This window comes from Tachyglossus aculeatus, chromosome 19 (assembly GCF_015852505.1).
Source record: "Tachyglossus aculeatus isolate mTacAcu1 chromosome 19, mTacAcu1.pri, whole genome shotgun sequence".
Taxonomy (NCBI): Eukaryota; Metazoa; Chordata; class Mammalia; order Monotremata; family Tachyglossidae; genus Tachyglossus; species Tachyglossus aculeatus.
The window spans coordinates 27,179,971-27,468,328 of record NC_052084.1 but is presented as its reverse complement, the minus strand read 5'-3'; the positions used below and the strand labels follow the sequence as shown (position 1 = coordinate 27,468,328).

Sequence of the window (288,358 nt, the reverse complement as noted above, 5' to 3'; positions counted from 1 at the left end):
ATGGAAGAATCGTTAGAAAGGTTACGGATTATGGCAGAAGACAGGACATTCTGGAGAAAATATATCCATAGCATCGCAATGAATCGGAAATGACTCGACTGCACTTGATAATCATAAGTACTTAACAAATATCATAAAAAATACACTACCTATAAGATTTGAAGGGACCCGCTCCTTGAAAAAGCTCTCCCTTCCCAAACTCATATACTGACACAAACACACGCTTTGAAGTGCACCACCTTCAAACACACCCAACTTTTTCAAGTGTCACTTTATCGATTTCCTCTACCTTCCTGACCCATGATTTCATTTACCTATATAATCTAGAGGGCAAACAATTTCTGTGGTGTTGCTTCAGTCTCATAATGAGATGTGTACTGTGAAGTTTGTCCTTCAGGTTAAAAAAAAAAAATCCTAGGAAGTCAAAAAAAATTAAAGATGCAAAGCATATTCTTTATTTAAGCGCAGCTGATCGAGAGGAAACCAGTTTAACGTGAGGTGTCAGAGGCCAACCACCGATTCTTAATTTAAATGGGGATGACGAGGCAGAACTCAACTCCCAAGCAACTAAAAGTGGAGGCGAGAAGGACCTCTGGAGGCCTTCATCAGTCTCTGCTTGGGCTTCCAAAATAGAAAATATTGGAAAAACTGGGCTGTTATTTTTGGCAATGTTCTGACAGGTGATTTTGCCTCTCTTTATTTCTATCGCAACACACGGCAGCAAGGTTCACATAACAGTGTTGGAATGCTGACCTCAAAGTGAAAGGACCACGATTTTAATGAAAAATAGTTGTCTTTTTTAGTATTTTTTTTTACTGTCGCTAATGGTCTTATGATAATCACACTATATAATCTGACACAAGTGCTCTTAAAGAATTTCTAGAACAGGACTGTAGACTCTGGAAGAAAACTGTCAGAATCATCTTAAACCACTACCTGTCTTATGCTACACTAGAAAAGGCCTTTAATCAAAATAATCCTTTTTCAAAAGAGCAACTTTTTCCCCCCCTCTGCAATTCACTCATCTTAAAAGAGCACTATAGCTTTTGTGCATAACTTAATTTATTCTTCGAGACAAGTACAAAATTTGTCACTGACATTTAGTGTCAGCCATAGGCAATGGATAAAATGAACTAGTTAGCAATTTAACCTGTGGAAAAAAAACAGAGTGGGAGGAACAGTTTTCTGCCATCAAAGCAAATGCCTAACATTTAGCTGGATTTTATTTTTATTTTCAAGCCCGTGCCATCTCTGAGAAGAAAGAAGTCTGGCTAACATTTTTTCAGAGCCCTAAATCTTCCTCCCAGCCTATTCCTTTAATGGTTTCAAGTAAATGACTATCCAGAGGGTAATTAGGCAGTGTGCTATCTCTCCGTGTCAGGTCACAGCTGGATTTATTCAGCATTAACCTTTGGGGAGAATTGGAATATCAGTATCATTTAAAATTAAAGACGTGTAAGCAGGCATTTCTGGAGATGTTAGAAAAGTAATTGTCTGTAAATTGTTTGACCTTGAGATTTAATTGCATACACAACACACACTCCAACAAGAACTCGGGACCGTCTTCATTCTCTGTCACCTCCAAACCTCTTACTCGCTACAGCTCATTTAGGCTACCTGAGGATTGGGAGGTAAAATATTAAACGTTCTCTCGGTATCAAACAAACACTCTGAAGTCGAGCCCTGCACAATACAACAGTGTTAACTGCACAAAACTGAATCTCAGGGAGATCCTAAGGGTTGAGAGGGTGGAGGAAGATGCATTTTCAGTCCTGCCCAAGATCCGGGTTTAATTTCCTTCTCCCCCTTTTCTTTCCCCCCACCCCCTTCTGCTAACAAGTTTGCATATATTGCCTTATTCCCCTTTTCCCTAATGAGACAGCTTACGCTTCCAGAGTCCCTGAAGCTAAGCAAGTCTCCCCATCGCTTCCCCCGTTAATAATGAAACTTTATAATTATACAACTGCGATGCGGCCAATCAGCTTGGCGGGCCGTGCCTTCAGGTTCTTCATAAATTATTTATGGGGCACTTGGGCCTGTGAACTCACTTGCTTATATTAGAAGCCTAATTAATATTTAATCACACGTGCAGAGGATCCTCGGAGCTGCCCCGTCCCCTGATAGAAGGGTAAATGTAGGCTCACACATGGATGGATGGAAATCTCATCCATCGTAAAGATGCGTGTGCATACGCATAAATACCATATGGATGGGCATTCCTTTCATTTGAGGACATGGGAAACCGAACCCAGTCTCCAGATTACAGGTGTTCATTCAGCCCCAAATATCAATCACTCCGTGATGAGAGTTGTTCTAGTGAGCATGAAACCGTTCACCTCCGCATTTCGCTCTTCTAATGCTGACCTTCTCACTGTACCTCGATCTCATCTTTCTCACCCATGCCCTGCCTCTGGTCTGGAACACCCTCCCTCCACATATCAGACAGACAGTTACTCTACCCACTTTCATAACCTTATTTTAGGTACATCTCCTCCAAGAGGCCTTCCTTAAGTCCCCGCATCCTCTTCTCCCACTCCCTTTTGCATTGCCCTGACTTGCTCCCTTTATTCATCCCCAACTCCCAGCCCCACAGCACTGATGTCCTTATCTGTAATTTACTTATTTATATTAATGTCTGTCTCCCCTTCTAGACTGTAAACTCACTGTAGGTAGGGAATATGTCTTTTTATTATTCTATTGTACTCTCCCAAGCACTTAAGTACAGTGCTTTGCACACAGTCAAAGCTCAATAAATACAATTAACTGACTGACTAGTCTAAGATTACCCTATTTACACAGACCTAGACAGAGACCATAAGGACATTGTGGGCAGGGAATGTTTATTATTAGATTGTAATCTCCCAAGCACTTAATACATTGCTTTGCACCCCATAAATTCTCAAAACGATTGAAGGAATGAATGAAATAGGGAATGGAATCCTTCGGGATACAATCAGAGCCAACTAGCCCAGGACTGTGTCAACAATGTGTTTAAACAATCCATCGATCAGTGGCATTTCTTGAGCGCTTACTGTGTGGACAGTCCTGTACTGAGCGCCTAGGAGAGTACAAAACAAGAGAGGTGGTAGACAAATTTCCCTGCCCACAAGGAGGTTACGGTCGAATGGAGGAGCTTACAGTCTAGACACCCCATGATGGTTGCTTTTAGGGTCACACAACCATCCCTATCTTCCTCCTCTAACCCATAATAGATTTGTCATCTATTAATGTGTCCACCCCTCTCAAATCTGCTAATGTTTTTGACTGCGTACACATACGCAGAGAAGCAGCATAGCTCAGTGGAAAGAGCTTGGGCTTGGGAGTCAGAGGTCATGGGTTCTAATCCCAGCTCCACCACATGTCTGCTGGGTGACCTTGGGCAATTCACTTAACTTCTCTGAGCCTCAGTTACCTCATCTGTAAAATGGGGATTAAAACTATGAGCTCCACGTGGGACAACCTGATCACCTTGTATCCCCCCCAGCGCTTAGAACAGGGCTTTACACATAGTAAGCACTTAAAAGCCATTATTATTATTATTATTATTATTATACACACAGAGAAGAGGCATGTCTTAGTGGATAAAGCCCAAACCAGGGGGTCAGAAGGACCTGGGTTCTAATCCCAGCTCCATCCCCTGTCTGAGTGACCTTGGACAAGTTGCTTCACTTCTCTGGGCCTCAGTTCCCTCATCTGTCAAATGGGGATTAAGAGCGTAAGCCCCACACAGGACAGGGACTAAGTCCAACCTTCTTAACTTATAACTACTCCGGCACTTAGAACAGTGCTGGCACATAGTAAGCGCTTAACATGTATCATTATTATTATATACCATTTCTTGTTTTAAACCTGTCGTTTCCAAGTTTCGGAAAGTTCCCCCTAACTCTAACGGAGTAGAATTTGAAGAACACAGATTTTGAGTTCCCCCTGTCTGGCCCCTCCATGATTCTGTAAGTTTCAATCCGGCCCTTCTTTGCCTCCAAATTTCCAGCCTGGCACTTTTGAGTCCGTCAACATCTGGAAGCAGTTCTATCCACTTAATCCTCTTATAGTTGCCCTCTCTACTTCCTCCAATGCTGAGATGATAAAAATAATTAATAAAGCTGTGTGTTAACTGCTGATTACGTGTTAAGCACTAAACTCTGGGGTAGGTATGAGAATCAGATCGGACACTGGTCCTGTCCCACACGAGGCTCACAGTCTGAGAGAGGCGGGTAACAGGTATTAAATCCCCATTTTATAGTGGAGCAAACTGAGGCCTAGAGAAATTAGATAACTTGCCCAAAAGATTGGGGCCAAAATGAGAACAGGGTTTTCTGGACTTTCTGGTCTGACCTCTTTCCAAAAGACTACTCAACTTTCTGCTTCACTTTTTTCCTAGGGATCGGTCTTAATAATTTGTTAAGCGCTTATTATGTGCCAGGCACTGTGGTAAGCGCTGGGGTGGATACAAGCTCATCAAGTTGGACACAGTCCCTGTTCCATGTGGGGCTCGCAATCTCCATCCCTATTTTATATACAAGGTAACTAAGGCCCAGAGAAGACTGAGCCCCTTCCTTCCTCTCCCCCTCGTCCCCTTCTCCACCCCCCGCATCTTACCTCCTTCCCTTCCCCACAGCACCTGTATATATGTATATATGTTTGTACATATTTGTTACTCTATTTATTTATTTTACTTGTACATATCTATTCTATTTATTTTATTTTGTTAGTATGTTTGGTTTTGTTCTCTGTCTCCCCCTTTTAGACTGTGAGCCCACTGTTGGGTAGGGACTGTCTCTATATGTTGCCAACTTGTACTTCCCAAGCGCTTAGTAGAGTGCTCTGCACACAGTAAGCGCTCAATAAATACGATTGATGATGATGATGATGAGGAAGCGACTTCCCCAGGGCCACACAGCAGACAAACAGTGGAGCAGGAATTAGAACCCATGACCTTCTGACTCCCAGTTTCATGTTCTATCCACTAGATCATGTTGCTTTCTCCTTTTCTCTCCCTCCAAGCACTCACTAGCCAGAAGTCTTTGGCTCGGCCATCTTCTGCAAACTCTTGTCGTATACCTCCCTGCCCCATTGGTCGATTCATCTTAATTTAATCACTGGCAAATGCCACACCCCACAGCTGTGAATGTCCTTTCTGCCAGAGTCATGCAGCAATGAGGGATGTTAGTCATGTGACATTTGCATTGTTCCAATTTGACATTGACTCCGGGTGGCCTTCCTAACCCAATGCTGGCTTGTCTACCTTTTCTCTCGCAACTACCCAGAAGTCAGTAATGCTGGTCCGTCAGTCAGAATCATATTTATGGAGCGCTTACTTGTGTGCAGAACATTACTGTACTGAGCCCTTAGAGAAGCAGTGTGGCTAAGTGGACAGAGCGTGGGCCTGGGAATCAGAAGGACCGGGGAGCTAATCCTGCCTCCGCCACATGTCAGCTGGGTGACCTTAGGCAAGTCACTTTACTTCTCTGTACCTCAGTTCCCTCAACTGTAAAATGGGGGTTAAGACTGTGAGCCCTGTGTGGGACAGGGACTGTGTCCAGCCTGATTAGTTTGTATCTACCCCAGGGCTTATACAGTTCCTGACACTTAGTAAGCACTTAAATACCATTAAAGAAACTACTATTAAAAAAAAAAAAAGCTACGATGCTTGTAGTGAGCCCAAGTGGACAATTAAGTCTTTCAGGGTAGGGCAGAGCTTTGAGTGGCTTCTGCCTGAGGAATTTAATATTAGTAATGATGGCATTTATTAAGCGCTTACTATGTGCAAAGCACTGTTCTAAGCACTGGGGAGGTTACAAGGTGATCAGATTGTCCCACAGGGGGCTCACAGTCTTAATCTTCTTATGAGAAGCAGCGTGGGTCAATGGAAAAGAGCCTGGGCTTTGGAGTCAGAGGTCATGGGTTCAAATCCCACTCCTTCCACTGTCAGCTGTGTGACTTTGGGCAAGTTACTTAACTTCTCTGTGCCTCAGTTACCTCATCTGTAAAATGGGGATTAAGACTGTGAGCTCCCTGTGGGACAACCTGATCACCTTGTAACCTCCCCAGTGCTTAGAACAGTGCTTTGCACATAGTAAGTGCTTAATAAATGCCATCATTATTATTATTATTAATCCCATTTTACAGATGAAGTAACAGGAACAGAGAAGTTAAGTGACTTGCCCAAAGTCACACAGCTGACAATTTGCAGAGCCAGAATGTGAACCCGTGACCTCTGACTCCAAAGCCCTTTTAATTAATTAATTAATAGAAGCCTTTTAATTAGGCTTCTAATATAAACTTGTGAGAGCACAATCCAGAAGCCACATACATCATTTACAAGGCACCTGAAACCTTGGCAGAAGACAATTAGCAAAGTTGCAGTTTATAACAACAAAGCTTTGTGACTAGCAGTGAAGATGGTATCTTACTCTCCCTCAAACCTTGTTCCAAGCTCCACAGTGAAGAATGTGAAGAGATCCATGCCCTTCAGGCATCCCCTATCCCCACCTCAAACATCAGTGTGCAACAATAACGAAAAGCAAAAGCTCTGCCCACAAATATTTTTTTTGAAAGATTTCATCAAATGAATAAAAGAACACGAGGCCTCTCTGATGTGTACGAACATTGGCCAAAAGATTCAACAATCAGAACAAGTAAAATGTAAGATGTGAAATGCAAGTAAGATGTGAAATGCAAGCTTGTTGTGGGCTGGGAATGTGTCTCTTTATGGTTATTTTGTACTCTCCCAAGCTCTTAATATAATGCTCTTTATGCAGTAAGCGCTCAATAATTACAATTGAATGAAAAGAGCTTACAGTCTATGGGGAGCTTACAATCTAGAGGGAGTTTACAGTCTGGTCAGTCTGTACTGTACTAATAATAATAATTATGAGATTTGTTAAGCACTTACTATGTGCCAAACACCGTTCTAAGTGCTGGGGTAGATACAAGGTAATCAGGTTGTCCCACATGGGACTCACAGTCTCAATCCCCATTTTCCAGAGAAGGTAATTAAAGCACAGAGAAGTTAAGTGACTCACCCAAGGTCTAAGCAGAACAATAAACAGATGGTTCCTGCCCACGATGAGCTTACAGTCTAGCGGGGGAGATAGACATTAATATAAAGAAATAAATTACAGATATGTATGGAAGTGCTATGGGGCTGGAGGGTTAGGGGATGAATAGAGAGCAAGTCAGGGTGATGCAGGAGGGAGAGGGAGAAGAGGAAAGAAGGGCCTAGTCAGGGAAGGCCTCTTGGAGGAGATGGGCCCTCAATAAGGCTTTGAAGAGGGGGAGAGTAATTGTCTGTCAGATATGAAGAGGGAGGGCATTCCAGGACAGAGGCGGAACGTGGGCAAGGGGTCGGCGGAGGTTGACGAGACTGAGGTACAGTGAGAAAGTTGCCATCAGAGGAGCAAATTGTGCCAGCTGGGTTGTAGTAAGAGTAGCAAGGCAAGGTAGTATAGAGGGAGCTTTCAATCTAGAGGAAGTTTCCGGTCTAGGGGGGAAAAAGACCTGGAAGATGAAATCCTGCCCAGCCCTTGGGTATCACCAGCTGGCTGATCTGCCTAGAGGGACCATGGTGGAGACAGTCTGACCAGGACTGCTGGGCCTTTGGCTTACCCCCCCACCCCCCCGCCTTAGGCTCATTACAGGCAGGGAGTGTGTCCGCTAATTCCGTTGGATTCTAATCAAACCAGTCCTATTTACTGAATGCTTACTGTGTGCAGAGCACTGTATTAAGCACTGTGAAAGTACAGTGCAACAGAATTAGCAGATTCAGTCCCTGCCCATAACGAGCTCACAGTCTAGAGGGGGAGACAGACATTAATATGAATAATTTATAGTATATAATTTAAAGATACATACGTAAGTGCTGTGGGGTTGGGGCGAACATGAAGCATCCAAAGGTCACAGATTGAAGTGCATAGATGAAGCAGAAAGGGAGAGTGAGGCAGGGAAAAGAGGGCTTCATATGGGAAGGCCTCTTGGAGGAAATGCGATCTTAGAAATGCTTTGAAGGTGGAGAGAGTGGTGGTCTGGAGGATATGGACGGGGAGGGAGTCCCAGGCTAGGAAGAGGACATGGGAAAGGGGTCGGCGGTGAGAAAGATGAGATCAGGGCACAGTGAGTAAGCTGGCTCTAGAGGAATGGAGTGTGTATGCTGGGCTGGAGTAGGAGATTAGTGAGGTGAGGTAGGGTAAACCGAGGTGATCTCAGGCCAGCGGTAAGGAGTTTCTGTTTGACGCAAAAGGTGGATGGGCAGCTATTGGAGGTTCTTGAGGAGAACACTTTTGTTGATAAATGATCCGTGCAGTCGAGTGAGGTGTGGATTGGAGTGGGGAGAGACAGGAGGCCAGGAGGTTGGCAAGGAGGCAGATGCAGTAGTCGAGGCAGGATAGGAGAAGTGCTTGGATCAGCATGGTAGCAGTTTGGATGGAGTGGAAAGGGCGGATGTTAGTGATGTTGTGGGGGTAATATGGACATTTTTCCTCACCCGCTGCAAGCTTGCATTGAATTATGATTTGGCCCTGGAAAAAGGAGGAATTCCCCCTCCCCATAGCAACCCTGTATGCAGGATCCTAGTCTTTCAGTTGGCTTACAGTTCCCTACTGTAAGCTTGTCATGGGCAAGGAATGGGTCTGCTAATTCCGCTGTATTGGACTCTCCCAAGAGCTTAGCACAGTGCTCTGCACACAGTAGCCACTGGCTGAATACCACTGATTGACTGATTGGCTTTCAATTGCCTAAGCGTACCGGCACAGAGGTGTCAGAAAAACAGTTAAACTGCTTGTCATGGCATCAATAAGCATTTGAAACCTGCACCAAGAAGGAAACATATGACCTCAACTTTCATATCTTGGAATTCCGAGGGGCGCATCCCAGGCTCTCCGGTCGATCCCGTATGGATTGTGGAGAATCCGCTGCTTAAAGCAGGTGACTTGTACTCTCCGGAATTCAAAGTATTCACCCATCCCATTCTTATTCTTACTATTGAGGATGAGAATACCATTGATGCTTTTCTGATCTAAACATAGGAGTAATTCCAGATGATGATTTAGTTGAGATTGTGTTTGCCTGATCCATGCAGGATCCTGGATCCCAGCTTTGCCCAGGCAATTGATCTTGCTTTATCACTTGGACCAAGTGAACTATTTCCCTATGCAACTTCCTGAGATAATTCCGGAAGCTTTAAAAGTGGTTTCATCAGCCCATTTGTTGCTCACCGGGCTCTGTTCAGATTAATACTCCTACTTGAGAGGTGGCAAAATGGAAACGCAGAGCAGCTTAGAACTTCTTTTCCAATCCCACAGTCAGTCAGACTCACCAAACACCCCCCTGGCCTTTCGAGATACCCTCTGCATAGCCGGGCTAATCAGGCCTCCGTTCTCTCTCTGGACCTGAGCCTTTCGTCTCCTTGAGAGGACTCCAAAGCCACGGTCCTTAAGGAGTTAATGAAATTCTCCTAGATCCAGGGCATCTTTTCTTACTCAGTCTCTGTTATTGTTTCCCCTGTCGTGCGCGAGCAACTTGCATGATAAATACCTTTTAAGGTCAGCGGGTTTCACCGTTGCTCGAAACAACAAACAGGCATTCTTTGAAAAATGCCACCCACGCATGGGTCACCCCGCAAGGGTTGCCCCACTCTCGACACCCTGGAGACAGTTGGACAGGAAGGAGAACGTGCCCCTCCACTTCCACAACCGCTGCCTTTCCCCATGACCCGCTAAGAGAACGGTCCGGCCTGCCCATTCCATCTGATCTTAGAGTGGGCCTCATCTATACTTCACGCTGCTGCCCAGGTCATCTTTGTGCAGAAACACTCTGGGCATGTTTCTCCCCTCCTCAAAAATCTCCAGTGGCTACCTGTCAACCTATGCATCAAGCAAAAACTCCTCATTCTCAGCTTCAGGGCTGTCCATCCCCTCGCCCCCTCCTACCTCACCTCCCTTCTCTCCTTCTCCAGCCCAGCCCGCACCCTCCGCTTCTCTGCCACTAACCTCCTCACTGTACCTCGTTCTCGCCTGTCCCACCGTCGAATCCCGGCCCACGTCCTCCCCCTGGCCTGGAATGTCCTCCCTTCACACATCCGCCAAACTAGCTCTCTTCGTCCCTTCAAAGCCCTACTGAGAGCTCACCTCCTCCAAGAGGTCTTCCCAGACTGAGCCCCCTTTTTCCTCTCCTCTTCCCCAACCCCCCTCCTTCCCCTCCCCGCAGCACCTGTATATATATTTGTACAGATTTATCACTCTATTATTTTACTTGTACATATTTACTATTCTATTTATTTTGTTAATGATGTGCATTTAGCTTTAATTCTATTTGTTCTGATGGCTTGACACCTGTCCACATGTTTTGTTGTCTGTCTCCCCCTTCGAGACTGTGAGCCCATTGTTGGGTAGGGACTGTCTCTATATATTGCCAACTTGGACTTCCGAAGCGCTTAGTACAGTACTCTGCACACAGTAAGTGCTCAATAAATACAACTGAATGAATGAATTGAGCAATCCATCAGTCAGTAGTACTTATTGAGCACTTACTGTTTGCAGAAAACTGTACCGATTACTTGTGAGATTATGCTCCTACCTCACCTAGCTACTCTCCTACTATAATCCAGCCCACACACCCTGCTCCTCCAATGTTAACCTTCTCAATGTACCTCAATCTCATCTATCTCTCCGCTGATCTCTCGCCCACATCCTGCCTCTGGTCTGGAATGCCCTCCCTCTTCACATCCAATGAACAATGACTCTCCCTACCTTCAAAGCCTTATTGAAGGCCCATCTCCTCCAAGAGGCCTTCCCTGACTAAACCCTCATTTCATCTTCCCCCGCTCCCTTCTGCATCACCTTTGCATTTGGATGTGCATCCTTTAATCACCTCTCCCTCAGCCCTACAGCACTTTTGTCCATATCCATAAATTATTTCTTTATGTTGGTGTCTGTCTCCCCCTCTAGACTTTAAGCTCACTGTGCTCAGGGAATGTGTTTCGTTATACTGTACCCTCCCAAGTGCTTGGTACAGTGCTCTGCACACAGTAAGCACTCAATAAATATGACTGATTACAATCCAATGGAATTAGCGCACATACTCCCTGCATGTATCGAGCCTAAGATGGGGGAAGGCCAAAGGGCCCAGCACTTAGAACAGTGCTCTGCATATAGTAAGCACTTAATAAGTGCCATTATTATAATTATTATTATCTCCACCACGGCCCCTCCAGACAGCCAGGTGGTGATAGCCAAGGGCTGGGCTGGATTTCACCTTTCAGGCCTTCTCCCCCTAAACCAGAAGCTCCCTCTAGACCAGAAGATCCCCCTAGCTTGGAAGCTTACTGTGGGCAGGGAACATGTCTCCCAACTCCGCCATATTAAGGGTTTTTTTTAATTTACCTACTAATACCATTGAGTGATTAATTCTCAGGCCTGAAGCCAATCACCAGCCAACCAACAGTGCTCTAGAAACATGACCAGAGGATTGAGCAAGGGGTAGATTGGGAAGCAGTGTGGCCTAGGGGAAAGAGGAGGCCTGGCTTCTAGTGCCAGCGCTGCCACTTTCCTTCTGTGTGAACTTGGGTAAGTCACAATCTCTAGGCCCCTCAGTTTCCTCATTTGTAAAGTGGGATTCGAAAACCTGTTCTCCCTCCTCCTTAGACTATAAGACCCGTGTGGGCCAGGGATTGGGTTAATCTTCAAAGGGACCCGGGCAAAATGGCATGCATTGGACACTACAGAACAACTTATTGAGCACTGTACTGAGCGCTCGGTAGAATACAATATAACAGACACATTCCCAGTCCTGACTCATTAGCCAATTCTTCTACGCTCTGCCCTTTTCTCTCCTTCCTTCGGATAGGATCCCCTGCCAAAAACTAATTCCCGAAACAAAGAAGAAGCCCTTTTGAGTACCAGAAGATCAAGTGATTCCCTCTAGACGGTAAGCCTCATGTGGGCATGGAACATGTCTACCAACTCTGTTGTGTGGTACTCTCCCAAACACTTAGTAATAATAATAATGATTATAATTATGGTATTTGTTAAGCACTTAATCTTCCAGGCAATGTACTAAGCACTGGGGTAGATACAAGCAAATAGGATTGGATACTACGTGCTTGGGAGAGTACAACACAACAGACACGCTCTGGGCACACAACAACAGAAAGAAAGAAATTCCAGATACGGACATAAGTGCTGTGGGATTGAGGGAGGGATGAATAAGGGTGAAAATTCAAGGGCAACATAGAAGAGAGTGGGGGAAAAGGAAATGAGGGCCCCATCAGGGAAGGCTTCTTGGAGGAGATTTGAAGGTGGGGAGAGTGATTGTCTGTCAGATACAAAGAGGGAGATCGCTCCAGGCCAAAGGAAAGATGTGGGCAAGGGGTCGACAGTGAGATAGATGAGATGGAGATCCTACACGTCAGATGACAAACATGCCCCATAAGCACATTACAACTTTTTAAACTATTCCTATAAAGCACAATAAGTTACCAAATTGTCCTTGGATTCTGAAATATGCCCTATTCAATGTTTACCTCAGTCTGCTTTGAAAAACTGATGATAAATCTGCTCTGCATGCAAGCAGCAGATTCTGGAATAGGTTAATGAAATGCATGCCAGGAATAAAATAAAAAAGAAAAAAACGAATTAGAAGAGGTAATTCAGCCCCTAAACCTTCTTGAGGCTAGGGGAAAATAGAAAAATAAAACTAATCTTGTTTCATTTTTCTTTACCTACTCAAAATGTCACCTCATAAATCCTATTTTATGCTTCCATAAAGTACCTGTATTAATACTATTGTTTATTAAAAGTTGCCTATGTTGCGGTAAGAACAACTTTTTTGTTTTCTCCCTCAGAATCACTAATATATTCACACACACAGTGATTTTTCATTCCTCGTCAAAATTGAAATTATTATTGTCACTTTCTCACAAGCCCTATAAAACGGAACGGTGGAAATATTGGGGCCTTGAACTTGGGCACAAAAACTTCCCTCAAAAGGGATTTCCTATTAAAATGGCATAAATCCTTACATACAATACAGTGAGGTCTATTTCTCACAATGCTGCCTTCTCAATTTCTCTGTGGGTCATCATCATCAGCGGTTTTTATTGAGCACTTACAACGCACGGAGGACTGTACTAAGCACCAGAGAGTACAATAAAACAGTTGGTGAACACATCCCCTGCCCACAATGAGCTTACAGTCCAGAGGGCTTATAGACTACTCAAATGGCAGATTAAACTACGATAAGAATTTCAGTATAAAATCACCTTGAAAATACAAAATTCAAAATCTCTCTGGATGATTCCCTTCCGTTTCTCGAATATCTAAATTGAATGCAGAGAGGAAAGTATCTTGCAAATATGTTGACATCTCCAAAAGAAATGCTAAAACAGAGTTTAGGCCTGGAGTCTGAACTCACCAGTATTTGCGATGTTATTCAATCAACCAATGGTATTTATTGAGTGCTTTTTATGTGCAGAGCACTGTACTATGCTCTTGGGAAAGCACAACAGAGATGTGGGCTGCCCACACATTCCCTGACAGCCATTCCCACGTTCACGTTCCCTGCCCACAACGAGATTACAGTCAGTATTTTAAGCACAGAATGTATTGTTTTAGAATAATAAGAAAACTTAATAAGTAAAAACTAGTGACAGGAGAGTCGCACCAGTTGTGAAGAAACATGACAAAGGACTATGCCTGAAAACCTACAAACTATTCTTTGAAATATAATTAATAGTAATAATTGTGTTATACTTATTATGGACTTCTAGACTGTGAGCCCACTGTTGGGTAGGGACCGTCTCTATATGTTGCCAACTTGTACTTCCCCAGCGCTTAGTACAGTGCTCTGCACACAGTAAGCGCTCAATAAATACCATTGAATGAAGGAATGAATATTATGTGCCAGGCACCGTACTAAGCACTGGGGTGGAAACAAGCGAGTCGGGTTGGACAAAGTCCCTCTCCCATGTGGGGCTTATAGTTTCAAACCTGATTCTGTGGAGGAGGTAACTGAGGCACAGAGAAGTGAAGTGACTTGCCCAAGGTCACACAGCAGACAAGTGGTGGAAGCAGGATTCGAACCCATGACTTGAGTCCCAGATCCATACACACTTGCTCGCTCTCTCTCTCCCTCTCTCTCACACACACACACACACACACACACACACACACACACACACACTTTAACAATAACAATGGTGAGGTTGCTTTCTATGGAAAGCACTGGGGTAGAGACAAGATGATCAGACACCATCTCTGACTGTGAACCCCATGCAAAAGAGGAAAAGGGAACAGATATCAACCCTATTTTATAGGGGAGGAAACTGAGGCACAAGTTGACTGCTCAAGGCCATCAAGCAGGCAAATGGCAGAGCCGGGATTAGGACCCAGGTCTTCTCACTCCCATTCCTGAGCTCTAATAGGCCACACTGCCAGACGGCAGACCTCCCCCTTGCGATTTGCTTCTGCACAGCATTGCCTTCAATTCTTAAAATAAACAATAAATAATAGGGCTTAACCATTTCTCCCTCGCAACTGAGACGCTCTATGCTAACAGAGCAAATATCGCCAACAAACCATAATTCACAGCATCAGGCTTGATCATGAATGAGGGTATATGTCTTTATAACTCCCACTGAAAAAGTCAATTGAAGTGATTCAATTCACCCCAAATGTAAATGTATTTTTCAAAGCACCATGACATTCTAAAGCATTCTTTCTGATATGAGTCCTTTTTTTTTTTACGTCAAACATCAGCTTTAATATTCACAAAGTGTCGTGTTATCCTCTTAATATGCAGAATCTCCCATTGAACCAACTGATGTTTTGCAAAATATTTTGATTGTGATGGAATTGTTTAAAATCTCCTACACAAACTCCCGGGGTTATCTGCACGGTGTTTAATGAATGCTTTAATTGTAACCTCAAAGCAAAGTTCTCAGCGCTTAAGTGAAATTATAGTGGCAGTATTTTGAAACCAAAATCTTCATTCAATTTTGAAGCCAACTTCAAGCCTGGGAGGGTTATTTTTTTAAAAAAATTATAGGTTCAAAGCAGCAGCCATATAATGTCAAGGAATCTGTGGTATTATGAGTGCTCACTGTGTGCAGAGCACTGTACTAAGCACTTGGGAGTGTACAATAACACAATATTGAAGAAGTTAATAAAAATCCATAGGAAATATCCTTTTGGGTTGGTAGTCTTTTCCTGCTGTGTTCCTATAATTAATGAAAGGAAGCAGTCCAAACAATCTGAACATAGCCTTTAGTCACTATCACAGCCAGGGCATAGTTTATTCAAGAGCAGTTAAGAGCTGCAACCAAAATGCAACGAAAGGGATCAGCAGAGGGAAAATAAAAATTGCTACAGGAACCTTTCTGCCATCGTGACAGAAGCTTGTTTAGAAGAAATGCGCTCCTCTGAAAGCTACCTTTTTTGGTTCTACAGCATTCCTGACAGACACATTCTAGAAAAAAAGCACACCTGGCTTTTCAGCTTTCAGCTTCATCTCATATGTGCTTCATCCCTGGAGCTTATTAGGATTCCACGATCAGGCTGGGAAGTCTTCAACTAATTCATATTTGCACCCTAGGATTGGGAACTCGGCCCAGAGGGAATTTGGTGGGGGGCGGGGGGGGGGGGGGGATGTCAATGGGGCTCCAGGAAACATGGCCCAATTTTGGCCCATTCCCCCCACACCCCAACTGCTCGGCCATCTTTCAGAGCTCCATTTTCTACAGATGAGGTAACTGAGGCCCAGAGAAGTGAAATGACTGGCCCAAAGTCACACGGCAGCCACGCGGCAGAGCCGGAAATAGAACCCAGGTCCTTCTGATTCCCAGGCCTGGGCTCTATCCACTAAGCCTTAGAGAAGAGATGTTTCTCTAAGAAGCAAAGTGACTTGTCCAAGGTCAATCAGCAGGCATCAGTGGATCTGGGATTATAACAGGTCCTCTTACTCCTAGTTCTGTGCTCCACTCTCTCCTACTCACATTGCTGCCTGGATCATATTTCTACAAAAACATTCATTCCATGCTTCCCCCCTCCACAAGAACCTCCAGTGGTTGCCCATCCACCATCACTTCAAACAAAAAACTCCTTACCTTTGATTTTAAAGCCCTCAATCACTTTGCTCTCTCCTACTTTACCTCACTGTTCTCCTACTACAATGCAGCTCACATGCTTTGCTCTTTCGCCTCCAACCTCTCGCCCACTTCCTGCCTCCGGCCTGGATCGCCCTCCCTCTTCATGTCCAACAGACTTTTACTCTCCCAGCTTTCAAAGCCTCATTGAAGGCACATCTCTTCCAAGAGGCCTTTCCTAAATCCTGATTTCCTCTTCTCCCATTCCCTTCTGTGTCACCCTTGTACTTGGATTTGAACTCTTTATTCATCTCTCCCTCAGCCCCAAAGAACTTATATGAATATTGGTCATTTATCTATTTATATTAACATCTGTCTCCCCATCTACACTGTAAGCTCGCTGGGGCCAGGGGATGTTTCTTACCACCTCTGCTCTATTGTCCTCTCCCAATTTCTTACTATCATCATCATCATCATCAATCGTATTTATTGAGCGCTTACTATGTGCAGAGCACTGTACTAAGTGCTTGGGAAGTACAAATTGGCAACATAAAGAGACAGTCCCTACCCAACAGTGGGCTCACAGTCTAAAACAGTAATCGCTCAATAAATGTGACATCAATCTATTACGCTGTTCTGAGCCCTGAATTGAGCAAATGGGAGAGTACAATACAATAAAGTGGGTAGACACTATCCCTGCCTTCAAGGAGCTTACAATCCAGTAAAACAGACCAAAAAATCAATTACAGATCCAGGAGACTGCCGAGTATTAGAGCTCACTGAACCCTGGAGACTTAAAAGATCAGGAAAAGGAAAATACCTTTGTTTTGGATGTTGGCATTGCTTCAGACTGCTTTATTTTCCCTATGCATAAAATATTGGCTATCTAATCTCACATTCCCTTAGGCAGGCAAATCACCCTGGGAAGCAGCGTGGCTGAGTGGCAAGATCATGGGAAGAAGACCTGTTCCACGGAGCCTGAAGTTGCCCCAACTTAATCCAGAAAATAAAAAAGGAAGGAAAATGGCAACGCAAAGCTACAATAACAGCTAAGCTGAAATTAAATAGCCAGGAAAGGCAATAATTTAGACAATATCCTCATTGTCGGCAAGGCACGTGACTACCAACTCTGCTGTACTGTACTCTCCTAAGCATTCTAGACTGAATGTGGCTTTAGACTCTTGACCCCCCTCTGGACCCTGAGTTCATTGTGGACAGGAATGTGTCTGGTTATAATGTACTCTTCCAAGCGCTTAGTACAGTGCTCTGCACAGAGTAAGCGCTCAATAAATACGATTGAATGAATACAGTGCTTTTCCCACAGTAAGTGCTCAATAAATATGATTGAATAAATACCGATTGATTGATTCCTACAATCTTAATAATAATCCAGATTCACTAAACATTAAGTTGGGGCTTTTTAACCAGCTTCAGAGTCTTCCAGTAGAGTTGGATTTAATGCTCTGGAATGAACCCCCAAAGAGTAGCCAATAGCACTCAATCCATTTTAAAATTGCCTTTATCCAAGAATGAACTTGTTTGTAAGGACAAGAAACAGGAGAATGCATCTGTTTATTGTTGCATTGTACTCTCCCAAGCACTTAGTACAGTGCTCTGCACACGAGCAGTGCTTAATAAATACAATTAAAAAAATAAATTTAATAATAATGATGACATTTGTTAAGCGCTTACTATGTGCCAAGCACTGTTCTAAGCCCTGGGGAAGATACAAGGAAATCAGGTTGGCCCATGTCTGCTTATTGTTATATTGTACTCTCCCAAGTGCTTAGTGTAGTGCTTTACATGCAGTAGACGCTCAATAAATACAATTAAATGAAGTATTTTTTCCCCAAAAAATGGATTTTATCTAAAAAGAGCAAAAATGGGAAATAACAATAATAATAATTATTATTATTATTATAATGTTGGCATTTGTTAAGCACTTACTATGTGCCAAGCACTGTTCTAAGCACTGGGGTAAATACAAGGCAATCAGGGTGTCCCACGTGGGGCTCAGTCTTCATCCTCATTTTCCAGATGAGGTAACTGAGGCACAGAGAATAATAATAATAATAATGATGATGATGGCATTTATTAAGTGCTTACTATGTGCAAAGCACTGTTCTAAGCACTGGGGTAGATACAAGGTAATCAAGTTGTCCCACAGACTTAATCCCCATTTTCCAGATGAGGGAACTGAGGCCCAGAGAAGTTAAGTGACTTGCCCAAAGTCACACAGCTGACAAGTGGTGGAGCTGGGATTAGAACCCACGACCTCCGAGCCCTAACATATGTGAAGCTGTGCTAAAGCTCCCCTCAATCTTTTTGGGTCTTACTACAGACTCTTAGTTCCAGTAATAATAATAACAATGATATTTGTCAATCACTATGTGTCAAGCACTGTTCTAAGTGCTGGGGTGGATAGAATGTGGGGTTCAATTACTCCCTGAGACCATGTTACTGTCGAAAAAAACCACACATGGGGGAGGGAGAAGACAGAGTCACAGAAAGCTACATGACCTTATCGAAATAAATTTCCTTCACTGTATTACAAGGCAAAGAAACTTTCAACTGAAAGACGCAAAGAATAATCATTCAAGAATTGCCATTTGCTATTTAGCAAACGCAGTGCACATTTAAATGTGCAGTGGTCATAACAATGACTGTTATCCGAAAAAAAAAATTAAAACACTATTAGAAAAAAGTGAATCCGCTCTGGCTGCCTTTGAATTTTTTTTTAATGTTATTTTCTTCTCTGATTCAAAATGACTGACTAGAGCACCAGATGAAGTAAAGAATCAAGCAGCCCCGCTGCCTGAAAGACTTCTGAATAAAGAGAAATGATTTTTGGATTTTCTTCCTGATCAGATAATGAAATATTCTGAAACACCACATCCGTAATTCGATAAAAAGCTTGATATCCCCAAATGAAAATAGGACTCAGCACTTTCATTTTTCAGTCTTCAAAGGCACCTAGGTAAACTGATTTTTTTTTAATGAAAATCTCAGGCATAAAGGTGGCAGTAATGAAGCAAACTTAAATATGCTCTGACCTTTGAAAGGAACTGTAATCTGCAGTGTTAGGCCGAAGTTCTTGGTCGTGTAAGTGTCTCCATCCATTTCTGTCCCCGACAAGGTGCGGGAGTTGGAGCGGCCCTGCTCTCTGGTGGATTTTGAGAGAATCACTGCTGGCTCAGTCGCCTTCAGAGCGAGTGAACAGCCCCTGCTCTGAAATATCACGAATACATGCAATCAATCCATCAATCGGTGGTGTTTTATTCAGCGCTTACTCAGCGTGGCCTAGTAGATACAGCACAAACCGCTACTGGCTCAGTTGCCTTCAGAAGAACAGGTGGAACAGTCCCTGCTCTGAAATATCACGAATACGTGCAGTCAATCCATCAATCGGTGGTGTTTTATTCAGCGCTTACTCAGCGTGGCCTAGTAGATACAGCACAAACTGCTACTGGCTCAGTCGCCTTCAGAAGAACAGGTGGAACAGTCCCTGCCCTGAAATATCATGAATACATGCAATCAATCCATCAATCGGTGGTGTTTTATTCAGCGCTCACTCAGCGTGGCCTAGTAGATAGAGCACAAACCGCTACTGGCTCAGTCGCCTTCAGAAGAACAGGTGGAACAGTCCCTGCTCTGAAATATCACGAATACATGCAATCAATCCATCAATCGGTGGTGTTTTATTTAACGCTTACTCAGCGTGGCCTAATAGAAAGAGCACGAACCGCTACTGGCTCAGTCGCCTTCAGAAGAACAGGTGGAACAGTCCCTGCTCTGAAATATCACGAATACATGCAATCAATCCATCAATCGGTAGTGATTTATTCACAGCCACTGTTGGGTAGGGACTGTCTCTATATGTTGCCAACTTGTACTTCCCAAGCGCTTAGTACAGTGCTCTGCACACAGTAAGCGCTCAATAAATACAATTGATTGATTGATTGACTGATTCAGCGCTTACTCAGCTTGGCCTAGTAGATAGAGCACAGACCTGGGAATCCGAAGGACTGGGGTTCTAATCCAGGCTCTGCTGTGTGACCTTGGGCCAGTCACTTCACTTCCTCACCTGTGAAAAGGGGATTGAGACTGTGAGCCCCGTGTGGGACAGGGACTGTATCTAATCTTGTGTCTAGCCCAGCACTTAAGTGCTTAATACGACAATTATCATCATCATCAACATTAATGGTTTTTCTTGAACTCTTACTATGTGCAGAACATTCATCCGTTAATTCGTATTTCTTGAGCGCTTAACTATGTGCTGAGTACTGGGGAGAGTACAACAGAACAATAAACATACACATTCCTTGCCCACAGTGAGCTTACAGTCTAGAGGGGGAGACAGACATTCATATAAATTAAATGACAGATATGTACATCATCATCATCAATCGTATTTATTGAGCGCTTACTATGTGCAGAGCACTGTACTAAGCACTTGGGAAGTACAAATTGGCAACATAAGTGCCATGGGGCTGGGAAGGGGGCAATGGATAAAGGAAGCAAGTCAGGGAGACGCAGAAGGGAGTGGGAAAAGAGGAAAGAAAGGCTTAGTCTTAGGGAAGGCCTCTTGGAGGAGAAATGCTTTCAATACATACAATCAATCAATGGTATGTGTTGAGCACTTATCATTCATTCAATTCATTCAATCGTATTTATTGAGCGCTTACTGTGTGCAGAGCACTGCACTAAGCGCTTGGGAAGTACAAGTTGGCAACATCATCATCATCAATCGTATTTATTGAGCGCTTACTGTGTGCAGAGCACTGTACTAAGCGCTTGGGAAGTACAAGTTGGCAACATATAGAGACAGTCCCTACCCAACAGTGGGCTCACAGTCTAGAAGGGGGAGACAGAGAACAAAACCAAACATACTAACAAAATAAAATAAATAGAATAGATATGTACAAGTAAAATAAATAATAGAGTAATAAATATGTACAAAAATACATACATATATACAGGTGCTGTGGGGAAGGGAAGGAGGTAAGATGGGGGGATGGAGAGGGGGAAGAGGGGGAGAGGAAGGAAGGGGCTCAGTCTGGGAAGGCCTCCTGGAGGAGGTGAGCTCTCAGTAGGGCCTTGAAAAATATGGAACGCTTCACAAATTTGCGTGTCATCCTTGCACAGGATCACTCCCAAAGCAAAGTTTGGGTTTCAGAAGCGTACCCCCGAAGTCAACTCCCTCCAAAGGAGTAAATGATATAGGCGCAATTTTTTTTTCAAGTGCCTTGTTGTACCTTAGTGCACTGTAGGACATCTGGCATGTTTCAGTTTGGGAATGATGTTTACACACAGAAACCCCATCAGTGGAAGATGTATTGAAAAACTGGAGGTCTATTAAGGGAATATGGGACAGCTGTGTGCTTTCTGTAATTCTGTATATGGCCACAGAAATGACACGCCATTACCCCATCTGCGGCTTCGGTTCATAGAGCTTTGTATAAGAATGCGAGAATAACCTTCACCCATTAAGGGAAAGAAAAATGCAAAGGGCAAATCTGCTAGCGCTCTGCCCAGGGATAAAACCATGTCATCATTACTGTGGTTTAGGATTCGAGTGTTCTTCGAAAGGGACTTGGACATTAATATAGGTCACTAATACCATTTGCATAACATTTCCCTTTGAAACCCCAAGTACCTTGAAACTCTGTTTTTAAACACGTGAATTACAGTTTAAATCTTTGACGGTTTTCAGAAGCCCGACCCAGTGAAGGTAGAATTCGGGCAGATGATCAGACTTTGTTCAGCAATTCGACCACTCTCTTCAAATCAGGTTGGGCAGTGACAATAATAATAATAATAATAATAATAATTGTGGTGTGTGTAAAGTACTTACTATGTACCAGGCACTGTGCTAAGTGCTGGGGTGGATACAAGTAAATTGGATCAGACATAGTCCTTGTCCTACATGGGGCTTACACTCCCCAGATTAATCCCCATTTTTCAGATGAAGTAACCGAGGCCCAGAGAAGCCACTTGCCCAGGGTCACACAGCAGACAAGTGGCAGAGCCGGGATTAGAACACAGGTTCTTTTAACTCCCAGGCCCCTATATATTAGGCCATGCAGCTTAGAATTCAAACAGTGCTTGGCACATGGTAAGCGCTTAATAAATGCGATTATTATTATCATTATTATTATTATTATTATTCAAAGCTCAGTGTTGCCTTCTAGAGGGATCCCCATTGTACTGGCTGTATGCTGGGATTTCTACAAGGAAAATGGGTGGGGGAGGGGGCGCAGTAGTTTTCCACTAAAAGGAATCCGAATGCTCTTGAAACGAATCAGACTGACCACTATCCAGGGACTGGATGTTTCACGGGAGGATTTTTGCCCCAAATAAACCACTGCACTCCAAGTTCTCCAGTCCACATGTAATTTTCACCTGCAGGATCTGCCTCAAGAGAGCAAGAGATTAATTCAGGGCAAGGTTCTGTGCCAAAGAATGGGCTCAATTATTTTCAATCCTAGAATTGGACTTCCCCTTCTCTCTGGGACCTGGATTATTTCGACACCCAATTTGTTTCCTACTTCACTGAAGATGGTGGATCAATTCACCAACAAAGTCTCACTTTAAGTGGGGTGAAAGAATCAATCAACAACCGGTAAACTCACCTGTTCTCCATGAAGGTTTCTAGAATCCTCCCTCCAGAAAAATTCAATCATCAACCAGTAAAATAATTCTGTTCTTTGTGATGGAACTTTCTCTAATCCTCCCTCCAGAAAATAAGGAGGAAACTGACCAAAACTTTGAATTTTTCTCAGAAATCCAGAGTAGTCAATTTAATTAGCAATCCATGCCATAGAGCTCAAAGTTATTTCCTTTTTCGTAACTAGTCTCTCCTTAGTTCCGAAAGGTTTTCAGTTCTCTAGGAGATAAGTTCCTCTCTAGACTGTAAGCTCCTTAATAATAATAATAATAATAATAATGGCATTTATTAAGCGCTTACTATGTGCAAAGCACTGTTTTAAGCACTGGGGAGGTTACAAGGTGATCAGGTTGTCTCATGGGGGGCTCACAGTCTTAATCCCCATTTTACAGGTGAGGTAACAGGCACAGGGAAGTTAAGTGACTTGCCCTAAGTCACACAGCTGACAATTGGCGGAGCAGGGATTTGAACCCAGGAACTCTGACTCCAAAGCCCATGCTCTTTCCACTGAGCCACGCTGCTTCTCTTGTGGGCAGGGAACGTGTCCGCCAACGCTGTTATACTGCACTCTCCCAAGAGCTTAGTACATTACTCTGCACACAATAAGTGCTCAGTAAATACCCCTGATTGATTGCCTAAAGAGATTTCATGGGCCCACAGCTGATGACCTAAATATACGAGTTTTCTATAGTAATAACTGTAATATTTGTTAAGCGCGTACTATGTGCCAGGCACTGTACTAAGTGCTGGGGTAGATACAAGGTAATTGAGTTGGATCTAAACTGTAAGCTCATTCCCTGCCCATAATGAGCTTACAGTCCTAGAGACTGTACACTGTTAGACATCTCTCTTCACCTGCTTATTCCTCAGCTAGTTCTTCCAAGCTCAACTTCTTACTCTAGCTGCCTTGCAATTCTCCCACCTTGCATCTCCTTTCTCCCCGGAACTACCTATTTTTATGGTATTTGTTAAACGCTTCCTATGTGCCAGGCACTATACTAAGCGCTGGGTTAGGTACAAGCTAATCAAGTTGGATCCAGGCCATGTCCCACATGGGGCTCACAGTCTCTCTCCCCCATTTTACAAATCAGGTCATGGAGGCCCTGAGAAGTTAGGTGACTTGCCCAAGATCATCCAGCAGACAAGTTGATGAACACATTCCTTCCCACAGTGAGCTTTCAGTCTGGGAGGGGCGAAATGAATAGATTCATTTCTAGATTGATAGAAATGAATTACAGATATGTACATAAGAGAAGATTAACATTACAGAAGGAGCATGGCTCAGTGGAAAGAGCACGGGCTTTGGAGTCAGAGGTCACAGGTTCAAATTCCGGCTCTGCCAATTGTCAGCTGTGTGACTTTGGGCAAGTCACTTAACTTCTCTGGGCCTCAGTTCCCTCATCTGTAAAATGGGGATTAAGACTGTGAGCCCCCCGTGGGACAACCTGATCACCTTGTAACCTCCCCAGTGCTTAGAACAGTGCTTTGCACATAGTAAGCACTTAATAAGTGCCATTAATATTATTAAGTGTTGTGGGGTTGAGGATGGCATGAATGCCAGATGTCCAAAGGGCAGGGATCCAGAGGAATAGGGGGCTTAACACTTACTTGGCATTTTCTAATAATAATAACAATAATAACTGCAGTATTAATGAGCTGACTATACCCCAGTCACTGGACTAAGCGCTGGAGTAAATAAAAGCTAATCAGGTTGGACATAGTCCCTGTCCCACACAGGGCTCCTGGTCTTAATCTCCATTTTGCAGATGAGACAGCTGAGGCCCAGAGAAGTGAAGTGATTTGCCCAAGTTCGCACAACAGGCAAGCGGCAGATCCGGGATTAGAACCCAGGTCCTATTGACTCTCAGGCTCTGGTTCTATCCATTAGGCCACGCTGCTTCTCATTTTATCCAGAGTCTGGGGGTTGTTAGCTTTTTCTCTTCAAGGGAAAGTACTTAACCCAGAATACTGAATCCCCACAAAGCCCCTTCTAAGAGGTCAGTGGCAGATGAGTCATGGTTTATGATTATTACTCTCGAAAGTGTTGTGCTTCTGTCGCATCAGCAAAATTTCATTTTAAATTCTCAAACTAAATTATAAATCCCACAACAAATTAGTAGCGTCCCAAAATTATTACTTAATGCAGCCTCTTTCTGCATCCTAATTTTGCAAGTTAAGCAAAAGTCGATTTATGTTATAGCCATGTTTAAAACCATCACATGAGAATAAGTGATATAATTTATGGGTAAATGCTCCCCAAAGCTATCTCAGTCACCCAAAACCAATCTCTATGAAACATCAGAAACAAGCATTTCCTCTAGACTGTAAACTGTTTGTGGGCAAAGAATGTGTCTGTCAACTCTGTTTTATCACACTCTCCCAAGCAGTATGAGAAGCAGTTTGGTCTAGGGGATAGGGAACAGGCCTGAGAATGAAAAAAACCTGGGTTCTAATCCCAGCTCTGCCGCTTGTGTGCTGTGTGACCTTGGGCAAGTCCCATCACTTCTCTGTGCCTTAGTTACCTAATCTGTAAAATGTGACTGTCCAAACTGATTAAGCTTGTATCTGCTCCCGCACTTAAAACGGTGCTTGGCACACAGTAAGCACTTAATACCATCATCAATCAATTGTATTTATTGAGCGCTTACTGTGTGCAGAGCACTGTACTAAGTGCTTGGGAAGTACAAGTTGGCAACATATAGAGACAGTCCCTACCCAACAGTGGGCTCACAGTCTAGAAGGGGGAGACAGAGAACAAAACTAAACATATTAACAAAATAAAATAAATAGAATAGATATGTACAAGTAAAATAAATAGAGTAATAATACGTACAAACATATATACAGGCGCTGTGGGGAAGGAAAGGAGGTAAGACGTTAGTACTAAGCACTTAGTCCAGTGCTCTGCGCAGAGTAAGTGATCAATAAATACCACTGATTGACTGGGGTTTATACATCAGAGAAGCAGCGTGGCCCAGTGGAAAGAGCATGGGCTTTGGAGTCAGAGGTCATGGGTTCAAATCCAGACTCTGCCAGTTGTCAGCTGTGTGACTTCGGGCAAGTCACTTCACTTCTCTGTGCCTCAGTTCCCTCATCTGTAAAATGGGGATTAAGACTGTTAGCCCCCTGTGGGGCAACCTGATGACCTTGTAACCTCCCCAGTGCTTAGAACAGTGCTTTGCACATAGTAAGCGCTTAATAAATGCCATTAAAAAAAGACACTCTAGCTGAGGCCACATGGAATATAACTTCCAAGGCAGTCCCAGAGGATTGCCTCTGGCCATGAAAACAGTGGGCATCCAGTACATTCTGCAACCACATCAGTGTCAACCAGTCATCTTTGAGTGCTTACAGTGTGCAGAGCACTGTACTGAGTGCTTGGGAGAGTACAATATAGAAATAAACAGACATATTCCCAAGCTTACTGGCCACTTGAGTGGGGATTACTTAGACATGAGTGGTTAAGAGGGGAAAAAAATGTCAATGCCACTAGGTCACTCTGCTTGGACAACTCAAGTTTCCTCATTTGTAAAATGGGGATTAAATCCTACTCCCTCGCGGTGGGAGAATAGGTATTGAATGCCCAGGTTTTGAAACAGCATGGCCTAGTGGATTGGAGTCAAGAGGATATGGGTTCTAATCCTGACTCCACCACTTGTCATTGGGTGACCTTGGACAAGTCACTTCACTGTGTCAATTCCCTCCTCTGTAAAATAAGGATTCCATACATGTTCTCCCTCCTATTTAGGCTGGGAGCCGCACATGGACTGCATCTGATCTGCTTGTATTTACCCCAGCACGTAAAACAGTGCTTGACATATACTAAGCACTTAAAATGGCATTTAAATAAAAAAATGCCCAAAACAAAACAAAAACTTAAAAAAAAAACAAGAAAACCTTTCTAAGTGCTACAAGACTTGCCTGAAGGAGGTCTTAAACACCATTAAATGGTGTAGGAGAAACAGTATGGCCTAGTAGAGTAGGTGAGAATAGTAGAAGATGCTAGGAAATAATGATGGTCATGATTATAATAGAGAAAAAATAATAGTAAGTGTGGCATTTGTTAAGCACTTACTATGTGGCAGGCTAGGAAATAATGATAAAATGGGATGGGGACTGTGTCCAACCCGATTTGCTTGCATCCACATCAGTGCTTAGTACAGTGCCTGGCACACAGAAAGCACTTAATACCACAATTATTATTATTAGTCTCACATTTCCTCCTGCCTTCAAGACATCTCTACCTAAATGCCCTGCCATCTCCTCAAACTTAATACGTCGAAAACAGAACTACTTATTTTCCCACCTAAACTCTGTCCTCCTTTAGACTCTCTCTCACTCTAGTCCATATTTTTACTCTGCTGCCCGGATCATTTTTCTACAAAAACATTCAGGCCATGTTTCCCCACTCCTCAAGAATCTCCTTTGGTTTCCCTAAGTCCTCTCTACCTCTTTTCCCACTCTTTTCTGCATCACACTGACTTGCTCCCTTTATTCACCCCCACCCCAAGTCCCACAGGCCTTATGTCCATATCTGTAATTTATCTATTTCTATGAATGTCTGTTTCCCCATCTAGATTGTAAGCTCACTGTGGGCTGGGAATGTGTTTGTTATATTGTTGTGTTGTACTCTCACAAGTGCTTTTATTTACCTCAGCCTTTAGCACACTGCTTAGAACATAATAAGCACTTAAGAAATACCACAATTAGAGTCATTAAAGTTATTATAATCCCTTATAAATAAAATAATAATAATGGCATTTATTAAACACTTACTATGTGCAAAGCACTATTCTAAGCGCTGGGGAGGTTACAAGGTGATCAGGTTGTCCCACATGGGGCTCACAGTCTTAATCCTCATTTTACAGATGAGGTAACTGAGGCACAGAGAAGTTAAGTGACTTGCCCAAAGTCACACAGCTGACAAGTGGCAGAGCCGGGATTTGAACCCATGACCTCTGACTCCTGCTGCAGGTATCTCATTGCTTCCTGGCTTTCCTTTGCTAGTATTCCTGCATCAACATTCCCACCTGGAGTTCTCTCCCTCCCATTCCCTTCCCATTATTCCTGCACCAGCATTCCCACTTGGAGTTCTCTCCTCATTCCCTACCCAGTATTCCTGCTCCAGCATTCCCAAATAGAGTTCCTGCCCTACAATTCTCTTTCCAGCAATTAAAACTTAATGCTTCCCATTCACAATCCTACCCAGCTGCTCTCCACTTTCACCTGCTTTCTAGCATGTTGGCTACACCATGTACCTTTAAAAATTGTTTTTAGTCACTTAAAATACCATCCTCTAGAATGATTTATGATATTGACTAATGAAAAGGCCTAATGATTTACCTATCTTAATTCAGCTGTGATTTATTTTCATTTCAAATTTTCATTTAGGAATTCCTCTGAGTTTTTTTTTTTTCCCAAGAAAAATGTATTTGGACACTGAATAAACTTTTTACTTTTGGTGATCATTTTATTATCATCTTTCTAGTTCACTATTCTTACTGGGTATTTTAGCTCCACTTGCACAATTGTGTTTTGCTTCTAGGACTTTCAGATCTTTATAAAGACTGCCCATTTGGGCTCAACTTTGTCATTTTTCCCAGCAGCTAATGCAGTTAATGGCCCATAAAAACCAGCTTTACAATATTTCACTGAACAATAGGGCTACTATGAGAAAAGTCATTGTTGGAACATAAATCTTCTGCATTCATCTTTAAAAGTGTCCCCTAGAATGATGAGCCATTTGCATGATTCCATTGTTTTTGGTCTTTGATGAAAATTTACCCGGATTAAGAATAGAGCATGCTATGAGAGAGCAATAGCCCCATTTTGGGGGTGTTATTTAATAATCTACTTTTCCAGAAAAATAGGTTTCAAGCAGGGTATTCTGAAATTGGGAAGCAGCATGAGCTAGTGGAAAAAGCACAGACTTGGGAGTCAGAGGAACTGGGTTTGAATCCTGGGTCTGCCACTTGCCTGCTCTGGGTGACCCTGGGCAAGTCACTTCTCTGGGCCTCAGTTCCCTCATCTCTAAAATGGGGATTAAGACTGTGCACCCCATGTGGGACATAGACTGCCTTCTGACTCTCAGTGTTCTTTCCACTAGGCCATGCTGCTTCTCAGCTAATATCTTAGTTACTTCATACTGCGATTACTAACAGGCAGGCAGTTAATCGTGTTTACTGAGTGTTGTGTGCAGAGCCCTGTACTAAGCATTTGGGAAAGTACAATAGAATATAACTGACGCATCCCCTGCCCAACAGGAAATTAGTCTAGAGTTCAGTGCAAGAAGATTAGAGGACCCAGAAAAGGGGGTCAAAGGGCTGACAAAGGAGATTGAGAAGGAGCATAATAATAATAATGATGATGGCATTTGTGCAAATGTGTAAAGCACTGTTCTAAGCGCTGGGAAGGATACAAGGTGATCAGGTTGTCCCACGTGGGACTCACAATCTTAATCTCCATTTTCCAGATGAGGGAACTGAGGCACCGAGAAGTTAAGTGACTTGCCCAAAGTCACACAGAGGAGCCAGAATTAGAACTCATGACCTCTGACTCCCAAGCCCGTGCTCTTTCCACTGAGCCACACTGCTTCTCAGCATGGTCAGAATGGCAGCATCAGATTGATGGAAGATGACATTGAAGCAAAATTACATTGACTTTTATCATTTAAAACTGAAAAGGCTTTTAGCAGAGTCTGAAATAAAATATCTTCCATTAAAAATGTAAATCCACGACCATTTCATACCAATACACCATTTAACACAATGGGGTGTTTGGCTCTTACCTCTAACCATATGGTTGCAAATGTACTTTATCAATCAGTTTATTGAGCATTTACAGTGTGCAGAGTGGGAAGCAGCATGGCCTAGTGGATAGAGCATGTGCCCGGGAGTTAGAAGGACCTGGGTTCTCTTCATTTATTCAATCGCCTTTACTGAGAACTTACTGTGTGCAAAGCACTGTACTAAGGGCTTGGGAGAGTGCAGTGCAACAGTAAACATCTAGGTCCAGCTCCACCACTTGTCTGCTGTGGGACCTTGGGCATCTTAACTATTCTGTAAAATGGGTATTATGACGGTGAACCCAATGTGGGACCAGTTTGTGTCCACCTTGATTACCTTGACTCTACCACGAGCTTAGAACAGTGTCTCAGTGCACAAAGAAAGTGTTAGAAAAATACCATAGAAGGAAAAATAATAAGTTATTGGCAGAGTCCAATATAACTGGGTTGATGGACATATTTCTTGCCACAGCGAGCTTACAGTCTAGAAGGGGAGCTAGACATAGAGAAGCAGCGTGGCTTAATGGAAAGAGCCCGTGTTTGGGAGTCAAAGGTCATGGGTTCTAATCCTGGCTCTGCCACTTATCAGCTGTGTGACTTTGGGCAAGTCACTTAACTTCTCTGGGCCTTGGTTACCTCATCTGTAAAATGGGGATTAAGACTGTGAGCCCCATGTGGGACAACCTGATTACCTTGTATTACCTTGTATTTATCCCAGCACTTAGAACAGTCCCGGGCTCTATCCACTAGGCCATGCTGCTTCTCTAGAACCAAACTGTTCTGTTGTAATAATTTAAGATAATAAAAATAATTATGGTATTTGTTAAGTGCTTACTATGTGCCAGGTACTGTACTTGAGAGCTGGGATGGATACAAGTAAATCAGGTTGGACACAGTCCCTGTCCCATGTGGGGCTCACAGTCTCCATCCCCATTTTACAGATGAGGTAGCAGGCACAGAGAAGTGAAGTGATTTGCCCAAGGCCACACAGCAGACAAGTGGCGGAGCCAGGATTAGAACCCATGACCATCTGGCTCCCCAGCCCGTGCTCTATCCACTACACCATGCTGCTTGCTTCTTTGAAGGTGCCACTCCACATCACCTCCATGATTTCCTTTAAATTCGGCTTAAGGTTCACGGGGGAAGGTGAGACCAGCCAATTCTTTAGACTAAATAAAAAATGTGATTCCATTACTAGCCACATGAAGAATTCCTTACAGTCGAAAACCATCTGGACTGTTCCGATGTTTGCTGAGCCTCTGTGTATGCATAAAGAAATGAAAACATTCTCACTCCTGGCTTGTCAACTGAAGCAGTTGATGTATCATTTTATACTACCACACTGGGACAAACATTGAAACGGTTGTGCTTTATAGCCTCGCCAAATTCCCAAGCATCTAAATTTTTAAATCCTTGTTAGATACAGTGGGAGCCATTACTTATTCTTTCAGATTTCCAATTTTTTTTCCTCCACCATAGAACTCGAGGCTGCATATTACAGGATCAATTAATTTTCAAAAATCAGAATGGGATTTATATCAGTGAAACTCTTGGAAAGGGTCCTGAACAGAGTAATGGGTGGTTAATCAGAAAATCCCACTCTAGAGTGTGAGCTCATTGTGAGCAGGGAATATGTCTATTTATTGTTCTATTGTAATCTCCCAAGTGCTTAGTACAGTGCTCTGCACACAGTAAGCACTCAAATACGATTGATCGATTGAAGAAAATGTTCCCGCAATTCTTCTAGCAACTGCTATAGAAGTGTATCCCCATGGGCATTCAATAAATACTCTGTCAATCAATCAGTACTATTTATCGAGTGCTTACTATGTGCAGAGCACTGTATTAAGTGCTTGGGAGCGTGTAATGCAACAAAATTAGCAGACAAGTTCCCTGCCCGTTTCAAGTGTATAGACTAGTCTCTGTGCCTCAGAGAAGTGAAAAAATAAAAACAAATGAAAAAAAAAATCTGTCAATTCCAGAAAAGGAAAACTCACATCTGCAAATCTCTGAACTTACTCATTTCGCCACCCTATTTATCCTCCCTTCTGCACTGTCTCGGCACTTCGGTCTGTACTCCTTAAATACTTTGTTACTGACCCTCACAGAATTTATGTACAGATCCTTATTCTCTGCTGTTTACACTGTTATTTTATTAAATGTCCCCCACTAGACTGTAAATTCCTTGAAGGTGACTGTGTCTACTAACTGAAGTGTATTTTCCCCAGCACTAGGTACAGTGTCTGTTATATGTGTCTGTTAATGTGCTATTATATTGCTCTCCCAAGCATTCAGTATTCAGTCATTCAATCATTTACTGAGCGCTTACTGTGTGCAAAGCACTGTACTAAGCACTTGGGAGAGTATACTACAATAGACATATTTCCAGTGCTCTGCACATAGTAAGCACTCAGTAAATTTGATTGATTCAGTGCTCTGCACACAGTAAGGCTCACTAAATATGATTGACTGATATACTGCTCTGCATACAATAACTCAATAAATACTACTGATTGATTAAAACAAATTGCTTTCCTAGGGCCGATATAAAATCCATCTCAGGCTTCGGATGGTCACTTGATAAACAGTCCCACTCAAACAGGCCCATCACCATCGCGTTTTGGCAGTGACTACCTTAGCTTCAACTAGACGCTTTGATAAAATCCTACCTCGGTTCACATTGCAAGAAATCGGGTTCCAAACACGAAGCCTTTCCCGAAAGGACTCACTGCCAGGGAATTTTGCCGTTCAGCCTTAACTCTGTTCTAATATCCAAAGGGGGTGAGCAAAATAGCCCAAATACAAACAGCAACTCAGCAAGCATGAGGAGCTTATTGACTTTTGTCACACGATAATATCTACCAAGGCGAGATAGAAAAGCTACGGCTTATACACTAGAACCTACCTTATTGGATGTACTGATGTTAAAATGAGCATTATTGATTAATTTTTTTAAGAGACAATTTTCTAGAGACTAGATTAGAATCTGAAAACACTATTAACCTCGCAGCAATGAAAAAGACTTTCTCCCCTCTATGGAGACAACTAAAGGAAGATTCACACTAGAGGCCAATAACCTCACAGAAATTAGTTCCCGGCCCTCAATAGCCGTAACAAACAAATATGGTTTAGAACATCCTCAGATTGGATTTGATGTTTCAGGAGGCACCAGAATGCTAACAAATGAACACATGACTGGACGTCAAATTCTCACATCAATTTCTTTCCTGTTAACTTTTGTGAGGAAATGGAAACAGGGGAGGAAAAAAAGACAAATATTGTGTGTGTGTGTGTGTGTGTGTGTGTGTGTGAGAGTGAGAGAGAGAGAGAGAGAGAATCTGAGCCAATCTGAGGTGATTTTCATTGTCTTTTCAATAGACATTATTTTCAGTGGATCCTGTCTAATAGTGGGTAGAAATTATAAAACAAAAAACTTGGGTAAAAGTTGAAGCCTATGCTATTAAAATTGGGAATATAGGGAAGTTTTCCACCTTGAAGAATTAAATCACCAGAATTGAGCCAGCTGCAAATGAGATGTATGTATAAAAGGCTCAATAGATATGAGTTTTGAGACTTGATATTATTTACTAGAGGATCCCCTCTAGACTGTAGGCTTGTTGTGGGAAGGGAATGGGTCTGTTTATTGTGATATTGTACTCTCCTAAGTGCTTAGTACAGTGCTTTGCACATAGTAAGCACTCAATAAGTGCAATTAAATGAAGGTTCAGCCTAATAAACCTTTGTATTCATTAGATATTGCTTCCTATCATTATTTTAAACTGATAAATTCATTCTAAAGAGCATAATCATTGTTCTCTGGAAAGAAAATGAATTGTTTGGGTGAAAACAGCACTAAAAGGCAGATGTCTTTCCTTCGCCCAAGCTGGGTCTTGGAACAGAGCTGAAAAACCCAATTTCAACCCAAAGCACAAAGAAGGCTGGAATGGAAAAATCGGGAGCAAGAACAAAGACTTTCAATGGACAAATTCATTTTAACAAATCTCTTTAGCTTATCTCTGCCTTTAAAATATGAATTTTTAATACACACAGTACTCAGTTGAGCCTGGGTGGGTCTGAAACTTCAATTTAAGTACAAACTGGAATCAGAATATACATCCCATCAACAGGCTATGAGAATCACCACAAGTCTGATTCAGTGGTTTAGGAATCGGAGAAGTGTGGCCTAATGGAAGTGTGGCCTGGGAGTCAGGAGGACCTGAGTTCTAATCCTAGTTCAACCACTTGTCTGCTGTGTGACCTTGGTCAAGTCACTTCACTTCTCTGTGCCTCAGTTACCTCAACTGTAAAATGAGGATTAAGACAATGAGCCCTATGTGAGACAGGGACTGTGTTCATCCTAAACTTGTATCTACACTAGCGCTTAAAACAGTGCTTTCCACATAGTAAGAGTTTAACAAATACTATTATCATCATCATCAAACTGCACTTCACTTCTCTGTGCCTCAGTTACCTCATCTGTAAAATGGGGATTAAGACTGTGAGCCCCCTGTGGGACAACCTGATCACCTTGTAACCTCCCCAGTGCTTAGAATAGTGCTTTGCACATAGTAAGCACTTAATAAATGCTGTCATTAACTGTCAACCAGGTAAATGAACTACATTGAGGAAGGGTATACAAGTCATAAGGTGAAACAATAATTGCGGCATTTGTTATGTGCTTACTAGGTGCCAAGCAGTCTTCTAAGCACTAGGGTGGATAGAAGCCAATTGTGTTGGACATAGTCCCTGTCCCACATGGGGCTCACAGTCTTAATCCCCATTTTACAGCTGAGGTAACAAAGTGAAGTGACTTGTCCAAGGACATCCATCAGACAAGTGGCAGAGCCAGGATTACAACCCAGGCCCTTCTGGCTCACAGGCCCGTGTTCTCACCACTAAGTCATGATGAATTCCCATCAGGATGATTACAAGATTCCAGCAGCCGACGTGGAGGCGGGAGTCTTAGGATCGGACTATATGATAAACGCTGATCTTTCCCAAGATGCCCAGTTTCCATTGAAGTTAGATGGATACTTTGTTACATTTGTCCTGAGGAGATTCAGGTCAAAAACAGGTTTTTCTACCGAAAAAATATCTTCAGAAAGCCTGCTTGCCCAGGGCAGCCACAGATTTATATGTTCTGTATTTTCCTCATTGAGTACCTAGAGAATTAACCACTAAGTACTGGTAAATTCATAGCCCACTGCAGCAAACACATGTGAAAAAGCCAGGCTTTCAAAAAACCAAGCCATCAAAGAGGGTATTTCAAGTTTAAACGTCAGGTTCTTTGAACTTCTTGAAGGAAATGTTCTTTAAGCACATAAAATAGCATTACTTTAGATTTCCTTGCTTTCAATTATGTTAGTTATATTTTCACGGGAGAATCTGGAGGGAAAAATCCAGAAGCATTAAAGTATTGATCTTATCTCAACTTATTTATAATCTACTCCCAAGCTGCCTGCGGTTCACATGCAAGGGTTGCTTAATTCCCTGTAGGCCATAAAACGATTTAAATCACATGACAGGATTTCGTTTCATTTCCTTCTTCGGTAAACAACTCCCAAAGTAAATGGCTTAATAAGGTTTCACCCAGAATTCCATAGATAATTTCCCAGAACTATAGACATTCATTCCTTCATTGTATTTATTGAACTCTCACTGTGTGCAAAGCACTATACTAAGCCCTTGGAAGAGTACAGTAGAACAACGAACAGGCACATTCCCTGCCCACAACGAGCTTCCAGTCTAGAGACTGGAATACAACCTTCCTCCTCTTTCCCACAAGAAAGCTTTCTTCCTGACAGGGGCGAAAGGGAATCACCGCCTCCCCCACAACCTCGCAAGGCAGACTGTGGAATTTTTGACAGTTGAATTTTTCGACTGTCGAGATTGAACTTGTTCCTTTGACGTATTGACTTTTTAGTTGCTGCATTTTTCACCGTTCAATTTTTCCATGTTTCATCTCTCCCACTGGAGATTGTGAGTCCCTTGAAGGTCGGGGGCTGGATCCTAATCACCTTCTGTGTCACCTCCCTGGTATATTCTGAACAGTGTCATTTCTCAATCATGGGGCCGTGGTGCTGTTGAGATTTTAAACAACTTAGACGAGCCACCGAAAGAAAGCCTTTCTGCCTAAATCTGGAATTTAAAGTGACACAACCTGCTTAAGAATCGTACCTGTGTATCTCTGCTCCTGTTACAGCCATTTGAGCAGTTTGAAAATGACAACAATTATGTCATTGAGATGGCTAGAGCAGAAAGTCTAGCATTTACTCAGTTTAACTTTTTATCTTACATTCAAGCACTCTGCTGCCAGAGTAGCTACATGAATTTATGTTAGTCTCCCGACTCTGCTCATTAAATCATATTTATGGAGCACTTACTGTGTGCAAGGCACTGTACTAAGAGCTTGGATTGTACTCTCCTAAGCATGTAGTACGGTGCTCTGCACACAGTAAGTGCTCATTAAAATAGCATTCATGGATTGATTGATATAAAAGCTGCTTTTCAATGTGCTGTAATTACTGTCCATTGCTCCAGAGATTCCTCCCAAACACAACTTGGGATCCCATCCGCCCTAGGGTCATTTGCTAGGGAACTTCACCAGCTTTTCTGTTTTCGTTCATTTGTTTATGGCATTTGCTAAGTGCTAAGTGTCAAGCACTGTTCTAAGCACCAGGGTAGCTACAAGATAATCAGGTCAGACGCAGTCCCTGTCCCACATGGGGTTTACAGTTCAAGTAGGAGGAAGAACAGGGATTGAATCCTGATTTTAATTGAGGAAACCCAAATACAGAGAAACGGAGTGACTTGCCCAAGGTCACGCAGCAGAAAAGTGGCGGAGCCGGGATTAGAACCCAGATCCTCCGATTCCCAAGTTCGTGCTTTTTCTATTAGTCTTCCTTAATCTGGAAACCTGAAAGCAATTAATTCAATCCTATTTATTGAGCGCTTACTGTGTGCACAGCACCGTACTGAGCACTTGGAATGTACAATTCAGCAACAGAGACAATCCCTATCCAACAAAGGGCTGTGAAGTGCCCTGATGTCAATCGATGGTATTTACTGAGCACTTATGTGCACAGCACTGTACTAAGCACCTGGGAGAGTACAATTTAGGAGAGTTGACAGACATTCCCTGCCCACAACAAGCTTACCATCTAGAGGATAGAGCTCATTACCCAGAGACCCTAGAAAGTGGGTAGTTAAATCGGGATCGACCTGTAGAAAGTAGATAAATAGTTCATTCTCAGGAAGGCAACAAGTCCCTCTGGAGAAACACCATTTTAATTATGCCATTTACAAAGTGCTTATTGTGTGCTGTGCCCTGTACTAAGCGCTGGGTAAAGTTTAGTTACCCTGCACGTGCTTTCACATCATGATGCATGCTATCTACCCACTGATTAAAGATAAATGAGTTTCTCATAAGCTTCTTTCCTGTCCTATCAACTCTGCTAGTGGCAATTACTCAGAAAGAAAACTCTTGGTTTAATAGTTCTGGATATATGATTGTGAACTTGGAATTATTTCCTCTCAAGGGCCATCAGACCATGGCTGGCTGATGATGGAGAATTGTAAACTTTATTCAGATACCCATAAAAAATATCTGCTACTAAGACCGCTATAACAATTTTGTTTTCCATAATGCAAAGTTCCATGGATGTGAATGCCCAAATGCAACGGGTCTGGAAAAAACAGTAAATATGACAGATCTCAGAAATGTGATTTTGTTCAACTATAACTTTCCTTCCCTCAAGTCCCACTTTACATGTCTGGAAAGTTTAAGACTCTTTTCCTGAATCTCTTCCAACAATTTTTTAAAATCCCCAAAATATGCTCAAATCGGAAGATAAATAGAAGCGTGTCACCATACATGCCCTGCACATTACACATGTTCAGAAGTTCTGATGCTTTACTTACGCTTTCATGTCAGTACTGGCTTAAACACAAAAATATTTCCAAGTAGCTATTAAGCTATATTGTGTCTAGTGGCAGAACAACAACAATAATTTCTCAGGCATTTGTACAACACAATAGCATTTCTATTTTGAAATTTCTACTGAAACAATTTTTAGATAGAGGAGGCTGGGGAGACCCTTTTCTAATTAGATATTTTTACCTTTGGGGACAGTCACTCAATCGTATTTATTGAGCACTTACTGTGTTCAGAACACTGTACTAAGCGCTTAGGAGAATACAATATAACAGGCACATTCCCTGCCCACAAGGAGGTTATAGTCTAGAGCCAGCAATGATCATCAATCGTATTTATTGAGAGCTTAATGATGTGCTTCCTTCTCAAATGCAGATTTGAAATGTTCTTTTTCTGATGTAAGATATTTCATTGTTCATCAAGAAGCCAAAAATGGACTTTGGATTTTGGTCATACGCATCCAGGAAAAAAAAAAACTTCGGACTAAGAAGAGAAAGGAGTTAAAATGACTTCATTTTCAGAATTATGAGTTTGGAAGCAACTGGCAGAGAGCCCAATCTCAAGACTTCCCATAATTGGAGAATTTCAAAAAGAAATATAGTATCATCATACAAACGATGGTATCATCTCTCATTTCAATTATGGTCACCTTTCTTGGGGAAAAAAAGCACTACAATTTTTTGGATTCGGGTTATTTTTTTTTTTAAAAGCAGACAGAAAATGACCATGAGATTCCTTCACGCCCCCAAGGGAGTTCATGTACCTGAAGAGATTTAAGTCACTGAATATTGTCGGGCAAAACTACTATCATTATAAAGATAGTTATCAAATCTCAACTATGGACTCTTCATACTTCAGTGTCTGTAATGCTCTTCCCAGGAACTCCTTCTGAAGGCCTTATTGTCAACTCAGACTGGTGGAGAAAAGAGATTTTTCTTTGGTGGCCTTCTCACAATTTTATTTAAGGACCTTAGCAGAGGTATGTGAGGGAGGAGTGGTCCAGAATTCACTGATACATTCCTTGCCCATAAAGATTAATTCATTCAATCGTATTCATTGAGCTCTTACTGTGTGCAGAGCACTGTACTAAGAGATTGGAAAGTATAGTTCGGGAACAAATAGAGACTATCCCTACTCAACAATGATCAGGTTGGATCTCCTCTGGGGGCTCACAGACTTAATTCATAGTCATAAGTTTTCAAGACAAAGATTCTGCACTTCTAAATGTGATACCCTGTCCCTAGTCTTGTGCACAGGCCTAATAAATGTTGAAAAACAGTACTTCAATGAAGATGTGGAAGAATCACTCTAAAAGGATTAACGATGGTATTTATTTAGCATCTACTATGAGCAATACCTAACCTGATGAGAGCATGCACGGCTTCACAAAAGCACACTAACGACTCTCTTACTTTGGCAATTCATAAACCAGTGTTGAAGGTAGTGGGGGAATTCTTACTGATGATGAACACTTTAACAAAAAAACAAAACACTATTACCTGCTGTCGACATTTCACTATTTACCTCCTATTCATTAGGTGTATTCCAATTTGCTTCGAGTCTTCCGGGATAATGAGGTGAGAAAAATTGGAGGCAGATTATAATTAACACACCTGACACCAGTCTAAGCAAGAACACTAAACCTTCTGGTGGACTTGAGAAAGAAGAGTCAACCTCTGGACACAAGAGTAAAATGAGGGAGGAATTGGAATTTGTGAAGGATTTGAGGAAGGAGAAAAGGATATGGCCACACCTTTGGAGTAGATGTGCTCACTGACCAACCGGGCATCTGTCTCTCCCCTCTCCAATCCATACTTCTCTCTGTTGCCCGGATCAGTTTTCTGAAAAACGGTCCAGTCTATATCTCCACACTCATCCAGAGCCTCCAGTGGTTGCCCATCAATCTCCTCAAACAGAAACTCCTTACCATCGTCTTTCAGATACTCCATCAGCTCGCTCACTCCCAACTTGCTTCACTGATCGACTGCAACCCAACTCTGACATTCCCCTCCTGTAACTCCAAACTACTTTCTGTACCTCAAGCTCATCTGACTTGCCACTGTCCTGTTGCCCTTGCCTTCCTTTACACCTAAAAACTCCCTGATTCATTTGTATTTCAGTGCTTACTGTGTGCAGAGCACTATACTGATTGGAGAGTACAATATAATAATAAGCAGACACATTCCCTGTCCATGATGAGTTTACAGTCCAAAGAGGGAGACAGACATCAATAGAAATAAGTTACAAATGTGTACATTAATGCTGTGGGACTGGGAAGGAGGATGAATGAAAGGAGCAAGTCAGGGCAATGCAGAAGAGAGTGGGAGAAGAGGAAAGGGGGTCTTAGTCAGGGAAGGCCTCCTGGAGAAGTGCCTTTGATAAAGCTTTAATGCGGGGAGAAAAAGTCTGTCAGATAGGAAGAGGGAGGGCATTCCAGGCCAGAGGCAGGAATGAGAAGCAAGAGGAGGAGAGGTCAGTGGTGAGATAGATGAGATCGAGATACAGCGAGTAGGTTGGCATTACAGGAGTGAAGTGGGTGGGCTGGGTTGTAGTAAGAGAGTAGCGAGATAAGGTAGGAGAGGGCAAAATGATTGAGTACTTTAAAGCCAGTGGTGAGGAGTTTCTGTTTGATACAGAGGTGGATGGGCAACCCCTGGAGGTTCTTGTGGAAGGGGGAAAACAGGGCCTGAATGCTTTTGTAGAAAAAAAATCGGGGCAGCAGAGTGAAGTATGGACTGAAGAGGGGAGAGACAGGAGGCAGAGAGGTCAGCAAAGAGGCTGACACAGTAATGAAGGTGGAATAGGATCAGTGCTTGGATTAATGTGGTAGCTATTTGGATGGAGAGCCAAGTGGATAGAGCCTGGGCCCGGGAGTCATTCATTCATTCAATCATATTTATTGAGCGCTTACTGTGTGCAGAGCACTGTACTAAGTGCTTGGGAAGTACAAGTTGGCAACATATAGAGATGATCCCTACCCAACAGCGGGCTCACAGTCTAGAAGGGGGAGACAAAGAACAAAACATATTAACAAAATAAAACAGAATAGTAAATATGTACAAGTAAGATAAATAGAGTAATAAATCTGTACAAACATATATACAGGTGCTGTGGGGAGGGGAAGGAGGTAGGGTGGGGGGATGGGGAGGAGGAGGAGGGGGAGAGGAAGGAGGGGGCTCAGTCTGGGAAGGCCTCCTGGAGGAGGTGAGCTCTCAGGAGGGCTTTGAAGGGAGGAAGAAAGCTAGCTTGGCGGATGTGCGGAGGGAGGAGAAGGACCTGGTTTCTAATCCGGCTCAGCCACTTGCCTGCTGTGTGATCTTGGGCAAGTCACTTCACTTCTCCGTCCCTCAGTTCCCTCATCTTTAAAATGGGGATTAAGTCTGTGACCCCATGGGGGACAGGGGTTTTGTCCAACCTGATTAACTTCAATCTCCACCAGCCCTTAGTACAGTGACCGGTACACAATAAGCGCTTAACAAATACCATAAAAAAGTACAAGAGAGAGTTAAACACCCCCCCCAGCCCCCACCGCCTCAAAAAGTGGAATCTGGGCACGTAACCACATGCACATACACATGATACTAAATTTTTCGGGATACGGGCTTAGAAATTTTTAAAAAATGTAAAATTATGCTGATTTTCCCCTTCATCTCCTTTTGTTCCAAGCACCTATTGTATGTTCAGTGATGAAGTCATAAGAACCATATCAAAGGGTATTACATTTATTCTCCCTGGATATTGCATTATCTTTCAAACAATTGGATAACAAAACCTTATATGCATTGTTTTCCAGGGGTACAAGTCAGGGACTTAATAAATATTCAAGAAAGCGGACTCTTCCCTACAGAATTATCTCCAAAACAATAATTATGTAAATTAATGATTGTCCAAAGCACTTAATTTTTTCTCAGTATGTAATCCGAGCTAGCCTAAAGACAAGTTAATGAGCAGTCTTAAAATGAAACGATAGAAGTGCCTTGGCTCTTTAATCAGTGATAAAGTTTGTAGAACACAATGATCACTCTCAGAGGCAATTCCGAGTTTGCTAAACATCCTAGATGCATTTCTTCCCATCTTACTGGAGAAGGTAGAATATTAGGGAGATCTGATGAGCATTCCAAGTTAATTTGCAAAGGAAACATTTACCTTTACACATCATTAACTTCATGTTCTTTAACTTCTTACCTGTTGATATTAGTCTTTTTTTCTTTTTAAAGATTCTGTACCAAATTCCTCTCCTTTCAGTCCCTGCAAACTCCATGATCCTCCTGGATCCCAAAACCATACAGACTACAGCATCATTAATTATTCTCGTGGTCACTTTCAAACTACAGAAATGAAAGACTTATGGTACTGCTATGGAACATTAGCAAATCTCAATTAAAGATTAGTTCAAGCCTCCTCCCTTCCCAACAGGAGAACACACAAAACACAAGGGTTGCTGAGTGGATAAGCACAGGCTTGGGAGTCAGAAGGACCTGGGTTCTAATCCTGGCTCCGCCGTTGCTCTGCTGTGTGATCTTGGCAAGTCACTTCACTTCTCTATACCTCAGTTACCTCATCTGTAAAACAGGGATTAAGACTGAGCCCCGTGTGGGACATGGACTGTGTCCAACCTGATTCTCTTGGATCTATCCCAGTGCTTAGTACAGTGCCTGGCACATAGTAAGCACTTAAATACCATTTTAAAAAAAGGCAAAGTAGAGTCATTGCCAAAAGCTGTGATATTGCCACACCTCAAAATGTGTGGGTAATTCTGATCACCTCAGCTGAGGAAGGGCAAAAGAGAGACCTGAAAAGGGGATAAAAAAAGGACACTGAAGATTACGGGAATGGAGACCCTTCTGTATAGTAATAATAATAAATTGCGATATTTCTTAAGTGCCTACTAGAGACAAGAAGCATGGCTCAGTGGAAAGAACACAGGCTTTGGAGTCAGAGGTCACAGGTTCTAATCCCAGCTCTGCCAATTGTCAGCTGTGTGACTTTGGGCAAGTCACTTAACTTCTCTGTGCCTCAGTTAACTCATCTGTAAAATGGGGATTAAGACTGTGAGCCCCCCACCGTGGGACAACCTGATTACCTTGTAACCTCCCCAGTGCTTAGAACAGTGCTTTGCACATAGTAAGGGCTTAATAAATGCCATCATTATTATTATTATTACTACATGCCAAACACTGTACTCTGTGCTATTTACGATACTAATTTCTGAGGCCAATACAAGACAATCAGGTTGAATGCATTCCCTGCCCTACATGGGGCTCACAGTTTAAGTAGGAGGGAGTAGGATTTAATTCCAATTTTTCAGATCATGTAACAGACACAGAGAAGTGAAGTGACTTGCCCCAGGTCACCCAGCAGACAAGCATCGGAGCCGAGATTAGAACCAAGTCCTCCAACTCCCAGGCCCGGGCTCTATCCACTAGGCATACTCAGTAGGTGCTAAACTCATCCGTTCTCTTCTAAAGCCAAAGCAATAATAATAATAATGGCATTTATTAAGCACTTACTACGTGCAAAGCACTGTTCTAAGTGCTGGGGAGATCAGGTGATCAGGTTGTCCCACGAGGGGGCTCACAGTCTTCATCCCCATTTTACAGATGAGGTAACTGAGGCCCAGAGAAGTTAAGTGACTTGCCCAAAGTCACCCAGCTGACAAGTGGCGGAGCCAGGATTTGAACCCATGACCTCTGACTCCAAAGCCCGGGCTCTTTCCACTGAGCCACGCTGCTTCTCTGTCGATCACATTTCACCCAGAGAAGCAGGGTTACCTAGTGGAGAGTCAGAAAAACCTGGGTTCTAATTGCAGCTCCGCCACTTGTCTGCTGTGTGGCCTTGTGCAAGTCACTTCACTTCTGTGCCTCAGTTCCCTCATCTGAAAAATGGAGGATTACGACTGTGAGCCCCACGTGGACATGGACTGTGTCCAATCTAATTAGCTTAACATACAAAGTACTTAGCAAATATTAAAAAATAACAACTCTACTGCGTCCTTGCGCACCTAGGCTTCTAATGACTCCCTCTTATTCAAGCCTATGGGTTCTACTCCGTTCTAATCCTCTCACTTGCTTCCAACAAAAATGACTACTCCTTTCTCCTGTCAAGACTATCCAACCTGGATTTCACTGACACAGTACTCTCCTGCTTCTTCCATTTCTACAATGGCTCCTTCTCAGTCTCTTTGGCCGTTTCTTCTTCTGCCTCTCGCCCCTTGATTTACATGTCAGGAGAACTGCTAGCCTGTTTTCTCATCTGCTCTATCATTTTACATTTCATCCTACTTCCAGGCCATCCCTGCATGGATGATGACGATAATAATAATTTACTCATCTTTATGTTCTTCTGCCTCTCAAGACTGTGAGCTCACTATGGGCAGGGAATGTGATTAACTCTGTTGTACTGCACTCTCCAAAGTGCTTAGTATACAGTGCTCTGCACACAGTAAGCACTGAAATATCAACTGAAACAATCAGTTGATTGTTAATGATGATTATAATGCTATTTGTCAAGCACTTACAACATGGTACACACTGTACTTAGTGCTGGGGTAGATACAAGATAATGAGGTTGGGCTCACTGTTTTAGTATGAGGGAGTAGGATTTAATCCCCATTTTACAGATGAGGAAAACAGGCCCAAAGAAATCATCATCATCATCAATCGTATTTATTGAGCGCTTACTGTGTGCAGAGCAATGTACTAAGCGCTTGGTAAGTACAAATTGGCAACATATAGAGACAGTCCCTACCCAACAGTGGGCTCACAGTCTAAAAGGGGGAGAGAAAACCAAACATACTAACAAAATAAGATAGAATAGATATGTACAAGTAAAATAAATAGAGTAATAAATACGTACAAACATATATACATATATACAGGTGCTGTGGGGAAGGGAAGGAGGTAAGATGGGGGGGATGGAGAGGGGGGTGAGGGGGAGAGGAAGGAAGGGGCTCAGTCTGGGAAGGCCTCCTGGAGGAGGTGAGCTCTCAGAAGGGCCTTGAAGGGAGGAAAGAAATGAAGTGACTTGCCCAAGGTCACAGTAAATAAGTGGCAGAGCCGGAATAAGAACCCAGGTCTTTTGACTTCCAGGCCTGTGTTCTTTCCTCTAGGCCACGCTACTTGGCCCAGTGTAAAGAGCACGGACTTTGGAGTCAGCGGTCATGGGTTCAAATCCCAGCTCCACCAACTGTCAGCTGTGTGACTTTGGGCAAGTCACTTAACCTCTCCGTGCCTCAGTTAACCTCATCTGTAAAATGGGGATTCAAACTGTGAGCCCCTACGTGGGACAAGCTGATCTCCTTGTAACCTCCCCAGTGCTTAGAACTGTGCTCTGCACATAGTAAGCACTTAAATACCATTATTATTATTATTATTATTATTACTTCTCCCCAGCACCTTAAACTGAGCTATTCAACATGGCTAAATTCAAACTCCTCATCTTCCCTCAAAGCATTCTTCCTCCCAACTTTCTCATCTCAGTCAACAATACCACTGTTCTCTCTGTTCCAGTAGCTCCCAAATCTCAGTAAGCTCGCTATGGGCAGGAAATGTGACTACTGTTATATTGTACTCTCCCAAGCACTTAGTACAGTGCTCTGCACATAATAAGCACTCAATAACTACAACTGAGCCCAGTGTTGGGTAGGGACCGTCTCTATATGTTGCCAACTTGGACTTCCCAAGCGCTTAGTACAGTGCTCTGCACACAGTAAGCGCTCAATAAATACGATTGAATGAATGAATGAACTGAATGGTCATCTCTGACTTCTCTATTAACTCACAGTCTATCTTTAAATCCTGCTGATTATTCCATAATAATGATAATAATAGTAATAATCATGGCATTTGTTAAACACTTACTATGCACCAACCACTGTTCTAAGTGCTGGGGTGTATACAAGTTAATCAGGTTGGACACAGTCCCTATCATTCATTCAATCATATTTATTGAGCGCTTACTGTGTGCAGAGAACTGTACTAAGTGCTTGGAAAGTACAAGTTGGCAACATACAGAGATGGTCCCTACCCAACAGCGGGCTCACAGTCTAAAAGGGGGAGACAGACAACAAAACAAAACATGTAGACAGGTGTCGCATGTGGGGCTCACAGTCTCAATCCCCATTTTACAGATGAGGGAACTGAGACCCAAAGAAGCCAAGTGACTCACTCAAGGTCACAAAGCACACAGCAGTGGTGAAGCCAGGATTAGAGCCCTTCTGACTTCCAGGCCCAAGCTCTTTAATAATAATGATGGCATTTATTAAGCACTTACTATGTGCAAAGCACTGTTCTAAGCGCTGTAGCTCTTTCCACTAAGCCATGCCCAGATCTTCCCCCTTCCTCTCCCCTGCAAATTCATTCATTCATTCAATCGTATTTATTGAGCACTTACTGTGTGCAGAGCACTGTACTAAGCACTTGGAAAGTACAAGTTGGCAACATATAGAGATGGTCCCTACCCAACAGCGGGCTCACAGTCTAGAAGGGGGAGACGGACAGCAAAACAAGACATATTAACAAAATAAAATAGAATAAATATGTACAAATATAGAGTAATAAATACATACAAACATATATACATATATACAGGTGCTATGGGGAGAGGAAGGAGAGGAAATGACCCTCTGTTGGTTGCAAATGAACAACACCATCCTGGTTCAAATGCCCATCATCATCCTCCATCTGGAATTCTCTATTAGGCGCCTCATTAGTTTCCCTGCCCCAATTTGTTTGTACAGATTTATTACTCTATTTTACTTGTACATATTTACTGTTCTATTGATTTTGTTAATGATGTGCATTTAGCTTTAATTCTGTTTATTCTGATGACTTGACACCTGTCCACATTTTGTTTTGTTGTCCGTCTCCCCCTTCAGACTGTGAGACCGTCGTTGGGTAGGGACCGTCTCGATATGTTGCCGACCTGTACTTCCCAAGCGCTTAGTCCAGTGCTCTGCACACAGTAAGCGCTCAATAAATGCGATTGAATGAATTTCTCCCCTCTCCATTCTATACCCCGGCTGCCTGGATCTCCTTTCTAACACCATTAGACGCGTGTTCCCGCTAATTCCTCAAAAACCTCTAACAGTTCCCCTTTTCCCATAATGTCAAGCAGAATATTAAGACTGTCAGTTCTATGCAGGTCAGGGACTGTGTCCAACCCGATTCGCTTGTATCCACCCCAGCGCTTAGTACAGTGCCCGGCACATAGTAAGTGCTCAACAAATACCACAGATATTAAATCCCTGACCACTGTCTTCCCTCCTACTGAGATCTTTGGGATCTGAGATCTGTGAACACTTCACAAATATCACAATTACCATTCTTATCCAAGCTTATCAATAGCTCCCACTTCCTTTCCTTAAAGCAGAGCATGGGTTTGGGAGTCAGAGGTCGTGGGTTCTAATTCCGGTTCTGCCGCTTGTCAGTTGGGTGACTGTGGGCAAGTCACTTCACTGTGCCTCAGTTACCTCACCTGTAAAATGGGGATTAAAACTGTGAGCCCCACGTGGGACCACCTGACTAACCTGTATCTATCCCAATGTTTAGATCAGTGTCTGGCACATAGTAAGCACTTAAATTTAGAGAAGCAGTGTGGCTTAGTGGAAAGAGCATAGGCTTGGGAGTCAGAGGTTGTGGGTTCTAATCCTGACTCCACCACTTGTCAGCTGTGTGACTTTGTGCAAGTGACAACTTCTCTGCGCCTCAGTTACCTCATTTGTAAAATGGGGATTGAGACTGTGAGCCCCAAGTGGGACAATCTGATTACCTGGTATCTCCCCCAGCACGTAGAACAGTGCTTGGCACAGATTAAGCACTTAAATGCCATCATTATTATCATTATTATTTTATAACTGCTCTCATCAGCTGCTACTGCTCTCTATTCCCCTAAAGCTGATTTTCTTACTGTGCCCTGCTCTGAATTCACCAATCTCCAACTCCTTAGTTATACTCTTCCCCTTCCCCAGAACATCACCATCAGTGGTATTTAGTGAGCTCTTACTGTGTGCAGAGCACTTTTACAAAGCAGTTGTAAGAGTACAATACAGAATTGGTAGATAAGTTCTCTGCCCACAGAAAGCTTATAGTCTGTGTGGGGGAGAAGTGGATAGTATTATAAATTTATAATACATAATTTACAGATACATACATAATTGCTGTGGAGTTGAAGGTGGGCCAGATATCAAATGCCCAAAGGTCCCAGGATCCAAGCACGTAGGTGATGCTGAAGGAAGAGAGAGCTGGAGAAAAGAGAACTTAAAAGGGGAAGGCTTCATGGAGGAGACCTGACCTTAATAAAGCTTAGGAAGGTGGAAAGAGTAGTAGTCTGGTGTCTAGGAAATAGGGAGGGAATTCCAGGCTAGGGGACAGACGGACTTGGGAATGGGGTCTGTGGCGAGATTGATGAAATCGGGGCCCAGTGAGCAAGTGGGCGCTAAACAAGTGGAATATGCGGGCTGGGTTGGAGTAGGAGATCAGCTAGATGACGTAGGAGGGGGTGAGCTGAGAGGGCGACTAAGGAGGAGGAGTCCAAAACTAAATCAATTATCCAGGAATGGGAACACGCCAAGCCGCACAGAGAGCCGAAGAGAACATATCGCAGTGCTTCATTTACTAGGCCAAGGTAAAATCCCAATCCTCTTGCCACTTGTCAATCACCCCACCCTCTCAGAGAACGGGTGGGACACTTCACTTTCCCAAGCCTTCCTTTCATTCCCACTCTAAAGAGGCTCCTTGGAAGCTTACGCGATTGCCGTGACACCTAAAATAAAAGGCAGTCCCTCGTTTAAACAAACTTAGAAACCTGTGAGCTTAATTATAAATAAATAGGTCATTGAAATTCAGTGTGATTAAAATTACAGATCCGTTTGGATTCATTCTGTTGGAATACACAGTTCTGCGTTGAGAGGCACTATATGGGATTTTGTTCGCAAACACAAGTTGTATATCTTCAATAATATACATCAAAATATTTTTGCATAGAATGCCAAATGAATTGGCATTTCTCTGTAAATTACTGAAGCAGCGGGGCCTGGTGGAAAGAGCACGGGACTGGAAATCTCAGGGCGTGGGTTCTAATCACAGCTCTGCCACGTGTCTGTTGTGTGATTTCAGGCAAGTTGCTTCACTTTTCTGTGCCTCAGTTAACTCATCTGTAAAATGGGGATTAAGACTGTGAGCCCCACGTGAGACACAAACTGTGTCCAACCCAATTATCTTTTATCTACCCCAGTGCTTGGAGCAGTACTTAGCACATAGAAATTGCTTAACAAATACCACAATTAATACCATAATAATTATTACCATAGCTTACTGATTCATTTTATAGGTGAAGTATTAAGAGGATTTTGACATTGGGAAAATGGTCAAGCCAAGACTGTGAGCCTAGCGTGGGCAGGGAATGTGTCTGTTTATTGTTGTATTGTACTCTCCCAAGGGCTTAGTACAGTGCTCTGCATATAGTAAGCACTCAAAAAATACGAGTGAATGGATGAAGTAAATGACTCCATGTTTCTATGCTCTTCAAACCAGATTAAGGGTCTACAAATTCATTGATCAACCTTCTCGAGTGCTATGAGACCTCAACTCCACCGAGATGTGCCCTGCTCTTTGAGCACTCGATCGCTCAATCGTATTTGAGTGCTTACTGTGTGCAGAGCCCTGTACTAAGCGCTTAGGAGGATAAAATACAACGATAAACAGTCACATTCCCTACCCACAGAGGGTTTACAATCTAGAGGGACTTTCTCCCCACAAGTCTCCCAATGCTCAGTACAATGCTCTGCACACAGTAAGTCCTCAGTAAATGCCACTGATTGACTGATATTTGGAAACCTGGGTTTCAAGAGAGATAATTTTATAGGCCAACCTCTAAGTCAGCCACCTCACTGTTTGTTTGTGTTATGGTGCTTGTTAAGGGCTTACTATGGGTGAAACACTGTTCTAAGCACTGGGGTAAGTACAAAGTCAATGAGGTTGGACATGGTCCCTATCTCTCCTGGGCCTCACAGACTGAAGGAAGAGGGAGAACACGTATTGAATTCCCATTATACAGTTGAGGAAACTGGGGCACAGCAATTGGCAGTGTCAGAATTAGAACCCAGATCCTCTGATTCCCAGGCCCGTACTCTTTCTATCAAGCCAAGCTGCTTCTCGCTGCTGGCTAATGGCCTCCTCCAAAAGGTTTTGTTTTTTTTCCAATTAGCTACAATAACTGTCTCAAACGTCATTTTATAATGACGTTAACCTTAGATTTAGTAAACCCAAATAGAAACTCATCATAAAGTCAAAAAGGCACAATCTGACAAAGATTTCCATTATGGGCAACTCTAAGCCTTTTAGCATAGCTGGTGGGAGGGGATTTCATCAAATAATGCGCAATTCTAAAATTCACCTCTTAGAGCGATGAATTCGAAGACTCAGAAGGATTCATTCTGACCAAGAGGGCAATACATAAAAAGTATTTTAGCTAGTTATGCAGCCAAGACTAATTAAGGATGGGGTCATAATTGCCCCCTAGAAACTAGAATCTAGAAATTGTTGCTTAGATCACTTAGTTCCATTTGAAAAAAAACCCAGCCGACAGAAATGGGTGAAAAGGAGTAATGTCAAAGTTGAAAGGACATCTCAAACCGATGGGCTTTTTTCTGGCTTGAGTTTGGGAGGCTGCAAAGGCCTCTGGATCCTGCCTGGAGCAATTGAGGACGATGTATGATTAAAGAAGGCTTCCTGCCCATTTGGGCTTGTAAATGGGCCTGAAAACAATTACAGCTAATACCATTCCAACATGATTTGCATCTGCACTTAGCCACCTCCAAAGCATGCTGAGAATGCATACTGGAGGCCTGATGGCATCTGTGAACGCTAATTAAAGAAAATTTATCTTTCCCCTCTGTTCTGCTGAGAAACTGTGCTAAAGCCTTGGCCACTGCAACTTTGTTCTGGAAGCTTGCAGCCCCGAGAGCAAGGTGCAGTGGCTTGACCTAGTGGCTACAGCCCAGGACTGGGAGTCCAAAGGTCCTGGGTTCTAATCCCGGCTCTGCTGTGTGGCCTTGGGCAAGTCACTTTACTTCTCTGGGCCTCAGTTCCCCCATCTGTAAAACAGAGATTAAGACTGTGAGCCCCATGTGGGACGGGGAACTATCTCCAACCTGATTAACTTGCAACTACCCCAGCGCGCAGTACAGTTCCTGGCACATGGTGAGCGCTTACATACCACAGTTATTACCACCTGCTTTAATCGGAATTGTACCCGAGCCGATTTGCTTGTATGCACCCTGGTGCTTAGTACAGTGCCTGGCACAGAGTGAGCGCTTCACCAACACCAATCATTTCCTCTGTGAACAAGACCAAGGGAACAAAGTTGCCTGGTTAACTTTGAGTTTCTTTTCCATTGATTATTTTGGGATACAACCTCAGCCTGATCCTAGTGAGGACCTTCCTCTGGAAACGCCTAAGTTCCGTCTTGTGGAAAACTAATTACGGAACCACCGAGAGCTACATAATGTCCTGCATTTAAGTCCTGAACGTCATACATAATGCATAGGAAGAGTCTCTGCACTCTGATTACAGAACACTGTCATTAAGTGAGCAAATTAAAGATGTGAATAATTCACTGGCTGAGCTTATTGTCAGTGCTGCATTGTGAAATTAGAATTTCTAATAAGTACTGCAATTTTTTTAACCCAATTAACACAGAGAACATCTTGAGACTGATTAGGACAATAAAAATTATTACCTTATTCTTTAGCTTCACAACAGCCCCAATTAAATACTGTACTTAATTATGCAACATTCATTACTTCTCCGCTTTAAAAAAAATCGTATCATTGTATTAAGAGTTCTAATATTCGTATTCAGGCTAAACGCACAGCACACGCATGTCGAGCTCAATGTCTTATCGCAAAGTTTTATCAAAGACTTTGCACATCGGTCGTGTACCACTCATGGTAGAGCATGTTCACCCTCATAGGCGCTCACCCCAAATATTTTTTCCTAAGCAACAAACACTGCACAAATAACCAAGTAACTAACCTTCCCCAACTGAGTTGCCAGCCTTCTGCCTTGGCTCCTCCGGAATGCCTTTAAAATGCAGGGAAGGTGCAGATCTGCCCCGCTCACTAAAGCCGAAAGACACTTTTTCAAATTCGTCGAGGAGGAAATCGAGGAATCAAAACAGGATGCCTTACCTCCAGTTCCCGCGTAGCTCAGAAGACCGTCTCTTCAGCCAGAAGGGAAAGGTTCAGCCAAAGCCCAGCAGGTCTCTCCTTCGCCCACACTCACACACGCGTAGCGTACACTGCCATGTTCAATAAAGGAAATGAGCGTTTCAGTGGGAGCTTTTGTCTCCCAATATTTCCTCCTGCTGACCCTTTCCCCTCGAAGACTAGATCAGCCGGCACATCTGGTAGCAGCTGTGGCTGCCCCTGGCTACTATCTCCTCCCTTTCCAGCTCCTTCACATCCTAATCTGGACAACTTCAATGCCCAGAGCAAGGGAAACCAGCCAGGATTCTGCATATAGAATATCAGACATTTTTTTTTTCTTTTACAATCTCTGAATCTCTGGTCTGCTTTTGTTTAGCTATTTCACAGCAAGAACACGGGGGTGAGAGAGAGAGAGAAAGAGAGAGCATAGAAAGAGTGAAGGTGTGCTGGAAATCAGGAAGGCACAATGCAATAGAGAAGCGGAGGGAAGGAATCGGAGAATGAGAGGGAGAGAGGGAGGTGGGGGAAGTGGTGGTTGTCACTGGAGATAAATCTGCATATGGAAATCAGGGTTATCCTGGTTACGGTTTTATTTAACTGTGATATACTTTTTTTTTTAATTAGATGGGAATTTTAGGAGAGAAGACTGTGTCATGAAATCAGACAGGGGCTTCTTATTCCGCCAATCCTTATGTAATACTTAGAGGAGCAGAAGAAGTTGCAGGGAAAAAAAAGAATGAAGGAAAGGAGGATGGGAGAGGGGAAGCCGGGGAGGAAAGAGGATGAAGGAGAGAGAGCGAGGAAAGAAGGGTGAGAAGCAGAGTGGCCTAGTGGATAGAGCCTGGGCGTCAGAAGGACCGGGGTTCTAGACTGTGAGCCCACTGTTGGGTAAGGACCGTCTCTATATGTTGCCAACTTGTACTTCCCAAGCGCTTAGTACAGTGCTCTGCACACAGTAAGCGCTCAATAAATACGATTGAATAATACCAGCCCCTCCACTTTTCTGCTGTGTGAACTTGGGCAAGTCGCTTCAATTCTCCACACCTCAGCTACCTCATCAATAAAATGGAGATTAAGATTGTGAGTCCCAAGTGGGTCTCCCCCTCTAGACCGTCGGCTCGTTGTGGGCAGGGAAGGTGTCTGGTGAATTATAATAAATAATAATCATAATTGTGGTATTTGTTAAGCACTTATTACGTGCCCAGCACTGGTCTAAGCACTGGAGTAGATACAAGGTAAGCAGGTTGCCCCATCTGGGGCTCACAGTCTTAATCCCCATTTTACAGATGAGGGAACTGAGGAACAGAGAAGTTAAGTGGCTTGCCCAAGATCACACAGCTGACAAGTGGTAGAAGTGGGATTAATAATAATAATAATGTTGGTATTTGTTAAGTGCTTACTATGTGCCAACCACTGTTCTAAGCACTGGGGGGGATACAGGGTAATCAAGGTTGTCCCACGTGGGGCTCACAGTCTTAATCCCCATTTTACAGATGAGGGAACTGAGGCACAGAGAAGTTAAGCGACTTGCCCAAAGTCACACATCTGACAAGCGGTGGAGCCGGGATTAGAACCCATGTCCTCTGACTCCAAAGCCCGGGCTCTTTCCACTAAGCCACACTGCTTCTCTACTCTCCCAAATGCTTAGCACAGTGCTCTGCAAGCAGTAAGTGCTTGATAAATTTGATCCACTGACATGGACTGTCTCCAACCTGATCAGCTAGTCTCTATGCCATCACTTAGTACCTTCATTCATTCAATCGTATTTATTGAGCACTTACTGTGTGCAGAGCACTGTACTAAGTGCTTGGGAGAGTACAGTAGAACAAGAGACCCATTCCCTGCCCAAAGATGAACTGGAACATAGCAAGTCCTTAATAAATACCATAAAAAGGGGGAGGAGGGGAGAAAGCCTGGCAAAAATTGGGTAGGTTTTGGCTAGCCTAGAGAACAAGTCTATTTATTCAGTGACCCCAGGGGGCTCCTATTCTCCACATAGTCAACTAAAACCTCGAAGCTCAGTTCCTCACAGTAAACTTGAGGGGGGGGGAAAAGAAAATAAGGCTGAGGAGCTCAGATGTTGATAGTGGCCCAGGTTTCTCATTTGCTATAACTCCACCGGCTGCTTCTGCCACAGCAAACAGGAATATCAGGCAAAAAGATGCAGCAGAGACTGAAATTAGGAGACCAGAGGGGGAGGAGGATTAGGAAAGGCTACGTGACTAGCAAGAGCTGGGGTGAGGTAGATATTAGGTGATTTGTTACCCCAAGAGTCCGTGAAAAACAGCGTGACCTGGTGGAAAGAACTCGGGGCAGGGAGACAGAGGACCTGGATTCTAATCCCGGATCTTCCACTTGTCTGATGTGGGACATTGGGCAAAGTCGCTTCACTGGGCCTCAGTTTCCTCATTTGTCAAGTGGGGATTCAATACCTGTTCTTCTTCCTACTCAGACTGAGAGCCCTATGCGGGACAGGGGCTATGTCCCACTTATCTTGTATCAACCCCAATGCTTAGTAAATTGCTTGGCCTATTGTAAGTGCTTAACAAATACCACAATTATTATTATTAAATAATAGTTCTTTGAAGACATCAATACCAATAGTGAGATTGGATCAGTGGGATCAGGTGTACCTGATAAAACCAATATGTGACTTGACAATCCCAATCTTTTGCTTCAGCACTTGGATTTGCTCCCTTTATTCACCCCTCCCTCTGCCTCACAGCACCAATGTACATGTATAATGTATTCATATTAATGTCTGTCTCCCTCTCTCAACTGTAAGCTCTTTGGGGGCAGGGGATGTGCTTTTCAACTCTGTTATATTGTACTCTCCCAAGTGCTTAGTACAGCGTGTATCTAACCCAGTGCTTAGGACAGTGCCTGGCACATTGTAAGTGCTTAACAAATACCACAGTTATTATTATTATTAGAATGAGAATGGTCTAGTGGAGAGAGCCTGAAATGGGGAGTCAGAGGACCTGAGTTCTAAACCCACTCCACCACTTGACTGCTGTGTGACCTAAGCAAGGCACTTCACTTCTCTGGGCCTCGGTTCCCTTATCCGTAAAATGGGGTTTAGGACTGTGAGCCCCCTTTTTGACAGGAACTGTGCCCAACCTGATTAACTTTTATCTATTTAGTACGATGCCTGGCACATAGTAAGCACTTCACAAGCTCATTGTGAGCAGGCAATGTGTCTGTTCATTGTATTGTACTTTCCCAAGTGCTTAATACAGTGCTCTGCACACAATAATGCTCAAATATGATTTACTCAAAGTACCATATAAAAATTTTGTATAGGTATTGGACAGAGACTTTCAAATCATGTGTCCCAAGGTGCCCAGATGTTCTATTAACAGGCTACACTCTAGTCATTTAAATCGCTCAGATACCTTGATCCTGTCAGCTCAGCACAGCTACTGGGTTCATATTCTTCTGATGACTGCCACTTTCCTGCTGGGTGACCTTGGGCAAGTCACTTACTTCTCTGTTCCTCAGTTACCTCATGTGAAAAATGGAAATCACGACTATGAGCCCTATGTGGGATAGGGACAGGGTCCAACCTGATTAACTTGTATCTACCCCAGCGTTTAGTACAGTGCCTGGCCCACTGTGTTAGGCACAAAAGTTCTTAACAGTTATTATTGAGAGAGAAAAACCAAAGACAAACATATCTCCTGTGCAGCAATCATGAATGAGGCAACTGCTTGGAACAGAGGCTTCAAGAAACCTGCAACTTCTAAGGGGAGAAATTAAAATACTACCAGGAAGTTTTTGGGTTGTTGTTAATAAAATGTGGCAGCGAAGAAATGGATAATGCTTATGCACATATGACATTGAAAAATTGTCAACCATGCACTGATCCTATCAGTCACACAATCAAATCAGTCAATGGAATTGATTGATCACTTACTCTTAGCAGAACCCTGAACTAAGCACTTGAGAAAATACAATACAGCCCATATTTATAAAATCTCACCTCAAGCGGTGACTTCTTCAAACGTGAACATCACCGGCGGAAGAAGTTCGAGGACTAAAAAAAAAAAATTACAAAAAACAATGGCAGGTCCCGAAACTTGCAGATATATCATTACGGCAAGGAGCTGTCTTTATTTTACAGTGTAGAGGGACTGTTCTGTCCTTGGGCCTCTAAAACAAGACTATCGACAGTGAGATCACATGCTTATCAGCAGGTGGGACAGATAGGAGCCACGTGCATAAACTTGAAAGGGTTTTCTTGAGCTCTAATAATGAGTTTGCCAATGGAAACACCTGTATTGTTTTCCCTAAACTTGCCAGCTCAGGTCTTGATCTTCCTGAAATTTCTACTCATAGACGGGGAACACTTCAAGAGATAGGGTCCATGTCTTATTCTCATTTTCATGCTCTTTCCCAGTGTTTAATAGAGTGATTTGCACATAGCTTAGAAGCAACATGGCCTTATGGATAGAGCTTGGTCCTGGAAGTCAGAAAGACCTGGATTTTAATCCTAGCTCAGCCACACGTCTGCAGTATAATCTTGGGCCAGTCGCTTAACTGCTCTGTGCCTCAGTTACCCCATCTGTAAAATGGGGATTAAGACCGTGAGCCCTGTGCAGGACAGGGACTGGGACCAACCTGATTAGCTTTTCTCTTTTCTAGCTCATAATACAGTGCTTGGCACATAGTAAGTGCTTAAAAAACATAAAAATAAACTATCAATTACTGCCTGCTACTCTTTTCCTTCCTCCAGAAGCCCAGTGATGTATTATAATGTTTGTGACTGTGTCTTTCAATAACTCATTCTATCTTTCAAGCTTCTTTCACATCACATGAGAAGCCCCATTTTTCAGGTGAGGAAACTGAGAAATCGAGTGACTTCCCCAAGGGGGAAACAAGCACCTGATCTGGATTAGAACCCAGGTCCTGATCCACTGACAGGGACACAGCTGTGTCCTTTCAACTTAGCTCCACCGCTTCTGGCCCTTGGCCAGGGAAATAATGGAGTAGCAGCATAGAGTATGGGCCTGAGAGACAGAAGGACCTGTGTTCTAATCCTCACTCCACCACTTGTCTGCTGCGGGACCTTGGGCAAGTCATTTAACATCTCTCTTCCTCAGTTAGCTCATCTGTAAAATGGGGATTAAGACTGTGAGTGCCATATGAGACAGAGACTGTGTCCAACCCAATTGTCTTGTATCTACCCTACAAACGGTAAGCACTTAATAGATACCATTGATTGGCAGACTGATGTTCTTTCTCCCCCCATACTGTAAGATCACTGTGGGCAGGGGATGTGTCTGCTTATTCTGTTGTGTTTTACTGTGCACACAGTGCTTACTGTGTGCAGTGCTCTGCACTTACACACACAGACACTAAGTGCTCAATAAATACGATTGAATTCATTCATTCATTCAATCGTATTTACTGAGCACTTACCATGTGCAGAGCACTGCACTAAGTGCTTGGGAAGTACAAGTTGCTAACATATAGAGACGGTCCCTACCCAACAGTGGGCTCACGGTCTAGAAGGGGGAGACAGGCAACAAAAAAACACATATTAACAAAATAAAGTAAACAGAATAGTAAATATGTACCAGCAAAATAGAGTAATAGAGTAATAAATTGAGTGAATGAATGAGTGAGTGAATGAATGGGACCGTCTCTATATGTTGCCAACTTGTACTTCCCAAGCGCTTAGTACAGTGCTCTGCACACAGTAAGTGGTCAATAAATATGATTGAATGAAAGAATGAATGAAAGAGTGAATGAGTGAATGAATGGGACCGTCTCTATATGTTGCCAACTTGTACTTTGCAAGCGCTTAGTACATTGTTCTGCACACAGTAAGCGCTCAATAAATACGATTGAATGAATGAGTGAATGAATGGGACCGTCACTATATGTTGCCAACTTGTACTTCCCAAGCGCTTAGTACAGTGCTCTGCACACAGTAAGCGCTCAGTAAATACGATTGAGTGAATGAAAGAGTGAATGAATGAATGAAAGAGTGAATGAATGGGACCGTCTCTATATGTGGCCAACTTGTACTTCCCAAGCGCTTAGTACAGTGCTCTGCACACAGTAAGCGCTCAATAAATACGATTGAATGAGTGAATGAATGAGTGAATGAGTGAATGAAAGAGCGAATGAATGGGACCGTCTCTATATGTTGCCGACTTGTCCTTCCCAAGCGCTTAGTACAGTGCTCTGCACACAGTAGGCACTCAATAAATACAATCGAGTGGATGAGTGAATGGGACCGCCTCTCTATGTTGCCAACTTGTCCTTCCCAAGCGTTTAGCACAGGGCTCTGCACACAGTAAGCGCTCAATACAGACGATTGAATGAATGAATGAATGAATGAATGGATGGATGAATGACACCGTTTCCCGCGCTCACTCCTTCCCGCCCCGCCCCCGGCGCATGCGCACACCTCACTCCAACGAACCCGGCCCCCCCCCAGCGGCGGGCTTTTTCGATCCCCTTTCTCTGTTCTCGCGAGATGGTCCTGGGCCCGGGCCGGCCGGCCGGGCGGGCGGCCTCGGCGCTCTCGCGAGAGTCGGGACGGGGGCAGGGGTGGGGGCCAGGCCCCGCCCCCCCGTGGGCGGGCGGACGGACGGACGGAGCCGGGAGGCCGGGACGCCGTCTGAACGCCCGACGGGGCTCTCCCCCGCCCTCTCTCTCTCTCCCTCCCTCTCCCTCTCCCTCCTCCTCCTGTCCGTGGGCCCGGTCCCCCGGGCTCGGGGCCCCCCGGCCCCCAGGTAGGCGTTCCTCCGGCCCGCGGCCCACGTGCTCCACGACTGGGAGCCGGGAGGGACGGAGGGAGCAGCCCGGAGCCCTGCCGATACTCCCAGCCTTTATCCCCACTTTCTCCTCTTCCTTTCTCCTCCTTCCTTCTTCCTCCTCCTCTTTCCTCCTCCTTCCCTCTTCCTCCTCCTTACTCCTCCCCCTTTTCCCTCCTTCTCCTTTCTCCTCCCCTCTTCTTCCCCCTCCTCCCTCCTCCTTTCCCCTCCTCCTCCCCCCTCCTCCTTTCCCCTCCTCCTCCCCCCTCCTCCTCCTTTTCCCTCCTCCTCCCCTCTTCCCACTTACTCCCCCTCCTCCTCTTTCCTCCTTCCCTCTCCCTCCTCCCCTCTTCCTCCTCCTCCTTTTCCCCTTCTTCCCTACTCCTCTTTCCTCCTTTTGCCTCCTCCTTTTTCCCCCTTCTCTTCCCCCTCGTCCCCCTCCTCCTCTTTCTCCTTTCCCCCTCCTCTCCTCCCTCCTTCTCTCCTCCCCTTCCCTCCCCTCCTTTTCCCCCTCCCCTTCCCCCTCCCCTCCTTTTCCCCCTCCCCTTCCCTCCCCTCCTTTTCCCCCTCCCCTCCCTTTCCCCCTCCCCTTCCCTCCCCTCCTTTTCCCCCTCCCCTTCCCCCCTCCCCTCCCCTCCTTTTCCCCCTCCCCTCCCCTCCTTTTCCCCCTCCCCTTCCCTCCCCTCCTTTTCCCCCTCCCCTTCCCTCCCCTCCTTTTCCCCCTCCCCTTCCCTCCCCTCCTTTTCCCCCTCCCCTTCCCTCCCCTCCCCTCCTTTTCCCCCTCCCCTTCCCTCCTCTCCTTTTCCCCCTCCCCTTCCCTCCTCTCCTTTTCCCCCTCCCCTTCCCTCCTCTCCTTTTCCCCCTCCCCTTCCCTCCTCTCCTTTTCCCCCTCCCCTTCCCTCCCCTCCTTTTCCCCCTCCCCTTCCCTCCCCTCCTTTTCCCCCTCCCCTTCCCCCCTCCCCTCCCCTCCTTTTCCCCCTCCCCTCCTTTTCCCCCTCCCCTCCCCTCCTTTTCCCCCTCCCCTCCCCTCTTTTTCCCCCTCCCCTTCCCTCCCCTCCTTTTCCCCCTCCCCTCCTTTTCCCCCTTCCCTCCCCTCCTTTTCCCCCTCCCCTCCTTTTCCCCCTCCCCTTCCCTCCCCTCCTTTTCCCCCTCCCCTTCCCTCCCCTCCTTTTCCCCCTCCCCTTCCCTCCCCTCCTTTCCCCCCTCCCCTTCCCTCCCCTCCTTTCCCCCCTCCCCTTCCCTCCCCTCCTTTTCCCCCTCCCCTTCCCTCCCCTCCTCTCCTTTTCCCCCTCCCCTTCCCTCCTCTCCTTTTCCCCCTCCCCTTCCCTCCTCTCCTTTTCCCCCTCCCCTTCCCTCCTCTCCTTTTCCCCCTCCCCTTCCCTCCCCTCCTTTTCCCCCTCCCCTTCCCTCCCCTCCTTTTCCCCCTCCCCTTCCCTCCCCTCCTTTTCCCCCTCCCCTTCCCTCCCCTCCTTTTCCCCCTCCCCTTCCCCCCTCCCCTCCCCTCCTTTTCCCCCTCCCCTCCTTTTCCCCCTCCCCTCCCCTCCTTTTCCCCCTCCCCTCCCCTCTTTTTCCCCCTCCCCTTCCCTCCCCTCCTTTTCCCCCTCCCCTCCTTTTCCCCCTTCCCTCCCCTCCTTTTCCCCCTCCCCTCCTTTTCCCCCTCCCCTTCCCTCCCCTCCTTTTCCCCCTCCCCTTCCCTCCCCTCCTTTTCCCCCTCCCCTTCCCTCCCCTCCTTTCCCCCCTCCCCTTCCCTCCCCTCCTTTTCCCCCTCCCCTTCCCTCCCCTCCTTTTCCCCCTCCCCTTCCCTCCCCTCCTTTTCCCCCTCCCCTTCCCTCCCCTCCTTTTCCCCCTCCCCTTCCCTCCCCTCCTTTTCCCCCTCCCCTTCCCTCCCCTCCTTTTCCCCCTCCCCTTCCCTCCCCTCCTTTTCCCCCTCCCCTTCCCTCCTCTCCTTTTCCCCCTCCCCTTCCCTCTACTCCTTTTCCCCCTCCCCTTCCTTCCTTTTCCTCCTCTCCTCCTCCTCCTTTTCCCGCCTCCTTTCCCCCTTCCTCCCCTTCTCCGTTTCCTCCTCCTTCCTCCTCTCCTCCTCCTTTTCCCTCCTCCTCTTCTTTCCCTCTTCCTTTTCTCCTTGCTCTCCTCCTCCTTTTCCTTCCTCTTCTCTCCTTCTCCTCTTCCCTCCTCGTCTTCCCTTCTCCTCTTTGCTCCACCTCCCTCTCTTCCCACCCATCCTTCTTCCTCCCTCTCCCCCCTTCTCTTCCCCTGTCTTCCTCCCTCTCCCTCCTCCTTCCCCTCTCCCTCCTCCTTCCCCCTCCCTCCTCCCCCCCCCCCCCCCCCCGCCCATCATTCATTCCGTCATATTTATTGAGCACTTACTGGGTGCAGAGCACTGTACTAAGCACTTGGGAGAGCACACTGTAGCAGTAAACTGATACACTCCCCGTCCCTCCATCCTCCACCTCCCACCTCTGAGCTCGCTCCCCTTGCAAGGGAATTCCGTGCCCAGGGACAGTTGCCCTGCACAGCCTCAGTCCCAGCCTGTCTTCTCACTGTCCGGGCGGTGTGGAAAGTTGGGAACTTCCCGAAATTCTTTCCAGGGAAAGACCTGAAGGATGGATGACGGTTCGGAAGCTGCTTCCAATTCCCTAGTCCTGACGGAAAGTTTGGAGCTACAGCTGGAGACCGCCTGGTGCAGCCCCCCTTCCTTCTCCTGTGCCCAGGGCAGCCGAGAGGGAGGACGCGGGTGGTCGGCAGAGGCTTACCTGGCAACTGGCTCTCTTAAGAGGTAAGTTTATAATAATAAGGGCTTACTATATGCCGAGTGCTGTAGTAAGTGCTGGGATAGATACAAGACGATAATTACTGTGGTATTAAGTGCTTACTATGTTCCAGGCACTGTCCTAAGCGCTGGGGTGAATCCACCAAATCGAGTTGGATACAGTCCCTGTCCCATGTGGGGCTCACAGTCTCGATCCCCATTCTAGAGATGAGGAAACTGAGGCTCAGAGAAGTGAAGTGACTCACCCAGGGTCGCACAGCAGACAAGCGGCAGAGCCGGAATTAGAACCCATGACCTTCTGACTCCCGGGCTCTATCCACTAGGCCAGGCCGCTCCCACAGGGGACTTGCAGTCTGAGTAGGAGGGAGAACAGGTATTGAATCCCCATTTTGCAGATGAGGGAACTGAGAACCAGAGAAGTGAAGTGACTTGTCCAAGGTCATACAGCGGTTAGTAGCAGAGCCTGGATTCAAACCAGGTCTTCCAGCTCCCAGGCCTGGGCTCCTTCCACCAGGCCAGGATGGTGATTAAAAAAATAGTAAGAGCAGTAGGTTGCTGTGGCTAAAGGAGCATAGTTTATGGATCCTTGAGTCTCAGAGGGACTTTCACTCATTGTCGTATTTATTGAGATCTTACTGTGTTCAGAACACTGTACGAAGCACTTGGGAGAGTACAGTGCAACAATAAACAGACACATTCACTGCCCCCAATGAGCTTACATTGTGTAGAGAGGAGACATATTTATATAAATAAATAAATGGCAGATATGGACATAAGTGCTGTGGGGATAGGAGGAGGATGGGGGGGAAAGAACAAAAGGAGCAAGTCAGGGCTATGCATGTATACTCTTTCCCAGCGTTTAATACAGTGCTGTGCACACAGTAGGCGCTTAATAAATACTACTACTACTATGACCAGCAGGGGCTTCCCAGCTGGCCTAGAGTCCCTGCACAACCAGAACTTCCCCAGCTTTCCAGAAGTTGTGGAGGTGCACTGCTTCTCCTACTGTTGCCATTCCTGCTTCTGCTTCTCCTCCTGTTTGTGCTTTTCCTGCTCTTCCTGCTTGTGCTTTTCCTGCCAGTGCTTCTTCTCCTGCTTCTCCTCCTCCTGCTTCTCCTGTTCCTGCTCTGCTTCTCCTGCTCTAGCTTCTCCTGTTCCTGCTCCAGCTTCTCCTTTTCCTGCTTCTCCTGCTCCAGCTTCTCCTGTTTCTGCTTTCTGCTTCTCCTCCTCCTGCTCCTGCTTCTCCTGTTCCTGTTCCTGCTTCTCCTGTTTCTGCTTTCTCCTTCTCCTCCTGCTCCAGCGTCTCCTGTTCCTGCTTCTCCTGTTTCTGCTTCTCCTCCTCCTGCTCCAGTGTCTCCTGTTCCTGCTTCTCCTGTTCCTGCTTCTCCTGTTCCTGCTTCAGCTTCTCCTGTTCCTGCTCCAATTTCTCCTTTTCCTGCTTCTCCTGTTCCTCCTCCAGCTTCTCCTTTTCCTGCTTCTCCTCCTGCTTCTCCTGTTCCTGCTCCAGCGTCTCCTGTTCCTGCTTCTCCTGTTTCTGCTCCGGCTTCTGCAGTTCCTGCTTCTCCTTTTCCTGCTTTTCCTCCTCCTGCTTCTCCTGTTCCTGCTCCAGCTTCCCCTGTTCCTGCTTCTCCTGTTTCTGCTCCAGCTTCTCCTGCTTCAGCTTCTCCTGTTCCTGCTCCTCCTGCTGAAGCAGCTCATGGCTCTGCTAGCGCAGAGCAGGTCTAGAGCAAAGACGTAGAATGCCCTAGCAGGAGGGTGGCAGAAGGCCCATTGGCTTCACTTCCTGTGGGCAGGGATGGGATCATGACTAGCTGATCCTGTCTCCGCCACTTGTCCACTGGGTGACCTTGGCCAAGTCACATCACTTCTCTGGGCTCATCTGGAAAATGGAGATTAAGGCAGTGAGCCCCATGGGGAACATGGATTGCGTCTGACCTGATAAGCTTCATTCTGTCCCAGCACATAGTAAAGTGCCTGGCACATAGTAAGCCCTTAACAAATACCATTTTAAAAAAACAAAACGAAACTCTGCTTTTGAAGCTCCCAAATGCTTAGTACACTGCTCATCACCCGGTAAATGCTCAGTAAATATTAAGACCGTGAGCCCCACGTGAGACAACCTGACTACCTCCTATCTAGAACAGTGTGTGGCACATAATAAGACCTTAACAAATACCATTATTATTGAGAAGCAGCGTGGCTCAGTGGAAAGAGCACGGGCTTTGGAGTCAGAGATCATGGGTTCAAATCCCGGCTCTGCCAGTTGTCAGCTGTGTGACTTGGGGCAAGTCACTTCACTTCTCTGTGCCTCAGTTACCTCATCTGTAGAATGGTGATGAAGACTGTGAGACCCCTGTAGGACAACCTGATCACCGTATAACCTCCCTTAGCGCTTAGAACGGTGCTTTGCACATAGCGCTTAATAAATGCCATCATTATTATTACTGGGGAATTCGGAATGGTGGTGTGATGGGGTGGAAGGTCGAGGGTCCTCAGTCACTTAGAAAATCAAACCTTTTCAGCCCTATTCAGCTGAAACTGACCGACTGGTAGTTCTTTGGAGATATATATATAAAGAAAAAGGTAGTTCTGATCAGTGTCAAGGTGGAAGAACCAATAGGATTTAGCCACTGCGATAACCTAAACTTCCAACTGCAAAGTTTCTTGCGATATGGTCATTCTAAAACAATGCAAAAATTGATTTCTGAAGCAGAATTTCCATTTCAGGCTGATGCTGAGGCTGGATCCTTTACCAACCCACTTTGAAGAAGATACAGTGGAACTCTTTGACATTCAGTGGGTGACTGAAACCGCATTAGTTAATTCACCTAGCCATCTCTTTTTTTTATTCAGGTATGTTCCTTTTCTTCCGTGGATTATTATATAGTTGTTCCAAATGCACATCTCCCTTTAGTTTTGGATAGATGTCCATATTGCCAACATGTGGAATTTCAGAATGAGCAGCCAACCAGTGTTTCCTGTACCCATGTCCCTACAGACTGATGTCATGATAATGGTGATGGTTTTGGAATTTAAGCGCTTACTATGTGTCAAGCACTGTTCTAAGCATTGGGGTAGATACAAGATAATCAGGTTGGACACAGTCCCTATCCCACGTGGGGCTCGCAGTCTTAATCCCTATTTGACTGAGAGATGAGGGAACTGAGGCAGAGGGGAAAGGAGGTGACTTGCCCAAGGTCACACAGCAGACAAGTGGCAGAGCTGGGATTATTCTATTATTTTATTACGGGATTATTTTATTCTGACGACTTGACACTTGACCACATGTTTTGTCTGTCTCCCCCTTCTAGACTGTGAGCCCATTGTTGGTTAGGGACCGTCTCGATATGTCGCCAACTTGTACTTCCCAACCGCTTAATACAGTGCTCTGCACACAGTAAGCGCTCAGTAAATATGATTGAATGAATGATTAGAACCTAGGTCCTTCTGAGTTCAAGGCCCGGGCTTTATCCAGTAGGCCACGGAGGAGCCCCTCTCAGCTAGGAATGGTGTTCCTTGTAGTGTGTGTACACTCACACTCTCTCTTCCTCTGTCTCTCTCACACACATTGAGAACATGTAATGCATGTCTTTGCTATCCATCAGTGGTATTTATTGACCACTTGCTGTGCACAGAGCACTGTACTAAGCACTTGGGAGAGGACAGTACTGTAATGTTGGTAGACACGTTCCCTGTCCGCAAGGACCTCACAGTCTAGAGGGAGAGACAGAAGCTAAAATAAATTGCAGCTATGTCCGTAAGTGCAGTGGAGCTGGGCGGGCAGGGAAAATCAAGTGCTTGCAGGGTTCGGATCCAAGTGCGTAGCCAACCCGGGAGGGAAGAGGAGAAATGAGGGCTTTGTTGGGGAAGAACTCTTGGAGAGACAGTGAGCCCCATGTGGGACAGGGACTGTGTCCAACCTGATGAGCTTGTATCAAGCCAGCACTTAGTACAGTGCCTGGCACGTAGTAAGCGCTTAAAGGTGGGCTGCTCTGAAGGCGGGGAGAGTGGTGATTTGTCAGATATGAAGGGGAAGGGAGTTTCAGGGTGTGGGCAAGGAGTTGGCGGCGAGGTAGATGAAATGGAGTAGGTTGGCGTTAGAAGAGTGAAGCGTGTGGGCTAGGTTGTAAGAGAAGCAGCCTGGCTCAGTGGAAAGAGCACGGGCTTGGGAGCCAGAGGTCATGGGTTCTAAATCCAGCTCTGCCATCCGTCTGCTATGTGACCCTGGGCAAGTCACTTAACTTCTCTGAGCCTCAGTTACCTCATCTGTAAAATGGGGATTAAGACTGTGAGCCTCATGTGGGACAACCTGATCACCTTGTATCCCCCCCCAGTGCTTAGAACAGTGCTTTGCACATAGTAAATGCTTAAAAAAATGCCATCATTATTATTATTATTATTGTAGTGGGAGAGGGTGTGAGTCCTTATGGTGTATAGCATTGAGCTAGATTCTTGGGCTAGCCATTAAAGAATGGACCATCTCTGGCTTCAAAGAACTGGTAATCTGAGAGAGTGACCATCACCATATAGTGAAGCTAAGAGACAGGTTCTGGAACAAACGGGATGAAGGGATGTTATTCAAAATTTTCTTGCCATATAATCCTTATTTTCACAAGACTAAACTGTACAATTTTTAAACTAGGCAGCAAGTGAAAAAGTTGGAAACCTTGTTGCAGGCCAACCCTGACTTTGGTAAGTTTGAAGGGTACTTAAATTATGCAAATGTTAGCACTGTTTTCCTGCCGGGGTACCTGCAATTTGAAATAAATGTGGGAAACGTGCCCGATAATACATTTCCTTTAGAAATGGAAGCACGGGCCTGGGAGGTGAAAGGACCAGAACGACTGCAGATGGAGAGCGGGTCGTTCTGGGAGAGATGTGTCCGTGGTGTCGCTCTGGATCGGAAACGACTCGACGGCATAAGACAGGACAAGATGGGTCATTTGAAAACTCCAGGTAGTTCCATTTTAGATAACTGATGTGTCCACTCTGTTTTCAGGTCAGGCGTCGAACATTCACTGTGAAGCAAACGCTATTAGACAGCAGTGTGTTACCTTTCTTCATTATGTGAAAGTTTTCATCTTCAGGTGGGCTCTCGCTTGTCCTTTTCCAAACTCTATAAACGAATTTGAACGCCTTCGATCATTTGGGGGCTCTGACTGTGTTTTGTGCTGTGTATGTAGGTATCTGCAAATCCACAAAGTGGACAGCGATGGGCCTCTTCATCCATACGAGGAACTAGAGACTCAACTTCCCTCCATCTTGGTTGAAGAGCTTCACGGATTGATCTTATATGTCGGACATCTATCTGAACTCCCCAGTGTTACCCTGGGAGCATTTACGATACAAAACCAGGCACAGGTTTGGCTTGCGTCCAACACTAACATAAGGCAACTTCACAAAGGATGAAGTAATTGCACCATTAAGTGCAGAAAATTTCCAGCCTACATCTCTTTATTGAGCCACGTAGGTAGTTAAAAAAAGAAAAGAAAAGAAGACAACATTCTTTTCAACTTACCCAGCGAATGATAATTTGGGGGGGGGGGGGGGCGGGAGTCCATTTAAAAGAAGATCGTTTTGATTTAAATGATTCAAAAACGATTTAAAAGCACATTTGCCTTTCTTTTCCATCCCAGAGAAGATTGAGGTCAGGGCTAAGAGGCTTCTCTTGATGGTATGGAGAGTTTCTGAGAAGATTTTAAAGCGGATAACGGTGATAGTAATTGTGGCTTTTGTTAAGCGCTTACTGTGTGCCGAGCACTGTACTAAGCACTGGGGTAGATACAAGACCATAAGGTCCTATGTGCGGCTCACAGTTCATCAGTGGGAGGCCAGGTATTGGATCCCCATTTTGCAGATGAGGGGACTGAGGCATGGAGAAGTCAAATGACTTAACCGAGGTGACAGAGCAGGCCAGCGGTAGAGCTGGGATTAGAACCCAGGTTCCCTGACTCCAGAAATGGAGTCAAAACTTCAAAAATCATATAGAGACACAGAGAACTCAAGGAAATCATTTAGTCCAGTCTTTGGCTTCTTCCAGTCTTCTCCACACCAAGCCCAGAAGTGAGGTGTTTTTTTAAAGGACCACCCTTTTTAAGATTTTGGTAGTAACTAAGACAACGGGTTGTTTTTTGACTTGGGTTCTCGTGCCTATAAAAAATCTTGGGAGGTGTTATTAATGTACCCAGTAGGAGAAGCTTTGTCTGTGCATCTGTCTCAGTCACTGATTGTGTATCTTTCACAGCTCTTCCCAGCGTCGTGGCATTTAGTACATCTTCATTTGGATATTTACTGGTTAGTTCTGGAAATCCTTCATATACTAGGCGAAAAAACATTGAGTAAGTTCACAGGTTTCCATTGCTCTCCGTAATTACATTTGGTTTTGCTGTTCTGTAAATTATACTCTGTGGCGTTAAGAAAGAAGTTTGTATTTTAAAACTAAGTTCAGGATCCCCCTGGTATTAAAAGGCTAAATTGCACTCACGTGATGCAGAATATACAAAGATCTTATAATACTGCACGGTCAGTGTAAAGTTATTTTTGACTAATTTTTGACAGCTTGCTTTCAGTGGCTATGTTTAGCCTTACTATGTAGTTAAACTTCACTTAAAATTGTAGTTGTGTTCTTGGTGAATGTTGTATTATGAAATTCTGAAATATATGATCCCTTAACTGATATTTGTAATGTCTTTTAAAACCAAAATTTGGGCTTTTTCAGATGTCAGTTATGAAAACAGAGGAGCAGTTAGTTGAAGTCTACCATTCTTACCCCCGCTGCCCCAATCTGTCACCCTCACTCCATGACTCCCAGGCTGGCCGTCTTCTCTTCCCTCCTATATCCCAACCTATTTCTTTCCAGCACTCCTTGGGGAATGCTATTCCTGGCATTTTCTGAATCCTAAGGCCCTGGTTTTAGCCAGAAATGGGAAAGAGATCCATAATTCCACTCCTTTGCTTCCTGGTGCCACAGTGAAGTTCACAAACAGGAAGAAAGAGGTCTCAGGGACTGATTCTTTCATTCATTCAATCGGATTTATTGAGTGCTTACTGTGTGCAGAGCACTGTAGTAAGCGCTTGGGAGTATACAATATAACAAAGACGCATCCCCTGCCCACAACAACCTTACGGTCTGTTGTCGGGATCTAGCTAAGCATCAGAGGGGCCTGGCAAAGCACCATTTTGCTGGCCTTTTCATGTTTATGTAAATGAATTCCCTATTATTCTCGTAACAGTTGAGGCTTCACTTGACTCTTGAAGGATCTATGTCATATCAAAGCTTTAAAGCCCTTTTTGCAAAGGATTGCGGTTCTTTATTTTCCTTTTCTGTGCCTTTTCTCCAGATGAACCTCCCAAGGGTTCAAAAAAACTGAATACTTTGTGTTTTTGCGAAATACTGTTTTGGGAGGTTGTACTTAAGAGGCTGGATTCTACGATACTCGATAGAGTCCGGCTACAATATTTTTCATTTTACATACTGGAGCGGGGTGCCTTACGAATATACTCGCCGAAAGAGTTGGCACACAGTCTAGATCAGGTGGGGTGCATCCATATGGTGTGTGGAGATTTAATGGTGATGCCAATGAAGATTAAGTGAAGACATTTTGGCTGGACTGTAAATTGTTGATGTGAAAGGGCTTTCCAGCACTAAATCTATTGACTGACAGGCCTTTGGAAGCATTAGCTTTGTTGAGAAATAAATCCAAACTTCTTGAATGGCGGCCAGGATAATATTTAGGTGTTTTTGTTTTATGCATGATCGATGTTAAGTATTACCAAGGTATCCTCAACTAGCGTGACTTTTTTATGGTATTTGTTGAGTGCTTACTGTGTTCCAGACACTGTTCTAAGGGCTGAGCTACATACAGGCTAATCAGGTTGGACACAGTCCATGTCCCACATAGGGCTGTGAGCCCCAGTTTACAGATGAGGGAACTGAGGCACAGAGATGTGAAGTGACTTGTCTGAGGCCACACAGCAGACAAATGATGGAGCGGGGATTAGAACCCAGATCCTTCTGGCTCCAAGACCCATGCTCCATCCAGTAGACCACACTGCTTCTCAGTTTTGTAATCAAAATTGCATTTTGCTTAATGTTATTAGACTTGGGCCGAGTAATGTAGGTGGACATTGTTGCCCTTTTATGTGAGGATGAAATCTGACCTCGTTTTCAATGTTACCTAATATTTCTCCAGGACAAGTAGTGTATGCTCATCAGTTTATGAACTTTTCTGGGGAAAACCTAACCAACGTCAGCTTATTTGAAGAGCACTGCGCCAGTCTCATTTGTGATCTGATAAGTCTGTCAGTCAACAAGTATAATAAGGTAATACGCACGGTTAGGTTCTCCATTCTTTTTCAAGAGACTTCTTAATGTGTAATTTGTGCCATTACAAACCGCATCGTGTTCACTACCATCTGAATGGGACAGAACTTCTGAGTTAGGCTTGTTCGCGGAGCGTAGAGTGAGGACCGCTTTATTGGTCAATCAATCAGTGGGACTTTTAAAGTATTTGTGTTGTGCAGACCGCTGTACTAAGCACTCGGGGAAAGTACAGTTTATAAGAGTATGATATTAGAGTTGGGAGACATGATCCCTGCCCATAAGAAGAAACCTTGAATGTGCTGGAGTCTCATGGTCAATATTCTAAAGTTTATGATGAAATAAGTCCTTCTAACATTAAAAAAAGGCAGAAAAAAGGGTTTAAAATCTTGACTGAAAGTTAGGCTGTTTTGCCAGGTTCACAGCTTCCTCTAGACTCTAAGCAGGGTATGTGTCTTTATTCTGTTGTACTCTCCCAAGCACTGACCGACTGACATTCTACCTTGCATTTATTAGTGCAACCGACTATGAAATAACTCTTGAGAGGGAGATGTTTAGTATTCTCTCCTATGGTGGGAAGCAGGGACGAAACCAAGCCTAGGCCAGGCGGCCCTGCAGATAAGAGGGTTTCTGGCCCCCCATTTCATCCCTTTCCTCGACCTTTGCTCACTAGTAAAACAGCGGAGGGGGAAGCAAGAGGGGTATGGTAGAATGGGGCAGGAGAGGGAAGAGAAATAAAAGCGGCAGCAAGACACCAGAGTGACAGAAATTGCACTATCTGGAGGATCTGACTGAGATCTACACCAAATGGTACTGATTCTAGGCCTTGGGGTAGAGGAAGGGTAGTAACTTACACGTGGGATCAGCTTGGGGTGCATGGTTTAAGGCCCAATGGTGGAATGAGCACATGTTTCTCTAATTCTAACCTTCTCACTATACCTCTATCTCATCTATCTCGCCCACGTCCTCATATCCGACCGACAGTGACTCTCCCTACCTTCAAAGCCTCATTTGAAGGCATATCTCCTCCAAGAGGCCTTCCCCGACTAAGCCCTCCGTTCCTCTTCTCCTGCTCCCTTTTGCGTTGCCCTGACTTGCTGAGAAGGAAAATACTATATCTCAAACTCTGCACCTGAGGTGTTGATCACGTTGTCATTTTCCTAGGTCAGGCCAGCTGAAGCTCTGGTGAATCACCACTGCCTGTGCCCATGCGTTAAGGAGTTGTGGGTTCTTCTTATTCAGCTGCTGGACCACAGGAGTAAAGGGACTCTCACAGAGGTAAGTGGGAAGTATAGTGATGTGTCCTGGCTGAGAAAAAGACAGAAATGTTGTTTTATTCAGGGCAAGTGATTCTGTTGGCTGGAAATGTAGTTTTTAGGAACCCTTTTCAAAATCCAACATGCTTTTTCATGTGTTTCAGCGTTTGTGGTAAGCCTCAACTGTAATCTGAGTAGCTGATGATGCACAATTGTGAAATAATGTTTATTTACCGTATTGAATCCTTGTCCAGGGGCAAGATCCGTTAAGACTTCGAAAGAAAGCATTTTGTGGGAAGCAGATTGGAATTCACTTTGGAACTGCATTCACATATGAGGCAGTAAAGCTCTTTCCTCGCAGTTAAAGTGCGTTTTTCCGGCACTCTCCCATGGACATTATTAAGCACGAGAAATTGGTTTTACACGACCCACATTAGTTTTTATTGAATACTCATTCATACGTGATCCTATTTCTATACCCATTTTTTCCATTGTGCTTTGAAGTATGTTTGAGTATTTGTTTTTATTTTTTCCCCCCATGTGCTTTCAGCAGAACTGTGAGCGCTGAAAGAAATAGAGCTATTTGGAAATCTAGAAGGCAAGCAAAAATTGGCATCAATTACAAATAATTCATTAGATAAAATAAATAGGCCATGACCTATTATTCTAATAGACCATCTTGTCCGCTTTTTAAGTTCTCCGCTGGCCAGTTATCCTTTGGATGTGTTTTGTTTTATCCACTTCGAATATATCCATAGTTTGCTAAATATCCTTTAGAAGGCTTCCTAAAATAACACCCTCTAAATTTGTGAAAATAAAATGTTCCATGTCATCTCTGGTTTTTAAGGACTGTTAAGTGTAATTAACAGGTGTGAATTGTTTGAGACAGGATGCCTTGTAATCTGAAAATAGGCACAATTCACTCTGTGCCCTAAAAGTTTTCTCTCTTAAAATCCATGTGTCTCTTCCACTGGGCTGTCCCGAATTCATTTATCTTCGAACATCAGACCTAAGGTGACTTGGGTGTTTCTTTGGTTCCTCATTTTTTATCGTGACTGCAGATGCCAGTGGTCTTCTGTAAAATCGAAAGATGGGGAACTATCTTTGGATTGAGAATCAGGGAAACACTTCCATTTAATGACATTCACTCCCCTCTTAATCACTTTTTGGTTCCCTGCAGTCCTTTTGGAGCTGGATGAATAAACTACTAAAAAACCTCTTCAAAAGACCCAGCGACACAGAAGGATTTTCGGACTTGGTGTTAACTCAGTGCAAAGACCCATTAGGATTTAGCTGGTGGATTATTACTCACTTGGCATCTCTTTACCAGTTTGACCGTATCGGAGTGCTAGAGGAAAAGGTGAGATCTTCGCTCAACTCACAATTTTTTTTTATTATTATTAACTGAAGACCTCTGTTAACAAATGAGGGTGGGGGAGAGGTGTTGTACGATGATAGTTGAAGTTTGCCACTTAAAGTAGTCCCATATTACTTCAGTCGCATAGACCAAACCTAATGTTTCACCTTCGGAAGGTTGCCCAAGTTCATCAACTCTGAAGAAAACTTCACTGCAGGGTTAAAGTTATTCTATTTACAAATGTATGTTTGTACAAAGTTGTCCATCCTTCGACACCCCTTCAATCCTGAAATATTCACAGCTTCCTGCAGCACTTTGGATTGCATCGATCTGTACGTGCTACGATGTAAACGTTTCTTCCTCCTACCTGTTAATTCTTCTGGTTGTGTGTCTCCCACGTTGCCCATTGTTGGGTAGTGATTGTCTCTATTTGTTCTCAAATTAGACTTTCCAAGGGCTTAGTACACTGCTCGGCACACAGTAAGCGTCCAATAAATGCGATTGAGTGAATTTGTAGCTCTTCGAAGGTAGTGATTGCTTGACCCTCTAGACTGAGCTCGTTGTGGGCAGGGAATGTGTCTGTTTATTGTTCTGTTGTACTTTCCCAAGCGCTTAGTACAGTGCTCAGTACACATTAGTGCTCAGTAAATTTGGATGAATGAGTTGTCCACCTCTTTTGGACTTTGCCAAGCACTCAGTACGGTGCGCTGTTCTCAGAAGGCACCCGATAAGTGCTTGCAATCGATTATCTTGAAGAGAGAAAAATTAGAACTGTGCTGTCGTTGCCTTGATCCTGAATGAGTTTTGTAAGGAAAATTTACCAGTGGATTTCACTATTTGCTCTACCCCTGTCTGCCTGTCTCTTGAGCTCCTCTATGCCGTAAGCTTGCTGAGGGCAGGGAAAGCGACTACCGATTCTGTCGTGTCGTACTCTCCCAAGCGTTCAGTAAAGTGCCCTGCACACACACTGATCAACCAATCAGTGGTATTTATTGAGCACTTACTGTTTGGAGAGCACTGTACTAAGCGCTTGGGAGGGCACGCAGCGTGGTTTAGCGGAAGGAGCACAGGCTTGAAACTCAGAGGTCGTGGGTTCTAATCCCAACTCCACCGCTTGTCAGCTGTGTGACTTTGGGCAAGTCACTTAACGTCTCTGTGCCTCAGTTACCTCATCTGTAAAATGGGGAGTAAGACTGTGAGCCCCACATGGGACAACCTGATTGCCTTGTATCTACCCCAGCGCTTAGAACAGTGCTTGGCACAGAGTAAGCTCTTAACAAAATGCCATTATTATTATTATTATTATTGTTATTATACACCAGAGTTGACAGACACGTTCCCTACCCTCAAGGGAGACGGAAGTGGATGTAAATAAGCTACGGATATGTGCATAAGTGTCCAGTAAATACTATTGATCAATTACACTATGTGCCTATTTTTAATGGCACATTTGTTAAGCACCTACTATGCAGCAGGCACTGTACTAAGTGCTGGGGTAGGTAGAAGCCAGTCTGGTTGGATGCAGTCTCAGATGGGGCTCACAGTCTTAATCCCCATTTTACAGGTGAGGGACCTGAGGTTCAGAGAAGTGAAGTGACTTGCCCAAGGTCACACAGCAGGTAAGTGGTGGAGCCAGGATTAGAACCCAGGTCCTTCTGATTCCCAAGCCCGTGCCCTGTCCATTAGGCCGTTCTGCTTCCCTAGTCTTCAGTTGACTTCCAAATCTTATGCTTTTCTTTCAGGAAAGCTTATTGTTAAACTGCCATGTGTGAAGACCCGTCCAAATTTCCTCTTATATTATTAAGATTACATTAAGCACAACAAGATTTTTGGCTTGTTTTTCCGAGACCCTGTGGGAGGTCAGATCGAACCAGTTACCTCCCAGACTGTTGAAGAACACTGTCTTGAAAATTCCCTGAATCCTGTACTTTATGGGCTTTCCACAGGAAAGTGGAAAAAATCATTATGCAGTGTGCATCTTTATGCCACTAAACAGCAATCTGGAGGAGGGAGGATGTAGTAATGGCTATTCGTATGCTCTCCGGCAAAAATAGTGCGCCTCGTCTTGTTTCATCTGCGGAGGTGTTTCCATTTTTTAATGTGGACTGCTTTGCCCTGGAGGTTAATGTGGAATCTTTACATGCTAAATGGGGTTCAACTGTGGTTAGTTTTTATTTCAGAAGTTCCTCTATCTTAGAAATTTCCCGTACGTGGATTTAAACCGGACCACTCTAGTCAGTGTCTCAGTGAAGCATATAAGGAAATTTTGGTCTTTCATTTCTCACACCCAAGACTTGGGATGGGTAGTAGATTTCTAGTTAATGCCTTTCCCCGAACGCCTACTCAAGGATGTTATCCTCTCCAAAACCCCGTTCATCTGTTTTAAAAGCAGATGGAGTTTAAAGAGGAAAATTCACCTCTTTTGAACGTTGCAGGGGTCAGTTGTTTCATTGTCCAGAGCATAGCCAAAATTACTCAGGGCAGGGAGATACTCTTTGAAATGTCTGAAATGACTCCTGTATAAGAGTGCAAAGTGTAACCTCTAGCTGAGATGAGAGAAGCCCCACTTTATCTAGTGAACTGGAAGTAGTGGATGAGGGGAATCCATATATATATGGGGCTTCTCTCATATATATATACACATCCATATATATGGATGTATGTGTATACATAAATGTATATATACACATATTTATGTGTATTTATATATAAACATTTTCCCTGCCTTGGCAAGTTCTTAATGTTCAGAACTCTGGTGTTTTGTAATTTTGAAGCTGTTCAGTGGAACTTCTACTTAAGACAGTTTCTTATCTCCTTTTCACTTTGGTGGGGTGGTTGGTAGAAAGAAATAGGGATGTTCTGGGAAAGGTAGGATTGAATGTTGACAAATGGAAGCTACCTAGCCCCAAATTCCTCCTTTACGAAATCTGGATGACATCCCCGAGTGGTGTGAAAAAGGGAGGAAAAAAAAAATGAATTCCAGCTAAGGGGAGATTTATGCATTTTATAATAGAGTAAAAACTGAAATGGCAGTCATTTTTTCCCCGTTTTTGCAAAGGTGGAGAAAGTATCAGACAAACATAGAAAGGAAAGAGGCTATTTTGAACTCTCATCGCATCAAGCTCCCCAGTAATAGAAATCTCTCAAAATTCCCATTTATTTGCCGAATGGTGGCTGTAAAGGTATTCTACGAGATACCGAGGTTTTGACACTGACAATATTTCCTCTCTATTCAGAAACAAATGGAATCAAATTGGAGCTTTGTCGAAGAACTTCTGAAAAAATCCTGCAATCCCGAGGTACTTGCTATTAATTAAAGCATGTGTTGAAGCCTCATGGAGTTTTAATCTTATAGTTAGATCTCATTGTTTATTTGCAGAAAGTATATCAAAACACAGTCTTGATATCTTTTACCCAAATGCTTGTGTAAAGGATTTCAGTTCCTTATTGAAATTCAGGTTTTACAGATAATCTTGATTTTTTTTTTCATGTTTAAAATACAGCGAATAGTACAATCAAATGCAATGAAGAGTAATTTTTGTTAGTAGCGCCCCGGCTTAAAATTTTTATGCTTGATTGGAAGTCGTCAGGTAAAAGACAAAGATAATTAACCAGGTTGGCTATTGTGACAAGATGCATTCAAACCAAGAACTCAAAGCTTAGGGACCGTGAACTCCACAGTGAATGTATGGATATCGAGTCGAGGAGACGTGATTGGAGAGATAGTCAGTGGCATTGAAAATTCAGCTATATCCTCATCACAGCAGGAAGGTGACTTGCCTAGCAGAGCAATTTGTCTTACAGGCTGGAATCGTATTCTTACTGATAAGGTCCTAGTTTGGGTGCACTCATTTCATGCCTTATCATTTTTCTTTCTGCAGAGCTGTTAAGGCAATGCTTCGTGGCCCAGAGGTCAGGCTTGACCTCCTTTAAAAGTGATTTGAAATATGCTGTTCATCATCTTTTTAAACACGCTGCATTGAAGTTCTGTCAATTGCTTCGGCGTTTCATGGTTTAAATTAAGATATGTGTAATTGTTTGATTCATTTTAGCGCACGGCCTGTCTTTTATTTGAAGACAGTACTTAGCTGCGGAGAAATATAGAACAAAAGGGGCGGGGGGGGGGGGGGGTTTTGTGGTATTTGTTAAGCGTTTACTCAGCACCAGGCAAGCTAATCGGGGTGGACCAACCTCCCGGTCTTCATCCCCATTCTGTAGATGAGGGAACTGAGGGCCAGAGAAGGGAAGTGACCTGCCCAGGATCACCCAGCAGACAAGTAGTGGAGCCGGGATGAGAACCCAGCTCTTTCGGACTCCGAGGCCTGGGCTCCATCCACTAGGCCACGCTGTTTCTAAAGCGTGGAAAGCCGGAGGGAAATTCAGTCAAAGCACATTGTGGTAGGTAGTTTTCAGTAAGTGCACAGAAGAAAATTAGTACGGGGGTGTGCTTTGAGTCGTTACCTTCCGCTTAGCCATGTAAGCACTCATAAAGGTGGGTTTGACTAGTTGAATACATAGCTGTGTCCAGCTGAACTGAAAGACCACGTTGCTATGCAGGAAAGACCCCAAGTGGTCTAGCCGTAGTTCTAAAAATCAAGTTTAACGGAAAGCAGCATGGCCTAGTGGAAAGACCATGGGCCTGGGATTGACCATGGGCCATGGTCAATCGTTGTGGGCAGGGAGGTGGTTATATTGTTATATTGTAAGAATAATAACAATGGTATTTGTTAAGCACTTCCTATGTGCTGAGCGCTGTCCTAAATGCTGGAGTAGATACAGGTATTCAGGTTGTCCCATGTGGGGCTCACCATCTTTATCCCCATTTTTACAGATGAGGTAATAATAATAATAATAATGGCATTTTTTAAGCGCTTACTTTGTGCACTGAGGCACAGTGAAGTGACTTGCCCAAAGTCACATAGCTGACATTTGGCGGAGCCGGGATTGGAACACTCTCAAATGCTTAGTACAGTGCTCTGCGCACAGTCAGTTCTCAATAAATACAGGATTGATTCCAACTTTGCCATGTGTGTGCTAAGTGACCTTACTTAACATCTCTGGGCCTCAGTTTCCTCAACTCCAAGACGGGGATTTAATACTTGTTCTCTCTTCTACTTAGACCTTGCACACAGTAAGTGCTCAATAAATATGATTGATTGAATGAATGAACCCTGAGCCCCATGTGGGATAGGGACTTTGACCTGATTAACTTTTATCTACCTCAGGGCTTAGAACAGTGCGTTACTGTGCGCTCATTGTGGGCAGGGAATGTATTTGTTGTATTATACTCTGCCAAGCGCTTAGTACAGTGCTCTGCCCCCAGCAAGCGCTCATTAAATACGACTGACTGAATAGTAAGCGCCCAAATGCCATTAAAAAAAAGGGTGGAGGGAATTTCAGCAGGTTGGTATTTCGAAGGAATCTTTTTGTCTTGTGTTTAAGGAAGTGGCTTGTCCCATGACTGGCAATGCCAATAATTTGGTCTGAGAAAGAGAACAAGGAAGTATTTAGGAGTGAATCTTTGACTGAAAAGAAACAGGTGAAGGAATCTAGAAGCATGGTAGGCATGCAGGTGTGGTAAATAGCATGTATTGAGCACCTGCTCCTCGCTGTGCACTGTACTAGATGTAAGTTCTGTCTATATCTGTCATTTATATGTTTCTCTCCCATTTAGACTGTAAGATTACTGTGGGAAGGGAGTGTGTCTGTTATATTGTGCTCTTACCCGGAGCTTAGAACAATGCTCTGCCCACAGTAAGCGCTCAGTAAATGTGATTGACTGACATCTTTTGAAGAAACAGAGCTTTTTAATGTCTTATTTTGGGGATTTTTGAACTCTCTTTGGGAACGAGAACTGAATTTCAACTGTAAACTCATTGCAGGGAGGGAATGCAGCTTCCCAGCTCAGTTGTATTGTATTCTCCCAAGGGCTTAGTACAGTGCTCTGCATTCAGTAAGCGGGCAATTAATATCACTGGTGGACTCTAAGATTATGATGTTCATGCTATCATCTGGCTCCCAACAGTGAGTTATTGGGTTCCTTCTTACCTCTTCCTCTTCATCAGTGCCGTTGGTCGGTCAAAAAGGGTTTGTGCTAATAGAGAAACGTTGAATTTTGTGTTCAGAGGAATAACTGTAACTCTTGAAAATTTGTATTTCCTAAGGCTTCTATATTAGAAGAACAATTACGAATGCATCTTAACTGCTGCTTGATGCTTTGTGATTTCTGGAACACCAATATCCCTACAGTCACGATTCTCTGGGAGTATTACAGTAAGAATCTGGTCAGTGTGGAGGGTCAACCTTGCTCTCTCTCTTTTCTTTTCCTTTTTTTTTTTGTTAAATGGTACATGTAAAGGGCTTACTATGTGCCAGGCATTGTGCTGTGCTGAGCTAGGTACAAGGTTGTCAGGTTGGACACAGTCCCTGTCCCGCATGGGGCTCACAGTCTTAATCCCCATTTCACAGATGAGGTAACTAAGGCCCAGAGAAGAAAAGTGACTTGCCCAAGGTCACACAGCAGACAAGTGGCAGAGCCAGGCAGAATTTCTGTTTGAGTAAATTGGAGAGGTAGTGAATAGAGTCACAGTGGGGTGAAAGGAATCTTGGTGTGATCTGATCTATTATCTTGCTAAAATAGGGGGGAAAACCACTGTATTGCAATTAGAATGATTTAGAAAGTGTCAAATACAAAGTCTTTCTCCCTAGATGATAAAAATGTACCCACTAAGATCTCGCCTCTAATTTTTAAAGCATCTGAACGCCAGTGGCCAAAAACCATAATTGACCTTTCAGTTTCAAGTTCCCATTATGACCTTTGCAATCAGTTAATTGTATTTTAGGACTGTTAAAAGAGGGCGAGAGTTTTTAGGGAGCATATTGAATTTAGCAGCCTGGAATTTTCATCAGGAAAGTGAATATTTGTGATTTTCTGCTGTTGTTTTCTCTGCAGAACAGTTCTTTCAACATTCCTTGGCTTGGTTTGAAAGGCTATGTAAATATTTCTAAGTCCCCTTTGTCAATGCTTGAAATGGTGAAGGCCTGCTGTACTGACCACCCAAGGTCTGATCTCCATGAGTCCAGGAATAGTTATACTGTTTTCCTCTGTGTTTTGGCAAAAATGGTGAAAAAAGCAATGGGGACCAGTGGCATTCATCCTTGGAAACAAATCAAAGGCAGGTATGTAGTGATCACCCCCATTTGTCCAGAGGCCATGTACTTATTTACATTTGTACATTGTCAATCATATTTAATGAATGCGTACTGTGAGCAGAACACTGCTCACCGCTAATCTCCTCACCATACCTCGTTCTCGCCTGTCCCGCCATCGACCCCCGGGCCTGGAATGCCCTCCCTCTGCCCATCCGCCAAGCTAGCTCTCTTCCTCCCTTCAAAGCCCTACTGAGAGCTCACCTCCTCCAGGAGGCCTTCCCAGACTGAGCCCCTTCCTTCCTCTCCCCCTCGTCCCCCTCTCCATCCCCCCATCTTACCTCCTTCCCTTCCCCACAGCACCTGTATATATGTATATATGTTTCTACATATTTATTACTCTATTTATTTTACTTGTACATATCTATTCTATTTATTTTATTTTGTTAGTATGTTTGGTTTTGTTCTCTGTCTCCCCCTTTTAGACTGTGAGCCCACTGTTGGGTAGGGACTGTCTCTATATGTTGCCAACTTGTACTTCCCAAGCGCTTAGTACAGTGCTCTGCACACAGTAAGCGCTCAATAAATACGACTGATTGATTGAACACTGGACTAAGCACTTGGGAGAGTACAGCATAAGAGTCGGCTTTTTTTGTTTTGGGGTCCTGTCTTATGCCGTCAAGGTCATTTCCGACCCATAGTGACACCATGGACACGTCTCCCCCGGATCGCCCCGCTCTCCTCCTGCAGTCGTTCTGGTAGTGGATCCAGGGACTTTTCTTGAAAAAAATGCGGAAGTGGTTTACCATTGCCACCTTCCGTGCAGTAAATATGAGCCTCCGCCCTCACCTCTCTCTCGGGCCGCTGCTGCCCAGCATGGGTGAGTTTTGACTTGTGGCGGATTGCCTGCCACTCGCTAACCACTGCCCAAGCTAGGAAATGAATGGATAGGCCTCTGCCTGACTTTCCCTCCCATGGCCGAGACTGGTAGAGGACTGGAAACTCCCCAGGTGCGACCCTGAGAGGGGATCTTTTTGGGTAGGCGCAAGGAAATCGACTTGGACACAGTCCATATCCATCATAGGGCTCACAGTCTTGATCGCCATTTTTGCAGATGAGGTAACTGAGGCACAGAGCAGCCAAGTGGCTTGCCCAAGGTCACACAGAAGAAAGAAGGCAGACACAAGGACTCCCAGTTCCATGATCTAGCCACTAGGCCACTCTGCTTCTCAAATATTTGCCCCACTTCAGCCCCCTCGCCCCCACCTCCAGCACTTACATACATATCTATCCATTACATATTTAGAATAAGGCCTTTCTCCCTCCTCTAGCCTGTAAACTAGTTGAGGCAGGGAACACGTCTAACAATTCTGTTGGATTGTACTCTCCCAAATGCTTAGTACGGTGTTCTGCACATAGTAAGCGTGCGATGGTGGTGGTAATGGGGTGAAGAGAAGCCAAAGTAGAAGAAATCTGAAGCTCGGCAGCCCTTAGTTAGACCAAGGTCTAAGTCCAATAGACTAGGCCTTGCGTTTAGTGCTTTTACCTCAGCGATAAGAAATTGCTCAAGGGAAAGAAGGGGCCAGCACACTACCACCACCATTAATCATCCCCACTTTGAATAAATTGACTCCTTAAGTTACATAATTTAGTAGCATGTAACGAGGATTTGGCCGGAATTCTGTTTTCATTAAGAAGCCGGGCATTAATTGAGGCATGGAAGATGTACGATATATAGCTGTCAGTGGCACTTTGCTATTAAGTGACATTAACTGATTTTGCAAGGTTTTATTTTTTTGGTGGGTGGCCCTCGTAAAGCAGATGTTTTTATAACAATTCTTCGTGGGGATTGGAGAAAAATGGTGTTCCAATTGTAATAGTTGGTCAGTGGGTGGGGAACTAATCTTACTGAGGGAAATTTTAAAAAAATTCACATTAAGCTACATAGCCTATTTTTGCTGTACCTTAAGCATAATCTCACTCACTTTCAGATTTTTAAAAGAGTGTTCCAATTGTAATAGTTGGTCAGTGGGTGGGGAACTAATCTTACTGAGGGAAATTTTAAAAAAAATTCACATTAAGCTACATAGCCTATTTTTGCTGTACCTTAAGCATAATCTCACTCACTTTCAGATTTTTAAAAGAGAAAACTCAGAGAAAAGATTACGGAAGGCTAGAATAAAAGGAAATTTGATGAAACCATTGTTCTGTGATGGGCAATCAGTTGTATTTGTTGAGCACGTACTATGTGCAGAGCACTGTACTAAGCGCTTGGGAGTGGACAGTTCAACAGAATTAGCAGAAACATTCACTGACCTTAATGAGCTTACAGTCTGGAGGAGAAGACAGACATTAATATGAAGAAATAAGCAGTTTATAAGTTAAAGATACATAAGTGCTGGAGGGTTGCCAGTGGGGTGAATATCAAATGTCCAGAGGTCACAGATAAATTCATTGTCGTATTTATTGAGCGCTTACCGTGTGCAGAGCACCAAACTGAGTGCTTGGGAGAGTATAGTACAACAATAAACAGACATATTCCCTGCCCACAATGAGCTTAGAGACGAACTTATCCAAGTGTGTAGATGACGCAGGAGGGAGAGAAAGCCAGGGAAAAGGGAGCTTATCAGGCAAGGCCATATGGGCAGGTTTCTAGACCCTGAAAAATTGATTACCATATCTCGCTGAAATAACCACTAAGTCCTCCCACTCTCCAGAGTGAGATGATTCTTCGGTGGCGGCTGGAAAGTAGAAATGGAAGCCACTATGCAAGTGTGAAAATTCTCTGTCATTCCAGAAGGAAAATCTTCAGCTGCTCTGAAACCAAGGGAAAACCGTAGGGTGTTGGGAGCGGGGGAATGCAGGAAAAACAAAATCAGATGTAAACTTGTCTGGGATAATTTTAATGATTTCCATTATACGGGGTGGCTCATTTTCAACTCCTCACTGAACAATATGGTTTCATTAAGACTCCAGTCAATCAATGGTATTTATTGAGCACTTACTATGTGCAGAGCACTGTACTAAGCTTTTGGGAGAGCACAGTACAATGGAAGTAGCAAACATGTTCCCTTCTCACAACTGTAGCAACAAGCTCGTTCAGCACAGGTAATGTGACTGTTATAGTGAGGAAGCAGCGTGGCTTAGTGGATAAGAGCACAGGCCTTGGAGTCAGAAGACATGGATTCTAATCCCGGGTCCGCCACTTGTCTGCTGTGTGACCTTGGGTAGGTCACTTCACTTATCTGTGCCTCAGTTACCTCATCTATAAAATGGGGATTAAGACCGTGAGCCCCATGTGGGACAGGGATTGTGTCCAACCTGATGATGATGTAACTACCCCAGTGCTTGACATAAAGTAAGTTAACAGATACTGTCATTATTAATATCGTTTTATTGTACTCTCCCAAGCACCTAGTAAAGTGCCCTGCACACAGTAACAAATACCATTAGTATTATTATTATTATTATTTCAGTAAGCGCCCAATAAATTCTAGACTGTGAGCCCATTGTTGGGTAGGGATTGGCTCTTTTTGTTGCCAAATTGTACTTTCCAAACACTGAGTACAGTGTTCTGCACACAGTAAGCACTCAATAAATGCGATTGAATGAAATACGATTGACTGACATCTACAAATCAACATCCATTTATTTTCTTTGCCCACAGAATTTATTCGAAATTTCACCGAAAGAGAATGGAGGAATTGACAGAGGTGGGGCTCCAAAACTTTTTCAGCCTGTTCCTGGTATTAGCCTCCGTCGCGGAGATCGAGGACGTGGCCAGCCGAGCTTTGGATCTCCTGACTTTCCTCCGCCCCGCCTCCGTCACTCCTTCTCAGAGAGCGCTGATTTGGAAGGGCCACCTGGTCTTCCTCCTGATGTACGTCGAGAGAAACCTGGACGTTGGCGTCCTCTCCGAGAAGCTCGCCAAGGATTTCTGCGAGAGGGCAAAGAGCTTCCTGGTGTCGAAGAGCGACGTGGAGCAGAAGCGGAGTCTCTGGAGGCTTCTCGCCGTCTACGTCGATGGCGTGCAGGAAGTTTTCGAGACCAGCTGCTTCTTGCACCTTTCGCAGGAGAAGCTGCTCAACGAGGGGTTCAGTATGCTCCTGCCGGCTTGTCGAGAAGCAGAACTCAGCGTGGTGTTAAACTTCTTACAAGCCGTCCTAGCCAGACTGAGGTAAGTTCTCGACCACGGCACGAATGTTAGCGCTTCTATTGTTTTTTCTTCTATTTTTTTTTTAACGGTGTTTATTAAGTGCTTACTGTATGTCCAGCACTATTCTAAGCACCGGAGTAGATGCAGGATAATCACGTTGGAAACAGTCCATGTACCACGTGGGGCTCACGGTCTCAATCCTCATTTTATAGATGAAGTGACTGAGACGCTAAGTAATTTGTCCAAGGTCACGCAGCAAGCATGGCAGAGCTGGGATTAGAACCCAGGTCCTCTGATTCCCAGGCCTGTGCTCTTTCCACTAGACCATGCTGTTTCTTGTGTTACGTTGCTTGTATAATAGCATCCCCTATTATTGATTTGTTATTAAATAAAAAGTGTATATACACACACACACGAATGAGAGACAAAGACTAGAGCAAAGAACGTTGTCCTTGGGGTTCAAAGAGGACACTATCAATAGGAACATAGTGAGATTCTGTTTCTATACTTATTATTATTGCAATCATATTTATTGAGTGCTTACTGTGCACAGAGCACTGTACTAAGCCCTTGGGAGAGTACAATACAGCAATAAACAGACACATTCCCTGCCCACAAGGAGTTCTTCAAGGATGTCGATAACTTGTATCATCTTAATTTTAAGAAATTGCAATTTTGGTCCAAATAGCTAAGATTAATGGTAATAAAAGTGCACAAAATCTGTCCTGAAATGACAAATTGGGGAATAGGATGCAGATTGGAGATGAAGAAAAAAAAAAAACTTCCATTTTGAAGAAGTTGATGTACAACTGGGAAAATATTCGCTAAAAATAAACGTGAATTTCTCATGTTCATGTTTGTTGCTATAAATGATGGAACTTCACATTTTCAGTGGTTGCTACACACACTGCTGTTTTGGTCAGGGTCTCGTCTGGGTTTCTCAACATCTGTAGGATGGCTGTTTGGCTAAAGCTCTTTTGGCAGTCAGTCAATCGCATTTATTGAGCACTTACTGTATGCACAGCATTGTACAAAGCAGTTGGGAGAGTACAGTAGAACAATATAATAATAATAATGGCATTTAAGCGCTTACTATGTGCCAAGCACCGTTCTAAGCGCTAGACACAGACACGTTCCTTGTCCACAATGAGCTTACAGTCTGAGACGAGAGCCAACCTCAAGATTTGTGGTCAAAATCCCATCTGAGCCACTCAGTAGAGAGTAAACCCAGAACGCATCAAGAATGGTGGAGAGCATACACATCCTTGTAACTCTTTATAGCATCGAAAAGATCAGCTCTAACTTTTATTCATTCCAGAAAATTGGGTATTGCCATTGAGCTGTGGTCATTGATGGAGTAGTAATTGAGAACTTTATAGAGGAATCGAAATGTCAGAATTTTCTATTGACGGAAACATTTCAAGTATATGGATTTTTCTGTTGTCAACTTCAACTCGAGATTTGCAGTCTAAGATGATCCCCTTTAGGGGTGACGAGTCGTTGGAAGTCAGTCTAGTTTTCCCAGGGTGGCATTCTTGTAAAATTTTGTGTGAAGGAAAACTCACACCCTAATATTTCATTCCTTTGATAATGCAACCAGCTGAACCCAGAATTGCATCGCAAGCCACTAAGTCCGTAGGGGACACGCATGGTGGTATAACTGGCTATATCCCTTTCTTTGAGAAAAAGGAATTTCCATATCCTTTACAGACTGAAAAATATTACTATTTCCTTAGCTTTATTACAGTTCTCAGGGGAGTGGTAACCGCCCCCCCCCCCCCCCGCCAACCCCATATTAGTTCATTTTAATTCCATAGTCATCTCCCCAATGGATAGAGAGTATTAATTTCTCAAGGAAAAAATAGCCTTCAGAAGAAATGTTACTACCCATGCTATTTTTACATCGCTATTCCCTTCTGCGAAGTTAGGCTTGAAGAAACACTACCCTGTGTGTGAACATGTACAAATGTCTTTTAACTGACTGTAAAGTGTTTCACAAAATCCAGGTCTTAGTAATGTCCAGTATTTTGTGTGTTCTTTTCACTGTCAATCAGTCGTATTCAGTGAGTGCTTACTACATACAGAACACCATACTGAGCGCTCGGGAGAAGGCATAGCAAAGAAGTTGGCTCACGTGTTCGTTCCCAGCTCACATTGAGCCAAAGCATATGTTTGAGAAAAGAGTAGGGCATACCCCTGCTCTAGGCTGTAAGCTCACTGTGGGCAGGGGAATGTGTCTATTGTTCTGTTGTAATAATAATTATGGTTGTACTCTCCCCTACTAGACTGTGAGTCAGTATGGACAGGAATGTGTCAGTCTCCCAAATGCTTAATACAGTGCTTTGCACACAGTAAGCGCTTGATAAATACAGTTGAATGAATGAATAATCAGGGGGCTCACTGAAGAAGGACGGGAACAGCGATTACTAATATGTTTTATGGCACTTAGTGCTTATTTTGTTCCAGGTGCAATAATAATAATAATAAATATTATTATTATGGTATTTGTTAAGCAATTACTATGTGCCAAGGACTGTTCTAAGCTCTGGGGTAGATGCAAGGTAATCAGATTGGACACAGTCCCTGACCCATCACAGTCTTAATCCCCATTTTACAGATGAGGGAACTGAGGCCCAGAGAAGTGAAGCCACCTGCCCAAGGTCACACAGCAGACAGGTGGTGGGGCTGGAATTAGAACCCAGGTCCTTCTGACTCCCAGGCTTGTTCTCTATGCACTGGGCCACACTGCTTCTCTATACCTAGTGTCCTGGCGTTTAGAATTGAAATACGGACACTGGCAATGTCGATTTAAACAATCGCTTCTCACGACAAAATCAAACTGTACCCTGACAAGGCTTTATCCTATGGCAGTCATTACCACTTAGGTAATTAGTAACCACTAGACCATAGTAATAGAAACCAAAAGCTTAAAACGTGCTGTAGAATGGCAAAATAGAAGCTCCTCAATTATTTCTTTCGCTGTGTAATTGAGACCACGAAACTCAGGCCTCGCTGAACTGGCCCTTTAATTGCGTGGCCCTTCATATCTTTTGACCCCAGTCATGACATCTAGTAAAGAGTAAAGTTAGAGAAATTAGAGAGAACTTGAAAACACTCTCCTTAAGTGCTGTGGTCCGTAGAAGGTAATCAGAACGGACCCATTCTCCTTCCATGTGGAGCTCGCCGTTTAAGAGGGAGGGAGAACAGGTTTGGTGCCCATTTTCAGCTGAGGAAACAGAAACACAGAGCGGTTAAGTGACTTGCCCAAGGTCACTTAGCAGGCAAGTGGCAGAAGCAGGATAGAGCCCAGGCCTCCTGACTTCTAGGCCTGAGCTTTTCTACCTTAGAAACGGAATTTGTAATGAAAGTGGAATTTTGGCAACATAATTCCAATTAAGTACTAAATTGAAGTGTGGAAAGGGGTGATGCTGTATCTGATGGTTGGGGAGAAAGGCTAAGTGGGGAAAATGATGGGGTCTAAGTATGCTGAAGGAGCAGGATGGCCTACTGGAAAAAGTACCAGCTTGGGAGTCAGAGGACCTGGGTTCTAATCCCTGCCCTGCCAGTTGTTTGCAGTGTGACCTTAGGTAAGCCACTTCACTTCTCTGTGCCTCAGTTTCCTCATCTGTAAAATGGGGTGTCAAGGCCTGGTCTCCCTCCTACTTAGACAGCGAGCCCCACGTTAAACAGGGATTGTGTTCAACCCAGTAGACCTGTATCTAACCCAGCGCTTAAAACAGTGCTTGATTCAGAGTAAGTGCTTAATGTATGGCGTGATTATTATTATTATCACCATTTGTAATATTCAAAATGCACAATTTAAGCTTTGACCTAAACTTGTTTCAATCTCTAAATGAAGTCGGTCTTTTAGTAGGTTTCATGCTTTTTTTTTCCAGCCAATCGGTTTTCAAGTCTAGGAAAATCTCTTGGGTTCTGGGCATCTACTTATTTCCCATTTGGAGGAGCAATTGAATCACGAGAAGGAGACAGTGATGGAAAAAAGTGGATCGCCTTTTGTCTTTAGTAATCGGTTTAGCTTTGATTTGTTAGTACAGTTTCCAACGGCTAATTGCACTTCCTGCAATAAATGTAATTCTGACCACTAATTCACTGTGAATGCCAAAACTTCTAGGAAAAAGGCTGGAAAAGCAACTTCTTTTGCCAATCCACTGTGAGCTGCACAGGAGCTATTGATCCGCTGCTGCTCGGAACCTGGAATGTGGGAGATAGAGTGGAGGGGAGAGCGAAGTGTGTATGTTACAAATCACGGAAATAAATTCCGCTGAATGTTAAGATCCTCATTTAGCCGGAGTGCTCTGTTTTTATCTCTACTCTGTCAATAGCATATAAATTTGGAAGTGCAGATTTGGTGCAAGAGATAAACCGAATGAGGTTCGTGGTGCAGTTAACTTATTAGAAAGGGCATCTTTTTTTTGTTCCCCCCTCTTGGAATGCCTGCTGGGATGCAGGGAATTAATTTCTGAAAAATACTGTGCATATTGGAGAAGGGGATTTAGGCATTGATAGTGTGTGGGTTCAAGATTGGTGAGCAGTTTTTAATTAATAAAAATTGAAGTGGGGGGTCAGATGACCTGGGTTCTCATCCCGACTCTGCCACATACCTGCTTTGTGACCGTGGGCAAGTCCTTTTACTTCTCTGTTCTTCGGTCTCCTCACCTGCAAAAAGGGGGTTCAGTGCCTGGTCTCCCTTCTGCTTAGACTGTGAGAGCCCCACGTGGGACAGGATTATCACGCTTCTACCCTAGTACTTAATGGAGTTCTTGCCACATAGTAAATGCTTAACACATACCACAATTATTTTTACCTTTATTAATAGTGTTAAAGATAGTTGTAGTATTTATTAATAGTATTAATACTATCAAGTATAGTAGTTATAGTATTTACAGTCTTCAGCAGTCCTCTGAATACCATGGACTGAACTGAGCACTTGGGCAAGAATAGCAGAAGTAGCAGTAATAATAATAATAGTATTTATGTGACTTTGGGCAAGTCACTTAACTTCTCTGTGCCTCAGTTACCTCATCTGGAAAATGGGGATTAAGTCTGTGAGCCCCCCGTGAGACAACCTGATCACCTTGTATACCCCCCAGTGCTTAGAACAGTGCTTTGCACATAGTAAGCGCTTCATTCATTCATTCAATCGTATTTATTGAGCGCTTACTGTGTGCAGAACACTGTACTAAGCGCTTGGGAAGTACAAGTTGGCAGCATATAGGGACGGTCCCTACCAAACAATGGGCTCACAGTCTAGAAAGGAGGATGATGATGATTGTGTTACTTGTTAAGCGCTTGCTTTGTGCCAGGCGCTGTACTAGGCACAGGGGTAGAACCAGTGTTTATCAGGTAAGGTCCAGCAACCATTTTAAACATGTAGCCATTGCTTCCCTCAAAGAAACAGCATGGCCTAATGGAAAGTGCGTGGATCCAGGTTCTAATCCCTGCTCTGACACTCATCTGCTGTGTGACCATTGGCAAGTCACTTAACTTCTCTGTGCCCTTGTTACCCCATTTGTAAAATGGGGATTAAGACTGCGAGCCCCATGTGGGACAGGGACTGGGGCCAACGTGATTGTCTTGTCTCCACCCCATCAATTACTGCAGTTCTTCGCACATAGTAAGCGCTTAACACATGTGAGCCCGTTGTCGGGTAGGGACCATCCCTAGATGTTGCCAACTTGTACTTCCCAAGCGCTTAGGGAAGTGCTCTGCACACACTAAGCGCTCAATAAATACGATTGACTGAATGAATGAAAATACCATTTGGAAAAAAAACAAACCACCTGTCATATGGCAGAATCCAACTTCGTACAGGGTAATAGAAGTGAGAATAGCAGAGTCATCTTAAGCAAATTCCTTTTTGTGCCAGATTTCCCCAGAATCAAAAGCTGAGCCCCAGGTTGCATCCCCTGAAATACAAAGTGAGGGACAAAATGACTTAGCGTGATGATGCTTCAGGGTGAATGGAAACTGATTTCTTCTGGATGGTGATTTAAAAAAAACAACCACCAAAAAACCATGGTACCTGGAGCAAGAGGCAAAATTAGCATTTAGCTCATTGGACCAAATTGGGACCTTTACCGGTATATCCTGATTTGTCCCTCTGGTAATCATAGAGTGTTAGCTGTTTTTCTGAAGTTGAAACACATTGGTGTGATTACGAAAACTTCAAAGTAATAAGTTTTAAAAGCAAATGGAAATTAGAAGCGAATCCAGTTGCTTCAAACCTTTTCGATATCAGGAGGGAGAGGTGAAAGCTTCAGTTGATGTATTCCGATTGATGATCTCTAGTCCCGTTGGCATCTTTGACTTGGGAAAGGGATGAAAATGGCGATTTCTGCCTTTTTAAAATCCAGGTGGGTCTCAAGTCCTTGCATACATGTGAGGTTTTTTTGTTTTTGTTTTTCTTTACACTGTGCTGGATAATAGTATTATATGCAACAGAGAATTTACAAGTACAAGGAAGTGAGATCACTGATTAAAGAGGCAAGTGACCCCCTCCAGGCTCTTAAGGAATAATAACTTCGTTGCCAGTTTCTTCTAAGTGAGGATAAGGATCACAGGAGCACTGTTTACTGCAGATTAAATAGCATAAGTGAAAATAAGGACTCGGTTATGTTAACTAAATGTCTCAGTAGTTAAAGTTTAGAAGGTCAAATAGTGGTAACAATCCCCTTCAATGGACCACATTACCTTTCTGGAATCATATTCCTAGTTTTCCACTTTCCTTTATTTGAAGTTATTGTAAAAATGGCAATCTTTCATTTGTTGAGTTAGGGGTAGCCAAAAGCTATTCCCTAGTTATAGCTATTCATGTTGCTCTATTTAAGGGCCTGTCAGTGCTTCCATTATAAGCCCTTATTTTCAGGGTTGTATAACGTTTCCTCGGGGCCAAAGCGTGGCACGGAAAGTTTCGTGAAATTGTTGTTGTTTTTTCTTATTGAAACAAGTGAGAAATTTTTGTGTGCTTTTTGTTATACTCTTTCATAAAACGACTTTTGGGGGTTTTGATCTTTGAAGTGACAAATTTGGGCTTTGAGTATGTATTTTGTCTCCCATTCAAGGAAAGTTAGAAGGTATAGAGTTTCTTACCACGTAGTCAAGATGGAATGAATTGACTGGTAAACTAAGCAGTTCTAAATGAAAGAGAAGAGAGGTAGACCATTTCTAGTAATGACATTTTTTGTGTTCTTGCACATTGTGATGTGAAAAAACATTTTAAGACAGTTGAAATCATCTGATATATAATTGTTTTTTTAAATTGGTTTTGTTCATTCAGTTGTATTTATTGAGCACTTACTGTGTGCAAAGCACTATACTTAAAGAGTACAATATAACAATAAGCCGACACATTCACTGTGCACAACTAGCTTACAGTCTGGCAGGGGAAATCAGAAGCCTGGCGTTTTTAAAAGGTTACTCAGTAATAATTGTGGTATCTGTTAAGCGCTTACTCTGTGCCAGGCATTGTACTGTAAGCTCTGGCCTGGATACAAGCAAATCAGGTTCTAAAGTGAATAGAAGGGCAAATTTCTCTTCTAAAACTCAGTATTAGCTTCCTGAACAACAGTGATGGATGCACTTCAAGTAATGGGTGAATCCAGGTTGAGAGAGAGAACAAACTCCTTATTTATCACGGACTCTGACTTCTAATTTGGGGGTAATTACATAATGATGGCGTTTGATAAGCGCTTACTAGGTACAGAACAGTTTACTTAGCACTGGAATTCTTGCACTATAAGCAGATTGGACCCAGGGACTATCTCACATAGGCCTCACGGTGTAAGAGGGAGGGGATGATACAATTTGTTCTTGTTCCTTTTTCTAGTGAATGAGTACCGAATTTATATATCCAAGTCAGAAGGGAGTAATTTAAGAGTTTCATGAAATGCAATGAATATTTTTACCTCTTGTGTGTAAGTGGGGTTACTCTGATTTGTGCTTGAAGAGAAAACGGTCTTAAAAAATAAGGGTCTCCAGTGTTTGCCATTTACAGTTGGCTTGTTAGAAAAAGTGAAGAATGTAGAAGTGATTAGAAAAATGAACCAAGCTCAGAGATTTATTTTTGTCCCCATTTCATCAAATTTGAAACTCTGCTATTGTGCTGCAAATTTGGGATTGTGATACAAAGAATAGTTTATTAGATTCTATTACTTTTCCCAAATGCGAGTGTTCTTGGGGGGTGATTATTCCATTTTTAAAACTTCATATATAGAGTACAACTATTAGGGCGTCAGTGAAAGTGAACCCAAGATGTGTATGCAAGGTTACCTGATTAATAGTTCTTTGTCTGATTTCTTGGTATATGTTGAAATCCACTGTGTTCTGCACTTTGTAAAGCCATCTCTTTGGTTTGAAACTTTAAATTTTCCTTCATATAAATTTGCAGGACTAATCCAGATGTCATTTTCCCAAATAAGTAGGCGACATTCCATAGCGATCCAATTGTATTTAAAATGAAGTTGATTGTGTCTGTTCTATTTTAGGGAGTAATTGAAATAAAGAAAGAAAATGGCAACTTGGAGCTGGGGTAAATCTGGGGTAAAAAAAAAAAATTCTACCCCCACATTGATTTTTAAAGTAAATGATGGATAGGTAAAATGTAACTAGTATCATAGAGCAGCAAAGTACATAGCTGTTATAAGTTTAACATTTATATTCAAATAGCACCAAAATAGCCCCATTCTGGCAATTTTAGTCAGCGCATTCATTTTCCCTATTGTTGGGAACTCCACTAAAAAGTAATGTTATGAGGATTGACTTTTTCCACTACCAATATCCTTGAAGAAGATGCTTCTTAAAATAAAAATGAAATTATTTTCAGCTGGGCCAAGCTCCTGCTGATTTCACCCTGTTGTGTTTTGAAAAAAAAAATGATGCCTTTCTTGTGAAGGACATCGGTATACATTTGTTTATGGAGGAAGTAATTCACCTTGGGAAGAATTATTTCCAGAAATGAGCTTTTTCTGCCCTATTTCCTCCTGCTTTCTGAAGGAGGAATGATTTCATTCATTCTGATTTAAATTTAATAACATTGAGTACAAATATACATGAAACTCGTGTCGGAAACTCTTAATTCCGGGTGTTCCTTCTTTACCTTACAATCTGTCTATTTCTCCCCTCTCTTTAGGTATCTCTTGTCAGATTTCAAGCTTATTTAAAATGAAAAGAAAGCTGAAGCAATTTTCTTTATTCCATTTCAGTCTCCTAAGGCCCAGTTCCCCCTGGTGAGCTCATAGCAACAGGGGGGTTTAAGGGGATTCAGCTCTCTGCAAATTAATGTCTCACATCATGAAAATTCAGGAGTTTTTTATAACATATATATATGTACATGTATCTTGAAAAGTAATACAGTGAGTGTGAGTATTATTTCTTGCCAGCGGGTGGAAGATGAATGATTTTGTCACAGTTTTACTGCTTGATGAGCAGTGTCTTGGGGGTCAGCCTTAAGTCTGTGTCACTATGCTGCTCATTACTCTTGAGCTAAATAAGGGCTGATTGGATCTAAATTGCCCGGCCCACAGGCTCGCAGATGAGCTCAGCGAGCTGGGGTCGGCCGCTATTCATCCCGGGAGTAACCCCGGTGCGCAAAATGCCGCATTAGAACACCAGGAGAGAACCAGGGGCTGCCGACCGCTGCCAGCAAAAGAAATCGAAGTGTAAAGAAAAAAAGACCCACTTTGATGCCGCCATGGTAGAATCCGAAACGGAGGAAGTGACAGGTTGAAGCAGCATGGTTTGGGGAATAGAGCACGGGCCTCGGGGTCAGAAGGTCATGCGTTCGAATTCCGCCTTTGCCACCTGTCTGCTGTACGACCTTGGACAAGTCACTTCACTTATCTGGGCCTCAGTTCCCTCATCTGTCAAATGGGGATTGAGACTGTGAGCCCCACATGGGATGGGGACTGTGTCCAACCCAATTTGCTTGTATCCACCCCAGTGCTTAGTACAGTAAGCGCATTGCAGATACCACAGTTATTATTATTAGGCTCACATTTCCTCCTGCCTTCAAGACTTAAATGCACTGCCGTCTCCTTGAGCTTAACATGTACTTTCCAAGCGCTTAGTACGGTGCTCTGCCACTCAGTAAGCGCTTAATAAATATGATTGAATGAATAAAACAGAACTTCTTATCTTCCCACCTAAACCCTCTCCTCCTCCTGACTCTCTCTCACTCTAGTCCATACTTTAGTCTGCCGCCCCGATCATTTTTCTCTAAAAACGTCCAGTCTATGTTTCCCCACTCCTCAAGAACCTCCAAATGGGACAGGGACTATGTCCAGCTCGGTTTACTTCAATCCACTCTAGCTATCAGTACAGTGCCTGGCACATAGTAAGCACTCAACAAATGCCATTATTATATTATTACGATTACTGTTATTATGTAATACAAGGATGAAGCTCGACACTAACTACCTGCTCTCACTGGCTGAGTTGATGCCGCCTGCTGCTGTCAGACTAAACGGAAACTAGTTTACCACTCATTCCTCATGCTAGCCATACTTAACGTATCACTATGATAATAATAATAATGATGGCATTTATTAAGCACGTACTATGTGCAAAGCACGGTTCTGGTGATCGGACAGAGAATTCATTCACTGAAGAATGATGAACTCTCTCTCAACTACATTTTTTCGTCTTTCATTTTCTCTTCCTTTCCAATCTCTGTTGAAGAGATGGTAACCGAGGAGCAGTGTGGCCTGGTGGATAGAGCCTGGTGGAGACCTGAGTTCTAATCCCAGCACCGCCACCTGCCTGCTCTGTGACTTTGGGCACGTCGCTTCACTCTTCTGCACCTCAGTTAATTCATCTGTAAAATGGGGTGAAGACTGCAAGCCCCATGTGGGACAGGGACTGTGTCCATCCTGACTCATACAGTTGTATTTATTGAGCACTTACTTTGTGCAGAGCGCGGTACTAAGCGCTTGGATGAGCTTGTATCTAACCCAGCACTTAATACAGTACCAGGCACATAGCGCTTAAGAAAATACCATTAAAAAAAATACAGAAAGACTGCTTAACTTGTTCTTTTTGAAGCCTAAAGGCTTTTTGAAATCCTCCAAAAATATTTTTGTCAGGCGAATAAACTACTGCTGCATCAGGTTAGCACTCTTATTTGGTTCCATAAGAATAGCATTAAAAAAAGCACTAAACTTAATATAGTTTCCAACAGGAAATAATATAGAATGTGTTCAGGTGTTCTCTAGGAAATACAGGTTGACAAAAACAATATAGCTTTATTAAAAACAGATAAAATAGAGTCAAAGCAAATGTAGAAATGTAGTCAAATAGCATGTGTGCAACAATAATTTAAGACCTTTCCATTAAATTCATAATTTTCAGTGTTCTCTTTTATATCTTACCTTCAAAAAGACACTTTAGCCAAAATAATGGGTTTTAATCACTCTACTGAGTCATCAAAAAGAAGCACTGTGGCCTAGTGGAACGAGCATGAGCCTTGGGGGTAAGAGGACCTGGGTTCTAATCCCACCTCTACCACTTGTCTGCTGGGTGACCTTGAGCAAGTCATTTGACTTCTCTGTGCTTTAGTTACCCCATCTGTAAAACTGGGATTAAAGCTGAGAGCCCCCGGTGGGGGACGGACTGTGTCCAACTTGATTATCTTGTACGTACCCCAGTGTTGAGTATGGTGCCTGGCATATTCATATTTATTGAGTGCTTGCTGTATGCAGAGCACTGTACTGAGCGCATGGGGGAATACAACTCAATAAGCATACACATTCCCTGCCCACAGTGATCTTACAGTCTAGAGAGTAGTAAGCTCTTAGCAAATGCCATTTAAAAAAATCAAATAATGCCAAATGTTGAGGAGGAGTGGAACAGGGAGGTCTCTAGGCTAATGTAACGTGGCTGAAAGAAAGCAAGATTCAACAGTGCTATCACAAAAGTGCTGGAAAAAGTAGCATTTTAGCAGGGAAGGGCTGGTAGGCCTTAATCTGTGTGAGAAGTGTGTGTGTAAGAGAGTTATAGGTAAAAATACCTCAAGAAACCTGTCCCTAATAGACTGTATTTTCATTTATTTCGGTGCTCGGCACACAGTAAGCACTCAGTAAGTACAATTATGAGAAGCAGCATGGCCTAGGGGATAGAGCTTGGGCTTGGGAGTCAGAAGGTCATGGGCTCTAATCCTGGTGCCACCACTTGTCTGCTGTGTGACCTTGGGCAAGTCACTTAACTTCTATGTACCTCAGTTCCCTCATCTGTAAAACAGGGATTAGGTTCATTGGGTGATCCTTCACCTTGATGTTGAGCGATTTAGTGAACGATAATTCCGAGTTCATCCTGTCCACACTTATGATTTTGTAGACTTTGGTCCTGTGTCCTTATCAGTCTGCAACTTTGGAGACTAAGATTCCCGAAAATTTCGGCCTGTCCTCAAAAGGAAGCCTCTCCGTTCTCCTGACCACTTTCTCCGTACCTTCTCCAACTCTACGTGTCGGAGAAACAGCGTGGCGTAGTGAATAGAGCACAGGCCTAGGGGTCAGAAGGTCATGAGTTCTAATCCCGGCCCCACCTCTTGTCTGCTGTGTTACCTTGAGCAAGTCACTTCATTTCTCTGGGCCTCAATTCCCTCATCTGAAAAATGGGGATTAAGATTGTGAGCCCCACATGGTACAGGGACCGTCCAACCCAATTTGCTTTTATCCACCCCTGTGCTAAGTACAGTGCCTGGCACATAGTAGGCGCTTCATAAGTACCATAAAAATTATTATTATTATTATGTTCTTCAAGAGATGTGGCAATCAAAATGATGCTTTGTTTGTTTTTCTCATTTCTGGCAATGCCCGGCATTTAGGTAGCCTTTCTAGCTGCCGCCTTGCATTGAACTGATGATTTAAAAAAAAAAAAAAAGAAAAGAGTCCTCACTGACTCTGAGATCTCTTTAATGAGTCGTGACTGATAGCGCAGACCCCATCACGATGTAGCTGTAGCTTGGATTATTTTTCCTCGGGTTCATTACCTTGTGCTCGCTCACATTAAAACTCATCTGCCGGTTTCTGACCTACTTTGGTTGTTTCTAGAAGACTCGTCAGTGTTAATTTTCTGATTTTTATCACTAGGAGCTGAGAGGTCTGGGTATAAACCAGGTTCAAATTCAGGTCTTCTGGACCTAACTGGAATCCACTTAATCTGTTCCTTTTTGAGAGAGGAAACAAAATTGTCTTGTATCTACAATTCAAAGTCTCTTGATTCTTTAGTAGATCTTATCTAGGCATAATTGAAATTAAAGAAAAGGATGGAAAAAGCGGTATCTTTTCCCAGATCCTCTATCTCAGTGGGAAAATTATACCTCATTGCAGTGATTTTGTTTCACAATGCAAAATAAAGAAAATTGCAAGTTGGTTTTTTTTTTTCATTTTTTCCCAAGTCCCTTAAGTCATCATCTATAATGACTAAGTTAAAATAATGGGAGAGAAAATCTACCCCAGAGTTTATTTAAATTTTAACATACAATAACAGAATGCTTTAATTTACGTTTTGTTTTTAATTAAAATATTAAGCAGTTCCGTTGAGTCATTTCAGAGTCCGTCCTTTGCAGAATAGAAATTAAAGTATCAATAAATGGAATTCATTGGGAACATTTAAGCCTTAAACACAGCATAGCAGTAATAGTATTCAAGCGCCTCTGCTCGTCAACGTGAAGCCGTGGGTATGTATTTTTTCCACATAAAATGAGTATTAACACATTTTCAAGCTCAGTTTGGTGTTCGTAGTACTCTCCTCTTAGGCAAGAGATCATCTTGTGAGGGAAATGAGTGTCACTATCTCAAACTCAACTTGCATTGTGGAAAGAGAAATACATCAGCAGATGAGTACTCATCAGACCTAAAGAACTGATCGTTCTTCATCAACAAACAGGTTGGGATTTGTGTTATTGACAGAAATTACAGAAGTTAAACATGTACACTGCAGCTTTACTATAACCTCCTCTAGGAGCCCAGGGAATGCCATGTTTAATTGTTTTGTCCTTAGCAGTCGAATATGAGAAAAATAAAATGGAAAGGAAATAGAATAATATTTCCGTTATGCCGTAAGAATAATTACGGCACTTAAGTGCTTACTATATGCCAAGCACTGTTCTAAGCGCTAGGGTAGATTGAAGTTAATCAGGAAACATTGGTACTAGTGTGGAATCAGTGTTACTAGCTTAGATGGGGGGGTGGTATAATCTTTTCTTTGTGGGAAATGTTGAGGACAATATGATTTTTTTTTTACTGTAATGTTTTAGAAACTAGTAATCTACAGACTTAACAGCATACCTTTTCTACAGCCAGTACAGGAAAATGAAGAGGGTTATATGTTTTAGGACGAACTGGGTTCTAGTCCCGGCTCTGCCACTTGGCCGCGGTGTGACCTTGGGCAAGCCACTTAACTTCTCTGTGTCTCAGTTACTTCATCTGTAAATTGGGGATTAAGACGGCGAGCCCTATGTGGGACAGGGACTGTGTCCAACCAGATTAGCTTGTATCTACCCCAGCTCTTAGTACGGTGCCTGGCACATAGTAAGCACTTAACAAATCCCACAGAAAGACAAAAATCCACCCACTTCTTGTGTAGTAAACAGAAGCAATGTGGCCTATTGGAAAGAGTGTGGGCCTGGGAATCAGAGGACTTGGGTTTTAATCTCAGCTCTGCCGATTGCTTGCTGTGTGAATTTGGGCAACTCAGGTTATCTGAGTCTCAGTTTCCTCAACTGTAAAATGTGAATTCAATAACTGTTAGCCCTTCTATGTAGCCTGTGAGTCCCATGTGGGATAGGGAATGTGTCCAACCAGATTAATTTGTTTCTACCCCAGTGCTTAGTACAGCATTCGACACATAGTAAGCATTTAAATACAGTGATGATAATACTAGTAATATTAAGTGTTTACTGTGTGCAAAGTACTGCACTAAGCTCTGGAAGAGAATACACATAATATCTTGGAATTAGATAAAATACCTGCATAAATCCCTATCTGGCTGAGTATTAGAGGGTGAGAAGAGAGGGAGGGGGAGAGAGAGAGAGAGGGGAAAAAAAAGAAAGAAAAGGATGCCATTTCATGATGTTCTTGCTCTTCCAGTGAGCTGGGATGAGATCACTGGGGGCAAGGAACTTGTCTACCAACTCTGCTATATTGTATTCTCCCAAGCACTTAGTACAGTGCTTTGCATAGGGGAAGCAGTGTGGCTCAGTGGAAAGAGCATGGGCTTTGGAGTCAGAGGCCATGGGTTCAAATCCTGGCTCCGCCACCTGTCAGCTGTGTGACCTTGGGCAAGTCACTTAACTTCTCTGTGCCTCAGTTACCTCATCTGTCAAATGGGGATTAAGAGCGTGAGCCCCACATGGGACAACCTGATCACCTTGTAAACTCCCCAGTGCTTAGAACAGTGCTTGGCACAGAGTAAACACTTAGTAAATTCCATCATTATTATTATCCAACTTGTACTTCCCAAGCGCTTAGTACAGTGTTCTGCACACAGTAAGCACTCAATAAATATGAATGAATGAATAAATCCAATTGAATGAATGAATTAATTGATTCACTTCCTCTTCAACTAAAAGAGGGTGCAGTTGGTTTCCCATCAGGGTTAATTAAGCCCTAGGGCAATGCTTAAACCCTGCCAGCGACTTGAAGAAACAGATTTAACCCCTCTAGACTGGAGCCTCATTGTGTACAGGAATCAGGTCTGCCAACTCTGTGGTATAATAATAATAATAATGGCATTTATTAAGCACTTACTATGTGCAAAGCACTGTTCTAAGCACTGGGGAGGTTACAAGGTGATCAGGTTGTCCCAAGGGGACTCACAGTCTTAATCCCCATTTTACAGATGAGGGAGCTGTGGCCCAGAGAAGTTAAGTGACTTGCCCAAAGTCACACAGCTGACAAGTGGCGGAGCCGGGATTTGAACTACTCTCCCGTGACATTGATTGATTGCTAACCAAGCTACGGCTCCTAGTTGAGGGGAGCGGAATGGTTTTATCCAAGAGTTGATCCTCTCTAAACTGTCAGCTCCTTGTGGGCAGGGAAGGTGTCTACCAACTCTGTTTTATTGTACTTTCCCAAGCCACTCAAAAATCCTCTTCCGAGCCCCCTTCCCTCCCCTTCCCCCCAGCGTCCCGAGCATTTATTACAATTCTTTTAATATAGGTAAGCGAATTACTGCAGGATTCCAGATAGTGTCACAGTAAAAACCAGGCAGGGAATCTCCATCTAGTCTTTTGGCACCCCCTTGCTGTTTGAAACGAACACTGTTCCGAAGAAAACATTTCTTAATGATGCCTTCAAAGCAGCCCTATTTGTGCCCAAAGTGACAACCGAAGTACTTTCGACTCCAAATATTTGTTGGCGCATCACGTTTCTTTTTCCTACAGCAAAGACAGCTCAAATGCCCAATTCTTCTGTTGTGGTGAGCCAAAAGTTGAGCGGTATTTTGGGTTTTTCTTTTCTTGAAAGGAGACCTTTGCTGTGGGTACAGGGTGAATGGAATGGGATAAAATGTAGTTGATGCAGGAGTTTCATCATCGTCTGGAAGATTAAAACAGAAAATGAGAATAATAATAATTGCGGTATTTGTTGTGCACTTACTCTGTCTCAGGCACTTTTCTGAGTGCTAAGGTAGATAGAAGGTAATCCAGTTAGACACAATCCCTGTCCCACAGAGGGCTCACAGTTTTAACCCCCATTTTACAGATGAGGTAACTGAGGCCCAGAGAGGTGAAATGACTTGACCATGGTCACACAGCAGAAACATGGCAGAGCCGGGATTAGAACTGAGTTCCTCCCAAGCCCGTGCTCTGTCCACTAGGCCTCGCCATTTCTAATGCAATGAACTGAATTTCATTGTATTAGAGTTCGTTACGAAAGGAGTTCCATTGGATAAAGCGTTAAGTCCAAGAGCCAGAGGACTTGAGCTCCACGGCTTGCCTGCTGTGTGACCTTAGGCAAGTCACTTTGCTGGGTCTCAGTTTCCTCAATTGCAAAATGGGTATTCAATACCTGTTTTCCCTCCTACTCAGACCTTAAGCCCCATGGGGAACAGGGACTCTATCCAACCTGATTAACTTGAATGTATCCCAGCACTTAGAACAGTCTTTGACACATAGTAAGTGCTTAAGAAGTACCATATTAAAAAACAAAAATAAAAAAACCCATACTGGAATGAAAGTCCAGTCCTGTGGTTAAGGCCCTGTTCCCCGTTCTGTAATCTTTTCCTGACTGTTAGCCAAATACCTGAAACTCTTCAGCAGTCATCTCTGTGGGTAAATTAATAATAGTATAATTATAAGATATTATATATAATATAAATATTAATGATTGGTAAAATTAATAATAATTTTGGTATTTGCTATGCTTTCACTATGTGCCAGGCACTGTACTGAACGCTGGGGTGGATGCAAGCAGATCGGATTGGACACAGTCCCTGTCTCACGTGGGGCTCCCAGTCTTAATCCCTATTTTCAGATGAGGTAACTGAGGCTCAAAGAAGTGAAGTGACTTGCCCGAGGTCACCCAAGCTGACAGGTGGAGGAGCTGGAATTAGCACCCAGGTCCTTCTGAATCCCGGGCCCCTGCTTTTTTCCACTAGTCCATTCTGGTAGTGAGGTAGGGCGTATAGCAGGGAAAAGAGGAAGAATTAAAATCATTCCAGTCAAATGGTTTAATTGATGCCTTTGCAGTTAAGCAGAGCTCCCGCTTAACAGAAACACCCTTCAGCTACCCAGGATTTTGGAAAGTTGGAGGGCACTCATTTGCACATAAATAGCCATTAACTGATAAATTCCCAGAGGTCTCCTGTTGCATGTTAGTGGTTCTGACCTACTTAGCTAGCTTTAATTTGTTTTACAGAATTATTATAATTCCATCCCTGGTACTTAAACTTTGTGATTAATGCATGCCTCACAATACAATTAAAGTATAATTACACAGTTTTGCAGTTTGCTATCACAGTGGCATTATTATTACAAAGAGCTGGGTTTTGCAAATATTAGAAGAATTAGGGGTTCTGATTCCCATCGCTTTTGCCGTTATTAAATGATTATGTTAAATGGGACCCCTTTATGTCTGGAGAATGGATTGGAGAGAGGGGAATCATTAAGTAGCTCATCAGATGGCTAGGATATGATTGAGCATAGAGATTTATGATCATTTCTGGATTCTGTCTGTGGTTAAAAGTTGCAGGTAAATTCACTCACCTGAATCAGCTGCCCATGAAATCTCTTAGAGTATCTGTGCAGTTCAGAGTTGTTTCTGTTTAAATGTAATGCTGCTATTTTGCTTGGGTTTTCCGATTTGATACATTGATTCTGTCCAGTTCTCTGCCTGGAATCTGCCACGTTCTCCCATAGTCAGTACCGTTGAGATTATGGTACCGTGGGGAAAATTCTCAGGAGGAAGAGATCACAATTGTTGAGACCAAAGCCTCTGAAAGAGGATCCTAAGGCAGTTCATTTTTCTTGTAGTTTAGACCGTTTTTTAAAAAATTTGCCAAACGTTGGTGATTTGGTCTTTAAAAAAAACAAAAAACAAAAGCGTATTCTGAATTCTTGGTCACTCATCTGTCATCTTGGAGATCTCGTAGACTGTAAGCTTGTTATGGGCAGGGAACATGTCTACCAACTGTTAAATGATATGCTCCTGATCGCTTATTACAGTACACTGCACACAGTAAGCGCCCAATAAATACCATGGATTGGTTGATTGGTTATCTCTACGAAGAGGGAACTTTAGAGTTGGAAATTTGTTCCATTATCTCCGGCTCACAGAGCTCGGAAAATTCATTCATTCAGTCGTATTGCATCCTCACTCTGTGCAAAGCACTCAGTTCAGCTCTTGGGAGAGTACAACATGAGTTACTGTTTTTGGTGCTCTTGAGGTGTTAGCAATTAACCTGATTTCCTAGCTAAATTGCCGTAGCTAAATTCATTCAATCGTGTTTATTGAGTGCCTACTGTGTGCAAAGCACTGTACTGAGTGCTTGGGAGAGTACAAAATAACAACAAACAGACACATCCCTGCCCACAACGCGCTCACAGTCTAGAGGGTAAATCAGTGGCATTTGATCTCATTCCCAAATTTGACAAAAAGACACGCTCACAGTCTAGAGGGTAAATTAATGGCATTTGATCTCATTAGAGAAGCAGCATGGTATAGTGGATACAATCCGGGCTTGGGAGTCAGAAGGTCATGAGTTCTAATTCCAGCTCCTCCACCTGTCTGTTGTGTGACCTTGGGCAAGTTACTTCACTTCTCTGGCCCTCAGTTACCTCATCTGTAAAATGAGGATTGAGACTGTGAGCCCCACATGGGACAACTCGACTACCTTGTAACTACCCCAGCGCTTAGAACAGTGCTTTGCACATAGTAAGCGCTCAATACATGCCATTATTATTATTATTCCTAAATTTTTAAAAAAGAGTAAACATTTTCAACCATTTTCTTGCCATAAGACAGCCAGAGTTTGAAACCTTGGCTGAAAAGTTGTCAGCCAAAGAAGTCGAAACGGTAAAGTTGCAAAAAACGGTAGCCCAGTAATAATCAGAAAGGCATTGATCATCCAGGCTCTGGGTAGATTAGGTGCAGACTTGCTTCAAAAAGTAGGATTTCCAAAACTTTGGCCGCATCTGTTATATGACCACCTCCTCCGTGGTTTGCTTAGATGCCGGGGAAGGAAAAGACAGGAAGATCAGCTCAGGCCTAAATGAGATTACGGCTGGTTTATCTGGTCTGTTGCCAACTAGTGGGGCTTTATGGGTCCTAAGGGGTTTACAGCCGAAACTGTTTATTGAGTATCCTCGGTTTACTCAGCGCAAGCGGGCTAATCCTTCCCAGCCTGGGCAAGGTGCGGAATGGTGCGGGAGCCAGACCCGAACCCGGGGTAGCCAAGGCATCTGGAGTCCTTCGTCTCGCTTCATATTGATTTCCACCTGAGTTAAAGACAGTTCGGACAAAACCAGTAACAAGCCCTATAGTGAGCCAAAGGTTAATCCGACCAAAAATCTGACAGAAAGTGCCGGTTAACCCTCAGAGGGACAGTCGCCTTTCCTTGCCGTTCCACTAGAGGAGGATTTTCTAGTTGGGAAAACGATCTAAGAGGGCTTGCAAAACTTCCCAAGTTAAACCACCTACTAAGGCCGTACCAAGGGCTATGAAATACAAGGCAGTTTGTTTTTAGGTTAGTAGAATTCTTACTTAGAGTCTTTGCTACAAAGCAAAGACCGATGAATGAAATGAGAGAAATCAGAAGGTATTGTACCTTATGGAAAGTAGGGGGAGGGAGATTTTCTGAGGCTATTGATGAGCTATCAAACAGCCACCGGTTCTATTACGGCATTTGTTAACCTCATACTGCGAGCTAAGAGCTGGTGGAGGTTAAAGGTTATCAATCAATCATTCAATCATATTTACGGAGCGCTTACTGTGTGCACGGCACTGTACTAAGCGCTTGGGAAGTACAAGTTGGCAACATATAGAGACAGTCCCTACCCAACAGTGGGCTCACAGTCTAAAAGGGCGAAACAGAGAACAAAACCAAACATACTAACAAAATAAAATAAATAGAATAGATATGTACAAGTAAAATAGAGTAATAAATATGTACAAACATATATACATATATACAGGTTATCAGATCAGATACAAATCCCTGTCCCATTGGGTCTCAAAATCCTATCCCCGTTTTATGGATGAAGAGACTGAGGCCCAGGTTTAGTGATTTATCCAAAGTGACACAGCAGTTCAGTGGCAGAAATGGGATTAAAATATATTTTTGTTAATGTCTATCTCCTCTGATAGACTGTAAGCTCGTTGTGAGCAGGGAATGAGTCTGTTTATTGTTCTGTTGTACTCTCCCAAGTGCTTAGTACAGGGCTTTGCACACACTAAGCGCTCAATAAACATAATTGAATAAAGAGTACTAGGCTGGTGTTCTTCCCACTTTGCATCCTGCTTCTCTTAGTAGTAGTCAGTCAGTCATATTTATTGATAGTGCTCACAGTGTGCAGAGCACTGTCCTAAGCACTTGGGAGTATAAAACAGAACAATGAACAGACACATTCCCTGTAGTAAGTATTCAGAACTTATAAGCACGTATTAATTATATTCTGTGCATGCAGTACTTTAATGTGCTATTTTTAAAGTGATTTCCTGGCTTTCAGGAATTAGCCTGGATTTCCGTTTTTATTTGCTCCTTTGGTACTGGACAAACTTTCCTCAGTTTCTTAATTATCGCCTCAGGTTTTTAAGATTTTTTCTGTGAAGGAGTCTACTTCTGTCAGTAGCCCAACAGATGATTCAACCTCCGGGAAAGCCAGAAGGGCCAACCAGACTCATGAAATTCAATCTCGTCAATCCCAAGTGGCTGTTTCCAACCACGAGTATCTAGAGGGAAGGTAGAGAGGGAAGAAGGGAAAGGTGGGAGGGGAGGGAAGAAGGAAAAGATATTTTCTGGTGTTGCTGATGTTCCTCTCTCCCTTTCCCCTCCCTTCCTTCCCCCTCCACCGTCTCTTCCCTCTCCCCCTTCCCCTCCTCCAGAACTCCTACTGATTTCATTTCACTGCCTGCTGGAAGTCCTGGGATGTAGGAAGTGGTTTGAGGGAACATTTAGGACTTCTCTCTTAATCTGTCTATCAATCAAGGTACTTAGTGAACGCTTATTTTAGGCAGAGCGCTGTACTAAGCACTTGAGAGAGCCCAGTACAGCAGAATTAGCAGGCACATTCCCTTCCCTTAACAAGCTTACAGTCTAGAGGGGGAGACAGATGTGGATGTGAATAGGTAAGTCATTTATAATGTATAATTTAAAAATAAGTATGCAAGTTTTGTGGGTTTTGGGGGTGAGGCCAATATCAAACATCCTCTCTCGGAACTGGACAGGGCAAAAGGGAAATCAGCACATCTGCTGGCGCAGATGACAAAACCTACCGTCCTAGCAAACCTGCTCAGGGAACATTAGGAAATCTCCATCATCGGAGAGTTTCTAGTTGTAAGTAAACACCTATTCGTTATGGGTAGTTTAAGGCTAATTAAGCCAGTGCCGGAGTGCTGCAGGTGGGATAGAATGGGTGAGCTCCAATATGTCCCTTCCATCCTGAGCGATTACTTGATTAACTCCAGAGCTAGTGATAAAAGTGCTTCAGACTGTATATTAAGTGCTTAGAGAAAAGGTGATGGCAGGTAGTTTAAAGAGCCCTCAGTGATGTGTCTGGGTCTGTATCTCCTAGTTGGGAATTCATTCAGTCGTATTTTTTTTTAGCGCTTACTGTGTACTGAGCACTTGAATGAGCTTACATCTTAAACTATGCCTGTGTGTGTGTGTATGTGTATATATATTTATATATGTACAGATAGACTGTGGAGGCTCTCTAAGTGGACTTGCCAGTGGAATCTTCTATAACCGCTATTTATCTTAAACACGAAGACCGTCCACTCTCCAACCCTAATGGACAAGATGTGCGTGCAAGGTGAAAGCGTCATATTTCACCAATCATTCCAATTCTCTCGCATCTGGCTTAAAGCAGTAGATTGTGCTCACGGAGTGATCAATTTTTAGCGCCTCTGGAGATAAAGGCTATTGGCGGTGATTGCTTAAACTCTTTTTGTTCAATCATCTGAATGGTGCAAATCAGAGCATTTTGTCCGACTGGGAGAAGTTTCACCTAGATATTGCTTTCCCCCCACCGAAGCAGGTCACCATGTAAATCACATTCCCAGTTTTACAGCCTCGTCAGTGCTGGAAGTTAAATTGATGCCTGGTGGTGGGACTCATAAAACATTTCCCCGTTAACACGTTCAGGCAGAGTTGACATTGTTGATGATGGCTCCGATCTAATAAACCATCGGTTCTAACGGTGATTTTTACTGTGTTTCAGAGGTGATGATAATAAAAGTTTAGTAAGCCTATGGTTCTTTCTGCGCCACAGAAAATTTGCTCTACTGTCTGTATTACCAAATGCTGGGAAGATTCTGAGTAGGGGGTGATTGGAGCCTAATGTAACCTTACTCTCTGAAAAGATGATGAATTACAAGAACAGAATCCTCTAACTCAGTTCCCTTCCTGCTTGAGGAATAACGCTGAAGGAATATCAGAAAGGAGTTTTGATACCTGCTGGAAATCAAGAAACAAGTTATTATCCGGGTCTCATGAATCCAAGTTGCCCATATTTCGACGAGATAGGTGGGGCAGCTCCTCGGGGTGTGGGGAATTGCTGGGAATTAGAAGACTGCCGAGAGATTGAGACCCCTAATTTAGCCATCTTCATTTCCTTCTTCATTCTCAGAAAATAGTTTTCTGCCAGAATGCAACTTTTTTCTCTTCCTCCACCGCCTCTCCGATATCTTACGTTGTGACGCATAAAATAACTAACTGGTTTTCTCATCAGATGGAAGGAAATTATATCTAGAAGAGAGGATTCCGTTTTCCATCTTCCACGGGTGGTTACTCAAAACGAGAAAAGTGTAGCGTGTGTTTTCGAAAGGTTTTTATTTCAGGTAATAAAACTTGAGGCTGAACCTTTTGTGATTCAAGAGGTAGAATTAGGTAGACTATGTTTTCCAATTAAAATATGTAGCGAATGCAAAAAGCTTGGCTCTGGTCTTAAATATAGATCTTTTTATTACCAATTCCCAATAGATTTCTCTTTGAGCCCGGTTTTTGCTCCCACCAAACGGTGACACGTCACCCCTCCGTCTGTGGCGTCTTCCTTAATTCGGGCCTGGGAAACTGAATCCATTGTGCACCGCTTTTAATGCTACCCATACCTGCCTAAGTGTGACTTTTTTTTTCCACTTGAGGAGATGAGGCGTTTTTTGGCACGCCTGATAAATGGTATATCAGTGGTGCCCCACAGATGAGACACCTCGTTTATAGATTGCCATTATCAACCCCCAAAGTAAAGAACCAGGTGAACTAGCTCATCTCCTGAAGCTGGTGGAAAGAAATTAGCAACATAACAAAAATCTTTGACATTCTCAACCCTAATAACAGAGTTGTATGATAATGCCTACAGCTCATTGAATCAAACGATAATCTTTTAAGAAAGCACATGGGTTTTTGTTTTGGTTTTGGTTTTTTGTTTTCAGCCCTTCCCTCTGCCTTCCTCTTATTTTCCTTCCCTTCCTCTCCCCTCTTTTAGTAATAATAATAATGATTGTGGTATTTGTTTAGCACTTACAGTGTACCAGGCACTGTATTAAGCGCTGGGGTGGATACAGGCAAATTGGGTTGAACACAGGCCCTGTCCCACTTGGGGCTTAGTCTTAATCCCCATTTTATAGATGAGGTAACTGAGGCCCAGAGAAGTGATTTAGAAGGTCCCACAACAGACAAGTGGTGGAACCGGCTTTCAAACCCAGGTCCTTCTGACTCCCAAGTCCCGGGCTCTCCCCATGTCCTCTTCTCTTGCCCATTCAACTGTATTGTCCCCAGCACTTAGTACAGTGCTTGGCACCCCGAAGATAAGTGCTTTTTATGGAAGTGTGATTAAAATCGAAGAGAATTTGATTATTGAATAAGAACATTGGCACTTGTATCTCTCTCTAATGGACCTATATCCACTTACTAGTCCCTGTCTTTCCCCAGTAAGCCTCAAATTTAAATTCAACAGGCCAGCAGATCGCCATACAAATCTATAAATGTGACGTAAGAGCAACCCTCTTTTTTCCAATTGGCAAAGGCAGTCTATGCTGAGATGGCAAATAAGCCATCGCATATGGTCTTTGAGGCTGGGTAAGCAGCATGGCTTAGTGGATAGAGCTCAGGCGTGGGAGTCCGAAGGATCTGGATTCTAATTCCAACTCTGCCGCTGGTCCTTAATGTCTCTGGGCCTCAGTTACCTCATCTGCAAAATGGGGATTAAGAGTGTGAACCCCATGGGGGACAGGTACTGTGCCCAACCTGATTAACTTGCATAATAATGATGGTATTTGTTAAGCACTTACTATGTGTGAAGCATTGTTCTAAGCGCTGGGGGGATACAAGGTGATCAGGTTGTCCCACGTGGGCTCACAGTCTTAATCCCCGTTTTACAAATGAGGTAACTGAGGCACAGAGAAGTGAAGTGGCTTGCCCAAGGTCACACAGCTGGGTAGGGACCATCTCTGTGTTGCCAACTTGTACTCCCCAAGCGTTTAGTACAGTGCTCTGCACATAGTAAGCGCTCAATAAAGACAATTGAATGAATGAAAGTGGTGAAGGAGGATTCTGCTAGAACTTGTAGGGGTTTTGATCAGTTTCGCAGGGGACGATTGTCAGCAGTCTGGGCAGGTAATTTATTGTAGTTCTGCTTGAGGAAAGCACTGGTAATGCCAAACATTTAAGAAGTTTGGGAAAAGCAGTGACACAAGAGAAGCATTTTCCCAAATGCATTAAGAATTGTAATCACATACTAGTACAAGCTGTTGAAGTGGGCTTGGATTTGATTTAAAGGAAAAAAGACAGCAGACATTCACGCTATTTATCGATGCACCTGGTCCGTGAAGGTAAATTACGGAGCAGATCTCACTCTGGCAGCAAACATTTGTGTTGCCGTAGTGAAGCACGTGTCAACATTATCTTGAGCAACATTATCCTTCTTTTTAGGAATTTATTAGTCACCAATTAGGAAAAAAAAGTTCTAAAATGGAATTTGTTCTTGGCCTACTTTTGGAGGCACGTTTTGATCTCGAAAGGGGTGAGTGTATGTACGCTTCTGGAAAGGTCATTAATATAATCACAGCTATGAGTTTAAGGGGCTTCATGGGTGGATGTGGTGGGCTTATTGGATGTCGGAGAAACATACTAAGTCTGCATAATTGTAACAACAATGATAGTAATAATTGTGGTATTTGTTAAGCCCTTACCATGTGCCAGGCACTCTCCTAAGAGCCAGTGTAGATACAAGTTTATCAGCTTAGACACAGATGTCCCACATAGGGCTCACAGTCTTAATCCCCATTTTACAGTGAACACACAGAACCAAGCGGCAGAGGCCGAATTAGAACCCAGGTCCTTCCGACTCCCAGTTGCTGTGATCTGTCCAGTAGGCCAGGCTGCTTCCCCTCCACATTTTAAGCATGGAAAGTCCAGAGAAGAAATTAAACACGCACCTTCTCTCAGTGGACAGCTCAGGGAATTTGGCAGAGAGTTGGAACAGACTGCAAAGTCCTGGGTACTTTTTGATAGCAATTACTGTGGCTATAGCCAGACTCATTAATTTAGAATTTCCGGGTAACCTTTCGCTTGTTTGCAGTCGTGCGATCCGTTTCCAACCTCAAAGTAGGGCGTCGGTATTGCCCCCAGTCCCCACTTTATGTAAAACAACTGTACATAAATTCTGGGCCCGTTCACTTGCCTTGTGAGCCTCAAGAGTTCTGTGAATTTCTTAAAAATTCCCACTTGCCAGGAGAAAAGATTAAAAAGCAACCCAAAAAAACTACTGGGTTGAGTGAGGATTTTTAAGCATGTTCTTTTAAGACTGCCCACACTTTTCTCTCCTTTTTTTTTTTAATGTTATTCCGCCCACATTAGTGTTAAGTCAAATATCCCTCAGCTTTATGCCATTATCTTGTAAATATCTCGGCTCTCACTTTACGGGGCTGCTGGTAAGATTTAATAAAGTGAATGTAATAATGTCGCCCGCGCCTTAATGCACAGTCTCAATTGAATTGACCAGAAGATAAATAGAAACAGGAATAATAGCATGTTCCTGCTGATTGTTTTTAATCAGCATGATATTTAGCTGATCAGGCCTGCGTAGCAAGGGGCCGTCTATTCAAGGCTACAAGGCCTATTTGGTAACACTTGCCCACCACTTACTGTGGAAACAGAGAGTCCCCTGGAGATATCAAATGTCTAAAAAGTCCCAACTTGAATGAATCAGTGGTATTTATTGAGCGCTTGCTGTGGGCAAAGCACTGTACTAAGCGCCTGGGAAAGCACAGTCCAGCTAAGTTGCTAGATACGATCCATGGCGTAGTGAATAGAGCTTGGGAGTGAGAAGGACCCGGGTTCTAATCCCGGCTCCACCACTTGTCTGCTGTGTGACCTCAGGCAAGTCACTGTGCTTCTCTGGACTTCAGTTCCCTCATCTGTAAAATGGGGATGAAGACTGTGAGCCCTGTGTGGGACATGGACTGGGTCCATCCTGATTTGCTTGTGTTCACCCCAGCACTTCGTACAGTGCCTGGCACATAGTAAGCGCTTAAAAAAATACCCAAATTATATCTCGGATTTATTTCTATTAACATCTCTCTCTACCTGGATAGACTGTGAGTTTGTGGTGGTCAGGGAATGTCTATTTATTGTTGTATTGTACTCTCCCTAAAGCTTAGTACAGTGCTCTGCACACAGTAAGCGCTCAATAAATACGATTGAATGCAAGAATGATCCCTGCCCCCAAGGTAAATAGTAGGAATGATGATGCAGAGGTCAGAGGAACCATTGCATTATTCAGTTTATGGTTGTACCATTTCAAAGCGGGAGGAGCCCTTTTTGGGTGGTCTGGGGGCTTGGCAAAGGTAATACTGTACCCATTTGGTCCAGAGCCCTAAGAGGAGCAGAGATGGAAATTCCCAGGCTTGCGCCTGTAAAAGATAAAGTTGGAAACTTATCTTAGAAAAGCCAGATTTGTTTATTTTTATATACCCAAATGTCTCTAGACTAAGCTCATTGCGGGCAGGGAACGTGCTTGCCAACCCTGTCGTATTGTCCTCTTCCAAGAGTATAGTGCGGCGCTTTGCACACAGTGAGCGCTCGAAAGATACCGTCGATCGATTCACTTCTGGGGCCAAACTTGGGTCACGAAGTATTCTCCTACCTTGAGTTTCAGAAAAGCACAAGTCAGGCCAGCAGCGAGAAGGCAGACCTTCGGTCAGTGACTGCCTCCTCAATTTGGACCCGACATATGAAAAAAGGCTTCTAATTAATGGTGGACATTGGTAATTAACATGAACTTTACAGCGCTTAACGTGCCATCATTCATCCATCAAGTAACCGGGATGCGTAACACCCCGGCGTAAAAGCTTTAAATTTTCCCCACGGGCCCATCGGTTCCCTCACGGTACGGACGCCATCCGTCCCAGGGTGTTTTCGAAAGACGTTTTCTAAGCGCGCGTTGAATGGTGACGTTGTTTTTTTGTCTCCTAAGGAGTGTGCACGCACAATCACGCCAGGAACATCCAGCGGGGATGGCAGGCGGAAAGGCGCCGATTTCATTCACGGTGAAAGAGCACCATCTTGCTGTGGCCGATGCCCTGTGGAAGAATTTCTTTCCGTTTTTGAAGAGCCAGAGACTATCGCAGACGGCGTCTCTCCCTCTCCTCGCAGATACAGCTGCAGGTCTGCCCTCCGTTCCTTTACCGCGGGATTCTTTATACTACCCGATTTGCTCCTATCCACCCCCTGTGCTTAGTACAGTGCCTGGCACGTTGTAAGCGCTTAACAAATGCCACAATTATTCCCTTCTGGCTACCTTTTTTTATTAATCGAATCTCCTCTCCGTCTCGTAACGCGATGCTGCTGTCTTTGAGGTGTCGGTGCTCACTGTTCCGATGGGATTATTTGGTGCTTTTCTTATTTTTACCAAGTTCTTAAAATCTGTTGGATGCAGGAGTTGCAACTTTATTATAGAAATTGGGCAGGAGGTCGTTTATTTTAAAAATTGATGATGTGCTCATTTAAAATGCAAATAATTTGCAAAAGCCATTTTTTGGTTTAAGTATTGTTTGGTTAATAATGCAACTTTAGGTATGTATATACATCTTTCTCTATGTACACACCTCCTCTAAGCTGTAAGCTCATTATGGACAGGGAAAAGTGCCTGTCAGTGTTGTTATATTGTACTCTCCCAGGCACTTAGTACATTGCTGTGCACACAGTAAGCGCTCAATAAATATGATTGATTGTAGTGTACTCTCCCAGGCGCTTAGTACATTGCTGTGCACACAGTAAGTGCTCAATAAATATGATTGATTGTATTGTACTCTCCCAGGCGCTTAGTCCAGCGCTTAGTACAGTGCCTGGCACATAGTAATCACTTAACAAATACCCATGATTATCATTATTACTATTACAGTGCTCTGCACACAGTAAGTACTCAATAAATCCGATAAATTGATCTACCATGTAAACCTGTTGTGACTTACATGAACGTAGCACAGCTAAATTTATTAGAATACCACTCAGACTTCAAGGTAAATTGTAGTGCCACCAAAAAAAGACCAGTGTTTTGATGTAGTTATATTTTTCAAACATTGGAGAATAACCCTGGTCCGTATTTTCATTTAGTCAAGTCTGAATTTCTCTGAATGAAATGAATACTGTTTTGAAATAAATTTCAGTCAGAAAATGTATTTCAACCCAATGTGAATGAGCGAGTTTGAATGAAAAGCTCTCCAAAACACAACCCCCCTGTAATGGAAATTTTAAGGGAACCCGAACTCAAGTGGCACTTTCTTTCATTAAAGCAACAATATCAATGGGAATGAAAATTGTGGTCCATGGAATGGTTTCCTACTACTCTGACTTTGGGAAAAAATAAAATCAAATTGTAGCAAGATCAGCGCAACGATTTTCAAAGCTGGTATTGGCCTTTCTCACACACTGATTTTTTTTTTTCCCAAGTAGGGCCTAGATTCAATTTTTTCGTCCCCCCCTTTATTTTGCATCTTTCCTTGTGGGGGGACTCTGTCACTCTGTGGGTTAGAAGATCATCAAATGTTACACAGACCGGTAATTAGGGAAAGAGCAGAGGCCTGAAAGTGGGTTCTAACACTGGCTCTGTCACTTGCCAGCTGTGTGGTCAGTTCATCAGTGGTATTTATAAGCACTCAATAAATACGATTGATTGATTGATTGAGTGCTTTCTGTGTGCAGAGCACTGAACTAAGGGCTTGGGGGAATATAATACAACAGAGTTAACAGACTACCCCTGCCCGTGATGAGTGTACAGTTTAGAGTGTGATCGTGGGCAAATCACTGAACTTCCCAGTGCCTCAGTTTCCATGTCTGTAAAAATGGAGATTTAATACCGGTTCTTCCTCCTATTTAGATTGTGAGCCCAAGCAGGGACAGGATTGGGTCTGACCTGAATGATCTTGTATCTACCCCTGTGCTTCATTCAGTGCTTGGACTACTTAACCAACACCACCATAATTATTATCATCATCATTATTATATTGACAAAATTAGAAGGTATAATTTGCCAGAGGGGAGAACCTACATCAGAAAATGAAATATGTTTGTACATATTTATTACTCTATTTTACTTGTACATATCTATTCTATTTATTTTATTTTGTTAGTATGTTTGGTTTTGTTCTCTGTCTCCCCCTTTTAGACTGTGAGCCCACTGTTGGGTAGGGACCGTCTCTGTATGTTGCCAACTTGTACTTCCCAAGCGCTTAGTACAGTGCTCTGCACACAGTAAGCGCTCAATAAATACGATTGATTGATTGATTGATTAACAGTGATATTTTTAATGTTGTTATACCTCAAAAATCCAGCGTGTACTAAGAGTGTCAAGCACTGGCCTATTACCCCTAAAATCATGTTAATAATAATAATAATAATAATAATTTTGGTACTTGTTAAGCTCCTACTGTGTGCCAAGCACTGTTCTCAGCGCCTAGTTAATCATGTTGGACACAGTCCCTGTCCCACATGGGGCTCACACTCTTAATCCCCATTTTACAGATGAGGTAACTGAGGCACAGAAAAGTGACGTGACTTGCCCATGGTCACTGGATGTGGCAGATCCAGGATTAGAACCCAGGTCCTCCCTACTCCCAGGCCCGTGCTCTATCCACTAAGCCTCAGTGCTTCTCTGCTTAAGATAAATACGTTCTGAAATGTCTTTTCTGAGGGGTTTTGTTTTTGTTTTTCCGTTTGAATCCAGGCTTTACTCTGTTGGCATTGGATATGCCCAGCACAGCTCCGTCAGATCTCCAGCCTCAACCGGTCTGGTCCATGCTGCAGTTGTTCGGCTGGGACGATATGATTTGGCCCCAGCTCGTGTCAAGATATTTAAGCCATCTTATTCAGAACAGGTAACCGATGGAAAAAATTTTTATTCCAGTCATACGAGTTTAACACAAAGCCGACTGAACGAGGTTTGGGGATTATTTAAGTCAGTTCCATCATGCTTGGCACATAGTATGCACTCAACAGATACCGCCATTACCTTTTTTCTTCATGGGTCTCTCCAGACATACAAATTATTCATCATCATCATCAATCGTATTTATTGAGCGCTTACTGTGTGCAGAGCACTGTACTAAGCGCTTGGGAAGTACAAGTTGGCAACATGTAGAGACAGTCCCTACCCAACAGTGGGCTCACAGTCTAAAAGAATATGGACATAAGTGCTTTGGGGCTTGCGTGAGAATCAGTAGGACATGGACTGTGTCCAACCCAATTACCTTGTATCTATCCCTGTGCTTAGTACAGTGCCTGGCACATAGTGAGCACTTAACCTCTATATTATTGTTATTATTATTATAAAAGGGTTCACAGCCAAGGGCTTAGTCAACAAAGAGGGAAGGGTAGTTAAGGAAAATGAGGGCTTAGTTTGGGAAGGCCTTCCAAGAGGAAAGTTGATTTTAGGAAGGTTTGAAGGTGGGGAGAGTCAGTCAGTTGTATTTATCGAGGGCTAACTGTGTGCAGAGCACTGTACTAAGCGCTTGGGAGACTTGGCAGACACATTCCCTGCCCGTAACGAGCTTACAGTCTAGAGAGAAAATAGTGGACTGTCAGTTATGAAGTGGGAAGAAGCTCCAGGCCAGAGGAAAGAAAGGGGTAGAGGGTCGGCTGCGGGATAGAGAAAATGGAGGTTCGGAGAGTGGGTGGCTTGAAACAGAACGGTTTTCCAGCTGTTTTGTCCTTTATTGGTTAGCTCGCTGTGGGCAGGGACTACGTCTTGTTTATTGTTCTGTCATACTCTCCCAAGCGCTTAGAAAAGTGCTCTGCACACAGAAAGCACTCATTAAATGCAACTGAATTGAATTGCGATGGAATTAAACCTCAAGCCCATTAGGAAAAATTTCTGAAGCCTTAAAGCGGTAATACTTCTGATGTCTTTCCTACCTCTCTGCCTCTAAATTCCTCTCCTTTCCAGGACCTTGACTGAGGAATTTTCCCATTCAGGCTGTTCATCGTTTGAAGCCTTGTCGGTGCGATCTTGGTTCCGCTGTGTTTTACAAATGTACTGCTCTAAGCCTACGGCCTTACTGGACAGTACGGATGCTGAACTAGCAGTTGGTAAGTATCATTTGTCGGGATAATGAGATCATCCTTCCCTTCCCCACAGCACCTGTATGTATGTTTGTACATATTTATTACTCTATTTATTTTACTTGTACTTATCTATTCTATTTATTTTATTTTGTTAGTATGTTTGGTTTTGATCTCCGTCTCCCCGTTTTAGACTGTGAGCCCACTGTTGGGTAGGGACCGTCTCTATATGTTGCCAACTTGTACTTCCCAAGCGCTTAGTACAGTGCTCTGCACACAGTAAGCGCTCAATAAATACGATTGATTGATTGATTGATCAGCCCTGTCCCATGTGGGGATCACATAATAATGATAATAATGTTTGTTGAGCACTTACTGTATGTCAGGCACTGTTCTAAGCACTGGGATAGATAAAAGGTAATCAGATTGGACACAGTCCCTGTCCCACATGGGCTCACAGTCATTGGTTCTAATCCCAGCTCTGCCACCTGTCTGCTGTGTGGCCTTGGGCAAGTCGCTTCACTTCTCTGGGCCTCAGTTACTTCATCTGTAAAATGGGGATTGAGACTGTGAACCCCATGTGGGACTGGGATTGTATCCAACCCAATTGGCTTGTATCCACCCCAGCACTTAGTACGGTGCCTGGCACGTAGTAAGTGCTTAACAAATATCACAATGATTTATCTTAATCTCTGTTTTACAGATGAGGGAACTGAGGCCCAGGAAGGGGAAGTAACTTGCCCAAGGTCACACAGCAGACAAGCACCAGAGCCAGGATGAGAACCCAGTCCTCTGGCCCACGGGCCCGTAGTGAATCCACCAGGCCATGCTGCTCTCCACAGCGAGAGCAGAGGGTTTATCCCCATTTTACAGATGAGGAAACTAAGGCCCAGAAAGTTAAGTAGCTTGGCCCAGGCCAGGGACAACCCTGGGACTAGAAACCAGGGCTCCTGGAGCCCATTCCCACGCTCCTTCTGCTAGGACCACCCTGCCTCCTGTGGTTTGCCATTTTGTGGCCTGCGGTCATGACTGTACGGCGCAAAAATGTTTTCATTTTTCAAATTATTCACCTCTCAAAGACATTAGAGTGCGTTTTTGTCAATATTTCGTACCTAATTACAAGATACCTTTCCCTGGTCTTTTTCCTAATGTTTTGCCTGTGTTGTGGGTGACAGATTTCTCCTGTAAAGATAAAAGTGCTTAGTTCCTTGGAAGCAAAGAACCGAAACTTACTCATAAGGAAAGAAGTCATTTTTGTTGTTGTTGTTTTGCTCACTGATCAGAAAAACAGGAAAATCTGAAGTAAATAACCAGACATCACACTGTGAACTCCCCGAAAAGAAAAACTCCATTATGAATGATTCTTTCCCATTTTAGATGAGATATTTTTGCCTTTCTTCATTGCTACTATTCGCTGAGGGTTACTTGTTCGGTTTTTATCTCTAGTGTAGTGCAAGTTGTCTATAGGGTGTATCTTCTCCTTACGCTTTTGTATGTGTCCATTTTGTAAATTGCCAAGGCGGTCAGGTTGAAAAGTGTTCAGAATTTACTTAGTACACTAAGTTGGCTTTACTCGAATAACATCAGGCTAGGTTTTGTCTTGGAATGATGCCTTTGCTCCATAGAAGAAACTTAATTGGCCACCTCTGAATTTTTGTATGACATTTGAGTTGAAGAAAGAGTCAGCTTCATGAACAAAGAATAAATTCTACATTCCCTCCTCTGCCGTCTCATTAAACAGGAAAAGAGTATATGGAACAGTTGACTGAGCTGACGCGGTTAATATTTCAACTCTCGGAAGTGAAGAGTCTTCTCTCGAAGACTCAAGATGAGCTGTCGTCCGTTTCCCAGGACCCTCAGAGAGCCCTGGTCTTGTTCCTGGAGGTATTGTGCGTTTATTTACCGGTTGTGCGGCTCAGTTATATTTTCAAGGCTCAGATAGAAAAAGGACGCGCTAATGAGAACAGTGACCTTGAGCTAATGAAAGCTGTGCAGAATGGAGTCTGTGCTAATCCCCCCCCCACCCCTTTTAGACTGTGAGCCCACTGTTGGGTAGGGACTGTCTCTATATGTTGCCAACTTGTACTTCCCAAGCGCTTAGTACAGTGCTCTGCAGACAGTAAGCGCTCAATAAATACGATTGATTGATTGATTGATCTTAAGAGCAGGTATGTAGGGAGGCTATTCCATTACCACGAAGCCAAAGCCCTTTGGGGACAGGGACGGGTGGATGGACAGACACACACACACACAACATGGGTTCTAATCCCGACTCCGCCACTTACCTGTGGTGTGACCTTGGGCAAGTCACTTCATAACTCTGGGCCTCAGTGACCTCAGCTGGAAAATGGGGATTAAGACTGTGACACCCCCCCCCGGGGCAGGAACTGTGTCCAACCTCATTACCTTGTGTGTACCCCAGGGCTTAGAACAGTGCTTGGCTCATAGTAAGCGCTTAACAAATGCCATCATTATAAGCATTATTATAATACACAGAGAAGCAGCGTGGCTCAGTGGAAAGAGCACGGGCTTTGGAGTCAGAGGTCATGGGTTTGAATCCCGGCTCCGCCAAATGTCTGCTGGGTGACCTTGGGCAAGTCACTTAACTTCTCGGAGCCTCAGTTACCTCATCTGTCAAATGGGGATTAAGATTGGGAGCCCCACGTGGGACAACCTGATCACCTTGTATCCCCCCCCAGCGCTTAGAACAGTGCTTTGCACATAGTAAGCGCTTAACAAATGCCATTATTACTATTATTACACAGACACACCACACACACACATACACACACCCTTCCCCTGATGGTATCATATGTTGCACCCCACTTGACAGTACTTTGTGAGCACTCCAGGGCTTCTCACTCCAGTTCTCGGGGCGCTCCACTAAGCTGTAGGTTCATGCATTCATTCTTATTCCTTGAGCATTTACTGTGTGCTGAGCACTGTATTAATAATAATAATAATAATAATAATAATAATAATAATGGCATTTAAGCGCTTGGGAAAGTACACTACAACACCAAACAGTGACATTCTGTGCCCACAACAAGCTCACAGTCTAGAGAGGGGGAAGTTCCTTGAGGGCAGCGATCCTGTCTACCAAACTCCACTGTATCATCCTCTCCCAAGCAGGAGTACAGTGCTCTGCACACAGTTAGCGCTCAGTAGGCACCATTGATTTGATTGATCGATCGATCGAGCATCCAAATGGCTCCCTGTTCTGGGGCAATGGGGTAGGTCAAATGCCAGGCCGGAGCCATGGCAGTGTAGAGACCGGCATTTCACGGAGGGGGTGATGTTGATGCCAGAGAACGGGGTTTTTGCATTATCCTTGGGAGCGTACAACACGGCAAAATTAGCAGACTTGTCCTCGCCCACAGTGAGCTTCCCGTCTGCTTTTACCTTGGCTACCATCTGAAGCCAGCCCCGCCAAGAGAGATATCAATCGATAGTATTTATTGAGCATTTACTATGTGCCGAGCACCGTACTAAGCGCTTGGAAGAGTTGGTGAACACATTCCCTGCCCGGATATGTGTTTCTTAGAGGACGAGCTTCGCGAATTGTAAAACGGATGGTTCGCCTTCCCAAAATACTCCATGTCCAATTTTCTATTGAGCTGTGGTTGGATCTTCTATTTGGTTATTCTTTTGAGTTGGGGATGTTAACCGGCGGTAATAATTGCCATATTAAAGTACGGTGCTAAATGCCGAGGTGAGGTTAGAGTTAATCCGATCCAGTGTGAATGCCAGAGCGGGTTTTAAGTAAGTAGGTGTAGATCGACTCCTACATAATCTTAAAAACTTCCTAAAATTTGGTGTACTGCAACCTCCTCCTCTTATTTTTACAGGCAGTTGGTGTAACTTATAGCAGCTTGCAGACGCTCCCTGAGAAATCTGCTATGGTACTGAAGTCCTTAGACTACCTTGGCGAAGTATTAAAATACGTCAAACCATATCTGATGAGAAAAGGTCCTTCCAAAGGTCTGAAGCTGACGTATAGAACAATGGGTATGTACCATTCAAGGATTCTAAATGTGGGGATTCACAGAATCATGGGCTAAAGTACCCCAGATAAGAAAACCTATGATTTTCAAATAGAAATTTGTGTTCTAGGAGGTTAAAACAGGGGGGAAAAAAACTATTTTACAGAATAAAAATTCTCCAGTTCTTCTACCAATTCTGTTGTATTCTCCCAAGCATGCAGTGCTATGCGCACAGTACCATTGATTGATGTCATTTATTGACCTTCATTTCCTTCTTTTTCATTCTCTGGAAAAGCTGAGGAAGGAAGTAAATTCTTTCAATAGACTTTGTTCTAAAACTCATTATACATAATGCTATCATGTTCTCTTCTTTCTATATTCCAGATGTATTGTAGCAGAGTTTGATGCATCTTTAGAAAGTCTTGATAGGAATATTTATTGTTTTTTTCTGGAGAAATGTATTTTGGACCAAAGCCAGAGAGGAGAGAGAATTGAGAATGCCTTATATTAATAACTTTCATTGAAGCTATAAATGCTTAGAATCTGTGTTGCTTCTCTAAGGGCTAATACTTTTTATTGCTTCCTTTTACTTTGATATGTACATCCAAGACTTAAAATTTGGGAAAGTTTGGGATGCTTTATTTATTATAAACAGTAATATGTCTGTGGGTTTAGGACCAGGTTAGAATGCAGTGCAGATAACTATTCAAGCAACTTTGTTTTCTTCAGAAAACAAAACTGAAGTTTAAAGAATCAACCCGAGGTTATATCATAATGTTGGACGGCGGGGATGGGGGTGGGGGGGAGGGATTAATATTTTTTAATCAATTGGTTCATCAACTTTGAATAGAAATTAGCTGCCTCTAGAATGATGCACTTAAAGCCAAACGACACCTATTTTTAAGTGAAACCATTATTTCAGGGTGACAGTGTGCTCCCTGATTCAAAGAGAGATTTTGCTTTTACTGATTCTGATGGGGCTATGGCTTGTGTTGCGGCAACACAACGCTTTAGTGTTCAGCGCTTAGAACAGTGCTTTGCACATAGTAAGCGCTTAATAAATGCCATTATTATTATTAACTAAAAGTGAACACACTTGTTTCCAGCTAATTGACCATCACGTTTGGTTCTCACACAGATATTAACGTTGTTTTTGCAGTTTTATAGGCTAATTTTGATACATCAGTAATTATTTAAACTAATTTGGGGTTCCTTTCACTGTTTTCCTTGGACCTCAGCATATCCTTTTTACCATGACCAGCGTATCGGGTTAGACCCTTTGATCGTGTTGACTTCGTGATCCTCTTTCTTTTTTTAATTGGATGGTGTCAATGTGCTGCTACGCTGGAAAAACCTTCCTGCGAGCTACCCGATCATTACATTGGGAATCGAGGTTTTTGTCAGGTCAGCGTCACCAGAATAGAAGAGATGGTGAGGGTTTTGTGTGCGAGGGAGGGGCTGGCCGTTTAGAAGACAATCGAACCGAAGGATCTGACGATGTTAGTTTTTCCCCCCAAAATGAAATGGATTAGCTTCCTTGGTCATCGATACGATTTTGCCGTTGAAACAAATAGGCTTGAACAGACGGCCTTTTGTAGTTGAGTATCACAGGTTGCCAAGGATAGCATTCTAACCGAAAGAAGCGGCCAGAAGTTCCAAAAGGGTATTTAAGTCGGGGGAGGGATTGGAACCAAAACTTCTCCAATGAAATGTGAAGATGAGATTCAGTCAAACAGTGGAATGCGTCTGTTTATTGTTCTATTGTAGTCTCCCAAGTGCTTAGTACAGTGCTGTGCACACAGTAAGCACTCATTAAATTGGATTGTATGAATAAATGAATATTGATTGAGCACAGCATGGGACAGAACACCAGGAATGAGGTTCCCTGCTCTCAAGGATCTTACAAGCAGGACATGCGGGCCTCAACAATCGACTCTGCGGAATAAAACTAGGGGATTTCCATTCTGAATCTTCCAATTTTTCTTCCCCCCCGCCCCAACAGGAATCCTGGTGAAGTCATGGGCGCTGATCCTCTCCACTTCAAAAGCTCAAAAGCTTCTGTTCCAGATCATCGACTGCCTGTTGTTGCCGCACGCTGTGTTACAGCAGGAGAAGGAGCTGCCCACAGCTATGCTGGCTGCTATTCAAGACAGTCTTCCTCTTTATCTCCAGGTACAGTCAGAATTAAAGACTTGTTGCTCTTCTCGGGCACAAAAACAAAAAATACTTTCCATCTGACCTTAGTGGTCTGTGGGCTAAAGTCATTTCGACTGTCATAAAAAAAATGAAATTTGAAGAAACAAATGTTATCTCCGCAGATGGGTTAGGGCCAGACAGAGCTGATGATTGTTTTTTTGAAGCAGCATAGCCTAGTGGATAGAGCATGGCTCCGCCACTTGTCTTCTGTGTGACCTTGGGCAAGTCACTGAACTTCTGTGCCTCAGTTCCTTCATCTGTAAAAAAAAAAAAATGAAACTGTGAGCCCTATGTGGGACAGGGACTGCGTCCAACCTGATTATCTTGTATCTACCCCAGCGTTGGCTAAATGATGGGGCTGTTGCTAGTAAGTCTACTTGCACTTTCCCCATAGGAAAGGGGCTGTAGGGGTGGCCTCGTTGTTGCGTACTGGGGGCGGGACAGGGGATTTCATCCCTAACCTCGGCCTGGAATCCTGGGGCTTCAATTCCACGAGTTTCTGAGACAGTCCAGTCGTGCTCCTAGGAAGTTCATTAAAGATGGGGAGACCCACTGCCTTATTAAAGGCCCATCTCCTCCAAAAGGCCTTCCCTGACTAAGCCTTCCTTTCCCCTTCTCCCACTCCCTTCTGCATCACCCTGACTTTCTCTCTTTATTCCTTTCCCCCAGCCCCACAGCACTTGCTTATATATCTGCCATTTATTTATATTAACATCTGTTCCCCCCTCTAGACTGTAAACTCGTTTGGGGCAGAGAACATGTCTTTGTCTTGTTCTATTGGACTCTACGTGCCTTGCATACAGTAAGCGCTCTGTAAATACGAGTGAATGAATCAACCGTTCTGATGTGGATTTGAGGTTGAACAGGGTGTAAACCAAGGGGTAGATCCAGGAAATATTGTGGGGGAAGAACCTGGTGGGAGTTGGTGGGGGGGGAAAAAAAGGAAATGTGAGAGTTAAAAGGCAACAAGGAGGCAAAGGTGACACCGGAGTTTCAGGGAAGGTGAGGGTGGTCACGATCACCTCCTCATTCTGCCATTTGAAACTTTTGGTGCTGAAACAGGTGTGGGTGACAGTTTTCTTCCCTTCTCTGTGCATTAAATCCTCCCAGGGCATGTGCATTATCTGCAGTCAGTCCCAGACTCAAAACACCTATCTCCACCAGCTGCTGGGGAACGTGGTCCGGCAGTATATCGGACGTTTCCTTCCCGCTTCACCGTCCGTCTCCGGTCTCGGCCTTCACCCGGTTCTCTCAGCATTGGGTAACTCGACCGCCACCCCATCCATCTCTGCTCTCCGCAGGACTATTGTACAAGTCATCAAGTAAGCCCGGGAGTTCCCAGTGGGCAGGGAATGAGTCTGTTGCACTGTTATATTATCCTCTCCCAAGCGCTTAGTACAGTGGTGTGCCCCCACTAAGCGCTCAGTAAATACGGTTGACCAACCAAAGAGCCCTTCCGAGCTAGAAAGCTGAATGAAAAATGGAATCCTCTTTCTTTTTAGGGAAAACTACCTTCAGTTTAAAGGCTCTTCCCCGCCTCCTCGCTTGGCCTCCGTGCTGGCCTTCACTCTTGAACTCTTGTGGAAGACGGGTGTGGAGCGGAATGATGTTGAGTTCCTCCTTCCTTCTGTGTTGAAATGTTTGGTGCTGGTCAACGAATCACAGGGTGAGTGTGCGGGCTACGTTCGCTCTACGCTGCAGCTAGTATGTGTCTGTCAGTCAAGCAGTGGTATTTATTGGGTGCTTCTTGTGTGCAGAGCGCTGTACTAATTGCTTCAGTGAGTGCAGTGCAAGAGAGTTGGTAGACTGGCTTCCTGGCCCCTGTGAGCTTACAGTCTAGAGGGGAAGCAGCGTGGCCTCGTGATTAGGTCAAGGACCTGGGTTCTAATTCTGGCTCTGAGACATAATAATGTTGGCATTTGTTAGCGCTTCCTATATGCCAAGCACTGTTCAAAGCACTGGGGTAATAATAATAATGATGGCATCTGTTAAGTGCTTACAATGTACCAAGCACTGTTCTAAGCACTGGGTAGATACGAGGTAATTCATTCAATCGTATTTATTGAGCGCTTACTGTGTGCAGAGCACTGTACTAAGCGCTTGGGAAGCACAATTTGGCAACATATAGAGACGGTCCCCACCCAACAGTGGGCTAACAGCCTAGAAATCAGTTTGTCCCACTGTCTTTATCCCCATTTTACAGATGAGGTAACTGAGGCCCAGTGAAGTGACTCGCCCAAAGTCACACAGCTGATAAGTGGCGGAGCAGGGATTAGAACCCACGACATGTCCGCTGTGTGACTTTAGGCGAGTCATTTAACTTCTCTGTGCCTCAGTTATCTGTAAAATGGGGATTAAGACTGTGAGCCCCTTATGGAACACGGACTCTGTCCAACCCGATTAGCTTGTATCTACCCCAGTGCTTAGAACACTGCTTGACACATAGCTAGCACCTAAGAAATACCGTTATTATTATTCTAGGGGGAGACATACATGACTACAAATAAATTACAGATATTTGGTGTAATAAATAGGGTTGATGGTGGGTAAACATTAAGGGCTTTTAAAGGGTACAGATCTGAGCGAAATAGGCGAGGGAATAAAAAGAAAAGAGCGCTTAATCCAGAAAGGCGGCTTGGAAGAGATGATGCTAGTTTTCCTCCTATCCGAATGTCTAATGGGTGTTTGAGAGCCAGTGGCTCTACTAATACAGCAATAATGACGATATTTATTACACACTTGCAGCTCTCCGCCAGGTGTTTTGGTAAATACAAGATCAATCAGATTCACCCATTTGGGGCATCACAGTTTTAAAAGGAAGGAGAATTTTACATCTGAGGAAATGGAGGGACAAAGGTGTTTCAGGGGCATGCCCAAGATGACACAGCAGGCAAAGAGGGAGGAAGAACCGACTCCCAAACACATACCCTTTCCTCTAGTAGCCCCACGGCCTCCCATTTGGCCTGGCCCAAACCGGCTTTTTTCCTACTCCAACTCTGGAGAGATTTGCAAGCTCTCGTTTTTCCATCCCCTCACAGACCAGTTCCCTGTAATCACCCCTCTAAACGCACCTGTTTCTGTTTCTAAACAGCTGAAGCCTGCAATCCTTTAGGTGAAAGATTTAAGATACGAAACGTGTTTAAAAAACGGCTGTACAGTTTGAAATTGCTTCATGAAAGCTATTTATTTATTCAAGCTGTGACAAAGGCAGAGACCGGCCCCCTCACTTCAAAGAAAGAAAGGTTGCGCTGTACTGTATAATTCTTCATTTTCAGAAGTGGCACTAGTAACAGTGATCACTGTGTTTGTGGGTACGATGGAAAGATGGTTCAGTGGCCAGCTGCCTCTTCCTTATAGCATAGAGGTTCTCACTGCTTTTGCCAAATATTTTTGGATCTCCTTCTTAAACCCTTGGGTTACCCAAATCAAGTCTGACACCCCCCCTTCCCCCCCAAAAAAAAGTGGTCATGGTGGTTTCCTTGACTTAATATTTGATGAGCAGTGGTGTCCCTGTGTTAACAAAATTTATGCACTGCATCATTTTCTCTCAATGAATAATGAAGTTCTGCAAACATCAGTTTGGGAACCTTGAAAGTTAGACCCTTCTGAATAGTGTTACGGGCAGGTAACCAAAATGTTACCCATAACCATGGCTCAGGAATTTGACATTGAAGCAGTAGGTGAAACAGAGAGAGCAGAAGGTAAGCTTGTATCTACCCCAGCACTTTGTGCCTGTGACAAAGAGCTTAACAAATACCATTAAAAAAAAAATTTGGTTTTGGTCCATGATAAATGAAATGTATTGATGCTCAAATTCTATGTTTGAAAGGGTTGCTCTTCCTATATAATCTTACTTTCTGGTTAAAATGTGGAGTGTTGAACTCGTAAGCGCTCAATAAATACCACTGATTGCTTGATTTCTTAGGCAAAGGGAACTCTCCAAATGGATGTTGATTTAGGGCTTGCTCTTTTGTTTCTTTTCTCCCTAAAGCCTAACAACAAATATTAACAATGACTGAACAGTCTGATTAAAGATGAGTAGCATGCCCCACAGCACTTATGTACATATGCATAGCTTGTTTTACTGTCTCCCCCTCTAGACTTTAAGCTCCTTGTGGGAAGGGACTGTGTCTTCCCACTTCATTATGTTGTTCTCTTCCAAGCGCTTAGTACAGTGCTCTGCACAGAGTAAGCGCTCAATCAGTACCATTGATTGGGATTCCTTGTGCTTTTTTGTTTTTAAATCAAAGCAACGGTATCAAGTGTTGATGATTTGAAACCCCTTTGAGCTTAAAACTCCCTCAACACTTCATTCGGTCATATTTACTGAGAGCTTACTGTGTGCAGAGCACTGTACTAAGTGCTTGAAAAGTACAATCCAGCAGCAGAGACAATCCCTACCCAACAACCAGCTCACAGACTTCCCCCACATCTCCACACACCCCCAGCTGTAAAGACACATTGAAAAGAAATCCGTCTCCGTAAAACTCAGTCCCCAGCAATGCACGTTGTGAAATTAATACTTGTCGCTTTACCTCCTAGTTAAGAAGCTGGCCACCGAGATCTTGCACTCCGTAGTAGAAACTAGCCACGTGAGGTCAGGAGGAGAGCCGGCACCTCAGATGACTTCCGTATTCAGGTAACTGGAAAACGTGCCAACTGGTAACGAAATCATTGCAAGCCATTTAACAGCAAGTTTTGTTTTTTGGTTTGGTTTTTTTTTTGTTGTTTGATTTGTTTTTGGATTAAAAAAAAAAACTAACTAGAAAAAAAACATGTGACCACTTGTTTGGGGTACTTGTCTTCCTGTATCTTAGCCTGGTTTCTAGTTCCCTGGAAGTAAAGAGTAGGAACAGAAGTCAGCCAGAAGCTGGCTTCAAATTTCATGGGACTTGGCAAGAAGCAGTGTGGCCTAGTGAAGGGAGCATGGGCCTGGCAATCAGAAGGACCTGGGTTCTAATTCCGATCCCGCCACGTGTCTGCTGTGTGGCCTTGGGCAAGTCACTCCACTTCTCTGGGCCTCAGTTCTCTCACCTGTAAATTGGAAATTACGATGGTGATCCCTATGTGGGACAGGGACTGTCTAAATCAATTAGCTTGGATCTACTTAGAACAGTGCCTGGCACGTAATCAGTGCTTAAATACCATAAAAAAAAAAGCTTCTGGACATCACCTCAGGTGAAGGGAATCGCAACCCCTAGATTTAAATGTGCCATTTTTACTTTGGGCAGAGAAGGGGTGCACAATTCAGTCTATAACCTCAGAACTTCTTGATCGATAAAGATCAGTTTGAGAATAATCTTTCTTGCTTTTCCTGGTCAGTGAGCGTATTTCTGAACAAACACGCCCCTCCCCACTTACCTTGTATCTACCCCAGCACTTAGAACAGTGCTTGGCACATAGTAAGCACTTAACAAATACCGCCATCATCATCCCCACTTCCCCCATACACAAGCACACCCGTTTCTACTCTGTAAAAGTATCAGATTTGTGGGTTATCCACTTTTCTCCTCTTGCCTTTTTGGCTTCCCACTTGGCATTCAGCTCAACAGCTGCTGCTCTCTCCCTCCGGCTGGACCCTTACGTACGTTGAAGTAACTCATGAAGCAGTTTGGCCGAGTGGAAAGAGTCTGATTTTTCTGTTTTTCCCCTGGAAGAATGTCCATGAATGACCCAAACGCTTTCTAAGATTTGGCAGAGTGTTACACCCCTTCCGCGTCTGAGCTCCAGGATCCGGGATTGCTGTTGGCCTCTGTCTTCTGTCCGTCTCCGGGCGCGCCGAGAGTGACCCTTTGTCCTGTTGGGTCTTTCAGGCAGTTCATCCGGGATTACGCTATGATACATGAGCAGCAGGTGTACAGCATCCTAGAAGCCGTGGCAGTCCTGGATCAACAGCTCGTGGTCGGTTTGATCTCCACAATCACGCAGACCCTAAAGGATTCCGAGCACAAGCAAGGCCTCGGCAAAAATATTGCCCAACGGTACGTTCTATCATTTGGTTGGGTTTGGGGCGGGAATGTATATCCCCATATTTTACCCTATTATTCATCTGAGCTCCTGGTCCAGTTTTCAAAATTCAGTAAAATGTATCCATTAGCTATTAAATAACAATCAAATTTGAAAGACTTAAAAAAAAAAAAAAAGGATTCCGAGCACAAGCAAGGCCTCGGCAAAAATATTGCCCAACGGTACGTTCTATCATTTGGTTGGGTATGGGGCGGGAATGTATATCCCCATATTTTACCCTATTATTTATCTGAGCTCCTGGTCCAGGTTTCACAATTCAGGAAAATGTATCCATTAGCTATTTAAATAACAATCAAATTTGAAAGACTTAAAAAAAATCTTAATAAGGACACAAAAATGCTTCTGTGGTGGAGCCTTAGATTGTTGGGCGTGGGTGGCTAATGGGGTTCTAATCCCTGCTCCATCACTTGTCTGCCGTGTGACCTTGGGCAAGTCACTTCACATCTCTGGGCCTCAGTGCCCTCATCTGGAAAATGGAGATTGAGACGTTGAGCCCCATGTGCAACAGGAACTGTGCCCAACTTGATTTGCTTGTATCCACCCCAGTGCTTCATATAGTGCCTGGCACATAGTAAGCACTTAACAAAAACCATTATTAATTTATCTATTAATCTATCTATTTATCTTGTACATATCTATTCTATTTATTTTATTTTGTTAGTATGTTTGGTTTTGTTCTCTGTCTCCCCCTTCTAGACTGTGAGCCCGCTGCTGGGTAGGGACTGTCTCTATGTGTTGCTGACTTGTACTTCCCAAGCACTTAGTACAGTGCTCTGCACACAGTAAGCGCTCAATAAATACGATTGATTGATGTGGGATCCCTAGTTCCAACCCCAGTGGACACACAAAAAAATTGCCCAGTGCAATGGTGGAGTGCTTCATGTTTGCAGATCCTGGCTCTGGTTTTTCTTCAGCCTCGTTGTCTCTCTTTCCATGCTCTGCCGTTTCCCCTGTCCATAATTTACTTTAATGTGTAGACTGTAAGCTCGTTTGGGGCAGGGACCACGTCTGCCAACTGTAGTGGATCACTCTCTCTGTTTAGTGTACGGCTCCCAGGAAGCACTCAATAAATACCATTGATGTGAAGCTTTTGCTCCAGGAGAGTCACTCCCTTCTTGTCAGTCAATTGCATTTGAATGCTTACTTTGCAGAGCACTGTACTAAGAGCTTGGGAGACAACCCTACAGCAAGAAACAGACACATTCCCTGCCCACAATGACAGGCAGGTCTAATCTCAGCACTTCCCGGTTTTCACTGGGGAGCAGAATCAGGGCTCCCTCCCTAAATCTTCCATTTATCCCGCTTGTTTTTCCTCACGCCTGCCCGTGTTTTGGGGCTACACATAGAGAAGCAGCGTGGCTTAGTGGAAAGAGGACAGGCTTGGGAGTCAGAGGTCATGAGTTCTAATCCCGGCTCAGCCACTTGTCAGCTGTGTGACTTTGGGCAAGTCCCTTAATTTCTCTGGGCCTCAGTTACCACATCTGTAAAATGGGGATTAAGACTGAGCCCCGCATGGGACAACCTGATAACCTTGTATCTTTCCCAGTGCTTAGAACAGTGCTTGGCACAAGTAAGCACTTAAATAGCAGCATCATCATCATAGAGCAGTTTTGAAGATAACCTGTTTTTCCTCTATTTGTTTTGAACAGAAACACCTACTACAAACTTCTATCCTTCCTTGGAGAACCCGGCCAGGATGAGAGGCGGAAACTGGAAAGTGAGACCGTTCCCCTGACTGGGCTGGAAAACTTGAGCAGGGAGTAAGCTCGGTGACATGGACTAAGGCAAGACTTCCACACTCACTGTCCAAACTTTCAATCTTTGTGAACTAAATGAACCTAAGTTTTGAAATAAAAACCAAAAAAGCCTCTGAGGAGTTCCTTCCATAACTGCTGCGGCCCCAGATAAGTATCCCGAGGAACATAAGTGAGGAACTGATGGTTCTTTAGCTATCCGAAAGGTAAGTGAAGCTTGTCCTAACTCTGCTCCGCAGCAGATTGTTTTGAAGAGATTTTAGGTAAGCCACGAGAAAGAAAGGTGATTTCCAATTTGAATGAAACCACAGAAGTCAACCTGCTATGCTGAGTACCTTGGTGCGGGGGGCGAGTATTTCATGCAAAGCAGAATCAGGCTCAAGATTGAACTCCAGGAATGTGAGTAATGCTTTTTCTTTCTCAAGTATTCTAACTCTAGTCATTGAAGCCACCCCCTCTCTCTTTTCTCACGTCCTGCTTCTGGTTTTGGGGGTCTCCCCTTGCTTTTCTGGTCTAGAAGCAGAGTTTTGTGCTTAGTGATAACTCAAGGAAACAAACCAGAAATCGGCCCAAAAAACAGCCAACCTCCCCTTTGAAGGAAAAATAAACATCGGGGTGAAATGGTGGCTACAGATTGTCCCAAACCTCCTTGTTCATTTTCAAATACCACCTCAAGGAAAACATTTACAATACACCTCAGCATCCAAGTGGCCCTTTTTGATAAAAGGGAATGTTTGAAATATCCAGAGCTTAAGAAGAATTCCCTAAGTTTACCCAAAGGAACAGTCATACCTTGACAGTACTGTTGGCTAGTAGAAACAGATATCTTTTTCCTCCTAAATCAACTATTATTGCTTCAACTAATGCAGTAACTTAAAGCCTCTTTAGGCTACTTAACACAGAGCACAGAGGTTCTTTTCATTATAGAAGTGACGTATTGAACTTGCAGTCCAATGTCTGGTGAGCTTCAGCACTAAGGAAGGGGGAGTTTACCCATCTCAAGAGGCCTGCCTCTGAAAGGGTTTGTTGTGGGGCTTTTTTTGTTGTTGTTATCAATCTTTAAGGGAGATTAATGGCACTTTCAAAAATCAAGTCTTGCCATATATAAAAATAGAGAGCCATTCTCTCAGTCTCATAAGTAACTTCTTTAAAGGAAAGTTTTTTGCTTTTAAGAATAGAAGAAATATATTGAATCAAAAAGTTTTTGTGTGATCATAAGTGCACATTTAATGCTCTCTCTACAGCCGTTTTAGCGGAGAAATAAAGCTCGATATGGAGTCTAGGAAGCTCGTGGTTTCTAAACCTTGTAACCTCCCCAGTGCTTAGAACGGTGCTTTGCACATAGTAAGCACTTAATAAATGCCATTATTATTATTATACAAACAGATTCAGTGGGTCCCCTTCAGTAGAGAATAATTTAATGAATGTGTACATTTGTATGTGTTCTGAAATGAAAATGGGGGATGGGGGAGAGGAGAATGCATCCACTGCAGTGGACATTTTAGAAAAGTTTGACACTTCTATCCAGAGACTCATTTAATAATAATAATAATAATGGCATTTATTCAGCGCTTACTATGTGCAAAGCACTGTTCTAAGCGCTGGGGAGGTTACAGGGTGATCAGGTTGTCCCATGGGGGGTTCACAGTCTTAATCCCCATTTTACAGATGAGGTAACTGAGGCACAGAGAAGTTAAGTGACTTGCCCAGAGTCACAGCTGACAATTGGTGGAGCCAGGATTTGAACCCCTGACCTCTGACTCCAAAGCCCGTGCTCTTTCCAACTGAAACTCTAAAGTGGGCAGTGGCTGGCAAACCAAAAAACAACAAACCTGTCTGAAAATGGTTTCCCCCTCCTAGATTCTAGGAACATTAAATCATTAAGTTCTCCTGGCACTTATCAGGAATTTGTTTAGATGTAGTGAACTGCCGTAAAAAAACAAAAAAACTTGTGAAATTCCCAGATGTGTAGGCAAAGGTGACCATTTCATGAGTTGTGCAGTAAGTGTGGAAAAAAAAGCCCCCTGTCTGTGGCATGGACCATAAAGACCATCATGAACGTGAAACAGCTAAGACCAATAGTAATGGAGACTGTGAGCAGCTAGTAAAATTGGGCAAAAGAAGTACAGTAGTACCCTGGTGCTTATTTTTCCTTCAAAGAAAAGTTGGCTGTTTTTTGGGCCTATTTCCACTTTGTTTCCTTGAGTTATGACTAAGCACAAAACTCTGCTTTTAGACCAGAAAAGCAAGGGGATACCCCCAAAAACCAGAAGCAAGAAGTGACGAGACAGGGGGTGGCATCAATAATAATGATAATAATAATAATGATGATGGCAAGTTAAGCGCTTACTATGTGCAAAGCACTGTTCTAAGCGTTGGGGAGGTTACAAGGTGATCCGCCACGTGGGGCTCACAGTCCTAATCCCCATTTTACAGGTGAGGGAACTGAGGCACAGAGAAGTTAAGTGACTTGCCCAAAGTCACACAGCTGACAAGTGGTGGAGCCCGGGCTTAGAACCCATGACCTCTGATTCCAAAGCCCTTGCTCTTTCCACTGAGCCACGCTGCTTCTCTCAGACAGAGTTAGAATACTTGAAAAAGCATACGGAAGCACGGTAAAAATAACTAACTTGTACTCATTAAGTGCTTATTCTGTGCCAAGCACCATTCTAAGCCCTGGGGTAGATACCAGGCAATCAGGTTGGACACAGTCCCTGGCCCACATGGGGCTCACAGTATTAATCGCCATTTGACAGGTGAGGGAACCGAGGCGGAGAGGAGGGAAGTAACTTGCCCAGGGTCTCACAGCAGACCTGGGCGGAGCCAGCATTAGAACTCAGGGCCTCCTGATTCCCAAGCCCTATCCACTAAGCCATGTTGCTTCTCCTCAGTCAAAGCCACAGACATCGTTGCAGTTTAGCTGAAAACGGGGAACAATTGTAGCAGACTAGCAGTGCACAGGGCAATCAAGAATGGAGTACTGTTGCAGTTGGTAGGAGATCCAAACAGAGAGCAAACAAGGAGTTCTCTGGAAACACAGGATTGCTTTTCCCAGTTCTACCAGAGACGGTCTCTTACCCTTCAGTTTTGTCCCATGTCGAGGTGAATCAGTAGCCGTGTGAAGAGCTTTTGCAGTCCCTCGCCCTAGGGACCGCAGCAGTGGTTTCAGACCAGTTTTTAGGACCTCAGGCATCCCCAAACTTTCTTGGTATGTTGCAGCTCCATTCCTCCGGCCTCAGAGGTAGCAAATACAGAGCTGGGCCATTAGAGAACAACTTCCAATGCAGCAAGCTGACCCAATAAACAAGCTGTGAGAGAGAAAACAATAGATATACAATGTATTGAGAAGCTCAATGACTTATACTTTTCAAAGGCCGGAAAATCAGTTGTCTTTTAGCCAATACCAATCCTGTAAAATAGAAATCGAAAGCATGAATTTTAATCTTTGGATATAAATGTGGTGAAAAGGCAGGACTTTTAGACTGAGTTGACACTAATGTGAATTAATCTATATAAATTTTAAAAATCATATATTTGACAACACTTTTTGTTGTGTTTTTTATGGTATTTGTTAAACATTAACTGTGCACCAGGCATTGTACTAAGTGCTGGGATAGATACAAGCTAATCAAATTGAGCACAGTCCCTGTCCCATCTGCAGCTTCCAGGCTAAGTTGGAGGGAGGAGGACTGAATCACCATTTTACAGATGACAACAAAAGCACAGAGAAGTGAAGTGATTTACTTCCCAAGCGCTTAGTACAGTGCTCTGCACACAGTAAGCGCTCAATACAATTGATTGATTGATTGATTTACACACGGTCATACAGAAGACAAGTGGCGGAGCCACTGGGCCATGCTACTTCCCATGTACTGACATCCACCTCCAGTTTGTCAGCTTTGTGTCGACTGAAAAAAGCATCTAATTAGATTCTAATCTTACAAACTGTATAGTACCATATCCTTCCCACTTCCACCTTTTTGTATTAGACAGTTTTCAGTGCTTAGCAATGGACCGTCCCCATTAAGCTTCTAAGAGCCCATTTCACAATAGACAGGACTAATCTCAAACCATGATCTCGGCCAAGCCTCTGAGGAACTTATTAACTGTCTCATGTTTCTAGAGGTTAAACAAGAAGTCTAAAAAAAATAAAACTGGTTAAAGATTTAAAAAAAAACAAACAAACCCATAAAAAAGCCTCCCCCAACAAGAGAGGGACAGACAGGTGCCGAAGAAAGAAAACCCGTGGGGTCGGTCGAAAATCAACCTGGGTTAAAGGAACAGGCTAAGTAAGCATCATTTTTCTATCTATTTTGTTAGTATGTTTGGTTTTGTTCTCTGTCTCCCCCTTTTAGACTGTGAGCCCACTGTTGGGTAGGGACTGTCTCTATATGTTGCCAACTTGTACTTCCCAAGCACTTAGTACAGTGCTCTGCACACAGTAAGCGCTCAATAAATATGATTGATTGATTTGCAAGGATTGGGTCTGTCCAGAGCTGAACCTTAATGTGAGTTAATATGCTCAGTTTGGGGCTAAAGGAGGAGGGATAATAATAATTGCGGTATTTGTTAAAGCACTTACTGGGAGCCAGGCACTGTTCTAAGCGCTGGGATGGATGCAAGCAAATTGGGTTGGACACAGTCACTTCCCCACATAGGGCTCACAGTCTTAATCCCCATTTTATAAATGAGGTAACTGAGGCCCAGAGACGTGAAGTGACTCACCCAAGGCCACACAGCAGACAAGTGGTGGAGCCCAGACTAGAACCCAGGTCCTTCGGACTCCCAGACATGTGCTGCTGTACATATAAATTCTATTTATTTTATTTTGTTAGTATGTTTGGTTTTGTTCTCTGTTTCCCCCTTTTAGACTGTGAGCCCACTGTTGGGTAGGGACCGTCTCTATATGTTGCCAACTTGGACTTCCCAAGCGCTTAGTCCAGTGCTCTGCACACAGTAAGCGCTCAATAAATACGATTGATTGATTGATTGTATCCACCGGGCCATGCTGCAGATCACAGATATAAAAAAGCATCCTAATTTTTATTCCGCAAATGTGACTGAAAAAAGACAATTCTAAGTGAGCTTTGTCAAAATCTCTCACTATAAAACACTAAGACTCCTTACCTTCAGAATGCCAGTCACATACAGTGTAGTTAATATTTATTTAGCCTTTCATCTGGGCCCAGCGCTCAGGAAATGGACTTGTCCCGGTTCAAGATCTTAAATCAGAGCATATGCGATTGGAGCAGGGAATAATGGCCAAAACGTTTCTTGCTAATCATCCAACTCACCGTTGAAAGAATTTTCATCCCTATGGGATAGGTTGTGAACGAAATATAAAGCACACTTTTCCTTTTGGTGGGGGGGGATGTGTGTGGGTATGTTTGTGTGTGTGTGTTTTCTGGAGTTGTGACACAGATTCCCTGGGTAAATGAAGGCTGAGGTGACCTTTACCAGTGAGGTGTCTGCACAATTGTTCCTAGTTGCTGTCCTCACAGTCAAAAAAGAAAACCAGATTCCTTCATCCATGGTCTCCTTATTAGTAGAATTCAAAGAACTGGTTTGGGAAATAGCAAAATGAATTTGACCCAGTTCAGTGATATCTGGCTTTAAAGCAAAGGCCATAAAGCTGAAGCTCTTTTTCAGAAGTCATTTTCTTTCAGGCTTCCGATGATTTACACAAAGCCTTCAATAGCAATTCATTTCATATTTTCACCTTACCCCACTGCCTAATTTTGAAATGAAATAAGCGTCTAATGGACTGTAATAATACTAAAGCAGAAATTAAGGGAAACGTATGTTTTGTCATCAGTACAAATAATCGGAAATGATAATAATAAGCACTCGCTGTGTGCCAAGCACTACACTAAGGGCTGGGGAACGTGCAAGATAATTGTGTTCCACATTGGGCTCACAGTTTAGGAGGGAGACTAGGGATTGAATCCCCCCCCTTTTTTTAATTTTTAAACAGATGAGGGAACTGAGGCCCAGAAAAGTTAAGTGATTTACCCAAGGTCACACAGCAGATAACGTGGTAGAGGCAGGATTAAACTCCCAGGCCCATACTCTTCATCATCATCATCAATTGTATTGAGCGCTTACTGTGTGCAGAGCACTGTGCTAAGCACTTGGGAAGTACAAGTTGGCAACATATAGAGACAGTCCCTACACTAGACCACACTGCTTCTCACAGCAAGTTACATTATGCCCAATTGTGCTCAATTAACAATTAAAACTTCTCGTCATTCGACTGTGCTTTCAAGTCTATACCCAATATCTGTTCTAGCGTACTCCTCCCAAGCTCTTAGCGCACAACAAGCACTCAATAAACACAACAGATTGATCAAAATATCTCCTACCGGCAGTTCTGGAGAGAAGAAAGGTGGACGGGTCCTTTATCCCGTGGAGAAACCGAGCCAACCCCAGGCTTTCAGAAGTGTTTCTTCCCAATTCGTTACATCTTAAATCAAATGGAGTGTGTTAAATCAGAGACAAGCCTAGACTGCTTTGGGCACAAGCTATTAAATGAATCTAAGGAGTGAAAAACTTAAGTCCTGAAGTTTAGTGGAGTTTTTTTAACCCTTCATTCGTGGACAACCATAGGCGTGAAATGAATGGCAAATTCACCTGGGGTATGAAATCGTCCTTGCCTGAGGCCCGACGGATGGTGGCTAGCAGAAATGCCTTTAATACAAAAGCCCACCCCCACAGTAAGTCGAGCACAGCGTATGAGAAATCTCACATACACAACTAGTGGGTGGGTATAGGGTCCGTAACCCCACACTGACTGAGCATGGAGAAAAGTAGCGGGAAATTTGGAAAAAACTCTGTCTTTGTTGCTGTTTCTCTGACCCGAAGATGAACCGACAGGCCCAACAGATAGAAATTCGGACAGTGGCTCGCCCTCTTTCCAAATGCCCGACCCCGGCATCCAGGCTGGTTTCCCTCCAGCCCCAGCTTGACCACCTAATTTACCTCGCATCAGGCTTTTCAGATGGAGCCGATTCTGGGATGAGACGTTGGCAGGGAGTAGGGCTCGTGAAAAGGAGCTGCACTAGATGCGAAAGGAAGAGTTGAACCGTAGAATACTTCTTCTCCCACCGTTGGGTAGGGACCGTCTCTATATGTTGCCAACTTGTACTTCCCAAGCGCTTAGTACAGTGCTCTGCACACAGTAAGCGCTCAATAAATACGATTGATTGATTGATTCTTCTGTGCCTTCTTGGCTAACATACAGGATCTGGAAGGAAGAACAAATCATTTCCTCACGTTCATGGAAGTCCTCCCCTCTAGACCGTACGGTCTAGGTCCGGAAGGTTGAGAGGGGAGGGGAGGGAACATGTCTGCTAATTTTGTTGTGGCGTACTCTCCTAAGTGCTTAGTTCAGTGCTCTGCACACAGTAAGCGCTTAATAAATACCACCGATTGATTACTCTTCCAAGTGCTTAGTACAGATCGGTGCTCTGCACACAGTAAGCGCTCAATATCACTGATTGATTTCAACATGTCTACAGTCGTGTCTACCAACTCTCTTGTATTATGCTCCCAAGTGCTAAGTGCAGTGGTCTGCACACAGTAAGTGCTCAATAAATACCACTGATTGATTAGTCTCCCAAGTGCTTAGTACAGTGCTCTGCACACAGTAAGCGCTTAATATCACTGATTGATTTCAACGTCTGCAGTCGTGTCTACCAACTCTGTTGTATTATGCTCCCAAGTGCTAAGTGCAGTGCTCTGCACACGGTAAGTGCTCAATAAATACCACTGATTGATTACTCTCTCAAGTGCTTAGTACAGTGCTCTGCACACAGTAAGCACTCAAATACCACTGATTGATTACTCTCCCAAGTAATTAGTACAGTGCTCTGCACACAGTAAACGCTCAATATCACTGATTGATTTCAACATGTCTACAGTCATGTCTACCAACTCCGTTGTATTATACTCCCAAGTGCTAAGTATAGTGCACACAGTAAGTGCCCAATAAATACCATTATTTTTTTTTCGATATTTGTTAAGCATTTTCTACGTGCCAGTCACTGTACTCAGTGCTGCGGGACATACAAAGATAATCGGGTTGGACGCAGTCCCTGTCCCACAGAGCTCACAGTCTTCATCCCCATTTTACAGGTGAGGTAACTGAGGCCCACAGAAGTTAAGTGACTTACCCACGGTCATGCAGCAAAGTGACGGAGTCAGGATTAGGATTTCCCCTAACCCCCTGAAATAAAACAAATAATCCCCAAATGGCCCATGGGATCAACGTCACATTTAGAGTAAGTGCTTAACAAATACAGTGATAATAAAAACATTTCAATAAGCGCTGGGTGAGAATACACAGTTGGGAATTAGACACAGTCCCTGTATAAATTCCTATTTGGCTGCGTTTTAGAGGGGTAGAAGAGAGAGTGAATGTGTGTGGGTGTGTGTATTAAGGAATGCCATTTCATGATGTTCTTGCTCTTCCAGAGAGCCGGGATGTCATCAATTCACTTCCTCTTCTAGGAGAGGGTCCAGTTGGTTTCCCATCAATTAGGGCAATGCTTAAACCTAGTCAGCGGAGAAATCCTGCCAGTGACTAGAAGAAACAGGCATGACCCCTCTAGATTGGAAGCTGGTTGTGGGCCAGGATTGCAACCACCAACTCTGTTACATTGTACTCTCCCAAGTGCTTAGTACAGTGCTCTCCATAGAGTAAGTGCTCAATACCATTGATTGATAGATTAACCACAAGCCCATATTTCCTGATTGTTTTTCTGATTCATGAAACGGAGTTCTCCACTGTGCTTGTTCTAGCAGACAGGAGTTTGTCCCCAAAGTCACTGAAGTTCTGCACTGGGAAAACAGGTGATGCGCATGTCTTTGAAGCGATGAAGTTCCCCGACCACTGAGACTTTTGCCGCCACTTCTTCCCTGGAGAGGAAGACACACGAACCCAGCTGACTAGCCAAAACCCTGGCTCATTTAGTTGAGGCCCTCGATGGGGAAGAGGAAGAGATGGAGGGGCGGGGGATATATTCACTCAATCGTATTTATCGAGCGCTTACTGTGTGCAGAGCACTGTACTAAGCGCTTGGGAAGTACAAGTTGGCAACATATAGAGACGGTCCCTACCCAACAACGGGCTCACGGTCTAGAAACGGGCTCACAGTCTAGAACATATTCCTTAGAGTCTACAATGCAAACTAAACAGAATAGCAAACTACAAATTGGTGTTGCCATCACCGCTCTTTCCATCAGGGTTCATTTTTTCTCTGGCCAAGTAGCCACTGAATCCACTCCGTTTCGTAATTCAAACTAAGCTGTCACCCACCTGGTATCACCGTTGTACTTTCAGAAGCTGGCAGCGCTGCTAACATTTCTGAATGACAAGTGACAGTCAGTGAGCTGAGTTCGACGAAATCTTTCAGGAACTTGCTTCCTTTATCCTGCCAGATAGTAGATTACAATTAATTACGCATAGTCGGGCTCCTGGTAACCCATCAGCCTTGAGGCGAAAACATGATCTGCTGTGCTGCGTTGTAGCTCGTTTAACTGATCTGCATTTTGCCAAATTTTCTTACTGGCCGGGGAGACTGAAAGTGAACTCCATGTGGGACAGGGACTGTATCCAACCTGATTTGCTTGTATTTACCCCAGTGGTTGTACAAGAGCTTGGCACAGCATGTGTGCTGCACAAATTCAATTAAAAAAAAAAAAACGCCAATGGGCAGAAATTGAATTTAGTCGGATCACTACCCATCTGAAATCTACTTCCTTTTTCAACTAAGACCAAAAAAAAAACCCCAGACTTTTGCTTTTCTCTCTTCTCAGCCTGCAAGGAAACTTTTCACCATAGGGAACAGAGCAGCTGGACAATAATAATAATAATTGTATTTGTTAAGCACTTACTAGATACCAAGCACTGTTCTAAGTGCTGGAGAAGATACAAGGTAATCAGGTTGGACACACACCCTGTCCCACATGGGGCTCACAGCCTTAATCCCCATTCTACAGACAAGGTAACTGAGGCACAGAAAAGTGAAGTGACTTCATCAAGGTCCTACAGCAGATTGGTAGCAGAGCCGGGATTAGACCCACAACCTCCAATTCCCAGGCCCGTGTTTTTTCCACTTAGGCCACTTAAGTCACCGCTTTTCTTTTTCACGGTTAAAATTTGCCAAAGGGCGATCCGGATTTTAGTTTCAATGGGCCGTTGGTGACTTCGACTGCAAAGGAATGTGGCGATTTTTGCCCTGAGCTAACCCAGGAGTAGAAATAGTATTTATTAAAGCATCTGCTGTGGGCAAAGCCCTGTATGAAGTGCTGGGGAAAAGAACAGAGAATTACACACCATCCCCGGCTCACGGTCTTAAGAGCAAGGAGGGGAAGGGGTTTGGTCTCGGCCACTTATGATCAAAAGCAGCGGAGGAACAGAGTGGCCTAGTGCAAAGAGCCTGAACATCAGAAGGACCCGGCTTCTAATCCCTGCTCTGTCTCATGTCTGCTGGGTGATCTTGGCCAAATCACCTCACTTCTCTGGGCCTCAGTTCCCTCCCTCATCTGTAAAATGGAGATTAAGACTATAAGCCCCAAGTGGGACAGGGGCTGTGCCCAACCTGATTAGCTTGTATCTACCCAGCAGTTAGTACAGTGACTGGCATATAGTAGTTGCTTAACAAACGCCATTAAAAAAAACAATAAAATACATGGACAACGTGAAAGACAGGAGTTTGGTCCTACTGATTGAAAAGCAGAGTGCTGTTTTTCTCTGCTAGTTGCTGACCCTGCCACCACTGGATTCCCAGGGAGCAAAAGGACCACCCTAGGGCCTGCTGTGTGCCCTTGGGTAAGTCCCTTCACTTCTCTGTGCTTCAGTTACCTCATCTGTAAAATGGGCATTGAGACTGTAAGCCCCAGGTGGGACAGGGACTGTGCCAACCTGATTTGCTTATATCCACCCCAGCGCTTAATATAGTGCCTGGCAACACCATAATTACTATCATTATTACATAAGCCATATTGTCAGAATTCCAGCACATGGGCTCTAAAAACCATGGGTTCCAGTTTGGGTAAAACCATCCAGAGGGCTCCACGGGCCAGCCGAGACTGCATATGTTAAGCGGCTGTAACGAATTTAATCCACGAGCAGGGAAAAGGGGTGAGTTGGCATTCGTCCTGGCCAAACGCCCCTGCTAACTGGCAAACGGAAGGCATCTGCATGGAGGCTTCGCCAAGTTGGCACCGTGCAGGGTGGCCGAAAGGAAATGATGTTAAACAGAGGCTGGTAGCGGGGAACTGGAAAGCCAAACTAATCACTCGCACACTCCCGCAGCTGCTCGCTTGGACTGGAGTCAACATTTTGCGCAAAGAATTGTGGCTGCTACACCACCATGTAAACGGTGGCACACGCAGGCCCGTCCAACTTGTGGAAGCAAATATCCATCACTACTTGATGTTTACCAAAATCCTTTCGGCTAAAATGTCAGTGCCCCCCCTTCCCCAACACACTGCTCCTGAGGCCTGCAGGTCATCGTCACACCTGTGGCACCCTAAAGGCGGCACTCCGTGACAGCCCAGGGCACTCACAACTCCGGGCTCAAATGACCACGGCCCCCCAGGTCCAAAGACATGCCCTGCCGTGGCCCCGGAATCCTAAACTTGGAATGTCAGCACATCCAGTCAACAGCCGTATGTCCAGACCTCTGGAGGTAGAAGGACCTGGGTTCTAATTCCCGCTTCACCATTTGTCTGCTGTGTGACCTAGGGCAAGTTCCTTCACTTCTCTGGACCTCAGTTACCTCACCTGGACTGTGAGCCCATGTGGGACAGAGACTATATCCAACCCGATTACCTAGAATCTACCCCTGTGCTTAGTACAGTGCCTGACATTTGGTAAGCATTTAACAAATACCACAGTTATTATTATTATCCTCTGCATTTAGTAGGCGCTCAATAGATAAGATTGAATGAATGAACACGGGCCTGGGATTCATTAGGACCTAGGTTCTAATCCTGTCTCTGCAACTTGCCTGCAGTGTGACCTTGGACTATTTATTTTACTTGTACATATTTACTGTTCTATTTATTTTATTTTAATATGTTTTGTTGTCTGTCTCCCCCTTCTAGACTGTGAGCCCGCTGTTGGGTAGGGACCGTCTCTATATGTTGCCAACTTGTACTTCCCAAGCGCTTAGTACAGTGCTCTGCACAAAGTAAGCACTCAAATTCGATTGAATGAATGAATTTCACTTCTGTCCATGTCCTGTTCTCTTTCTGCCTTAGACTGAGAGCCCTCTGTGGATCAGGTACTAAGCTTTTAATATACAAAATATTTTGTGAGGAGAGATCGAGTTAGCAATCTATCTACCACTGGAAATCGTGGTAATGCCTTAAGCCCTAGAGGCTGAAGGGTACCTCCCCCTCGGTTTAGATAACCTTTAGAGGTGTAATAATAATTGCGGTATTTGTTAAGCATTTACTCTGTGCCAAGCACTGAGATAGATACAAGCAAATCAGGTTGGACAAAGTCCCTGTCCCACAAGGGGCTCACAGGCTCAATCCCCATTTTATAAACGAGGGAACTGAGGCCCGGAGAAGTCACTTGCCCAAGGTCACACAGCAGGTAAGTGGCGGAGCCGGTAGTAGAACCCACGACCTCCAGAGACCTTCTTTTGCAGCACTTGGCATGCTACAGTGTTATCAAGTTGGTAGACACATCTCCTGCTCAGGACAAGGTTACAGTTGAGAGGGGGATGTAATTTTACTTACATTAAACGCCACCAAGATGAAAATATTGTTATTCTTATGCTGCTGACCTATCACGGTGACAAAAGCGCAGCTTCTTTTCAAATCAGAGTCTTCAAATCAAATCTTTTCCAATCAAGTCTTCGAAAACAGAGAAGCACCATGGCCTAGAGGATAGAGCACAGGCCTGGGAGAATACCGACTTCGCTACTTGCCTGCTGTGTGAGCTTGGACAAGTCACTTCACTCCTCTGGGCTTCAGTTCCCTCATCGGTAAAATGGGGATGAAGACTGAGAGCCTTGAGTGGGACCGGGACCGTGTCCAGCCTGACTAGCTTCCATCTCCCCCAGTGCTTAGAACTGTTCCTGGCACATAGTAAGCGCTTAACAAATACCGTTAAAAAAGAAAGAGTAATTGAAAGCATCATATTCTTGCCCCAAGGCCACGGTTGCAGAGCCTTTTTATTCCTGAGCTGACCAAGGGCTGGAGAGAGTCAGATGTGTCCACTCGATCCCACCACAGTGTCCCTGGTCTGGAGTCAGGCATCCACTGGGTCACTCCTGGATGGGAGAGTGGGATGGGGGCTTAAAAATAATGGGGAAATAAAGGAGCAGGATCCTGACCCGCTTAATCATTTACACATCGGTTGCACGAATGTTGTAATTAATGCAAAAGCCTTGGTCCTTTTCCAGGTGAGCATCCTAATTTCTCCTGAAGATCTCATAACATAGGAAGAAGGGGGGGTGGTCCTCATATAGAAAGAGAGTTGTGTGTGTGTGACTTTTTATAGGAAGAAGGGGGGTGGTCCTCATATAGAAAGAGAGGTGTGTGTGTGTGTGAGACTTTGTATAGGAAGAAGGGCTGCGGGGTGTGGGAGTGTGTCTGTGTGTGTGTTTGTCTAGTTCACAACGGTAGTGAACCCCACCTGCCAAAACCAATTCAGCTCCCACATATGTCTTTATTCCTAAGGCATGGCTCAGAGAAAAGAGCACGGGCTTGGGAGTGAGAGGTCATGAGTTCTAATCCCAGCTCGGCCACTTAGCTGTGCGACTTTGGGCAAGTCACTTAACTTCTCTGTGCCTCAGTTCCCTCATCTGGAAAATGTGGATTAAGACTGTGAGCCCCATGTGGGACAACCTGATTACCTTGTATCCCCCCAGCACTTAGAACAGTGCTTGGCACAAATGCCATAAAAAAAATACTTGGGTTCTATCATTATCATCATCCTCCTCATTATTACCGTGTTTAGAGGGAGTGGATAGCTCTTGACTTCACCGATGCCCCAGGAAGACAGACATTTTCAGCTCAGTGGAGTCCTGCCAGAGCCGAGTTCAGGAATGGAAAAGTGGCCCTGCCAAGCGGCGCTTACGTTCTCACGGAGCCGTTCTCCAAAGGCGGGGAGGGCTCGCCACCGCTCCAGGCTCTGGGAAAACGCTGTCCCAAGGGATGCGGGCAATGGGAGGAAGACCTGAAACCCACAGGCTTCATGGGGCAGGGGTCAGGTCAGGATCAGGATCGGGTCAGGATCCTGCTCCTTCATTTCCCCATTATTTTTAAAGCCCCCTCCCACTCTCCATCCCAGAGCCCACCGCTCTGGTCACGCACCTGGAACTGGCATTTCGTGGTAGCAATAATCATCATCGGAACTGGGACATCTCGTTAGTGCTCAGTGGGGACCAAACACTTAACTAAGCGCTGCGGTAGATGCAAGTTAAATCAGGCTGGATACAGTTCGTGTCCCCGAGGGGGCTCCCAATCGAAGCAGGACAAAGAATGGGTATTGAATCCCCATTTTCCAGATGAGGAAAAGAAGGGAAGTGACTCACCCAAGGTCACCCGAAGTGGCTGAGCAGGGATTAGAACCCAGATCCTCTGACTCCCAAGCACGGGCTCTTTTCACTGGATCGAGCCAAATGAGTAGGCAGTGAGTCGGCCCGAGGAACTCCAGAGGGCAATAGATGAAGCCCCGGTGACGGACACTTTAGGGTCTCTCAAGGAAACACTGAGTGAACACAAAACCACACACGTAGGCATATAAGCGAAGCTTCCTTTGGGTGAGGCTGAGGAGGAGCTGAGAAAAGGAGAAAGTAAAATAAAAACAATCTTAAAATGCCTCTCAGCAAGGGCCTGAGATTCAGGAGACCTGGATTCTAATCCCTGCTGGCTGACTGGGCAAGTCACTTCATTCATTCAATCGTATTTATTGATCACTTACTGTGTGAGAGCACTGTACTAAGCGCTTGGGAAGTACAAGTTGGTAACATACAGAGACGGTCCCTGCCCAACAGTGGGCTCAGTTTCCTAGTCTGTAAAATGTGGATTCAATATGCTTGTTGTGGGCAACCAATCAATCGTATTTATTGAGCGCTTACTGTGTGCAGAGCACTGTACTAAGCGCTTGGGAAGTACAAGTTGGCAACATATAGAGACAGCCCCTACCCAACAAGAAATGTGTCTGTTGCTGTACTCTCCCAAGCGCTTAGTACAGTGCTTTGCCCACAGTTAAGCACTCAATAAATACAATTGAATGAATTGAATATGTTCCCTCCTATGGATTCCCTCGTCTGCAAAGTGGGAATCAAGACTGTGAGCCCCACGTGGGACAGGGACTGCGTCCAGCCCGATTTGCCTGTATCCACCCCAGTGCTTAGTACAGTGCCTGGCACATAGTAAGCTCTCACAAATGCCACGATTATTATTAAAAACCATAAAAAGAAAAAAAAAAAAAAAAGAGGCTGCATATGGGGGCCGGGCTGGTGATCGCCATTCCTGAGTTAATAATGATGGAATTTGTTAAGTGCTTACTGTGTGCCAGGCACTGTACTGAGCGCTGGGGTGGACACAGTTCCTGTCCCATATGGGGCTCACAGACTCAATCCCCATTTTACAGATGAGGCAACTGAGGCACAGAAAAGTGAAACTTCTCTGTAACTTTGGGCAAGTCAAGTGGTGGAGCCATGTGCGGGAGTCCCGTCCCCCCGGACACACACGCACATTGGGCCATCGGGCCCCCGTTCCCCACCTTTCTCACACCAGGCTCCCTTCCCATCCGTCCCCACTGACGCTTTTTAAACATTCTGCCGGTGTGTTGTTTACGGCGGGCTGTCCCCGCGACCCTCACATCTGTTCGCATCTTGCGTGGAATCTCAATGACTCCATCATGCCTACCTCGGTGCCCGCCTCTCCACGCGGCCTTCGCGGAGCGTCGGTAATGGCCACCATCTGCCAGTGAGCACATCGCTACCTGCCCACGGCCGGGCTGAGGTGACCCGCGCTCCCCCGGCCCCGATTAGGTATCCCACGCCAGCCGAGGAGGAGCTCTTGATCCCGAGCGGCGGTCGGAAGACGGGCTCGCTTGGTCGGCAGGGTCACAGAGGCGGCTGAAGTTCCAACAAGAGGACTCGGGCCCGGCTCCGTGAACCAGGCAGCAGCCACAATCCGCAGGCCTTAATTGCCGACGTGGAAACGAATTCCCCGCCCTGTATTAAGAATGATAATGATGGTATTCATTAAGTGCTCACCATGTGCCGAGCATCGTCATCATCATCAATCGTATTTATTGAGTGCTTACTATGTGCAGAGCACTGTACTAAGCGCTTGGGAAGTACAAATTGGCAACATATAGAGACAGTCCCTACCCAACAGTGGGCTCACAGTCTAAAAGGGGGAGACAGAGAACAAAACCAAACATACTAACAAAATAGAATAAATAGAATAGATATGTACAAGTAAAATAAATAGAGAAATATGTACAAACATATATACATATATACAGGTGCTGTGGGGAAGGGAAGGAGGTAAGATGGGGGGGTGGAGAGGGGGACGAGGGGGAGAGCACTGTTCTAAGCGCTGGGGGAGATGCAAGGTAATCAGGTTGCCCCACGCAGGGCTCACAGTCTTAATCCCCATTTTACAGATGAGGGAACTGAGGCACAGAGAAGTTAAATGACTTGCCCAAAGGCACACAGCTGAAAAGTGGCAGAGCCGGGATTAGGACCCATGACTTCCGACTCCCAAGCCCGGGCTCTGTCCGTTAAACCTTGCTAATTCTCTAACCATACTGTCTAACCGTAGAGAAATAATAATACTAATAATTGTGGTTCCTATGAGCCAGGCACTGTTGTAAGCGCTGGGGTAGGAATCAGCATGGCAGAGTGGATTGATTGTGGGCCTGGGAGTAAGAAGGGCATGAGTTCTAATCCCGGCTCTGCCACTTGTCTGCTGTGTCACTTCTGCAAGTCACTTCACTTCTCTGGGCCTCAGTTCCCTCTTTTATAAAATGAGGATTGAGGTGGGACAGGGACTGTGTCCAATCCGGTCTGCTTGCATCCACCCCAGGGCTTAGTACAGTGCCTGGAACATAGTAAGTGCTTAATAAATGTCACTGTTGTCCCTGCCCACAAGAAGCTCGCAGCTAATCGGATTGGACTCAGTCCCTGTCGCACAATTTAAATCCCCATTTTACAGAGGAGGGACCTGAGGCCCAGAGAAGTGAAGTGACTTGTCCAAAGTCACACAGTGGACAAGTGGCAGAGTCAGGACTAGAACCCAGGACCTTCTGACTCCCAAGCCTGTGCTCTATCCACTAGGCCACGCTACTTCTCGCCAACATCAATGGGAGCTGAGCCCTTGGAGATCCACACAGAGAGAGAGAGAGAGAGAGAAGGGGGTTCCCCCACCAATTTTCACTACGTATTTCTTTCCCACAGTTCTTTAGCAGAGAGAACTATCAATCCCATTTAAGAAATTCAAGATCAAACTATCTGTTGTTTCCCAGAAATTCAAGATCTGTATGGAAACACTTCTCTTGATCATGTGCTACATTTATTAGTGAAAGAGATTATGTTGGCAATCTCTTCTTGCTTTCTGTCTCTCGTTCAAATGATCATACTTGATTATTTTTACAAAGCCTAATTACACAAAATGCTTCCCAGAATTTCTCCACCTAAGAATGGGATTTTCAATGTAAAAGTGCAGTCGTTTCTGACACCTTGGACGTAGGCCAGATCAACTAGTCGGCAGAGTGTGCTTAACCGGTAAGGCTAGGTCAAGTTTTAGAGTTTCAGGATCATTTCCAATTCATCTTTGAAATGGGTACAACATTCAATCAACTCCCGTTTCTAAAATGAGTCTGGGTGAATACCGCCGAAAACTGTCTGCTGATTTCACAGTTTGCAAATGTTGACAATATTGGGCTGACCGATACTTATGGATTGGCCCAAGGTCACACAGCCAACATGCGGCTGAGCCGGGATTAGAACCCAGGTCCTCTGATTCCCAGGCCCATGCTCTTTCCTTATTTATTTTACTTGTACATATCTATTCTATTTATTTTATTTTGTTAGTATGTTTGGTCTTGTTCTCTGTCTCCCCCTTTTAGACCGTGAGCCCACTGTTGGGTAGGGACTGTCTCTATATGTTGCCAACTTGTACTTCCCAAGCGCTTAGTACAGTGCTCTGCACACAGTAAGCGCTCAATAAATACGATTGATTGATTGATTTCCGCTAGGCCGTGCTCCTTCTCACGCTTCATCTATGTGCATCTAACGGCATCGGCAGCACTGCTGTTTTCTAATCTGTTTTTTGTAGTTTCCCTTTATGGATATATTTTCATTCCCAGGATAATGGCTAGGAATGGGGAAATCATTGACATCTTGTTGGGAAAAGACCCCAGTTAGGTATTTGATTGATTACTCTAAAATGTAAACCATGGGAGATGCATTAGAAATAGAATGGAGTAAGACAACTCTTCTCATTAAGTTCCTCTGGACTGTAAGCTCCTTCTCATTCATTCATTCATTCAGTCGTATTTATTGAGCGCTTACTGTGTTTAGAGCACTGTACTAAGCGCTTGGGAAGTACAAGTTGGCAACGTATAGAGACGGTCCCCACCCAACAACGGGCTCACAGTCTAGAAGGGGGAGATAAACAATAAAACAAAACATGTGGACAGGTGTCAAGTCATCAGAACAAATAGAAATAAAGCTAGATGCACCACATTAACAAAATAAATAGAATAGTAAATATGTACAAGTAAAATAGAGTAATAAATCTGTATAAATATATCTACAGGTGGTAGGTTGGTAGGGAATGTGTTGCCAACTTGTACTTCCCAAGCGCTTAGTACAGTGCTCTGCACACAGTAAGCGCTCAATAAATACGACTGATGATGATGATGAATGTGTCTGCCAACTCCGATGTATTGTACTCTCTCCCAAGCTCTTAGTACAGTGCTCTCTACACAGTACGCACTTAATAAATACCATTGGTGATGATGATGATGATGAAGTCCCAGCTATAAAGGGGCTCAAAGAGAAGCCCCGTGGCTTAGTGGAAAGAGCACAGGCCTGGAAGCCAGAGGATAAGAGAGGAGTAAAGCCTTCTTTCAGTCTCTCCACAACACTCTCTCCCAAATGCCGAGATAGATGAATGACCGGAGTGTCTTTTGAAAAAACAAGAACACTTTCAGATACTTTAAGGTCATTCAGGAGTAGAAATCCAAACTTCTCAACCTCTTAGGCAACCTCTGTGCTTGAGTTGCCCGTCTCTCCCTGGGGATAATCCCCAGCAGGTAGACATGGAGGTGGTTCTGAATCAAGATGATTAATACTAAAGAGAAGCAGCATGCCCTAGTAGATAGAGCCCGGACTTGGGACTCAGAAGGACCTGGGTTCTAATTCCGGCTCCACCACATATCTGCTGTGCTTGGGCAAGTCACTTCACTTCTCTGGGCCTCAGTTACCTCATCTGTAGAATGGGGATGAAGACTGTGAGCCCTATGTGGGACAGGAACTGTGTCCAACCTGATTACCTTCTATCCGCCCCTATGGCTTAGAACAGTGCTTGGCACGTAGTAAACGCTTAAACATCGCAATTATAATCATTCTGTGCCATGCTCTACCTCAGTGATTTCAATTCCTCCTCTCCTACCTTTCTTCTTAGCATGGGTCAGACTTTTCCATATTTCACAGGGGAGCCGAGATACAGGACAAAAGAGTCAAATTTGGATATCTCGGCCGTCAATTATTGCATAGCTTAATGGAAAAAGCCCGGGCTTGGGAGTCAGAGGTCGTGGGTTCTAACCTTGGCTCCTCCACTTCTCAGCTGTGTGACTTTGGGCAAGTCACTTCTCTTGTGCCTCAGTTCCCTCACCTGTAAAATGGGGATTAAGACTTTGAACCCCACCTGGGACAACCTGATAACCTTGTATCTCCCCCAGGGCTTAGAACAGTGCTTGGCACATAGTAAGCACTTAACAAATGCCATCATTATTATCGCATAAGCTAACTCACGCTTGGTACAAGGTAGATTTTTACGGGACATAGAAAAGAACAAAAGCAACCACGATAGAATGGAGGTATCCAAATAGCAAGTCGGAACAATACCTAATTCAGTCAAATGCTAATGTGGCATTAGTAATCGAAACGAAGACTACTGCTGATCTATTAAACAACTTGCGTCGACAAACTGGGATCCTGCTTAAATGAAGAATTCTCTTCAGGTTATATCTATCACACATGAGGAAGCCATGCAAAAGGATAGGTAATTAATTCACTGGAAATTCCTCAGAGAAGGCTTCAGATCCACCCGCTATCCATAAGGGATGGATTTCGGCATTTGAATGTTTGAATTATTTGACAGATGGATAACATCCCATGTAAACAGACAATAAACAACAGACCGAAAGAGACCCCTGGGCATTTCTAGCACTTAGGAAGCCTGCACCAGATATTTTGTTTCAAGGAGGAAAAACTCGTGCCAATTTTGGTCGATCGCTACAGATTGTTGTGATTTGAGAAAACGGCCATGTCCTGCCCCAACGATATTTTTTTTTCTTTTTTTCCGTGATCTGGGATTAATAAGCTCTCTGCTCCATTCAACTTTCTCATTTCCAATCCTGGTGCCAGAGTGCCTAAGATAAGAATGGTCGTGTTGCGTATTTTAATGCTAGATTGATCACTTCCAGTTCAGAAAAGCAATACGGACACAGTGCCTCAAATCTCAGAGCTGATCCAGCCCCAAGGCTTCAGACAGGAGACTGTGTAAACCACCCAGAAAGATGGTTTTCTCTCCTAGTTTAAAGATGCCCACAGGGATCAAGATTCAAATGCCCAGTCCTCCTGACGGTCAAGCGATTCTTCCTGGTGTCCAACGAAACTCGCTCTGGCACCCTAATACTCTAGACTGCAGACTTATTGTGGGCAGGGAATGTGGCTGTTTATGGTACTATTGTACTCTCCCAAGCGCTTAGTACAGTGCTTTGCACACAGTAAGTGCTCAATAGGATTGAATGAATGAATAATGCCAGAGGGGATGGAGGAATCAGCCCTTTCCCACTCACTACCAAAACAGTTGAGGAAAAAGGGCTTGGGTATTATAATAATAATGACATTTGTTAAGCTCTCACTATGTGCCAAGCACTTTTCTTGTGTGAGGGCCATGAGGAATCCAATACGGCCAAGCTGAGACAAACTTCTCCTCTATGGATGTTTTTCTTCCCCCTGGGTCAAGTCTGTTTTGATTTTCCTAATGAGCTTATTCTTGCCAGGACACTCTGGAATTTTTTTTCTCCAGGAAAACAAGAGAAGGGGAGAGATGAGTGAATATAGAGACAAGAGGTGTAGCTCATAGATTCCCATCTCCCCTTTCCCATCAGGGAGGGTACTACATAACAATAATAATAGCAGTATTTTAGTGCTTACAATGTGCCAAGCGCTATACTAAGCGCTGGGGTAGATAAAAGGTAACTAGGTTGGGCACAGTCCCTGTCCTATAAGGGGCTCAAGGTCTTAATCCCCATTTTCCAGATGAAGAAACTGAGGCCCAAAGAAGTGAAGTGACTTGCCCAAGGTCACACAGCAGACAAGTGGCATAGCTGGGACTAGAACTCAGGTGCTTCTGACTACCAAGCCCATGCTATATCCACTCCACCATGCTGCACGGTATTGCCTAGTATTGCCCTAGTAAGTGAACAATGTACACAAGTTCTTTCCTTATGTGGGGGTTGGATATTCACCATTCCCAAAACAATCAGGGTTGGTAGTGAAGTCGCTCAGCTTGTTCACCTAATCAAACAGACAAGCTGCTGTGAACCCATAAGAAACATGAGAGAATATGTAATCATCCAAGATCACAGGGGACAGTTGAGGAGAAAAAAAAAAAATCACTATGATTCTAATAGAGTGATTTATAAAGAACAAACTTCCTCCCTATCCCTTTCTGAGATGTGCCAGACATAAATGCAGGCAACAAGCATCTAAAATCACTTTTGGTTTTTCCCCAACTTATTTTCATCGGAAGATATATCCCAGTGCTGTGTATCGGATTCTGTGCTCACGTTATTCATGTAAATGTGGAATAAAGGAGGGGTTTTTCTACTTTGACTTCAATCTCTTCCTCCTATAGGCTATAATTTTCCTGGAAGAAAAAAAAGGGATACTATCTTTCCTATATGTTTAAAACAAATTCCTTAAAATAAAATAGGCTAGTGAGGAATGACAGATCTGGAGATGGATTTAGAAGGAAGCAGCCTTCAAAAACCCAACATGTCACCATTAAATTATCTAAATCAAATGAGACCCTGGTATTCCTAAATTATGATTATTTTCTTACAGCATAAAAGAATGGGGGCTCCAATTACACGTCTACTTTCTACAGTTTGCTCCAGGGGTTGATTTCTCAGAAGCAGTGTGGCCTAGTGGAAAGAGCCTGGGGCAAAAAAGGACGTGGGTTCTAATCCCAGTTCCACCATGTACCTGCTGTGTTATCTTGGGAAGTCACTTCACTTCTCTATGCCTTCAGTTCCCTCATTGGCAAAATGAGGATTCAATCCTCATTCTCCCTCATCCAATCGTATTTGTTGAGCATTTACTGTGTGTGGGGCACTGTACTAAGCGCTTGGGAGAGGACAATATGATAGGCACATTCCCTGCCCACAACAAGCTTACAGTCTAGAACGGGAGGCAGACCTTAATATAAATAAATGACAGATATGTACATAAGTGCTGTGCGGCTGGGAGGAAAGGTGAAAGAAGGGAGCAAGTCAGGGCAATGCAGAAGGGAGCAGGAGAAGTGAAAAGCGGGGCTTAGTCAGGGAAGGCCTCTTAGAGGAGATGTGTCTTCATTAAGGCTTTAAAGGGGAGGAGAGTAATTGTCTGTTGGATTTGATGAGGAGGAGAGTAATTGTCTGTTGGATTTGATGAAGGAGGGCATTCCAGGCCAGAGGGTGAGGGCTCGGAGACGAGTTAGACTAGATCAAGGTACAGTGAGAAGGATAGTGAGCCCAAATGGGGCTTGTATCTACCCCAGCACTTAGGACAGTGCTTGGCACATAAGTTCTTGGTAAATACCACAATTATTATCATTCTCAGTAGTCAAGATGTTGAACTAAGATGAACTGCTTAACAGAATGATGGAGCCAAAAGAATTAGTACATTTAAGGCCTAGAAATAGAAAATTGAGATATAACTGAAATCCTATTATTCCACTTCATTCATTTGCTGGAACTTGAGTTCAGAGTTTTCAGCTTCCCTGCTAACAGCACAAACCCCATGCCTGTCTATCAATCAACCCTGACTCCCTGGTAGTTATGAACAAAGCTTCCTTCTCTGGCAGAAGCAGCCCTGACTTTGCCACGGGAATGATGATCCTCATTTTAATCGGGGCTTTGGGGATTCTGGCTTTATTCTGCTCCGGTTTCAAAATGCAGGAGGGTCAGGGGAGGATTTAGTTCCTCCTCTTTTGAGTTAAAGAGCTCGTCAAGTTCAGTGAGGGATTCGTAGTATGCAGTGTCTGAGAGAAGAGCGGTCTGGGAACCTGCAGCCCTAAAAGGTACACTACGCGCTGGCCCTTATCTGAAATCTCAACGTTTTATCCTTCACAAGTTTTAAATTGAAGTCAATACTGGCAAGGAGTAAAAAGAGGTCATTTTGATAGGACAACACCAGTACTCAGATCAGAAACTGGATGTTATCAGCTCAGCTGGTCTGACAGTCCTCCAGACCTAGACAATTCCCCAAAATGACTTCTGTGGGACTGCTGGTCTACTTACATTTAGATATTTGTTGCCGAACTGTACTTTTCAAGTGCTTAGTACAGTGCTCTGCACACAGTAAGTGCTCAATAAATACGATTGAATAAAGTACAGTGCTCTGCACACAGTAAGCGCTCAATAAATATGAATGAATGAATGAATATCCCCAGACATGGTATTCCAGAGCCCAGGCCTGGGAATCAGAAGATCATGGATTCTAATCCCAGCTCTGCCACTTGTCTGCTATGTGACCTTACTCAAGCCACTTCACTTCTCTGGCCCTCAATTACCTCATCTGCAAAATGGGGATTTGGACTGTGCGCCCTTCATGGGACAGGGACTATGTCCAACCCAACTGGCTTGTATTCAGCCAAGAGCTCAATACAGTGTCTGGTACATAGTAAGCGCTTAAATACCATCATCATCATTATTATTATTTTCCCTTAAGTACTTTGCTACTCACCCTGGCCCTTTAGCACTTACATCTTTATCCCTATACTCACCCAATCCTTCCCAGCCCCACAGCACTTACGTACAAATCTGTAATGTATTCATTTATATTAACGCCTGCCTCCGCCCAGACTATAAACTCACTGTGGGCAGGGAATATGTCTGCTTATTGTTGGCTTGTACACTCCCAAGAGCTTGGAACAGTGCTCTGCACACAGTAAGCGTTCAATAAATAACGATCGTCTGACGATCTGTAATTTATTTTAATGTCCACTTCCCCTTCTAGACTGTAAGCTCCTCGTGGGCAGGGATTGTGAATACCAACTCTGTTGTCATATATTCTCCCAAGCACTTAGTACAATGCTTTGCACACGGTAATCGTTCAATAAACACCATCCATCACTTTCCTTAGAACATCTCTCCATTATTATGGTCAATTGCCAAACTATTCATCGTTTTTATTTCATCTATTTACTCTGTGAGGTACAGAATTCCTCACTCTCATCGGTATTTACAGTTTTCAACTAGGATCTGTGGTGAATGATCCCCAAAGAAATAAGATACTAGTAAACTATTACCCTAGATCTCCTCAGTCTTTAACAACTTTTAGACTGTGAGCCCACTGTTGGGTAGGGACTGTCTCTATATGTTGCAAACTTGTACTTCCCAAGCGCTTAGTACAGTGCTCTGCACACAGTAAGCGCTCAATAAATACGATTGATGATGATGATGATAACTTGGCAAATTCAATTTTTTATCTTCATCAATTCCTTGTCCTTGCTCTTTAATTCATTTCTTGCTCAAACATAAAGCTCTTTTGTTCCGTTTTTACCTCCCCAGCGAAGAGGCCTAATCTTAGTCATAGACGCAGGCTAAAAATCACAGTGCTTTTGTTTTTTTGCTTTTGTGTTTTATACCGTGCTAGCAAAAGGATCTGTGTCTTGTGTGGGATTGGGAGAAGGGGTTCTAAGAAAGGCCAGGGGTAATCCCATTCCGTTGGAGTGATTTCCACAATTGTGGATTTGATAAGTAAGTCTCTCCCTGATTCCTCTCCACCTCTGCCCCCTCCCCAACTTGCTCACCTTTCCCATTTCCTAGTGTGGCTTTCCTGCCCACTGCATTTGGAAGTTCAGGGGGAGGGGAGATGACACTAAAGGCCTGGTCATGGGTCCAGGAAATGGAAGGAGAAGATGAGAAGCAGCACGGCCTAAACGGAAAGAACCCGGGCTTGGAAGTCAGAGGATGTGGGTTCTAATCCCAGCTCTGCCACGCGTCAGCCGGGTGACCTTGGGCACTTCTCTGGGCCTCAGTTACCTCATCTGTAAAATAGGGATTAAGACTGAGAGCCCCACGGCTCAGTGACTCACCTCATTACCATGTTTCTACACCAGCGTTTAGAACATAGTAAGCGCTTAACAAATACTTCAATTATTATTATCATCATCATCATCATGGCATTTGTTAAGTACTTACTAGGTGCCCAGCACTGTTCTAAGTGCTACGGGGGCTACAAGGTAATCAGGTTGTCCCACGTGGGGCTCCCAGTCTTCACCCCCATTTTCCAGATGAGGGAACTGAGGCCCAGAGAAGTGAAGCAACTTGCCCAAAGTCACACAGCCGACAAGTGGCGGAGCTGGGATTAGAACCCGTGACCTCTCAGGAGGGAGCAAGCAGAGGGGACAGGGACTTTCCTACAGAAAACCCAAGCGCAAACATACCATACCGCAGGTTCAGATAGTCGGAATTCCTGAGTGCCCATGCTGGGCTGAGTCGGGGAGGGAGAGTTACAGGGGGAGCAATTGTCCAGCCCTTCAACCTCACTGTTCATCCTAAACCCAGTTCTTCTCCCCACACTGACCAGACTGGAACCCATCCTTGCTCCATTCTGAGCCTTATAGAAGGCCCATCTCCTCCGAGACGCCTTCCCTAAGCCCTCCTTTCCTCTTCTCCCACTCCCTTCTGCGTCCCCCTGACTTGCTCCCGTTATTCATCCTCCCTCCCAGTCCCACAGAACTCATGTCTATATCCATAATTGTAGTTATTGATATTAATGCCTGTCCCTCTAGACTTCCCCCTCTGTGGGCAGGGAATTTGCCTTATATTGTTCTAGTGTGCTCTCCCAAGTGGTCAGTAGTGTTAGGGAAGCAGTGTGGCTCAGTGGAGAGAGTCTGGGCTTGGGAGTCTGAGGACATGGGTTCTAATCCCAACTCCACCACATGTCAGCTGTGTGACTTTGGGCAAGTCACTTAACTTCTCTGTGCTTCAGTTCCCTTATCTGTAAAATGGGGATGAAGACTGTGAGCCCCCCGTGGGACAACCTGATCATCTTGTATCCTCCTCGGCGCTTAGAACAGTGCTTTGCACAAAGTAAGTGCTTAACAAATGCCATTATTATTATTATTCTGCAATCAATCAATCATATTTATTGAGCGCTTACTGTGTGCAGAGCACTGTACTAAGCGCTTGGGAAGTACAAGTTGGCAACATATAGAGACAGTCCCTACCCAACAGTGGGCTCACAGTCTCACACAGTAAGCACTCAATAAATACGATGGACTGACTGACTCTGTCCAGGCCTGAGCCCAGCCTTGCTCCCTACACTGCCCAGGCCCGAGTCCAGGCACGGAAGTTTATTTAATTGTATTTATTGAGCAGTTACTGTGTGCAGAGCACTGTACTAAACACTCGGTAGAGTACAGTATAACGATAAACAGGTTTCTTGCCCACAACAAATTTTCCTTCTAGAGCGAGGTTCCAAAACATCCGTATCTTCTTCCCCAAGGACTCCACCTAAGGTGAAATTGCCCCTGAGGCTGGGTTTTAAGAAGAAGCTATTAACGTAGTTCTAATATCCGCATCAATGGTATTTATTGAGCACTTACTATGTGTAGAACACTATATTTGAGATGGGTCCTCCCTTATGTCAAGTTAACAATAGAAGCAGCATGGCCGAGTGGATTGAGCCCAGGGATGGAAGTCAAAGGACCCAGGTTCTAATCCCAGCTCCGCCACTTGTCTGCTGTGTTACCTTGGGCAAGTCACTTCCCTTTTCTGGGCCTCAACTACCTCATCTGGAAAATGGGGATTAAGGCTGTGAGCCTCATGTGGGGCAGGGACTGTGTCCAACCTGAGTTGCTTGTATCTACCCCAGCACTTAGAACAGTTCCCGACACATAGTAAGCACTTAACAAATATTATTATTATTACTATGAATGAAAAAGACTGCTCTGCTCCATCCGTCTTTTCAACCGAGCCAATACCCACAGCCACAGAGACAAACAATTCGTTTTATCCAGAGTGGGCTCGGTAAGTAATCTGATAATGAGCCTGGGATTAAAATCAGATGGGTGAGCCAACCCAGTCCTTTATTGGTGTGTGATTGGAGTATGGATGACAACAGTCCCTCTACCCCCATAACACTTTCTCTCAGAATCTATTAGACCCGCTCAATGCTCACTAAACACCATCTATCCTGAATAAAGAGCTGTTTGGAAATTATGGGTTCAAAATCACTTTCAATCCGGCAAGATGACGAATAAGCTGGATAGAAGCCTTTCTGAACAGCAAATAAATCCCTGAAAGAATAAGCCATACTTCTTTTAATAGAACATCCGATTTCCATGTGTTTGTTTAGCTCTTGTTACTTTGCAAATTCTTGCAATGAATAGAGTCAGTAAATCTATTCAACTACATCATTCACTGTCATGGACTGGGCAAATTTATATTAAAGTTAAAAGTCGAACCATTTTTCTAAATGCAAAAAAAAAGCCATTTTGACTGATCCATTTCTCCTCAAATTACCTTCCCTCCTCCCACTGCATAATCACAAATATAAACAAGGCAGAATAAAGCACCGTGAGAAATTCCTAACACCCAACTGCCCGTGTTATGAAAATAGCCATGAGGCAGTTTAGAGAGTTGGAATTCTTCCATGGTTTAGGGATGTCTTGATTTCTATTTACCCCAGTGCTTAGAACGGTGACTGGCACATAGTAAGCGCTTAACAAATACCATAATTATTATTTCCTTGAGTCCGTTATGCTCACGTATATTTGAACTGTGTTAAAAAAGCATCGTGACCTATGGAATTCATGAATTCCCCCACGGCGCATTCTGGCTCAGGCAGGGAGAACTGCACCATGAGTGGAATAAGCTCTTCTGGGTAGAAACTGAATGATTAAATTCATTAAAAAACAAGTTTTGCTGGGTATGGTGGCCAGTTACAGCAGAAGCCTTAAAGAAAATCATCAAAGAAACCCACTGGGACATCGAGAAGCAGTGTGGTCTAGTGGATAGAGCCCGGGAGTCAGAAAGACCTGGGTTCTACTGCGGGGCCGCCTCTTTTCTGCTGTGTGACCTTGGGCGAGTCGCTTCACTTCTCTGGGTTTCAGTTCCCTCATCTGTAAAATAAGGTTGAAGCCTGTAAGCCCCATGTGGGACATGGACTGTGTCCAACCTGATTACTCTGCTTCTTCCCCAGTGCTTAGAATAGTACCTGGCACGTAGTAAGTGCTTAACAAATACCATTAAAAAAAAAGAAAAAAGATGGCATTGTCTCCTCCAACCCTTTGCCTCTATCCCAATCTTATTCACTCCCTGAGGGACTTCAGGAAATATGGGGGTTTTATTCTGAGACACCCTGAAGAACAAGGAATTACAAAACCACCTCTTTCTTTTTCATCCTCTAGCTCTCGCCCCAGACACAAGCACGCGGAGAATATGGGATCGAGATGGGCTGCGTTCTAAAAATCAACCTTATTATTTGCATTTCTCTGAAATCAAACAGCTGCAAAATTATGCTTATGATTCCCACAACCTGAACGTTGTAAATGGTAATTCTTTTTTCTGAATCTGCAATGAAATAGCTACCTTCCAACCCCATTCTGGCTCCATAAAAAAGAAAAGAAGGGGAAGAGAGGGGGTTTCGATATTCACTGAATGATTTACAAAATGCATTATTCTTAAAATTACTACAAAACCATGAGCAGAGTGCAGTGAGAAAAACAATATATCACTTGTCTGGGTTCTAATTTTGAAGGGACTTTACTAGCTGGGAGCTTAATGAATGTGGTAGCCACATTAGCAAACCTGCAGGTGTACTGTATCATTGTCATTTGTACACTATTTCCTGCCCAATTGGAATTATAAAATTTCCTCTACTCCAGTAGCTGGATTTTTTTAAGTACCCTGTTTTAGGCAAAAATGGAAGAGACATGTTCTAGATGTTTTGTGCCTTTGAGCGCCATTTGCAGGAGTAAAGAAAAAATAAACTAAAAATAAAAAGGCAGAGAGGCTGCCGTGAAGGTCACCGAGTGAACGAACTTCCTCGGGGCACAGAATAAATTAAATCCCAAGGAAAAAAAAAAAAATAAAGCGTTATTTCCAGAGTGTGAGGCACAAACTCCAAATGACAATGATTGACAGCCCAACTAGATCCGTGCAATATCACAGACTGCACGTTCTCATTTACCTCACTGAGGCCGGCAAACGCCCATTAAACATCCGTCTGATGCCCAAATTAACCTTCTTGGCAAACTGAAAGAGGCACAAACTATCATAATCAACCTTTCATTATCCCAGCAGCCTCTAGTTACAGGGTCAGAATAATTGTGCCACCAGAGCCCTGATTGTTTTCAATCAACAGACGGCTGGAGTGACAGTTCAGTGATGGAGTAGTTTGATGAAACCGCACCAGGCCTAATCAGAGCAGATGAAAAGAAGGCATGATTGGTGCAAATGAACAGTCGGGCTTCTCCTTTTCATTTAAAATCTGAAATTACTCTTAAATTTGCAAGGGGACGGGAGGGGGAGAGCTGGGAGGGGGAAGCAGTGCCTTTCCCTGTGAACACCACTGAAAGAATGTTTGCTTTATTATGAGTTCTGACAGTGCAGAGTTAGGAAACACAGGTAGGGTTATCGGCGGAGGATTTAAGTGGGCATTCAGCATAATTTTAACAAATCCCACTCTTGGAAAGCACAAAATGACTAGAAAGCCTTTCCGATGGTCTACCCTCTCTGGGCTGTTTGATTAGCACACCCTGCTTAGTGGGGCTACCGGGTTACTGAAGAACAAAGAAAAAAACATTAAAATAGTGATAACCCGGAAATGTTTTCCCCACCCCAGTGTATATTTATTTCAATGCTATCCCCTCGTGTGAAATCTTAAAGGATCTCTAATCACGTCACATTAAAAGGTCTTTTTTCTCTCAGCCCAGCGGAAAATACAGATGGGATTAAAAAGCAGAAACAAGAGAGTGAATCTACCACTTGTGTCAGCTGGCGCCACGTTCCTCTAACTTAAGGTTCAAAGTCTTACAATCAATCGATCATCGTATTTATTGAATGCTTACTGGGTGCAGAGACCGAACCAAGCACCTGAGAGAGTACAATATAACAGACACATTCCCTGCCCATGATGAACTTACAGTCTAGAGGTCAAAGTCTAGCATGAGGGAAACAAAACTTAGCATCCAAAGTCAACGATACTGTGTATTTTGAGCCCTCTTGCCCAGCTTTATGCCTTTTGGCAATTGTCCGACTAACGAAACCTAGTTAAGCGCCTCTCTTTTCAGTTATTTCTGAGTTCTTAGACAATATTCCTCACCAACTAGCCAATCCCATAGCATTACAGGGTGGTATCGTTCAGTTCAAAGCTGTCCAACAAAAAAGGTAGCTAATTTACCACAGTGAATATGCTCGTTTGGGCTCAGATGGGCCTGTGAGAGGAACAAAGGATTCAAATGGAAAAGGGGATCTGATTTAAAAGGCTTTCGGTCAGTTTGGTAAGGTTGCAAATTCACCATATGCAGAGTGAGGGCCACTTAGCTTTTTACCCGTCAGCACATGAGTTGGAATGAACGTTCAATGGTATAGGATGAAAAATGAAAAAAGGGAGAACATGCACAAGCCACTGCCTTGAATCATGCACGGGCTCAGTGGCACAACTGTTCTCTGATTACAGCTGGGGCGAATATTATCTGAAAACACTGTGAGTGTTCAACCCAAACACACATCAATGCACTGGAAATATAAATTATGTTGAGGTTGGTTTTGTTCTCTGTCTCCCCCTTTTAGACTGTGAGCCCACTGTTGGGTACAGACTGTCTCTATATGTTGCCAACTTGTACTTCCCAAGTGCTTAGTACAGTGCTCTGCACGCAGTAAGCGCTCAATAAATACGATTGATTGACTGATTGAAATACCAACTCCACCACTTGTCAGCTGTGTGACTTTGGGCAAGTCACTTTACTTCTCTGCGCCTCAGGTACCTCATCTGTAAAATGGGGATTAAGACTGAGAGCCCCCCGTGGGACAACCTGATCACCTTGTAACCTCCCCAGCGCTTAGAACAGTGCTTTGCACATAGTAAGCACTTAATAAATGCTATCATTATCACCATTATCATCATTATCCCTATAGACATTCAAAAACAAGGTAGGAATCGACTCCTCCAATGTTTCCAAAAGTTTTTCCTCAACAGACCCAACACAGAAAATATGAGACTTCAAAGATGCCACTATAATCACCCTCTTCAAAAAGAAAGGAGTCCCCCCTTCTAGTCTCCATTTATACCCACTCCCTTGAGGAGCTCATCCACTCAGTCGATCAACCAGTCGATGGTATTTATTGAATGCTGTGTGCAGAGCACTGCACAAAGCGCTTTGGAGAATACAACAGAATTAGCAGAAACATTACCTGCCCATAATTAGGTAACAGTCTAGAGAGGAAGACAGGCATTAATATTAATATATAACTTTATAATATGTACATAAGTGCTGTGGGGTGAATATCAAACGTCCAAAGGTCACAGATCCAAGTGTATAGATGACACAGAAGGGAGAGTGAGTCGAGGAAAAGGGTTTAATCGGGGAAGGCTTCTTGGAGGAGATGTTACCTTCAACTTCAACTACCTTTTTACATCAGTGACTCCCACATCAACCTCTCCAGCTCCAAGCTCTCTGCATTCTCTCACTTCCTCTTGCCTTTAGGACATCTCTACTTGGATGTCCTGCCAATGCCTCAAACTTAACATGTCCAAAAAAGAACTCTGTTCTTAAGCCACATATACAAGGAGGATGGCAGATAACTGTAGACATCACTGTGGTCAGAGAACATGTCTACTAACATGTAAGCCAACTCTGTTGTTTCATACTCTCCCAAGAGCTTAGTACAGTGCTCTGCGCACAGTAAGCTCTCCCTAAACACCACTGATTGATGATAAATAACTCTAGATTCAGCACAGCCCTTAGGACTGACAATAAGTATAAAGAAAACTGAGGAAACATACCAGAACATCCCTGATAAACCTAACACACAACTAGAGAAGCAGCTTAGTGGACACAACACAGGCCTAGGAGTCAAAAGGCCATGGGTTCCAATCCCGGCTCTGCCACTTGTCTGCTGTGTAACCTTACACAAGTCACTTCACTTCCCTGCGCCTCAGTTATTTGATCTGTAAAATGGGGATCGAGACTATGAGCCCCACGTGGGACAGGGACCGTGCCCAACCCAATAGGCTTGTCTCCACCCCAGCGCTTAGTACAGTGCCTCATACAGAGTAAGCACGTAAATGCCATAATTATTATAGTGAAGCACAATCTCCAACGCTGCACGTGGCAGTGGATTATTGCAAACTCAGCAATTAGGGGAGGGGGTCTTCTCCTTGAGCAAAGACTTCACAAAGAGAGGCAGCATGGCCTAGTGGAAAGAGCCCAGGCCTGAGAGTCAGAGGACTTGGGTTTCTAATCCCAGCTCCACCACTTGTCTGCTGGGGCAAGTCACTTTGCTGCTCTGTGCCTCGGTTCCCTCATCTGCAAAACAGGGATTGAAACCGTGATCCCCACGTGGGACCCGGACCGTGCCCGATTAGCTTGTATCTACCCCAGCGCTTCGTACAGAGCCTGCCAAATAGTAAACGTTTAACAAACACAATAAAAAAGTAGCAAAGTCTCAAACACTGCGAACGAGGGGATTTTTGCAAACATTGTAGTAGAGAAACCAATCTGGTGGGTAGCAAACGGAAAAGGGGCAAAGGCTTCACAAAAATTGGGATACCAAGAAGCAGGCTGGAAACCAGAGACAGAAACTGTAAGACAGAAACCCACTAGGGCAACAAGGATCCAACTTCATGGGCAACGCAATCCGTGTGCCGTCAGCCACACCTATATGCCTGGAGTTCTAATCCCAGATCAACCACTTGTCTGCTGTGTGACTTTGGGCAAGTCGCTTCACTTCTCTGGGCCTCGGTTTCCTCATCTGTAAAATGGGGATTAAGACCGTGAGCCCTATTGTGGGTCAGGGACTGTGTCCGACCCTTCTATCTTGTATCTACACCAGCAGTTAGAACAGCGCCTGGAACATAGGAAGCACTCAACGAATACCACATTTACTATTCTTATTGTTATTTATTGAGTGCTCACTTTTCACAGAGCTCCAGACTAAGCACTTGGGGATTTCCCTAAAGTCTAAATAACTGTGATATTTGTTAAGTGCTTACTATGTGCAAAACACTATACTAAGCGCTGGAGTAGGTACAGGATAATTAGGTTACATAGAGTAACTATCCCACATGGGGTTCATAGTCTAAGTGGGAAAAAGAACAAGTATTGAATCCCCATTTTAGACGAGGAACCCAAGGACAGAGAAGTGAATAGCCCAAAGTCACAGAACAGGCAGGTGGCGGAGGCAGGATTAGAACCCAGGTCCTCTGACTGTCAGGGCCATGCTCTTTCCACTAGGCCAAGGATGCTTCTCTAATGACAGAGTCCTTGGAGAAGCTATAGTCATGTACACAATGAAGAGGAAAATCAATTAACTTTGTTCTCCTTTCCCCCTCCAGGCTGAGAGAAAGGCGGATAGCCAGAAAGGGGCTTGGAATTAGCCACTTTCTGCTGAGCTCTGAATAAGTTGCTTCCCAGCTAGTTGGATGGTTTCTTGTCTGATTTTTCAGTAGTGAGTAATTTTCCATTATGATTGGCTGACATAGTCAATTTGGTGTAATTATTGTCAAATTACATTGTAATTCATGCAAAATTACAAATTACAGCGACATTAAGGCCCAATGAATTAATCAAAATTAATGATGTTATGCTCACTTATCTTAAAGTGTTAATAAGGGAGATGCTCCTAAAACATTTAAACCTTAGAGCACCATTCATCACTCCTATTATTACCTGATTTTCCTTTAAGCCCAGATAAGGGTGTTGCTGGGGCGATAGCCTCGTCAGCAATAATGAACTGAACAGAGACATTTTGACTCTGATCCCTGTTTTGAACCAGAAGACCGAATGCAGAGCCTCGAGGTAGCTCAACAATTTAGGCTATATTACTTAGACTGTGAGCCCCCTTTTGTGTCCAACCTGATTATCTTATATCTACCTCATCGGTGGGCAGGGAATGTGTCTGTTTATTATTACCTTGTACTCTTCCAAGTGCTCAGTACAGTGCTCTGCACACAATGAAGCACTCAAATGCGACTGAATAAATGAACACTGTAAGTGCTTTAAAAAAATCATCACCACCAATGGTCTTTACTGGGCACTTACTGTGTGCAGAGCACTGTACTAGACACTTGGAGTATGATACCGGCTCGGAGAAGCAGCGTGGCTCAGTGGAAAGAGCACGGGCTTGGGAGTCAGAGGTCATGGGTTCTAATCCCAACTCCGCTACATTCAAACATTCATTCATTCAATCAAATTTATTGAGCGCTTACTGTGTGCAGAGCCTGAACTAAGAGCATGGGAGGCTACAACAAAATAGAGTTGGCAGACACTCTCCTGGTCCCCAAATATCTTACAGCCTAGAGGGACTGACAAACATAAAGATAAGTTAAAGATGTGTCTTAATAATAATAATAATGGCATTTGTTAAGCGCTAAGTGCAAAGCACTGTTCTAAGCGCTGAGGAGATTACAAGGTGATAGGGTTGTCCCACGGGGGGCTCACAGTTTTAACCCCCATTTTACAGAAGAGGTAACTGAGGCCCAGAGAAGTTAAGCGGCTTGCCCAAAGCCACACAGCTGGCAAGTAGCAGAGCCGGGATTTGAACCCATGACCTCTGACCCCAAAGCCTGGGCTTTTTGCACTGAGCCACATCTCCTCTAAGAGGCCTTCCCTGAAAAACCCCTTATTTCCTCTTCTCTCACTCCCTTCTGTCATCCTGATTTTCTCCCTTTATTCACTCCACAACACTTCGGTACATATCCATAATTTATTTATTTATTTTAACGTCCATCTCCCCCTCTAGACTGTAAGCATATTATCATTATTATTAGTATTATTATTAAAGTGCCTAGCACATAGTAAGCGCTTAACGAATGCCATCCAAATAATGCTTTAGCGGATTAGGCTAGCGAGAGGAGGAATTTATGGGCTCTTCTGATCTTCAACAGCCCATAGTCTTCAGGGGCCATCTTTTGTGTTTTGCAAGAAGGGTCTCCTCTGTTACAAGCCTATTCATTCTTCCTACCCTTGATGAGGTAAGAGTAACTCCAATTACAGCCGCTCCTGCTTTTAGTGACAAGGGGCAACAGGCAAAGGAATGACGAGTTTTGAAGAGCAATAACCATAGATCCAGGCACTCCAAATTCCAAGTGACATCTAGGGATTGGCCACCTGCTTGCCAAAGGTCAATCCCTGATGCAATTAGACTTTCAGGGAAGAGCTTCGAAACTTTCAGGGTCAGAACTCCTTCAAAAGACCGTGAGCCCGTTGTTGGGTAGGGACGATCACTATATGCTGCCAACTTGTACTTCCCAAGCGCTTAGTACAGTGCTCTGCACACAGTAAGTGCTCAACAATAATAATAATAATGGCATTTATTAAGCACTTACTATGTGGAAAGCACTGTTCTAAGCACTGGGGAAGTTACAAGGTGATCTTTTAGACTGTGAGCCCACTGTTGGGTAGGGACTGTCTCTATATGTTGCCAACTTGTACTTCCCAAGCATTTAGTACAGTGCTCTGCACACAGTAAGCGCTCAATACGATTGATTGATTGATTGATCAGGTTGTCCCACGGGGTCTCACAGTCTTAATACCCATTTTACAGATGAGGCAACTGAGGCACAGTGAAATGACTTGCCCAAAATCACACAGCTCAATAAATACGATTGATTGAGTGAATGAATAAAAAGACCTAGGTGAAAGTTATTTTCTTTGGCTCTGCTCCCTCAACCACCTCCTATGCCATTGTCAATTGATAGAACTTACTGAGCGATTCCTGGAAGGACAGCACTGTATTAAGCATTTCCTGTGTACTAAGAGCTTCCTAATAATAATGATTGTAGTATTTGTTAAGTGTTTACCATGTGGCACACACTGTACTAAGCGCTCGGGTGGATACAAGAAAATCAGGTTGGACACGGTCCCTGTCCCATATGGGGCTCCCTGTCTCAATGGCCATTTTCCAGATGAAGTAACTGAGGCTCAGAGAAGTGAAGTGACTTGGCCAAGGCCAGACAGCAGACAAGTGACAGGTATGGGATTAGAACCCAAGACCTTCTGACTCCAATGCCCGTGTTCAATCCACTCCTCCAAGCTTCATGTGGGCAGAACAATGAACTAAGCACCCTTTTTTCAGGGGGAGTTGTTGTGGAGAGGGGCAGTATTTGTTAAGCACTTACTATGTACCAGGTTCAATTTTCAGCCCTAGGGTGGATATGAGGTAATTGAGTTGGACACGGTCCCTGTGCCATAGGGCTCACAGTCTTAACCCCCATTTTCCAGATGAGATAACATTCATTCATTTAATCGTATTTATTGAGCACTTACTGTGTGCAGAGCACTGTACTAAGCACTTGGGAAATACAAGTTGGCAACATATAGAGACAGTTCCTACCCAACAATGGGCTCACAGTCTAGAAGGGGGAGACAGACAACAAAACAAGTGGACAGGTGTCAAGTCATCAGAACAAAACAATAACAGGCACAGAGATGTGAAGTGACTTGCCTAAAGTCACACAGCAGATGAGTAGCAGAGCCAGAATTAGAAACCAGGTCCTTCTGATTCCCAGGCCTGGGCTCTATCATCATCATCATCAATCATATTTATTGAGCGCTTACTATGTGCAGAGCACTGTACTAAGCGCTTGGGAAGTACAAATTGGCAACATATAGAGACAGTCCCTACCCAACCATGGGCTCACAGTCTAAAAGGGGGAGACAGAGAACAAAGCCAAACATACTAACAAAATAAAATAGAATAGATATGTACAAGTAAAATAAATAGAGTAATAAATATGTACAAACATATATACATATATACAGGTGCTGTGGGGAAGGGAAGGAGGTAAGATGGGGGCCACTAGCCACTAGGCCATGCTGCTCCCCTGTGAAGAGAGCTCTGAACTAATAGGTTGCCACCAACTAGCCTCTCTCTGACCCAGCCAGACTCATTTCTTCTTCCCCCACAGCACACGCCTTCTGCTCCAAACACACCTAATTCCATCCCCCAACATCAATCAATCAATGGCATTTACTAATGTGCAGAACGCTTTACTAAGCACTTGGGAGAGTACAATACAGCAGAGTTGGCAGACAGGTTCCCTGCCCAGAAGGAGAGCATAGTCTAGAAGAGGAGATAGATATTAATATAAATAAATCATTCAATCATTTATTGAGCACTTACTGTGCACAAAGCGCTGTACTAAGCACTTGGGAGAGTACAATTTATAATTCATCATCATCATCAATCGTATTTATTGAGCACTTACTGTGTGCAGAGCACTGTACTAAGCACTTGGGAAGTACAAGTTGGCAACATATAGAGACGGTCCCTACCCAACAGTGGGCTCACAATTCATATCCCCTAGACTGCTCATTGTGGGCAGGGAAAATGCCTACCAACTCTGTTTTATTGCACTCTCCCACATACTTAGTACAGTGCTCCACACACATTAAGAACTCACTAAATACCATTGATTGATATAATTTAAAGATATGTATCTGAGTGCTGTGGGTTTGAGGGTGGGGTGAATATCAACGTGTTTGTCTCTCCTACCTTGCTCCAATTGCTCTTTATTTTCCTCTGCCTGAAATATCTTCTAGCCTCCTCTGTTCTAACCCATGTCCCAGCACTTCTTAAAACCTCTGGTCAAGAGTCCTCCCTTAAATGCAGACTTTCAACTAGTCCCACCTGGCTCCAATCTCTCCCATTACCCCCACGCCATCTGCACATCTTTCCATTCCCTAATTACTTCGTGCTATGTATCTGGTTTTGTGCAGCTGTTGGCTGTGTTTAGGCTTTTATCTTTCTGTAATTTTTGTCCTTAAGCATTTAATTGTGACTTCCCAGGCACCCTTTCTAGCAGAATAACCTCCTAGAAGGCAAGTCTTGACTCTTCCCTCTCTTTTCCGGTTCCTTGCCGAAACTCATACCACTCAGATGTTCTTAATGCTCTGCAAACAGTGAACAGATATTCGATATTGTTAACTGATTCACCTTTCTCTTTAGCTTACACTGAGCAGGGAGCAAGTCTGTAATATGCTCTCCTATATCTTAACTGCTTTGCACACACTAACCTCTCAACAAATACCACTGACTGATTTGGTTGCAGTTGTATTGTTTTAGCAATTAGGTTTCTCTGTAGGTGGATTTAGAGGACTGGATCCAACTCCTATTGTACTCTCCCAAGTGCTCAACACAGTGCTCTGCACACGGTAAATGCAAAAAAAAAAAATACCACTGACTGATTGAAGTCTATCTTGGTGAAATATGGAAAAGAATAGACATTTTCGTAATTCTCCTAGTCTATGCCCTTCTAAATTTACATTCTCATTTATCACATTTTACAGATGAGGGAACTGAGGCACAGAGAAGTGAAGTCACTTGCCCATGGTCACACATCCGCTGTGTGACCTTGGGTAAGTCCCTTAACTTCTCTGTGCCTCAGTTCCCTCCTCTGTAAAATGGGGATTAGGATTGTGAGCCCGATATGGGACAGGGATTGTTCAACCTGATTAGCTTGAATCTACCCCAGCGCTTACTACAGTGCCTGGCACATAGTAAGTGTTTAACAAATACCATTAAAAAATGTTCTGGATAAACCATGAGGTAACATCATTAAATGGCAGTCATTAAGGCACAAATAGAAATCCTGAACTCTCTAATTTCTATTTGTGGTAATCAGGTTGGACACAGTTCCTGTCCCACGTGGGGCTCACAATCTGAATCCCCATTTTACAGACGAGGGAATTGAGGCACAGAAAAACAAAATGACTTGCCCAAGGTCACACAGCAAACAAGTGGCAGAGCCAGAGATTAGAACCCAGGTCCTTTGATTCCCAGGCCTATGCTGTATCCACTCTAATCATTGCTTTAATGCTAACACTCCACCTCCTGCCGCAAAGCAAAAAGGACCAGAAATAAATACGAATCAAAATAAAAATGAGAGGCATGGAATATAAAAGCATCAGATGTCATGAATCACCTTGCTGTTTTAAATCTGCTTTGAACAGAAAACAACACTAGATCAATCAATCAATCAATCGTATTTATTGAGCGCTTACTATGTGCAGAGCACTGTACTAAGCTCTTGGGAAGTACAAATTGGCATCACAATGCCAATTTGCCAACTAGATGAGATCAAGGAGCCCATATTAACTGAAATCCTGCTTCCCTTATTCCGATCATCGTTGCCCATCTGGTAAACTGGTAAAGTGTTACAATATCATTGAGAATTATTGGGTGTAGCATATAGGCTATTGAAATAAACAGGACAAGCTAGTCACGGATTGGAATGGGACTATGTCCCAAAAAAACAACAAACCTTTAGCCTAGCTGACCTGCTTGCATATCTAACAGATGATTTGGAGAAATAGAAATTGAGGGGAACTTCTATAAATCATCTAAATGTCAAAAGACTCCAAACACTCAAGTAGTGTGGCCTAAGAGATGGAACATGGGCCTCGGAGTCAGAAGGACCTGGGTTCTAATCCCACCTCTACCAGTTGTCTGCTGTGTGACCTTAGGCAAATCACCTCCCTTTTCTGGGCCTCAGTTTCCTCAACTATGATGATTCGGTATTTCTTCTCTTTTACTTGGGCTAGGCTTTATTCTGTACTTTCCAGGTGCCTAGTACAGAGCACCCTACCAAGTGGGCACTCAATATATGCTATAATAATAATAATGGCATTTATTAAGTGCTTACTGTGTGCAAAGCACTGTTCTAAGCACTGGATATAAGTAGATAATAATAGCAATAATGATAATTGTGTTATTTGTTAAGTACCTACTATGTGCCAGGCACTAAATGCTGAGGTGGACACAAGAAGCAGCGTGGCTCAGTGGAAAGAGCCCGGGCTTAGGAGTCAGAGGTCATGGGTTCAAATCCCTGCTCTGCCACTTGTCAGCTGTGTGACTGTGGGCAAGTCACTTAACTTCTCTGTGCCTCAGTTACCTAAAATGGGGATTAAGACCATGAGCCCCACGTGGGGCAACCTGATCACCTTGTATCCTCCCCAGCGCTTAGAACAGTGCTTTGCACATAGTAAGCGCTTAACAAATGCCATCATTATTATTATTATTATTATAAGGTTGGACATACTTCCAGTGCCACAAAGGGCTCACAGTTTCAAATGAGATCAAGAAAAGCCATAAACGCAGAACAAAGGCACACAAAAAAATCAGAGTTCAGAGAGCACCTGACAAAGGATGCCTAAGCGAATAAAAGATGAATCAAACCTATCCAAAAATATCTCCTAAATTATTATATAAACAGCTTTCTTTCATTTTTAAAGATAATGCTTCTGATGTCTCTAGGCACATATCTACACATGGGGGAAAGAGTGAGTCGAAGAGGGAGACTTCAGGAAAAGACCTTCCCTAGGTAAGCACATCATCATAATAATAATAAAGATGGCATTTATTAATCCACTTCCTATATTCCGATCACTGTATTAGGTTTGAGGTGGAAAATGGCAAAAGCAGGGAGGAGGGGAAAGAGGATAAGTTGAAAGAGCTCTGTGCAATCTCGTGCATTAGGAAAAAGCTAAATGTCCGATTTGTAGCCTGGGCGTATTAGGAAGCTTTTAATATGAGCCTTTTTCTGCTAGACTGTAAAGTCGTTATTGGCAAGGAATGTGCCTGCCTATTCTTTTGTATTGTACTCTCCCAAGTGCTTAGAACAGTGCTCTGTACATGGTAAGCGCTCAATAAATGATTAATAAATCAGGTGGAAAAGTTTCCCTTTTGGAAACGAGGATCAAAATCTCACCTTCTGACTAAAAGAAACACTTCCTGTGCACAAACAAACAGAGCCATCCCATTTCTGCCTAAAGACGGCAACGTGAAGCCATGACTTGCACTTCTGAATTTAGAGGTCCGGTTAGTCTGAGAGCTCGTGTAGAAGAGTGGGTGACTGGATGCGTATTTATTATTGGGATGTCACAGAGGTTATAGGTAGTGCCCGCTAATCAAATCGAAGGATCCCTCATCAGTTTTTCTATTACCTGTCCCACTTTGGGCCAATTTCCTTTCTTTTCCCCCAACCCCTCTCGTTTAACTGGTCTTCTTTAGGACACGGGCTGGGGATTTGTCAAAGTCAATGAGCACTTTATTACAGGGAGAGTGCTCAGTAATGAACAACTCAGCAATTTAATGAGATTCTGCAGATCTGTCTCCAGCCTTTCTGTCAAGTTTCACTTCTATAAAGCACCCTGACGCTAATTCTCCGGCATACCCAATCTTCACCCCGGACTGAATATTAGATTCTTCCCTGGTATATTGCATTACTAGTATAACCTTAGCAAAAATCATGAACTTAACCACACTTGAGGCAGTCGGGTTTGATTTTTCTCTACCGGGTTGAGCAAGAGTGAATTTCTAATGGAGATGAAGGAAAAACAGTTTCTTATTGCCTGCTGAATGTCTAATTTGGTAAATATTTATGGGAGTCTTCATTATTTCTCAAGGAACAAGTATCAAAAAAGAGATCTGCCTGCAGCAGAAACCAGATTTTTAAAGCCCACTAGAACATTTATGTAACTTTTAGGGACACAATTACATAATATGTCAAATAGACAGCTTTTTTGTCACTCAAAGTTCTGCCTACTTATTCTGCATTCAAAAAGATCTGGTTACTTTGCCACCAAAGGAAATGAAAAGTCCCAGAAAGTGTTGTCCCTACAACTCATTTCAGTCAGAGAAGGACTTGGGTTCTAATCGTGGCTCTGCCACTTGTCTGCTGAGTGATCTTGGGCAAGTCACTTCCCTTCTCTGGGCCTCAGTTCACTCATCTGTAAAATGGGGATTGAGACTGTGAACCCCAAGTGGGACAGGCACTGTGTCCAACCTGATTAGCTTCTATCTACACTAGCGCTTAGAGTGGCTAGCGCATAGTAAGTGCTTAACAAATACCATTAAAAACCCCCAGAAAATTAAAGAAATCCACCTAAAGTTGATGTTAAAGTGGCTAACCATAATATCTGAAATCTCATCAATCTATCAATATTATTTATTGAGCACTAGTTCGTTGTGGACAGGGAATGTGTCTGTTACATTGTACTCTCCCAAGCGCTTAGTACAGTGCTTTCTACACAGTAAGCACCCGATAAATACGAATGACTCAACAGTAATTCACTAAGCATTACAACTGGTAAACACAGTCCCTGCCCTCAAGGAGCTTACAAACTAGTGCATCACTAGTCAGCTGTGTGACTTTGGGCAAGTCACTTAACTTCTCCGGGCCTCAGTTACCACATCTGTAAAATGGGGATGAAGACTGTGAGCCCCACATGGGACAATCTGTTAACCTTGTATCTACCCCAGTGCTTAGAACAGTGCTCGGCATGTAGTAAGCGCTGAACAAATACCATCACTATTAGAAAGTGGTAAAGGAAACTAGCTTTGTGCTTATCTACCATAAAAGTAATTATTTATGGGGTTTACCCCTAACTTTTACTGGAGGCAAACCAGGGGTAAACTCTAGCTTCTTGTGGGCAGGGAATGTGTCTGTTATATTGCTATGTATTATTCCTCTCCCATGCACTTAGTACAGAGCTCTGCACATAGTAAGCGCTCAATAAATACAACTGAATGGAGAATTGTGGTCCACCCCAAAAATTCTCAGTAGACTGCCAGTCCCGTAGACTAGTTCAAGCACTTTACCAAGTCATGGGAGAGTCGACCAGGAGAAAGGAAATATACCAGATTCCATCTTTATTTGGGTCCTGTATGACTTTTTTTTTAAACAAAACTGGGGGATTGACATTACAAGTTTGTCATGTGTGTTCAAACGAGTAGCATCCACTGATGAATGCCAAGCTCTACTGTGAAACAATCTCTACTGTGTAGGCAATTTGGTATTACTTAAATCCTCCAAATTGAAATTCTAATAATAACAATAATGGCATTTGTTAAGCGCTTACTATGTGCAAAGCACTGTCCGAAGTGCTGAGGGATACAAGGTGATCATGTTGTCCCACATGGGGCTCACAGTCTTAATACCCATTTTACACATGCGGTAACTGAGGCTCAGAGAAGTTAAGTGACTTGACCAAGGTCACACAGAAGACACGCTGGGGAGCCGGGATTAGAACCCATGAACCCATGGCATTAAGCATTCTGGATGACCTCGGAAAGTAGGGCGGATGCATTGGTCATCTGTGACTTGATGGCGTCTCCCACAGGGAGTCAGCTTCCTGCCAGCCTCTTCCTTCTCCCCCTTGTTGCGAGCGGGATTTTTTGGCCCTCCCTATCTTAAACCGGACTCCGTCCTGCTCCATCTTCCCCGTGTATTCTAGCCCGCCTCTGCCAAAGCCCATCTCGGAAACCCTCATCGCGGTGAGAGGAAGCCTTCGGAGAGCTTGCGGGAAAAGTGCTTGGAAAGTTACGGCCCTGTCTCCATTTTGTCCTGAGCCAGACTGCCCAGGGACTTTCTGCTCTCCTCAAAGTTCAGGAGATGGTTCAAACAACAGAGTATTTTTCAGATCCCTACGTGTGATGAAGTATCTTCCTTACCAGCATGATTTGCTCCTCGCTCACTGATGACAGTTGATTGCTCTTCTGGTTCTCCTGAAGCTGGCAATAAGAGAAGCACAGGACTTCTTCCAGATATTTCTCAGGAGCTCAGAAAGTCGTCTCACTGAAAACATGATCGCCGCCTTCTCCGGCAGAGTGAGGTTAAAGGGGTCGGCAAATCTGTAAAGATCCAAGTAATTAAAGCGATTTAATTCCTAAAAGAACAAAATGAAAACACGAAAAGGATCACTCAGAAAACATAAATGCCGGATCTAATAAATGGCCAAAGGATTGAATGAACAAAGACTGTGAAATACAAACTGGCAAAATGGGATATTATACCCTTTCCCAAGTAGACTGCTTTAAAGATTTATTTGATATTTTTCATTGTTTCACCTGCCGGAGAAGTGGGATCTGTAAACATTTGGATAAATGAATTGAAAGCAGTTTCCAGTTTCACTCCCAAACTGAATTGTTGTTTTGTATTTTATAGACATATTCCTCTGTAAATGTGAAATCTTTCCATTTTCCATGGGCTTATAGCTTACTCTGGATGCATTACCTTCTTGAAAAGGGCATGAAAAGAAAAATGGAGAGAGGACACTAGGACAATGAATTCAGACACAATGGCACTTTGCAATTCACCATGTGCGTTTCAACAATTCAGCTCTCTTTCTTAATGATAATGACCACATGTAAAAAGTAACCGCCTGATTTTAAAGATACAGTCAAGGATAGTGAGTAATTTTCTGTATGTTTCATAAAGGTGCTGACCCAGAAGAAAGTTTCCTCTGAAGATGGTCTCACCCAATACTAGCTCTGCGGGTACCAAGGTAGGTCTGCGTTGACAAATCCATGAGGTAGATTTACTGTGGCTTCAAAAGTCCTCTAGACTTTAAGCGTCATGTGGGCAGGGAATGTGTCTGTCAACTCGGTTGTACTGGGCTCTTCCTAGTGCTCTGCACATATATATGAGAGTATTTCTGTCAGATATACTGACAAGTAAACCCACAATGACAATGGCCTAGAGCCTAAGAGGAAGGCCAGTTCGAAGAACCAGTCAGACCATTCTGTCCACCAGTGGGACAGGGACTGTGTCCAATCTGATTATCTTCTATCTACCCCAGTGCTTAGAAGAGGGCTTGACACATAACATCATCATCAATCGTATTTATTGAGCGCTTACTGTGTGCAGAGCACTGTACTAAGCGCTTGGGAAGTACAAGTTGGCAACATATAGAGACAGTCCCTACCCAGCAGTGGGCTCACAGTCTAAAACAAATACCACCACCATCATTATCATCACTCTTGCAACCTCCCCACTTTTGTTTTTCACCCTTGGGCGGAAATGAAATCTAAGCTGTCATCATCCTTCTTGTCCGAATGGGTCTGTTTATTCTTATATTGTACTCTCCCACAAACTTAGTACAGTGCTCTGCACACAGTAAGCGCTCAATAAATACAATTGAACTAAGGAAGGAAAATAACTCCTTACCTTCTCCTTTTCTAATCCTGACTTAACAATAATTAGTTGTCATGTCTTGTACTAAGCTCTGGGGTAGAGACAAGATAATCGGGTTGGATGTAGTCCCTGTTCCATATGGGGCTCACAATCTTAAGTCTCCATTTTACAGATGAGGAAACCGAGACCCAGAGAAGTGAAGTGACTTGCCCAGGGTTGTACAGCAGACAAGTGACTGAGCCGGGATTAGAACCTCTGACTCCCAGGGTTGTGCTCTATCCACTAGCCACGCTCCGACGCAATCCATTTTTCCGTGTAGGATGGATTTTCTAACCCTTGACTCATTTTTCTTCTGGTTCTTATTGTTCTTCTCTGGGTCATTTCCACAGGCCTGCCAAGTTTCAGGAATGGGGTGTCTTTTAATCATGGCAAGATATTGCTCTTGGATAGCTGTCTTTGTAATTCAGGCCTTCTCTGCTCTGTCAATATCGAAAGTTCTTAGATTGTGAGCCACCCTCTATACCCCAAAGCAGGGGACAGAAGAGCATTTTCTTCTATCTGTTTTAGAGGAAATCTGCTTAAGAAACACTCCGGCCAGCTAAATGAATGGGTATCTTAAATGAACTAAGGTGTTAGCAGTGGATTTTAAAATCAGCCTTAGGAATAGCTACCTCGTTGTTTTCAAGGTTATTGGATTATTTCCTTATTTGAAATGTGTTTTTCTTTCAGAGGGATATGACATTTTAATTATACTTTCCCACAGGAACCAAGACTGATGGATTGGAGAATTGGCTATAAGAATTTCCTAGGACAAACATTTCTTTGTCCCCCAAAATCTTTCAAATGATAAAATGCACTTACATTTTTTTTTATTTTGAGTCTCAGTATCACAGGATGCTCCCTCATTTATTGCGCCTATTTAAAATACAAGTCTTTATTTTAGTGATCAAGTTTTTCTTCACGGAAATGGGTAAATTCCTCCCTCAAAATGAAATTTATTTTGGTACCCATGTCAGGCATATAAATTCTAACGTAGGAAGGAAAAAAGAAATGACTCCAAATGAGTTAATATATATCACTGATTGATTAGTTATTTGGGAACCAGATTCTATAGGCTTATAAAGTATTATCAAACTGCAAGTAGGGCACTGAAGAATTGCAGACAGTTCTTTAGAACAATATGGTAAAGCTACGTTGGATAAATGTAAAAAAGTAATTCATCACAAGCTTGTTGTGAGCCATAAACGTGTCTACCAACTCTGTTATACTGTATTCTACAGTGCTCTCTAAGTCCCATGTGGGGCCTGATGATCTTGGGATAATAATATTATCATATTATAGGCCAGTGCTCTATCCATTCTGCTTATCCAAAAGTCAATATAGCTTGGATTTATACAATAGTAGACTTACACTTCAAATTACTATTGGAGAAAAAGACAGTAATTTTTAAAAAGTACCCTTCCCTAAACCACATATTTAGCACAAGTGTTGATTGTGCATATTTTCCCATCACCTGTGTGATCACACCCTTAGTAGGCAGGAAAGGTACCTACCAACTCTGTTGTATTGTACTCTCCAAAGTGTTTAATACAGTGCTCTGTACAAAGTGCTCCATAAATATCATTGATTGGCTGTTGATTCATACCTACCTCTTTCTGCTTATCCCTTCATGCCCCATAAAGCTGGTTGACAATGCCTTCCTTGTATTCCCATGCCAAAAAAAACCAACAACCTGAAAACACTTAGAGTGTTCTGACCACATTTCAAAAATGAAATCGAAAAAAATAACTCAGAGGCAGAAAATAGCAAACCTCTGGCATGGATTGATTTGAGATGCAGAGATAGATGTTGTTCGGATTGAGCTGCAATATCAGACCTGTCCTTTACAAATCATTCATTTATACTTTAAAAGAATATTTCACAAGAGATGGAGAAGGATAGAAGTAACAGACAGATAAATTAGAATTGATCATAACCAAGTATGCCTACACTGTGCTTCTGTTTCCATAATCTATTATAAGCAGCAGAAAACGCACAAGGAGAAATTGCATTTCTTTATGACCTTATTGGAAAGATAGACTCCTTGGGGGAATACAATTTATTCAGATGATCAAGACCTGCTGTGCCAATCTGGGAGCACACTACAGAGATCAAAAAATATTTACTTAATTCTGTTGAATATAAAAGCTTTTAATGAATGCATAATTAAGACCGGAAAAAAAAGGGTATACAGCTTTAGAAATTCCATCGCTGAGCCAAGGCATTAAATATCCAAGGCAAAATATCTAGTTGTAACTCCACCTACCCCTACTTGGATATAGTTACATATAAAGGTATTTTGTAGGTTATACCACCTAGTGCTATGAAAAAGGACTGAATTCTGTGTTTTCCCTTTTTCCCCAGAATAATGGAGATCAGTGATGAAAAGCACAACACAAGTCAGTAGATGAAGGTTAGGGATCAAATGATTAAAGCAGCAGTGTGGTCTAGTGGAAAGAGCCCGATCTGGGAGTTGGGAAGACCTGAATGAATAGACGAGTTGGATGGTGGCTGGGGGGGCGGCGGGGGTGAGCCCATAAGACACAGTGTCTATGATTGGGGACATAGAAAATATACATGATGGGATGATCACATTTCAAATGTGACACGAAATAGCTCAGTGGACAACTTGTCTTCCTTGATGATAAAAGCTACTAGGCACGTAGTATATATTTAGGGTATACTGTTAAGTTATTAAAAGAATAATACTGATAATACTTGGTAAGAGATGAAGACTCCTAAAATGATCTGAGTTATCTGTAACGATCTCCTGTTAAAACACCATAAAACATAAAAGACAAGCAGGGTGTGGTACACTTCATTCATTCATTCACTCGTATTTATTGAGCGCTTACTGTGTGCAGAGCACTGTACTAAGCGCAATAGATTGAAAACTTCAGATCTACTATTTAGAACCATTGGTGAGTTGTCTTAAATCTAAGAGGTACACTGTTTGGTATTATATTAATAACAATAATAAAGGCATTTATTAAGCGCTTACTATGTGTTATGCATTGTTCTAAGTGTCAGGGTAGTTACAAATTGATCAGTTTGGACACTGTCCCTGTCCCACATGGGGCTCACAGTCTATTCTTATCAAGATCTGTCTCCCCTTCTAGACTGTAAGCTCACTGTGGGCAATGAGCTAGACTCTAATTCTACCTTGTTTACTCCTGTATGTTCTTCCGATTCCTTAGTTAGAAATAGTTTAAGGAAAAGGCAAAATGTAACGGTCCAGGCTTGCTTCCTCTTTAAGAGATGTAATGTTGAAAGGAATTCATTTAATGTCACGCAATTGAGGAATTTGAATTTTCATGACAGACTCGGACGCATGGCAAACCTCTATGGAAAAACGTCTCTCTGGTTTCTTTGCAGGGATATGAGCTCCGTGCATATACCAGTTGGAAGTCCCTTTCCCTCCCGATACCACAGTAAGTCTCCTCTTTTCCCCATAAAAGTGCTAACCTAATGCTGCTTAATGACAAATTAATGTCCATGAATAAAAAATACACCTCTAATAGCATGGAGTAATTTGCCATTACAATATCATCATTGGACATGCCCCTGGTTTAATACGATGTATTTAATTCATAACCTAATGAGTGATATATAAAAAGAGTGAGATGAACCCTGCAATTACATTTATGTGAGCCTGTCACCTTATTTGTAAAACCTTAGAGTCATTTACATTCAAATTAGAACAAATGAGTGATTTTACCAAGTGTGCTGATAAACGGCCGCGTTGCCACAAGACAGGACTGTATTTCCTGTGAAAACATTAACGGCTTCTTATTATGGGTAAAAGATTTCCATGCATATTGCTCAGTGTGGTGTGAATAATGACTTTTTTACTGATTAGGTCAGAAGACTGATATGGAACCAAATAAATGATTTTTCTTTTCATCCTGCCCGAATTTTGCCTCAACGCCGCTCTCGGATTCCGGCGGACTCACACTGCCATCTGCTGCTTCTGGGTAGTCGCCGAGGGAGTCTTTCCTTCTAGACCTTCTCCATAACTTTTCCTTGGAATGCCAAGGAATTCCCTCCGATGAAAACATCTCGTAGTAAGTCGGTGTGTAACTCCGGCCCAACGGGGAGCAAAAGTTGGAACCGCCTCGATGGAAATACCAAACTACAGGTTGGTTTTTGGGGCAAAAGTAGAACTGCCTCGATGGATTTGGAGAGGAAAATGCAAAAGTTCTAAGCTCTTAATAAATACTATTGATGGTTGCACAGAGTATATACTGTTTAGGCAAGTACAATAGAGTTAGAAGACAAGATCTCTGCTCTACTTCCTAAAACCCTGTTTACTGATTAATTATTCATTCACTCATTCAGTTGTATTTATTGAGTATGTATAGTGTGCAGAGCACTGAACTAAGCGCTTGGGAGAGTACAATACAAGAATAAACACATTCCTTGCCCACAATGAGCTTACAGTCTAGAGGGGGTGAGAGACATTGATAGAAATAATTTATAGTATATATGTTTGTACATATTTATTACTCTATTTTACTTGTACATATTTATTCTACTTATTTTATTTTGTTAATATGCTTTGTTTTGTTGTCTGTCTCCCCTTTCTAGACTGTGAACCCGCTACTGGGTAGGGACCGTCTCTATATGTTGCCAACTTGGACTTGTAGAGAAGCAACTTGTACAGAAGCAGCGTGGCTCAGTGGAAAGAGCCCGGGCTTTGGAGTCAGAGGTCATGGGTTCAAATCCCAGCTCCGCCAATTGTCAGCTGTGTGACTTTGGGCAAGTCACTTCACTTTTCTGGGCCTCCATTCCCTCATCTGGAAAATGGGGATGAAGACTGTGAGCCCCCCGAGGGACAACATGATCCCCAGTGCTTAGAACAGTGCTTGGCACATAGTAAGTACTTAACAAAAGCCATTATTATTATACTTTCCAGGCGCTAAGTACAGTGCTCTGCACACAGTAAGCGCTCAATAAATACGATTGAATGAATGAATGAATAAGTGCTGCGAGGTTGAGGTTGGGGTAAATAGCCAATGCCCAAAGGTCAAAGATTCAAGAGCAGAGGCGAGGCAGAAGGGAGAGCCTGCTGGGGAAAAGAGGGATTAATCAAGGAAGGCCTCTTGGAGGAGATGTGACCTTAATAAGGTTTTGAAAGTGGGGGCTTTGAGGGTGGGGACATGGTCTGCCCTTAAGTAACTTACAATCTAGTAGGGGAGAACGCAGACATGAAAATACATTACAGTAACATGAAGCAACACAATGTAGAGAGAGGTACACAAGTACAAAGAGGAAGGAGGTCAGTGTAGGGGAGGGGAGGAGGGAGGAGAGAATTGGACAAGTAGCCAAGTGACTAGGCAACAGGAAATGCTAAGGTGACCCTCGTGGGGTGATGACAGATTAAATCAGGGAAGGCCTCTTGGAGGCAATGAGATTTCAGAAGGGTCTCAAAAACGTGGGAAGCAGTATGGCTTAGTGGATAGAACACTGGCCTAGGAGTCAGAGGACCTGGGTTAGACCATAGCTGCCTCCCATCCACTGGTTTATTCAGTGAAAAGTGCTTAATACAGTGCTAAGCACTTAGTACAGTGCTCTGCACACAGTAAGTGCTCAATAAATAGGGGTAGGAGGCCATATTGGAGATAGAAAATGAGACAATATTAAACCACAAGAGATTTTAGTCTAAAATGGGACTTCTGAGTCATTTTTCTTTACCATTTTATTTCTGAAGATCGTCCAGCACTCAGTACAGTGCCTGGCACATATTAAGTGCTTAAATACCATCAGCGTGGCTCAATGGAACAAGCGCGGGCTTTGGAGTCAGAGGCCATGGGTTCAAATCCCGACTCCACCAATAGTCAGCTGTGTGACTCTGGGCAAGTCACTTCACTTCTCTGGGCCTCAGTTACCTCATCTGTAAAATGGGGATTAAGACTGTGAGCCCGCCGTGGGACAACCTGATCACTCTGTAACCTCCCCGGCGCTTAGAACAGTGCTTTGCACATAGTAAGTGCTTAATAAATGCCATCATCATTATTATTATTATTATTCTGAGCCATTTCATATCCACGAGATGGCGCCCAAAGTTAAACAAATATTCTACTTCTAAAACTACAGTACTTATCCACAATCTGCCATAAGTAAATTACCATATCACATCGCCGCTCAATATGTTTGCTAAACCATGAACTAGCTGAGTAATTAACCTCTAAAGGAAAACATAATCTTTAAAGACGTTCCTTTGATAGGATCGCAATTTCAAAATTTGAATGATTATTTTCAAATTTGAAAGACGACAAGTTTGGGGGAAAAAAAACCCACAAATGCAAAGAAAGCAAAAACAGATAGCATTTGGGGGATAGTTTTTCAATCTCTTGTTTCTTCTTGGTGATAAAGAGGTTCTCATTTGGGGTATGCAAGGCCGTAAAGATCTTGGATAATCTTTGAAAAAAGTAATCCTGGAATAACACAAGGGACTATCCCTTTTCAAACAGGGAAACTTTGGGATTCATGTGCCCTTTCATCAGAATTGCCAATTATTCTGTTCTTTAATCTTTTTGAGCAAACAGAGGAGATTTTCCAATATAGGGATGCTACTATAGAAGTCTTTTTTCTTCTTCCAGGATTAGGGCAGTCACGGTTGATGTTTCAGCAATCCAAAAACTTATGGATTTAGAAGAAGAAAACCTCTCCTCTATTCTTTTTGCATTCTGTTGCATTAGTGTGCTGGTTCTTGACATATCAAAACTGAGCTATAGACAGGTAGTTCCCTCTAGACTGTAAACTCACTGTGGGCAGGGAAAGTGTCCGTGAATTCTGTGGCATTGTACTCTCCCAAGTGCTTAGAACAGTGCTCTGCATGTAGTAAGCACTCAGTAAATAATATTGACTGGTTGATTGATTGAAGCAGGTGAGGACAATGGTTTTGGAGGACGTGGATCAAGGAGGAAACAGGTTGGAGGAAATTCAAAAAGCTGTGACGAGGGAAATAATTTTAAGAGGGAAGATGAGGTAGGGAAAAGAGGGGAAAATGTTAATAGGGGAAGGGGGGAGGGGGCCTGGGCAAGGCTGGAGACACTGAGAAGGATCAATTTTGCTTTTATTCATTAATTCATTCAACTTTATTGAGCACTTACTGTGTGCAGAGCACTGTACTAAGCGCTTGGGAAGTACAAGTCGGCAACATATAGAGATGCTTCCTAACCAACAACGGGCTCACAGTCTAGAAGGAGGAGACAGACCACAAAACCAAACTTGTACACGGGTGTCATAAACCACAGTCCTAAGTCCACAGCTCTTAGTCCGGTGCTCTGCACACAGTAATAATAATAATAATAATAATAATAATAATAATAATAATAATAATAATAATAGTCCGGTGCTCTGCACACAGTCATAATAAAAATAATAATGACATTTATCAAGCACCTACTATGTGCAAAGCACTGCTCTAAGTGCTGGGGAGGTTACAAGGTGATCAGTTCGTCCCACGGGGGGCTCACAATCTTAATCCCCATTGAACAGCTGAGGAAACTGAGGCACAGAGAAGTGAAGTGACTTGCTCAAAGTCACCCAGTGGATAAGTGGCTTTTTACAAAGTAAAAATCCTCTACCCCGTTGTGGAACCTCTCAGACTCGAGACAAACACATTAAGCTCTATTTTAGTTATCTGGAATTGATAGAGTACACAATTTGGGGTCATTTTGATCAAAATTACCAGAGTACCATTCCCCAATCCTTAACATTGTTCCCATGAGAAAATTGTTTCTGACTTGCATTTCAGCTTCAAGATGAAATTTTCAGGAACCAATTTGATCCTAAGTCCTCGGACTGTGGATGCATTAGATTAACTCGGCTCGCAAGGAGGGGAGGGGGGGGGTCTTACTAAAATTGTTCATGAAATATTACTGCGTCCTTCAATGTGTCAGTGAGCTGTGATAGTCTTTGCGTTTCAATTTTTGTTTCAGTATCAAAGGGCCTCATTATACAACGTACCTATATATGTATAATTACTGAGCTAAGACGCTAACTTATAATGCTTCTGAGAATACCCTACAAATTACATTTGCTCTCTGCTATTATGCGAAGCGCTATAATTTCTTTCTCCTCAGCATTATAGGTCAATTCTGAGGATACTACACGGGAGAACATGAAGAGTTTTGTTTACCATAGTTCACCAGTTACGAGGGTAAAACCTCGGAACCAAACATTATGTGCTAATTGAATTGTGTATGGAAATTAATTCTTTTTGCGGCTTAATAAAAAGAAATCCATTAACTGCCACCATTCCTAGGTTAATCATCCCCATTACCAAAAAGGAAAAACTGAATTAGTACATCAAATTTACTATTCTAAACCAAAATATCACAAGACTAAATAAAGGCCATGACCCCATTCTGCATTCCAGCAAGACCAAATATTCAGCTCGGTGATTTCCACTCCTTCTGGAATAAATACACGGTAGCGGTATTTACCTGACCACTATCCAATTTCCATATTTTGTTTTAAGTGAATAAAAGCAGTGCAACCCATATGAGCTGTTTTAAACTGCAGGTATACTTGAGTGTATCCTGTATCTTGTATCTACCCCAGTGCTTAGGCCAGTGCTTGAGACTGAATAAGCACTGAAGAAATACAATCATTATTTCTATTAGCATTTACAATCAATCCAGCGAAAAGACCTGGAGTATTTGGTGACTCACATCTAACCTTCTGATCCGGACATTATGTCCAATCACTACAGGTTCATTCATTTACCCTGTAATCCCAGCACACACCTCTTTCCTGTATCCCAAACTAGCCCCCCCTCTTGTCTACCCTCCAGTTGTTGTGTTTTTTTGTTCTTGTTCTTTATTCATATTAAGTGCTTACTAAGTGCCAGGCACTGTACTAAGCATTGGGGTAAATGCCAGATTATCAGTTTAGTCACAATCCACGTCCCACATCGGACTCACAGTGTTAGTCTCCATTTTACAGAGGAGGGAACTGGGGCACACAGAAGTTAAGTGACCTCCCCAAGTTTACAAAGCAGACAAATGGCAGAGCCGGAATTAGAACCCAGGTCCTTCCGACTCATTCATTCATTCACTTGTATTTTTTGAGCGCTTACTGTTTGAGGGGCACTGTACTAAGCACTTGGAAAGTACAAATCGGCAACATATAGAGATGGTCCCTACCCAACAACGGGCTCACAGTCTAGAAAGCCCATGGTCTATCCAGCGGGCCGTGAGTTCCCTCGTATACTACAGTACTCTTTTTCTTTTAAAAAAAAAATAATAATATTAACCTATAGCAGCAGCTGACCCTCCACTTCTCGCCCCATCTCAGGTTGTAGCCCCACCTATCTGCCTCATAAAGGCACAGGAGTGGACCAGAGTGTGTGTCGGGGTGGGGGTGGGGGGGAATAAATCAACCAATGATATTTATTGAGTGCTATGTGCAGAGCACTGTATTAAGCAATTGGGAGAGTACGACCTCTTCGGCTTTTCACATTTCAGTGGCTTCTTCCCCACTGCTTTTAAACATAATCATGTCTTCCCCCATACTGAAAAAAACTCTCCCTTGGCCCCACGGATCCCTCCAGTTATCACCTCAGTTCCCTCCTACCACTCCTCTCCAAACTCCATGACAGGTTTATCTCCACTTCCTCTCCTCTAAGTCTCTCCTCGTCCCCCTCCAATGTGGTTTCTGCCCCTTCACTCCGTGGAAACAGCCTTCTTAAAGGTCACCAATGATCTCCTTCTTGCCGAATCCTACGGCCTCTACTCCATCCTAATCCTCCTCTGCCTCTCAACCGCCTTCGGCGCTGTGGACCACCCCCTTCTCCTGGACGCATTATCCAACCTCGGCTTCCCTGACAGTGTCCTCTCCTGGTTCTCCTCCGACCTATCTGACAGTTCCTTCTCAGTCTCCAATCAGTTTGGACCCAGTCCGTGTCCCAAATGGGGCTCACAGTCTTGATCCCCATTTTTCAGGTGACGGAAGTGAAGCCCAGAGAAGTGAAGTGACTTGGCCAAGGTCACCCAGCAGACAAGTGGAGGATCCAGGATTAGAACCCAGGTCCTTTGGACTCCCGGGCCCAGGCTCTCTCCGCTAGGCCCCGCTGAGTCCCTGAGGTTAGGGAAGACACCAGGACCGAGGCTGCCCAGCACTGCGTTTTCACCCGGCCATGTTCAAATCACGGCTCCCTTTCCGTCATTTGTGCCCAAATCCAGTGTGGCCTTCCATTAGCAAGAAATCAGAGAAGCAGCGTTAATAATTTGTGTTCATTTATGTTAGACTGTAAGCTAGTTGTGGGCAGGGACCATGTCTGTCTGTTCTGTTGTATTATACTCCCCCCAGGTGCTTAATACAGTGCTCTGCATACAGTAAGCGCTCAAAAAAATATAATTGATTTTTCTTTTCTCCTAGCAGTAATGTAAATGCGTGTCTTCCTTCCCGGCTAAGATTGTAATCTCCTTGAGGCCAGAGATCGATTCTGCTAATTCTGTTCTACTCTACGAAGCACTTTAAATAAAGCTTTGCACACAGTAGGCACTCAAATGCTACCAATTGGCTACATTGCAAAATTCACACATGAAAACTGAATTCATTCATTCGATCACATTTATTGAACATTTACGGCGTGCAGAGCACTATACTAAGAGCTTGAATAATAATTAATAGTTGTGGTATTTGTATTTGTTAAGTGCTTACTGTGTGCCAGGCACTGTTCTAACCACTGGGTAGATACAAGTAAATCGTGTTGGACACCATCCCTGTCCCACGTGGGGCTCACAGTCTCAATCCCCATTTTCGAGATGAGGGAACTGAGGCCGAGAGAAGTGAACCTACTTACCCAAGGTCATACAGCAGACAAGTGGCAGAGCCAGGATTAGAACCCATGACCTTCTGACTCCCAGCCCTGTACTGTATCTATCACACCGTGCTGCTTCTCCTGCAGTGAATTACACAGCCCCTGTTCTTGCTTCTTTCGCTACATTTGCAATTAACTCACTTGATCATTCTCCACATTAGGCCAAGCATTCTTTATGATTCTTCAACTGTAGGAGCCAGTGGGGATTTGAAATTACAATTAGGAAAAATTCAGAGTCGTAAATATTTGTGAGAGCACCCGTAATGAAAATTTCATCTTTAGTAAATTAGTCCAGAGTAGCACAAAAGGGTATAATACACTTTTCATTAAAATACGGACAGAGAGATAAAACGGTGACACATATAATGATGAAAACATCCAAGGCTCGCTCAGTTTTTGCCAGTCCCTCCTAATCCATCTTAAATAGTTCATTGAAAAGGACGAAAAAGACAACAGCATCCTCTTTGTCCATTTTAGCAATAAAAGCAAGAGTGAATAGTGTCTTACATATTTCATGGATACAGTAGTATATGATTAAACCATATTCTCCTCCATCCTTAAACCACTCATTTACATTTTACAAATCTCTTTTCCACATCTAAGTGATTTTATTTGGCCAGTGGAGAGCTGTTTCAAAGGCATTTGATCAAAGACCCTAGTGTTTTTCAATAAAGTTAACGATTGCTTCAGAGCAACAAGTGTGGTAGATTGATGTGTCAGATCACAAATAATTGTCATTTGGAGCAAGGTTCGCAAATGACTCTATAGTGCTCTGCACACAGAAAATGAAGACGGTTAACTGGCTGGCCGTGAATTGCTTTGTATTTTCAGTGCATTGCTATGGGCTAGTAATAACTCTTAGAAAAACTAGAGGTATGGAGTAGTTCACACCAGGAAAATGAGGAGTGGCATGGCCTGGTGGAAAAAGCTCGGGCCTGAGAGTTGGAGGACCTGGGTTCTAGTCCCAGCTCTGCCACATGCCCGCTGTGTGACCTGCTGTGTGGGCAAGTCACTTCACTTCTCTGGGCCTCAGTTCCCTCATCTGGAAAATGGAGATTAAGACTGTTAGCCCCATGCGAGACAGAGACTGTGTCCAACCTCATGACTTGTATCTACCCCAGCGCTTAGTACAGTGCCTGGCACATACTATGTGCTTAACAAACTATTTTTAAAAAAGTTAGCCCCAACGCCTCCCCGGTGGGGTGGAGAGAAGGTATCTGGGAATATGAAAGGCGACAATAGCCTTGCCACTTAAGTGTGTGGTGATTCTGGCTACTGGCTCGCTTAAATAGTGGAATTATACACATAACACCTTCTTCTTTACCAACTGGTTAGATATAAAGATTTTTAGACTGTGAGCCCACTGTTGGGTAGGGACTGTCTCTGTATAATAATAATGATCACATTTATTAAGCGCTTACTATGTGCAAAGCACTGTTCTAAGCGCTGGGGAGGTTACAAGGTGATCAGGTTGTCCCACGGGGGGCTCACAGTCTTAATCCCCATTGTACAGATGAGGTAACTGAGGCACAGAGAAGTTAAGTGCCCAAGAAGTGACTTGCCCAAAGTCACACAGCTGACAATTGGCGGAGCCGGGATTTGAACCCATGACCTCTGACTCCAAAGCCCGTGCTCTTTTCCACTGAGCCACACTGCTTCTCTATATGTTGTCATCTTGTACTTCCCAAGTGCTTAGTACAGTGCTCTGCACAGTAAGCGCTCAATAAATATGATTGATTGATTGATATAAAAAAACATTTTGCCACCTAATAGACAAGTGACTGCTTTAGTGAAACAATTCTGACAATTTTAGTCTAGGGTCCATTCCTCTAGCTAATTCATTTCCATCTTAAATTCATTCATTCATTCAGTTGTATTTATTGGGCACTTACTGTGTGCAGAGCACTGTTACTAAGTGCTTGGGAGAATACAACACAACCAAGGACACATTCCCTGCCCGCAACAAGCTTACAGTCTTGGGGGTGGGAGGGGACACCATCATTAATATAAATAAATGACAGATTTGTACTTAAGTGCTGCGGGGCTGAGGAGGGGGGGAAGAATAAAGGGAACAAGTCAGGGTGATGCAGAAGGGAGTGGGAGAAGAGGAAAGGAGGGCTTAGTCAGGGAAGGCTTCTGGGAGGAGATGGGCCTTCAGTAAGGCTTTGAAAGTGGGGGAGAGTCATTGTCTGGTGGATTTGAAGACGGAGGGCATTCCAGGCCAGATGCAGGATGTGGAAGAGGGGTAGCGAGATAGACGAGACGGTGGCACAGTGAAAAATTTGGCAATAGAGGAGCGAAGCATGCAGGCTGGGCTCTAGTAGGAGAGTAGCAAGGTGGGTTAGAATGAAAGCAAATAGCATTTCTCGTGGGGCCATCTCAGTAGAAAAAGAATCAAGGAACGACTCTAAAATTAAACATTCCGCCTCACCTTAAAATGCACCTTTTGGTGACCTAGATGAAATATACTGATAAATGGTAGCCTGGGAGAAAAACTATTTTCCTCAAGTGTCCCAAAAGAGTAGACAGGATCTTTTTCTAACATTACCTCTCGTCTGGATTGATAAATCTATCTCTGCGTCTTAGAAGACCCAATGGGAACAATTATTTTTAGCACCCCGCTTGTCATTTTTCTCAAAATAATTTTTTGTGGCCAGATGTGAATTGTTCCGATGTCCATTTCTTTAAATAGCTGTACATTTTACAATATCTGTAGACAGTCGAATGTGTCAACTTGAAAACGGCTATCAGCCTCTTTAGCCACATACATACTATTAAATATACAAGACCTTAGTATCTATGCAAATGGTTTGTGGAAAGGAAGATGACAGTAGAAGATAGTTGCATTGTCAAAAAGGCCAGGCAGCTCGAAAAAATGCTCATTTTTCTTAAAAATGATAGTGTACATAAAAATGAAAAATTGGGAGCTGTAGTACAACCTTCATGAAACGGATTCATTCAGCTTCTCAAAACCTTGATAGTGGTAATATTATGCATGATTATCTCAATTCAGGCTCCTGGTACGAGAAACCAACAATAGAGAGAGCCCTCGTTACTCTTATATTTTTCTCAAGGGGTTTTTCATGCAAAAGGAGGCATGAATGTTAAACACCTATTCATTTCTTGTTGGCAAGTTCTTAAAATGCATAAAAGGAAGCCAGACTCTTTTCACTGAGGAATATTTTCTAAGAGCTACAAAACTAAATGTAATTCAAAGGAGGCAGCCTGGCCTAGTGGAAAGAGCAGAGCCCTGGGAGTCAGAAGACCTGGGTTCTAATCCCGGCTCTGCCACCTGTCCGCTGTGTGACCTTGGGCAAGTCACTTCATTTCTTTGTGCCTCAGTTCCCTCCTTTGCAAAATAAGGATTCATTACCTGTTCTCCCACCTAGGCTATAATAATGGTATTTGTTATGCGCTTACTATGTGCCAAGCGCTGTTCTAAGCACTGAGGTAGGTACAAGGTAATCAAGTTGTCCCACATTGGGCCTCATCTTGTATATACCCCAGAGCTTAGTACAGTGCTTGGCATGGGAGTCAGAAGGATCTGAGTTCTAATCCCGGCCCCGCTACTTGTCTGTGTGACTTTGGGCAAATCACTTCACTTTTCTGTGACTCAGGTTCCCTCATCTGTAAAATGGGAATTAAGTGGGACAGGGACTGTTTTCAACCTGATTTGCTTGTAACTTACTCCAGCACTTAGTACAGTGCCCGGCACACAGTAACTGCTTAACAAATACCATAAAAAAAAGAAACGAATCCCCGAAAGCAGCTGCAAATAGGGAGGAAAGACAATGCCAGAAAAAGACGGAGAAATTCAATTTCAACCAAGGCACTTCACTGTTGCCAACTTCCCAGTCAAAATTCATTCAATCATATTTATTGAGCGCAAAGCACTGTACTAAGTGTTTGGCAAAGTACAATATAACAACAGAGGAGAGGGGCAGCGTGGCTCAGTGGAAAGAGCCCGGGCTTTGGAGTGAGAGGTCATGGGTTCAAATCCCGACTCTGCCAATTGTCAGCTGTGTGACTTTGGGCAAGTCACTTCACTTCTCTGTGCCTCAGTTCCCTCAACTGTAAAATGGAGATTAAGACTGTGAGCCCCCGTGGGACAACCTGATCACCTTGTAACCTCCCAAGTGCTTAGAACAGTGCTTTGCACATAGTAAGCGCTTAATAAATGCCATCAAAAAAAAAAAAACCAGACACATTTCTGCCCACAATGAGCTCACAGTGTAGAGGAGGAGATAGCCATTAATATAAATAGATAAAAAAGTTAGATAAATAAATGAATTACATAATATATGTGTATATATATATATATATCACACACACACACACACAGATATATACATATGTGCTGTGGGATGGAAGGAGGATGAATGAAGGAGCAAGTAAGAGTGGCGCAGAAGGGAGTGGGAGAAGAGAAGAGGAGGGCTTTATCAGGGAAGGCTTCTTGGAGGAGATATGCCTTCAATTTATTATCTTGGGTCTACCCTACAGCTTGATCCACAGTAAGGGCTTAACAAATATCATTGTTATTATTATTGTTATTCTGTTAACAATAATAACCAGGACCCATTCAGAGGACCTAAGCCACCTTCTCAAAACAGAAACTCACCAAGTCCAGGGAGGGCAGGGAGAATGTGAGTTGAAGAGTTTACAGGATGGGAGAGAGAAAGCTTAAGACTAGGAAAATGGGCTCATACTCTGGAGGTTGAGAATTACCATGGCCTAGTGGATAGAGCATAGGCCTAAGAGTCAGAAGGACCTGGGTTCTAGTCCCGGCAATGCCACGTGTCTGCTGTGTGACCCTGGGCAAGTCACTTCACTTCTCTGGGCCTCAGTTATCTCGTCTGTAAAATGGGGATTAAGACTGTGAGCCCCATGCAGGACAGGGACTGATTACCTTGTAGCTACCCCAGTGCTAACAACAGTGCCTGGCCCATAGTAAGCGCTTAACAAATAGCATGAAAAAAGGTTTAGCCAGAGAAGGTCTTGGCGTGACTGTGCGTCAAATCCTCTCACAGAAGGGGTTTGTTTTTAAAATGCCACTGCCTGCCAAGATCTATCATAACAGTGAACTGTAGCCTCCAGGAGGGAATATACACCTTCTATATTCTGGATCACTTAAACAATCACTGCTTCCCTGAATTTGCCTTCTCAAGAGCTCTTCCAATTTAAAATCAGAACCTTCCTTTTAATACCATCACAGTGACACCAAATTATAATTGCTACAGGTTACAACCCACAAAGTTCCTCCTTTAATTTGCCTTCAAATCTAAATCGTAATATTGACTTTAGAAAGAAAAGCAGTGTCCTGCCTACTTACAAAATAACCCCTAAATCAAAGACAATAGAAAAGATAAACAGCAGGAGAGGAAAACAAAACAAAAAACAAAAAGGGTTCTCGAAGGCATGCAGATTGACTGGATTGGTTCTGGAAATTCATACTCTTGGGGATAGAATTATTCCCACATATGATCATTGAATTGCACTTGTTCCAAACTAGTTTCATCCCCCCTCAAAAACCCACAGAGATGCCCTGCGATATGAAATGGAAACACAGGAAATGGGGTAAAAAAAAGTAGGACAGAACTGGGTTGGTGGATGTCTCTTCGTAACACAGAGTTTTTCATGGTGAGAGGTTAGGTATCCTACAGAAAAGTTAAAAACATTTGAAAAAAATGAAAATGCCATTGCTCTATCAGGGCATAGCATTTTTGAAGTACATCCATGGGGAAAACATTATTTAAAATAACTGAATAACCACACACTAAGGAATCCAAACAAGGAAAGGGGTTTCAATGAAATCTGAGATTCCAAAGTGGTGAGGGTGAGGAGGAGAAAAAGAGGCTGAGGAGATCAGTAGTTAAATGTTATAGAAACAATAATAACAAAGAAAAAGATATTATTGGGTTGATTTTCACTACAGGCTTATACTTGTGTACTAAATTCAGGTGGCATATTTTGCTTTAACTGAGAGATACCACTCATGAATAACTCAATTACCCCATGCATTTATTTATTTATATTCATGTCTGTCCCACCCCCCCAGGCTATAAACTCATTGTGTCTAATGTTATACTGTACTTTCCCAAGCACTTAGTGCAGTGCTTTGCACACAGTAAGTGCTCAATAAATATGATTGAATGAATGAATTAATGGACCCTTTTTATGGTATTTAAGTGCTTACTATGTGCTAGGCACTATTCTAAGCTCTGGGGTAGATACAAGGTTATCAGGTTGGACATAGTCCCTGTCCCGCACAGTATTCACAGTCTTAATCCCCATTTTACAGGCAAGGTAACAAGCACAGGGAAGTGAAGTGACTTGTCCAAGGTCCCACAGCAGACAGGTTGTGGAGTTGGGATAAGAACCCAGGTCCTTCTGACTCTCCAGGCCTGTGCTCTAGCCACTAAGCCACACTGCTTCTCTTATGTAAGGAAAATGAATGAATAAATCAATAATATTTATTGAGGGCTTACTATGTGCAGAGCATTGTGCTGAACACTTGGGCGAGGACAATATAACAGAAGTAGCAGCGGAGAGTAACAGGTATACCACTACAATAGAAACAATTGGGCTTAATTTTTTTTCTAGGTCAAAGAAAATTTGTGAATTAGTGCAAATTCACTGAGAATTAGTGAATGGGGGACATCACTATGAAAATTTTGCTCCACATGTTTCAGGGTAGAGTAAGTTCACCGTGGACAGGGAAAATGTCTACTAAGCCTGTTACATTGTACTTTCCTAAGTGCTTTGTACAGTGCTCTGCACACATTAAGTGCTCAATAAATAATGCTGATTTACAAAGGGTATGCATTGGAGTTCCTTCCCCTCTTAAAAGTCCAATATATATGCTGCAATCCAAATGAAAGCCTGTGTTACCGAAATTTCTCATTTCCATTTTTTGCCTTATAGTAGTAACTCCAGTTTGTGGTACCATTATTAATCTATTCTCCTACTAGAAGTCTCCAGGCTACTGCTTAATCAACATCCTTCCTTGCTCTAGTGGAAAAAGCCCAGGCCTGGGACCCAGAGGACCAGGGTTTTAATCTCATCTCCACCACTTATCTGCTGTGTGACCTTGGGCAAGTCACTTGACTTCTCTGGGCCTCGGTTACCTGACCTGAAAAAATGGGGATTGAGACTGTGAGACCCATGTGGGACGGGGACTGGGAACAACCTGATTACCTTGTATCTACTCCAGCGCTTAGTACAGTGTCTGGCACGTAGTAAGCACTGATCAAATACCATTTTTTTTTTAGAAGCCTCTTTGGCAACCAGGGAGAGCAGTGCATTGTAGGCTTGTGAAACACCAAAAGGCCAGAGGAAGTAACAAACGGAGAACTTGCAGGTGCTGAAAAGCCACTGTCTCATGGCTGCCTTATTAATAATAATGATGATGGTATTTGTTAAGTGCTTACTATGTGCAAAGCACTGTTCTAAGCCCTGGAGGGATACAAGGTGATCAGGCTGTCCCACCTGGGGCTCACAGTCTTAATCCCCATTTTACAGATGAGGGAACTGAGGCCCAGAGAAGTTAAGTGACTTGCCCAAAGTCACACAGCTGACAATTTGCAGAGCTAGGATTTGAACCCATGTTAGTACAGTGCTCTGCACACAGTAAGCATTCAATAAATACGATTGAATGAATGAATGACCTCTGACTCCAAAGCCCGGGCTCTTTCCACTGAGCCACGCTGCTTCTCAGACCCTCAAAATCCCACCTCCATTCTTTCATTCATTCAATCTTATTTATTGAGCACTTACTCTGTGCAAAGCACTGTGTTAAGCGCTTGGGAAAGTACAATCTAACAGTAACACATTCCCTGCCATCTGGTCCTACTTCCCATAGCTGATGTCGGACAGGCCAAGGAGAGGGGTTCCTTACCCAGGGGTGGCAGTGACGGTTCTGGGCTCCTCCTGGCCTGTGGTGGCTAGGGCTTTGGGTTTCCTTCCCGGGGAAGAGCCCTGAGAGAGGAGATAGGGCAATCCACCAGCAACTGCTGGTTAATTGACCAGCTAATTGGCAGCCTGGCCAGGTGACTGACTGGCTAGCTTAATTAACCGGTTGGCTAGGTGATGGACTCAGGAGCTCTCCACCTGGCTGACGACTGACTCTGTGACTAAGTGGCTAGATGATGGAGGGGAGGAAAGGAGGAGAGGAAAGGGAAGGAAAGGAGGAGGGAAGAGGCAAGGGCAAGAAAGATGAGGTGAAGGAGGGATGAGGCAGGGAAAGGGAGGGGAGGAGGAGAGGGTAAGGGAAAGAAAGGAGGAAGGCAGGGGCAGGAAGAAAAGGAAGGGGGAGGAGGAGGGAAGAGGCAGGTGGAGAAAGAAAGGGAAAGGGGAGGGAAGGGACAGGAGGATGGGGACAGACAGAAAGGAGGAGGGAAAAACAGGGGAGAGGGAAGGGGCAGGAGAAAAGGGAGGGGGGGAGAGGAGGAAGGGAAGGGCAGAAGGGAAGGAAAGGAGGAAGGAAGAGGCAGGGGGAGGAGGAAAGGGAAAGAAAGAGGGAGGGCAGGAGGAAAAGGAAGGGGTGGAGGAGAGGAGGAAGGGGAAAAGGAGGATGGAAGAAACAGGAGAGGAAAAGGAAAGGGGCAGGAGAAAAGGGAGGGGGGAGAGAGGGAAGGGCGGAAGGGAAGGGCAGGAGGGAAGGAAAGGAAGAGGGAAGAGGCAGGGGGAGGAGGAAAGGGAAAGAAAGAGGGAGGGCAGGGGCAGGAGGAAAGAGAAAGGGAGAGGATGAGAGGAGGAAGGGGAAAAAGGAGGAGGGAAGAAACAGGGGAGAGGGAAAGGGAAGGGGCAGGAGAAAAGGGAGAGGGGAGAGAGGGAAGGACAGGAGGAAAGGGAAGGAAAGGAGGAGGGAAGAGGCAGGGGGAGGAGAAAAGGGAAAGGGGAGGGAAGGGGCAGGAGGATGGGAAAAAAGAGGAGGGAAGAAACGGGAGAAGGGAAGGGGCTGGAGAAAAGGGGGGGAGGAGAGAAGGGGCTGGAGAAAAGGGGGGGAGGAGGGAAGGGGCTGGAGAAAAGGGAGGAGGAGGGGGGAGGAGGGAAGGGGCTGGAGAAAAGGGAGGAGGAGGAGGAGGAGGGAAGGGGCTGGAGAAAAGGGAGGGGGGAGGAGAAAGGAAGGGAAGGAAAGGAGGAGGGAAGAAGCAGGGGCCGAAGAGAAGGAGAGGGAGGAGGCTAGGGGAGGGTTTGGGAGAAGCCACGGCTGCTGGAGGGCCGGGTCTCCTAGGTCCCCCGGCTGTCTTACCGGCGCACACCCAGACAAGCGCTCAGTACAGTGCTCTGCACACAGAAAGCGCTCAATAAATACGATTGAATGGATGGAGCCCGGAGCCCTTGGCTACCAACCACGGGACGGCCGCCCCTGTACTGGACGCCCTGGAACCTCGTGCTTGCCCCTCGGAGGGGCTGAGGCGGGCCGGCACGTGGCCGGAGGAAAGGGAGACGATCATTCATTCAATCGTATTTAGTGAGCGCTTACTGTGTGCAGAGCACTGTACTAAGCGCTTGGGAAGTACAAGTTGGCAACATCTAGAGACGGTCCCTACCCAACAGTGGGCTCACAGTCTAGAAGGGGGAGGAAGAGAACAAAACAAATTAACAAAATAAGTAGAATAAATATGTACAAGTAAAATAAATAAATAGAGTAATAAATACGTACAAACATATATACATATATACAGGCGCTTTGGGGAACGATCGTGCTGCTGGCATTTGGTAAGCGCTTCCTATGTACCAGACACCCTCGCTAACCTGCTCATCACGATTCCCTCCCTTGACTGTGAGCTCCTTGTGGACAGGGAATGGGCCTGTTTATTGTTGTATTGTGCTCCCCTGAGCAATTACTACAGTGTTCTGCACACAGTAAGCGCTTAATAAATACAATCGAATGAGTAAATTCAAACACACACGCACGCACACACCAAATCACAACACACCATCACCACCAAATGTGGGTCATGACTTTGGAGGAGGATATCATCATCGAACGAATGAATACATCTGATTGATGATGATACCCTCCTCCAAAGTCACGGCCCAGATTTGGTGGTGATGGTGTGTTGTGTTTTGGGTGTGTGTGTGTGTGTGTTAGTTTGAATTCATTCATTCGATCATATTTATTGAGCGCTTACTGTGTGCAGAGCACTGAATCCAGTGTTTGGGAGAGTATAATACAATGATAAATGGACACATTCCCTCCCACAACGAGCTCTCCTTCCCTTCCCCACAGCACCTGTATATATGTATATATGTTTGTACATATTTATTACTCTATTTATTTTACTTGTACATATCTATTCTATTTATTTTATTTTGTTAGTATGTTTGGTCCTGTTTTCTGTCTCCCCCTTGTAGACTGTGAGCCCACTGTTGGGTAGGGCCTGTCTCTCTATGTTGCCAACTTGTACTTCCCAAGCGCTTAGTACAGTGCTCTGCACACAGTAAGCGCTCAATAAATACGATTGATTGATTGGTGGGGAAGACAAGACAAAGACATTAACAGAAATAAATAAATGACAGATCTGGACGTAAGTGGTGTGGGGCTGGGAGGGGGGATGAATAAAGGGAGAAAGTCAGGGTGATGCAGAAGGGAGTAGAAGAAGAGGAAAGGAGGGCTTAGTCAGGGAAGATCTGGATGAGGATTTTTAAATGCAGGACTTCCTAATGACCAAAATAACTCTAGCAGAGGGCTAATGGTGTTTCATAGTAACTACTGACTAAAATAACTCTAGCATAGTGTCAAAATACCAGAACCTTCGTAGCCACTTAAGCCTTTGACCCCCGTATTTGCCAGATAGTTTTTCAAGGCAGTTTTCAGACCCCATACAGCATGTTTGGAATTGTACTGCCACTTCTGTTCTTATGTATCTTTTTTTTGTACGCTTATATAGACTCTTTGCTTCTTTCACTTGCGCCTTACGCTTTTATATTTTAACAGTACCAGTCCTCAGACTTATGATGCCATTTATTCCTGAAAATTGTACCTAATGTTTTAGGATAGAACCAATTTTCTCATAGGAACAATATTTGGGACCAAGGTCGGATGCTCTATTTGGACCGAAATGATCCAGAATTCCATCAATTAATCTACCGAAAACATTTGTTGAATGGCGGCTGTGTGCAGAGCTCTGTACTGAGTGCTTGAAAGAGTACAACGGAATTAGGAGGCATGATACCTGCCCTCAAGGAATTTACAATCTTGTGGACGAGATAAGTACTAGAAAAAAATTACAGAGAGGAAGAAGTGAGAAGAAGTGCCACCTAATGAATAGTGCATGGCCCAGGGAGTCAGAAGGACATGGATTCTAATCCCGGCTCTGCCGCTTGCCAGCTGTGTGATAATAATAATAATAATGGCATTTATTAAGTGCTTACTATGTGCAAAGCACTGTTCTAAGCACTGGGGAGGTTACAAGGTGATCAGGTTGTCCCACGGGGGGCTCACAATCTTAATCCCCATTTTACAGATGAGGGAACTGAGGCCCAGAGAAGTGAAGTGACTTGCCCAAAGTCACACAGCTGACAATTGGCGGAGCAGGGATTCGAACCCATGACCTCTGACTCCAAAGCCCGGCTCTTTCCACTGAGCCATGCTGCTTCCCCTAGGGCAAGTCACTTCTCTGGGCCTCAATTTCCTCCTTTGTAAAATGGGGATTGAGACTGTGAGACCCACATGGGATATGGACTGTGTCCAACCTGATTAGCTTGTATCTACCCCAGCGCTTAGTACAGTGCCCAGTACTGACTCTAGATAGTACAGTGCTCTGCGCACAGTAAGCGCTCAATAAATACGATTGAATGAATAAATGAATGAACCTGATTAGCTTATATCTACTCCAGCGCTTAGAATAGTGCCTGGAACATAGTAAGCACATAACATCATCATCATCATCATCATCATCAATCGTATTTATTGAGCGCAGAGCACTGTACTAAGCGCTTGGGAAGTACAAATTGGCAACATATAGAGAGAGTCCCTACCCAACAGTGGGGTAACAAATAACAAATAACAAATACCATCATCACCAATAGAATATAATGATAGGTAATAATAATAAAATAATTACTGTATTTGCTAAGCTCTTATTAAGTACTAAGCACTAGGGTGGATACAAGCAAATCAGGTTGGACACAGTCCCTGTCCCACATGGAGCTCACAATCTCAATCTCCATTTTACAGATGAGGTAACAGGCCCAGAGAAGTGAAGCGACTTGCCCAAGGTCACACAGCAGACAAGTGGCAGAGCTGCGAGTAGAACACACGATCTCTGACTCCCAAGCCCGGGTTCTTGCCACTAAGACATGATAGGGCAATACGTGCTGTGGAGGTAGGATGACAACACAGAGGAGAGGGAGAATAGTTGGGGGGAAATGAAGTGTTCATCAGACAAGGTTCTTTGGAGAAGATGTGGAAAAACAGCGTGGCACAGTGGATCCAGCACCGGCCTGGGAATCAGAAGGTCGTGTCTCTGGGCCTCAGTTCCCTCATCTGTAAAATGGGGATGAAGCTCCACGTGGGACAACCTGATTACCTTGTATTTACCCCAGCACTTAAAACAGTGCTTGGCACATAGTAAGCGCTTAACAAAAACCATCATTATCATTCTTATCTGCCGCTTCCCCGATCTACAACTTATTTTAATTTCTGTAACCCCCACTAGAATGTGAACTCCTTGAAGGCAGGGATTATGCCTAACATCTCTACCGTTTTGTGCGCTTAGCACAGTCCTTCCATACACAATAAGTTCTCAAGATATCAATCAGTGGTATTTATTGAGTGTTCACTGTGTGCAGGGCACTGGACTAAGTATAATAACCACAATTGGGAGATAGGTTCCTTTCCCACAAGGAGCTACCTTTAATTGATTGACTGGGAGTTGAGAGAGAAAAGCTTCCAGCTGATCTGACAGAAAATTCCCCTCCCCACATTCAAAACCCTCCTTAAAATCCCATCTCCTCAACAAGGCTTCTGCAGTTAACTCCCAACACCCCAGGTCACAATTCATTAGCTACCTCTAGCACTTACACCCACTTCCTCGGCACTTTTGCTATATATATATATATATAATTAACCTTCAGTATTTGTAAATACTTTTTATGTGGGTCTTCCCTATTAGAGTTGTTAGCCACTCCTGGGCAGGAAATCAATCAAAGAATGAATCAGTGATATTTATTGAGTGCTCACTGAGTGCGGAGCACTTCCCTATTAGAGTTGTTAGCCTCTCCTGGGCAGGAAATCAATCAAAGATTGAACCAGTGATATTTATTGAGTGCTCACTGAGTGCGGAGCACTTCCCTGTTAGAGTTGTTAGCCTCTCCTGGGCAGGAAATCAATCAAAGAATGAATCAGTGATATTTATTGAGTGCTCACTGAGTGCGGAGCACTGTACTAAACGCTTGGGAGAGGACAAATAACAGAGTTTGTAGACACATTCCCTGCTCACAATTTACTCATGGCCTAGCAGGTTGTGATTCTTGTTTCTGATGTACCTTTCATTCATTAGAATCCAGGCCCCTCTGACTCCCAAAGTCTGTTCTATTTCCACTAGACCACTCCGCTTCTCGTTGGGGGAGGCCTTCCCTCTGAATTGGGTGGGAGGGAGAGGGTGAGGAGCAAAGGTTATGTCCTTGGGGGGAAACCAAGTCACACCAATGTCTCCTCCCCATCCACCCCTGGGGATAAAGAGCTGGGATGACGGTCAGGGCTTAGAGGATGGGGACTTCTGGAAGGAGGCCGTTGGCCCTTTTCTCTTGACCGGGGGAAAGGGTCTGGTGAGTTAAGTAGGGACCCTCTGAACAAGGTTAGGAAGGGGGAACATGTTTAACCATTCTGTCAATCAATCAATCGTATTTACTGAGCGCTTACTTTGTGCAGAGCACTGTACTAAGCGCTTGGGAAGTACAAACTGGCAACACATAGAGACAGTCCCTACCCAACAGTGGGCTCACAGTCTAAAAGGGGGAGACAGAGAACAGAACCAAACATACCAACAAAATAAAATAAATAGGATAGAAATGTACAAGTAAAATAAATAAATAAATAGAGTAATAAATATGTACAACCATATATACATATATACAGGTATACATATATACAGGTCATACTGTACTCTCCCAAGGTGCTTCCCAACTCTGTTATAATGCTATAGAGTACTCTCCCAAGCATTTAGTACAGTGCTCTGTATACAGTAAGTGCTCAATGAGCACACTTTTATTTGTTTGATTGATTGGTCCATTGCTTGAAGAAGGGTTGGGATGAGACGGAATGATTGTGGCTCATTCTATGTCTCTGAAAAGCGTCCTCCCCACCCCACCTGCTTCTGCATGGAAAGGATTCACGGGTCCAGAATCAGAGAGGGGGTGAGTGGACAAACGGCATCGCGACTTGTTCTCTGTCAACTCGAAAGCATTGCTCTAGAAAACCGGGCTCTCCTGCAGAAGGTCAGATCTGTTCACGGAAGCAGCACGGCCTGGGAGTCAGAAGGTCATGGGTTCTAATCCTGGCTCTGCCACTTGTCTGCTGGGTGATCTTGGGCAAGTCACTTTACTTCTCTGGGCCTCAGTTCCCTCTTTTGTAAAATGGGGATTGAGACTGTGAGCCCCACGTGGAATAGGGATTGTGTCCAACCTTATTTGCTTTTACCTACCCCAGCGCCTAGTACGGTACCTGGAATACAGTAGATGCCTAACAAATGCCATTATTATTATTCTTTCCTCCATTACTAGGGGCAACCATTTTTCTTTCCCAATGGCTGCCGGGACTCAGGGAGCGCAAGGCGAGCAAAGAGGGGATTTATGGGCGAGGTCTGAGGTTCCTGGGAATCATTCAGAGAGGAAACACAGAGAGACAGGTTGAAGTCAGAGCTACTGGTTCTGTTTCAGTCCCCAAATGATCATGATTTGACAATGAGCCCCTCTCCCTAGGGGTGAAGGTTGTGGGGCAGGGGAGGCATTGTCTGTGAGGGGAAGGGGTAGCAGAGGAAGGGCATGGGCAGCCACAAAAATGCTCCGTCTGAACCCCGACATGATGCGGACCAGGGGGTTATGAAATATTCCCCTCAACGGGGTGGTCAGAGATCTGCAACCCGTCCTGGGAGCTAAAGCAGCCACACATGGATAGAGGTTGCCGGGCTTGGTCCCAACGTCGAGGACAACTCAGGACCACTTTGGATTCTTCCTTTGATTCCTTCCTCTTTCCTTCCGGTTGGGAAGAGGAGCAGGCGAATGCTGCCAATCCAAACCTAAGGGGCCTGGGAGCTTCACCCCATGCCTCAAACACCACTAGCCTCCTTTAGTAGAACAATCCCAGTCTCACTCACAAAGAGGGTTCCGTATGTACCCTCTGAGCAGTCAGTAGACATATCTCTCCACTGAATGGGGCTTGCTTACTTTCAGCAGGTGGAGAGAAAAGGAACGGGGGACCTGGAAAGACACAAAAAAGGAAATCAAGGTTCTCGATTCCTGCCGGCGAGTCGGCTGCAAACTCTGAAAAAGTGGGGTGCCCATGAAGGAAGACGACCCTCACCCCTTCCTATTTCATGCCCCCCCCCCCAACCTCCGGACAGAGTGAGCCCAAGGAGACTGTTTTCACCCTCTGGGGAAGGCCAGGAAATAGACAGTTGAAACGACAAGTTGCCTTTTTCCTTCTGCAGGATCTGAAGAGTATCTACTTCTGAATCGCAGAGTTCCATGGAAAGCTGGCAGTTCATTCAGTCATTGCTGTATTTATTGAGCGCTTACTATGTGCAGAGCACTGTACTAAGCACTTGGAAAATACAGTTCAGGGATCCCTCCAGGATTCTGTGGCCTCTGTGATCTATTCAGCTCCGTGCAATTTCTCCCAGAAGGCCTAGGTTCTGGGCGGAGGACAGACCCATTAACTCCAAAGGAGTCGGTGAGTTTCCGGGGGACGGAAAAAAGACATGTCATGAGAAAAGTTGCTCCATTCCTTTCTCCTGTATCCTAGGAGTATATATTTGTCCCTCATTTCCCATGCACTTGAATAGAGTTCCTGAACTCCTGACTCCAGAGAGGATCACCCCAGGCTACCATGATTCTACCAAATGTTTCTTAGCTCGGATACCTGTACCAATCTCCCTGAAACTGTAAGTTGAGGGCATGCCTCTGGTTCATTCAAAAACCGCCTTAATTTCTAGTCCCTCAAGCTTCCTGGGAGGATTAAGGGGGAGTTCATTCATTCAATCGTATTTATTGAGCGCTTACTGTGCGCAGAGCACTGTACGTAGCGCTTGGGAAGTACAAGTTGGCAACATATAGAGACAGTCCCTACCCAACAGTGGGCTCACAGTCTAGAAGTGCCAGGAACCCCGCCATCCCCCAAGACACACACATCGCCTCGTCCAACTCCCATTCCCAGCATTGTTGGAGGGGTCTTTGGGACGGTTTCTGACAAACCGCCTACTCAGAACTGGCTTCCAGTTCTCGCTGCTGGAAGGAAACAGTAAAGGTCACAACTGCCCCAGGTGATTTCTTGTCCTTACTGCACGAACTGACTTTTCAGAGATTGGGCCCGTGGGTACCGCTGGCCCAGGATCTCCAGGTTTCCACCGTCCAGAGGGACAGAAGCTGAAGGGGAAGTGATGCGGATGGACGCGACATGAGAGGTGTAAATCACATGGCGAGATATCTTCCCCGTCCCTAAGGGTGAGGTATCTGGGAAATAATTCACCACACCAGCCGTGAGAGGTTTCCTGCCCTGTCCCTCCCCTCTATCATTCCTTCCCCCTTCCTTTCCAACCCAGACACTCCAGCCCAGATGCTACAGAGGATCAGAGAAGAGAAGCAGGGTGGCTAAGAGTCAGGAGGACCTGGGTTCTAATCCCAGCTCCGCCACTTGTCTGCTGTGGGATCTTGGACGAGTCGCTTCACTTCTCTGGGCCTCAGTTCCCTCATCTGCAAAATGGGGATGAAGACAGTGAGCCCCATATGGGACAGGGACTGGGTCCCATCTGATTAGCTTTTATGTACTCCAGTGCTTACTGTAATGCCTGGCATGCAGTAAGCGCTTAACAAATGCCATTAAAATGGGGGCATCCCCTGTGGCCCTGAACTGAGATCTTGAATCTCTAGAGTTAAAGGCTTTTCTGAATTCTTGGCCACGCCCCACTTTTCCAAGAAAGAGGGGATTTTCAAGAAAGATAGAGAAACGGGTTCAGAATCATGTTTAATTGCTGCATTGCAATCTCCTGAGCATTTAGTACCATGCTCTGCACACAGGAAGCGCTCAATAAATATGACTGAATGAATGAATCTTGGGTTCGGAGCCCAGGGCTTTCCCATCCTCCTCCAGAGAAAAGGGGGATGGGTGTTCATTCATACATTCATTCAATCGTATTTATTGAGTGCTTACCGTGCGGAGAGCACTGTACTAAGCGCTTGGAAAGTACAATTCAGCAATAGAGACAAGCAGGATTCAGCCTGAGAAGGAAACCTAAACCAAAAGGGTTGGGATGGGCCTTATCTAAGAACACTGATGTTTCGGGAATAATAGCATTGGATGCCCAATGTGAACCAGGGAAGAGCTGTCCGCCATGAGATAGTTCGGGAGCAAACAAAGTCTTCTGCAGGGAAGAGGAAGTCCTTGCTACCCTAACAATAATAATAATAATGATATGTTTGGTTTTGTTCTCTGTCTCCCCCTTTTAGACTGTGAGCCCACTGTTGGGTAGGGACTGTCTCTATATGTTGCCAACTTGTACTTCCCAAGTGCTTAGTACAGTGCTCTGCACACAGTAAGCGCTTAATAAATATGATTGATTGATTAATGATGGCACTTGCTAAGTGCTTTCTATGTGCCAAGCACTGTTCTAAGCACTGATGTCTCTGTACCCTAATGTGTCTCCCCCAGTGCTTCCTCCCTCCTCCCCAAACCGAATCCAGAAGGAAGCTAGAAATATGACCGACCAGGAAAAGCCCCAGCCCACATCTTCTTCCGGAATGTTCCCTCTTGGAACTTTCGGTTCTTCCCTCTCTCCTTCGCCCTGGTGGAGTCCCCCGACAGCCACCTGATCTTCCTCCCCTCTTTGGCTGAATGGGGAATTCCCGGCGGGGTTAGGGGGACAGGCTAGAGCGGGCATCGATCCTGCTTCCAAAGCCTTCTGTGGGGCAGCCAAGTGCTGAACAAGGTTTCGACTCCTTTATCAAGCGTGAGCAACGGGAGACGAGGTTCGCCGGAGCTCGGGAATTTCGGGGGGAAAGCGGGGTTGGGTGACAGTCCAAGTCACCCATCTGAAGCTCCCCCAGAAACCTGTTTCTACAGGGGCTCCTGGTCTCTGCCCCTTAAGGACCCCCCAGCTCAGACCCCTGCTCCATCCCAGAGTGGGGTGGTTCTACAGAAATAGACTCAATGTCTAGAATCGCAAATGGTTGGGTTCGTGGTACACTGACCCTCCCTCTGTTGAGTCAGTGGGTAAGAGCAGAGATCCCATACCTCCACCATTCACTGATTTTTTTTCCATTATCTCAGGACTATCCACTGCTTCTTTCCCTGGGTCAAACAGAGGAGCTGTGGAAACCGATAAGATTGTCGCGGAACTGGGATTAAAAATCAAGTCCTTCAGGCTCCCAGGCCCACGGTCTCTCTGCTAGGCCGTGCTGCTTCTCAGCGGGGAGAAGATCAGGAGGAGAGGCTAGCTAAAACCTAATTTTTTGCCTGGTTCAGGTCAGTGGGTTGGGAAGAGAACCTCACACAACCGTTACCTAGTCTGCTTTTTAAAAAAGGAGGCCAGCCAAGGAAAGTAGACCATTTATGGGACTCCATTTCATGACAAGGAAGAAACAAACATACAATTTTTTTTCTCTTTTCCAGGATCTGAGCTGGACCCGTCGCGTTTTTCAAATCCTCATTTTAAGTATCTTAATCTATTATTTATGATTTTCCATTGTACAGATAGATAAATAAAAATAAGGTTTTCCACCAAGCCTTACTGAAAATAGAAGGCACTTATCGACTCTCTCCCCCATTTTCTCCTTTCTTGGTATTTTGCTTTTCTTGCTCGGTGCTCTTTTACCTCTTTTCTGACTTCTCCGTATGCTGCTATGCTCCTTATTTCTCTTTGACTTCCCACTTTTCTCCTTATCTTCCAAAGCCTCCTCTTTGCCTTCCTTTTTCACCTCCTCGCCGCTCCTTCTCTTTCCCTCCCCTTCCCCTTATCTGGGCCATTGAGATTGGGTCTCCTCCCACTATCCCAGGCTCTCTTCTCTTCCCCTTTCCCTATTCCCTCCCCTCCACCAACACACACATATACACTCTCACAACCACTCATCAAGCTTGGTCAAAGAGGGTCTTTCACCAACATCTTAAGCAGAAGGCAGAGTCTAAGAGACACGGCGGTTTCTTTCCCTCCTTTGCAGCCTGATGGGATTATGGAGATGCCATGGATGGGATGAGGTGGGTCTGTGCTGACAGAGCTACAGACTGTGTGGGCTGAAGGAAGAACGGGACAAATACAAGGGGAAAAATAGTATTTAGGGTCCGTTAATTCCCACGAGGCTGAAGCAAGCAAGCTTACTGATTGGAGGGGACTATTTGCGGTTGGGGTCTGCCCGAAGGGGAAAATGGAGGAGCCAAGTGCCATAACTGATGAACGAACTTTCTCCAAAGGATCCATCCCTGAGGGATAATCGTCCCCTTGAGAACTTACTTCTGGGCAACTGTCTATTTCATCCGGCTTCTCTAGTAACCTAAACTCCCCAAGAGCAGGAATTTCAAGTAAAGGAACATTTTCTAATCTCCCATAGTATCGGAGACAGTGCGTTCAGTAACTTGTGATGGAGGTGACGATTAAAATGTCCTGTTCTCAACGACCAAGACCCTGATGGTAAAGATGGGCCGACTGATTTTAAATGGAGTCTGTGCCTTGCTGCTTGAAAATATGCAGGAGGAATAATACCTAGATATTGCCATATGCCTAATGGGTTTTGCCTGTAAGTCGGGTGATTCCATCCAAACTGTCATTCTACTCCAGCTACAGTATCAGAGGACTTCCTACTATTTTTCTCTCCTGTTGATTTTTCTGGTCGCACAGAAAGAATTCTGCAATAGCGTTTTCTGGCCATCAAAGGGGGTTGTGCTGACAGCCCCTTCTCTCCTCATTTGTAAAAGTTCATCCAACAGATAACACCACCGTGCAGGCTAAATTTGGGAGCCGCTTGCTTTCTTTAACACGTTCCCTCCGTCTCTTCCATCTTTCTGGTTGGCTCAGGCTGAATTCACAGTCCTCCTTCTGGCTGGTCTGAAATCCCTCTGCCAGTCTGGAGGAATCCAAACAGCCACGGGTTGGGGGCTGGAGGAGAGGTACCTTTTGGGAATTCTTAATCAGTGGTTAAAGTTTAGGTCTAAAGGACCCTCCGTGGTTTCCTGGGTGATTGACAGGGTCAGCGGGAATCCTGAAAATAGCTGCCCAACACGGAGAGTGGAGTCTGTATAACTCACCCAAGGATTATCCTGGCATCCAGCCATTAATAATAGTCATAATTGTGGGATCTGTTAAAGCGCTTACTCTGTGCCAAAAGGCCCAGGCTAGATACAGTACAATCAAATCAGACACAATCTCTGCCCGACCCTGGGCTCAGGGTCTAAAGAAGACACATATTTAATTCCCATTTTACAGATGAGGAGGTTTAGGCATGGGGAAGTCAAATGATCTTCCCCAGGACACGTAGCAGGTAAGTGGTAGAGCAGGGATTTAAACCCAGGACTCTTGACTTCCAGTCTTGTGCTCTTTCCACCTCGCCACACTGCTCCCCTGAAGGTTTATGTCACTACGGCACCTAGTCAGCATTATCCTTCCGTTGTTTTAGCCACAGTTGGATTTTGTAAGTAAAATTCTTTTGTGCCCTGGGCACTGTACTTTAATAATAATAATGAGGATGGCATTTATTAAGGGCTTACAATGTGCAAAGCACTGTTCTAAGCTCTGGGGAGGTAATAAGGTGATCAGATTGTCCCACGGGGGGCCACAGTCTTAATCCCCATTTTACAGATGAGGTAACGGAGGCACACAGAAGGAAGTGACTTGCCCAAAGTCACACAGCTGACAATTGGCAGAGCCAGGATTTGAACCCATGACCTCTGACTCCAAAGCCCAGGCTCTTTCCGCTGAGCCACACTATTGAGCACTTACTGTGTGCAGAGCACTGTACTAAGCACTTTAATCCTTGACCACTACTTCTCTTGCCGCACGCACAGCCTTGGTGAAAACGGGACTAACTAGGCTGAGAAAGTGTGGGATTCCTGCTTTGGAAGGCCCATGTTCTCTAATCAATTCCTCAGGGCAGGCTCTCCATCCTGAAGTTGTTTTTTTTTAATGGCATTTATTAAGCGCTTACTATGTGCAAAGCACTGTTCTAAGCGCTGGGGAGGTTACAAGGTGATCAGGTTGTCCCACAGGGGGCTCACAGTCATAATCCCCATTTTACAGATGAGGTAACTGAGGCCCAGAGAAGCTAAGTGACTTGCCCAAAGTCACACAGCTGACAATTGGCAGAGCCGGAATTTGAACCCATGACCTCTGACTCCAAAGCCTGTGCTCTTTCCACTGAGCCATGCTGCTTCTCTTACAGAATTTTCACAATAGGCCTGAGATTCATCTGTCATTTTCTGTGGTACTCTCTGTGCGTCAGTTGGGAGGCCTTCATTCATTCATTCAATCGTATTTATTGGGCGCTTGCTGTGTGCAAAACACTGTACTAAGCGATTGGGAGAGTACGGCATAACAATAAACTGACACATTCCCTGCCCATGACGAGCTTACAGTCTCGAGGTGGACTTCCAGTCTAGAGATAGCAACTTGGGATCCAGGGAACCCGCCAAGACATCTGCACCTCAGGACCTCATCCAATTGGATATTTGGATCAATTAATCGTATTTATTGAGTGCTTACTTTGTGCAGAGCACTGTGCTAAGCACTCGTGAGAGCACCATATAACAGTTGGTAGACATGTTCCCTGTCCACAACGAACTTACAGTCTAGAGGACTGTATCATTTGAAATCACTTCATCCTAACGGTGACTTCTCAATTTAGTGGAAGGGTCACCTATGTGGGATTTTGCCTGGCTCGCTCTCTCAGTGGAGCAGCTGTCCTGAGAAATCGGGATTATTTCCTAGAATGGTAAATTCTCAGCTTTTTGTAAGATCTCCGAGATACCTCCTCCTTGGGAACAGCTGGGAGAGAGGAGGTGTCTCCTCTCAGGTCTTTGGGCTGTAGCTAGCAATGGTAAAAATTGAGCGCTTACTCTATGCAGAGCACTCTACTAGGCACTTGGGAGAGCATGGTACAACAGAATTAGCAGACACGATCCCTGCCCATAACAAACTTCCAGGCTAGAGGAATTTTGGAGACCAAAGACCTGAAATGGAAGAGTTTCTGTTTGTCAAACCCCTCTTCCCCCCCGAAATTGCACTTAAGCCAGGTTTTTGATACCCTGAGTTTTCTGGGACTTTGTTTTTGTCAAACAAAGCTTTTTATCCCCTTGTCCTTTCTCTCCCTTGGCTGTTTAACATGTTGAATTCTATTCTAGGCTCCAAACATTTGATGATAATGATGGTATTTGGTAAGTGCTTACTATGTACTAAGCGCTGGGGAAGATACAAGGTCATCAGGTTGTCCCACGTGGGGCTCACAGTCTTAATCCCCATTTTACAGATGAGGCAACTGAGGCACGGAGAAGTTAAGTGATTTGCCCAAAGTTACAAGGCTGACAAGTGGCAGAGCCGTGATTAGAACCCACGACCTCTGACTCTGAACCTCTGCTCTTTCCACTGAGCCATGCTGTTTCTCTTCAGCCCGATAAAACTAAAGGCAGGGGACTTGAAATCAACCCAGGGAATTCCGTTTAATTCTATGTAATTCAGGTGAGCATCTCTTTCTCACCCCCAAAATATTTCCTGGAAGCTGAAACACTAAGATAAACAGATCCAACTTTCTGTTCTTTTAAGCCAAATATCTATCCCTGTCCTCCACTAGAGTTATGAATTACTCCGAGCTAGCTGAAGTCACTTTTCTAGAATCCCCTTCTTTGGACCTGCAGTGCACAAGATGCTTGGGGATGACAAAGCGTAATGGAGTTGAAAGAGGCGGTCCTTCATTCACAAGGTGGTCGCACTCGGAGACGAAATGAGACAAGAAATTTTAAATAGATCACAGCCCACGGTTGAATAAGTGTTGCTCAGCAAGACTGCAGAGAGTGGCATGTTCCTCCCGACTCCTCTTCTTCCAACTCCCTTTCCTGTCCGTTAACGGAAAAAACGAACTCTTCTGATATTCTAAACTGTAGGAAGTCACCCTCTTCCCTGACCACCCGCCTCATGTTCTGGGGTGAGGTCTCAGTGGATGGGGGTGATATGGTGGTATTATTATTATTATTATTATTATTATTATTATTATTATTATTATTATCATTATTGTTAAGCACTCACCATGTGTCAAGCACTGTTCTAAGCAAAGGGAAAGATACAAGGTCATCAGTTGAACACAGTCCCTGTCCCACATGGAGCCCAGTCAATCAATCACTGGTGTTTATTGAGCGCTTACTATGTTCAGAGCACCCTACTGAGCACTTGGGAGAGCACAATAAAACATAATCAGCAGAACCGTTCAGGCCCACGGCGAACCCACAGTCTAAGTAGGAGAAGAATCGGTATGGAATCCCCATTTTACAGTTGAGGAAACTGAGGCATGGGGAAGTGAAGTGACTTGTCCAAGTTCGCACAGCAGACAAGTGGCAGAGCCGGGAATAGAACCGAGGTCCTCCGTCTCCCAGCCCCGTGCTCTTTCCAACTTGTACTTCCCAAGCGCTTAGTCCAGTGCTCTGCACACAGTAAGCACTCAATAAATACGATTGATTGATTGATTGATTGATTTCCACTAGGCCATGCGTGAGGTCTTGGGATCCCATACCACCCTGGCCCCGGTGGTTTGAGGTTGCGACCTCTCTGATCCTTGAACCCGAGCTCCTCCGTTAATGAACTCATTCATTTATTCAATCACATTTATTGAGTGCTTATTGTGTGCAGATCATCATCATCATCATCAATCGTATTTATTGAGCGCTTACTATGTGCAGAGCACTGGACTAAGCGCTTGGGAAGTACAAATTGGCAACATATAGAGACAGTCCCTACCCAACAGTGGGCTCACAGTCTAAAAGGGGGGAGACAGAGAACAAAACCAAACATACTAACAAAATAAATTAAATAGGATAGATATGTACAACTAAAATAAATAAATAAATAAATAAATAAATAGATCACTGTACTAAGCATCACTGTACTAAGCACTGTTCTCCATCCCAATCCCCTAGGACACCCTGCCTTATATTCAGCAGTTCCATCAACCATAATTGGAACTTGAATAATTTTTTAATGAACGCTTACTGTGTGCAGGGCACTTTACTGAGCTCTTGGGAGAGTACGGTCTAACAGTATAACAGACACATTCCCTGCTCACAGCGAGCATACAGTCTAGAGGGGGAGACAGACATTAAAAGAAATAAATAAATGACAGATATGGATATAAGTGCTGTGGGGCTGGGAGGGGAGGTGAATAAAGGGAGCAAGTCAGGGCAACGCAAAAGGGAGTGGGAAAATAGGATTAATTAGGGTAGGCCTTCAGTAAGGCTTTGAAGGATGGGAAGGAGTAATTGTGTGATGGATACGAGGAGGGAGGGAGTCCCATGTCTCCTCTGATAACTGACAAAATAATCGATCTTTTTTTAATTGAGCACTTACTGTATGCAGAGCACTGTACTAAGAAAGAGAGTACAATGGGAGAGCATAATATAAATAATTTACCTATTATACAGATAACGAGAAGCAGTGTAGTCTAGTGGTTAGAGCACAGGCCTGGGCATCAGGAGGACCTGGGTTCTAATCCCGGCTCCGTCTCTTATCCTTTCTGTGACCTTGGGCAAGTCACTTCACTTCTCTGGGCCTCTGTTCCCTCATCTGTCAAGGGGGATTTAGACTGAGCCCCATGTGGGACAGGGTTTGTGTCCAACTTGATTAAGCTTGTATCTTAGTTCGGTGCCTGGTATGTAATAATCACTTTACAAATACCTTTGCACGGGGGCTACCTTCTGATAAATACCAGCCCGGGCGGCATCCTCATAGACTGAACGGCTGGGATTGCGGAAATGGTTAGTGGCCCTTGAAAGACTGCATCCAATTGGGAGAAAGTGTCCCAAACAGGGAAATTCAACGGAACTGGGAAGGAAAATCATGAGGAATGAAAGCCCTGAAGGCTCCAGTCAAAAACAGCAAGGGTAGATAGGGGAACCAAGTGGTCTATCAGTTTCCTGCCCCGTGATTCATGAATGAAGCTTTGAAGTTCAACAAGTCAGTGTGAATATAAATTGCATACCCATGTAGCTAGAATGGTTTCAGTTCCAAAACAAAGAGAACTTGAGAATAATTCAAAGGAAAACCAAGTATGACTAAAAGGTGAGAAAGGGGGAAAGGATAAAGACATGGGGATTGATGAAGAGGAGTCTTGCTGCATTTTGTTCAAAATTATTCTGATAGAAACAACTCAAACACAATTATGTTAAAAAGACTTAAAAATGCAATATTTCTTGTTTTCCCTTCAAATTTCCCATTGATACTTCATCTCTTAGCACTTCTCGACCTTTCCAAATACGTGTCTACATTCCCAAAATCCTGTTAAACATTGATTCCCCGAGGCAACTTTAACCTGTAAGACCCAATTCATGGTTTTGAGGTTGTTAAACAGATTTTTTTGTGTGGTATTTGTTAAGCGGTTACTATGTGCTAGGCACTGTACTAACTCAGGGGTAGATACAAGATGATCAGGTTGGACACATTCCATGTCCTTCCCTTCCCTATTAGAGAAAGTTTCCGAGATTGATCGACTGATCACTAGAACATGGATGAGAGTTTAGGGCATTGATTCCCTCTGAGATGATGGAAGAATCCCCAAACAACTGATTATTTTTTTATTTATATTAATTTTTGTCTTCATTTAATCATATTTATTGAGCACTTACTAGTGCAGAGCACTGTACTTCCCTCTAGTCTGTAAACTCGTTATGATCCGGGCCTGCTGTGTGACCTTGGGGAAGACACTTAGTTTCTCTGGCCCTCAGTTTCCTCACCGGTAAAATGGGGATTCAATATGTAAAGCAGCATGGCTCAGTGAAAAGAGCCCGGGCTTGAGAGTCAGAGGTCATGGGTTCTAATCCAGCTCAGCCACATGTCAGCTGTGTGACTTTGGGCAAGTCACTTAACTTCTCTGTGCCTCAGTTACCTCATCCGTAAAATGGGGATCAAGTCTGTGAGCCCAAGTGGGACAACCTAATAACCTTTTATCTATCCCAGCGTTTAGAACAGTGCTTGGCACATAGTAAGCACTTAACAAATACCAACATTAAGTCACTTAACTTCTTTGGGCCTCAGTTCCCTCAGCTGTAAAATGAGGATTAAGACTATGAGCCCCACGTGGGACAACCTGATCACCTTGTAACCCCCCACGGTGCTTAGAACAGTGCTTGGGCACATAGCGCTTAACAAATATCATCATTATTAATGCCTGTTCTCCCTCCCCCTTAGAGTAATAATAATAATAATAATGGCATTTATTAAGTGCTTGGGAGGTTACAAAGTGATCAGGTTGTCCCTCGTGGGGCTCACAGTCTTAATCCCCATTTTACAGATGAGGTAACTGAGGCCCAGAGAAGTGAAGTGACTTGCCCAAAGTCACACAGCTGGCAATTGGCGGAGTCGAGATTTGAACCCATGACCTCTGACTCCAAAGCCCGTGCTCTTTCCTCTGAGCCACGCTGCTTCTCATAGTGCTGATCACTAAGCGCTTAGTACAGTGCTCTGCACACAGTAGGTGCTCAATAAATACGATCGAATGAAAGCAGCGTGGCTCAGTGGAAAGAGCCCGGGCTTTGGAGTCAGAGGTCATGGGTTCAAATTCCAGCTCTGCCAATTGTCAGCTGTGTGACTCTATTCATTTATTTTCCTTGTACATATCTATTCTATTTATTTTATTTTGTTAGTATGTTTGGTTTTTTTCTCTGTCTCCCCCTTTTAGACTGTGAGCCCACTGTTGGGTAGGGACTGTCTCTATATGTTGCCAACTTGGACTTCCCAAGCGCTTAGTACAGTGCTCTGCACACAGTAAGCGCTCAATAAATACGATTGATTGATTGATTGACTTTGGGCAAGTCACTTAACTTCTCCATGCCTCAGTTCCCTCATCTGTAAAATGGGGATGAAGACTGTGAGCCCCCTGTGGGACAACCTGATCACCTTGTAACCTCCCCAGCGCTTAGAACAGTGCTTGGCACATAGTAAGCGCTTAACAAATGCCATCATTATTATTATTATCATTATTATCCCAGCACTCAGCACAGTGCTTGACACCCAAGTAGTGCTTCGGAGGGGGGCGGGGCTTCCCGCGAGCCAATCCGGAGCCCGCCCGCAGGTTTCCCGGGCGACGGGGGCGGGGATTCTGGCAGTGGGCGGGGCTTCCCGCGAGCCAATCCGGAGCCCGCCTTCAGGTTTCCCAGGCGACGGAGGCGGGGCTTCTCCTACTGGGCGGGGCTTCCTCCAGCCAATCCGGGGCCCGCCCTCAGGTTTCCCGGGCGACGGGGGCGGGGCTTCCCAGGCCCCGCCCGGGGACCTTGACGGGGCTTTCCGCGCTCGTCCCCAACTGCGCATGCCCAGATTCCCGGCCGGGCGGGAGGGCGCGTGTCCCTTATTCCCGTATCCCGGAGGAAGGAGATGGGGGCCAGGCTCGCCCGCGGCCTGCGGAATTTCAACCTGGAGCAGCGGGTGGCGAGGGAGGTGGGCAGGGACAAGCCCCTGGCCGCCCCCACCCATCCCACCGCCCGGGATCTCATTGGCGACCAACTGAGACGTGAGTGGCCACCAGGGGGCGACCCGGGGCCCCGCCTGCCCGCCCGTCCCTAGCTGGGAAAAAGCGTGCCGGCGGCCACCGCACACCAAATCTTCATCGCGGGCGGGAAATCTTGCGGTTGGCAGAAACGAGCGGCCAAGGGAGCACCACGCGGGCGGGCGCGTTTTGCAAATCTTGCGGTTGGCGGAGGGAGGTGCGGGGCATTACTTAATATTATTATTATTATTATTGTTATTATTATTATTATTAATGTGTTGGCATTAATAAGAGTGCCAGCGGAAGGGCTTCGGAGTCAGTGGTCCTGGGTTCAAATCCCGGCTCTGCCAATTGTCAGCTGTGTGACCTTGGGCAAGTTCATTCCTTCATTCATTCCTATGTATTGAGCGCTTACTGTGTGCAGAGCACTGTACTAAGCGCTTGGGAAGTCCAAGTTGGCAACATCTAGAGACGGTCCCCACCCAACAACGGGCTCACAGTCTAGAAGGGGGAGACGGACAACAAAACATATTTCCCCCTCTCCATCCCCCCCATCTTACCTCCTTCCCTTCCCCACAGCACCTGTATTTATGTATATATGTTTGTACATATTTGTTACTCTATTTATTTTACTTGTACATATCTATTCTACTTATTTTATTTTATTAGTATGTTTGGTTTTGTTCTCCGTCTCCCCCTCTTAGACTGTGAGCCCACTGTTGGGTAGGGACTGTCTCTATATCATCATCAATCATATTTATTGAGCGCTGTTGTACTTCCCAAGCGCTTAGTCCAGTGCTCTGCACACAGTAAGCGCTCAATACATACGATTGATGATGCTACTAACATAATCAAATAAATGGAATAAATATGCACAAGTAAAATAAATAGAGTAATGTATATGTACCTAAATACGTATATATAGGTAGACCTAGGCCTAGTCTTTAGGGCCTCATTCATTCATTCATTCAATCGTGCTTATTGAGCGCTGTGCGCAGAGCACTGTACTATCAATCAATCAATCAATCGTATTCATTGAGCGCTTACTGTGTGCAGAGCACTGGACTAAGCACTCGGGAAGTCCAAGTTGGCAACATCTAGAGACGGTCCCTACCCAACAGCGGGCTCACAGTCTGGAAGGGGGAGGCAGACGACAAAACCAAGCATATTAACAAAATAAATAGAATACAGGAATTCTGTAGAATAGAATAAATAGAATACAATATATAAATCTAGAGTACAAGTAAAATAAATAGAGTCATAAATATGTACAAACATATATACAGGGAGTTCTAGGCCTAGTCTTTAGGGCCTCATTCATTCATTCAATCGCATTGAGCACTTATTGTGTGCAGAGCACTGCACTAAGCGCTTGGGAAGTCCAAGTTGGCAACATATAGAGACAAGGCAAGTCACTTCTCTGGGCCTCAGTTCCCTCATCTGGAAAATGGGGGTTGACCGTGAGCACCCCCGTGGGACAACCTGATCACCTTGTAACCCCCCAATCAATCAATCAGTCGTATTTATTGAGCACTTACTGTGTGCAGAGCACTGTACTAAGCGCTTGGGAAGTGCAAGTTGGCAACATATAGAGACAACAGTGGGCCCCCAGCGCTTAGAACAGTGCTTTGCACATAGTAAGCGCTTAATAAATCCCATCATAAAAAAAAATAAAGAGCAGGGGCTTGGGGGACAGAGGTCATGGGTTCCAATCCCGGCTCCGCCACATAGCCGTGTGACCTTGGGTAAGTCACTTCTCTGGGCCTCAGTGACCTCATCTGGAGAATGGGGATAATAATAATAATAATGATGATGATGGCATTTATTAAGCGCTTACTATGTGCAAAGCACTGTTCTAAGCGCTGGGGAGGTTACAAGGTGATCAGTCAATCAAAATGGTGATGAAGACTGTGAGCCCCACGTGGGACAACCTGATCACCTTGTGTCTCCTCCAGCGCTTAGAACAGTACCTGGCACATAGTAAGCGCTTAACAAATACCATCATAATAATTATTATTATTATTCTCTGGGCCTCAGTGATCTCTGTAAAATGGGGATGAAGACTGTGGGCCCCATGTGGGACAACCTGATCACCTTGTATCCCCCCCAGCGCTTAGAACAGTGCTTGGCACTTAGTAAGCGCTTAACAAATACCGTCATGAACAGTGCTGTGCACACAGTAAGCGCTCAATAAATACGATTAATGAATAATTATTGCTATTCTCTGGGCCTCAGTTATCTCATCTGTAAAATGGGGATGAAGACTGTGAGCCCCACCTGATCACAGCCTCAATGACCTCATCTGTAAAATGGGGATTAGGACTGTGAGCCCCCATGTGGGACAACCTGATCACCTTAATAATAATAATAATAATAATAATAATAATAATAATAATGTTGGTATTTGTTAAGCGCTAACTGTGTGCCAAGCACTGTTCTAAGCTCTGGAGGGGATACAAGGTGATCAGGTTGTCCCATGGGGGGCTCACAGTCTTAATCCCCATTTTCCAGATGAGGTGATTGAGTCTCAGAGAAGCTAAGTGACTTGCCCAAGGTCACACAGCAGACATGTGACGGAGCCGGGATTTGAACCCATGACCTCTGACTCCAAAGCCCGGGCTTTTCCCACTGAGCCACGCTGCTTCTCTATTAATGTGTTGGCATTAATAACAATGCCAACAGGGAAGCAGCGTGGCTCAGTGGAAAGAGCACTGTATATATGTATATATGTTTGTACATATTTATTACTCTATTTATCTGCTTATTTATTTTACTTGTACATATCTATTCTATTTATTTTATTTTGTTAGTATGTTTGATTTTGTTCTCCGTCTCCCCCTTTTAGACTGTGAGCCCACTGTTGGGTAGGGACTGTCTCTATATGTTGCCAACTTGTACTTCCCAAGCGCCTAGTACAGTGCTCTGCACACAGTAAGCGCTCAATAAATACGATTGATTGATTGATTGCTTGGCACATAGTAAGCGCTTAACAGGTACCATAGTTATTCTTATTCTTATTATTATTCTCTGGGCCTCAGTTCCCTCGTCTGTAAAATGGGGGTGAAGGCTGTGAGCCCCACGGGGGACAACCTGATGAGTTTGTGTAGTAAGCGCTTAACAAATACCAACATTATTATTAATGAGCCACACTGCTTCTCTAGCCCCATTCTCCTCTTAATCCACTAACTGGGAATCTCTGACTGTGAGCCCACTGTTGGGTAGGGACCGCCTCTCTACGTTGCCAACTTGTACTTCCCAAGCGCTTAGCACAGTGCTCTGCACGCAGTAAGCGCTCAATAAATACGATTGATTGATTGATTGATTTTCAAAGACCATTCATTCATTCACCGGTGGAACTGCGTGCGGAAATGTGGTCGGTGCCTCTGTTTTGGAAGAGACGGTCAGTATCAATCAGTGGTGATTACTGAGCACTTCACTGTGCGCAGAGCACTGTAATAAGCCCTGAGGAGAACATTCAGTCATATTTATTGTGAGCCCACTGTTGGGTAGGGACTGTCTCTATATGTTGCCAATTTGTACTTCCCAAGCACTTAGTACAGTGCTGTGCACATAGTAAGCGCTCAATAAATACGATTGATGATGATGATGATTTATTGAACGCTGTGCAAAGCACTGTACGATTGATTGATTGAATTTGATTTTTTTTTTTTTTTTTTGCTCAGATGTCCTTCACTGCCTGGCTGGGCAGGTCTCAGAAAGGGTAAAAGCCTTGTGGAGGAGCCTGCGGGAAGCGTGCTTGTTTCGGTTTCAGCTCTTTCTACCTTGCCTTTCCCTCAGGCCACCCAGAAATTCGAGAAGAAGTGACCAAAAAGGATGACAAGCTCCTGACGCTGTTAAAAGGAGTTTACGTGGACTCCCACGAGCCTGGTCTTCAGAGGCAGGTAAATGTTAAGGGTGTATTTTGGCTGGTCAACGTGCCGGGCCCCGGACTGCAACTGGTTAAAATGTTCTCGTCCGACTCCCTTTTCTGTCACCCTTTTGTGCTCCCTTTATTCATCCCCCCTTCCCGGCCGTTATGTCCATACCTTTCATATGTATATATGTTTGTACATATTTATTACTCTATTTATTTTACTTGTACATATCTATTCTATTGTATTTTGTAGTATGTTTGGTTCTGTCTCCCCCTTTTAGACTGTGAGCCCACTGTTGGGTAGGGACTGTCTCTAGATGTTGCCAATTTGTACTTCCCAAGCGCCAAGTACAGTGCTCTGCACCCAGTAAGCGCTCAATAAATGCGATTGATGATGATGATGATTTATTTATTTCTATTAACGTCTGCCTCCCCCCCGCCCCTGGACTGTAATCTCGTTTTGGGCAAGGACTGTGTCTGTTATATTGTTCTGTTCCCCTCTCCCTAAGCGCTGAAACTGGTCAGACCGAGAGCAAAGACTTTGCCAGTAGGACATCATCATCATCATCATCAGTCATATTTATTGAGCGCTTACTATGTGCAGAGCACTGTACTAAGCGCTTGGGAAGTACAAATTGGCAACATCTAGAGACAGTCCCTACCCAACAGTGGGCTCACAGTCTAAAAGGGGGAGACAGAGAACAAAACCAAACATACTAACAAAATGAAATAAATAGAATAGATATGTACAAGTAAAATAAATAGAGTAATAAATCTGTACAAACATATACATATATACATATATACAGGTGCTGTGGGGAAGGGAAGGAGGTAAGATGGGGGGGATGGAGAGGGGGGACGAGGGGGAGAGGAAGGAAGGGGCTCAGTCTGAGAAGGCCTCCTGGAGGAGGTGAGCTCTCAGAGGCAGGGCTCAGTGGAAAGAGCCCGGCCTTTGGAGTCGGAGGTCATGGGTTCAAATCCCGACCCCGCCAACTGTCAGCTGGGTGACTTTAGGCGAGTCGCTTCACTTCTCTGGGCCTCAGCTACCTCATCTGTAAAACGGGGATGAAGACTGTGAGCCCCCCGTGGGACAACCTCATCACCTTGTAACCTCCCCAGTGCTTAGAATTCATTCATTCATTCATTCATTCAATTGTATTTATTGAGCGCTTACTGTGTGCACAGCACTGTAGTAAGTGCTTGGGAAGTCCAAGTTGGCAACATATAGAGACGGTCCCTACCCAACAGTGGGCTCACAGTCGAGAAGGGGGACACAGAGAACAAAACAAAACATATTAACAAAATAAAATAAATAGAATAAATATGCAGAAATAAAATGAATAGAGTAATAAATTCGTACAAGCATTTATACATGTATACAGGTGCTGTGGGGAGGAGAATAGTCTGGTATGGCATCCAGACACATCCTTAAGAGCCAGTTTCTGAAGCATTTGCTAAGCGCTTCCTATGTGCCAGACACTGTACTAAGCACTGGGATAGATACAAGCCAATCAGGTTGGACTCAGCCCATGTCCCACATGGGGCTCCCAGCCTCAGTCTCCATTGTAATAATAATAATAACAATAGCATGTATTAAGTGCTTATTACGTGCAAAGCACTGGAGAGGTTACAAGGTGATCAGGTTGTCCCAGAGGGCTCAGTCTTAATCCCCATTTTACAGATGAGGTAACTGAGGCCCAGAGAAGTTAGGTGACTTAATAATGATGGCATTTGTTAAGCGCTTACTATGTGCCAAGCACTGTTCTAAGCGCTGAGTAGAAACAGATGGTGCTTTGCACATAGTAAGCACTAAATAAATGCCATTATTTTTATTATTATTATTTCAAGACCACATCTCCTCCCTTCCCCAACTACATCCTGATTTCCCCTACTCCCTCTCCCTTCTGCACCTGGATTTGGACCCTTTAATTGACTCCATCCTCAGCCCCAAAGCACTTATGTACGTATTTGTTATTGACTGTGTCGCCTCGTCTACACTCGCTGTAGCCACAAATCTGTTATATTGTATTTTCTCAAGCACTTAGTGCAGGGTTCTGCACACAGCAAGCAGCACTCAGTCAATATGACGGTCTAATTGATTGATTGATTACTGGAAAACTCAGGCTACCAGAGCTGAGAATAAAGAAGGGCCTTGCCTTGGCTATAATTCGAATTAGAAAGGGCTTGTAAGTGGCCGTTGATTTGATTGAAGCAGTTCTCCAGTGCTTAGAACAGTGCTTGGCACATAGTAAGCGCTTTTCACAGTCATAGTAAGCACAGTCTTTTAGACTGTGAGCCCACTGTTGGGTAGGGACCGTCTCTATATGTTGCCAACTTGTACTTCCCAAGTGCTTCGTACAGTGCTCTGCACACAGGAAGCGCTCAATAAATACGATTGATTGATTGATTGATTGATTGATTGATTTTTCAAAGACCATTCATTCATTCACCGGTGGAACTGCGTGCGGAAATGTGGTCGGTGCCTCTGTTTTGGAAGAGACGGTCAGTATCAATCAGTGGTGATTATTGAGCACTTTACTGTGCGTAGGGCACTGTAATAAGCCCTGAGGAGAACATTCAGTCATATTTATTGAACGCTGTGCAAAGCACTGTACTAAGCGCTTGGGAGAGTACAATAGGAGGCAGGTGGTGGTTGAGAAGTTGAAATAGTCAATCATCATCATCATCATCAATCGTATTTATTGAGCGCTTACTGTGTGCACAGCACTGTACTAAGCGCTTGGGAAGTACGAGTTGGCAACATATAGAGACAGTCCCTACCCAACAGTGGGCTCACAGTCTAAAAGGGGGAGACAGAGAACAAAACCAAACATACTAACAAAATAAAATAAATGGAATAGATATGTACAAGTAAAATAAATAAATAGAGTAATAAATATGTACAAACATATATGCATATATACAGTCAGTCAGTCAACTAAGTGCTTAGTATGTACCAGCCACTGTACTAAGCGCTGGGGTTGATACAAGCTAGTCAGGTTGGACACAAATCAATCAATCAATCGTATTTATTGAGCGCTTACTGTGTGCAGAGCACTGTACTAAGCGCTTGGGAAGTACAAGGTGGCAACATATAGAGACAAAAGTACAGTACAGCAGAGTTGGTCGATACATTTCCCTTCCCACATTGAGCTTACAGTCTAGACGGGGAGACAGACGTTAGTATAAATATATAATTTATCGTTATGGGCACGAGTGGTGGGGAGCAGAGGGGTGGGGTGAATACCAAATGCCCAAAGGTCACAGATCCAAATGCAGAGAGGACGCAAAAGCGGGGAGGAGCCAGGGAAAAGAGGGATTAATCGGGGAAGACCTCTTGGAGAAGGCGTGACCTTAATTACTGAGTACTAATTACCAGGCCCCGACTGAGAAACCGAAAGTTTACGAACGAGAGGTGCGTCGTGGTTAGAAAGCATGGAAAAGATTTGGGCTCCTTCTAACTGAAAATGGCACTCTTGTTGTCTCACCCCAGTTAGGGCTTGAGAATATTGACATATAATAATAATGTTGGTATTTGTTAAGCCCTTACTACGTGCCAAGCACTGTTCTAAGCGCTGGAGCAGATACAAGGTAATCAGGTTGTCCCACGTGGGGCTCACAGACTTCACCCCCTTTTTACAGATGAGGGAACTGAGGCCCAGAGAAGTGAAGTGACTTGCCCAAAGTCACACAGCTGACGAGTGGCGGAGCCGGGATTTGAACCCACGACCTCCGACTCCAAAGGCCGGGCTCCTTCCGCTAAGCCACGCTGCTTCCCTAAGAATGGAAATTCTCCATACAAAACATGGAGACAGGTGTCGAAATCGTCAGAACAGATGGAATTATAGCTATATGCACATTGTTACCAAAATAAATAGAATAGTAAATATGTACAAGGCAAATCCCTCTTGCTTCCTTGACTGAACTGACATATGCGGAGTACCTTTAGATTGTGACTTCCCCCTTTTCATTTCTTTTTTTTTTTAATGGTATTTGTGAAGCGCTTACTATGTGCCAGGCTTTGAACGAAGCCCTGGGGTAGATACAAGTTAATCGGGTTGGACACAGTCCCTGTTCCACCTGGAGCTCAGTGTTAATCCCCATTTTACAGATGAGGTAACTGAGGCCTAGAGAGGCACAGTGACTTGCCCAAGGCACACAGCAGGCAAGTGGCGAAGCTGGGATTAGAACCCGTCCTTCCAAGAAGGAAAGGTGTTGATGCGGACAGCGCTGAGACCGATACAGCCTTCGTCCTCCATCCTAAAAGTGGAATTTTGTTGTTCTTCCTTTCGTGTCCCAGGAAACCACAGGCCAGACTCCACGGGGGACAGCGAGAAACCCAGAGGTCCGATTGCCGAAAGGAAATCATTTAAACCTTTCGGAAGTCCGGAACATTCCCAAAGGCAAGATTTCGGTGGTGGAGGCGCTGATGATCCTCAATAACCACAAACTCCATCCGGAAACCTGGACTGCCAAGAAAATCGCTCAGGAATATCAACTGGAGCTGGGAGAGGTGGAGTCCCTACTCAGATTCTTCATCGTCTTCGATATGGAGATCTTTTCCCCGGATGGGGAACCTAGGAAAGCAATCGGAGCTAAATGAAAGGAACCAACTCCTCAAAGAACCTTTGATTCCTCTCCTGCGCCGTCCTCGGGCTGCTCGATTGTACGATAAAGTCGACGGAGAGCGGAAAACCGTCCACTTTCCCCAAGAGACTGGCTGGGCGGAGGAATAGTGGCCCGGTAACCAGCATATAGTAGCGTGAATTCCGGACGTGTTAGCAGGGAGGATTTTGCATGGGGAATTTTACTATTCCGGCCTGGCGGAGCGTATGACTGGGTGAAAACAGTTCCGGTCTCCTGACGATTTTCTTGGATCCTTCATCTCTGTACAATTAAAAAAAAAAAAAAAATCTGTCCTTGCAGACCAGGTGGAAAGTGCTTTATTCCTTTTGGAGCCCTAAGGGACTATTTCAGAGTGGCAGCATAGTTTCTGTGTCTTTTGGTTGGGGTTTTTTAAAAATGGTATTTTTTAAGTGTTTACTATGTGCCAGGAACTGTGCTAAGAAGATAATCAGGTTGAATGAAGTCCACGTCCCACGTGGGGCTCACGGTCTTAATCCCCATTTACAGATGAGGGAACTGAGGCACAGAGAAGTCAAGTGACTTGCCCAGGGTCACACGGCAGGCAGGGGACAGAGCCGGGATCAAAACCCAGGTCCTCTGACTCTCGGGCCTGTGCTCTTTCCATTAGACCATCCTGCTTCCCTCTCCCAAGCGCTTGGGAGAGGATTAGTAGACATGATCCCTGCCCGTAAGGAGCTTATCATTTAGTGGGGAAGACATACATTAAAATAAATAGCAGACAGGGGAAGGTTATAAGGCTATGCACATGAGTGCTGTGAGCCGTTTGTGTTGCTAGAATACCTAATCAATCAATCAATCCATCGTATTTATTGAGCGCTTACTGTGTGCAGAGCACTGTATTAAGCGCTTGGGAGGTCCAAGTTGGCAACATGTAGAGACAGTCCCTACCCAACAGTGGGCTCACAGGCTAGAAGGGGGAGACAGAGAACAAAACCAAACATATTAACAAAATAAAATGAATAGAATGGATATGTACAAGTAAAATAAATAAATAGAGTAATAAATATGTACAAACATATATACCTAACGAAAGTTGGCAACATGTAGAGACAGTCCCTACTCAACAGTGGGCTCACAGTCTAGAAGGGGGAGACAGAGAACAAAACCAAACATAGTAACAAAATAAAATAAATAGAATAGATATGTACAAGTAAAATAAATAGAGTAATAAATATGTACAAACATATATACCTAATGACTTTCTCACCCTGTGGAAGGATCAGCTCAGAAGTTAGGAACCAAGTTTAGCTGGATATTTTGTGGGGACAACAAGTCCTTAGCTCAGTCCCTGAGCCTGTGGTTTGGAAAATGATCATTCATCTCTCCTATTTTTTTAGGGCATTTGTTAAGCGCGTACTAGGCGTCAAACGCTGTTCTAAGCCCTGGGGTCGGTTCTAGTTAATTAGGTCGGACATAGTCCCTTGTCCTGCCTGGGACTCACAGTCTAAATTGGAGGGAGATCAGAGATTATGGTATTTAAGTGCTTCCTATGTGTCAAGCATTGTTCCTTGGGGTAGATACAAGGTAATCAAGTCTCTGTCACTGATTACTTTTATTTTATTTTGTTAGTAAGTGTGGTTTTGTTCTCTGTCTCCCCCTTTTAGACTGTGAGCCCACTGTTGGGTAGGGACTGTCTCTATATGTTGCCAATTTGTACTTCCCAAGCGCTTAGTACAGTGCTCTGCACATAGTAAGCGCTCAATAAATACGATTGATGATGATGATGATGTGACACATAGTACTCGCAGGCTGAGGAGATGGTGGAACGCGTGCCGAATCCTCATTTTACAGGTAAAGAAACTGAGGCTCAGAAAAGTGACGTGCCTCGCCCGAGGTCACACGGCAGAATCAGGATTAGAACCCAGGTCCTTTGAGGCCCAGGCCCGGGTTCTTTGCCATTAAGCAGCGTGGCTCAGTGGAAAGCACCCGGGCTTTGGAGTTGGAGGTCGTGGGTTCAAATCCCAGCTCTGCCAGTTGTCACCTGTGAGACTCTGGGTAAGTCACTTCACTTCTCTGGGCCTCAGTTCCCTCATCTGTAAAATGGGGATTAAGACTGTGAGCCTCCCGTGTGACAACCTGATCGCCTTGTAATCTCCCCAGTGCTCAGAACAGTGCTTTGCACATAGTAAGCGGTTATAAATAATAATAATATTATATATTGATAGAATATATATAATATATTATAATATAATATAATATTATAATAATATATATTATATTATAATTTATAATAATAAATGCCATTCTTATTATTATTATTAGGCCACACTGATCCCCAAATTGCACCAAACTGGAACATAACTTCCCTTGCAACCAATTCAGCTCCTTTCAGACAGGAAATATTTGATCTGTGACTTGTATTGACCTCTCTCTAGATGCCCTTCGGATGCTGCCAATCCGTTTTATTTATCCAGCCTAAAGACACAGATTCCCTCGTATCCAAGAACAAGTTTTAGGCTATTTTAAGACTTTATGTGAAACAGCTTGCTTTCGCTGTGGTTAGTTTTCTGTTTCATGTTCATGGGAAGATTCTTTTTTTTCTTTGATCCTAATGGAAAAATGAAAAACCAGTCATTTACCAACTTGCTTTGAAATTTTGAAAAAATGACTCTTCTTTTCTAGCGTTCACAAGAGTTCCAGATATGCACCTCAGGCAATAACTAAAATCAACTGAATCTTCCTGGGGACTTCACAATCTAAAAGGAAGGGAGGACGGGAGAAACAGCCTGGACTAGTGAAAAGAGCACTGGCCTGAAGTCAGAGGACCTGGGTTCTAATCCCGGCCCCCGTCTGCTGGGTGACCCTGGGCAAGTCACTTCACTTCTCATGGCCTCCGTTTCCTCATCTGTAAAATAGGGATGAAATAGCCATTTTCTCTCCCCCTCAGATTGTGAGCCCTATATGGGAAAGGAACAGTGTCCGATCTGATTGTTCATTCATTCAATCGTATTTATTGAGCGCTTACTGTGTGCAGAGCACTGTACTAAGCGCTCGGGAAGTACAAGTTGGCAACGTATAGAGACGGTCCCAACCCAACAGTGGGCTCACAGTCTACAAGGCAGATATGGATGGGGAAAAATAAAATGGGATGGGCCCATAAACTGAAATGAAAACTATTGCATCTACTCCAACTGTAGGAAGGAAATACTGGGGAACTGTATCTAACCTGTATCTAAATTATTCAATAATATTAATGTTATTAATTATTTAATTATTGATTAACCTGTATCTGAATTATTTGTTTTACACCTTATATCCCAATCTCAAATAATTTTTTTTAAGGATTTTTTTTTTTCCTGAGGACAGTGGACAAGGGTAGACAATGGACAATGGTAGTTCTTTAGGCTTGTTAGGACTAGTCATCATCATCATCATCATCAATCGTATTTATTGAGCGCTTACTGTGTGCAGAGCACTGTACTAAGCGCTTGGGAAGTACAAGTTGGCAACGTATAGAGACGGTCCCTACCCAACAGTGGGCTCACAGTCTAAAAGGGGGAGACAGAGAACAAAACCAAACATACTAACAAAATAAAATAAATAGAATAGATATGTACAAGTAAAATAAATAAATCATCATCATCATCATCATCAATCGTATTTATTGAGCACTTACTATGTGCAGAGCACTGTACTAAGTGCTTGGGAAGTACAAATTGGCAACATCTAGAGACAGTCCCTACCCAGCGGTGGGCTCGCAGTCTAAAAGGGGGAGACAGAGAACAAAACCAAACATACTAACAAAATAAAATAAATAGAATAGATATGTACAAGTAAAATAAATAAATAGAGTAAATGAATTAAAAATAGTAAATAAAGTAAAATAGTAATAAAATAGTAAATAAAGTGAAATAAATAAATAATAATAAACTTATCTTAAGTTTACCCCAGTGCTTTAATAATAATAATAATGATGATGGTATTTGTTATGCACTTACTACGTGCCAAGCACTGTTTTAAGCGCTGGTGCTTAGCACACAATAAGCGCGTGACAAATTATCATTTATTATTATGTGTCTTGTCTCCATTTTACAGGGCCTCTCCGAGGACCAGAGAGGTTAACACACCCAATTCAGAGAACCCAGGTCTCCTGAATCCCAGTCCCATTAGCTTTCCATGAAGAAGCAGCGTGGCTCAGTGGAAAGAGCCCGGGCTTTGGAGTCAGAGGTCACGGGTTCAAATCCCGGCTCCGCCAAGTGTCAGCTGTGTGACTTTGGGCAAGCCCCTTCAGTTCTCTGGGCCTCAGTTCCCTCATCTGTAAAATGGGGATGAAGACTGGGAGCCCCCCGTGGGACAACCTGATCGCCTTGTAACCTCCCCAGTGCTTAGAACGGTGCTTTGCACATAGTAAGCGCTTAATAAATGCCATCATTATTATTAATAGTTCCACTAGATAGCATTGCCTCAATCGGGTTTGTCCACTGATCCTAAACATTTCAAGCTCTAAAGAGAGTGGAGGTAGCAGTGCTTGTTAAAATAATTCCAAGTGATCTGATTAATTCCAGATTAATTAGTCTATCCTGGTGGAGAACAGTTGTTGGATATTGGAGGGTGGAGACAATGACGAAAACGGAGCGTCCCAAGACAGGCCAAGATGAGCTGTTTTTATATCTCATCCAGGGGTGAAATTCAGAAGAACCTGGGATGCCACTCTAATAATCGTAATTATTTTCGTGGAATTTACGCCCTTATTATGCATCAAACACAGTTCGAAGCACTGGGGTTGATAAAAGTGAATCCAGTCAGATGCAGCCTCTGTCCCACGTGGGACTCACAGTCTAAGTAGGAGGGAGGACAGGGATTGAATGCCCATTTTGCAGACAATCGGCAGCCAGTCACTTCATCTTCTTTCCTTCCTTCCCTCCGGTGGGTGTGCTGTGGATTGATGGGCGACGGTCATTAGCTGCTGGAGTTCCTTGGAAAAAAGCGCCCAACCGATGAAGCATTTTTCTTTGTTGTCATGATTGATTCTCAAATCCCTTCCCAACTGAAGCACTGAAGTCCTCTCGAATTGCCAGGGTTATTTTTTTCTCCCCTATCTGACCGTCTCTCCCTCTAGACTGTAAGCTCAGTATGTCTGCTAACTCTCTTATTGAGAGAAGCAGCGTGGCTCAGTGGGAAAGAGCCTGGGCTTTGGAGTCAGGGGTCATGGGTTCAAATCCCGGCTCCGCCGATTGTCAGCTGTGTGACTTTGGACAAGTCACTTAATTTCTCTTGCCTCAGTTCCCTCATCTGGAAAATGGGGATGAAGCCTGTGAGCCCCCCCGTGGGACAACCTGATCACCTTGTAACCTCCCCAGCGCTTAGAACAGTGCTTTGCACATAGTAAGTGCTTAATAAATGCCATCATCATTATTATTGAAGCCTCCTAAGCACTTAGAATAGTGCACAGCACATAGTAGGTGCTCAATAAATGTCATTGAATGATTGATTGATCATGGCACAGGTGGTATCCCAGCTCTGCCTCTTGTCTGCTGTGTGACCTTGGGCAAGCGATTTCTCTGTGCCTCAGTCACCTCATCTGTAAAATGGGGATTAAGATTGAGAGCCCCACGTGGGACAACCTGATAACCTTGTATCTACCCCAGTGCTTAGAATAGTGCTTGGCACGTAGTAAGCGCTTAACAAATACTATCATTATTAGTGTGGGAAAAGATCATATTTCAGTGAGAGTGATGCCAATTTATAGTCACAAAAAGAGAGGAAACTACGTGGCAGTGAGGTAAAAGAAGCTAGTCCGCCAATCAATAAATTAATGGTATTTATTGAGTGCTTACTGTGGGCAGAGCACTGTACTAAGCGCTTTGGAGAGTGCAATATAACAGATTTGGTAGATGTGTTCCCTGTCCACAAGGAATCAATGATATTTACTGAGCACTTACTGTGTGCAGAGCACTGAGCTAAACATGAGAGAATACGGTGGAGTTGGTAGACATAGCCCTTGCCCTCAAGGAGGTGACAACCCATTAGGATGTGTAAAGATAATTTAGCAAGTAAACAGGGGAAATGTCATAAATTCTGACGTCCAATTGAGCCTAATTTCAAACCTTTCCTTAAATTTCTATTTCTAAAAAAGAAGCAGTGGGCTGGATACAAGCAAACCGGGTTGGACACGGTCCCCGTCCCACGTGGGCACCCGGTCTTCATCCCCCTTTTACAGAAGAGGTAACTGAGGCCCAGAGAAGTGAAGCGACTTGCCCGAGGTCACGCAGCGGGATCAGAACTCCCATCCTTCTGATTCCCGGGCCCGGGCTGTATCCATCAGGCCACGCCGCTTGCTCTTCGGTGCCGGAGAATCGGCCCAAAAGGCTGCAGTCGGCGTTTCAAATCTCAACAAGTTATTGAAATGCGGCCCCGCCAACCACACCGCGCTCAACACAGCTGCGCTTATTGGACACATACACATTAGCCGGTGTTTTCATAATACTAAATCATCCGTTTGCTAGCTGAGCCTTCCTCCGGCACCTGGTCTCAGAGAATCTGGGTGCTCAGAGGAAGAAGCACCGCCTCACGGATACAACACAGCGCTTAGAACAGTGCTTCAGCGCTTAGAACAGTGCTTTGCACATAGTAAGCGCTTAATAAATGCCATTAAAAAGAAAAAAAATAAAACACAGGCCCAGGAGCCGGAAGGAGCTGGGTTCTAATCCCAGCTCCGCCGCTTGTTGTTCGCTTCTTGCTGCCTCAGTTCCCTCATCTGTAGAATGGGATTAAGACTGCGAGTCCCACGGGGGGCAGGGACTTGTATATATGTATATATGTTTGTGCATATTCATTACTCTATTTATTTTACTTGTACATATCTATTCTATTTATTTTATTTTGTTGGTCTGTTTGGTTTTGTTCTCTGTCTCCCCCTTTTAGACTGTGAGCCCACTGTTGGGTAGGGACTGTCTCTATATGTTGCCAATTTGTACTTCCCAAGCGCTTAGTACAGTGCTCTGCACATAGTAAGCGCTCAATAAATACGATTGATGATGATGACGATGATGACTGTGTCCAACCCAGTCCTTTGTAACCACCCCAGCGCTTAGTACAGTGCCTGGCACATTGTAAGCGCTCAACGAATACCATTAAAAAAATATTCAACTTGTTAATACAATAGATGTTTCTCCTTCCTGCTTAGGCTGTGAGCCCCATGAGAGAAAGGGACTGTGTCTGACCTGATTATCCTGTATTGATCCCAGCGCTTAAAACAGTATTTGACACATAGTAAGTGTTTAACAGATACCACAATAATAATAGTAATCATTAACAATATGTAAGCCAAAATGGCTGCACTCTGACATTTATTGAAGTAGCTCTTTAGGGATTTCGTCTCTCTTTAGCCAATGAATACATTTTTACCCATTCCCTGTCTTGTTATGTGACACATCTACAGTTTGAAAAATCCAGGGCAGCTAGAAAAATCAGAAAAGGTTCTTTAATGACTGGCCTTCGTACTGAGACAGCACATACCTGCAGTTTCCTCAGTGCCCTTTTTGTGGTCTTGACCTAATCTCTGTAGCCCTCTGCCTATTTCCCAATTTAGCGCAAAAGCCGAATCATTTATGCCCCGTTCTGATTCCCCAGGAGTCAAGAGACCAGGTTCTAGCTCCCGCTCCTCCACTTGTCCGTTCATTCATTCAATCGTATTTATTGAGCGCTTACCCTGTGCAAAACACTGTACTAAGCTCTTGGGAGAGTACAATAATAATGATGGCATTTGTTAAGCACTTACTATGTGAAAAGCACAATTTAACAGACACATCCCCTGCCCACAACGAACTAACAGTCTAGAGGTGGAGAAAGACATTAATAAAAATAAATAAATATGCATGTGTGCTGTCTACTGTGACACTGAGCTAGTCATTTCACTTCTCCGGGCCTCATCTGAAAAATGGGGTTAAGTGCTAAAGCGAGTTAAAGCGCTTGGGAGAGTAGAATACACAGTACTTGGCCCCAGATGAAGGGCTTAATCAACACTATTAATATTATTATTCCTAAGAGGAGAGAAGGTAGATGCTAGAATCTGGCTCACACTGGGTTTTTTTTCGCTGAGGACTTTGGGAGGCTTGGTGTTGCAAACCGGGAGAGGAGTGGATGCCCTGCTTATGCTCTTTCTCTTGGCAAGGGTCTTCATCTCAGCCGGGAGGAGGAAACAAAGTCGAATCCAGTTTAAAATATTTAAACAGACGACGGTAGCCTTTCAGTCTTTTCTTTGTCTCTTGAAGCTGAAGCGTCGGAAACAACCGTCTGGTGACTGCCAAGGGTGGATGCGTGTTCCAAAAAAAAAAAAAATGATTCCACGATGAGCTAGATTTTTTTTTCTCAGTTTGTATTTTTGAATTAGGCCTCCTCCAGTCTCCAGGGCACAGGGTGTGAGACGACATAAACGTGGAGCAAAGGATGGGCAGGCTGGCTTCCTTGGCCAGTTTCCAAACGCGGATCCAAACAGCTGATCTGTCTGTTTCGATGAAAGAGGTTGAAAAGAGATGTCGGTTGTGTTTTTGGCTACCGCAGTTGTCTGGGACCTTCTCTTGTTGGACTCGAATAAGAGGAAGGTGGATGGAGTGATTGATATCCAATAGCGCTCTTTTTTTTTCTTTTCAGAAAGGTCAGTTGGAGATTGGAAATTTGGCCACGGATTATCCCGTAACTATGCAGACATGGGGTTGAGGGAGAAAAACGAAGCACCGAGGAAATACCAAACTCACATTCTGACCGATTTTTTGGCTTCTCTCCTCCATAGAGAAGCAGCATGGCCTATGGAAAGAGCCCGGGCCCAGGAGTCAGAGGACCCGGGTTCTAATTCCGGCACTTACCTGCTGTGTGACCATGGGCAAGTCACTTCACTTCTCTGTGACAGTTTTCTTGTCTGCAAAATGGAGATTTCATATCCGTTCTCCCTCCTAATTAGACTGTGAGCCCCATGTGGGACCTGATTCTCTTTTATCTGCCCCGGTGCTTAGCACAGTGCTTAATACATACAACGTACTGAACAAATTCCACAATTATCAGCCTTTATCAATATGGCTAATTGAGTTAACGATATTTACTGAGGACCTAGTGGATGTGAAGCACAGTACTGTTTGAGAGAGTAAAACAGTACCAACACACGCACACACACATTCTCTGCCTTCAAGGAACTTCAATGTAATGCAGGAGATGAATTATTTATAATAATATAAATTATGTAACATAATTGTAATTTAATTATATTGCCATCTACCAGTTAACGGTATTATTTATCGACCACTTACTGTGCATAGAGCACTGAATTAAGTGCTTGACGGCGTATACTATAATACAGTCGGCATACACAATCCCTACAATCTAGAGGAGACCAGGAGAAAGAATAGCGATATCGTAGGAAAAGCATGTAGGGATGAAAGAGCCAAATTATTGAATGTATAAATAAAAATATGCAAAACGGACCAGTTGGACTCAGTCAATCAGGCAATTATATTTATTGAGCGCTTACTGTGTGGAGAGCTCTGGACTCAACGCCTGGGACTGAGCCCCTCCTCATCCCCCCGCCTTACCTCCTTCCCCTCCCCACAGCACCTGTATATATGTTTATACATGTTTATTACTCTATTAGGGTAACTCTATAATGGTTACTCTATTTTACTTGTACATGTTTACTCTTCTATTTATTTTATTTTGTCAAAACGTTTTGTTTTGTTGTCCGTCTCCCCCTGCTAGACTGTGAGCCCGCTGTTGGGTAGGGACCGTCTCTAGACGTTGCCGACTTGGACTTCCCAAGCGCTTAGTCCAGTGCTCTGCACACAGTCAGCGCTCAATAAATACGATTGAATGAATGAATGAATGGGACTGGAAAGGAAGTACAGCGCCTAGCACACAGTAAGCGCTTAACAAGCCCACTGTTGGGTAGGGACTGTCCCTATATGTTGCCAACTTGTGCTTCCCAAGCGCTTAGTACAGTGCTCCACACACAGTAAGCGCTCAATAAATACGATTGATTGATTGATTAACAAATACTACAATTATTATTATTATTAAGTGGAGCCACAACTAGCCGGCCCCTTCCCCCAAGGGTGGAGAGGGCGCTGAGGTGGATCCAAAATGGTGGCTCTACTCCTTGCCCTCAGCTGACAGGAACAGTCCCTCGCCCTTTACGGGGGTCTGAGGGTTTCCAATCTTCCTTGTTGCCATGTGTCCTGTGGGGAAAACCACCCCCAATTTTTTAAGGGTATCTGTTAAGCGCTTACTACGTGTCAAGCACCATTCTAAGGACTGGGATAGATGCCGTTTTATCAGATAGGACACCATGCCTCGTTCTCGCCTGTCCCGCCATCGACCCCCGGCCCACGTCCTCCCCCGGGCCTGGAATGCCCCCAATCCCTCTGCCCATCCGCCAAGCTAGCTCTCTTCCTCCCTTCAAGGCCCTACTGAGAGCTCACCTCCTCCAGGAGGCCTTCCCAGACTGAGCCCCTTCCTTCCTCTCCCCCTCGTCCCCCTCTCCATCCCCCCCATCTTACCTCCTTCCCTTCCCCACAGCACCTGTATATATGTATATATTTATTACTCTATTAATCTTACTTGTACATATCTATTCTATTTATTTTATTTTGTTAGTCTGTTTGGTTCTGTTCTCCGTCTCCTCCTTTTAGACTGTGAGCCCGCTGTTGGGTAGGGACCGTCTCTATGTGTTGCCAACTTGTACTTCCCAAGCGCTTAGTACAGTGGTCTGCACACAGTAAGCGCTCGATAAATACGATTGATTGATTGATTGATCCCTGTACCACAATACGTATATATTTATTACTCTATTTATCTTACTTGTACATATCTATTCTATTTATTTTATTTTGTTAGTCTGTTTGGTTCTGTTCTCCATCTCCCCCTCTTAGACTATGAGCCCGCTGTTGGGTAGAGGGACCGTCTCTATGTGTTGCCAACTTGTACTTCCCAAGCGCTTAGTACAGTGCTCTGCACACAGTAAGCGCTCGATAAATACGATTGATTGATTGATTGATTGATCCCTGCACCACAGGGGGCTCACAGTCATCATCATCATCAATCGTATTTATTGAGCGCTTACTATGTGCAGAGCACTGTACTAAGCGCTTGGGAAGTACAAATTGGCAACATAATTGGCACAGTCGAAGTCGGAGGGAGGAGGATTCCATTCCCATTTTCCGGATGAGGTAACCGAGGCCCGGAGAAGAGAAGCGACTTGCCCATGGTCACACGGCAGGCACGTGGAGGGTTAGAACCCAGGTCCTCTGACTCCCGGGGCTGCGCCCTTTCCACAAGGCCGTGCCACCCTCCTCCCCGCGTGGCACTGCCACCGTCAGCTGGGTCAGAATTACAGAGAAGCAGCGTGGCTCGGTGGAAAGAGGTTTTGGAGTCAGAGGTCATGAGTTCAAATCCCGGCTCCGCCACTCGTCAGCTGTGTGACTTTGGGCGAGTCACTTAACTTCTCTGGGCCTCAGTTCCCTCATCTGTAAAATGGGGATTAACGCTGTGAGCCCCACGGGGGACAACCAGATCACCTTGTAAATTCCCCAGCGCTTAGAACAGTGCTCTGCACATAGTAAGCGCTTAATAAATGCCATTACTATTATTATTATTATTATTATCATTATTATTATTATTATTAACTACTGGGTTTTAGGTGGTCAGCCCAACAGGCCGGCGGAGAGTGGCTTCCTCCCACAGATGCATGATGGCGGGAGTGGGTGGGCCCCATGCTGGGGTAGGGAAGGAGAGGCTTGTCCCCCCCAAGCACGGCTGGGCCGGGGAAAGGACGGCTCCCAATCAATCAATCAATCAATCGTATTTATTGAGCGCTTACTGTGTGCAGAGCACTGTACTAAGCGCTTGGGAAGTCCAAGTTGGCAACATCTAGAGACAGTCCCTACCCAACAGCGGGCTCACAGTCTAAAAGGGGGAGACAGAGAACAAAACCAAACATACTAACAAAATAAAATCAATAGAATAGATATGTACAAGTAAAATAAATAAATAAATAGAGTAATAAATATGTACGAGCATATGTACATATATACAGGTGCCAGCTTGGCAAACCGGCGATGACGGGCTCAGGAGGACGACGACGACCCACGGCTGACGTGATGGGTTTTAATCACCGGGAACCCACGCAAGACACTTGGGAGGACTTGGGTGATGGTGACGAAGTCTCACAACGGAAATGACTCAGTCGAGTCCGAGAGACCTCGAGACTGGGAAGCTGCTCGGCCAGGTTGATTGCCACAGAAGAGATACAATCCCTTTTATCCTCCCCTTGCTTTGCTTTTCCTCCTCTCCTCCTCCCTTCTTCACTTCCTCCTATTTCTGTGCTAAGCACTGAGGTAAATACAAGACAGGTTGGACCCAATCCCTACCCCACCTGGGGCTCACAGTCTTAATCCCCATTTTACAGATGGGGTGTAACAATAATAAGGAATCAATTAATTATCCTGCTTCTGTGCTAAGCGCTGAGGTAAATACCAGACAGGTTGGACCCGATCCCTACCCCACCTGGGGCTCACAGTCTTAATCCCCATTTTACAGATGGGGTGTAACAATAATAAGGAATCAATTAATTATCCTGCTTCTGTGCTAAGCGCTGAGGTAAATACCAGACAGGCTGGACCCGATCCCTACCCCACCTGGGGCTCACAGCCTTAATCCCCATTTTACAGATGGGGTGTAACAATAATAAGGAATCAATTAATTATCCTGTTTCTGTGCTAAGCACTGAGGTAAATACAAGACAGGCTGGACCCGATCCCTACCCCACCTGGGGCTCACAGTCTTAATCCCCATTTTACAGATGGGGTGTAACAATAATAAGGAATCAATTAATTATCCTGCTTCTGTGCTAAGCGCTGAAGTAAATACCAGACAGGTTGGACCCGATCCCTACCCCACCTGGGGCTCACAGTCTTAATCCCCATTTTACAGATGGGGTGTAACAGTGATAAGGAATCAATCAATTAATAAATGCTCAGCGTGGCTCAGTGGAAAGAGCACGGGCTTTAGAGTCAGAGTTCATCATCATCATCAATTGTATTTATTGAGCGCTTACTATGTGCAGAGCACTGTACTAAGTGCTTGGGAAGTACAAATTGGCAACATATAGAGACAGTCCCTACCCAATAGTGGGCTCACAGTCTAAAAGAGTTCATCAATCAATCAATCAATCAATCAATCAATCAATCATATTTATTGAGCACTTACTGTGTGCAGAGCACTGGCCTAAGCGCTTGGGAAGTACAAGTTGGCAACATATAGAGACGGTCCCTACCCAACAGTGGGCTCACAGTCTAAAAGGGGGAGACGGAGAACAAAACCAAACATACTAACAAAATAAAATAAATAGAACAGATATGTACAATTAAAATAAATAAATAGACTAAGAAATATGTACAAACATATATACATATATACAGGTACAGTTCATGAGTTTGAATCCTGCCTCTGCCAACTGTCAGCTGTGTGACTTTGGGCAAGTCACTTAATCAACCAATCAATCAATCGCATTTATTGAGCGCTTACTGTGTGCAGAGCACTGTACTAAGTGCTTGGGAAGTGCAAGTTGGCAACATAACAACTTCTCTGGGCCTCAGTTACCTCATCTGTAAAATGGGGATGAAGACTGTGAGCCCCCCGTGGGACAACCTGATCACCTTGTAACCTCCCCAGCGCTTAGAACAGTGCTTTTCACGTAGTAAGCGCTTACTAAATGCCATCATTATTATTATCCAGCGCTTAGAACAGTGCCTTGCACATAGTAAGTGCTTAATAAATGCCATTAAAAAAAAATTAATGGTATTAACTGGGCACAGAGCACTGAAGGAAGCACTTGGGAGACTACATTGCAACAGAGTTTTTAGAAGCAGTCTCCGCCCATAGAAGCAGTATGGCTAAAGCACCAGCCCGGGAGTCAGAAGGTCATGGGTTTTAATCCCGGCTCCGCCAGGTCTGCTGTGTGGCCTTGGGGAAGTCACTTCACTTCTCTGTGCCTCAGTGACCTCATCTGTAAAATGGGAATAGACTTTGGGACAGGGACTGTGCCCAACCTGATTTGCCTGCATCCACCTCAGTGCTTAGTGCAGTGCCTGGCACAGTGTAAGCGCTTAACAAATATCATAATTGTTATGATTATCATGAGCCCGCTGTTGGGAAGGGACCGTCTCTATATGTTGCCAACTTGGACTTCCCAAGCGCTTAGTACGGTGCTCTGCACACAGTAAGCGCTCGGTAAATACGATTGAATGAATTAAGAAGCTTACCATCAAGAGGAAACCAAGAGAAAGAATAACCATAATGTAGGAAAAGCATGTAAGGAGGAGGCACAATAAAGTGACTTGCCCAAGGTCACACAACAGACAAGGGGCAGTGGTCTGCACAGTGAGGGGGTGGCTCCCGCAAATGCTGGGAGCAATCGAATTTACTGATCACTTACTATGTGCAGAGCACTATACTAAGCACTTACGAGCATACAACAGAGTTAGTAGACACAATCCCTGCCCACGAAGAGCTTGGCTTACTGTGTGACCTTGGGCAAGTCACACAACCGCTCTGGGAGCCAGTTTTCTCATCTGTAAAATGGGGAGAACGCAGATTGGGAGCCCTAAGCCATAATAATAATACTAATAATGAATGGTTCATATTGTGGCTGAATGACTCTGATTCCTTCTCCACAACTCTCCTCTTTCTCCTTTAGGGTCTCTATCTGAATCTATATTTTTTAATCGGTCCCTTGTGTCTGTTTGGTTTTTTTGAATGGCATTTGTTAAGCGCTTACTGTGTGCCAAGCAGTGTTCTGAGCGCTCATTCTGTAAAGCCTACTACAGTTGAGAGGAAATTCAACCCAAAGACAGAAGAGTCTAGGCTTCCCCACCTTCCTTAGATGAACTGCTTCAGAGTGTGCCACTCTCAACAATAATTGCGGTGTTTGGTTAAGCGCTTATTACATACCAAGCAGATACGTGCCGGAGCCTGGATTAGAACCCAGGTCCTTCTAACTCCCAGGCTCCTTAGTCTCCACTAAGCCACGCTATAATTATTTGGTTCTGTTTCTACTAACCCAATTCCAAACACTACTAATGTAATTTTCCGACAGGGTATGAATTAACCTTTGGCTGGTGGAAGATAATTATAGTGAAGAGGGAATAATTATTACAGAATTACTTACTAGTCATGCCCTTTAGAAAAATAAGTTTAGTCTCTGTCGTACTAGATCATTTGATTAGCAAATGAGCAAAGTATGCGACTTTGGAATGAAAAATGTCAATTTTGAATTATGCCTGTCAGCCTTTAGGCGGATAATCTTCGGAGAATTCAAACAAACAGCAAAATCTGAAGTGTTACAAGTTGCGTTTCTCCCTAAGTTTGTAGTGTGGATATAGTATTACCCGCCCATTGAAAATTTGCTTCAGAAACATAGATAAAGCACCAGCCTGGGAGTCAAAAGTACCTGAGTTTTCATCCTGGCTCCGCCACTCATCTGGCTCTGTGACCTTGGCCAAATCACTTTGCTTCTCTGGGCCTCAGTTACCGCATCTGTAAAATGGGGATTGAGACTGTGAGCCCTTCATGGGACGAGGACTGTGTCCAATCTGATTTGCTGGCATCCATCCCAGTGCTTAGTACAGTGCCTGACACATAGTAAGCGCTTAATACATACCATAAAAGAAAAACAGAAGACATTTGTGTCTGAGACAACCAGGATCTCATGCAGAATATAAGCTCCTTATGGGCAAGGACTGGGTCTACCAACTTTGTTAATAATAGTAATAATAATGGCATTTATTAAGCGCTTACTATGTGCAAAGCACTGTTGTACTAAGAAGTAGCTAGAGCACGGGCCTGGGAATCAGAAGGACCTGGGTTCTAATCCCAGCTCCCCACTTATCTGCTGTGTGACCATGGGCAAGTGACTTCACTTCTCTGGGCCTCAGTTACCTCATCTGTAAAATAAGGATTAAGACTGTGAGCCCCGTGTGGGACAAGGGACTGTGTTCGACCAGACTGGCTTATCTCTACCCCAGCGCTTCGAACAGTGCTTGACACAGGGTAAGCATTTAACAAATACCACTATTTTTATTATTCTCTTCAGGACTCCCTCTTAGGACCAAAAGTGAGACCCTGCAGAACCTCTAGACTGTAAACCCACGGTGGGTAGGGAATGTGTCTGTTATATTGCTATATCGTACTCTCCCAAGCACTTAGTACAGTGCTCCACACAGAGTAAAGCGCTCAATAAATACGATTTACTGACTGACTCCAGTCAGAAGCAGGGCAGGAGAGGGGAAGGAGCAATAATGGTATTTGTTAAGCGCTTACTAAGTGCAAAGCACTGTTCTAAGCACTGGGGAGGATACAGGGTGATCAGGTTGTCCCACGTGGGGCTCACAGTCTTAATGCCCACTTTACAGATGAGGGAACTGAGGCGCAGAGAAGTTAAGTGACTTGCCTAAAGTCACACAGCTGACAAATGGCAGAGCCGGGATTTGAACCCATGACCACTGACTCCAAAGTCCGGGTTCTTTCCATTGAGCCACGCTGCTTCTCAGGAGGGGGTTCTTAGCCCGAAGGCCTTAAATTCCCTGGATTTTTTTTTTTTTAACTAATGAACTTTTCCTAAATCACGTTCTCATGTGACTAGCAATGAGCACGGACATGCATCCATTTTGGAGGATGAGGTGTTTCTACCGTAACCCCTCCTAGTTAAAAAAAAAGTGCTCAATAAACACCAGTGATGGATTAAAAGCCCGATAGATGCAACCTCTACTCCTTAATGCCTCCCCACACACACTCACCAATAATTAATCCAATGATCTTCTTGTTACATATCAAATTTTGGTTGATCACAGCCCAAGAGACTATTATTGCCTCTCTGGGCCTCAAATCCCAAAGTGTTTGCCAATTACAGACACATCCGAGGATGGGGCTGTTTAATTCAGTGAAAACAGAGCGACGAGACGCGATTTCAAACACGAACCAAATGGCTTCCTTTTCGGGGGGTTGTTCTTCAAACGCAGAGGCGGCTGAAAGCGCACCCTGCTATAAACAGACTTTGCATCCTTCTTCGATTTCAAAAAATAGCAATGAACCCCACACCCAGCCCAGCCTGCAGTGTTTCAAGGACAGAGCCCGAGAGGCCGGAGCCGTGGTTTGGTTTTGTACAGCGCTCACTGCCAGGAGACCGCGTCTGATAGATTTCTCTCCAGCTCTGCCCGACGTGGCTCATCCTGTCTCACTCACGGAATAAAATCGACCGAATATTGTGAGAAAAAGACCACCGCGCCAACTAGTCGGTCGCGTCGTTGCGTAGCGATCGATTGGCGGTGTTTTTTGAGCGCCACCTCAACTGAGCGCTTGGGAGAATCCAACAAAAAGAGCAGGTAGACATGATCCCTGCCCTCAAGAAGCTTACAAAGTAGGGGAGACAGTAGTGGGAATTAGACTTTGTCTAATTATTGCTATTATGGTATTTGTTAAGAGCTTACGTGTTAAGCACTGTTCTATTTTCCTACAAATGTGGTACATTTAGCCCCCCCAAAAAATTGAGATTTGCAGCGCCTTCCTGGAAACGATTCGTTGTGGACAAAGAGAGCGGGCCAAGAGAACAATAGCATTGTATTTTATTTTCTACAGGGTCCCAAAGGGCCACGATATTCCACGAGGAATTTCCGTAGCCGTCTCCGTCAGGGAATAGGGGAGAAGCCGGGGAGGGCTGCTCCCGAGCCGCTAGAGAGAATGAGCCTCTGAGACGTGAAGGGTCATCAGTTCAGTCAGTCAGTCGTATTTATTGAGCGCTTACTGCGGGCAGGGTACTGTGCTAAACACTGGGGAGAGTGCACTGTAACAATAGACACATTCCCTGCCCAAAATAAGGCCACCGCACAATCAATCAATCGTATTTATTGAGCGCTTACTGTGTGCAGAGCACTGTACTAAGCGCTTGGGAAGTACAAGTTGGATACAGAGACCCAAATAAATATTCTTGCACATCCGCCTTAAATAAGCGCTGACAAAGTTCTAGGCGTTGGGCTAGATATAAAGCTATCAGATCGGACCCCGTCCCCGCCCCACCCGGAGTTCCCAATCTATTTTATCCCCATTTGACGGATGAGGTAACTGAGGCACAGACGAGTTGGGTGGCTCGCCCCAGTTCACTCACACAGGAGATGACCGGTGGGGATGGGATTCGAACCCAGGTCCTTCTGATTCCCAGGCCCGGGCTCTAGCCACTGGGCTAACACTGCCTCTCTAATCGCTGCGTCTCTAACCCTGCGCTAAGCACTGGGGTAGTCGGTCAGTCGATCATATTTATTGCGCACTTACCGTGTGCAGAGCACTGTGTTAACAATAAACGGACACGTGTTAATCAGGTCAGAGGCAGCTCCTGCCCCACGTGGAACCGTCCCACAGTCTAAGTTGGGGGGAGAATCTGCTCTCTGGCCCTTCAGGAAATAATAATAATAATAGTATTTATTTAATAATAGCATTTATTAAATGCCAATCAATCAATCGTATTTATTGAGCGCTAACTGTGTGCAGAGCACTGGACTAAGCGCTTGGGAAGTACAAGCTGGCAACATATAGAACAGTGCTGTGGGAACTATCCCACAGTCCAAGCTGGGGGGAGAATCTGCTCTCTGGCCCTTCAGGAAATAATAATAATAATAGCATTTATTAAATGCCAAATCAATCAATCGTATTTATTGAGCGCTTACTGTGTGCAGAGCACTGGACTAAGCGCTTGGGAAGTACAAGCTGGCAACATATAGAACAGTGCTGTGGGAACTATCCCACAGTCCAAGCTGGGGGGAGAATCTGCTCTCTGGCCCTTCAGGAAATAATAATAATAATAGCATTTATTAAATGCCAAATCAATCAATCGTATTTATTGAGCGCTTACTGTGTGCAGAGCACTGGACTAAGCGCTTGGGAAGTACAAGCTGGCAACATATAGAACAGTGCTGTGGGAACTATCCCACAGTCTAAGCTGGGGGGAGAATCTGCTCTCTGGCCCTTCAGGAAATAATAATAATAATAGCATTTATTAAATGCCAATCAATCAATCGCATTTATTGAGCGCTTACTGTGTGCAGAGCACTGGACTAAGCGCTTGGGAAGTACAAGCTGGCAACATATAGAACAGTGCTGTGGGAACTATCCCACAGTCCAAGCTGGGGGGAGAATCTGCTCTCTGGCCCTTCAGGAAATAATAATAATTATAGCATTTATTAAATGCCAATCAATCAATCGCATTTATTGAGCGCTTACTGTGTGCGGAGCACTGGACTAAGCGCTTGGGAAGTACAAGCTGGCAACATATAGAACAGTGCTGTGGGAACTATCCCACAGTCCAAGCTGGGGGGAGAATCTGCTCTCTGGCCCTTCAGGAAATAATAATAATAATAGCATTTATTAAATGCCAATCAATCAATCGTATTTATTGAGCGCTTACTGTGAGCGGAGCACTGGACTAAGCGCTTGGGAAGTACAAGCTGGCAATTTAGAACAGTGCTGGGGGAGATACAAGGTAATCAGGTTGTCCCACGTGGGGCTCACAGCCTTCATCCCCGTTTCCCAGATGAGGGAACTGAGGCCCAGAGAAGTGAAGTGACTCACACAGCTGACAGGGGGCAGAGCCGGGATTCGAACCCATGACCTCTGACTCCCAAGGCCGGGCTCTTTCCACTAAGCCAAAGCAGTTGGGGATGGGCTGCTCTTGGGGATGGGGGGCTTCGCCCTGTCGGTCCATTTTAGGGGAGACGGGTAAGGCCAAGGCAACCAGGACAATTTTCAGAAGCAACATTAAGGGTGACGTGATCTCTTTATCCATCTCCTCCTCCAGGAGGCCTTCCCAGACTGAGCCCCTTCCTTCCTCTCCCCCTCGTCCCCCTCTCCATCCCCCCCATCTTACCTCCTTCCCTTCCCCACAGCACCTGTATAGATGGATATATGTTTGTACATATTTTTTTTACTCTATTTATTTATTTATTTTATTTGTACATATCTATTCTATTTATTTTATTTTGTTAGTCTGTTTGGTTTTGTTCTCTGTCTCCCCCTTTTAGACTGTGAGCCCACTGTTGGGTAGGGACTGTCTCTAGATGTTGCCAATTTGGACTTCCCAAGCGCTTAGTACAGTGCTCTGCACATAGTAAGCGCTCAATAAATACGATTGATGATGAGGAGGAGGATCTCCCCCTCCCAGCTCCGCAGCACTTTGCGAAGCATCGTGGCACAGGGGATAGAGCCCGGGCCTGGGAGTGAGCGGGTCATGGGTTCTAATCCCGCCCCTGCCACTTGTCCGCTGGGTGAACTTGGGCAAGCCAATGCACGTCTCTGGGCCTCAGTTACCTCACCTGTAAAACGGACACTGAGACTGAACCCCACGCGGGAGAGGGTTTGTGTCCAACTTGATTTGCTTGTATCCACCGCAGAGCTTAGTGCGGGTGCTTGGCACAAAGGAAGCGCTTAGCAAATACCAAAATTATCATCATCAATCGTATTTATTGAGCGCTTACTATGTGCAGAGCACCGTACTGAGCGCTTGGGAAGTACAAATTGGCAACATCTAGAGACAGTACAAAATTATTATTCTTATTAAGTCATTTCAGTTCCCCGGGCCTCGGTAACCTCATCTGTAAAGTGGGGATTGCGGCTGTGAGCCCCCGCATGGGACTGTGCCCAACTCAATTGGCTTGTTCCCACCTCAGCGCTTAGTACAGTGCCTGGCTTAACCAACGCCATCCTTATTATGTCCATAAGAAGCTGCTGTGGCTCAGCGGAAAGAGCCGGGGCTTTGGAGTCAGAGGTCATGGGTTCAAATCCCGGCTCCGCCACCTGTCAGCCATGTGACCTTGGGCAAGTCAACTTCTCTGTGCCTCAGTTACCTCATCTGTCAAATGGGGATTAAGAGTGTGAGCCCCCCGTGGGACAACCTGATCACCTTGTAACCTCCCCAGCGCTTAGAACGGTGCTTTGCACATAGTAAGCGCTTAACAAATACCGACATTATTATTATTATAGGCGATTGAGCTATAATAATTGAGCAAATTATTGTAAAAAATAAAATATTATTTTATATTAAAATATAAAATACTATTATAGTTTAGACCATGAGCCCACTGTTGGGTAGGGACTGTCTCTATATGTTGCCAATTTGTACTTCCCAAGCGCTTAGTACAGTGCTCTGCCCATAGTAAGCGCTCAATAAATACGATTGATGATGATGATAGCCGTAATTTATTTATATTAACATCTGTCTCCCCCTCTAGACTCACTGTGGGCGGGGACTATGTCCGTTAAGCGGCCGTGTTGTCTCTCCCAAGCTCTTCGTACAGTGTTCAGCACACTGTGAGCGCTCAATCAATCAATCAATCGTATTTATCGAGCGCTTACTGTGTGCAGAGCACTGGACTAAGCGCTTGGGAAGTACAAGTTGGCAACATATAGAGCCGGTCCCTACCCCACAGTGGGCGCTCAATAAATACGACTGACTGACGGACCGTCCTGCCTGCTCACCCAACCCACGGTGAACATATTTATTACTCTATTTATTTTACTTGTACATATCTATCCTATTTATTTTATTTTGTTGGTCTGTTTGGTTCTCTGTCTCCCCCTTTTAGACTGTGAGCCCACTGTTGGGTAGGGACCGTCTCTGTGTGTTGCCAACTTGTACTTCCCAAGCGCTTAGTCCAGTGCTCTGCACATAGTAAGCGCTCAATAAATACGATTGATGATGATGATGATGATGAACAACTTGCGTAGGGCGGTGTGATCCGTCTCACCTTTAGATTTCCCACTCGGATCCTCAATCCGCCTCGTCTCACTCCTCCGTCTTATTATTATTCTGGGTTGCGATCCAACTGTCCCCCTCGACTGACAAGTCGTTAATAGCGCTGGTATTTTCAGCTGCAGCCTGGACTAATTAACGTTCTCCTGAGCGGCTCCGAACACGTCCCCACACACGGCTGGATACACGCGGAGCGCTTCGGGAATGCTAATTCCCTGGACTGCGGGTAATGGCATAATCTTGGGCCGTAAATACAAAACAGGCTGTCAGCGAAGCCAGCATCATCATCATCATCAATCGTATTTATTGAGCGCTTACTATGTGCAGAGCACTGTACTAAGCGCTTGGGAAGTACAAATTGGCAACATATAGAGACGGTCCCTACCCAACAGTGGGCTCACAGTCTAAAAGGGGGAGACGGAGAACAAAACCAAACGTACTAACAAAATAAAATAAATAGAATAGATATGTACAAATAAATTAAATAAATAGAGTAAAGAAAATACGTACAAACATATATACATCTATACAGGTGCTGTGGGGAAGGGAGGGAGGTAAGATGGGGGGATGGAGAGGGGGACGAGGGGGAGAGGAAGGAAGGGGCTCAGTCTGGGAAGGCCTCCTGGAGGAGGTGAGCTCTCAGCAGGGCCTTGAAGCATCAACTAGATGCTTTAACGGTGTTCATTATTATCATCATCGATCGCATTTATTGAGCGCTTACTGTGTGCAGAGCACTGTACTAAGCGCTTGGGAAGTACAAATTGGCAACATATAGAGACAGTCCCTACCCAACAGTGGGCTCACAGTCTAAAAAGGGGACTATACATCGGAGGGAAAACAAATACAACCATCTTATTATCTTGCTGGATAAGAGATCCTTAATAATAATGGCATTTATTAAGCACTTACTATGTGCAAAGCACTGTTCTAAGCGCTGGGGAGGTTACAAGGTGATCAGGTTGTCCCACGGGGGGCTCACAGTCTAAAAGGGGGACTATACATAGGAGGGAAAACAAATACAACCATCTTATTATCTTGCCGGATAAGAGATCCTTAATAATAATGGCATTTATTAAGCACTTACTATGTGCAAAGCACTGTTCTAAGCGCTGGGGAGGTTACAAGGTGATCAGGTCGTCCCACGGGGGGCTCACAGTCTTCATCCCCATTTTCCAGATGAGGTAACTGAGGCCCAGAGAAGTGAAGTGACTTGCCTAAAGTCACACAGCTGACAAGTGGCGGAGCCGGGATTTGAACCCGTGACCTCTGACTCCAAAGCCCGGGCTCTTTCCACTGAGCCACGATCCTTCTTGCCCCATCGATACCCCGCCGGGCCTCTACCTAGCCCTGGGTTCTAATCCCGGCGCTGCCACCGGTCTGCCGTCTGACCCAGACGCATTGGAGAAGCAGCTCAGTGGAAAGAGCCCGGGTTTTGGAGTCAGAGGTCATGGGTTCGAATCCCAGCTCCGCCACGTGTCTGCTGTATGACCTTGGGCAAGTCACTTAACGTCTCTGAGCCTCAGTTCCCTCATCTGTAAAGTGGGGATTAAGACTGTGACCCCCACGTGGGACAACCGGATCACCTTGTGTTCCCCTCAGCGCTTAGAACAGTGCTTTGCACATAGTAAGCGCTTAACAAATGCCATCATTACTATTATTATTATTATTATCCATTCCCTTATGACTCTGTGGGGACTGAGGGAGTGAGAAGACTGTCTGTGGCGAGTCAGATGCCGCTAGACGGTAAGCTCATTGTGGACAGGGAATGTGTCTATTTATTGTTCAGCTCATTGTGGACAGGGAATGTGTCTGTTTATTGTTCTCTTGTACTCTCCCAAACGCTGAAAACAGTGCTCTGCACACAGTAAGCGCTCAATAAATAGGACCGAATGAATGAACGAATACCTTTTATACGAATACAAATATTACCTTTTAGACTGTGAGCCCACTGTTGGGTAGGGACTGTCTCCATATTTTGCCAACTTGTACTTCCCAAGCGCTTAGTACAGTGCTCTGCACACAGTAAGCGCTCAATAAATACGATTGATTATTTGATTGACCCTGGGCGAGTCACTTCACTTAGGGAAAGCAGCGTGGCTCAGTGGAAAGAGCCCGGGCTTGGGTGTCGGAGGTCATGAGTTCAAATCCCGGCTCCACCACTTGTCAGCCGTGGGACTTTGGGCAAGTCACTCCTCTGCGCCTCAGTTCCCTCATCTGTAAAATGGGGATTAAGATTGAGAGCCCCAATGGACAATCTGATCACCTTGTATCCCCCCCAGCGCTTAGAACAGCACTTTGCACATAGTAAGTGCTTAACAAATACCAAAATTATTATTATTATTCTTAACTTCTCCATGAGTTTTCCCTCAACTGTAAAATGGGGATTAAGACTGTGAGCCCCATGTGGGACAGGGACTGTGTCCAATCTGATTATCTCGAATCTACCCCAGCGCTTAGTACAGCGCCTGGAACATCGTAAGTGCTTCACAAACCCCATAAAAAAAATCTGTTGGCTCTTAGGAAGCAGTGGGTCAGGAGAAATGAACACCCTTTGTCTCACTGAGATTTGGGGGAAAATCACGCCTCTTATTCTGAACTTCAGTTTAGGAGTCCTCAGAGCTGTTGTATTAAACCATCTAGTTTTATTCTGTTCCTGAAGATGACCCCACTTATGAAGTTCACTTTATGGGAGCACATAATAGTAAGAATAATAATCATGGTATTTGTCAAGCTCTGTTCAGGACGTACACAGTCCCTGTCCTACATGGGGCTCACCCTCTCAACCCCCATTTTGCAGATGGGGTAACTGAGGCACGGAGAAGTGACTTGCCCGAGGTCGCACAGCAACACGTGGAGGAGCCGGGATGAGAACCCAGATCCTTCTGTCTCTTAGGCCTGGGCTCTGTCCACTACTAAAGAAGCAGAAGGGAAACAAGAAAACAGTTCTGAAAGTCAACTGAAGTGTTGTTGTTGGGGGGAGGATGGAGATTTCCTTGCCTTCCTCCTCTGAAAAATGGGTGAATAGCTCCTTGAGGAAACAGCTCCTGTGCTTGGTTTTTGTGTAACTCGTGCATCAATCAATCAATCACAATCAATCGTATTTCTTGAGCGCTTATCCATTCAATGTCTCAATTCAACAGCGAGCACTGTGGCCTACTGGAAAGAGCACAGGATTCGGGGCAGAGGGCCTGGGTTCTAATTCCACCTCTGCCATTTGCCGGCAGCGTGACCTTGGGAAAGACTGAACTTTTCTGTCCCTAAGTTTCTTCAGCGGTAAAATGGGGATTCAATAGCTGCTCTCCCTCCTCCTTAGGCTGTGAGCCCCATGTGGGACAGGGACTCTGTCGGGCCTGATGATCTTGGACGTATTCCAGGTCTTTAATACAGTGTTTGGCACCTAGTAAGCGCTTAACAAAGACCATTATTGCTGTTATCATCTCTAAACCCGCGTTCAGATATTCTCGACTGACTTTGGAGTCCCAAACCGTAAATTTAAAGTAAGGTGGCCCTAATATCGCTGGATCTCAACCGTTTCAACATCTGTATCCCGTCCAAGTGCCGAAAAGAAACCGTTACCACTGCAGAGGATGTTGAATGGGAACCATGAAAATAAAGGCTAAACTAGCTCCTCAAAGTCTTGAAATTTAACTTCCACTGTACCCAAATGTAAAAAGTCCAACAACCAGTTACTAACCCCTTCCCATTATATATTTTTAAACCACCTCACCAAATCCGGCATGGCTCAGTGGAAAGAGCCCGGGCTTTGGAGTCAGAGGTCATGGGTTCAAATCCCGGCTCCGCCGATTGTCAGCTGTGTGACTTTGGGCAAGTCGCTTCACTTCTCTGTGCCTCAGTTCCTTCATCTGTAAAATGAGGATTAAGACTGTGAGCCCCATGTGGGACAACCTGATCACCTTGTATCCCCCAGCGCTTAGAAGCTTTGCACATAGTAAGCGCTTAACAAATGCCATCATTACTATTATTATTATTATTATCCATTCCCTTATGACTCTGTGGTGACCGAGGGAGTGAGAAGACTCTCTGTGAGAGTCAGATGCCGCTAGACGTTTAAGCTCACTGTGGACAGGGAATGTGTTGTACATATTTATTCTATTTATTTTATTCTGTTAATATGTTTTCTTTTGTTCTCTGTCTCCCCCTTCTAGACTGTGAGCCCACTGTTGGGTAGGGAGCGGCTCTAGATGTTGCCAACTTGGACTTCCTCAGCGCTTAGTCCAGTGCTCTGCACACAGTAAGCGCTCAATAAATACAATTGATTGATTGATTGATTGGACTAAGCACTTGGGAACATCTAGACAGTCCCTACCAAACAGCAGGTTCCCAATCTAGAAGGGGGGAGGCTGGCAACCAAACGTGTAGACGGGTGTCAAAACCGTCTGAATTTATAGATGAGGAAACTTGAGGGCCAGAGAGGTTAAGTGGTTTTCCCACGGCCACACAGCAGGCAAGTAGCATAGTGAGTACACATACGTACGTACTCTTGTACATATTTACTATTCTATTTATCTTATTTTGTTAATATGTTTTGTTTTGTTGTCTGTCTCCCCCTTCTAGACTGTGAGCCTGCTGTTGGGTAGGGACCGTCTCTAGATGTTGCCGAGTTGTCCTTCCCAAGCGCTTAGTACAGTGCTCTGCACACAGTCAGCACTCAATAAATGCGATTGAATGAATGAATGAATGAATTGTTCAGCTCATTGTGGACAGGGTATGTGTCTGTTTATTGTTAAGTTCATTGTGGACAGGGAATGAGTCTGTTTATTGTTCTGTTGTACTCTCCCAAATGCTGAAAACAGTGCTGTGCACACAGTAAGCGCTCAATAAATAGGACCGAATGAATGAACGAATGAAAGAACGAATCAAGGATCATTTCCCTCCCTGGCCTCCATCCTAATCATGCTGCCTTTCCTATCTTAAATCACTGTGAGGGGCTTAATACCCTCCCATTCAGAATAATGTTTGGAAAGTGTCTGCCAACTGTGTTGTACTGTACCCTCCCAAGCGCTTACTACGGGCGCTCTGCACACTCTGGGCGCTCAGAAAATACCGCGGATGCTGAACCATCCATTCAAAAACCAGTGTCATCACAGAGCCCTCCCCAAGGTGTGCTAATTCACGGCACGTTTTATAAAAGGAAAGGACGCCCGTGAGCAGGTAAGCTCTTGTCCTTCCTTCGAAGCTGTTCCTTTCATCCCGTGTTTTGACTAGGCACGCATTTAGGCAATTTTCTGTTCATCGGTTTTGAGTTCAGTAAATGCAAATCTTTTGACACTTCAGGAACTGAAGGATATTGTCACTCCGCAAATGAACAGCCGCTATAAAGCTCCCTGACTATGCACGCGTGGCAACCGCAATTATTCCCATTCGTTCGAAAGAAATTAGGGCGAACAGTTGGGCATCCGAGCCGCTGAGCGAAATGCCCGTTAAAGGCTCATCCATCCCAAGAAGCAGCTCAATCACCGACGGAAAACAAGGGTCAGAGGTTGGAAATCAAGATCCGGATTCAACGTCGGCTTGCTAGCAGGATGATTGCAATTTGTCCCCGAGAACAAAGGAGATGTGGAAATATTTTTGCATCTTTTCCTCGAGTACGTTTAGATCGTCTGGACACGGTTGTGAATGATAATTATGTTTTTATGTGGTATTTTTAACCGCTTACTACGTGCCAGGCACTGCACTAAGTGCTGGGGTCCATTGGAAGTAGCTGTGAATGATAATTATGGGTTTTTTTTCCATGGTATTTGTGAAGCGCTATGTGCCAGGCACTGCACTAAGTGCTTGGGTACATTGTCTGGACGTAGCCGTGAGTGGTAATTATGGCTTTTTTTCTATGGTATTCATTAAGCGCTTACTATGTGCTAGGCACTGCACTAAGTGCTGGGGTACATTGGATGTAGCTGTGAGTGATAATTATGGCTTTTTTTCCATGGTATTTGTTAAGCGCTTAAAATGTGCCAGGCACTGCGCTAAGTGCTGGGGTACATTGTCTGGACGTAGCCATGAGTGATAATTATGGGTTTTTTTCATGGTATCTGTTAAGCGCTCACTATGTGCCAGGCTAATTATGTTTTTTTTTCCATGGTATTTGTGAAGCGCTCACTATGTGCCAGGCACTGCACTAAGTGCTGGGGTACATCATCTGGACGTAGCTGTGAATGATAATTATGGGGTTTTTTTTCCATGGTATTTGTGAAGCGCTCACTATGTGCCAGGCACTGCGCTAAGTGCTGGGGTACATTGTCTGGACGTAGCCGTGAGTGATAATTACGGGTTTTTTTCATGGTATCTGTTAAGCGCTCACTATGTGCCAGGCTAATTATGTTTTTTTTTCCATGGTATTAGTGAAGTGCTCACTATGTGCCAGGCACTGCACTAAGTGCTGGGGTACATCATCTGGACGTAACTGTGAATGATAATTATGGTTTTTTTTTTCCATGGTATTTGTGAAGCGCTCACTATGTGCCAGGCACTGCGCTAAGTGCTGGGGTACATTGTCTGGACGTAGCCGTGAGTGATAATTATGGGTTTTTTTCATGGTATCTGTTAAGTGCTCACTATGTGCCAGGCTAATTATGTTTTTTTTCCATGGTATTTGTGAAGCGCTCACTATGTGCCAGGCACTGCACTAAGTGCTGGGGTACATCGTCTGGACGTAGCTGTGAATGATAATTATGGTTTTTTTTTCCATGGTATTTGTGAAGCGCTCACTATGTGCCAGGCACTGCGCTAAGTGCTGGGGTACATTGGACGTAGCTGTGAGTGATAATTATGGCTTTTTTTCCATGGTATCTGTTAAGCGCTTACTATGTGCCAGGCACTGCACTAAGTGCTGGGACAGATGGTCTAGATGTAGTTGTGAATAATCGTTATGCTGTGTGACCTTGGGCAAGTCACGTCAGTTCTCTGTGCTTCAGTTATCTCATCTGTAAAATGGGGATTGAAACTGTGAGCCCTGTGGGGGACGGAGACTTTGTCCAACCTGATTACCTTATATCTACCCCAATCAATCAATCAATCAATCGTATTTATTGAGCGCTTACTGTGTGCAGAGCGCTTAGTACAGTGCTAAGCGCTTAGTACAGTGCTCTGCACTTAGTAAGCGCTCAATAAATACGATTAATGATGATGATGATGCACAGCACTGTACTAAGTGCTTGGGAAGTACAAGTTGGCGACATATAGAGACAGTCCCTACCCAACAGTGGGCTCAGCACTTAGAACAGTGCTTGGCACATAGTAGGTGCTTAATGAACACCCTAATTATTATTATTATTATTATTATTATTATTTTGAAGAAGCATCCTAGGAATCAGGAGATTCTAGCGCCAACGCTGCGTACTGGGTGTGCCTACGCCACACTAGACTGTGTGCCCGTTGTTGGGTAGGGACCGTCTCTATCTGTTGCCGATTTGTACATCCCGAGCGCTTAGTCCAGTGCTCTGCACACAGTAAGCGCTCAATAAATACGATTAAATGAATGAATACATAGTCCACGTGGGGCCTCCTTGGAAGTGGGCAGGAGAAACTAGAGAAGCAGCGTGGCTTAGTGGCAAGAGCCCGGACTTGGGAGTCTTGGGTTCTAATCTCCACTCCGCCTCTTGTCGGCTGTGTGACTTTGAGTAAGTCACTTCACTTTCATTCATTCAATGGTATTTATTGAGCGCTTACTGTGTGCAGAGCACTGGACTATAATCAATAAATACGATTGATTGATTGATTGATTGATTGATTAAGCGCTTGGGAAGTCCAAGTTAGCAACACTTCTCTGGGCCTCAGTGACCTCACCTGGAAAATGTAGAGAAGCAGCGTGGCTCGGTGGAAAGAACGCGGGCTTGGGAGTCAGAGGTCGTGGGTTCTAATCCCGGCTCCGCCACTGATCAGCTGTGCGGCTTTGGGGGGGGTCACTTCACTTCTCTGGGCCTCAGTGAACTCAGCTGGAAAATGGGGGTTAAGACTGTGAGCCCCATGTGGGGCACCTTGATTACCCTGTATTTCCCCCAGCGCCTAGAACAGTGTTTGGCACATAGTAAGCGCTTAACAAATACCAAAATTATCATTATTATTATTAAATTGGGGATGAAGGCCATGAGCCCCACATGGGGCAACCTGATTACCTTGTATCTCCCCCAACGCTCATAACAGTGTTTGGCACATAGTAAGCACTTAACAAATACCAAAATTATCATTATTATTATTAAATTGGGGATGAAGGCCGTGAGCCCCACGTGGGGCAACCTCATTAGCTTGTATCTCCCCCAGCACTTAGAACAGTGCTTGGCACATAGTAAGTGCTTAACAAATACCAAAATTATTATTAGTATTATTAAAATGAGGATGAAGGCTGTGAGCCCCACGTGGGGCAACCTGATTAGCTTGTATCTCCCCCAGCGCCTAGAACAGTGTTTGGCACATAGTAAGCGCTTAACAAATACCAAAATGATCATTATTATTATTACATTGGGGATGAAGGCCGTGAGCCCCACATGGGGCAACCTGATTAGCTTGTTTCTCCCCCAGCACTTAGAACAGTGCTTGGCACATAGTAAGCACTTTAAAAATACCAAAATTATTATTATTATTATTATTATTAAAATGGGGATGAAGGCTGTGAGCCCCATGTGAGACACCCTGATTACCTTGTATCTCCCCAACGCTCAGAACAGTGTTTGGCACATAGTAAGCACTTAACAAATATCAAAATTATCATTATTATTATTAAATTGGGGATGAAGGCCATGAGCCCCACATGGGGCAACCTGATTAGCTTGTATCTCCCCCAGTGATTAGAACAGTGTTTGGCACATAGTAAGCACTTAACAAATACCAAAATTATCATTATTATTATTAAATTGGGGATGAAGGCCATGAGCCCCACATGGGGCAACCTGATTAGCTTGTATCTCCCCCAGCGCCTAGAACAGTGTTTGGCACATAGTAAGCGCTTAACAAATACCAAAATGATCATTATTATTATTAAATTGGGGATGAAGGCCGTGAGCCCCACGTGGGGCAACCTGATTAGCTTGTTTCTCCCCCAGCACTTAGAACAGTCCTTGGCACATAGTAAGCACTTTAAAAATACCAAAATTATTATTATTATTATTATTATTAAAATGGGGATGAAGGCCGTGAGCCCCATGTGGGACACCCTGATTACCTTGTATCTCCCCCAACGCTCAGAACAGTGTTTGGCACATAGTAAGCACTTAACAAATACCAAAATTATCATTATTATTATTAAATTGGGGATGAAGGCCGTGAGCCCCACATGGGGCAACCTGATTAGCTTGTATCTACTCCAGCGCTTAGAACAGTGTTTGGCACATAGTAAGCGCTTAACAAATACCAAAATTATCATTATTATTATTAAATTGGGGATGAAGGCCATGAGCCCCACATGGGGCAACCTGATTAGCTTGTATCTCCCCCAGCGCTTAGAACAGTGCTTGGCACATAGGAAGCGCTTAACAAATACCAAAATTATAATTATTATTATTAAAATGGGGATGAAAGCCGTGAGCCCCACGTGGGGCAACCTGATTAGCTTGTATCTACTCCAGCGCTTAGAACAGTGCTTGGCACATAGTAAGCACTTAGCAAATACCAAAATTATCATTATTATTATTAAATTGGGGATGAGGGCCATGAGCCCCACGTGGGGCAACCTAATTAGCTTTGTATCTACTCCAGCGTTTAGAACAGTGCCTGGCACATAGTAAGCGCTTAATACTATTATTATTATTATTATTATTTCCTGAAAATATAGCTGGCTGACATGGGTGGCAAAGACCACGGCAACGACCCGCTCCAGCCCATACTTCGCTCTGCCACCCGGGTCATTTTTCAACAAAAACGTTCAGTCCATGTTTCCCCAGTGAATGGGAGTTAGAGGTGGTGGGTTCGAATCCCGACTCCGCCCCTTGTCAGCTGGGTGACTTTGGGCAGGTCACTTCACCTCTCTGTGCCACAGTTCCCTCATCTGTAAAATGGGGATGAAAACTCTGAGCCCCCCGTGGGACAACCTGATCACCTTGTCGCCTCCCCAGCGCTTAGAACGGTGCTTCGCACATAGTGAGCGTTTACCAAATACCATCATTATTATTATTATTCTCTTTGCCTCAGTTCCCTCATCTGGAAAATGGGGATGAAGGCCGTGAGCCCCATGGGGGACAACCTGATTACCTTGTAACCCCCCCAGCGCTTAACAAATACTATTATTATTATTATTATTATTATTATTATTATCATTATTATTCTCTCTGCCTCAGTTCCCTCATCTGAAAAATGGGAGGGAAGGCCGCGAGCCCCACGGGGGACAACCTGATGACCTTGTAAGCCCCCCAGCGCTTAGAACAGGGCTTGGCACAGAGTAAGCGCTTAACAAATGCTATGATTATTGTTATGATTATTTTTATGGTTATTCCCGTGGTTGCCCACCCCCCTCGGCAGCGAGCGGGCAGTCCTTACCTTCAGGGGAGCCAGAGGTGGGCACGGGGGGCGGAGCCAATGGCCGAGAGGGGGGCGGGGCCTCAGGTGGGCACGGGGGGCGGAGCCAATGGCGGAGAGGGGGCGGGGCCTGAGGTGGGCACGGGGGGGCAGAGCCAATGGCAGAGAGGGGGCGGGGCCTGAGGTGGGCACGGGGGGCAGAGCCAATGGCAGAGAGGGGGCGGGGCCTGAGGCGGGCACGGGGGGCAGAGCCAATGGCAGAGAGGGGGCGGGGCCTGAGGCGGGCACGGGGGGCGGAGCCAATGGCAGAGAGGGGGCGGGGCCTGAGGCGGGCACGGGGGGCAGAGCCAATGGCAGAGAGGGGGCGGGGCCTGAGGCGGGCACGGGGGGCGGAGCCAATGGCAGAGAGGGGGCGGGGCCTGAGGTGGGCACGGGGGGCGGAGCCAATGGCAGGGAGGGGCGGGGCCTTAGGTGGGCACGGGGGCGGAGCCAATAGCCGAGAGGGGGCGGGGCCTTAGGTGGGCACGGGGGGGGGCAGAGCCAATGGCGGAGAGGGGGCGGGGCCTGAGGTGGGCACGGGGGGCGGAGCCAATGGCAGGGAGAGGGCGTGGTTTGAGGTGGGCACGGGGGCAGAGCCAATGGCAGAGGTGGGCGGGGCCTTAGGTGGGCACGGGGGGGCGGAGCCAATGGCAGACAGGGGGCGGGGCCTGAGGTAGGCACGGGGGGGGGGCAGAGCCAATGGCAGAGAGAGGGCGGGGCCTTAGGTGGGCACCGGGGGCAGAGCCAATGGTGAAGGGGGGCGGACCCACTGGAAAGGGGTGGGGCCAGGGACTGGGGCGTGGTCAGAGCTTTGTCAGTGGGCGGAGCCGGCGTCAGAGGGGGCGCGGCCATTAGTCAGAGAGCTGTCGGTGGGCGGGGCCAACGGCTGGGGGCGTGGTCATGGACTAGGGGGCGTCAGTGGGCGTGTCCGGCGTCGGGGGGGCGTGGCCGGCGGCAGAGGGGGCGCGGCCGTTGGTCCGAATGCTGTCAGTGGGCGTGTCCGGCCGCGGAGGGGGCGCGGCCATTGGCCAGAATGCTGCCGGCGGGCGGGGCCAGCGGTGGAGGGGCGCGCCCCCTCTCGGGGGGCGTGTCCGGCGTCGGAGGGGGCGCGGCCATTGGTCGGAGGGCCGTCGGTGGGCGGGGCTTACGTCGGAGGGGGCGCGGCCGTTGGGCCGAATGCTGTCAGTGGGCGTGTCCGGCGGCGGAGGGGGCGCGGCCATTGGCCAGAATGCTGCCGGCGGGCGGGGCCAGCGGTGGAGGGGCGCGTCCCCGCTCGGGGGGGTGTGTCCGGCGGCGGAGGGGGCGCGGCCATTGGTCGGAGGGCCGTCGGTGGGCGGGGCTTACGTCGGAGGAGGCGCGTCCCCGCTCGGGGGCGTGGCCCGGCGACGGAGGGGGCGCGGCCATTGGTCGGAGGGCCGTCGGTGGGCGGGGCTTACGTCGGAGGGGGCGCGGCCATTGGTCGGGGGCGGGGCGGTGGGCGGGGCCCGTGGCGGGAGCCGAGCGGAGCGGTGGGCCGGGGCCGCGCCCGACGATGGAGCGGCCCCGGCGGGAGCGCGCGGCCGCCTCGGACAGGTAAGGGGGGGGGGGCCGTCCGTCCGTCCCCTTCATCCTCCCCATCCCCATCGTCATCGTCATGGCCGCGATGAGGGCATCTGTTGTTCGGTCGCCGTGTGTGTGTGTGTGTGGTGTGCGGGTGTGTGTGTGTGCGCCGGGTGACCTTGGAGCAGTCATTTCCCCGGCGGCCCCGGGGCTCAGAGACCCATCACTGAGCCGCCGCTGGGTGCCACGGCACCGACCTCGGGGGCCCGTGTTTGGGGGGCTGTTGTGTGGGTTTGGTGGGTCTGAGTGTCTCTGCACGGGGGTTTGGGGGTCTAGGGTGCGTTTGGGTGACGGGTCTGGGGCTCCGCACGTGTGTTTGGGTGTTGGTAGCTCTCTTCCTCCCTTCAAGGCCCCGCTGAGAGCTCGCCTCCTCCAGGAGGCCTTCCCACACTGAGCCCCTTCCTTCCTCTCCCCCTCGTCCCCCTCTCCACCCCCCCCCATCTTACCTCCTTCCCTTCCCCACAGCACCTGTAGATATGGATATATGTTTGTACGTATTTATTACTCTATTTATTTTACCTGTACATATCTATTCTATTTATTTTATTTTGTTAGTCTGTTTGGTTTTGTTCTCTGTCTGCCCCTTTTAGACCGTGAGCCCGCTGTTGGGTAGGGGCCGTCTCTAGATGTTGCCAGTTTGTACTTCCCAAGCGCTTAGTCCAGTGCTCTGCCCACAGTAAGCGCTCGATAAATACGATCGATTGATTGATTGATTGGTGGGTCTGGGTGGGTCTGGGCGGTGGGCCTGGGGGAGTCTGGGGGGGTCTGAGTGTCTGTGCACCCGTTTGGGGGTCTGGGGGCGTTTGAGTGGTGGGTCTGGGGCCCTGGGGCCGGGTTTGGGGGTCTGTGTGGGTTTGGGGGGCTGTTGGGGGCCTTTGTGTGGGTTCGGTGGGTCTGAGTGTCTGTGCACGGGGGTTTGGGGGGCTGGGGGCGTTTGGGTGACGGGTCTGGGGCTCTGCACGTGTGCTTGTGGGTTTGTGGGGCTGGGTGGGTCTGGGCGGTGGGCCTGGGGGCTGTGCACGCCTCTGTGGGTCTGGGTGGGCTTGGGCGCCGGGCCTGGGGGGCTGGGGGGGGGCTGGGGGGGTTTGGTGGGTCTGAGTGTCTGTGCACGTGTCGGTGGGTCTGGGTGCGTTTGAATGGTGGGTCTGGGGCCCTGGGCCCGGGTTTGGGAGTCCGGGTGGGTTTGGGTCATAGGTCTGGGGCTGTGCACGTGCGTTGGTGGGTTTGGGTGGGTTTGGGTGGGGGGCCTGGGGGGCTGTGTGCGTTTGGGTGGTGGGGCTGGGTCTCTGGGGCCGGGTTTGGGGGGCGGGGGGGTGGGTCTGGGTGTCTGTGCACGTGTTTGTGGGGCTGGGTCCGTTTGAATGGTAGGTCTGGGGCTCTGGGTCTGTGTTTGTGAGTCTGGGCGGCTTTGGGTCATAGGTCTGGGGCTGTGCACCTGTGTTGGTGGGTCTGGGTGGGTTGGGATGGTGGGTCTGGGGCTCCGCACGTGTGTTGGTGGGTCCGGGCGGTGGGCCTGGGGGTCTGGGGGCGTTTGGCTGGTGGGGCTGGGGCTCTGGGGCCGGGTTTGGGCGCTGGGCCAGGGCGTCTGGGTGGGTCTGGGTGGGCTTGGTGGGTCTGAGTGTCTGTGCACGTGTTTGTGGGGCTGGGGGCGTTTGGGTGGTGGGGCTGGGGGTCTGGGGCCGGGTTTGGGAGTCCAGGGGGGTTTGGGTCATAGGTCTGGGGCTGTGCACGTGCGTTGGTGGGTCTGGGTGGGTTTGGGCGGGGGGCCTGGGGGTCTGTGCACATGTTTGTGGGTCTGGGTGCGTTTGAATGGTAGGTCTGGGGCTCTGGGTCCGTGTTTGGGAGTCCGGGTGGGTTTGGGTCATAGGTCTGGGGCTCCGCACCTGTGTTGGTGGGTTTGGGCGCTGGGCCTGGGGGTCTGGGTGGGTCTGGGTGTGTTTGGGTGGTGGGTCTGGGGGTCTGTGCACGTGCTTGTGGGTCTGGGTGGTGGGTCTGGGGGGTCTGTGTGGGTTTGGTGGGTCTGAGTGTCTGCACGCGTTTGTGAGTCTGGGTGGGTTTGGACGCTGGGCCTGGGGGTCTGTGTGGGTTTGGATGGTGGGTCTGAGTGTCTGTGCACGTGTTGGTGGGGCTGGGGGCGTTTGGGTGGTGGGTCTTGGGTCTCTGGGCCCGTGTTTGTGGGTCTGTGTGCGTTTGAATGGTAGGTCTGGGTCTCTGGGGCTGTGTTTGTGAGGCCGGGTGGGTTTGGGTGACGGGTCTGGGTCTGTCTGTGCACGTGTGTTGGTGGGTCTGGGCGGTGGGCCTGGGTGCCTGTGTGCGTTTGGGTGGTGGGTCTGGGGCTCTGGGGCCGGGTTTGGGGGTCTGGGTGGGTTTGGGGGGCGGGTCTTGGGCTCCTCACGTGTGTTTGTGGGGCAGGGTGGGTTTGGGCGCTGGGCCTGGGGGGCTGTTGGGGGGGCTTGTGTGGGTTTGGTGGGTCTGAGTGTCTCTGCACGGGGGTTTGGGGGTCTGGGGGTGTTTGAATGGTGGGTCTGGGTCTCTGGGTCGGCGTTTGTGAGTCCGGGTGGGTTTGGGTGATAGGTCTGGGGCTCCACACCTGTGTTTTTGTGGGTCTGTGTGGGTTTGGGTGGTGGGGCCTGGGTCTGTGTGGGTTTGGGTGGTGGGTCTGGGGGTCTTTGCACGTGTTTGCTGGTGGGTCTGGGTGGGTTTGGGCGCTGGGCCTGGGGGTATGGGTGGGCCTGGGTGGGTTTGGGTGGTGGGTCTGGGGGTCTGTGCACGTGCTTGTGGGTCTGTCAACGTTTGGGTGGTGGGTCTGGGTGAGTTTGGGTGGTGGGTCTGGGGGTCTGTGTGGGTCTGGGTGTGTTTGAGTGGTGGGTCTGGGTGTTTGTGCACGTGTTTGTGGGTCTGGCTGGGTTTGGGTGGTGGGTCTGGGTCTGTGGGTCTGTGGGTTTGGTGGGTCTGAGTGTCTGCACGTGTTTGTGGGTCTGAGTGCGTTTGGGTGGTGGGTCTGGGGGTCTGTGTCTCTGTGTCTGTGCTTGTGGGTCTGGGTGTGTTTGTGGGTTTGGGTGGTGGGTCTGGGTCTCTGCACGTGTGTTTGTGGGTCTGTGTGTGCTTGTGTGGGTTTGGGTGGTGGGTCTGGGTCTCTGGGGCCGGGTTTGTGGGTCTGTGTGGGTTTGGGGGGCGGGTCTGGGGCTCTGGGTCCGTGTTTGTGGGTCTGTGTGGGTTTGGGTGGCGGGTCTGGGGCTCTGGGTCCGTGTTTGTGGGTCTGTGTGGGTTTGGGTGGCGGGTCTGGGGCTCTGGGTCCGTGTTTGTGGGTCTGTGTGGGTTTGGGTGGCGGGTCTGGGGCTCTGGGTCCGTGTTTGTGGGTCTGTGTGGGTTTGGGTGGCAGGTCTGGGTCCCTGTGTCTGTGTTTGTGACTCCTCTGGGTGGGTTTAGGTGCTGTGCCTGGGGGTCTGTATGGGTCTGTGTGGGTTTGGATGGTGGGTCTGAGTGTCTGTGCATGTTTGTGGGTCTGGGGGCGTTTGGGTGGTGGGTCTGGGGGTCTGTGTCTCTGTGTCTGTGCTTGTGGGTCTGGGTGTGTTTGTGTGGGTTTGGGTGGTGGGTCTGGGTCTCTGCACGTGTGTTTGTGCGTCTGTGTGTGCTTGTGTGGGTTTGGGTGATGGGCCAGGGTGTCTGTGTCTGTGAATCTGTGTGGGTTTGGGTGATGGGCCTGGGGGTCTGTGTTTGTGGGTCTGCGTGTGTTTGGGTGGTGGGTCTGGGGCCTTGTGGGTCTGCGTGTGTTTGCGTGGTGTGCCGGGGTCCCTGTGCGTGGGTTTGGGGGTTCAGTACAGTGCCAAGCGCTTAGCCCAGTGCTCAAGCGCTTAGACACAGCCCATATCCCACATGGAGTTCACAGTCTTCATCCCCACTTGACAGATGAGGAAATTGAGGCATGGAGGAGTGAAGTCCTTTCTCTCCCCTTCCCTCTCCTTCCCTTCCCTCTCCTTCCTTTCCCTCCCCTTCCCTTTCCTTCCCTTCCCTTTCCTCCCCTTCCCTTCCCTTCCCTCCCCTCCCCTCCCCTTCCCTTCCCTCCCCTTCCCTTCCCTTCCCTCCCCTTCCCTCCCCTTCCCTTCCCTTCCCTTCCCTCCCCTCCCCTCCCCTCCCCTCCCCTCCCCTCCCCTTCCCTTCCCTCCCCTCCCCTCCCCTCCCCTTCCCTCCCCTTCCCTCTCCTCCCCTTCCCTCTCCTTCCCTTCCCTTCCCTCTCCTTCCGTTCCCTCTCCTTCCCTTTCCTTTCCTTCCTTTCCCTGTCCTTTCCTTTCCTCCCCTTCCCTCTCTTTCCCTTCCCTCTCCTTCCCTTCCCTTCCCTTTCCTTTCTTTCCCTCCCCTCCCCTCCCCTTCCCTTTCTTTCTTTAATTGCTAACTAGGTGCCAGGTCCTGTAATTAAACACTGGGATGCAAGCTATCCCAGATAGCTAGATCCAAGCTAATCAGATTGGACACAGCCCATGTCCCACATGGGGCTCACGGTCTTCATCCCCATTGTACAGATGAGGGAATTGAGGCTCGGAGAAATGAAGCTGGTTTTGTTGGGCTTTATGGTATTGGTCAAGCGCTTTCTAGGTACAGTAGTGGATCCGTGTTGATCAGGCGGGACATAGTCCCCATCCCAAACGGGACTCACAGTCTTGATCCCTATTTTACAGATGAGGAAACTGAGGCTCAGAGAAGTGAAGTGGCCCAAGGCCACGTGGCAGTCATTCATTCATTCATTCCATCGTATTTATTGAGCGCTTACTGTGTGCAAAGCACTGTACTAAGCGCTTGAGGATTAGGACCCAGGTCATTCTGACTCCCGGCCCGTGCTCCGTCCACTAGACCAAGCTGTTTCTCATTAGACTGGAAAAATTAAAGCTTTCTTTCTTGAGATCCAGACTGGTAATAGGAGTTGTTTTCCTAGCCCAGCCGTTCTAGGCTGGTTCAAATCCTTATGAGGGGGCAATCGTGAATGAAATATCTTTAACACACCAGAAAGTCCAAGGGTATACCTCCAACATCTTGGAGTTTTCCGCCGTAACTATAATGAGATTGTGAGTTTGGGGTTTTTTGGGATTCGTTAGGCATTTACTACATGCCAGGCGCTGTGCTAAACTCCGGGGATAGATACCCATTCCCTACCCCTTCCGTTTCTCTACTTACTGCATTTCTTCTTATTTCTCTTTTGAAGAAATTGGCCATTTAATAATGGCGTTTATTAAGCGCTTACTATGTGCAAAGCACTGTCATTCTTTGCGGTAATATTTTTTTTTCTGTATGGGTAAGCACTGTCATTTCTTTGCGGTAAGATTTTTTTTTTTCCTGTATGGCTAAGCTCTAGGGGCTCTGAGCAACAGAACGTAACCTTTCTAGGAATAATTACTAAGTGAAATAAAAGCGTTTGGAAGAATCAGCCCCCACTGCTATCCCTTCTGCTATCCTTGGGTGAATGTCAGCGAAGGACCCCAGTAAATCTCAAAATTCAGTTTTTTTTTTAATCAAAGAGGGTTTTCTTTCTGCCCTTCAAGGGCGTCGTCCTGGGCCCATGTCAAAGTGGATTATTTGATATTGGGCCACAGCCTTTAATATACCCGGGGTTCGCTATAGAGTCTGGGGAAAGGGGATGTGTCTCTTAGATTGTTGGACTGTACTCTTCCCCAGTGCTTAGTACACAGTAAGCACTCAATAAACACGACTGATGGATTGAAAACTCCAACCGTACCGCGAAGATTTAAGCAGGTTTAGAAAGAAATGGAAAGAAATGGGGGTACCAGCGTGTCTTTTCAGACGGTCGCGTAGTTACGTATCTTCGGCGTCATCATTTCTTAATGCAAAATAATCGGAAAGATCGTCGTCAGCGGTTTTTATTGAGCACTGTACTAAGCGTTTGGAAGAGCACACTACATAAGGGTTGGCAGACACGTTCCCTTCCCATGGAGAGGAAAAATAAAATCACTAGATCGCTAAATCAATCCTCTAAAATGAGGATGGAGACTGTGAGCCCCAAGTGGGACAGGGACAGTGACCACCCGATTATCTCGTCTCCGTCTTGAGGCTGTAAACTGACTGTGAGCAGGTAATGTGTCTGTTGTATTGTACTTTCCCAAGCGCTTAGTACAGTGCTGTGCACGCAGTGAGCGCTCAGTAAATATGACTGACTGGCTGGCTGTGCTAAGCGCCGGGGTGGATGCACCTTAATCAGGTCGGACACAGTCCGTGTCCCACATGGGGCTCCACCGTCTTAATCCCCATTTTACAGAGGAGGTCACTGAGGCCCAGAGAAGTGACGTGACTTGCCTGAGGTCCCACAGCAGACAGGTGGCGGAGTCAGAATTAGAACCCAGGTCTTCCTGAATCCCAGGCCCGAGCTCTATCCACTAGGCCACACTGCTTCTCTCTCAGTGGGTGACCCTCGTCCCTCGTTGTTTTTTCACCGCACTCCATACCGTCAGATTATCGGACTCGGTAATAATAATAACTGTGGCACTTGTTAAGCGCTTGCTATGGTGACGGGCACTGTACTAAGCTCCCGGGTGGATTCAGGCAAAGGGGGTTGGCCAGTGCAGAAGGGCTGAGGTAGAGGCTTAGACTTAGAGGCGTGGGCATTTCATTCCGTCGTATTTATTGACCACTTACTGTGTGCAGAGCGCTGTACTAAGCGCCTGGGAAGTCCAAGTTGGCAACATAGAGAGACGGTCCCTACCCAACAACGGGCTCGCGAAGCAGCGTGGCTCAGTGGAAAGAGCCCGGGCTTTGGAGTCAGAGGTCAGGGGTTCAAATCCCGGCTCCGCCACTTGTCAGCCGTGTGACTTTGGGCAAGTCACTTCACTTCTCTGGGCCTCAGTTCCCTCATCTGTAAAATGGGGATTAAGGCTGTGAGCCCCCCCGTGGGACAACATGATCACCTTGCAACCTCCCCAGCGCTTAGAACAGTGCTTTGCACATAGTAAGAGTAATAAATGCCATTATTATTATTATTATTATTATTAGAAGGGTGCATGTTTCCCCCTCCAACTCGATTTGCGTTAACAGACTCGGTGGCGGAAATATAAAGTTCCTTAATTCCTTCATCGCGCCGTATTCGAATCACGGAATGGAAACACGTGATGTAGCCTGCCTGATAACGCGTCGCCTGGAGAAGCAAAACAGTGGGAGCTCAATCGAGTGTTTTGGTGTCAAAGCCAGTATAAATAAGCTGGAGGTTCGCTCAGCGTCCCATGTATTGGCATTTTGAAATTGATTGGATTTAGAAGGATTAAGTTTGCTAGGGGCTTATCTGTTAAAATTGTTTAATAGGCGGTCCAGGTTGAACTGGGGCTCATTAATCACATTACGAGCCCAAATTCAAGGCCCGTTTTCCCGAGCATTTTCCCGGAGATCGGGCCTGATCAGAGATTTGACCGTATGACTCTTTTGCATGTGCTAATCCATGTGTGCAGGCGCGGTCACGTGCGGTGATTTTTCACGCTCGGCCCCGGCGACGCCCGCCGCCTTTTTCCTGTCCATCTTTTCGACTGTACTGGACGTTATTTGATGTAGTGCTTTAGGACGTTCGTGTGGGGCAGAAACTTCTAAGGAGTTCTGGGTTCCATTTTATGGAAGACGAGGCAGCACGGCCTAGTGGTTAGAGCCCAGGTTTGGGAGTCCGGAGAAACTGGCCACCTTGGACAAGTCACTTAATGATGGCATTTATTAAGCGCTTACTATATGCAAAGCACCGTTCTAAGTGCTGGGGAAGTTACGAGGCCATCAGGTTGCCCCCCCCGGGGGCTCACAGTCTTAATCCCCATTTTACAGATGAAGGAACTAAGGCACAGAGAAGTGAAGCGACTCGCCCAAAGTCACACAGCTGACAAGTGGCGGAGCCGGGGTTCGAACCCTTGACCCCTGACTCCGAAGCCCGGGCTCTTTCCGCCGAGCCACTTGACTTCTTGGCCTCAGTTTCCTCATCTGTAAAATGGGGATTAAGCCTGAGCCCCACAGGGGACATAGAGGGTGTCCAGCCTGATTAGCTAGTACAGTGCTTGACACATAGTAAACTCTTAACGGATACTATCATTATTATTATTATTATTACAGCGGGAGGGATTTGAGTGAAGAGGTGACAGGGAACAAAACCAGGAGGATGTACCTTTTTAACGATGGGGGCTTTAAATCCGACTGGGAATCTTACCTGCAGACTTGACCTGGGCCTTAAACGTTTTCGCTTCGGGGAGTCGCGTAATGAATCTATAACCGAGCAATGTTGGAATTCTGATCCGGAATTCAAAATGAACGAAACCAGTCAGCTCGTCGTGGGAAGGGAACGGGTCTGCCAACTCTGTTATATCGTGTTCTCCCAAGCGCTCAGTACAGCAGCACTCTGCACGCAGTAAGCGCCCAACAAATATGATCGATTGAACCGGTTAGTTGCATTCCACCCCAGTGCCTGGCACCCACGGGGAGCTTACTGTGCTTTAGTTCTTTTCCAATCGGGAAGCCTGCGGAGTTTGTCAGCTTTCAAAGGCAACTAAGTGAGGTGAGCTGAATTGCTAAATGACTCTTACCAGGCACTCAACAACGTCACTGCTTGGTTTCCCCACACAATCATATGGCTTGCCATCCCGAAGTACAGGAAAACAGACATTTTTCCCTGTCATTCAAGAGCGGCTCTATGGCACTCATTTCTCTGAAGTTTTCTTCCACTGATCAAACGTGGCTTTAATGTGACCCTAACTTTATCACAAAATAGGTACTCTTGCCATCTCAAAACATGAAGAGCGTTCCAAAATTATTTTTATGGTGAACGAACCAGCAATCTTTAGTGTGTGTATATGTATATGTATGTATATATATATATATACATATATATACACTAGATTATATTATACTATTATAATTATATATATACACATTAGATTATATTATACTATTATAATTATATATACACACTAGATTATTATACTATTATAATTATAGATTATGACTATATAATCTATAGAGTATAGATTATACTATTATATTATATAATAAAACTATTAGCATATAATGTGTATAATATGTTATATATAATATGTATATATTATATGCTAATTCCAACCCGATTTGCTTGTATTCACCCCAGTGCTTAGTACAGTGCCTGGCACATAGTAAGCACTTAACAAATGCCATCCTTATTATTATTTTTATTAATCCTCTTGTATTGTACTCTCCCAAGCACTTAGAGCAGTGCTCTCTGCACATAGCGCTCAATAAATACCACTGATTGATAAATTATAGAACATCTTTAGTGTAGATACATTTATATATATATTTACAGTCTTCTAGACTGTGAGCCCGCTGTTGGGTAGGGACTGTCTCTATGTGTTGCCGACTTGTACTTCCCAAGCGCTTAGTACAGTGCTCTGCACACAGTAAGCGCTCAATAAATACGATTGATTGATTGATATATATCGAGTGTATAAAGATATATTGCCTGAGGGAGCGTGTTCTGTTTGCAAAAATAGTTCTTCAAAGTGAGAGGCACGTTTCAGACTCCGACACCCTCTGAATCAAATTTGCACATAGTTTCGATTGGCATTTAGAAATGGTAATAGACTTCTTTGCTATAATGTGGGGTTAAATTCTGGGCAGGGAACGTATCTACCATCTCTCTTATATTGTAATCTCCCAAGGGTTTGGTACGGCGCTCTGCATGCAGTAAGAGCTCAATAAATTTGACTGGTTGAAGAACCTTGTTTTAGGGAAAAGTAGTTTTGTAGCGCTTGGACTTAAACCCTTGTCCAGTCATACACCCAACTGTTTTTATTGCGTCTTTTAATAATAATTGAATGTGCCCTGATTTCACAGTAGAATCCACCCTAGAACATGTAGTGGGAGCATGTGTGATTGGAAGACGGTAAATCTAGTGACTGACAGGTATTTTTACCACTGCTTGTCAACCTCTTTGATGGTGTGTACCTTACTGCTCCCAAAGTCTTAGCCTGCTTTCGGAGAACTCAAGAGTACATCTTGGAGAATACCCCTGGTATTCATGTGCCAATGAATACCAGAATTATTATTATTCGACTGTCTACTTTTGTCTTTTCCGTTTATGCCTGGAGTTGAACTCATTTGCCAATTGTACGCTTATCAATTCGCGTCTGCTAGTCTCCCCACTGAATTATTAAGTCTTCACATGCAGGGACCTTATCGTCCATGTTATAATCTGAAACCCCCAGAACAGTGCTCTGCACTCAATAAGTGCTTTTGAGGAGGATAATCTTTTGATGGAGAACCGGGTCTAATTTTTTTGTTAATAAAACCTTCATAGTGCGATAGAAAAATCCACCAAAGTTCCGTGGAGCGATAGCGGATGATGGATTTAGTAATGGGAAATCATAGCCGATGCTCCCTTTCTATGGATTTCGGGAGAACGGACCCCTTGTTTTGGGAAGAAATGTATCATTTTATTCTCCCCCTCCCTGCCATTAAGGTTTTGGACCTAGGAAAGGCGATGCACAAATCTTAAAGCATCTTTCTTGAAGTTTAGGCTAGAAATGAAGTAGTATTAATTTCATGTGATTTCCAAAGGTGCAGTGGTTCTGTGAAAAAAGGGCATTTATGGACTCTGTATACAAACGATACATTGAGCAGCAGAGTGGCTCAATGGAAAGAGCACGGGTTTTGGAGTCAGAGGTCGTGGGTTCAAATCCCGGCTCCGCTGACCATCAGCTGTGTGACTTTGGGCAAGTCACTTAACTTCTCTGTGCCTCAGTTGCCTCATCTGTAAAATGGGGATTAAAACTGTGAGCCCCCCGTGGGACAACCTGGTCACTTTATAACCTCCCCAGCGCTTAGAAAGTGTTTTGCACATAGTAAGCGCTTAACAAATACCATCATTATTATCATTATTATTAACGTGTTCATTTTTTCCGGTGGATTTCTACCTGGGATGACCAAAGCCGAATTATTGCCATCATTATTTCATTAATACTCATCTCATTACCTCCAAATGAGCCAGTTGCATCAAAGGGATTGAGAATCCCTTCCAACAAAATTCTTCTAGGGAAACTATTTCGGTAAACATTTTGTATCATAAAATGCCGTTTAACCAAAGTTCAAACATCAGAAGCAGCGTGGCCTGGTTGAAAAGAGCCCAGGCCTGGGATTTCAGAGGATTTGGGTTCTAATCCCTGCTCCGCCACTTGCCTGCCAAGTGACCTTGGGCAAGGCATTTCACTTCTCTGTGCCTCAGTTACTGTGTATGGAAAATGGGGATTAAAGGCTTTGTAGGACAGGGACTGCGTCCAACCCGTTTAGATGATGTCTACCCCAGCTGTCAGTACAGTGCCTGGCCCATGGTACGCGCTTACCGAACACCGTAAAGAAACTATTTAATGTAACATTGTAACTAGGGGAAAGTTTCACAGATACCACTGTTGATATCCCCCGTGGGGTGAAAAAATACAAACTAGCAGCGGCGGTAGTGGCAAACACAGCCCCTTTTCCAGCCGTTGAGCCGCATTTAGTACTTAGTAATAATAATAATTATGGTATTTGTTCAGTGCTTACTATGTGCCAAGCACCGTTCTAAGTACTTGTTGCTGTTGAGTGTTGGAAAGGTAATACAGGAATGTGATGTGGGAAAATCCTAACTGGTTCTTCTAGAAAAGGGATTTTGGTTTAGATGTTAGAGAAGAGCCGATGAAGCAGTAAGTTTGTGTGGTTCCATTCAAGCCCTGAGGGTGATGAATTGTGAAAATTAGGTCAAATCATTTGTCCTCGTCGACCCTCAGTTTTTGACTCTATAAAGTGATGTTAATGGCCCTTTAAATCATTATTTGGCTGAAGATCATCATCATCATCATCAATCGTATTTATTGAGCGCTTACTGTGTGCAGAGCACTGTACTAAGCGCTTGGGAAGTACAAGTTGGCAACATATAGAGACAGTCCCTACCCAACAGTGGGCTCACATTCTAAAAATGAATAAATAAATGAAATAAATAAATAAATGAAAAAATATATTACAGATATATACGTACATATATGCTGTGGGGATGGGAGGGAGGAGGAATGAAGGGAACAAGTCAGGGTGACACAGAAGTGAATAAAGAGGGCAAATCCAAAGGCAAGAGTGACACAGAAGGGAGTGGGAGTAGAGAAATGAAAGCAGAAAAATGAATAATGCCTGGTTTACAGGCTTCAGGAGTTGAGAGGAGCACTTATGCTCATATCTGTAATTTATTTATATTGTATATCACATATATATTAATGTCTGTCTTGGGCAGTCCTACAGACTTCAGGGGCTGAGAGGAGCACTTATGTTCATTTCTGTAATTTATTTATATTATAGATAATATATATATATAAATATCTGTCTTGAACTGCCCTTACATTGGAGTTTCAACTGATCAGGCTCTATATTATGACTAGGTTTTTCTGTTGTTTGTTTAATTTGTTGATTCCTGAAATGAGGGAAGTGTAACAATCGGAACATGCTCTCCTCCCAAACTTAAATATTTGCCGATGGGTAATAAAAATACCAGAAGCAGCTGATAGAGGCCTGGAGTCAGAAGATCTGGTTTCACAACCAGGTCTGTTGAGTGATCTCGGGCAAGTCACTTCTCTTCCCTGTACTTCAGTTCCCTTTATTTGTAAAATGGGGATTCAATCCCTGTTCTCTCTTCTACTTAGACTGTGAGCCCCATATGGGACTTGGTTATCTTGTATCTGCCCCAGCGCTTAGTACAATGCAGGGAACAAAGAATGATGGTAAGGACAAATGCCAAGGGAATATAGGGCTTACATCAGTGAACTCTCAATGGGCTTTAACAATGCCTCCTTTCAAATTAACAAGGCATGTCAGAAAACAGTTTTTTTTCCTTACTCATTTTCTCATTAGGTCTCGTTTTCAAAGAATACCGAGCTATATTTGAATTGTTCTCTTCTCCTAATTTCATATCATCTGGGATGACTATTGATGGAAAAACTGCTGGTTCTGCTCAACCCAACATTTTGAACCTTGCATTGGGAAAAAAATCCATTTTATCCAGAAAGGAAATACCCGGATAAATTGGGATTCCCCCCCCCCCCCCCCCCCCCCCGTACTTTCGTTAGGAAGTATTGCTAATTTATAACTGAACCGTCAATTATATGAATTCCTGTTCTGTTTCCAGTTTTATGAAGGATAGATGAGCAAAGAGCCACACTATTCTGACTGAACTATTGGAAAAGATAGGCTTTATAGGAGGATATTAACTTGTCAGAGAAAAGAAAGGAGGTAAGCGATCTAGTCAGAGCCTAATGGAGCATACATGCTTTTAGAACAATCTCGCGCCAACAGAGAAGCAGCGTGGCTTAGTGGATAGAGCATGGGCCTGGTAACCAAGCGCTTAGTACAGTGCTCTGCACGCAGTAAGTGCTCAATAAGTACGATTGATTGATTGATTGATTGGGAATCAGAAGATGATGGGTTCTAATCCTGACTCTACCACATGTCTGCTGTGTGACCTTGGGCAAGTCACTTAACATCTCTGGGCCTCAGCTACCCCATCTGTAAAATGGGGATTAAAACTGGGAGCCCCATGTGGGACAGGGACTGTGTCCAACCTGATTAGCTTGTATCTGTCCCAGCTCTTAGAACAATGCTTGGCACATAGGAAGTAGTTAATAAGTACCACATAAAAAAAAATAGCTGGCATTGGCCTGCCCATCTATGCCATTGCGGGCCCATCTGCCAGCCTCCAGAGAGATTTGAAGTCCAGGGCAGATGTTGAAAGAGGCCTAGACTCTTTGTATCTATTTCTTAGCACTTATGTACATGTCTTTGAATTATATATTATAAATTATTTACTTCTATTAATGTCTGTCTCCCCCTCCTAGACTGTAAACTCATTATGGGCAGGGAACATGTCTCCGCCAAGCACTTAGTACAGTGCTCGGCACTTAGTTAAGTGCTCAAAAAATACCACTGACCGACAGACTGATTTTAAACCGTGAAGGTTTTAATTCCAGTTGTGGCGTCTAACCCGAAATCCAGGAAGCAACTCTTACTGTACTGAAACAGGGTATCGATGCGACACTATCAGTAAGAAACCGCCGTGTAACAAGGCAAACAGCTCCGCTGAGACTCTCTTCCCCCCCTCGTGGCTTCATCAATTTGCTTCGTTACTAAAACACAAAGCCATTTCATCACTCCGACGCTTTCTAGTTGGCAAAACTCCTCCACGGGGCTCGAGAAGCCCAGTTGGAAACGTTCATTCGTTCAGTCGTGTTTATTGAGCGCTGACTGTGTGCAGAGCACTGTACTAAGCGCTTGGGAAGTACAAGTTGGCAACATATGGAGATGGTCCCTACCCACCAGCGGGCTCACAGTCTAGAAGAAACATGAGAAAGAAAGAAAGAAACATGAGCTTTGTCTCCCCACAGATCTTTGCAGGGAAAAACCCAAAACACCCAAGATGCTCTGAGAAACATTCAGCCTGGAACACTCTCCCTTTTCATTTCCAACAGACAATTGCTCTCCCCACCTTCAAAATCTTATTAATAATAATAATTATGGTATTTGTTAAGTGCTGACTAGGTGCCAAGCACTGTTCTGAGCACTGGAGTAGATACAGGGTAATCAGGTTGTCCCATGTGGGGCTCACACTTTTAACCCCCATTTATCAGTTGAGGTAACTGAGGCACAGAGAAGTTAAGTGACTTACCCAAGGTCGCATGGCCGACAAGTGGCGGAGGCAGGATTAGAACCCACAACCTCTGACTCCCAAGCCCGGGCTCTTTCCACAAAGCCAAGCTGCTTCTCTCGACTTATGGAGGGCACGTCTCCTCCAAGAGGCCTTCCCTGACTTAGTCCTCATTTCCTCATCGCCCCGACTCGCCCTGACATTATTGGAATGTGAAATGATAATGTTTAAAAATCTTGAAATCAGTCGCTGAAATCAGAAAGCTCTGCAATGCAGAGGATTCAGAGATGGGTATTTGGGAGTGGATTTTTGGTAAGGTTTGGAAAGTTTCATTCAACAGCCTCGACGAAGGATGGTCGTGACTTCATCTTCAGAACTTTTGGAAATCCTAAAGGCCTCTATAGCCTATTTTTGTAGTAGCTGGGTATATGCTATCAAAATTTAGCTGTGGGCTGCCAGATGGGATAGAGTGTTGCTAAGGAAACAGGTTATGGAATAGCTGGCCACTTTGGCAGTGGTATTTTTAACCCTTTTACACAAATTTGGAGGGTAACGTATTGTTAGGTAGGTGACACCTTGCTAAAATGCTAGAATGCGAAACCTTAATCGCTCTTCTCCAAACCAGGCCCTCAAAAGGGATAAAAGAGATATGGAATCTGGCCAGAATCTGAAAGGGAACTCTGCCTTTATAAAACTTAAAAAAACCCCAAAAGACATAACACATCTGACTTTTCTTTCCGCCCTCCCACCTTAAACTCCAGCAAATCTGTCCGCGGCCTAAAGTACTAAGCCAGATTTAGGTATCTTTCCCGCATCCTCATATCCATAGAGTTGATTTTTAACCACATTTTTACAACTCCAAGGCAATTTGCATGCCTTCTGTGCTGGGATTCAGACTGGAAGGGAGGAGTTGAGAATTTTTTTTTTGCTCTCTAGAACCACAACCATCTGCCCATCACAGAACACTGTACTACGGGCTTGGGAGAGTATGATACAACAGAATTATCAGGCACGTTCCCTACACAAAATGAGTTTACAGACAGTCAAAGGTATTTAGTGTGAGCCCACTGTTGGGTAGGGACTGTCTCTATATGTTGCCAACTTGTACTTCCCAAGAGCTTAGTACAGTGCTCTGCACACAGTAAGCGCTCAATAAATACGATTGATTGATTAATTTTTCTGCTGTGTGACCTTGGACAGGTCACTTCACTTCTCTGGCCCTCAGTTTCCTCAATAGGGGATTGAGACTGTGAGCCCCTATGTGGGACAGGGTCCGTGTCCAACCCGGTTTGCTTGTATCCACCCCAGCGCTTAGTACAGCGCTTGGCACCTAGTAAGCACTTAACAAATACCACAGTTATCATTCTGTGCTCTGCGCTGTTCCTAGCCCACAGTCAAACTACGGCATCTTGTCATGTTCTTTTGTTTCCCTCTGAGGGAAAGCCAAAGGAACTGAGTGTATTTAGCTGAGGGAATAAAAGAGGAGGCATTTAATAAGCGCCTTCAAGAATACAAAGACATTTTATGAGTGATGGGGGGAAATTGTTTTCACTAAGGGTGGGAAAAGAAGGTAGAGGTTGAAAATAAAGCAGATGGGACTCAAACCATTTGGAAGGAATCTAGTCTGAAACTCCCTCTAGACTGTGAGCTCGTAATGGGCAGGGAACTTTCTTCTAATTCTTCATTCAGTCCTATTTATTGAGCGCTTACGGTGTGCAGAGCACTGTACTAAGCGCCTGGGAGAGTACAATGCAACAATAAACAGACGCGTTCCCTGCCCACGACAAGCTTACGGTCTAGAGGAGGAGACAGACATTAATAATTCTTTTGTATTGTACTCTCTCAAGCGCTAAGCAAAGTGCTCTGTACAGCCAATAAGCACTCAATAAATACCATTGATTAATTGTAAATCCAAGAACTGACTGTGAAGTCAGTAAGGTGCCCTTCCTTAGATCTTAGGCGTGGCTTACTGGAAAGAGCCCAGGCCCGGGATTCAGAAGGACCTGGGTTCTAATCCTGGCTCCACACACATGTCTGCTGTGTGACCTTGGGCAAGTCACCTCACTTCTCTGGGCCTCAGTTCCCTCATCCGTAAAATGGGGATTAAGAGAGGGAGCCCCATGTGGGACAGGGACTGTTGCCAACTTGATTAACTCATACCTACCCCAGTGCTTGGCATATAGTAAGCCCTTAACATGGACCATAATTATTATTATTATTATATCCAAGATATCTATATGTTTTAGACTGTGAGCCCACTGTTGGGTAGGGACTGTCTCTATATGTTGCCAACTTGTACTTCCCAAGAGCTTAGTACAGTGCTCTGCACACAGTGAGCGCTCAATAAATATGAGTGATTGATCCAAGATCTCTTTCAGCAGTATAGATGATTACAAGAACCTTCACTGAACAGGAGTGCCTTTGCTATTCGCTCTCCAATCCTGTGCAATGCAGCGATTCTTCTTATTTTAGGATCATCGCCCACATGCGCCCTGAAATCCGTCATGGCAGATTGTCAGAAAGCCGATTCGAGTCCTTTTCGAATCTTTCTCCTCACCGATCTGCTGCGAGGTCACATGCGCATTGCTGTATTCTTGCGCTTCTGTCTAAGTGTTCGGCTAATTGTCTACTTCGTGGTGCTCTCCCAACCAATCACTCAATCGATGGTATTTATTGAGTGCTTGCTATGTGCAGAGCACTGTACTGAGCGCTTGGGGGGAGTACAATACGACAGAATTGGCCGACCCGTTCTCATAAGGAGCTGGGTGCTCTGCACATAGAGCAGCATGGCCAGTGGACAAACCCTGGGAGTCAAAAGACTTGGGTTCTAATTCCAGTCCCACTTGTCTGTGTCCCCCTCTAGACTGTAAGCTCATTACGGACAGGGAACGTGTCTGCCAATTCTGTTGTATCGTACTCTCCCAAGTGCTTAAAACAGTGCTCTGCTCATAGGAAGCGCTCAGTAAATACCATGGACTGATTGCTGGGTGATCCTGGGCTCATCCTGGGCTCAGTTTCCTCATCTGCACAAAGGGGACTCAATCCTCCTCCCTCTGAAGACAGGATTGGGTCCAACCTGATTATCAATCAATCAATCGTATTTATTGAGCGCTTACTGTGTGCAGAGCACTGTACTAAGCGCTTGGGAAGTACAAGTTGGCAACATCCAGAGACAGTCCCTACCCAACAGTGGGTTCACAGTCTAAAAGGGGGAGGCGGAGAACAAAACCAAACATGCTAACAAAATAAAATAAATAGAATAGATATGTACAAGTAAAATCAATAAATAAATAGAGTAATAAATATGTACAAACATATATACAGGTGCTGTGGGGAGGGGAAGGAGGTAAGATGGGGGGATGGAGAGGGGGACGAAGGGGAGAGGAAGGAAGGGGCTCAGTCTGGGAAGGCCTCCTGGAGGAGGCATCCACCCCAGCATTGAATACAGGGCCTGGCATATAGTAACCATTTAACGAGTACCGTTAAAAAAAATAAATAAATACCATTAATTGATTGGGTTAAAGGTAGGCTGACTCACATTCTGGTGCCTTGGGGGAGGTTTGGGAAGCTGGCAAAGAACGGCCGGCTAATTGCGAAGCCCGAAACTTGCCAAACTTTACCCAGGGAATTGAAGGGGGTCTGATTCCTTCTCCTGTGAATTAAGAATTCTCGTTAAGCACTTTGAAACTCACCGCAGCACACCACAGCATTAAGGATATATCTTTATACTCTTATTATTTCCCCTAACTGTAATTTAGATTAAGTTCAGACTCCCCCCGTAGACTATAATAATAATAATAATACTGATGGTATTTGTTAAGTGCTTACTGTGTGCCAAGCACTGTTCGAAGTGCTGAAGCACCGTTCTAAACGCTGTACAGTCCTTATGGTCAGGGCATCACACTTACCAAATCTGTTTATTGCATTCCACTTTCCCCAGTAGCGCTCAATAAATACCATTTATGGGTTGATTGCTTTGCTCCGTGCTGCAAGGCAGACTCCGTATTTGGCTGCTTTACAACTAATGAATCCCATTTCCCTGACTGGCTGACTGTTTCTGTCATATTCCATGACACAATTGTATTTTCTTTGTTTAGAGTCATAAGACAAATAAGAAAATAGAGGCAGTGTGGCCTAGTGGATAGGCCACAGGCCTGGGAGACAGAAGGACCTGGGTTCTAATCCCGGCTCCACGCCTTGTCTGCTGTGTGACTTTGGACAAGTCATTTCACTTCTCTGGGCCTGATCTGTAAAATAGGGATCAGGACTGTGAGCCTCCTGTGGGACGGGGACTGTGTCCAACCTAATTACCTCGTATCTATCCCAGTGTTTAGTACAGCGCCTGGCATATATTATATATATTAGCGCTTAACAAATACCATAAGAAAGAGAGGAAAACAGGTCTTTGTTTATTTTTATTTTCTGAGACTCACTATTTCTTATAATTTTTACTTTTACTGTGTTTTGTGAAATATACATTTTCAAACATTCAGTCTCAAGAAGTGGGATATTTATTAATTTAATTAATTTAATGATAGCGTTTATTAAGCGCTTACTATGTGCAAAGCACTGTTCTAAGCGCTGGGGAGGTTACATGGTGATCAGGTTGATCAAGTGATCAGGTTATTGAGCACTTACTGTGTGCAGAGCACTGTACTGAGCGCTTGAGCCAGTACAAAATGAGTCGGTAGACCTGATCTCTGTCCTCAAGGAGCTCGTGCAGTCCCTTTCTTATACTCTTGTTTTGCTACTTATTACACTCCTCTCCAAATACACATACCTTCAGGTCTTTCTCTCTTTTTTCTGTTCCACTTTTCCACAAATTCAAATGCCAGGATGCGCCATTTCTCATTAAAAGAAATCTTCTCTAAAATCCAGGTGCCATTTCCTTTGGCTGGGGTCTGGATACAGTGACATTTAATTTTTAATTTCTCTTTTTGTGGGCAGAAGAAACATGGTTGCAAATACCTAAGAGCCATACTTAAAAATCTAATTTTAAATGTAACTGTGGAAGAACTAAATGTTCTGTTGTACATTAGAAACCGAATGGAACTTTGAGAATAAAATCTCATTTTCCTGTTAGTGAATGTGCCTGTTGGAATTAGGCACATATTAGGAAAGGAACGACTGGATAAACAGAACACTTATGGCAACAGCAAAATTGTATTTTAAATGTGGACCTAGCTAGTGTTCTGTTTTTTTAAGATTTTTACCAAGCAGTAGCCCCATGTCCAGACATACCTCTGCAGTAAATAGAGTGTACTAAAACTGTGATTTTCTCTCCGTCTCACTTCTTTCTCTTCCCATTGGCTTGACAACCTTCAAATTCTTCGTGCCCTTCACCGTAAAGTAAGTTAAAAAAAAAAACACAACTATTAGGCTTTGGCTGGTTAAAAAATAAGACGGTTATTGTTCTGAGGAAATCTATGCATTTACTAAACAGGTTTCTTATGACAAAGCCAAAACTGCTTGGGAATTTGGGGGTTTTGAATATCAGTCGTCGATTGAGGGCAATTTTTGATCCCTTACTGGGTTCAGAGCACTATACTTTGCACTTGGGAGGATGCAATACAGTAGAGTTGGTAGACTCTTTCCCTGCCCACAAGTAACTTACAGTCTAGAGAATATATCACGCTTTAGAGGATGACAAGAAGCACCCAGCTTTCATTAATTCATTAAAATGTATTTATTGAGCGCTTACCATGTGCAGAGCACTGTACTAAGGGCTTGGGAGAGGACAATACAACAATAAACAGACGCATTCCCTGCCCACAATGACCTTTCGGTCTAGAAGGGGGAGACAGACATTAATATAAATCAATAAATGACAGGTATGGACGTAAGTGCTGTGGGGCTGTGAGAGGGGATGAACAAAGGGTGATGCAGAAGAGAGTAAGAGAAGAGGAAAGGGGGGCTTAGTCAGGGAAGGCATCTCGGAGGAGGTGTGCCTTTGTCCTCCAGGCCCCTAACCCTGGCATTATCCTCATCCGTCATTTTCCATCTCATGTCACATCCTCTGCGTAATTTCCAGAATCCAGCTCTTCTTTTCCATCCAAACTGCAGCCACGCTGGCTCAAACCCTTTATATATCTTGACTTGACAACTACAATGACCCCTGTGCCAGTCTCCCTGCCTCCAGGCTCTCCTCTTCTGCAGTTTATACTTCCCTCCGCCGCCCGGATCATTTATCTAAAACATCATTCGGTCTGTCTCTCCCAAGTCCTCAAAGACCTCCAGTGACTGTCCATTCCTCCTCCCCACAAAGAGAGGAAGTCCTAACCTTCAATTTTAAGGCTCTCAACCAGCTCACCTTCGTACGCTTCTTCCAGTGCCTTTTCTCAACACTTTCTGTCCCTGATCTCTTTAGCTACCCTGGTTCCCTTTAAGAAAGAGTTGTGTGAATTTTTATTTCAAGTTGATAGAAAACTAATTCATCTTCTTGTGGACAAGGAGCTAAATTGCTCTACTTGGTCTTTGATTAAAGGTCGAAAAGGATTATTTGCTTCAGTGAAAGTGGTATTTGCAAGATGGGGATGAGTAAATGCTTCGAAATGAGAAATGAATGATTATTTTTGTCCTCATAGACTTTCAGGAGTGTCAAGGGCAAAGGGAAAACCAGCACTTAAAAAATATTTAACTTTGTTTAGAGTCTTCTAAATCCTCTTCTCAAAGAGGGTCTGTCTGCCAAAACTGCCAAGTGTGGTGCGTTGCAAACCTTTTACAGAAGTATTTACCTCCTCCCATACTGGTCGTATTTTGAGCCAGAAGCACACCCTGTTGCTTTTTTGTAGGTTCTCGTAAACATTTTGACAAATTGAATTCTAGAAATGCTCAAGTAGCATGTTGTTATTACTAACGTCGAGACTCCAGTATTGTATATTCAAGAAGTCTTAAAGTAAAAGCTGTAAACTCTAGGTGTACCAAGATACGTCCACCTAAATAAAAATGATTAATATATACACTAACAGATACGGAAAAACAAATATCTTTTGAACTCTGAGGGACTTGAAAGCCTGTTTTTCTTTGGCTCAGTTGTAGTTTTTCCTTAATAATATGGTAAAGAAACCTCAACTAATAAAAGCATAAGCTACACCTCAGTGGAAAAAAAATGACTGATTATGCTCAGTTACTCTGCCAGATCAATTATTGCTGTCAAACTGCGCTTGACTATGCGAGCCGTCTATTTTGGGGTAGGTAATTGATGTTTTTATAATTGCTTTAGGTAGAGAAAAGGTAATATGGCATTTGCAACCAAAATTTAAAACAGTTTGAGGCATATTTGCACTTCTTTATTCCGTTGTTATTGTTATTGCAAGCACTCTACTCAATAGATGAAATTTGTGTGGTATTTATTTTTAGAATTAGAATTATTATTATTAGGAACAGTTGTAGCTAGTACAGTGTTTGACTGTACTGCAGTGTACTAGTACGATTTAGTACAGTGTCTGACACATGGTAAATGCTTAATGAGTACCATCATCATCACGATTTGAAGACCAGAATGGAAGAATTACTCCAAAATCTAGCTAGCTTTGATTACCCCAAACTCCTAGGGCATACCTGAGTCCAAAGTTATCTCCTACATTGCGATTATTTTCCCAATTGCTCGAATAAATTAGCTTGGTTCAGATCAACACTACACCGATAGTAAATTCTACCTCAAGTCGGCCCTGAACCCGCTCATCTACTACTGGAGGATCAAAAAGTTCCGCGACGCCTGCCAAGATTTAATGCCGAGATACTTCAAGTTCTTTCCTCGTTATAATCCTCGTTATAATCATAATTATTATGGCATTTGTTAAGCGCTGACTACGTGCCGGGCACTGTACTAAGCGCTGGGGTGGATACAAGCCAATCAGGCTGGACACAGTCCCCGTCCCACGAGGGACTCGCTGTCTCAATCCCCATTTTACAGATGAAGTCACTGAGTCCCAGTGAAGTGACTTGCCCCGGGTCACACAGCTGACAAGTGGCAGAGCCGGGATTAGAACCCATGACCTTCAGAAGACGCCCAGGCCCGGGCTGTAGCCACTAGGCCGTACTTTTGACTTGGTTAGAAAAGGGACCGTGTGCTCCCCGGGGGTCCAGAGAATAAAGGTGGCCTCTGTGATGAAGGGGGCCGTCTAAAATCTTTCTCTGTCCTCTGCTTTATTCCAGACCTCACGGCCGTGCGGGTGGTTCACTATTCGCGAAGGACGGAGCGTCCCCGTTTCCAGAAGCGAACGTCTGAGCCGTAGGACGCGACACGGCGCTGCCCTTGGTTGAAAGGCCTCAAGGACCTCGGGCCGGGAGGCCCACCCCTCTGGACGATGGTGTTCTCTGCCGGACTGGCCCCTTCCCATCCCGGGGCCCCCAACACGACTTTCGTCGTCTACGAGAATGCCTATCCGAACTTCACGACCCCTCCGCCTTTCCTCCACCCGGGCGTGGACCCCCCCGTGAGGCACGGCTCCGAGCCCGGGGCCACCACCGAGATGAGGACCCTGGCGATCAACAGCACCTCCGCCCCGTCGCCGTCCGAGGCTTTTAAGAGCCTGAACCTGCCCCTCCAGATCCTCCTCTCGGCCCTGATGGTCTTCATCCTGCTGGTTTCGTTCCTCGGGAACCTGGTGGTCTGCCTGATGGTGTACCAGAAGGCGGCCATGCGCTCCGCCATTAACATCCTCCTGGCCAACCTGGCTTTCGCCGACATGCTCCTGGCTGTGCTGAACATGCCCTTCGCCCTGGTGACGGTCCTCACGACCCGGTGGATCTTCGGCGACGCCTTCTGCCGGGTGTCCGCCATGTTTTTCTGGCTGTTCGTCATGGAGGGGGTGGCCGTCCTCCTCGTCATCAGCATCGACCGGTTCCTCATCATCGTCCAGCGGCAGGACCGACTGAACCCGCACCGGGCGAAGGTCCTCATCGCCGTCTCCTGGGCGACGTCCCTCTGCGTGGCCTTCCCGCTGGCCGTGGGCAACCCGGACCTCCAGGTGCCGCCCAGGGCCCCGCAGTGCGTCTTCGGCTACACCGCCCAACCCGGCTACCGGGCCTACGTGGTCCTGGTGGTCCTGCTGTCCTTCTTCATCCCCTTCCTGGTGATGCTCTATTCCTTCCTGGCCATCCTCAACACCGTCCGCCACAACGCGGTCCGGATCCACAACTATCCGGACGGCATCTGCCTCAGCCAGGCCGGGAAGCTCGGCCTGATGAGCCTGCAGAGGCCGTTCCAGGTGAACGTCGACATGAGCTTCAAAACGCGGGCCTTCACCACCATCCTGATCCTCTTCGCCGTCTTCGTCGTCTGCTGGGCCCCCTTCATGGCGTACAGCCTGGTGGCCACCTTCGACGCCCGCTTCTACTCCGGGCGTGACTTTTTCGAGATCAGCGCCTGGCTCCTCTGGCTCTGCTACCTCAAGTCGGCCCTGAACCCGCTCATCTACTACTGGAGGATCAAAAAGTTCCACGACGCCTGCCAAGATTTAATGCCGAGATACTTCAAGTTCTTTCCGCAGCTGCCGGGCCACACGCGGCGAAGGATCCGCCCGAGTGCCGTCTACGTTTGCGGGGAGCACAGGACGGTGGTATGAGGGAGACAGGACTGTTAGATGGCGAGGGGCGGGATGGGCTCGGCCCAGTTTTTTGCCTTTGGTTTTTCTCGCTCGCCTCCCTCATCTGCCATATCTTCAAACCCGAACGGTTTCTCTGTCTTATATTTTTCAGGGGGGGCGGTTGGTGCAATCCCGGGGGAAAGGTTGATTTCACTCCCCGAGACCATGCCGTGGTAAAGCGGTGACGGTGACGGGTGTTATCTTTAACACCCTGAGGCCGCACCGTGGTGAAACGGCGACAGGCGTTACCTCCAGGAGTCAAGGGAAATCCACGCTTAGGAGAAATCCTTTTTTTCCCTCCCCCTTTTTTCCAAAATCTAGGTCCGGCCTGCGCTTACCGAGCCAGCCGTGGCATCGGATCGTGGGGGTTTTGTTTGCTGCTAAAGGTACGCTTAGTGGTCGGTCTTTTTTTCCGGAGGACATTGCTGCTTTCTCCCGCCACGGCACTGGAGCCAAAAAAGAAAGGGCACGGTCTTCAAAATAGCTGCCATTTCATTTTTATCGAGACCATCCACGGCGGTTTGGACGTTTCGGAGTCTTTAACGTTTACTTTGCACTTTATGAAACTCTCCACCGACTCCCGTTATCCTGGGGGGCTTTGGGGCAGCAAATGGTTTGAAAGTTTCTATACGCGGTCCCTTCCCATAGCGTCTGAGCGGAAGCGACGGCTCTCCCTTAAACTTGGATTTCCATCCGCGTGCTCAGTTTCGTTAGGTTTAGCTACCGAAAGGTATCCAAGCACAATAGCAGACTCTCCAGGGGTGGGGTGAAGAACCCAGGGAAAAAAAAGAACTGAGGGAAAAGGGGGAAACCAAGGTCCACGCGCGATAGGAGAAAATAAAAAGGGAAAACGCATTTGTACCGAGCAGCCTTGTTTGGCCATTGCGATTACACGTATGTGCCTATTGGTAAATCACTGGAGACTGTAAAATGGAGGAGGGTTTAAGCACAGCTCCCCTGTGAAGGATAGACACCTTAAAATCACAGGTACAGGATAGAACTTTTGCTATGACACTGAGGCCTGAATTTCATCAGACAGGCACTACTTTGTCAAGGGACACCAGGCGGCAACAATCGAAAGGAGGATTTCTTTTATTTAGAAAAAAACCCTGCACACCAGACCCCGGTTCTCGTAGATAACCCCACTGGGCTCCAGAACTCTGTACTGATTTAAACATTAGAAGCCAGTCTGGATTCAAAGGCAACTGAAGAAAATGATGGTTCGGTCCACCCAAATCCCCAAACCATTATTAATTAACCAGATCAGCCCCGCTGGTCAGTCGGACACTGGAATAGGGACAGGCCCTTTGTCCAATGTGAGGGGTGGGGGGGGAGTCTGCCCAAGGCTGAAGTTGGAGCATTGAGCTATCATTATCATCATTATTATTATTTTAAGGAGATTCATGTGGTACCTTAGTATCAGACGGCATCTTTTCTCTGAAGAGCGAAAGTGTTTTTGTCTGCTTTCCCTCTCATATTCTCATTACAGTTCCGCGAGGTAAGGAGGGGGCAGATATTATGCCCAAGAGCTGAAAGGGAAATGAAAGCAAACACTCTGCAGTATTATTTCCCTTCCTCTTCATACTCGGTTCCCAGCCTTTGGTACCACGTTATGAGTCGGACTCTTGGTGGTTTTCGGAATATCTACAAGGCGTGATTCCATCGCTCACCACCCAAGTTGACCCTCTCCTTGAGAAGCTCTCTTGAAAACTGGCTGGTTTGCAGATCATCATGTAGATTTAAAGGTTATCTCTACCTGATCATCTACCTCTTCAGTTTAGGTTCACATTGACCACTGATGTCTCTCAGTTAATGATCATGTCAAGGTTTCATCTCCTTCCCCATAAAAAGTTACATTATTCCTCCTTGTCATTGCCATTGGTGCTGAAACATGCATTTAAACACACACACACACACACACCTCCTCTCCCCGCGTCCCCCAAGAAAGCACACAGACTAAACCACAAATTTGAACCCATTGCTTTCTATGAAATTTGCAGACTGGATTGAAGCAAGAGTTAAAGTATTTGTGAAATTATAGAATAAGGACAATCTGTGAACATAGTTGTGTGTCATCCCACTCTGTGAAGATTCGTACTCAGGGCATTTTAAAGAACCTTTTTTTTTTTTTGTCATGACCCGTCGTGTGGTTGGCACAAAATGCTTTTTGATTTCTTTTAAGGAGCAACTTCTATTGCACTGCATCCGATCAATGCAAAACTGAAATTCTGCTCTCCGTGAGAAAGAGAGAGAAGGAGAAGGGAGGAAAACTTTTTCTGTTCTTTTGTTAATCCCAAATGGATTTGAAAGTGGCACCTAGCAGTTAATACCACTGGATAATTTCTCAATGGAACAGCAAGGTCATTTAAACATGTGCAACCATTGAAGATTTTTCAAACTGCAGCTCTCAACTGGATTGTCCTCAGGACACAAGGCCTTAGAGAATTCTGGTGTGGATTTATTGTTCTGCAGCTGTTAGATTTTTTATTTTCCAGAAAAGAAAAAAAAATCAAGTGCTTTTAAGGGAAAGAAATGTCTACTACCATTGTTGACTATGTGTCTGTTTATCGTTATATTGTGCTCTCCCAAGTGCTCAGTACAGCGCTCAGCACACAGTGAGCGCTCAATAAATATGATTGAATGTATTGAGTGAATACTGAGTGCTTAATAGGGGCAGAGCACTGTACTAAGTGCTTGGGAGAGTACAATACAACAGAATTGGTAGACGCGTTCCCTGCCCTCTTTGAGCTTTCAGTCCTGAAGAGGGAGAACAGAGATTTCATCCCTATTGGTAACAAAAGGTTTGGAAGATATAATAAAGTGAAACACTTTCAGGAAACAAGGAATCTTTTAAACTATTCTTACGATTTCAGCTGATTATCCACAGGGGCTAATGAGAGCAGTGTTTTAAGGGAAATTCATGATCCTCCTCCGCTCTTCCTCTCTCTTCCCATCAAAAATTTCGTCTTTTTTTCTTTGATTCTGAAATGATTGGGTATTGGAGAAGCGTTAGCTCTTTCCGTGAGTTAATGCACGCCGAGAGAATCTAGATATCAGGGTCCCTGTTCCTGCCAACTCTCTTAGAACAGACCCTACCAAGGTTAGATTTAGCCTCACTGGCCCGGCTAGAAGCGGAGACCGGGAATTTCCGCTGAAATGTCCGTCGGAGGGAAAGAGGACAAATCACAATTAAGAATAGGATTGAGAATGAGGGAGTTCTGCCCTCATCCTCAGGGTTGCAATGTGTCTTTCTTTTGAAGCGCGTGTGGAAGGAGTGTTAAAGATGAATGGGGCCTGATACACTAGTTGTGGTATAGTTGCTACTGTTAAACTTTCATTTGCATCAATCTATTGCTGAAAAAGATTTTTGTGTGTACATATGTATTTTGGTTCTCCACGTTTGTCTTAACTGTTTACTTGAACGTATTTATGAATTTAACAAAAGACAATTTTGTTTTCCACTTGTCTGACAATTTTCCACTTGTCAGAGTATTAGTACTCTGACTAATTTTACTTTCAAAAAACTTTTTGCTCTTCCCTTGAATCATAATTTTGCTTGCTTCTTGGGAAAGTTCCTTTTGTTAGGTGAATGCAACTTCAGAGCGCATTTTTATTATTGCAGATAAAAATGGTGAACAATTTCCCAGACATCAATTTGTACTGGAGTTGGGACTTGATAACAAACCAATTTTCTTTTCCGATAGTAACTGGACTGTACTGGAGATCTTTCATTTTTGTTTTAACAATTCTATAAGTATGATGGAGCTTCTGCTTATACCACTCCCCTGAAAAAGACTGTAAACCAAAACGGAATTGGTTCGGCCCTGTCCAAAAGGATGGGAAATATTTTGGGGTTTGTTTTTTTTTTTTACAATATGGGAATGGTAAAATGACCAATGTTATTGTAGGCAATCCCTACCGTGAAGTAAATTCTGTGTAATGTTTTCCTTCATCTTGCCTCTGTTTAAATATAAAGAATTTAGTTTCAAACCTCTTTTCTTTGGGTTTTGTTTTTAATATTTAATTAACAGTACTGAGAAGAGCAGGCCACTGAGAATTATGGTGTTTACTGCATGGGATTAAATAGGGTGTTGTCTCACCTTTCCTCAAGCCTGGTTTCAGACTTGACTTTAAAAAAAAAAAAAAACACTTCCTCCGTCACGGTTTCTAGTTAGGAAAGATTTTTCTACAAGTAAGAAGTGTTTCGTCTTTCCGTACTAATCCATGGTTTTTCGGTGGGTATTTGTTGAGCACTCACTGTGTGCAAAGCACTGTACTAAGCATTTAAGGCCCTTGTCCATGTAGTATAGGGACCAGGGGCGGGGAACCATGTCTAATTCCCACGTAGCACTCAATGAATAGTAATACTGCAATATTGTTGTTTGTCTTCTTTCAGCTAGAACTTGCTTGTGTGATCTGACACTTGACTTTCAGGCCTTTCCTCTTTGCAGCATGCCACTGTGCTTCCCTTTACCTGTGGCGGGAGAGAAGCAGATATATTCCCCTCCGGTTTCCACGGTCGGCTCCCATTTGGTCCTGAAAATGGTGATTGCGGCGGCACCTTTGAAGTCAAACAGCACCCGCCGGTCAGCCTAACGCTTTTGGAAAGAGGTGAGTGAATGTTTTTTGACAATTCGGTTCACCGGCTACTTGTCAAGAGGCCAGAAATGAGAAAGGCCTGGAGTTTAAATATGTCTGGTACTGTCTTTCTCTGAAGGAGAGTCTTGAAAATATTAGTAATGTGAAATAAAGGAGCAGAGTGATGTACGGTTTCTGGGTCTTAACGACTGTTGGTTAGTAAGGCCTCTGTTTGCTTACGCATTTGAGATTTCACTTTAGCTCTTTACCAAATGAAGTCTTGATCGAGAAAACTACCAATCAATCAATCAATCAATCGTATTTATTGAGCGCTTACTGTGTGCAGAGCACTGTACTGAGCGCTTGGGAAGTACAAGTTGGCAACATATAGAGACAGTCCCTACCCAACAGTGGGCTCCCAGTCTAAAAGGGGGAGACAGAGAACAAAACCAAACATACTAACAAAATAAAATAAATAGAATAGATATGTACAAGTAAAATAAATAGAGTAATAAATATGTACAAACATATATACAGGTGCTGTGGGGAAGGGAAGGCTGTTTATTCAACTAAATAGTGCTTGCAAAGCTCGTTTCATGCATGAATGCTTTCTTCAAGTGGCGCTGGAATATTTAAAAACAGTGGGAGAAGAATCATGATAATAATAATTGTGATGTTCGTTAAGCGTTTACTATGTGTCAAGCTCTGTACTAAGCGCTGGGGTAGATACAGGCTAATGAGATTGGACACAGTCCCTGTCCCATGTGGGGCTCATAGACTTAATCTCCGTTTTACAGATGAGGAAACTGAGGCCCTGAGACTTATCCAAGGTCACATAGCAGACAAGTGGTGGAGAAGTAGTAGTTGTATTAAACACCAGCTGTTTGAAAATTGTACTAGATACCACAGGGACCTGTACTGTATCTCTTGTGGTTGCTTACTGAGGGGGAAAGCATCTCGGTGTGAATGACGGGGTGGGTGATTTTTCTACCTCTCCCTTTCCTCCACTGATTTCTCCACAAAAGAAAAACCTGTCCCGCTAACATTTCTACCTATCTCTATTAAGAAGGAGAAGCAGTGTGGCTCAGTGGAAAGAGCACAGGCTTTGGAGTCAGAGGCCATGGGTTCAAATCCCGGCACTGCCAATTATCAGCTGTGTGGCTTTGGGCAAGTCACTTCACTTCTCTGGGCCTCAGTTACCTCATCTGTAAAATGGGGATTGACTGTGAGCCCCGAGTGGGACAACCTGATCACCTTGTAACTTCCCCAGCGCTTAGAATGGTGCTTTGCGCATAGTATATGCTTAATAAATGCTATTATTATTATTAATCAAATTCACTTAGAGAAGCAGCATGGCTCAGTGGGAAGAGCACAGGCTTGGGAGTAAGAGGTCATGGGTTCTAATCCCGGCTCCGCCACTTGTCAGTTGTGTGACTGTGCGTCACTTCACTTCTCTGTGCCTCAGATACCTCATCTGTAAAATGGGGATGAAGACTGTGAGCCCCCACATGGGACAATCTGATCGCCTTGTATCCTCTCCAGCTCTTAGAATAGTGCTTTGCACATAGTAAGTACTAATTATAATAATAATAATCAAATTCACTTAGAGAAGCAGTGTGGCTCAGTGGGAAGAGCACAGGCTTGGGAGTAAGAGGTCATGGGTTCTAATCCCGGCTCCGCCACTTGTCAGTTGTGTGACTTTGTGTCACTTCACTTCTCTGTGCCTCAGATACCTCATCTGTAAAATGGGGATGAAGACTGTGAGCCCCACATGGGACAATCTGATCGCCTTGTACCCTCTCCAGCGCTTAGAATAGTGCTTTGCACATAGTAAGCGCTTAACAAATGCCATCATTATTATTATTCTTATTTCTCTTGGCTTAATCACTCAGTGGTATACATTGAGCACTGTACAAAGCACATGGGAGAGTCTGTGGTATCGTATTTATTGACTGCATACTATGTGCAGAGCACTGTACTAAGCACTTGGGAGAGTACAATACAACTGAGCTGTTAGACTGCCCTTAATGAGCTGACGGTCTAGAGGAGGAGACAGACATTAATATGATTAAATTACAGATATATACCCATGTGCTGTGGGGCTGGGGTCGGGGGTGAATAAAGGAAGCAAGCTGGGGTGATGCAGAAGGGAATGGAAGAAGAGGAAACGAGGGCTCAGTCAGGGAAGGCCTCTTGGAGGAGGTGGGCCTTCAATAAGGCTCTGAAGGTGGGGAGAGTCATCATCGTCATCATCATCAATCGTATTTATTGAGTCATTGTCTGTCGGATATGAGGTGGGAGAGCGGTCCAGGCCAGAGGCAGGACGTGGGCGAGAGGCTGGCGGCGAGATAGATGAGATCGGGCTAGTGAACAGATGGAGAGACAGATAAATTACGGGTAGGGGAAGAACTGAGTAAACGGATACGTACCTAAGTGCTCTAGGTTACAATCATTTGATAAATATTTTATTAATAATTTACGTTTTAAATGTCTCAATTGTTTGTGAATGGTCAACTGCAATCTGCACTAATGAGTTTAATGGGCCAGGGCTAAGTCATAATCGCCTGAACTTTTTCTACTGAAACAAGTATCAAGAAACAGTATTCGCTGCACAACGTAATTCACTCTTACAGAATCCAGCCTGTGTACTTATACAGTGTGTTGGACAAATGTGCGCCATTTAGGTCGGTACTTGGGAATTCAGCTATTTCTTAATAATAATTATGGTATTTGTTAAGCACTTATTATGTGCCAAGCACTGTTCTCCTATGTTAATGTAGGGAAGTAGCGTGGTCTACTGGGAGGACCGTGGGCTTGGGAGTCAGAGGATATGAGCTCTAATCCCGGCTCTGCCATATGTCTGCTGTGTGATTTGGGCAAGTCATTTCACTTCTCTGTGCCTCAGTTTCCTCATCTGTAAAATGGAAATTAGAACTGTGAGCCCACGTGGGACAGGGACTGTGTTCAACCTGATTACGTTGCATCTACCCTAGTGCTTGGCACATAATAAGCATTTAACAAATTCTACAATTATAATTATGTAAATATTTTTCCTATTAATTGAATTTGTGGCATTCTTAATGACAGGGGAAGGCAGTTCCTTAATTCATCCTGTGGTAT

At 44.6% G+C, this 288,358-nt stretch overlaps 5 protein-coding genes and 3 long non-coding RNA genes across 9 annotated transcripts; 5 read left to right on the top strand and 3 right to left on the bottom strand.

Annotated features, from left to right (window-relative positions):
- The first annotated feature begins 58,381 nt into the window (after nt 1-58,381).
- MMS22L (MMS22 like, DNA repair protein) lies at nt 58,382-129,741 on the top strand. 2 transcript variants are annotated; one of them, XM_038761245.1, is made up of 25 exons: nt 58,382-58,411; nt 61,021-61,208; nt 63,930-64,055; nt 65,845-65,894; nt 66,202-66,289; nt 66,386-66,563; nt 67,447-67,540; nt 69,395-69,525; nt 70,687-70,800; nt 71,959-72,138; nt 75,372-75,434; nt 78,300-78,419; nt 79,088-79,314; nt 82,952-83,461; nt 111,588-111,778; nt 114,336-114,486; nt 115,554-115,696; nt 117,411-117,553; nt 119,518-119,677; nt 121,655-121,824; nt 122,959-123,170; nt 123,351-123,514; nt 126,391-126,487; nt 127,662-127,829; nt 129,525-129,741. In XM_038761245.1, the coding sequence occupies exons 2-25, from the start codon at nt 61,036-61,038 to the stop codon at nt 129,637-129,639; spliced, it is 3,768 nt and encodes a 1,255-aa protein (XP_038617173.1). In that variant the 5' UTR covers nt 58,382-58,411; nt 61,021-61,035; the 3' UTR covers nt 129,640-129,741. The 2 variants fall into 2 exon arrangements, with proteins under 2 accessions (XP_038617173.1, XP_038617174.1); XM_038761246.1 differs by lacking the exons at nt 58,382-58,411; nt 61,021-61,208 and having other exon boundaries at nt 64,041-64,055; nt 65,849-65,894.
- LOC119940876 (vegetative cell wall protein gp1-like) lies at nt 59,094-60,412 on the top strand (the record flags this gene model as incomplete). The annotated part of the gene is given in 5 exon segments (XM_038761247.1): nt 59,094-59,192; nt 59,195-59,399; nt 59,534-59,707; nt 59,710-59,934; nt 60,069-60,412. Coding segments are annotated over 5 exon segments (1,047 nt in total), but the record flags the coding sequence as incomplete, so codon positions are not given.
- On the bottom strand, nt 123,367-136,087 carry LOC119940878. Its single transcript, XR_005455059.1, has 4 exons — nt 135,992-136,087; nt 132,708-132,937; nt 126,384-126,507; nt 123,367-123,495 (listed from the first exon to the last, which is right to left on the bottom strand). It is a non-coding gene; the product is annotated as an uncharacterized LOC119940878 (long non-coding RNA).
- On the top strand, nt 133,863-179,366 carry LOC119940877. Its single transcript, XR_005455058.1, has 4 exons — nt 133,863-133,918; nt 174,563-174,629; nt 178,673-178,728; nt 179,157-179,366. It is a non-coding gene; the product is annotated as an uncharacterized LOC119940877 (long non-coding RNA).
- LOC119940879 lies at nt 144,279-173,931 on the bottom strand. The gene is made up of 3 exons (XR_005455060.1): nt 173,797-173,931; nt 145,527-145,837; nt 144,279-144,360 (listed from the first exon to the last, which is right to left on the bottom strand). It is a non-coding gene; the product is annotated as an uncharacterized LOC119940879 (long non-coding RNA).
- Nucleotides 179,367-213,830: 34,464 nt separating the features above from the next.
- NDUFAF4 (NADH:ubiquinone oxidoreductase complex assembly factor 4) lies at nt 213,831-222,804 on the top strand. The gene is made up of 3 exons (XM_038761239.1): nt 213,831-214,040; nt 217,815-217,918; nt 222,191-222,804. The coding sequence occupies exons 1-3, from the start codon at nt 213,905-213,907 to the stop codon at nt 222,491-222,493; spliced, it is 543 nt and encodes a 180-aa protein (XP_038617167.1). The 5' UTR covers nt 213,831-213,904; the 3' UTR covers nt 222,494-222,804.
- A 33,762-nt stretch (nt 222,805-256,566) lies between these two features.
- LOC119940671 (extensin-like) lies at nt 256,567-263,926 on the bottom strand. The gene is made up of 5 exons (XM_038760883.1): nt 263,870-263,926; nt 263,436-263,552; nt 258,298-259,197; nt 257,196-258,056; nt 256,567-256,686 (listed from the first exon to the last, which is right to left on the bottom strand). The coding sequence occupies exons 1-5, from the start codon at nt 263,924-263,926 to the stop codon at nt 256,567-256,569; spliced, it is 2,055 nt and encodes a 684-aa protein (XP_038616811.1).
- Nucleotides 263,927-279,234: 15,308 nt separating this feature from the next.
- On the top strand, nt 279,235-283,275 carry GPR63 (G protein-coupled receptor 63). The gene is made up of 2 exons (XM_038761367.1): nt 279,235-280,633; nt 280,982-283,275. The coding sequence occupies exons 1-2, from the start codon at nt 279,380-279,382 to the stop codon at nt 281,042-281,044; spliced, it is 1,317 nt and encodes a 438-aa protein (XP_038617295.1). The 5' UTR covers nt 279,235-279,379; the 3' UTR covers nt 281,045-283,275.
- Nucleotides 283,276-288,358: the final 5,083 nt, after the last annotated feature.

Excerpts from the sequence above, each read along its gene's own strand:
- MMS22L (XM_038761245.1), top strand. The coding sequence starts at position 61,036 with ATGGATGACGGTTCGGAAGCTGCTTCCAATTCCCTAGTCCTGACGGAA. Across the intron at positions 64,056-65,844 it reads CATCTCTTTTTTTTATTCAG|GCAGCAAGTGAAAAAGTTGG; the intron begins GTATGTTCCTTT and ends TTTTTAAACTAG. Across the intron at positions 79,315-82,951 it reads TGGAAACAAATCAAAGGCAG|AATTTATTCGAAATTTCACC; the intron begins GTATGTAGTGAT and ends CTTTGCCCACAG.
- NDUFAF4 (XM_038761239.1), top strand. The coding sequence starts at position 213,905 with ATGGGGGCCAGGCTCGCCCGCGGCCTGCGGAATTTCAACCTGGAGCAG. Across the intron at positions 214,041-217,814 it reads CATTGGCGACCAACTGAGAC|GCCACCCAGAAATTCGAGAA; the intron begins GTGAGTGGCCAC and ends CCTTTCCCTCAG. Across the intron at positions 217,919-222,190 it reads AGCCTGGTCTTCAGAGGCAG|GAAACCACAGGCCAGACTCC; the intron begins GTAAATGTTAAG and ends TTCGTGTCCCAG.
- LOC119940671 (XM_038760883.1), bottom strand. The coding sequence starts at position 263,926 with ATGGACAGGAAAAAGGCGGCGGGCGTCGCCGGGGCCGAGCGTGAAAAA. Across the intron at positions 258,057-258,297 it reads GCCCAAACCCACCAACACAG|CCCCACAAACACGTGCACAG; the intron begins GTGCGGAGCCCC and ends AAACGCCCCCAG. Across the intron at positions 256,687-257,195 it reads GCCCCCAGACCCCCAAACGG|ACCCCCAAACCCCCGTGCAG; the intron begins GTGCACAGACAC and ends AACGCACCCTAG.
- GPR63 (XM_038761367.1), top strand. The coding sequence starts at position 279,380 with ATGGTGTTCTCTGCCGGACTGGCCCCTTCCCATCCCGGGGCCCCCAAC. Across the intron at positions 280,634-280,981 it reads GCGGGGAGCACAGGACGGTG|GTCCGGCCTGCGCTTACCGA; the intron begins GTATGAGGGAGA and ends TCCAAAATCTAG.